The sequence below is a fragment of the Callorhinchus milii genome, unplaced genomic scaffold (assembly GCF_018977255.1).
Source record: "Callorhinchus milii isolate IMCB2004 unplaced genomic scaffold, IMCB_Cmil_1.0 Scaffold3, whole genome shotgun sequence".
Lineage (NCBI taxonomy): Eukaryota > Metazoa > Chordata > Chondrichthyes > Chimaeriformes > Callorhinchidae > Callorhinchus > Callorhinchus milii.
Window position 1 is genome coordinate 2,163,164 of NW_024704744.1, and position 288,358 is coordinate 2,451,521.

Here is a 288,358-nt window from a genome sequence, read left to right on the forward strand (position 1 = left end):
GAATGTATATTTTGTGGGCGAAACGCGGCAGCCACTTGCGCAACAACAACAACTTGCGTTTATATACTTATAGCGGCGCCCTTCAACGTGCGGAGGGTTGGCGTTCCCCGGAGAGGCGCCTGCAATTGAGTGGTTAATGTAAGATCGTCCTCACGTCTGATCCTTTGCCCTGAATACCCTGGTAGGCCCAAACATATTGTTCTGCGTTTACCTTCTGAACCGCCGAAAGGGTGGGGCGAAGTGGATTGGGGGTGGGGAGGCGGTGGGTGGGTATGTGTCGAGAACCTGGGCTTATTTTCCTCTTGCTCTGGGCGTGTTCTGGCCAGCACCTGCTGTCTGGTGGAGGTCAGGATGTGGGCTGCGATCTCATGATACAGTTGAGGGGGTGGAGAGAATAAAACAACAAGAAGCGTTCTTAACTGCTCGCTGTGCCTGAGCTCGCTGCCTTCACATCTCCCTCGCGTCGTGGTGCGGCCGTTGACGGAAAAGGTAGGTTTATTCGCGCCGATTTGAAATGAATGAAAGAGCGATCGGTCTTAACTGGCTCAGTCGCTCACGTTGTCAACAGCTACACGCCCCCCCCCCCCCACCCACCCCCCCCAACCCCAACCACCTCCCACCTCGGGGCTTTGAGCTCATAGGCCAGGCTGACGCTCGCTGTGCGTTGCTGGCAGAGGGGGTGAGGGGGCGGTGGGGGTGGAGGAAGAGCGAGAGAGCTGCATTGTTGGAGGCTCTCGGCTTTGCATGATGTCAAACCGAGGTCTTTATCTGCCAGTTCTTCACGAAGACTTTGCAGCTCCCCGAGGCACTGTCGGAACAGAGGAAAGGAGCTTTACTGAGTGCAGCTTGCCCGCGGAAACGCAGTCACTGCACTTATCAGTAAGATGTTCTTTGAGTCAAGGAAGAAGGGAGTTTCTCCTGGAGCCCTGGTCAGCGAGCCTGCACAAACGGTTGTTCATTCACGTCATCGTAAGACCTTGAAGGTGCAGAATGACTGTTGCTTTTGGCTGCCAACAGCAATCACTGTACTCGACAGCATTATCATTGCATCTTACAGCAGATAATTGGCCTTCACTGGTGGCTTTCTCCAAATGTGACGTTCTTTGAGACATTTTGAAGCGATGAGTGGGGGAAATTCCACCTGAGTCGAGACTGATTTTTTGGGGGTCAGCCGGTGTCGGTAGATTGTGGGAGCGGAATGCGCGCTCTCTCCCTGGAGAGACACATCCTATCTACCTAATTCCAGAGAGTATTAGGTGCAGGTTGGCAAGAACTAAGGCTTGGGGAGCCCAGAGTGTGCGTTGGGGTAACTGCTGGAGTCTAACCAGCTAAAACCGCGTAGCTTGCTATTGACATCATTGTCTGACAAGCTTTCCCGCTGCTTGTCCAGCTAGGACCACCCTACCCTCTAGGGCTTTGGCTTGCAGGGTTAACAGGAGCTGAGTGGGATGATTCCCTACCACTAGTGACCGAGTTGCCCTTCCAGGTCCTGCCGATGAGCCAGGCTGGGCTGTGCAGCGATGCCCTGGCAGACTGTGGACCCGCCTGGCTCAGGAACCGGACTAGAGACCGTCACAGAGGTCTGGCTCGATTCTGACATTCCTTGGCCAAACATGTCACCTTTCAGTTCCAAGGAGACTCCGGTTACCTCTGGCCCCAGGAGGATAGTCGAGACTGATGTCGTGTCCGTAATTTGGAAAATGGTTGAATTCAGCCTGAACCTTTCCGTTGCTTTCCTTATTAGTGGGTCACCCGCTCACCGCTGGGCCAGAAGGTCAGACGTTAAAGATCCCATGCATACTTGGCGGCCTGACCAACAATTCTCCATCTAAAATGTTATTCACTTCATAGCTGTTGGTCGGATGTCGCTGTGTGCAAATTGGCTGCCACGTTCGTCTACAAATACACAGTCAGTACACTTCAGTGTATGATGTTAAGCACTTTGAGCCATGTTGATGATGTGATAAGGCACTGTATGAAATACAAGAATCGTTTATTTATATCTGATTGTGGGCTCAAGATCCACGTTGGGGCTTTGAGTTTAGAGTCTGAGCGCTCTGAGACGCTACCTTGAGTGGAGGACGCTGTGTAAGTGCAAGTAGTTGTTGTTGTAAGATGACACTTCATTGCAGGGCTGGGGGTGTGCTGCAGTGTTGGCGGTTTCAGACTTCAGTTGCGATGTGAGACTGAGGTCCTATCTGCCTGTTAAGGTGGGCTTTAAGGTGAACAGAAGAAGGTCATTTGACCCATCGTATCTATGCCGGCTTCCTCAAGAGCAAACTTTTCAGTGCCATTATCAGAGAAGGGAATTTCTCCCGTTGTTCCTGTCCAACACTTCTCCCAGATAAAAATATGATCATTTAATTCATGGCAATTTGTGGGACTTTACTGTACGCAAAATGACTATCTCGGTCACCTACAAATACATAGTAGTCTAAAGAAAACCTGTGGAACGCTTTGAGACATTTTGACAGAGTGTCAAGGTGGAATAAATAGCAAATGGAAAGATTTATTTTTGTGTATTAAATCGAGTTGACTTTCATTCTCGTTCTTGCGACATTGTCTCGAGGTGAAGAGAAAAATTGCTAAATTTGGAAACACAGTTTCTTACAAATCACGTTTCTATTTCAGACGAAACGAGAAAGTATTGCTGGCGTTACTGTACTGAAGTGGAACCCGAGAGAGAGCGAGGTAAGGGGTGGGCAACCTCAATATTGCTATCGACATTTGGAGAGGAACAACAGAAATGGGCGCAGGGAAATGGGATTCCAGAGCTCCAGCACAGACACAACAAAAACAACAACAATTTGCATTTATATAGCGCCCTCCATGCTGGGCGGTGTCCCAGAGCGCTTACCAATGGCGGAGCCCGATGCCGAGTCAGGGGCAGGGGGAAGGTAACATGATGGGGCGAGAGCAGGGGAATGGGGTTAGAGTGGAGAGCTCCAGTGGGGGAATGAGCACCAGCACAGACACCATGGGGGAAAGAGATGGCGAGAAAGTCTTTTTACGATAGCGTCGTGGGATCGTTTTCATCCACTTGCGCAGGAAAAACTGCCTTGATTTAACATCTCGTCGGCAGGACAGCACCTCCGACAATCCCTCGCCGCCCCAGCACTGCTCTGGAGTATAGCGCTCCCCCCTACCCTTTCCCCAGACCGCCAACATAGAGAACGAACCTTTTGACTCAGAGGAGAGCGCACGAGTTTCTGAATCAAGGCGCCACCTCATAACTAAAGGATGAAAATTGCGAGGTGTGATGTGATCATTGGCGCAGTGTTGAGTGTTGGCTTGGAGGCCAACCTTTATCATTGCATGATCACAGGGTGTTCCTACCCGCACTTTGACACGAAGGTTGAGATGACGCATTGAAACAATCCTGGGAACCAGTGCTCAACCATTGCGGTCAGCTAGATGTCTGTTGTCTTGGAAACCAATCCAGACTCATAGTGCCACATACGTATGTCCTTTTTGCCTCCTTTTCTGTCTCTCTCGCTCCCCACTAACCCCCACCCCCCCCCAACCCTCCCCCCCTCACCACCCGCCCCACTCTGTCAGTGACGGGGCAGGCTCACTTGTCCATCAATGAGGTCCATGTGGACCTCTGTAGTGTAGTGGTTAGAGCACTCACCTCACAAGCGAGAAGACCCAGGTTTAATTCCTGGGCAGGGTGAAACCTTAGGCAAGTTTCCTTACTCCACACGCCTCTGTTAACCCAGCAGTAAGCATGAACCCAGTTGGAAGTTGATTGGCAGTCTTTTTTCCAGGGGTAATATTCTCTCCCAAAAAATAAATAGCTTGATCACTCAATCCAATTACTTGTTGGACACTGTTGGCTGCCGCGTTTCGCCCACACAATATACACTTCACAGTATACCTGCGAAGCGCTTTGTGACGTCGCAACGACATGATAAGGCGTTTACCAAATGCAAGGATTATTATTATTATTATATGTAAATTTCGCTGTGTCCTGGATGGAATGATCACTCTCTCCCATGGAAGGAGGCCACCTACAAACCTAATCCTGGACAGTATTAAGGCACACAAAAAACACAAAATACCTCAGATGCAGGAAATCTGAAACAAAAACAAAAGTCGCTGTCTATTTTGTGGGCGAAATGGGTATTAAGGCACGGTTTAACAAGAGTCGAGGCTTAGGGGGCACCCAATATGTGCATTGGGATATTGTGGATTTTAACCAGCTAAAAATCATGCAGCTTGCCATTGCGAACACTGCCTGGCAAGCTTCCAATTGTTTGTCCAGCTCGGACCACCCAGCAATAAAAAATTTGACAGTGGTTAAATTGTACTCGTTAGGGCTTTGGCTCGCAGGGTTAACGGGAGCTGAGTGGGACGAGTCTGTTGGGTAACTGCTGAAATCTAACCAGCTAAAACTGCATAGCTTGCCATTGATATCACTGTCTGGCAAGCTTTCCCACTGTTTGTCCAGCGAGGACCACGCTACCCGTTGCCCTGGAATACTGAGGACCCACCTGGCTCAGGGACCGGACTAGAGACCACCACTGGCCATGAGCCTTGGAGCCAGCTGAGAGGCGTGAAAGGCTTTATATAAATGTAAAATTGTTTTTTTCACTGAACCTAACGGAGACGATTAGATTTTTCCACAATTCTGCGCAGTCTTACATTTTTAAGACGAGAAACTGCCCCAGAGGCTGAGAGAGGTGGGAACTTCATGGCCGTTGGGAGCTGCCAAATGTGTAATGGAAAAGTGAGAGAGAGAGAGAACCAGAGAGGCAAAGAGAGCGAGGAAGCAGCTGAAAGATTTTCAAACCTACATTTTTCTTGGAAAGACTTCATTAACTCTGCCAGAGCTCAGAGGAGTGCAGATGAAGGAATGACTCAATTTAATCGGGATAGCCTGTACAAATACACAGTTGCTGCACTTTGCAGTGAATCCTGTGAAGCGTTTTGAGACATCATCGAGGTGATCTATCTAATGCAAGGGTCATTCATTTTGGAGGTACCGGCAATTACGTAGATTTGCACTGTTGTTAATAACTAAATAATGCTGGTGTTTAACGCAGCTCCTTTTACATGGAGAGGACGTCTCGAAGCATTCAACAGGGTACACTGTGAAGTGGAGTATTACGTGGGAGAACTTGGCAGCCAATTTATGCACGGCAAGATCCCACAAGCAGCCATAAAGTGAAGGACCAATTTTTATTTGGGGGATTGTTGGCCAGGAGAGAGAAACTCCCTGCTTTGTAAGCGGGAGACCTGAGTTCAATTCCAGGCAGAGGGCGAAACCTTGGGCAAGTTTCCTTACTCCACACAGAGCCTAATAATAATCCCTCCAAAACCGAAAACAATAATAAATTGGTCATTTTCAATCTACGACTGTTTGTGGGACATTGCTGTGCGCAATTGGCTGCCGCGTTCGCCCACAAATATACAGTCAATTCACTTTACAGTGTGTTCTGTGAAGCGCTTTGGGACGTCCTCCCAACGTGAAAAGCGCTATATCAAATGCAAGGATTATTATTATTATTCAACCTTCGAGGCGAGAGTGCTCCCGCTGAGCCAGGCTGACCCAAGACACACAGGCAGTACTTGATGGATCAATTCCCAGTGAGATGTTTTGATGTAATAAGGCGTCGTATCAAATGTGAGAGTTATTGCTATTTATTACCAGTGCTTCTGGTTAACGATTCCTTTAATGTATTTTTTGCTTATTTTTGTTTGCAGAACACCGCCAGCCCAGTCACTGGGAAGAAGTGAGCAAGAAGGCAAAGGTGGGGGGCAAAAGAAATTCCGAATTCACGTTAACCCCCTACCCCACCGGAATAGACTGCTCTGCCGTAATGCCAAAAGGGGGAAGGGAAACAGGATACACTCCAGGATTGCTCCCTGCCCTTTGAGAGCAGCGTTTGGCGATGGAGAGGAGCGACCATTTCAAAGCGGAAGTCATTTTGGACGGGCCGAGGAGAGTAGCTTAAGAAGCAACCGAACAAGGAGAGATTGACTGGGTGGAGGGGCTTGGTCAGCGGAGAGAAAGGGGGCAATGACGGAAGCGGTGTGAGACACAGCCCTCCTTTTACCCTCCCTCCTCCTCTTCCCACACCTCCTCCCTTTCCTCATCTGCACCTTCCCTCCTTCCCTCCCCCCGACACACACACTCCTTCCCCATCCTCTCTCCAAGAAAAGAACCTCTTACAAGACCGTCTGGACGAAAGGGCATCGAAGGCATCGGGCATTGACTCCGAGGCAGCCATTTTGTGACCAATGGCGGAACCGGGACTTGACGAAGGACTTGATTGATTGAGGCCCATCTCCCGTCGCCAAGGCAACTCGGGGAGGGGGCGCGGAGAGAGGGAGGGACTTTTCGTCCCCTCTTGAAAAGAGATGGAGTCCAAGTACGCTACACTTGGCATGGCAAGCGCCGTGCCACCCATAGAGGGCGCCATGACGACAGGACACGGAGATCCGGACACCCAGGAGACGGGGGGGTTTGGGGATCTGTCGGGGGCCAGGCTGTCGGGGGGCGAGGGTCCCGCTCAGGCTTATTACCCCGGGAAGAAGGAATTCTGCCCCGAATCGCCCCAGCGCCACCGCAAGCCTCACCGCCACCCACTGGCTGCCTCGTACCGCTACACTCACTCCCTACCCCAGTTCTCCCGCCAGGCCACAGCCCATCGCTTCGTGCAGAGCTCCAAGTCGGAGCAGGGGCCGGACGGGGAGCCTGGCACTTCCCGGGACAGATGGAACCCTCAGCCATGACGGAAACCTTCCTCTCCCTCCAGGCCCGCGCTCAGGCCGGGCTAGGCCTGGGCCTGGGCCTGAGCAAGTCTCCCGCCAGCCTGCAGACCGCATTCGGCCACTGCCTCCAGGGGCAGAGCGAGGAGGGGCTGCGCAAGGAGAAGAGGCCGAAGAAGCCGGGGAAACACATCTGCCAGTACTGCGGGCGGGCCTGCTCCAAGCCCAGCGTGCTGAAGAAACACATCCGCTCGCACACAGGAGAGAGGCCCTACCCCTGCCTGCCCTGCGGCTTCTCCTTCAAGACCAAGAGCAACCTGTACAAGCACAGGAAATCCCATGCCCACGCCATCAAGGCCGGGCTGGTCTCGGCGTCGGAGGCCGAGGCTCGGCTGGCGGACGAGTACCACTCGGACGCCGACGAGAGCACCGAGACCGATGAGGAGGGCCCGGGAGAGCGGGGGCTGGGGCTGGGGGCCGAGACGGACGAGCGCAGGAGGCTTCCCGAAGCCCTTGCAGATGACACGACCCCGGCCCATGTGAAGGTGCCCATCCTGATCGTGCCGCGGGCCGGAGCCAAGGCTCGGGGGGAGAGCCCACCGCCCACGGAGGTGGACCCTGCCAGGGTCGTGACGGCTGCAGTCGGGCACTGGCGCGACGAGCCCCCTCACACCGTCAAGCAGAGGCTGGCCCTGAGGATCTCAGAGAAGCGGGGGCCGGACAGTGAGCAGTCCCTCAACCTCCTGAGCCCCCACAGCAAGGGCAGCACGGACTCAGGCTACTTCTCTCGCTCCGAGAGCGCCGAGCAGCAGGTCAGCCCACCCAACACCAACGCCAAGTCCTACGCCGAGATCATCTTCGGGAAGTTTGCCCGGATGTCGCCCAGGACCACGGGGACCGGCCCCAACACTCAGGAGCCCCACCTGATGGGCTTCAAGGACAAAGGAATCTTGGGGTCCATGTCAGACACCAAACCCGACATTGAGAAACTCATCGAGAAGCATATCATCCAATTGATAACCCACAACGAGGTGATGGTGGACCCCAGTCAGCTCAACACCGTCAAGCCCAGGAAGTCCTCGCTGTCCAGGGGTGAGGCCGGGGACTGGCCCAGGCAGCAGGTCCTGATGGGGGGTTACGGTCCGGGCACTGCCCAGGAGAAGGCGTTGCTCTCCGTGCCCCCCGGGGCGGGGAGCTCTGCCGACGGAGCTCCCCTGGTGCGCAGCAACTCCATGCCCACCTCCACAGTGTGCGAGCTGGCCACGCAGCAGGGACTGAGGGGCAGCCACTCCTTCGACGAGCGCATGGCGGGCTCCGATGACGTCTTCCACCCCAACGCGGCCACCCTCTCCCACCCCCGCATGCTAAAGCGGCAGACGGCCATCGAGCTCTTCCCGGCTTTGGACGCCCACCCGCTCCCCGGGGAGGAAGGGGAGCCCGGCGAGAGTGTGCTGAGGGTGGGCCGAGTGGGCCTGGGGGGTGAGCTGGCCGAGGAGACCCCTGAGGCAGAGCTCGGAGCAATGGCCAGGAAGGTGCAGCGTCACAAAGGGAGCCCCTTTGAGTGCGAGGTGTGTGGGGTCAAGTACAGGAAGTGGGACAACTTTGAGACGCACCGGACCTTCTACTGCCCTCAGCTGCATGGAGCCAGGCCGGGCCTGCACCGGGCGGGGGGCACGGAGGCAACCGCGATCCCCAGGCCCCAGCCCAGGCTAGGCCAGCCCCCCGAGACCCTGCCCCTGAGGAAGAGGAGGAAAGAGAAGAGCGTGGGGGATGATGAAGATCCACCGGGGGAGTACGTGAGCTCGCTGGACACGGGCGGGGAGGACCCAGACCGGGGCGGCGTCAGGATCAGCTCCGGCTCCACCAGTCCCTTCGTGGGGGAGGGCTACAAGACCCCGGCCCACCCACAGGCCATGGAGTACCAGAGCGCGGGGGAGGAGCAGCCACTGTGTCGAGGTGCCCTGGACGAGGTCTACGGCCTAGCGGACGGCCAGTCCCACTCGTCCCAGGGCAACAAGCACCAAGAGGCCGTTGGCCGCCACAGGCCGGGCAACGAGATCTCCGTCATCCAGCACACCAACTCGCTGAGCCGGCCCAGCTCCTTCGAGCGCTCGGAGTCAGGGGAGGGCCCGGGGTCAGGCCGCTGTGCCACCCCCGAGCCCGAGGCACCCACCAGCTGCGGGGAGGCTGAGCCAGGCGAGGCTCAGGCCAAGCTGATACGTCAACACAACATCCTGGTGCCGGAGATCCGAGTGACCGAGGAGCCAGAGAAAGACCCAGAGGCACCCGTGAAGGAGCCCGAGAAGATGGCGGAGGAGTTTCAGTGGCCCCAGCGCAGCGAGACCCTCTCCCAACTGCCCACTGAGAAGCTCCCGCCCAAGAAGAAGAGGCTACGGCTGGCGGACATGGAGCATTCGTCCGGGGAATCCAGCTTCGAGTCGGTCTCCCTGTCCCGCAGCGCCAGCCAGGAGAGCACCCTGTCCCACACCTCCAGCCTGTCAGCCTCGCTGGATCGGGATGAAGCCCCCAGGTACTCCGGGGGGCCGCCCGAGTTCCTCACCGTCCCCTACGGGGCCTCTGGTCTCCTGGGGGCCCAGGGCCACCAGCAGAAGGAGATGAGACGCTCCTCCTCTGAGCAGGCTCCCTGTCAGCCCTACCCGGAGATGGCGGAGAACAGGAGCAAGTCTTTTGACTACGGGAACCTGTCAGGGGCCTCAGGGCTGGCTGCGGGTGTCCCCGGGGTCTCGCTGGCTCGGGAGAGGAGGAAGTGTTTCCTGGTCCGCCAGGCCTCACTCAGCCAATATTCCGAGCCCTTGACAGCCGATCCCAGGCCGGAGCCGGCTGAGCCCCGTGTCTACCGCCCGCCCTCACCTGCCTGCGTCCTCCCCGTCCTCGACCGGCACCACCAGCCCCCCTGGCATCCCCCGCCCCCGCCAGCCGACACACAGCTATCGTGGCAGTACTTCCGCCCGCCAGGCCCGAGCTCCCCGCACCATCACCACCCCCCAGAGCAGCCCACCCATCCTCGATCCCTCCCGTCACTGCCCCACGACCACACCGAGCAGCCCATCATTGACCCCTGGGGGCCCCACCCTGACCCCCCCGGGGCAGACAGGAGACCCCACGGTCAGTGGGAGCGGGAGTGTCCGCGTCACCTGCCCCTTTCCCCTCAACACTCGCCCAAGAACAGGCCCGTCCTCTCCCCGACCCCCCTCCCCGGATGGTGTGCCAGCCCCCAGGGCTGCTGGTGCCGGTCAGGATCCAGGCCAACGTGCCCTCGTATGGGAGCGTCATGTACACCAGCGTCTCCTCACACGTCCTGGGCGCCCGGCCGCCCTCCAGCTCTAACGCTATCCTCATGTGCAAGGTGGAGGAGGAGGGGGCAGCGAAGGGAGCCAGAGGCATCAGCCTGGAGCTGGCACGTGCCTTGGCCGAGCGGCAGAGAGGACTGGGCCAGTGCCCTCTTTGGAAGTTTTCGTCAGGCCTGGGTGGCAGTTTTGAGAGCGGGGGTGTGGGCATGGGTGGGTCGGACGGTCCTGGAGCCATGGGTGGCAGTAAGCGGGTGCTCTCGCCCGCCAGCAGCCTGGAGCTCTTCACCGAGACCAACCAACAGAAGCGCGTCAAGGAGGAGAAGATCTGCGGGCAGATGCTAGAGAAACTGAGTCTCCGTGAGACCAGCCCGGCCCCCAAGCCCAACAAACCCCAGCTGCGGAGGCAGCACTGCACCACGGAGCTCAGGGAAGGCCTCTCGTCCCCTTCCTCGCCCTCGCCCTCCACCTCCTCCTCTTCCTCCTCCTCCCCACCCTACTCCCAGGATTTCAAGCCCATGGTCCGTTTGGGGGAAGCAGAGGCCATGGATTCCTCGGGCAGCCTGGACACGGAGAGCCCACAGCAGGGAGAGGCCTGCTCGGAAGCCAACCACACTCCCAAGTTCCCCATCAGCATGCTGCTCCAGGTGCCGGCCAGCCAGAGCGGGGCTGCGGGCGGGGGAACCATTCTCCTCACGGACGTGTCTGACCTCCAGGCCTTCCTTCAGTTCCCCAGCCTGCGCACATCCACCGGGGTGAGCTGGTGCTTCCTGAACTACACCAAACCCAACCACACCCGACAGACAGCGCCCAAATCCTCGCTCTACGCTTCCTGGTGCATCAGCGCCTACAACCCCAACCCCCCCGGCACAGCCACCAAACTGGCCCTGGCCCTGCTCAGGTCCAAACAGAAGAGCAGCCGAGAGACTTACATCATGTCCACCATCAACTGGCCCTACTGCGGCAAGCTGGTGTCCTCCAGCGCTTGGAAACAGAGGCTGGCGCAGGTACAACAACTCGGGTTTATGTAGCAGCTTACACGAGGGGCAGTGTCTCGGGGACCTAATAATATAATAATCCTTGCATTTGATATTGCGCCTTATCAAATCTTCGAGATGTGTCAAAGCGCTTCACAGAATACACTGTAAATTGACTGTATATTTTGTGGCCGAGACTTGACTCCGATTCGGGGTGGGGAGAGGTGACCGTAGGCACGGTCGAAGAGGAACACTCAGTGCAGAGGCAGAGGGATGAGAGGAGAGAGGAGATATCTGAGTGGAAGGAGCCAGGTGGTTTGGGGCCCGGTGGACTAGGAGGATTTTGAAGGTACAGGGTAGGGTGAGGTGCTCAAAGGAGGATAAACCAGGAGAATAGGGGGATAAACCAAGAGAGGTTTGGGAAATGGGAGCCACCCCCACCTTCACGTAGGTAAGAGCCCGACAGCACCTTAACAGTTTTTTCTTGGTTGTTGTTTAAGACAAGGATTAGGAACATTTAGAAGGGAATTTGTATTTATTAATAATAATACGTACATTTGGTCTCGTGCCATCCACGTCAGGAGGGCGCCCCAAAGCGTTTGGCAGGACACAATGTAAAGTGTAGTGACTGCGTGTTTCATGGGCAAACTCAACAACAACAACGACAAAATGACATTTGTAAAGCCGCCTTTCACATCGGGAGGACGTCCCAAGCCGCTGGACAGACAGTTTCGGATCCGAGCTGGGGTTCGGGATCGCGGAGGGTGGAGGGCAGGAGGTGAAACAGGGAGATCGAAAGCACGGTCGAAGAGGAGGGTTTTGAAGGAGGCAAGGGAGGGGGCGAGGCGGAGGGATTGCGGGATGGAGTTCCAGAGGGTAGGGGCAGAGTGGCAGAAGACCCGCCCGCCAGTCGTGGTTCGAGCGGGGTGGTGGACGTGTAGCAGGCCGGAGCCCGCTGAGCAGAGGGAGCGAGCAGGATGGTAGGGGGTTAGGAGGTGGCGAAGGTAGGAGGGAGCAAGACCATGGAGAGCTTTGAAGGTGAGGACCAGGATGTTGAACTGTATCCTCTGTGTGATGGGAAGCCAATGGAGTCGTGCGAGGATGGGGGTGATAGAGTCACAGAGCCTGGTGCGGGAGAGGACCCGGGCTGCAGAGTTCTGGATGATCTGCCGCCTGTGGAGGGAGGAGTTAGGGAGGCCGACAAGCAGGGAGTTTGCACAGTCAAACCTCGATGTAATAAAAGCGTGTATCAAGGTTTTGGCGGCCTGCGGTGTGAGACAGTGGCGGAGCCGGGCGATGTTACGGAGGTGGGGGAAGGCAGAGCGGGTCATGGCGCAGATGTGGGATAGAAAACTCAGCAGCTACTTTGTACACAGCAACGTCCTGGAAACAGTCGTGGATTGAATTACAATTTTATTGTATATGCATTTGAAGAACGTGCAGTAGTTGGAGACCATTGTAACACTGTGGTTTTAGGCGCTTGACATCAGACACCCACATCCCCCATTAAATGGCCACCGCTGACATCTCTTCCTGTCACCTTCCTTCGCGCAAGTCTACTGCAATATAACCAAAGCCATCTTCCCCCGGGGTGGGAGAGAGGGACTGTAAAGGGGCAGGTGAAGGGCCCTTGAAAGTGTCTCGATGGGGGAAAAGAGCAGGGGAATGGGGATTAGAATAGAGAGATTCAGTGGGGAGTGAGCACCAGCATAGGCACGATGGGAGTAAGAGCAAAGAAAGAAGGGACGAGGATTAAAGTAAAGGTTAAATCAACTCGAGATACAAAATCGCTTCTCGTTGCGTTAGATCAAATGGTACGAGTCGTCGCAGCAGGAATGTGAAGGCGCTGGGAGGAACTCTTCAGGAAGCTTTGAAAAGGAGCGGGAGAAGATGGAAACGTGTGGAAATAAAGATCTCACTGCCAAGCAACCTGAGCCAACGCGAATCAAAATTTTTGACGGAGGGTAAGCACTGACCAGTTTTTTGAGGAAGGGGCTTATTTTCGCATGTTCTTAGGGTTCATTCCATTGTCCATTCCATTTTGAAGACAATATGGTGGAAATTTGGTGAATTCGGTTTTGTGAAATCCCTCCTGTTGTGGGGACAGGTTAAAAAAAAGTATTAGACGGGTACGTGCAGAGGGCAGGTACCTCAACTCCTGATAACTCGTCACTCCGAGAGAAAGGGCTCAGTGATAAGTTATCAGGAGTGGCGAGTTAGGCATAGGTACAAATACATAAATAAATGCAGCCGGGATACTGACAGCACAGCAGGATGACTTAAGTGGTAGTCAAGTCAGGGTTGAGTTATCAGGAATTTATAATAATAATAATCCTTGCATTTGATGTAGCGCCTTAGCATGTCGTTGAGACATCTCAAAGCACTTCACAGGATATACTGCAAAGTGAATTGACTGAGTATTTGATGGGGCGAATTCACTGCATTGGAGGGAACAACGTTAACTTGCATTTACATATCACCCTCCACATGGGATAATATCTCAGAGTGCTTCACAAAGAGGCAGTCGCAACTTGAGTGAGGTGAGGTAGGAAGAAAGAGGGAGTAACTGTAGGCAAGTTTGAAGAGCTAGGATTTTAGGCAGGATTTAAAGACGGATAGAGAAGGGGCCAGGCGGAGAGTTAGAGGGAGGGAATTCCAGAGGTTTGGGACGAGAGGGCTGGGGTGGAAGGAATGAGCAGCGGATTAGGTAGGGGAACAGCAAAGAGAGGGAGGATGCTGGAAAGTGAAGGGATTTATGGATGAGTTTGAAATCAATGTCTAAGGGAGACGGGACCTGGTGAGGACTAGGTTTCTCAATCTCTCACTCGCCTACGAATCCCTTCACAACACCACCACCAACATAATTATATGTGTTTAGCGCCTTTCACGTCGGGAGGACATCCCAAGGTGTTGGACAGTCACTATTTCAGACCCGGTCGGGTGGGGTGTGTGGAGTGTGGGGGACGATGCAGGGTGATCGAAAACATGGTCGAAGAGGAGGGTCTTGAAGGAGGCAAGGGAGGGGGAGAGACAGAGGGACTGCGGGATGGAGTTCCAGAGGATGGGGGCAGAGTGGCAGAAAGCCCGCCCGCCAATGTTGGGGCGGGCGAGGTGGGGTACGTGAAGCAGGCTGGAGCCCGCTGAGCGGAGGGAGCGGGCACCCTGGTACACCCTGGCATCTCCCTATCTTTCTGACCTGCTTTCTTCCCACTACACTCTCCGTTGCCTCCGCTTGGCTGCTCTGGCTTCATGGTTGTCCCTCATCCCCACTGTTCCACAATCGGCGGTTGCGCTTTCAGTCACAACTCCCTGAAACTCTCTCCCCTAATCCCTCCGCCTTGCCCCCTCCTTCCCTTCTTAGATCACAACTGTAAACCTTCCTCTGCGACCATGATTACGGTCACCTCCTCCTCAGACTTTAGTGACGGTGAGGATGTGGGCGACTGCGTTTTGGATCAGCTACAGTTTATGGATTTTATGTGGAACCAGGGAGAATGATGAGAAGAGTGTTTGAAAGAGGAAATAGCAAGGAATTGGGATTAGGGCAGATAGCTTTGAGGAGAAACAAAAAATGAGTCAAAATAACAGGCTAAGTGGCCTCCCACTGGGTTGGGGTTTTTATGTTCCTTTCACTTAACTATGAGACAAGGCAAACAGGATGTTGGCTATGTTACCAAATCGGTTGAGTTCAGATCCACAAACAACATATTCAACAACATATTCAACAACAATAACAACAACATCTTGCATTTATATGGTGACCTTCATGCTGAATGGTGTCTTGTAGCGCTTTACAGTGGCGGAGCCCAATGCCAGGGCAGGGGGAGGGGGAAGCTGACAGTAGGCACGGTCGAAGAGGAAGATCTTCAAGCGCAACCTGAAAATGGGGAGTTAGGGGGGAGCAAGGCGAAGGGGACCGAAGGAGAGAATTCTACAGCTTCGGGGCGTAGTGGCTGAAAGCACGGCTGCCGATGGTGGGGCGGAGTGTCCGGGGGATAAGGAGGAGGCCAGAGACAGTCGAGCAGAGGCAGTGGGTACTGGTGCGAGGAGACAGGAGGTTGGAGAAATAGGGGGGGTGCCAGGCCATGAAGGGATTTAAATACAAGAGTGAGGATCTTGAAATCGATCCGCTCTGTGACAGGGAGCCAATGGAGTTTGACAAGGACTGGGGTAATGGAGGTATGGAGTTTAGTGTGGGTGAGAATGCAGGCGGCGTAGGTTTGAGTTATTCAGGCTGTACAGGCTGAATCTCGTTACTGCATACGGTTCTGGTCACCACACCATAAGGGCCTGAGAGACAGCGTAGAGGAGAGCAACAAGAATAATCCCCAGTGTTAGGAGGAATGAGCTGTGAGCAACGATCAGACAAGCTAGAACTCAATACTTTAGGATGCACCGAGACAGTAGAACAAGAGGACGCAGGTGTCCTCTCCACCTCTCAAAGCCAGTCAGGAACCTCGCGTTCTGTTCGACCCTGAGCTGTCCTTTCTTCCCCACATCCGCGTGACAACTGTCACCGCCTTCCATCACCTCCAATATCGCCAGACTACGGCACTACCTCACCTCTCACGCGGCTGAAACTCTGGTCCACGCCTTTGTCACCTCAAGGCTGGACTATGGGAACTCTCTCCTCGCCGGCCTTCCCGCCACCTCCCTCCACACTGCAGGTCATTCAGAACTCTGCAGCTCGTGTACTGTCCCGCACCAGGCTTCGCGACCACATCACTCCCACCCTCGCTCGCCTCTACTGGCTCCCCATCCCCCAGAGGATCGAATTCAAGATCCTCATCCTCACCTACAAGGCCATTCACGGCCTCGCTCCCTCCTACCTCTCTGACCTACTAACCCCCTACTTACCTGCCCGTACCCTCCGTTCCTCTGGCTCAGGTCTGCTCCACATCCCCCGCCCCAACCGCCCTACCATCGGTGGCCGGGCCTTCAGCCTCTCAGCCCCGAGGCTCTGGAACTCCATCCCCCAGTGCCTTCGCCGCTTCCTCCCTTTCCTCCTTCAAGGCCGGTCTCAAGACCTTTCTCTTCGACTGTGCCTTCAGCTCCCCTCTCGACTCTCTACCCCTCCTCGCTCCCTCCCTTCCCTCCCCTCACCCTGACCATTTTCACCACTGCTCGGGTCCCGACCCAACTGTCCAGCGCTTTGGGACATCCTCCCAACGTGAAAGGCGCTCTATAAATGAAATCTTGTTGTTGTTGTTGTAGAGGTGTAAAGAGACAATTTCAGGACAGACACCAGGAAGTGTTTATTTACAGAGGGTAATTAATGACTGGAACAGGATTCCCAGGAAGGGTAATTGAGGCCAGGACACTGGGACTCATTTCAAAATCAGTTTGATGCTGTGATGGGGGGATGGTGGGGTGCATGTTCTGGAGGGAGGAGATCAGATGGGTTCAAGGGCCTTCATCATCCAAACCGATCTTGTGATCATCTGAAGGCAATTGATTGTCCTGATGTTGAAGATTGTGCAAAATTTTGGAGGAAACACTCGGACGTTCAGTTTTAAATTGGATAACAATTTTCCACAGCCCTTGTCGTAAATTAAAATATTCTTTGCAATGTTACTATTTGAGGCAATGGACATTAGGCCTAAGATGGTGAGGAATTGTGGGCGCCTGTGCTCCTGAGACAACCAAACATGAGTCCCTTCCTGCACCAGTCTCCTGATTTGGATTCAGTGGGGTCTAAACGTGGGGGGATAGGAATTGAAATGTTATTAATATGAATTTCAATGTGGGCCCAAACCCACACCCTTCTGATTGTGACTGTGTGAATTTCCTTCACACCACAAACTCTCTCACCCCTGCAGGTACAAGTCTACCGAGGACTATGTGTATGTGAGAGGACGCGGCAGAGGTAAATACATCTGCGAGGAGTGTGGCATCCGCTGTAAGAAGCCCAGTATGCTGAAGAAACATATCCGAACTCACACCGACCTTCGGCCTTTCATGTGCAAGTTCTGCAATTTTGCCTTCAAAACGAAAGGTCAGTCAGCCTCTGGTGCCTGTTCCTTCCCAGGGCCATGACAGTGGCCGGGATAACATTACCGGGGGTTAGAGAATGGGTTAGAGACGATATCTCCTTTCATTACCTCCTGTTATGTCAAGACATCTTACAGCACTTCAGTAATAAATGCTGTCAAGCGTAGTGACTGTGTATTTGGCTGCACGTTTGCCCCTCGTTTCTGTGCTGGTGCTCTCTCTCTCGCTCTGCTTTCCCCCATTCCCCAATATCCCACCAGAACCCTCTACTCCCTCACCAGTGAGCTACTTACCTCCCTCCTCCTTCCCACTTAATATTGAGATAAATGTTGCATTATTTTTTTATGAAGAATTCCGGGTTGGAAGGGGTGTGTGGCACGGGCTTCCTTCCGGATCCTTCCTTCCACACACATCGAGGCAACCTCCGCCCCCGAAATAGTCGGAGTGGCGTTCCTGGGACGACAACAACGTGATTTATATTGAGGCCTCACATGCGGGGCAGCTTAGAGAGTGATTGAGGTCAGGACGCTGGGACTGATTTAAAAACCAGTTGGCTGCTGTGTTGGGGGGATGGTAGTGTAAGGATCTGGAGGCATGAGATCAGATGTCACGGGAATCACAGATTTGAAAGATTATCGCAAAATCAACCTTTATTTGTCCAACTCTCTCCCTGGGTGCCGCTAAGGCCTCGAATCCAGCTAACATTTGGGGTGAAGCTTTGCCGTCCCCCCCCGTACTGAACACAATCACTGTACTTCTCAATACAATGTGCAGGTGAGAGCGAGGACCTTGAAGGGAAGAATTAACATTAATTCTTCCACATGTTTCAGTTGGGGGTCAGTGCACTGTGGAGAAAAAAAAACATTGGGGTAACAGGACTTCGTGGACACCCTGTATATCACCGGGCTCACGTGAGGCATTTCCCATCCAAGCCAGTGCGTCCAAATTGCGACCCATGGGCAGATATCACCCTCAAATAGGGCATTTCTGGCCCTCAGCAGCCAAAAGGTTTCATCTCCCTGATCTGGGCTATCAGAGGAAACGTGTAGAGATTTGCATCAGTACATTGGCTCAAACATTTTATCTTTTTGTATCTGTTTTGCTTGATGTGATCGCATTTCTTGCTAATTCCTCCCCCCTCTCGCTCTGTCTCTCTGTCTCTCTCACTCTCGCTCTTGCTCATTCCCTCCAGGAAACTTGACGAAACATATGAAATCCAAGGCGCACACCAAGAAATGCCTGGAACTGGGAATCGCTTTGACGTGTACGGATAGCACAGAGATAGAAGAAGCAGGTACGGTTAACACAAGGGAGGGGGAGAATGCGCTGTGTGATGTGCTAGTCATCACGTAGACAGAAAATATAGTTAAAACCCTGTCCTTATCCTTGTCTTTCGGATGAGACGTTTAACCGAGACCCGTCTGCCTGTCCAGGTGGACGTTAAAGGTCGTGTGGCCCTACTCGAAAAGAGAAGGGAATTTCTCTGCTTCTCCCGGTGTCCTGGCCGATAATCCCCCAAATAAATAAAATCGGTTACTCTCTCCAGGGCTGTTTGTGGGACATTGCTGTGCTCAGGAGACTCATAAAATACACAGACATTTTACAGTGTATCCTGTGAGACATCTGAATGATATGATAAGGCCCTACATCAAATGCAAGTACTATTATTATCTACTCCTCAGTTCCCTCCAGACAGTTCTTCTTCAATGCCTTCCTCGCCAAACCTCAGCTCCACCATCCACAAGCTCCAGTTCACCCAATAACCGCTCTCTTGCGTCCTCGCCCATCACCCTCTCCTCACCAGGCTTCACTGACTCCCTGTCACCCTTCAAGGTCCTCGCTCTCAACTACACATTCTTCACCCCTTCACTCCTTATTGCCATTACCACTACCACCAGTTCTTCAGCCTCATTATTCTGTTCATCCCCTCCACTCATCGAGCTCGGGCTAGCTGCTCATACCCCATTCTCTCCACCCAGCTAAGCAGGATCTCCTTGGAGTTGAACTATGGCTCCAAGGTAATGTGCTTGGCAACTGAATGTTGAAACTGATTCCACCCTCTGTCGTGGTCCCCTGTCAGGTTCCTGAGCCAGACAGGTGTGTAGTATTCCTGAGCAGTACTGATGACAGCACAGCCTAGCCTGGCTCATCGGCAGGACCTGGAAGGGACAGGAATCGTCCCAGTAATTCCACAGGTCATTCGACCTTTTAGAAGCTAGAAACAGAAGCCCATCGTGTCTGTACCGGCTCTTTTAAAGAGCAATCCTTTCACTGTCCTTTCCACACACCCCAGTACTTTACTCCTATTTAGATATCTATCTAGTTCTTTTTTGAAAGCTAATCTGGATTATGCCTCAACCACAGCTCCTGGCAGGACATTCCATACCCTAACCACTTTCAAAATCTTAAATTGATGCCCTCTAGTCACTGACTCACCAACCAGTGGAAATAATTCCTCCGTGTGGACTCTTATCAAAACCTCTCATCATTTTAAAGGTCGTGATCAGGTCACCCTCAATCTTCTTTGTTCCAATGGAAAAAGTCTCAGTTCCTCCAATCACCGCTCATAGGCCAAACCACTCATCCCCGGGATCATCCAAGTAAATCTCCTCTGCATCCCCTCAATGGTCTTGACGTCCTTTGTAACCAAAACTTGCGGTGCCACAAATTAGACCCTAGCATATTATTAGCCATGTCAGGAGTCTTGTAGCATAGTGGTTTGCATGCTTGCCTCGCAAGCGAGAGGACCTGGGTTCGATTCCTGGGCAGGGGGCGAAACCTTATGCAAGTTTCCTTACTCTACGCGCCTCTGTTTACATAGCAGTAAGTAGGAACCTGGTTATTAGTCGATTGGTGGACTGCTTTCCAGGGGTAATTTGTTTTTATAACCTTGCATTTGATAAAGCGCCTTATCAGGTCTTCGAGATGTCTGAATATATTGTGAAGTGAATTGACTGCACATTGTGTGGACAAAACGGTTTCTGACAGTGCAGTTACCAAGTGGTCTGGTCTACTTGGATGTTCCTTGACACCAGGCTCTCACCAGCCTGCGTCTAACACGCTTTCTATCCCCTCCTCAGGAATGGCGGATGACACCAACAAAGAAGCCTTGGCTGAGCTTCCGGTGGAGCATCAGTTTTCTGACCCCGAGGAGTCTGACGGAGGGGATGAGGAGGGAGACGAGGAGGACGATGACGAGGAGGACGAGGATGAAGATCTGCAGGGAGACAGCACGCCCACCACCAGCTCCAGGAGCACCAGCCCTCTGCCGCGCAGCCGGCCTGCCTCGACCTCCCTCAACATCTCCTCTCCTTCCTCCTTCGACGTCTCTGCCTCCAGCAGCCAGTCCTCACTGATCAATTACCTGGTCACCCTGCCGAGGATCGAAGTCACCCAGCTGATGCCGCCCTGCTATTCCCGAGCGGGGAGCCCGTTGTCACACTATCAGAGATACCTGCATGATAGGCTGACGGAACCCATCGAGTGCAAGGATAGGCTAGACATCCCCTCCCCCACCAACGTGTGGCTGCCGCGGACAGAGGAGGGCTCCCCCAGGGACGACAGCTCCAGGGAGTTGTCCCCGTCAGGAGACACCAGCTCCAGCCGACAGACGTCTCCCGGGTACGAGGGATCGCCCACGAGAGACGGCTCGCCATCTTCCCGGAGATACCTGTCCCCCCGACGGGACCTCTCGCCACGACGTCACCTGTCCCCCAGGCGGGAGATCTCACCCATCAGACACCGCTCGCCAAAAAGGGAAGCCTTTCTCCGGGAGCTCTCTCCCAGGCGGGACCTGTCTCCCAGGAGACATTTTCTGCCCAGGAGAGAGATCTCGTCCCCGAGACAGCTCTCCCCTGTGAAGGACCTCTCCCCCAGGCGGGACCTGTCCCCGAGACGAGACTACAGAGACCGGAGACACATGGCACTGAGAGCCACATCTCCCAGGAGAGCCACGTCCCACCCCACACAGTTGCCAGGGCAGTATGTACAGCATTTGGAAATGAACCTGGTGAGTGCAGAAGCCAACTGCTTGCTTCATAATGGGGTCTAAAATTAGATCCATACAGACAGGTGTCAGCCTGGCTCGGTGGCTCGCGCTCTGGCCTCAGAAGGTTGTGGGTTCATGCCCCGAAGTCTACACTTAGAGCTCACGGTTTAGGCTGACGCTCCAATGCAGCGTTGGGGGTGTGTTGCATTGTCGGAGGTGCCGTCCTTCGAATGAGACGTTAAACCGAGATCCCGTCTGTGTGTGCAGGTGGATGTTAAAGATCCCACGGCGCTATTGGAAAAGAGGAGAGAGTTTCTCAACAACAACAACTTGGGTTTATATAGTGCCGTTTCGCCCACAAAATACAGAGACACTCCACTTTCTAGTAATAATAAATAATAAATAAATGAATCCTGTAGCTCAGTGGTTAGAGCACTCGCCTGGCAAGCGAGAGGACCCAGGTTTGATTCCCGGGCAGGGCAAAACGTTGGACAAGTTTCCTTACTCCACACACCTCTGCTTAGCTGTAAGTAGGAACCCTGTCGGTAGTCGACTGGTGGATCTGTTTTCCTGGGGTAATAATCCTTTCAATGTAATAATAATAATAATTTGGTCACTCAATCCAACACTGTTTATGGGACGCTGCTGTGTGCAATTGGCTGCCGTGTTTCTCCCACAAAACACACAGTCAATCCACTTTACAGAACATTCTGTGAAGCGCTTTGAGACGTCTCAACGACTTGATAACTATTCACACTGTGTAGGACTAAGAGCATCTCCCCGTGTCCTGGCCGGCAATCCCCCAGATACAATGGCTCATTGACTTTGTAGTTGTTTGTGAGACATTGCTGTGCATAAATTGACTGCTGCTCCCCACTCTATTCTGCCCCACTCTCCAGAACTCCATCCCTCCATTTGTCCCACTCTCTCCCCACTTTTTAGTCCACTTTAGTACCACGCTTCTCGTCACCTTCCCCCACCTTGTCTTCAGTCCAGTCGGCTGTGCAAAAGCTCTTTGAGACGGCCTCCCAGCATGAAAGACAAGGTATTGTACAATAATAATAATTGTTGCATTTGCCTTTCACAATGGGAAGATGTCTCAAAGGCCTCCACAGGACTTAATGTATTTTTTTGCCCAGCCAGGTGTCTGATGCTTGTGGAAACCCATCACCGTGCTTAAAACGCATGGAAATCCCGATGTACTGAAATGGGACGTGCATTTTCTCTCCCTGGAGGGCTGTGTCCTGCTTACAGTTTGCACTGAATGTACTGTTTCATGTTGGTGGGACACTGCTGTGTGTAATTTCGCTGCTGCATTTACCTACAAAAATACACAGTCACTCCATTTCACAGTAATTCCTGTGAAGCGCCTTGAGACTTCCTTCCCATGTGACAAGGCATTGCACCAAATGCAAGGATTATTATTATTAAGTGTAGTGACTAAGTATTTTGCGGCTTCCAAGTTGAGAACGGATGGAAGAACTTTCCCTGACAAGAGTCCCTGACAAACCTCTCCGACCTATTTACTCCCCAAACCACTGCCCGCTGCCTCCGCTCGACTGGCTCTGACCTCTTGTTAGTCCCTCGTGCCCTCCGCTCCCCCATTGGTGGCCGCGCTTTCGGCCACTGCCTCTTTCAGAACACTGCCCTTCAATCCTTCTACCTTGCCCCCTCCTTCCCCGTCTCCTTCCTCTTCGACCGTGCTTACGGTCACCTCCCCCGGCTCGGTGTCAGGCTCTGCCACTTTTACGCTCCCTGGGGCACTGGATCAGTGCAAGTTGTTGTTGTTGTTGCTTAAAAATGGGGTCTAGATTGAACACAGATAGACAAGCGTCAGCCTGGCTCAGGTACTCGCGCTCGTGGGCACAGAAGATTGTGAGTTCAAGCCGCAAGTCTGCACTTTGAGCTCACAGTCTACACTGACGCTCCAATTCGGTGCTGGGGGGAGCCATTGCAATGTCAGGTGCCGTCCTGCGGGACGACGTTAAACTGGAGCCCTGTCTGCGCCTGTTGTTAAAAGACGTTAAAGATCCCAAGGTGGAGACTACAAAGACACCTCTGGGTATCACTTTCTGGGGGTAATAATCTATCAAAATAATACACAGTCACTACAATCTACAGTGTATTCTGTGAAGCGCTTTGAGACGCCTTGAAGACGTGATAAGGCGCTGTATCAAATGCAAGGATTGTTATTATTACTAACTGCAGGATTGTTTTGTTGTTTGTTTTGACACAGAGATCGCTGTACGATGTACACAGGCCTCCCCCACAGCCGCCTTTGTATCCTCTTCCCGAGGGGAAGCATCTCCAGGCGGTGCTGGGTGAGGGGCGCGAGGGTTACCTCTTCAGCCACCTGCCCCTGCACTCCCAGCACCAGGACCGAACCCCTTATTGCATGATCCCCATTGGGGGCATCCAGATGGTGCACTCGCCCACCACGGCCTACCCTGGGCTGCCCGCGGCCTCTCGGGCCCCGCGCTGGGCCAGGCAGCGGGAGGACAGCCTGATCGAGGAGGCCACGCACTGCGTGATCGAGAGCATCAAGGAGATGGACATCTTCTCTAGGCCGGAGGAGGCGCAGTCTCCCATGGCGACCGGGCCGCAAGCCAGGACCCCCAGCCCCGCCGACCCCAGAGAGCGTAGGACTAAAGGGGACGAGGCGGGCGGAGCAGGGGGAGGGCCCGAGCAGCTCTGGGAGCCCCCAGCACTCGCCCGCCCTGGCTTCACTGAGACCTTGACGGCTGCTGGACACTTCGGCTCGGCCCGGGCCCCCTCCCACTCCCCCTCCTCCGGCCCGCGGCCCGAACACAGCGATCTCTTCTCAGACGGGATGAGGTACCAGGGCCTGAGCTGGGCCGGGAGCGACCGACAGACTCACTGCAAGAAAGCCTACTTCCCCGGCTCCCAATGAAGAGATCGATTAACAGAGGAAACAGGAGACACAGGGCTCCGCACTGCTCTCTCGCAACCTTGCGGACAGAACGCGCGCGAAATAAATAAGTATATATAAATATATATATATATATATATAAAAAATTAAGATTAATAATTTTCTATCCCATACGTAAACCCGACCAAAATCATTTTACAGACTTTTGTCGTCCAGTTACGTACTTATATTTGTGCCTTTCCAGTAGTCTGCATTGTCGTATGCATAAATAAGACAGGGAGGACTTGTACATAGGATAGATCCTAGTTTACCTGCTTAATAACTGTTATTCCTAGCCCTCCTTTTAAAGCACTTAACTGGGGTGGGGTGGGTGGGGGGGGGGGGCGGTACGGGCTGGGGGGGCAGGGCGGGGGAGTGTTGAGTGTGGACAGTGGGATGTGTGTCTCGAATGATTTTACAAAAAAGACGGTTCGGGTGGGGGTGGGTGGGTGGGTGGGTGGGTAGGAGGATTTTTTTGGGGGCGTGGGCATTGTGGGGGGGGGTGGGTGGGGGGGCGAGCAACATAGTTGAGAAGAACCAAACTGGCCCCTAACATGCGCTATCTCTTTAACAGATTTCTTATTAAGAAAATGTGCACAGTCAGGTCGAAACCGAACCGTTTCGAAGGCTGGGTCGTGTCGCGTGTCGGGGTTTTCTTTGTCTCCCCCTCCCCACCACCCCACTCCGCACCCGCCTCCCCACCCGCCTCCCCCCCATAGGAACATAGGAGAAGGCCACTCAGCCCCCCTCGAGCCTGTTCCGCCACTCTATGAGATCATGGCCGATCTGTAGCTCAACTCCAATTACCCGCCTTCGCCCCCCTATCCCCTTGATGTCTTCACTGTCACTCAGCACATTTGATGGGTCGGAGATGATGAGGGTCTTCAGTAAGAAAAGCCCTTTAGAAGAGGCGCAAACTTGGGTTGGGTGGTCTCCTCTGGTAGGTATTATATAAGTAAGGTTGCACTAAAATGTATTTTTATACAATTGAGAAAAAAAAAGGAAACAAAACTATTCTTGTGCGCAGTGGTGATTTTCTGTGATACTAATATTTATTTTTTTGTGCTTTTTTTAAATAAATTGTAGATTTTACCCTTCCCCCCACGCCCCCACCACTCCTCCCCGCTCTGTCTCACCCCTTCCCCTCCCTCCCCTCGTTTTTAAATGACTCTCTCTGCTTCTGTTATCTTTGATCTTGTCGAGCGTGGGGATTTTTTCTCGAGGGCGGGTAAGCAGATAATCCTTGATAGAGTTGCACCTGTTACGCTGCTGGGCTGTGAGGTAGGAGGGGAGGAGGGGGTTTATTGAAGTAGGGGTGAGGGAGAGATAATGTTCCCTTTCTTCTTCCCCCCCCCCCCCTCCCGTCCACCTCCTCCTCCCCCTCCCATCCCCAACGTTGCACAAAGTCTCTTGACCATCCTTCTGTATAAAAAGTGAGGCCCACTTTTTGGGCCGTGTGCGAAAATGATTACTTTTCAGCGTTGACGGAGAGCGAGTGGGCTCATTGTGAGTTGCGTCAGCTTGGAAGAAGTAAGGCTTTAACGCTCTCCGAGACTCTGGGGCGCTACATAAATGCAAGTTGTTGTTGTTGTTACGCTGTTGAGCTGTTTCTTAAATGAGTCCCCAGTGTCCCTGACCTCATCTTGCCCAATGCCCATCAGCTCTGCTGCTGCTACCCTTTCTGTGTGCACAGAAACACCTCCCGATGGCTTTGCTGAAACTGCCCTCAGCACTGCCCTCAACCTACTCTCTCTTGTCGTTCTGCCGCGTCGTATCTAAAAGTCTCGTCCTGCATTTACCCCCTCAGTCCTGTTTAGCTTACCTTGAATATGTCTGTAAGGTAACCCCTAGCTGGATTGGGAGAGGAGGGTGAGGTTGGATTGGACTGGGATGTCCACCGTCCGCCCCAAACCACGATGGAACCGTCTTGACACCAACAGTGGAGGCTTGTAGCGTAGTGATTAGCTCACTCGCCTCGCAAGCGGGTGGTGCGAAACCTTAGGCAAGTTTCCTTACTCCGCACGCCTCTGTTTACCCAGCAGTAAGCAGGAACCCGGCTGTTAGTCGATTGTTGGGACGCTTTCCAGGGATAATAATCCCTCCCCTGAAAAATGGACACTCAATCCACAATTGTTTGTGGGACACTGCTGTGTGCAATTGGCTGTTTCATTTGGCCCACAAAATAAAATCAATTCACTTTACAGTATATCCTGTGAAGCGTTTTAAGATGTCTCAACGACGTGATAAGACGCGATATCAAATGCAAGGATTATTATTATTATTAGTCAAGATTCCTGCACGAACAATGGACACTATATGGTACCTGGTACCGTACCTCAGTAGAAGGGGAAAAGGTTGTTAAAATGTCTTTGGCAGAGAGGAACCAGAGAAATCTAGGACACAGTAGGAGGCTGTGGTAGCAGTTTGAGAGTGGAATCTATTTCTGCTGATTGCTGAGTCAATAGCTAGGGGGCATTGATTAACATCATCACGAGAGAAACAGAGGGAGAGGTTAGGGAGATAATGTAGACCATGATAAGCTGTTTAATCTTGTACTGATCAGTAGAACCAGAGGACATGGCCTGCGATTTGAAGGGGGATGAATTCAGACTAAATCTGTGGAAACGCTTCTTCAGTGAGCGAGTAGTAAACATATGGAGCAGGCCCCCCTAGGGAGGCAGTGGAAGCAGAAAGTGTTGGTTGTTTCAAGAAGAAGTGAGATAGATTTCTGTTGGGAATTGATATAGAATCATACAATTAGGCAGCACAGAAGGAGGCCATTCGGCCCATCGTGTCTGTGCCGGCTCTTTGAAAAGAGCTATGCAAATCAATCCCACTCCCCATAGCCCTGCAAACTTGTCCTCCGCAAATAATTATCTATTTGGGGGATAACTCGGGATACAGTATATAGTTTGGGACATGACATGTCAAGGTCTGACAGGATGGTGAAAGGTGAACCTGATGGACCTTAGTCTTCTTTCGCCAGCAATTCTTATGTTCTTATCTCCTTACATGCACAATGCAATACAATTTTGCCTTTAGATAGCGCCGTTCATGTTGGGAGGACGTCTCAAAGCACTTGAAAGCACCTACACAAACGCACAAGGGGGTTATTTTTTTAAAAAAAATAATAATTTGGTCACTCAATCCACGTCTGATTGCGGATCACTGCTGTGAGCAATTCTCCCCCTCAAAATATAGTGAATTCACTTTACGGTTATATCCTGTGAAGCGCTTTGAGATGACTCAACCATGTGATAAGGCGTTGTATCAAATACAGAGATAATTATTATCGTTCTTTGCATGTGGAAAACCCAGTCCAAACAACCTCAGGATGGGGGCAGATGGGCAAATGCTTTTAGAAGTAAATTGGAACAAATGTTTGTTTGAGAGCGAAAAATCTAAAAAAAAGGGTGTGTGAGGGAGAGAGAGAGAGAGAGAGAGAGAGACGGGGGAAAACGGCAGGTGAATGGGAACGAACAGAACTTTTTCAGAGGGGGTGGCAAAGGCACACGCCAGGCCGAATGGCCTCCTCCTCTGCTAGGAGTTTGTGTCGCTGTCTAGACGAGAGAAGCTTGGAAATTGATGGGGGGAGTGAATGGAAAGGGGGTGGGGGGGGGGGTGTGGAGCGTTGTGGGAGTTTAGAGGGATAGAATCTGGAGCCCACCAGATTGAGAGAGAAGGCTGGAGGGGGTTAGAAAATGAAAAGGGGGATTAGAAGTATTTAGTTGTTTGCTGGACGTTGCTCTGACGCACAGCTGTTTGTGGGGGAGGCTGTTGGTCTGAAAGTCTCTTGTCTTGTGGAGAGGTTTCTGCTCTCTCTGCCTCCGCACTAGCCCGAACGTCCTGTCTTCAGGAGCGCCGAGGGTTAATCCAGGAATTCCAGGGATTCATCCAGGAATTCAGAGGATTAACTCCAGAATTTCAGAGAACTATTCCAACAATTCTTTGCATTGGTGCAGCGATGCTGAGATTCCACATCATGTATATCCCTTGTGTCTGTGCTGGTGCTCGCTCCCCCACTGGAGCTCTCTACTCTAACCCCATTCCCCTGCTCTCTCCCCATGGTGTCTGTGCTGGTGCTCGCTCCCCCACTGGAGCTCTCTACTCTAACCCCATTCCCCTGCTCTCTCCCCATGGTGTCTGCGCTGGTGCTCGCTCCCCCACTGGAGCTCTCTACTCTAACCCCCATTTACCAATCAATATCATTTCCCCTCGAGCATTTTATCCCATTCCCTTTCAAATGCTGTTCTTCGTTTGGCTTTGACAACCATTCGTGATGAGGTCTGACAATAACGACAACAACAAATTGCATTTATGTAGTATTTTTCATGTCAGGAGGACGTCCCACAGGGATTTTCCTGTAAAGTGCAGTGACTGTATTTTGTGGATGAACGCCATAGCAGTGCCCTTCAAACAGCCATGAAGTGAATGACCAATTTCATCAAAGAGCAATGTCAGCCCAGGGTCACTGGGAGAGAGATACTCTCTCCTTTTTTTCGTGGGACCTTTAACATCCACCTGGACAGGCCGTGAAGCCCGTTTATGGTAAAACACTCCGTACCTTCCAACAACCTGGACATGAACAGAATCGTCCAACCGGCCATGTCACCCCCTCTCCACACACACACACACACTTGTGTTTCCCGTCTGATCATAAACCCACATTTTAGGACCTCTTGCCACTGACGAGCTGATCGCTGTCATTGGTAAGAGGTCCTAAAATGTCTCTATCTAACCCGTCAAAGCCAAACCGTGTGTGTTTTCTTTTCAAGTGTTACACTGCTTCAGTGGGTACACTGGGCTCCGAGTCAGATAGTTGTGGGTTCAAGCCCCACGTCGGGACTTTGAATTCAGAGTCCGCAGCTCACCAATGCGGCGCCTGGGGGTCGGGGGTGGGTGGGGAGTGACATTGTCGGAGGTGCCGTCCTTCGGGTGAGATGTTAAACCGAGGTCCCGTATGGCTGTTCAGGTGGATGTTAAAGATCCCGCGGCGCTATTCGAAAAGAGAAGGGAGTTTTTCCCTCCCAATGCCCCGGCCAACAATCCCCCAAGTACACTTGGTCACTCACTCCGTGGCTGTCTGTGGGGATGTCGCTGTGCGCAATTGGCCGCCATGTTTCACACGCAAAATACACAGTCACTACACTTCACAGTCAAAATCCAGTGAAGCACTTTGAAAAGAGCCAACAGACCGAGAAGGTGTTAAGTCAAATTCAAGAATGATTAGCTATATATGTATATATATATATGTTTAAAAAAAAAGGCTTGTCATTAAATTTCCAGATTCCCTCTTCCCCCCCTCCCCGCCCCTCCCCCACCCTTCTCCCCCCTCTCCCCCGCGCCCAGTAATACCCTTCGCAGTGCGTAAAGATACAAGCCTTTTTCAGGGGTTCAACAGCAACGGCTTGCGTTTATTACGGGGCCCCCTCACGTGGGGTGGCGGAGCGCTGAGGGCACATGTGAGGGAGAGAAGGTGGCGCTCGGCTTTAAACAAAAGGATGTTCAAGTTAACGATGATTTGGGGTAAAAGATTTACGTTTAAAAAGGGGGGCCGGGCGGGGGAGGGGGGTGATTTGTGCTGTTTTGTTGCCTCGGGGGAAGAGGACGGGAGGGGGTTCAGGAACGGAGGACAATGTACTGAGACGTGCACTTAAAGGAAACTGTCCCAGAACTGAAGAATCGTGAGAAATATTATTTTGAGAGAGTTGCCTTTCTCCCCCTCCCCTCCCCCCCCCCCCCCCCCCCCAACCCCCCATCACCTTCATGTATTCATTGGTAATGAAGTGCTTTTGGGGTAACTTTTACTCTGTTGGGGAGTTGGTGAGGGAAAAGTGGGGGTGGGTGGGGGGCAAACGGGCAGACGGAAGCTTTGGGGAACGTGCCGTGTTTTGGGCAACGCCGGGCAATATAGGGCTCACTAACGTCCTGGATGCCCTCCCTCCCCCCCTCCGCCCACTCTCCCCCTCCCTCTCCCCCCCTCCCCTCCTCCCTCTCCCCCACCCACAAGATCCTGACCGTGGTTGAGCCCGACCCCTCCCATGGCTGCCAATTGGCTTTTCACCCACCTCGCGGAGGTGATCCCGTCTTAACTTGCGTAACGCCAGGAGGTGTCCCTGGCAACCGGCGAAATTCCGGTCGGTGCTTCGAGCCCAATTATCGGTCACAGAGTCATGTGTCGGGGTGGGAGGGGGGGGGGGGCACATCGGGGGAATTATCAGCCTCTCAGAACACTCTAGTTACCCACTGTACCCCCCGACTTTAACTCTTAACGTGATAATTCGCACATCATTAATAATTAGTTGCCATCTTCTTCCCTCCCCCTCCCTCGCCACAATCCCACCCCCCCCACCCCCCCCCCCCCGCCTCCCCGCCCCAACGCCTCCTCGGGCAAGGGAGGGGGGCAAAAGAGTACAGGTATAGAGAGCGTAAATTGTATTATATTTGGGCTACGTGCACCTTTTTAGAGCTTTTAAATAAGAGGATTTAACAGAAGTGGATTCACTTTAAAAAAGAACATTTTAAACTTATATGTGAATAAAACTCTTTGTGTAAGTGCTTGATATATTACCGGATGCGAGGGGAAAAAAAACATTCCAAAAACGTGTACATATGTATATAGCAAGCGAATATCCGTGTACTTTTTTTGTGATTTACTCCTCGACTGACACTATGTCACCTGTTACCTGGTGTCATACCGAACTGTACAGGACCTTTAACAAGGAATGCATTGAATGAAGCACAGAGCTGTTGTTCAGAGGTAAAGGAGGAAAATAAAATGTGGGAGTGAGAGACCGAGAGAAAGAGAGAGAGAAAGAGGAGGGGAAATCGAACCATCCCTTTGGAAATTGTTGTGTTTGTGATGTTAAGTGATTATTAAAATGTGCGGTGGAATAAGCATGACTGTGTGAGATCATTTGGCCACAGATTCCAAGCGAGAGGACCTGGGTTTGATTCCCAGGCCGGGCGAAACCTTAGGCAAGTTTCCCTACTCCACACGCCTCTGTTCACCCAGCGGTGATGGGAACCTGGTTGTTAGTTGCTTTTCCGAGGGTAATAATCCCTTCAAAAAAAAAACATTTGGTCACTCAATCCACGACTGTTCGTGGGACGCTGCTGTGCGCAATTGACATCCGGGCTTCACCCACTAAAACATGCAATCAATTCGCTTTACGGTGAAGCACTTTGAGACGTCTGGAAGAAGTGATAAACTGCTGCACCAAATCCAAGGAGTATTAAGGATTATTATTATAGATTGTTCCAATCCAAACACTACTTCAGTGAGCGAGTGGTAAATGTACGGAGCAGACTTCCTTTGGAAGTAAATATTGATCCAAGAACAAATGAGGATTTCTGTTAGAAAATAATACCTCAGGATATAATGTATTGGGACACGACACGTGATGCAACTGCCAGGTGGTGGAAGATGATCTGGATGGACCTTGGTCTTCTTTCGCCAGCAAATTCTTATGTTCTTATGTATGTTCAATGCTGTAATGACTTGGCTCCTCTGTCTCGTGAGACTAAGGAGAGGGAGGGGAGGGATTGAGAGAGGGAGGGAGGGATTGAGAGAGGGAGGGAGCGGAGGGAATGAGGGAGAGAGAGAGAGATGATGAAGAGGAAAAAGGCAGCAGGGGAAATGAGAAGGGAAAATGACGGAGAGGGCTCATAGGTAAGCAAATTAGAATAAGGATGAAGAGCAGGGGGCAGAGAGGAAGGATAGAGAAGAGAAAGAGGGCAGGAGACTTGAAGAGGGGTTAAGAGAAAGGAAAACGAGAGGAGGAAAGGGGTTCAGTGAAAAGATGAAAGTCAGAGAGCGGGGAAAAGAAGGGGAGGAAAGTAAGGGAGAGGGAGGGTTGAATGAGGAGGGATGAAAGAAGGGAAGAGAGAGAAAGAGGGGAGAAGACAGGCAGATTGTGTCGGCAAATTCAAGAGGGAGGTCAGAGCTTGTTTGATGAAGACATTGTTTGAGAGGTGCGAGAGTCAGACAGATAACACACAGTCACTACACTTTACAGTAAACCCCGTGAACAACAACAACACAATTACATGTGTACAGCGCCTTTCACGTCGGGAGGACGTCCCAAGGCGGCGGACAGACAGAGTTACAGACCCGAGCTGGGGGTCGGGTTGGGGGGGGAAGCAGGGAGATCGAAAGCACGGTGGAAGAGGAGGGTCTTGAGGTGGGTCTTGAAGATGGCGAGGGAGGGGGCGAAATGGAGGGACTGCGGGATGGAGTTCCAGAGGGCGGGGGCAGAGTGGCGGAAGTCCCGCCCGCCGATATTGGGGGACGAGCGAGGCGGGGGACGTGTAGCAGGCCGGAGCCCGCTGAGCAGAGGGAGCAAACAGGATAGTCGGAGGTCAGGAGGTCGGAGAGGTAGTAGGTGGGGGGGAGCAAGACCACAGAGGGCTTTGAAGGTGAGGACCAAGATCTTGAACTGTATCCTCTGCGTGATGGGAAGCCAGTGGGGTCGGGCGAGGATGGGCGAGGAACACCGACACTGGGGCTCATTTAAAAAGCAACTCAATGCTGTGATGGGGGGGAACGGTAGGGCGGGTGTTTTGGAGAGGGTCTCCTGACATGAAAGGCGCTGTATCAAATGCAAGGATTATCATCATTTTACATTTGCTTTGGGACCGGGAAAGATTAGACAGGTTAGACCGGGAGAGGGTAAACAGTGAAAGATTCTTACTTATCGGGTGAATTGGGAGCAAAAGGATGTACAGCTTCGAGACACAGCCAATGCGAAGGTCACTCTAGTGATAGCAAAGTTTGTCCCTGGGAGAGTTGAGGGAGAAGTTGAAGAGAAACTCTTTTTGCCCAGAGGCTTATTGGCAAAGGGAAGACTTTTGAAGCTAATATAAGATTCGAAAGCAAACCGGATAAACGCCTGGAAGATTTCGGACGCAACGAGACGGAAAAACAAGAGGACACAGGAAATGGGAGTCCCGTAGTGTATTGGTTACGGCACTTGCTTCAGTACCCGGGCAGGGCAAAACTTTAGGCAAGTCTGCTTGCCCACAACGTCCGTTTACCCGGCAGTGAGTCAGTCCTTTCGTACCCTCTCCTCCTCCCCCAAAATGTTTTAGAAACCTAGTTTGTGGGGGAAACAGTAATGCAACAGAAGAGGAAATAAAACGTATGTCTTTCTTGGACAGAATGCTGCGAGTTTGGAACACACCAAACCAGGTCAGGTTTACGTGTCAGCCTGGCTAAGCCGTTAGCGCTCTCACCTCACGTATCACAAGGCTGTGGGTTCCAAAGTATACGCCGCATCCCAAAGACACTATTTCCTAAAAGAAATGATCCAATTTGCTTTTGAACGGATCGACATGTTGCTGCTTCCAGCGTCTCCCGAGGGAGTCCGTTCCCGACTCGTTTACGACTCGCCCATTGGAAATAGTGTTTCTGCGGATTTGTTTTGATCGCAGGCCGTGTCCTACGGTTAAACCCAGGTCCCTTGTTTGGGCGGATGTTAAAGATTCCATGGCGCTGTTTCGAACGGGGAAAAGAGTTTATCCTGATGTCCTGGCCAACACTCCCCCGGTGAAAATTAATCACTCACGTCTTGGCTGTTTATGGGACGCTGCTGTGCGGGCGATATAATAATGGGCCTCACAGCGCCTTCGCGGGAGTTTGTCGCAAAGCACTTCACGGGATATACTGTGAAGTGAGTGCATTTTGTGGGCGAATGTGGCAGTCAGTAACATCCCACAAACAGCCATGGAGTGAGTGAGCAGTTTTATCGGGGGGATTGTTGGCCAGGACACCGGGAGAGAGAGAAACTGCCTTCTCTTTTTCAAACAGAGCCACAGGATCTTTAACAACCACCTAAACAGGCAGATGGGACTTCGGTTTAACGTCTCGTCCAAAAGGACAGCAGCTCTGACAATGCAACATCCCCCACAGCATTGCATTGGAGCGTCAACTTAGACTGTGTGATTCCAAGTCCTGATGTGGGGCTTGAACCCACAACCTTCTGAATCAGAAGCGAGAGAGAGAGAGAGAGGAGAGAGAGAGAGAGAGAGAGAGAGAGAGCGCTACCACTGAGCCGGGCTGACATCGCTTGAACGTCCACCCGAGTGAGCAATGCATCTCACCAGAGGAACGGCTGGAGTGGAAGTCGGACTGGAGCAGAGCTCGGCTGATCCAGACCTGCCTTTGATAGTAACCGGGGGCTGTTAGCAATTAGGAGACAGTCCATGCGCCAAAAAAGTTTACTACACGCATGTTTGAGCAATCAGCAACACATGTGTCCCCACGTCATGGAAAGATAGAGTGGGTAAAGTAAAAATAAACCGATCATTAAAATACACTCACAGATATACACACTAACACAGATACACACACGCTCACGCACACATATATTCACACAGCTATGTACACACACTTATATACACACTATTACAGATACACACACACACTCAAGCATACACATAGTCACACAGATGCACACACACAGGAATATACACACACACAGCTATACACACCAGGATACACACACAGACATACACCCATCGACACACACGCGCACGCACACACACACACACACACACACACAGATATACACCAACGAACATGCACTCACAGAAATAATATAATAATAATCCTGGTACTTGATGTAGCACCTTATCAAAATATTCCAAAGAACTTCACAGAATTTTTCTGCGATGTGTAGTGACTGTGTATTTTGTCGGCAAACGCGGCAGCCAATTTGCACACAACAGTGTCCCACGAACAGTCATGAAGTGAATGAACAATTTTATATGGGGGATTGTTGGCCAGGAATCCGGGAGAAAGAAACTCCCTCTCTTTCTGAATAGTGTCACGGGATATTTAACGTCCACCTGAACAGACAGATGGGGCCTCGGTTTCGTGTCTCATCCGAAGTTCGGCAGCTCTGACAATGCAACATTCCCCCCCGAGCACTGCACTGGAGAGTCAACTTAGTGACTTCAAAGTCCCGACGTGGGGATCGAACCCACGACCCTCATGTCTCAAACGCGGGAGTGCCGTCAAAACTTCTCCACAGAGCTACTCACGCGGACCTGCACTGACACTCACATACACACAGAGATACGCACCAACAGTCCAACACACACTAAGCCCTCCCTTCCCAATCAGCACTCGCTTGCCCCCCTCCCCACGCCCCCACCACCACCACCACCACCACTCCCTCCTCACGTCCCCCTTTCCCTCTCCTTTCCCCACCCCTCCACTCGCTCCCCACACAGTCCACATCTCCAGCCTTCAGATGCAGACTCGGTGTTGATTGATTCCGAGTCTCTGGAGAGGGATTAGGTTTTACAAGGAAGTTGTTAGGGATTCAGTGTAAACAGGTCAGATGGCAGACTCCGACTCTCTACAGAAACAGGTCAGAGTGACTCCAATGTGACTTTCTCAACGCTCAGCTCAGCTCAGCACAGCAGCGGAGGCTGAGAGACCTGCTGACAGTGTCTTAATGACAAAGAATAATTTATCCTTATATTTGTGCAGCTCTTTTCATGTCAGGAGGGTGTCTCGCAGCGCTTCACACGATATACCGTAAAGTGTAAGTGACTGTGTGTTTTGTGGGAGAAAGCGGCAGCCGAATTGCGCACAGCGGTGTCCCACAAACAGCCATGAAGTGAGTGACGAGCTTTATTTAGGGGATTGTGGGCCAGGACACCAGGAGAGTGAAAGTTCTCTCTCGTGGAGTCCCATAGCATATTGGTTAGTGCCCTCGCCTCGCAAGCGAGAGGACCCGGGTTCGATTCCCGGGCGGGGAGAAACCTTAGGCAAGTTTCCTTACCCCACAAGTCTCTCTTTATCTAGCAGTGAGTAGGAACCCGGTTGTTAGCCGATTGGTGAATCACTTTTCTGGGGGTAATAATCCCTCCTCCAACCCCCAAAAATGTGGTCCCTCAATCCTCAACTGTATGTGGGATGTGAGCAGTGGGCTGCCGGGTTTCACCCCCAAAATACACAGTTAATCCATTTTACAATATATGCTGTGAAGGGCTTTGAGACGTCTGCACCTCGTGATAAGGCGCTGCATCAAATACAAGGATTCTTATATTTCTCTTTTTCCAATAGCGTTGGGAATTGCAAACATCCTCAAGGACAGGCACAGAGGGGGCCTCGGGTTAACTTCTGATCCCGAGGGAAGTCACTTTGTCAGGATTTGAAAGATGGCTATTTAGCTAAAAGCAATCTTGCAGCTCGTTGAAATTCGACCTGAGATGTCTCCCTCTCTCTCTCTCTGTTAAACATCCTTATTGATTCTGACTCGGTAGCTTTCCGAGTCAGACGGTTCCACATTTTCACAACACTCTGTACAAAGAAATTATTATTAATAATCATAATACTTGCATTTCATGCAGTGCCTTTCACGTCGGGAGGACGTCTCAAAGAACGTCACAAGAATATACTCTGAAAGGCAGTGACTGTGTATTTTGGGGGTGAACACAACAGCCAATTTGCACACAGTGACGTCCCCTAAATACCCATGAACTCAGTTGTGATCTTCCTGGTTCTTATTTATTAACAATAATAAAAACTAATCCTTGCATTTGATGCAGCGCCTTGTCAGGTCATTGAAACATCTCAAAGCGCTTCACAGAACCAGTGAATTGACTGAGTATTTTGGGGGCAAAATGTGGCAACCAATGACACCCAGAAGTGTTCCACAAACAGTCGTGGATTGAGTGAACAAATTTTTGGTTTTTTAAGGGGATTATTACCCCCGGAAAGCGATCCGCCATTCGACTAACAACCAGCTTCCTATTTACTGCTGGTAAACAGAGGTGTGTCGAGTAAGGAAACTCGCCCCACCATCGGCAGTCAGGCCTTCAGCCTCTCTGCCCCCACCCTTGGGAACTCCATCCCACAGTCCCTTCACCTCGCTCCCTGCCCGGCCTCCCTCAAGGCCCGTCTCAATACCCTCCTCTTCAATCGCGCCTTCGGCCACCCTCTTACCCCTGCCCTCCTCGCCCTCCACCCCTCCTGATTCCAACCCCCATCTCGGGTCCAAATCCGCGCTGTCCATCACCTTGGAACGCCCTCCCAATGTGAACGGCGCTATACAAATGTAATTGGTTTGTTAATGTTGTTGTTGCCTAAGATTTCGCTCTGCTCAGGCATCAAACCCGGGTCCTCTAACCACCAGTCTTCAGGACTCCGCAGCACTGTAAAGTGTAGTGACTGTGCGTGCTTGTGGGTGAATGATTATCATGTCCCCTCTTCCCATTAACTGCAGGCGTTTCACCCCACACTCAGACACACACACACACCCATGCACACTCCTCACACAGACGCACACGCACACACAGAGAAGCACACGCACAGACACACACACACACACACACACACAAGTACACCGAGCTGAGAAAGCTCCCCACTATATAGACACCTCAATAGAGCTGACAACAGACAGCAAGTTGCAGCTACAATCAAATCTTCACCGCCTGAGGATGGCGCGTAATCTCTTTATACAGCTCCTCATCTGCTTCTGGTTTGTGACTCACGTCTCGTACATATGGCTCGACAGAGAAACTACAGAACCTTTGTCTGGTTGAACACTGAGCTGAGCGAGTGGCAGTCAGCCAGCGAGAGGTGATAAACTTACCCCTCACACACAAGGACAGACACCCCGAGAGGTGAGATGTCTTCACGCACTGAGCTCACCGGGTGAGCCGGTGAGTAAAAGGCCAGAGAGAACAGGTTTTATAACCGTCAGCCTGTCTCAGTGGGTAGCCCTCTCGCCTCCGAGTCGGGAGGTTGTGGGGTTCAATCCCCTAAAACAGGACATTGAGGATGTTGAGTTCAGTCCAGGCTGATGCTCCGGTGTATTGCTGGGTGAGGGCTGTATTATCGGAGGTGCGTCCTTTGGATGAGACGTTAAACTGAGGTCCAACCTACCTGCTCAGGTGGATGCTAAAGATCTTGTGGATTCATTTCTCTCTCTCGGTGTCCTGGCCAACAATCCCCCGGTTAAAATTGGTCACTCGTGTCATGGTCGTTTGTTTCGCGGTTGTTTCAGGGCCCCGTCAGGAACCTCGGTATCGTGTTCGACCCTCAACTGTCTTTTCTCCCCCACATCCAAGCCATGACCCGCTCTGCCTTTCCTCACCTCCGTAACATTGCCCGACTCCACCACTACCTCACCCCTCAGGACTCTGAAACTCTTGTTCATGCTTTCATCATCTCCAGGCTCGATTTCGCAAACATCCTGCTTGGCCTTCCCAACTCCTCCCTCCACAGCTGCAGATAATCCAGAACTCTGCAGCCCGTGTCCTCTCCTGCACCAAACTCCGTGACCCCATCTCCCCCACTCTCGCCCGACTCCATTGGCGCCCTATCCTTCAGAGGATCCAGTTCAAGACCCTGGTCCCACATACAAAGCCCTCCATGGCCTCACCCCACCCTATCTGCGACCTCCTAACCCCCTACCAACCCGCCCGTTCCCTCTGCTCAGTCGGCTCTGGCTGCTCAACGTCCCCCGACCCACTCGCCCCACCATTGGTGGGAGAGCCTTCAGCCACTCTGCCCCAACTTCTGGAATTCCATCCCTCAATCACTCCGCCTCACCCCCTCCTTAGCCTCCTTCAAGTCCCACCTCAAGACCCTCCTCTTCGATCATGCCATCGGTCACCCCCCTTCCCCTCCCCTGCCTTCTCACCCCCCCAACCCCAGCTCGGGTCTGAAATGCTGTTCTCTGTCCAGGGCCTTGGGATGTCCTCCCGACGTGAAAGGCGCAATACAAATATAATCTCCTTGTTGTGGTTGGGACATCCTCATGAAAAGCACTACACAGAAGCAATCTGTTATTGTTTGTACGTTGCGCAAATTGACTGCTGAGTTTTGCCCCAAAAAACAGTCACTGCACTTTTACCATAAAAACTGTGAAGTGCTTCGAGACGTTTCAACGACGTAATAAAGTGCACGTACAAATGCCAGGATTATTTGTTGGGGTGTAGCTTCTCAAAACGTATCCTCAGTAATGTGAAGTGCGGTGACATGTTTCGGACGGGAATTACAATAATAATCCTTACATTTAATATATGCAGCGCCTTCTCACGTCGTTGAGATGCCTCAAAGGGCTTCGCAGGATACACTGTAAAGTGGATTGACTGTGTATTTTGTGGGCGAAACGTGGCAGACGATTGCGCATTTCGAAACGACGACACTTGGCATTTCCAGAGCCCCTTTCACGCAGGGTAGAGTCTCGGAGAGCGTAACGAGAAAAACACTTCCCATTAATTACTGTCAAATGTAAGTTTATTTTTATAGGCAAATGTGACAGTCAGGTTGCACACAGCAAAGTCCTCCAATACAATACGAATATACATTGACACAGCAACTGCCTTTCCACATCAGGAGGACGTCCCAGGGCGCTGGACAGTCAGGGATTTGGACCCGAGCTGGGGGTTGGGATCAGGAGGGGGTGGAGGGCAGGGAATAGGAGAGTGACCGAAGGAGCGGTCGGAGAGGAGGGTTTTGAGATGTTCCTTGAAGGAGGCAAGCGAGGGGGTGAGGCAAAGGGACTGTCGGATGGAGTTCCAAAGAGTGGGGGCAGAGGGGCTGAAGGCTCGATTGCAGGTTGTGGGATGGACAGGATGGGGGAATGTGGAGCAGCTGGAGCAGAGGGAGTGGACAGGTCGGCATAGGGTTAGCAGGGCACAGAGGTACAGAGGTAGACCCCCCCCCACCCCGGCCGCTAGTACGCTGGTGTACAAGCCTCAGTTGTGAGCTCAAAGTCCAGTTGTGGGAATGGAACCCACAACATTGAACCAGAGGCGAGAGCGCCACCTAGTGACCCATAACACGAGGCTTCTTCCCCGCCGCCACATTGTCCGCCTCCGACCGTACTTACCCCAAAGAAGCCAAAACCCTCGTGCATGTCTTTGTCACCTCCCGCTTGGATTAGTCAAGTTCTCTCCTCCCCGGCTCCACCGTTCACAAATCCAGCTCATTCAGACTCTGCCGCCCACATACTGACCCGGACCCAAACTCTGAACCCACATCTCACCGGCTCTGGCCCAGGCTCCACTGGCTCCCCATCACCAAACAGATCGACTTCAAGATCCTCTCACTCTCGTGTTCAAATCCCTTCACTCTCTGGCACCTCCCTTACCTCCCCGATCCTCCTCACTCCCCAATCCACCACCCGTGCCTCCGCTCGACTGGCACCGGCCTCCTGCTCGTCCCTCGCACCCTCCGCCCCACCATCGGAGGTCACGCTTTCAGCCACTACGCCCCGAAACTCTGGAACACTCTGGGAGTGGGGGTAGCCAGAGGATTGGAGGCTTTTTGGGAGTATAAACGTCGTAGAATAGTTGGGCCAAACGGCCTGTTCCTGGACTGCAGCGTTCTATGTGACCTCACTTGTCTTACAATGCGGTGTTGGGGATCATCGACTATCGTTCAAGACACCATCCTTCAGATGAGACGTTAAACCGAGGCTTCGTCTGTGCCTGTTCAGGTGCATGGTAAAGATCCTGTGGCGCTAATGGAAAAGAGAAAGGAGTTTCTCTCTCCCAGTGTCCTGGCCAACAATCCCCCAAATACAACTGGCCACTCACTCTTTGTGTGACATCGCTGTGGACATTTGAGCCGCCACATTCACCTACAGTTGTAAAATTCTACCTGTTAAGACTTTGGTTTGCAGGGTTGACAGGAGCTGAGTGGGTTAACTCCCTGCCCCCAGCGACTGGTCTGCCCTTCCAGGTCCAGCCGATGAGCCGGGCCGGGCTGTGCTGCCATCAGCAGTGCCCTGGAATACTGTGGACCGGCCTGGCTCAGGAACCGGACTGGAGGCCATCACAGCGGGTGAGATCGATGCCGACATTCCTCTGCCAATCATCCCAGTGAATCAATCTAAGATGCACCTTTAATACTAATAATAATCATTGCATTTGATACGGCGCCTTATCACATCAATGAGACATCTCAAAGCGCTTCACAGAATACACCGTAAAGTGAATTGATCGTATACATTTTGTGGGCGAAACGCGGCAGCCAATTGCGCACAGCAGCATCCCACAAACAGCCGTGGATTGAAGTGACCAATTTATTATTTTTTATTTTTCCTTGAGGGATTATTATCAGGCGTGTGGAGTAAGGAAACTTGCCCAAGGTTTCGCCCCGGCCGGGAATCGAAACCAGGACTCTCGCTTGCGAGGTGAGTGCTCTAACCACTGAGCTACGGGACTCCATGTTTTTAGAACCAGAGAAATTTTCAGTAAAGGCCATTTGGCCCATCCTGTCTGTGCCGTCTCTCTGCGAGATTGCTCTGCTCAGTCACACTCCCCTTCGTTTCCACACACCCGTTTCTATTTCAGATATTGATCGAATTCCCATCTTAAAGCTTTTAGGCATTCTGCCTCAAACATGTTCCAGACAGACTATGTCCTAGCAACTCTGTAATTACCTTAAACCTATGGCTTCTAGTCACTGACTCACTGAACAGCGGAGAAACAATCTCCCTGTGTACTTTACCAAACTCTCTCATCATTTAAAGAACCTCTCAACTTTGCCTGTTCTAAGGATTCTTTGCTTATGAGTTTACGAACCAGACTATATATTATTTTCTCCCCCACTGGAGCTCTCTACTCTAACCCCATTCCCCTGCTCTCTCCCCATGGTGTCTGCGCTGGTGCTCGCTCCCCCACTGGAGCTCTCTACTCTAACCCCATTCCCCTGCTCTCTCCCCATGGTGTCTGCGCTGGTGCTCGCTCCCCCACTGGAGCTCTCTACTCTAACCCCATTCCCCTGCTCTTTCCCCATGGTGTCCGTGCTGGTGCTCGCTCCCCCACTGGAGCTCTCTACTCTAACCCCATTCCCCTGCTCTCTCCCCATGGTGTCTGCGCTGGGGCTCGCTCCCCCACTGGAGCTCTCCTCTAATCCCATTCCCCTGCTCTTTGCCTCATTGGATCAAAATGCTTCACAGGATATATTGTGAAGTGGTGTGACTGTGTGTTGAGTGTATTCAGACTGATAATTCTGCATATGTTTTGACACCTACACATGGAAATTTCCCCATGTCTGGAATGAAATGCGCACTCTCTACCCGGAGGGACGCACCCTGTTTACCTAATCCTGGGCACTGGGAATAAATAAAAGATCTGACAAGATCTAATAAACTGGCTCGATGGGCTGAATGGCCTCCTCCTGTCCCCGAGAACCAAGACTTAGCGAATCTCTGATTGTGCGTCGGAGAAAACTGCTGGAGGTTAACCAGCTAATATCACGTAGCTTGTCATTGAGAGCACTGACTGGTAAGCTTTCCTGCTGCTTGTGTAGCTCGAATCACCTTACCCGTGAGGGCTTTGGCGTGCAGGGTTATCAGGAGCTGAGTAGGAAGAGTCCCTATTACCTAAGGAAAACAGCCCCAGTTTCACTACAAGTAAAACCTCTTATCAACAACAACTTGAGTGTATATAGCGCTCTTGATAGATAAAAGCCACTCGGCCCCTGGTGTCTGTGCTGGCTCTTTGAAAGAGCGATCCGCAACCTTGCGCTTGATATAGCGCCTTATCGCGTTGTTGAGACGTCTCAAAGAGCTTCACAAAGTACACTACAAAGTGGAGTGACTGTGTATTTTGCGGGAGAAACGTGGCAGCCAATGGCGCACAGCAGTGACTCCTGTAATTCCCTATCTAGCTCCCGTTTGAAAGCTAATATAGATCTTGCGTCAACCATTGCTCCCGGCAGGACATCTCACATCTTAACAACTCTCTGTGTAAATCAATTCCTTCTAATCTTCCTCTTTTGCTATCTTAAGTTGGATGCCCTCTAGTCACTGACCCATCCACCAGGGGAAATCATTTCTCCCTAATGACTGTCAGTTTCCCCTCCTCATTTTAAGTACCTCGATCAGTCTTCCCTCAACCTATTCCAGTGGAATAGCTCCTCCAGCTCTTCCGGTCTTTGCTCATAGACTTTTTTGGTCAGCCGGGTGTCTGACACATGTGGAAACCCATCGCCGTGCTTAAGAGTCTCCAAACCGAGCTGAGATTTCCACGCATCACCACCTACACATGGAAATCCCAGAGATAGAGTGTTGGAATGGAATGCGCTCTCTCTCCCTGGAGGGACGTATCCTGTCTACCTAATTCCGGAGAGTATTAGGCGCAGGTTGGCAAGAGCCAAGGCTTGGGGACCCCAGAGTGTGTGTTACGGTAACTGCTGGAGTCTAACCTGCTTAAACCACATAGCTTGCTGTTGATATCACTGTCTGGCAAGCTTTCCCGCTGCTGGTCCAACTAGAACCATCCTACCCGTTAGGGCTTTGGCTTGGCAGGAGCTGAGTGGGAGGATTCCCTGCCCCCAGTGACTGCTCTGCCCTTCCAAGTCCTGCCGATGAGCCGGGCCGGGCTGTGCTGCCATCAGCAGTGCCCTGGAATACTGCGGACCCATCTGGCTCAGGAACCGGACCACCGAGACCCTGGTATCGTTCCAGATAGTCTCCTCTAACGTCTGTCCCTAAAGTGGGGTGACCAAATCTGTAACTGCGATCTAGCTAATAATTTACGCAGATTAAGCATCACCTCCTTGGTTTAATATTCTACGACCCATTTAAAAAAAAACCTTGGATTCCAATTGCACTTTACAGCTTATGTCAACCTGCCCTCTCACCTTTATATCCTTCCTATAATGGGCTGCTCAAACCGCACGCTTTCATTTTGTAACAATTTCTATAAAAAGCTAAACTGGTTTTATAAAGCACTTTTGTGGCATCATGGAATATACCCCGAGGCAACCTTACACAACATCGTAGGAATTTAAGAGCAGGAGGAGACCATTTAACTCCCCGAGCTCACTCTGCCACAGACCATACCATTGTCAACGGACATCACTTCATCCCATAGCTCTGGAGTCCCACAGTGTAGTGGTCAGAGCACTCGCCTCGCAAGCAAGAGGACCCAGGTTTGATTCCCGGGTGGGACGAAACTTGTCTTACTCCACACGCCTCTGTTTACTTAACAGTAAGTAGGAACCCGGTTGTTATTCTATTGGTGGATCGCTTTCTCCCCCAAAAATACATAAATACTTTGTTCACTCAATCCACATTCATGGGACACTGCTGTGCGCAATTGGCTGCCACGCTTAGCCCACAAATTTCTCTTCACAGTATGTTCTGTGATGGGCTTTGAGATGTCTCAGCAGTGTCCCACAAACAATCGTGGATTAAGTGACCAAACTATTATTATTTTTTTAATAATTTTTTTGAAGGGATTATTACCCCCAGAAAAGCAATCCGCTAATCGACTATCAATCGAGTTCCTGCTTATGCTATGTAAACAGAGAGGTGTGTGTGGAATAAGGATACTGGCCCAACATTTCGCCTTGCCCGGGAATCAAACCCAGGTCCTCTCGCTTGCGAGGCAAGTGCTTTAACCACTGAGCTACAGGTACACTCTGAGATATAGTGTTGACGGCTCAGTTAATAATAATAATAATCCTTGCATTTGATATAGCGCTTTTCACGTCGGGAGGAGGTCCCAAAGCGCTTCACAGAACACACTGTAAAGTGAATTGACTGTATATTTGTGGGCGAACGCGGCAGCCAATTGCGCACAGCAATGTCCCACAAACAGTCGTAGATTGAAAATGATCAATTTATTATTGTTTTTGCTTTTTGGAGGGATTATTATTAGGCTCTGTGTGGAGTAAGGAAACTTGCCCAAGGTTTCGCCCTCTGCCTGGAATTGAACTCAGGTCTCTCACTTGCAAAGCGAGTGCTCTAACCACTGAGCTACAGGACTCTCAGTTGGTCAGAGTTGGAGAGTTAGAGAGCCTTCGACTTTTTTATAGCACTTTATCACATAAAAAACCTCAGCAACAATGGTCAAGTATACTGATTGGCTCTGCAGGCGAACGAGGCAGCCAATTTGCACAGAGAAACATCCCGCAAACAGCCGTGAAGTGAATGCTCGATATTATCTGGGGGATTGTCGGCCAGGACACCAGGGGAGAGCAACTCTCTTCTCGTTTCCAAGCAGTGTAGAGGGATCTTTGATGGTCAGGGGGGTTTAAAACTTCTGACTCAGAGACGAGAGCACAGGTGAATGAGTCAAACCATCGCTGTTACCATATTAATCCTCTGGGGCATCCGGTAGACATGCTGAACGTCTCCACTGGCTGTCCTCTCCTCTCCCCTCCTGTCCGCTCAGGAATGCCAGGCTGGTCACCCCTCTCACTCCCTTTTCTTCAGCTCGAAGGCAGAAAAACCGTGACATCAGGGATTTTTATTCCTTCTTCCGCACTTTTGATTTCGGAGCTGTTTGGGGAGGCGGAAAGTGAAGGAAATTAGCCAAAGTACAACAACTTGCATTTATATCGCGCCCTTCACGAGGGGCAGTGTCTCGGAGAGCTTAACTGTGACGGAGCCTGATGCCGAACTGGGCCAGGAAGGAGACGACCGTAAGCGCGGTCGAAGAGGAAGATCTTCAGAGGGGAAGGACGGGGCAAGTTGGAGGGATTGGCGGAGAGAGTTCCAAAGTAGGGATTAACTAAAAGGAGCTTTTAGGAACGGAGTCGGTGAGGGGGGTATTTAGAATGACTCTGTGGAATGAACAACCTGTTTAACAGAGGAAGGCAGGCGCGGGAAAGGTGGACGATACGAACCGTTGGGATTCTCGGCTTTGTAAAAGGTCTTGAGCAGCTCCACGGCCTCCTCAGCTCTGTAGCCACCGACACACTGCAACCAGCAAACGAGAGTCACCACACGTTTCAGCACAAGGCTCCATTCTCCACACTGTCTGCGCTGGTGCTCGCTCCCCCACTGGAGCTCTCTGCACTAGTCCCATCCCCTGCTCTCTCCCCATTCTGTCTGTGCTGGTGCTCACAGCCAATTGAGCGCGTCAGTGTCCCACAAACAGTCGTGGATTGAGTGACCAAATATATTTTTTAAGGTAGGTAAACAGAGGTGTGTGGAGTAAGGAAACATGCCCAAGGTTTGCCCTGCCCGGGAATCGAACCCAGGTCCCTTTCTTGCGAGTCGAACGTGCTAACCACCATGTTACACAACATATTACCACAACATTCACCCTGTATATGGTTGGTAAAATACAGTGCCTCCACTTTAAGTCATTGCCTTATAACTGGCCCCTACTGTACCTTGCTCACAGAGTATAAAGTACCTGGAAAGGTGTCCCAGTGTCCTCTAAATTTTCCGTGGGGATGTTAAGGACTGACCCACATCCTCCGAACCGTTCATTCCGACAGCCGTAAACAACCAGAGGAATATCTAAGGCTCGGTCAAGGGAAACTGTCCTTATTTTATTGATTGCTATAATCATAATCAAAAGGCAAAATGCTGCAGGTGCTGGAAATCTGAAACAAAAACAGAAGTCGTTGGGAACACTCAGCAGGTCAGGCACCATCTATGGAGAGAGGAAAGTGAGTTAACGTTTCACCTTCCTCTCTCCAACTCTCCAAAGATGCTCCCTGACCTGCTGAGTCTGGTGATGGGTTTCCTCACGTGTCGGACAAAATATGTCTGTTTATCTGCATCGGGTTCTGATGGTGAAGTGAAGAGTCAGTAAAAAGTGAGTGGGTGAGATGCGTCGAAGTTGAACCAACACCTGAAGCTAAGTGTTGATTCAGCATTTAAGCCGACTTCTTGTCAGCCTGGCTCAGTCCCTGTCACTCTCACCTCTGAGACACAAGGTTATAATAACGGTCATCAATCCAAGGCTGTTTGTGGGGCACTGCTGTGTGCAAATGGCTTCCGCGCCTCCCCCACAAAATACAGTCAATCCGCTCTGCAATCTAGAGTTTGGCGATGTCTCAACAACACGATAAGGCGCTGTATCAAATGCAGGAATTAGTATTATTATCTGGTTCCCTTTTGGAGGCTATTATGGATTTTGCCTCGGCCGCTCAAGGCAAGGAGTTTCACATCCTAAAACATTCTCCTAACCTCCCAGTCTGCTCGTTTACTAACTATCTGAAATTGATGCCCTTTAGTCACTGACTCACCAACCAGTGGAAAACATTTCTCTCCACTGACTCATCCTTTCCAGTTTTCCCAAACATTTATATAGCGCATCATCACGCAAGGTAAGATCCTAGAGCATCTTGTAATAATAATTTGATGCAGGGTAGCGTCTCAGAGTGCTTGACAGTGGCGGAGTCTGACTCTGAGCCAAGGGGGGAGGTGGCCGTAAGCGCAACAACAGCAACAGAATTACATTTGTATAGCGCCTTTCACGTCGGGAGTTTCGGACCCGAGTTGGGGGTTGGGATCAGGGAGGGCGGCGGGCAAGGCGGGGAAGCAGGGAGATTGAAAGCACGGTCGAAGAGGAGGGTCTTGAGATGGATCTTGAAGGTGGCGAGGGAGGGGACGAGGCGGAGGGACTGCGGGATGGAGTTCCAGAGGGTGAGGGCACCACCCGCCAATAGTGGGGCGAGCAAGGCGGGGGACGTGAAGCAGGCGGGAGCCCACTCCACTGAGCGGAGGGAGTGAGCAGGATGGTAGGGTGTTAGGAGAAGTCGGGGGGAGCAAGTCCATGGAAGGCTTTGAAGATGAGCTCCAGATGTTGAACTGTATCCTCTGTGTGATGGGAAGCCAGTGGAGTCGGGCGAGGATGGGGGTGATAGGGTCACGGAGCCTGGTGCGGGAGAGGACACGGGCTGCAGAGTTCTGGATGATCTGCAGCCTGTGGAGAGAGAGTTGGGGAGGCCGACAAGCAATGAGTTTGCATAGTCGAGCCTCGATGTAATTGAAAGCGTGTAATGAAAACACGGTCAAAGAGGAACGTTTTCAGGCAGAACTTGAAAGAGGGGAGAGGGGGTGCAAGGCGGAGGGATTGAGGGAGAGTGTTCCAGAGTTTGGGGTGTAGTGGGTGAAAGCGCGACTTCCGATGGTGGGGCGGAGGGTGTGAGGGACGAGCAGGAAACCGGTGCCGGTCACATCATTGAGACATCTCAAACGCTTCACAGAATATACTGTAAAGTGATTTGACTGTATATTCGTGGGCGAAACTCAACAGCCAATTGCAAACAGCAGTGTCGCAGTGTCCCAAACCAGTTGTGGATTGAGTGACCAAGTTATTATTACTTATTTATTTTAATAATAAACCAGTAATTTTAGTAATAAACCGCTAGGTAAACAGGTATGTGGAGTAAGGAAACTTGCCTAAGGTTTGGCACTGCCCGGGAATCAAACCCGAGTCCCCTCGCTTGCAAGGCGAGCGCGCTAACCATTGAGCGACAGGACTCCACAATGGAGTAAGTCGGGGTCTGTGAGTACCGTGCTCGGAGATGAAGCCAGTTCTGCCCCAGTTAGCAGTCTACCACAGCGATGGTGACGCTCAGTTCAACTATCAGCTCAGCTGTGCAATTATTTCCATAAATAGCTGTTGTAAAAGATAAATAGGGCTGGAAGGTGTCAAACCATTCAGATAATTAACGGCACCAGCATGGAGCTGGGGATTGTTCCACATCCGAGACATAAAAATTACTGATGTGCTATTTTGCAGCTTTTTCGCTCTCTATCTCTCTCTCTCTTTCCTGTTCTCCACCCAACCCAACTCCGACCACAAATCTGCCAACGTATACTAATCCTTGGGTCTGATATAGCGCCTTAGCACGTCATCGAGACGTCTCAAAGCGCTTCACAGGATACACCGTAAAGTAGATTGACTGTGTACTTTGTGGGTAAATGCGGCAGCTATTTGCGCACAGCAGTGTCCCCACGAACAACATTTGTACAGCGCCTTTCATGTTGGGAGGATGTCCCCAAGGTGGTGGACAGTCAAGGATTTGGACCTGAGCTGGGAGTTGGGATCAGGAGTGGAGGGCAGGGAGAATAGGGGTAGGAATGTAACCTAAGGTGGGGTCGAAGAGGAGGGTGTTGAAGGAGGTAAGGGAGGGGGTGAGGCGAAGGGACTGTGGGATGGATTTCAAAAGGGTAGAGGGCAGGTGAAACAGCCACGGAGAGAGTGACCGATTTTATTTGGGGGATTGTTGGGCAGAACACCGGGAGAGAGAAACTCTCTTCAAGAAATGTCACAGAATCAAAGAAATTGGCTGTGAAGCGCTTTGGGATATGCTCCCAATGTGAAAGGCGCTGTGGCAAATGTAAGGATTATTAGAATCAGAGTCTTACAGCACAAATGGAGGCCATTCGGCCCATCGTACTGTGCCGGCTCTTTTGAAAGAGCTTCCAACTAGTCTCACTCTCCCACTCTTACCCCATAGCCCTGCAATTATTTCCTTTTTAAGTACCTATCCAATTCCCTTTTGAAAGCTATTATCGATTCTGCTTCCACAACCCTTTCAGGCAGTGCATTCCAGGTCATAACAACTCTTTACGAGTAAAAAAAAAAATCTCCTCATCTCCCCTCTGGTTCTTTTGCCAATTATCTTAATTATATGCCCTGGTTACCGACCCACCCGCCAGTGGAAACAGTTTCTCCCTCTCTACTCTATCAAAACCCATCATCATTTTGAACAACTCAGCTAAATCTCCCTTCAAGCTTCTCTGCTCTAAGGAGAACAATCTCAGCCTCTCCACATAACTGAAGTATTATTATAATTATAGAAATTTACATCGTAGACTGAATGAGGGCATTCAACCCATCGATTCTGCGCTGGCATCAGAGCAAGCTGTTCATCCAATCCTGCCCATGTTAAAAACATTTATTTTAATTTGAAAGGCGGGGCGAAACCTTAGGCAAATTGACTTAATCCACACGGCTCTGTTTACCGAGCCGTAAGTAGGAACTCGGTTTTTGGTCCCTCCCCCAAACTTGGTCACTCAATCCACAACTGTTTGTGGGACACTGCTGTGCGCAAATGGCTGCCGCGTTTCGCCCACAAAATACAGTCAATCCACTTTATAGTATTATAATAATCATTACATTTGTTAAGAGCGCCTTATGATGTCTTCGAGACGTCGCAAAGCGCTTCACGGGATATACTGTAAAGTGAACTGACTGTGGGACGTCCTCCTGACGTGAAAGGCGCTTTATAAATGGAATCTTGTTGTTGTTGTTGTGTATTTTGTATGTGCTGTGAAGCGCATTGTGATGTCTCAACGAGGTGATAAGGTACTGCATCAAATGCAAGGAATTATTAGTACGATTATCCTTTCGTTGCCCTTCGCAGCTTCAGGAAGTCATTAGAAGGCACCTGAGGCTTCCTGGCTGGGCTAAATATATCAGGACGGACATTATTAGATGGATTCTTGGAAGCGGATCCACAATTCCCAAGCAGGGGAGGTGGGTGGTGGTGAGGGCAGGAAGCACCATCCACTCAGCACCTGTCTCAGCAAACTCAGCAGGCAATCTGATCGCTCTGAGCCAAGGGATTAATCGACGAGCTGTGAGAGGCGGAGGGGCGACAGATGATTTTCTTAAAATATAAAAACCTTTGGGTTCCTGTGGCATTGACGGCTACGGTCCACTCCCGTGGCCGAGGTAAAGGGATCAGAGTGGGTAAAGGCTGAGCAAAGGCCCTGCTGACTTTTGTGATATTAATCTGTGTCAGCCCGGCTCGGGAGAGAGTGATCAGGAGGGTTGTGGGTTCCGAGTCCTGTGTTTGAGACTTCTGACCTGGCGTTCTGGGGCAATGGGGGAAAAAGAGACAGGGGAAGATAATGAGAGAGAGTTGGAGAGAGAGGGGGGAGGTAACGAGAGAACGAGGATGGGGAGGGAGAGGTGTGAAGGGAGAGAGAGATAGAGGGAAGGTAACGAGAGAGAGAGAGAGAAGCAGGAGGGAGGCGGGCAAAGTGTTAGGTTGGAGGAGGTGCAGTCCTTTGGGCGAGACGTTAACTGAGACCGTGTCTGCCTGCCCCAAAGTGGTCCTTAAATTCCCGGTGCGTGTGCAGCTGTGTGCGTGTCGGGCGTGTTCTGGAAAGGAAGCAATGGGTGTGGAAGGATGAGGTTAAAACGAGACGAGAGTGCAAACGAGTGAGCCAAACCGCCACCAGTAACACAGCCACACGGTAGCAGGAATCAAGCCCACTTTGCAGTGTTTTCCGTGAAGTGGGTCGAGACGTCTCGAAGACACTGTACCAACAGCCAGGGTTATTATTATAATAAGGTGAGGACCTACAGGCAGGTTAGATCCCCCCCCACCACAGCCCCAGTACTTGTCACACGTGTAACGGGAAGGATACTCAGGAGTCTCAGGGCGGCAGCACACATGACACACGGCTCCACGGTGACGTACAGGGCAGTGCTCGCCAGCACTGGGCTCCGCTGGCGGTTGTTGCGAGCGCACCACTCCAACACCTCGTCCACCGCGACCAGCTCCGCGTGTCGGGTGGCCTGTGTGCGCGGGGGAAGAGACCGCAGGCCGTGAGCCGCGAGACGGCAGACGCCACAAACACCAGGCCAGACCCCCTTCACACCAGGTCCTCGCCAGGCTCCACCGGCTCCCTTCATGGCCTGGCACCTCCCTACCTTGCCAACCTCCCTACCCACCAACCCACTCCCCGCCTTCCCCGCTTGTCCCTCATGCTCTCCGCTCCACCATCGGTGGCCGCGCTTTCAGCCACTACGCCCCGAAACTCTTGAACTCTCTCCCTCTATCCCTCCACCTCGTCCCCTCCTTCCACATCTTCAGTTCGCGCCTGAGGATCTTCCTCTTCGACCATCCTAACGGTCACCCCCTACCCCCTGGCTCGGCATCGAACCCCGCCACTGTCAAGCGCTCCGGGACGCTGCACCTGCGTGAGGAAGCTACATAAATGGAAGTTGCTGTGAAGAACATTATTACAATAAATCAATCCCGAGGTGCTATTCGACAAGAGAAGGCAGTTTCTCTCTCCCGGTGTCCTGTCCCAACAATCCCCCAAATACGGTTGGTCTCTCACTTCGTGAATGTTTGTGGGACGCTGATGTGCTCAATTGGCTGCTGGGTTTCGCCCACAAAATACAGTCAATTTATTTGAAGCGCTTTAAGAGGCCCTGCGATGATGTGATAAGGCGCTGTATCGAAAGCAAGGATTTTTAGGATTCTTGTGAATCTCTGAATTGACGGTGCATTTTGTTGGTGAGACGTGGCAGCTTCCGCACACAGCTGTGTCCCACCAGCAGTCGTGGATTGAGAGACCAAATAATTTTTGTAGTTTTTTATTTATTTATCCTGAAGGGATTACTACCCCCGGAAAAGCAAACCGGCAGTTGACTAACAACCGGGTTCTTACTTACGGCTACGTAAACAGAGGCGTGTAGAGTAATTGCCCAAGGTTTTGCCCTGCCCGGGAATCGAACCCAGGTCCTCCTCCCTTGCGAGGCGAGCGCTATAACCAATACGCTACAGGATTCTATAATATAAAGGTCACTTAGGCCCAGTCCCCTGAGCGACGTTGAAGTCAGGTTTGACTATATTTAGTTCAGCGCCTTTCACATTCAGAGGACGTTCCAAAATTCTTCACGTTCCACCACCTTCTGTGTCACGAAATGTCGGGGTGAAATCTGTGGCTTCTCATAATTCACTTCCTATTGTTATGAATTGATCCCATTGCATTTCTGATCTCACTTGACGACAATCCTCTCATTTGATATGGGACCTAGAACCGTTGAGTTATCTCAAAGCTCTTCGCAGGCAAGTTCTGTCAGGTTAAAAGTCTGAGCATTTGTCAGGGAACGCAGCTGAAATGTCCCACAAACAGTCATGAAGTGAGTGACCAATTTTATCTGGGGGTTAATGTCGTGGGCAGGACACCAGGAGAAACTCTCTTCTCTTTTCCGATAGCACTGTGACATTGCTAATGTTTACCTCGGTAGGTACAGAAGGTTCTCAATTTAGTGCCTCCTCTGAAGGCCATTGCCTTTGACAATGCTATGCTCCCCGCACCCACCCGTCCCTGGACTGGGAGCTAGAGGGAGTGAGTCCTAAAGTGGTGTGGGAACTGAAGCCTTGGCCACCAGGACAGGGGACTCACAGCAGCCTCTCCACCCCCATCCTTTGGAACTCCATCCCAGTCCCTTCGCCTCGTTCCCTCCATTGCCTTCTTCAAGGCCCGTCTCAAAATGCTCCTCTATGACCGCGCCTTTGGTCACCCTCCTACCCCCACCCTCCCTGCCCTCCACCCCCCACCCCCCCCGATCCCAACCCCCAGCTCGGGTCCAAATCCCTGACTATCCAGCACCTTGGGACGTCCTCCTGACGTGCAAGCATAAGGCGCTGTGTAAATATGTGTTGTTGAGTTGGCTGAGTGGTGGGGTGGGTCGAGCGGAGGAATAGGGTAGGAGGGAATCAGAGCGACAGGGAGGTTGGTAGGGAGTGGATAGATTTGTAGGTGAGGGCGAGGACCTTGATATCGATGTGCTGGGAGACAGGGCGGAGTGGGATGCTGGGTGTGTGGAGTTTGGTGTCTCAGGCTTGCCGAGCCCCCCCCCCCCCGCCCGTCGGTGTGGTGAAAAGTCAGCCGTCACTCACGTTTTTGGTCTCATTTACTTGGTTCCTCCCTCGGCCCAGGATCTCGTTGTTGTGAACCATCAGACAGCCCACCGGCACCTCCCCCTTCTCCAGAGCCTCTTCAGCCTGCGGACAAATTAACAGTGGGAGAAAAACACAGCGTAACTCCACGGAAGCAGCTCGGTTCAGCGCGGAAACGAGGCCATTTGCCCCAATCGCTTCCAAAGTACGCAGACGCTGCTCTCCTGCGTGTCAGCCTGGCTCAGTCGGTAGCAATCCAAGGCTGTTTGCAGGACATTGGGACGTCCGCCTGACGTGAAAGGCGCTACATCAAATACGCGGAGTATATTATACCCGTCGTCGTCAAATCGCCCTTTTTGCTAATCCCACTTTCCCTTAAAATACTTTTGACATTGATACGAAAAGAGCAGGTAGACAGGTGTCCTGGCCAACAATTTTATCCCCACCGATAAGATGGTTCATTCACCTCGTGGCTGTTTGTGGGGCCCTGCTGTGTGCAAATTAGCTGCTGTGCTTGCCTACAAAAATACACAGTCACTGCACTTCACAGTGGATGCTGCATCAATAATAATCCTCGCACACGATACTGCGCCTATCACGTCGTCGAGACGTCTCAAAGCGCTTCACGGGATTTACTGTAAAGTGGATCGACTGTGTATTTTGCGGTGTAAACACGGCAGCCAGTTGCGCACAGCAGTGTCCCGCGGACAGCCGTGGATGGAGCGGTCAATTTTATCTGGGGGATGGTCGGCCAGGACACCGAGGGGGAGAGGGAGAGAGCGAGAGAGAGAAACTCCCTTTTCTTTTCGAATAGCGCCACGTGGGATCTTTCACATCCACCTGAACAGGCAGACGAGCCCTCGGTTTAACGTCTCACCCGAAGGACGGCGCCTCCGACGATGGAACACGCCCGATTAGAGGGGGTGAGGTGGAGCTCTGCGCGTTGCTGATAACAGCTGGAGCGTTCTGCAGAGCGCACACAGCAATGGTGTGTGCGCCGGTTGCTGGAATCACCGTGAAGCCAACTCTGCCCCACTTAGCTCTCTCAAGCGACTGCAGCGATGCTCGGTTCAAGCGAGTTGTCAGCACAGACGTGCAATTATTTCCATAAATAGCTCAGGCTGAGTATTGGAACCTGCAGGCTAAGCCCAGCGCTGTGCTAGGCAGGGGCGGGTGCGAGAAGAGGAGAGAAAGGAATAAAAATTGCCTTCACAATGATAATAATCCTTGCATTTCGCCCACAATGTCCAAACGCCTCCAAGTGCTTTTTAATAAACACACACAATTCACGTCACCGTATATTCTGTGACGCGCTGTGAGACGTCTCGATGACGTGATAAGGCGCTGTGTCAAATGCAAGGATTTTTATTATCGTTGTGCAATCGCCAATACATACTGAAGTTGCTGCTGCAGCGCCTCTCATGTCGGGAGGACATCCCAGGGCGCTGGACAGTCAGGGATTTGGACCCGAGCTGGGAGATGGGATCAGGAGGGGTGGAGGGCAGGGAGGGTGAGGGCAGGCGGGTGGCCAAAGGCTCTGTCGAAGAGGAGGGTCATGAAGGAGGCAAGGGAGGCAGCGAGGCAAAGGGAATGCGGGATGGAGTTCCAGAGGGTGGGAGCAGAGGCTAAAGACTCGACCGCTGATAGTGGGGAGGGGCGGTGGGGGACGGGACTATATGGAGTTAGCAGGTCATAGAGGTAGGAAGCGGCAAGGCCACGGAGGGCTTTGAATGATGTCCCAGAGAGCACGACATCGAGGTGGGGGTGGGAGTCAGTGGTGCGCTGGAGGGGGTGGGAATGGGTTGAGGGGAAAGATGAGCGAAAGTGCGGTCAAAGAAGAAGGCCCTTCAGCTCTACGAGGTGTTATCCTGTGTGGAGGGCATTATGTCAATGCAAATTGACGGACAACTGACAAATCAGTGTCAGTTGATAATAATCCTCTAATAATCTGGTATTGAGACGGGCGGCGAGAGCAAAGGTGACCGAAAGCTCAGTCAAAAAGGCACTTTTTGAGGCGAGCCTTACTATAATAATAATAATCCTTGCGTTTGATACAGCGCCGTATCGCATCTTCGAGACGTCTCAAAGCGCTTCACAGAATATACTGTAAAGTGAATGGAACTGTATTTTGTGAGCGAAACACGGCAGCCAATTGCGCACAGCAGCGTCCCCACAAACAGTCGTGGGTAGAGTGGATTTTTGGGAGGGATTATTACCCCCAGAAAGCGATCCACCAATCGACTAACAATCAGGTTCCTACTCACTGCTGAGTAAACAGAGGCGAGTGGAGTAAGGAAACGTAGTGGGGTAAGGAAACTCGCCGCGCCCGGGAATCGAGGCGATCGCGCTAACCAATACGCTAAGGGCACTCCCAGCGTGGAGCAGCTTATCGTGGCGTCGAGACGTCTCAAAGCGCTTCGCAGGATTTTGCTGTGAAGTGCAGTGACTGCGTGTCCGTGACCAGGACACCGGGAGAAGGTGCGCGGTGCCCCGGGATTTCTTTCCGTTGCTGCCCGTTCCTGAGCGTGTAAAACAGGGCGACTGACGGTTCAGCAAAACAAAACATCCCGTTGGCAAAGATGTTTTCGCATGAATTTCACACGGGAGCGACGGGCACACAACGGCCCCTGGTGGTGGGTGCAAATAGTGTACGGACATAACTTTTTTTTTGGGGAGGGGGGGGTCACCCGAGTGTCTTGACACGTGCGGAAACCCATCACCGCGTTTAAGAGCGTCCCACACGTCCCCCACCTGCACCCGGCAGTCCCACAGGTCGGTTGTTGGAAGGCATTAATAGCAATAAATTATTAGTTTACTGATTGAAGCGAAGCCGGGGCCGGGAGTTGAAGGGACGGGGAGGGGAAAAGAGCTCGGTCAAAGAATTCCTCCCGTTACCTGGTCAACAGTCCCCCAAATAAAACTGCTCGCGGACTCACTACACTGCTGTTTGTGGGACACCGCTTTGCGCAACTGGCGGCCGGGTTTCGCCCGCAAGTGACACCGTCTTTACGCTATACCGCGCGAAGGGCTTCGAGATGTCTCAGCGGCGTGATGCACAGGTGGAGGTCCTGCAGCTCAGTGGCGAGGGCACCCGCGAGAAACCTGGGTTCGATTCCCCCGGACGGGGCTTAAACCTCGGGTAAAGTTTCCTTCCGCCACGCGGCGCGGTTTACCCAGCAGGAAGCAGAAGCCCGGTTGTTAGTCCGTTGTCGGATCGCTTTTCACGGGGGTAATAATGCCTTCAAAAAAATAAATAATAAATCGGTCACTTCAATCCACGGCTGTTTGTGGGGACGCTGCTGCGCGCAATTGGCTGTCGCGTTTGGCCCACGAAATATACAGTCAAATTACTTTACAGTGTGTCCCGTGTTCTGCAAAGTGCTTCGGGGCCTCATTCTGTCTGTCACGTAAAAGCCGCAGAATAAAAGCTACGACGCCTGTCGCTGTGTGAAGGCTCAGCGCCTGTCGCTGTGTGAATGCTCAGCGCCTGTTGCTGTGTGAAGGCTCAGCGCCTGTAGCTGTGTGGACGCTCAGCGCCTGTCGCTGTGTGAAGGCTCAGCGCCTGTTGCTGTGTGGACGCTCAGCGCCTGTCGCTGTGTGAATGCTCAGCGCCAGTTGCTGTGTGAATGCTCAGCGCCTGTCGCTGTGTGAAGGCTCAGCGCCTGTAGCTGTGTGAAGGCTCAGCGCCTGTTGCTGTGTGGACGCTCAGCGCCTGTCGCTGTGTGAATGCTCAGCGCCTGTCGCTGTGTGAAGGCTCAGCGCCTGTAGCTGTGTGAAGGCTCAGCGCCTGTTGCTGTGTGGACGCTCAGCGCCTGTAGCTGTGTGAAGGCTCAGCGCCTGTAGCTGTGTGAAGGCTCAGCGCCTGTTGCTGTGTGGACGCTCAGCGCCTGTTGCTGTGTGGACGCTCAGCGCCTGTAGCTGTGTGGACGCTCAGCGCCTGTAGCTGTGTGAAGGCTCAGCGCCTGTTGCTGTGTGGACGCTCAGCGCCTGTTGCTGTGTGGAGGCTCAGCGCCTGTAGCTGTGTGAAGGCTCAGCGCCTGTAGCTGTGTGGACGCTCAGCGCCTGTAGCTGTGTGAAGGCTCAGCGCCTGTTGCTGTGTGGACGCTCAGCGCCTGTAGCTGTGTGAAGGCTCAGCGCCTGTTGCTGTGTGGACGCTCAGCGCCTGTAGCTGTGTGGACGCTCAGCGCCTGTAGCTGTGTGGACGCTCAGCGCCTGTAGCTGTGTGGACGCTCAGCGCCTGTAGCTGTGTGAAGGCTCAGCGCCTGTTGCTGTGTGGACGCTCAGCGCCTGTTGGTGTGGACGCTCAGCGCCTGTTGCTGTGTGAAGGCTCAGCGCCTGTAGCTGTGTGACGCTCGGTGTCCGGGCTGATCTGTACCATGCTGAAGGCTTGGTCCATCCATTGCTGCTGCTGCCGCTCCCCAGGCGTCTGGTAACCGTCTGAGACCTCCATTCCCCAACCACAGGCCGACCTGTAACACCCCCCACACACCCCCCCACCCGGGAAAGGGTTAACATACACATCCTCAGTGAAGCCCTCCCTCCCTCCCTCCACTCACTCCCTCCCTCCCTCCTTCCCCAGGGCAGATCCTGTTCTCCCTCCCCCTCATTCAGTCATTCGCTCCCTCTCTCGCGCTCACCCCCTCTCACGCTCACTCCCTCTCACGCTCACTCCCTCTCACGCTCACTCCCTCTGACCCTCTCTCACGCTCACTCCCTCTGACCCTCTCTCACGCTCACTCCCTCTCACGCGCTCACTCCCTCTCTCGCGCTCACCCCCTCTCTCGCGCTCACTCCCTGACGCTCACTCCCTCTGACGCTCACTCCCTCTGACGCTCACTCCCTCTGACCCTCTCACGCGCTCACTCCCTCTCTCGCGCTCACCCCCTCTCACTCTCACTCCCCCTCTTTCTCCCCCTCTCTCACACTCCCCCCCCTTCTCTCACTCTCCCACTCAATCTCTCTCTCACACACTCCCCCCCCTCTCTCTCACACTCACTCTCTCTCTCTCCCCCTCACACTCAATCTCTCTCACACTCACTCTCTCCCTCACACACTCCCTCCCTCTCTCTCTCACACTCCCTCTCTCTCCCTCTCTCACACTCCCTCTCTCACACTCCCCCCCTCTCTCTCTCACACTCCCTCTCCCCCTCCCTCTCACACTCACTCCCTCTCCCCCTCTCACACTCCCCCTCTCTCTCCCCCTCTCTCTCACACACACTCCCTCTCTCCCTCCCCCTCTCACTCTCCCTCTCACACTCCCTCTCTCCCTCACACTCTCCCTCTCACACTCATTCACTCTCTCTCTCCCCCTCTCACACTCACTCCCTCTCCCCCTCTCACTCTCCCTCTCCCCCTCTCTCTCACACACTCCCTCTCTCCCTCTCACACTCCCTCTCTCCCTCTCACACTCTCTCTCACACTCATTCACTCTCTCTCTCCCCCTCTCCCTCTCTCTCACACTCCCTCTCTCCTCTCCCTCTCACTCCCTCTCTCACTCCTCCTCTCTCCCTCTCACACTCCCTCTCTCTCTCCACTCTCTCTCTCACACTCCCTCTCTCCTCCCCTCTCCTCTCCTCTCTCTCACACTCCCTCTCTCTCCCTCTCTCACACTCCCCCTCTCTCTCTCCCCTCTCTCTCTCCCTCTCTCACACTCCCCCTCTCCCCTCTCTCTCTCCCTCTCTCACACTCCCCTCTCTCTCTCCCTCTCTCACACTCCCCCTCTCTCTCTCTCCCTCTCACACTCCCCTCTCTCTCTCACACTCCCCCTCTCTCTCTCTCCCTCTCACACTCCCCCTCTCTCACACTCCCTCTCACACTCCCCCTCTCTCTCTCACACTCCCTCTCTCTCCCTCTCACACTCCCTCTCCTCTCTCTCACACTCCCTCTCTCTCTCCCTCTCTCTCTCACACTCCTCTCTCTCTCACACTCCCTCTCTCTCTCACACTCCCTCTCTCTCTCCCACTCTCCCTCTCTCTCTCTCTCTCCTCTCTCACTCTCCCTCTCTCTCTCTCACTCCCCCTCTCCTCTCACACTCTCTCTCCCTCTCCCTCTCTCTCACACTCCCTCTCTCTCCCCTCTCTCTCCCTCTCCCTCTCTCACACTCTCCCTCTCACACTCTCTCTCTCTCCCTCTCCTCCCTCTCTCTCTCCTCTCACACTCCTCTCCTCTCTCCCCCTCTCCTCCCTCTCACACTCCCCTCTCTCTCACACTCCCTCTCACACTCCCCCTCTCTCTCTCACACTCCCTCTCACACTCCCCCTCTCTCTCTCACACTCCCTCTCACACTCCCTCTCTCTCTCACACTCCCTCTCTCACTCCCCTCTCTCTCTCTCCCCCTCTCTCTCTCACACTCCCTCTCTCTCTCCCTCTCTCACACTCCCTCTCTCTCTCACACTCCCTCTCTCTCTCACACTCCCTCTCTCTCTCCCCCCCTCTCCCTCTCTCTCACACTCTCTCTCCCCCTCTCACTCTCCCTCCCACACTCACTCCCCCTCTCTCTCTCACACTCTCTCTCCCTCTCCCTCTCTCTCCCTCTCCCTCTCTCTCCCCCTCTCTCTCCCTCTCACTCACTCTCTCACTCACTCCCTCTCCCCTCTCACACTCTCTCTCTCTCCCTCTCCCTCTCTCCCCCTCTCCCTCTCTCTCTCTCTCTCTCCCTCTCTCCCCTCTCCCTCTCTCCCCCTCTCCCTCTCTCTCACACTCACTCTCTCTCCGTTTCTCTCGGAACTGAAATCCCCGGAACCGGAGTCCGGGTTTGGACCGGAAGTCTGTGTCACGTCACTGGTCCCCGCGGCAGCTTCCGGTCCGGCCCCGGGGTTTCCGGCTGAAGCCGCGGGGCCGAGATGTTGGGAACCGTGTGGGGCCTCGTGAGGAGACACCGCCGCAAACTGGCGTCACCGGGTCCTGCTGGGAGGTCAGGGGGGGGTCAGGGGAGAGGGAGGAGGGGGGGGGTCAGGGAGAGGGAGGAGGGGGGGGGTCAGGGGAGAGGGGGTCAGGGGGGAGGGAGGGGGGGTCAGGGGGGAGGGGAGGGGAGAGAGGGGGGGGAGAGGGAGGGGGGGTCAGGGGAGAGGGAGGGGAGAGAGAGGGGGGGAGAGGGAGGGGGGGTCAGGGAGAGGGGGGGAGGAGGGAGGAGGGGGGTCAGGGGGGGGGAAGGGGGGTCAGAGGCGGGGGAGAGGGGGTCAGAGGCGGGGGAGAGGGGAGTCAAGGGGGGGGAGAGGGGAAGAGAGGGAGGGGGGGAGAGAGGGGAGGTCGGGGAGGGGAGAGGGGGAGGTCGGTGGGGGGGGAGAGGGGGGGGGAGAGGGGGAGGTCAGAGGGGCGGAGAGAGGGAGGTCAGAGGGGGAGAGAGAGTGAGAGAGAGGGGGGGAGTGAGAGAGGGAGGGAGAGGGGGAGTGTGTGTGAGAGAGAGAGGGGAAGAGAGTGTGACAGAGAGAGGGAGTGTGTGAGAGAGAGGGAGGGAGAGAGGGAGTGTGAGAGGGAGGAAGAGAGAGTGACAGAGAGAGAGAGAGTGAGGGAGTGTGACAGAGAGTGTGTGAGAGAGAGGGCGGTAGTGTGTGAGAGAGAGTGTGACCGAGAGAGGGAGAGAAGGGGGGAATGTGACAGAGAGAGTGAAGTGGGGAGGAATGGAGGGTGTGTGTGAGGGAGAGAGAGTGTGAGGGAGAGAAAGAGTGTGAGGGAGAGAGTGTGTGAGGGAGAGAGTGGCTTCTCCTCCACCCCCCGCACTGTCTCATGTGGAGTCCCTCAGGGCTCTGTCCTCGGTCCCCTCCTCTTCACCCTCTATATGCTCCCCCTCGGTGACATCATCCGCAGACATGGGGTTAACTTCCACATGTATGCGGATGACACCCAACTCTACCTTTCCTCCTCTACTCTCAACTCCACGACCCCGATGTCCTGACAGCTGCCTGTCCGACATCGAGTCCTGGACGAGAGACAACTTTCTTCAGCTCAACGTGCGAAAAACCGAGGCCCTCCTGATTGGCTCACGTCAGCGCCTCCGCACCTCAGGCGCTGACACCATCAGCATCCAAGGCTGCACTCTCCACCTCTCAAAGCCAGTCAGGAACCTCGGGTTTGTTCGACCCTGAGCTGTCCTTTCTCCCTCACATCCGCACCACAACTGGCACCGCCTTCCATCACCTCCGGAACATCGCCAGACTACGGCACTACCTCACCCCTCACGCGGCTGAAACCTGGTCACGCCTTTGTCACCTCAAGGCTGGACTATGGGAACTCTCTCCTCGCCGGCCTTCCCGCCACCTCCCTCCACACTGCAGGTCATTCAGAACTCTGCAGCTCGTGTACTGTCCCGCACCAGCACCGCGACCACATCACTCCCACCCTCGCTCGCCTCCACTGGCTCCCCATCCCCCAGAGGATCGATTTCAAGATCCTCATCCTCACCTACAAGGCCATTCACGGCCTCGCTCCCTCCTACCTCTCCAACCTACTATCCCCCTACCTACCTGCCCGTACCCTCCGTTCCTCTGGCTCCGGTCTGCTCCACGTCCCCCGCCCCAACCGCCCTACCATCGGTGGCGGGCCTTCAGCCTCTCAGCCCCGAGGCTCTGGAACTCTATCCCCCAGTGCCTTCGCCGCTTCCTCCCTTTCCTCCTTCAAGGCCGGTCTCAAACCTTTCTCTTTGACCGAGCCTTCAGCTCCCCTCTCGACTCTCTCCCCTCCTCGCTCCTCCCTTCCCTCCCCTCACCCTGACCATTTCCCCCCTCCTCTCTCCCTCCTTCCCTCCCCTCACCCTGACCATTTCCCCCTTGTTCGGGTCCTGACCCAACTGTACAGCGCCTTGGGACGTCCTCCCGACGTGAAAGACGCTCTATAATTCAAATGTTGTTGTAAGGGAGAGAGAATGTGTGAGGGAGAGAGTGTGTGAGGGAGAGACTGCGAGAGGGAGCGTTGAAAGCGGGTGAGTTTGAGAGTGAGGGAGAAAGTGAGAGGGTAAGAGATAGAATGTGAGAGAGAGAGACAGAGAGAGAGGGAGAGAGTCAGAGAGTGAGTGTGTGTGAGAGAGAGAGACTTGACTCCGGGAGTAATAATCCGTTCAAAAACAATAATAATTTGGGTCACTTCCGCCCACGGCTGTTTGTGGGGACGCTGCTGTGCGCAATTGGCTGCCGCGTTTCACCCCCCAAAAAATACACAGCAAATTCACTTTACAGCGTATTCTGTGAAGCGCTTTGAGACGTCTCGAAGGTGCTGTGAGGCCCTGGATCAAACGCAAGGATTATTAATATTTTAAAGAGAGCGCGGGACAGACTGAGAGACGGGGGCTGAGGGAGGGGGAAGGGGAGAGACGAGGAGGAGAGGGAGTGTGATGATGATGATAATAACAATAATAATCCTGCAATTGATATCGCGTCTTTTCATGTCTTCGAGACGTCTCAAAGCGCTTCACGGGATACACCGTCTAGTGAATTGACTGTGTATTTTTGTGGGCGAAATGTGTGAGGGTGAGAGACGGGGGGTGGGAGAGGGAGAGACGGGGGCTGGGGGTGGGAGAGGAGAGGCGGGGGCTGGGGTGGGAGAGGGAGAGAGAGACAGGAGTTGAGGGGGAGAGGAAGAGAGAGACGGGGCTGAGGGGGGATGAGGGAGAGGGAGAGACGGGGGCTGAGGGAGAGATGGGGGCTGTGGGGGGACGAGGGAGAGACGAGGGCTGAGGGGGGAGAGGAAGAGAGATGGAGGCTGAGGGACGAGGGAAAGGGAGAGACGGGGATGTGGGAGAGGGAAAGACGGGGGCTGAGGGGGACGAGGGAGAGAGAGAGAGACGGGGGCTGAGGGGGGACGAGGGAGAGACGGGGGTTGAGGGGGACGAGGAGAGACGGGGGTTGAGGGGGACGAGGGAGAGACGGGGGTTGAGGGGGGACGAGGGAGAGACGGGGACTGAGGGGGAGAGGGAGTGTAAATATATGAGAGGGTGAGCGAGTAGTAATGGATGCTAAGCGAGTGCCGTTGCTGCTCTCCCAGGTGTGTATCTGTTGGGTAAATACGCTCAGCGGAAGCTCCGGGAGCTCCAGGAGCACGAGGCGGCGGAATACATCTCCCAGGCCCGGCGCCAGTTCCACTTCGAGAGCAACCAACGCACGTGTAACATGACGGTAAGAGAGCTGGACATCCAGGCCATCTTTGTCTCCCCAACACCACCCCCCCCTCTCTCTCTGTCTCCCCAACACTCCCTCCCCCCCTCTCTCTGCCTCCCCAACACCCCCCCACCCCCCCCTCTGCCTCCCCCTCCCCCCCCCACTCTCTCTGTCTCCCCAACACTTGCCTCTCGCCCCCCCTCGTTCTGTCACCCCAACACTTCTCCCTCGCTCTCCCCCCACTCGCTCCCCCCCCTCGTCTGTCTCCCCAATACTCCCCTTTCCCCCCCTCCCCCCCCACCCTCTCTCGCCCCCCACCCTCTCTCTCTCTCTCTCTCTCTCTCTCTGTCTCCCCAAGAGAACACTCCTGCCCCCTTCCCCCTCTCTGTCTCTCTCCCCGGAGAGCCCTCCTCCCTCTCTGTCTCCCGGAGAGAGTGCTATCCTCAATGTCCGGCTCCCCGAGATCGATTGTTCCCCTCGCTCCTCGCTCTAACTCCCCAATACACACCTCCCTTTCTCTGTCTGTCTTCCCGGGAGAACGCTCCCCTCTCTAGCTTCCTGGGAGAGCCCTCCCCCTTCTCCCCTCTCTGCCCTCAGGGCTCTCCTAGATAGAGCTCTCCCTGATCCCCCGGCTCAAGACACTCCTCCCTCTCTCTTTTTCACCTGGGCTGGAGCCCCCGCCTCTCTCACAGTGCAGGAGGGGGTGTGAATGGGACCCGGGACACTACCCTGTGTGAGGAGTGCTATATAAATGCAAGTCGTTGTTGATGATGATGATGATGATGTCTGTCTCCCTCTCTGTCCCCACAGTGCTGTCCATGCTACCAACACTGCGAGAAGCCATCATGCAACAGCTCAACTCAGAGAGTCTCACAGCCCTCCTCAAAAACAGGTACGGTGGGGGGAGAGAGAGAGAGAAAGACCAGGAGTGTCTGAGTGAAAGAGAGAGAGAGAATGTCACCTCCTAACACAGGTAGAGTGCAGAGTGTGCGTGAGAGAGAGAGAGAAAGAGCCCGAGAGAGAGAGAGAGACACACACAGAATGTCACACTCCAACAAAGATTAAGTCCAGGAGTGTGTGAATGTGTGAGAGAGAGAGAGAGAGAGAGAGACGTAGAATATCACACTCCCAACACCGATAGAATCAGGGAGTGTGTGCATGACCAAAAGAGAGAGAGAGAGAGGCCAGAAGTGTGTGTGAGAGAGAGAAAGAGAGAGATTCTCACTGAAACCCTTATATGGGTCCAGAGGGGTGTGAGCGTTTGAGTCTGTGATTTCCATATAAAATATATACGTCATAAACCCGAGGCAACTGTGACACTATTTCTTGCTCAGCCGGGTGTCTGACATGTGGAAACCCATCACCGTTGCTTAAGAGTATCCAAACCAAACTGAGAATTCCACGCATCCCACCTACACATGGAAATCCCAGGGATAGATTGCTGGAGTGGAATGTGCTCTCTCTCCCTGGTGGGACACATCCTGAGAGGATTCCAGAGGCTATTAATAATAATAATAATAATCCTTGCATTTGATATAGCGCTTTTCACGTTGGGAGGACGTCCCAAAGCGCTTCACAGAACACACTGTAAATAAATTGACTGTATATTTGTGGACGAACGCGGCAGCCAATTGCGCACAGCAATGTCCCACAAACAGTCGTAGATTGAAAATGACCAATTTATTATTGTTTTTGGTTTTTTGGATGGATTATTATTAGGCTCTGTGTGGAGTAAGGAAACTTGCCCAAGGTTTCGCCCTGCCTGGAATTGAGCACAAGTTAGCAAGAGCCAAGACTTGGGGACCCCAGAGTGTGCGTTGGGGTAACTGCTGGGGTCTCACCAGCTGAAACCACATTGCTGATATCGCTGTCCGGCAACCGTTCCCGCTGCTTGTCCAGTTAGGACCACCCTATCCATTAGGGCTTTGGCTCGGAGGATTAACAGGAGCTGAGAGGGAGGATTCCCTGCCCCCAGTGCCGAGTCTGCCCTTCCAGGTCCTGCCAATGAGCCAGGCCGGGCTGTGCTGTCATCAGCAGTGCCCTGGAATACTGTTGGCTCAATCCTGACTCTCTGTTGCCAAACATGTCACCTTGGAGCCAGTTCAGCTCTGAGGAGACCCCACTCACCTCACAATGGGTTGAATGGTCTCCTTCTGTGCTGACGGCCTTTGTGTTTCTGGTTGGCTTGTCTTTGAATGTGTCCATGTGTTTGAAGTTTCAATGATATTTACTGTCTCTCTCTCTCTCTCTCCATAGACCAGCGAACAAGTTGGAGATCTGGGAGGATCTGAAGATCATAAGTAATTCATTGTTACAATTCATTTACTGATGTTAGCGACAGAACAATGTGTGTGTGTGTGTGTGAGCCTGGCTCAGTGGCAGCGCTCTCTCTCTCTCTCTCTCGCCTCTGAGTCAGAAGGTTGTGAGGTCAAGCCCCATGTCAGGACTTGGGAGTGACACAGTCTAAGCTGATGCTCCAATGCACTTCTGGGGGGTATTGCACTGTCGGGAGGTGTCGTCTTTCGGAGGAGACGTTAAACCGAGGTCCCGTCTGCCTGTTCAGGTGGATGTCAAAGATCCTGTGGCGCTATTCGAAAAGAGAAGGGAATTTCTCTGTCCCGGTGTCCTGGCCAACAAATCTGCCGAATAAAAAGAATATTGGTCATGCACTCATGTTTGGCTGCCCAGGGTCTTGGGATGTCCTCCCAACGTGAAAGGCGCTATATAATTATGAGTTGCTGGTGCGACGCTGCTGAGTGCAAATTGGCGGCTGTGTTTCGCCCACAAAATACGGTCAGTTCACTTTGCAGAGTATCCTGTGAAGCGCTTTGAGACATTTTGACGATGTGATAAGGTCCTATATCAAAGGCAAGGATTATTATTATTATTATTATCTAACTCGTGTGGTGTGTGACCCGCGAGTGCTGGATGGACAGTGTAGAGGGAGTGTTACTGTGCATCTAACTCGTGCCGTGTGTGAGCTGGGGAGTGTGGTTGATTGACCAGTGGTGGGTGAATCTGCCTGTGTTGGCTCACTGCCCTGCTGGTTACAGGTTTCAGCCGGGGCCTGGTGGCTGTGTACAGCACGTGTATGCTGGTGGTCCTGCTGAGAGTGCAGCTGAACATCATCGGGGGCTACATCTACCTGGACAACGCAGCCATGGGCAAGAATGTCGCTGTGAGTAAACAGGCCGGACGGCGGCTCGCTGGGGCAGTGGCAGAGTCTCCCTGCCACAGTCTGTGCCAGCAACGCCCACACATGAGTGATTATGTGCAGTGGAGGCCTGCAGCGTAGTGGTTAGAGCGCTCGGCTCGCGAGCGAGAGACCCGGGTTCGATTCCCGGGCAGGACGACACCTTTTCAGGGGTATAATCCCATCAAATAACTAAGTAAATAAATTCGGTCGCTCATTCCACGGCTGTTTGTGGGGACGCTGCTGCGCGCAATTGGCTGCTGCGTTTCGCCCACAAAATATACGGTCAATCCACTCAAATTTTGGGACGTTTCAATGACGTGATGAGGCGCCATATCAAAGGCGAGGATTATTGCTGTTCTTATCCTTAATAAAACGTGTCACCCGGGAACCTGTGAAACACTGGGAATTGTTATCACTGTGGGAGGAAGCCCCGCAGTATTCAGAACGCTCCACGAGGCGGCGCCACAACACAGGGGGAAAGATGCAGCAGATACTGTATAACTCCTGCAGCATTCACCGCCATTCGCAAGATAATTAGATAGTCCGGGGTGAATAAGGCCCTTTGGCCCATTTGATCTCCTCCCTCCAGAACACCCACACTACCGCTCCCCCCCCCCCACCCCCACCAATCACAGCATCAAGCTGCTTTGAAATGAGTCCCAGTGTCCTGGGCTCAGCGCCCCTTCCTGTCAACCTGTCCCAGTGATTGATTACCCTCCCCTTGTTATTTGATATAATTACCCTCTTTATAAAGAAAAATGTCCTCCCCTGAGTCCTGAAATTGCTCTTTCCACCATTAAACCTGCGTCCTCTCGTTCCGCTGTCTTGATGCATCCGAACGTAATGATCTGGGTTTACCTTTTCAGTCCCATTCCGTCTGAAATGTTACGCACCTCTATGAGATCCCCTCTGAGTCCTTTTATCACAAGACTGAAGAGCCCGAGCTTGTCTAAATCATCACTCGCAGCTCATCTCTCTTTAACACTGGGGATCAGCCTCCTTGCTCTCTCTGCGCTGATCTCTGGGGCCGGTGACCAGAACGCTATGCAGTTGTGTGGTCTGACTAGAGCTCTGTACAGCCTGAATAGGACATCTGGGGATCTGAACTCAGCAGATTTAGCAGTAACAGCTTCTTGTTTGCCTTGTTTATTGTTGCCTCGCATTGTTTTGACATGGTGAGCGATGAGACAACTCAAACCCCTAGATCTCCTACAGCTCCCCCCCTCCCCCCGACAAGTTCCTGCTCTTCTCTGCACTGAATCAACGGTCTCGGCAGCTTCTCCCGTACGTCGCGGTGACCGCAACTCTATGCAGTATCTAAATGCCGTGTGACTTGACGTGTAGACGTGGGAGGTGTAGGGATCTAGACGTTAGATGTGTAGGGATCTGAACAGATGCGATACATGTCCTGGGTCCTTGTAAGGCTGCAGAGGCCGAGATGATTGGGATGTTTACAAGGGAGATGGCTGGTGTGACAGCCTGGCTGAGTCTGGTAATCACTCTCTCCTCCCAGTCACACGGGATGTGGGTTCACGTCTCTGGTATTTTACTCACAAAATACACAGGCAAACCACTTTACAGTATATCCTGTGAAGCGCTTTGAGACGTCTCAAAAAAACTAGGAGGAAGTGTCAACACAGAGGACGACATTAAAAAAATGCAGCGCGACATAGATAGGTTGGAGGTTAGGTTGATTGGGCAGGTAGGTGGCAGATGAAGTATAATGTAGGGAAGTGCAAAGTCATCCATCTCGGGAGCAAAAACAGTAGAGCGGGTTATTTTTTAGAAGGGGAGAGATTGGAATGTGTCCTAACCTTGACTAACTAGAGAGGTTAGGGAAAGAATAAAGTAAAATAAGAGGGACTCGGGTGTCCTTGTACACCAATCACAGAGAGTTAGTCTGCAGGTGCTGCAGCAATTAGGAAGGCGAACGGTATGTTAACATTCATTATGAAAGGATTAGAGTATAAGAGTAGGCAAGTCTTGCTGCAACTGTATAGGGCCCTGTGAGACCACACCTGGAATACTGTGTGCAGTTTTGGTCTCCTCATTTAAGGAAGGATGTACTTGCCTTAGAGGGGGTGCAGCGTAGATTTACTGGGTTAGTACCCGGGATGAAGGGGATGAGTTACGAGGATAGGCTGACCAATTTGGGCCTATATTCTCTAGAATATAGAAGAATTAGAGGGGATCTTATAGAAACCTATAAGATCACCAAAGGGCAATGATAGAGTAGATAGTGGGAGATTGTTTCCCCGGTTGGAGAAACTAAAACCAGGGGTCACAACCTTAAAATCAGAGGCCAACCCTTTCACTGAGTGGAGGAAGAACTTCTTCACTCAAAGTGCAGTGAATGTATGGAACTCACTACCCCAAAGGGCTGTTGACGCTCAGTCCTTGAACATATCCAAGACTGAGATAGATTTCTTATTGCAAAAGGGATTAAGGGATATGGGGCTAAGGCAGCGTCAGGTTATTAGCTGGAGTTAGATTAGAAGATCAGCCATGATTGAATGGCGGGGCAGGCTCGAAGGGCCGAATGGCCTACTCCTCAGACATGTTATGTTATGTCTCAATGACGTGATACGGCGCTATATCAAATGCAAGGATTATTATTATTATCTCTGTTTCTCCCTCTGCTCTCTCTGTCTCTGTCTCTCTCTCTATCTGTCTGTCCGTCTCTCTCTCTCTGTCTGTCTCTCTCTCTGTGTGTCTCTCCTCTCTGTCTGTCTGTCTGTCTGTCTGTCTGTCTGTCTGCGTCTCTGTCTGTCTGTCTGTCTGTCTGTCTGTCTGTCTGTCTGTCTGTCTGTCTGTCTGTCTGTCTGTCTGTCTGTCTGTCTGTCTGTGTCTCTCTCTCCCCCCCTCTCTGTTTCCCTCTCTGTCTCTCTCTCTATCCCTGTCTCTCTCCCTCCCTCTGTCTTTCTCTACTTTGCTCTCTCTCCCTCACTCTGCTCTGTCCCTCTGCCTTGTCTCTCTCTGTCTGTCTCACCCTCCCTCTCTCTCTCCTTCCCTCTCTCCGCAGACACAGGCTCCCCCTGAAGTCCAGCAGCAATACCTATCTAGTATACAGCACCTCCTCGGGGATGGTAAGTGTCAGCGCTGCCTGCACACTTGTTCAGCCTTCGCTTTTCCCCAACAAAACTTGCATTTATACAGCGACCTTTGCCCCAAAAGGCCCCAATCCCTGCCCTCTACCCTACATTACTCCCGCTCACTCCTCCACTTCCACCATCCTCTGCCTGGCAAGACACCTTGTGTCACCCTCCTACCCGCACCCTTCCTTCCCTCCACCCCTCCTGATCCCAACCCCCAGCTTGGGTCCATATCCCTGACTATCCATCTCCTCGGGACGTCCTTCCGACGTGAAAGGCACTGCGTGAAGGTCACTTGTTGTTGTTCACGCAGGGGAGTGTTTCTGAGCGCTTAAGAGCGCTGGAATCGTTTCGCCCACAAAATCCACAGTCAGTTCACTTTACAATATACCCTGTGAAGTGCTTTGAGACATCTCGATGGCGTGATGAGGCGCTGTATCAAATCCAAGGATTATGATGATTATTATTTATTTCCCCTTCTTTGTGTTGAAATAATCAGTTTCATATTCTGTGTTCACTCCCGGCTTCTCTCTCTCTCTCTCTCCCTCTCTCTGTGAGCTAGGTTTGAGTGAGCTGGTGACGGTGGTGAAGCAGGCCGTGCGGGAGGTGATTGGGGGGTGAGTGCTGGAGCTTCTCTCTCTCGCTCGCTTTCTCTGCATGCGACTGACTCTGTCCTGCACAGCATCTCTCCATGTGTTCGTGAACTTTACCTTGCACCAGTGTTCTCTCTGCGTGTGTGTGACTGACACTGGCTGCTATTACTGTGTGTGTGTGTGTGATTGACTGACCTGTTGTTACACTGTGTGTGGGTGTGACTGACTGACCTGTTGTTACACAGCGTGTGTGTGTGTGACTGACTGACCTGTTGTTACTGTGTGTGTGTGTATGTATGTGTGTGTGTGTTTGTAAGTGACTGACATGTCCTGCTGTTGCCCAGCATCTCCCTGAAACAGTCCTTGACACTTGTGGATCTGGAGCATCACATCCGGACGATCCGGGAGCAGATTGAGAGACGACATTCCCGGAATATGGAGCGGCCCAGCACCAGGTCCCCGCTCTGCCGCTACCTGATCCCTGACGAGGACGACACACTCGCCTCACAGGTACCCAAGCAGCTAACTACAGCGACCGTGTGTGTGGCATATGTGTGTGTGTGGTGTTTGTGGCGTGTGTGCGTGTGTTGTGTGTGGCGTGCACGTGTGTGTGCCTTGTGTGTGTCGTGTGTGTATGTGTATGTGTCTGGGGCGCGCGCGTGTGTGTGTGTGGGGATGTGAGTGTGTGTGTGTGTGGGGTGTTTGTATGTATGTGGGCGGGCAGGGGTCAGGAAGAGAGAAAGGCGTGTGTACAGGACGTGAACTGCAGATTATTGTTCTCGCTGCAGGCCTGCGGATTGACAGACAAAGACAAGACCACGATCAAACTACTGAACGAGACGAGAGACATGCTGGAGAGGTGTGTACGAGGGTGTAGGGCCTCTGACCAGAGAGAGAGAGAGAAAGACCGACGGACTCCGATCTTAGAGACAAAGATCAATCTCTGACACGGAGCGAGAGAGAGAGAAAATCTGGAGGGATAGACTATCTTCCGATCTTAGGCATTTCCTGCTGCTTGTCCAGCTAGAACCACCCTAGCCTTCAGGGCTTTGGCTTGCAGGGTTAACAGGGGCTGAGTGGGAGGATTCCCTGCCCCCAGCGACTGGTCTGCACTTCCAGGTCCTGCTGACGATCCAAAGCCTTGCGGAGCGAGACACGTCAGCGGTTTCTCTGCGCAGAGCGAGCGCGTGCAAGTGACCTCAGTGACGGCAAACGTTTTCATACGATGACCCGAGCTGCCAGGTGTCAGCCCGGCTCAGTCGGGAATGCTCTCGACTCCGATTCAGACGGTTGTGGGCTCGAGCCCCGGGTTGGGACTTGGAATCACGCGGCGCTAAGGTGACACTCCATTGCAGTGTATTGTCGAAGGTGCCGTCCTTCAGGTGAGATGTTAGACCGAGGTTCCGTCTGCCTGTTCGGGCGGACAGTGACCCAGGACAGTTGGCCAGGAACTGGGAGAGAGAAACTCCCTTCTCTCCTCAAGTAGAGCGATGAGATCTTTTACAACGACAACTTGCACTTCTATAGCGTCTTCCACACAGGGCAGCGTCTCAGAGCGCTTAACAGTGGGGGAGCCTGACTCCGAGCCGGGGGGTGGGGGTGGGGAAGGTGGCTGTAAGCACGGTCGAAGAGGAAAGTTTTCAGGCAGGACTTGAAAGAGGGGAGAGGGAGAGTGTTCCAGAGTTTCGGGGCTGAAAGCGCGACCTCCAATGGTGGGGGGGAGGGTGCGAGGGACGAGCAGGAGGCCGGTGCCAGTCGATTGGGGAGTGAGGAGGTCGGGGAGGTAGGGAGGAGCCAGGGAGCGAAGGGATTTGAACACCGAGTGTGTGAGGATCTCGAAGTCGATCCGTTTGGTGACGGGGAGCCAGTGGAGCCTGGGCCAGAGCCGGTGAGCCGTGGGTGCGGAGTTTGGTCTGGGTCAGTGTACGGGCGGCAGAGTCTGAATGAGCTGGATCTTAACGTCCACCAGAACAGGCAGAGGGTTTAACATCTGATCCGAAGGACTGGATTTGACAAGATGTCGCCTGTGCAGTCGCTTTGAGAGGTGATTGATGTTCTGGCCGTTGTGTAAGTCTGTGTGTGCGTGTGTTTGTGTGTCGGCAGCTGTGACTTCTCCACTGTGCTGAGCTCCTGTCTGACACGAGGCTTCAGCCGTCTGCTGGATAACATTGCCGAGTTCTTCAGACCCACAGAGCACGAGCTGACTCCCAACGGCAAGATTACCAGGTCAGTGACTGCCGCTGGGCGTGTGTGGAGCACACCACCAACACCAACAACAACAACAACCTGCATTTATACAGCGCCCCTCAGCCAGAGCGCTTGACGCTGAGACGGAGGGGTGGGGGAGGGAGGTGACCGTATGCACGGTTGAAGAGCGAGGTCTTCGGGCGCGACCTGAAAGGAGGGGGTGAGGCGGAGGGATTGGTGGGGGAGAGAGTTCTGAAGCTTCGGGCGTATTGGCCTTAAAGCGCGGTCGCTGATGGTGGAGCGGAGGATAGGAGCGGCGAGCGGGAGACCCGAGCCAGCCGAGCGCGGGGCAGCGGGTAGTGGAGTGGGGAGCGAGCCAGGCTCTACCTCAGCTCTCAGTCCAAGCTGTCTCTTGAGCTCATTACTTGGTGTCTCTCCTCCCCTCTCTTCTCCGTGGCACCCTCTTCCCCCTCTCTCCCCACACCTCCCTCTCCCCCACAGCTTGTCCAGCGTCAGTCTGCCTCTGGCCAAAATCATCCCGATTATTAACGGACAGATGCACGCCACCTGCAGCGAGACTCCCAGCCACTTTGTTCAGGTGAGTGCCAGCCTCCCTCCGTCCCTCCCTCCCGACCCTGACATCTCCCTCAACCCCTCCTGTGCCCGGTGGGACTCCCCGTGGGGGAAGCGAGCACCAGCACGGACACGATGAGGGGGGAAAAGACCATCACAATAATAATAATTATCCTTGCATTTGGTACAGGGCCTCTCCCATCAGGAGGGTGTCTCAAAGCGCTTCACAGCATACATGTAAAATGTAGTGCGTGCGTGTAGGTGATCGTGAAGCCCAGTTGCGCCCAGCTCGCTCCATCCCTCGCCTCCTTCAAGTCACGTCTCGACCCTTTTCTTCGACCGCGCCTTCACCCACCCTCCTACCCCCACCCTCCCTTCCCTCCACCCCCTCCTGATCCCAACCCCCAGCTCGGGTCCAAATCCCTGACTGTCCAGCGCCTTGGGACGTCCTCCCGACATGAAAGCGCCGTGTAAATGTAACTTCTTGTTGTCACTCGCTGTTATTCTCTCCCACGCAGGACCTGCTGATGATGGATCAGGTGAAAGATTTCGCCGCCAACGTGTACGAGGCATTCAGTACCTCTGAGCAGCTGGAGAAATAGCCCGGGGGCCACGGGTGAGAGAAAGGGGGCGGCGGGAGAGAGACGGAGAGAGTGGTGGGGGGGAGGTGGGAGTGGAACTCTCACCTCTTTCTCTCCTGGTTCTCCCCCTCCCGCTCCCCTTCTATTCCCCCCCCCCCCACCCCCAACCCCCTGACAACGTGACCCTCAGCGACCCCCAACGGCCAGCGAGCTCTGTCCACGTGATGGCAATGTTCTTCTCCGCCGTCCCTCGTCGTCCCGGTTGCCCTCAGCCCCTCTCGAGACACGATTACATTAATCTGCCTGTAAATACCTTGTATCATAGCCCTGTTTGTATCCTCTGTATTATACCCAGTGCCCCCTTCCCATGGGCGTGACCGTCAGCCTGGGGGGGGCAACGACATGTTTTTAGTGACCACGTTGCTCCCGATTCAGATTGGATTTAGATTCAGTTAAAATAAACAAGGCGACACTGAAGGGAATGTGTCTCCACTGACGTTCACTCTGTGTTTGCCCTATTGCTCTCATTGTTTCTTCTCCCTTTGCATGTACGTAGTGAGCTTCGTGTGGGGTAACGTCCCGACCCCACCTTCCACGTCGGGAGCATGTCCCAAGGCGCTTAACGTACGGCTGGGGACCTGAGCTGAGAGGGGAGGGGGGAGCTGAGCGAGAGGGTGGGTGGGGGAAGAGGTGGTAGGTGTTGAGACTGACGTTGAAGGAGGAAAGAAGCAAACAAGTCTGGGGGGAGGGGTTCTGGAACGGAGTTCCTGAGAATGGGGACAAACAGCCTGAAAATGGTGGGGTGTGTGGGGCGGGGGGAAGGTGAGCTTGATGAGATCACAGGTGGTGGTGGGTTTGCGGGGGAGTGGGGGTAAGTTGTGGAGGGATTTAAAGGTGGGAATGAGGAGCGAGGGTGGGGATGATAGGCTCAAGGAGGCAGAACAGGTCTGATCCGAGTGACTGACCCACGACATCTTCAGCTCCCGCAGGCAAGGTGGTCCTCACTGGACAACCAGCGGGAAAACTTACCAGACAGTGATATCAATGGCACATTATTGGAGCTGGTTCGAATCCAGCAGATACCCCGACTGCCTGGTTCAGGACACAGGGTATAGGCCACCGCCAAGAATGGGCTCTTACGATAGAGGTAAATCTTGAGGTGGGCTTTGAAATTGGGGAGGGAGGGGGGCAGTCAGGATCGAACAATAATATAATAATTCTTATTGCTCCAGGAATGAAATGAATCGGTGGTTGCATCTCCACATCTGTCCACACGATGGTGCCGGATGATTGGAAGCGTAATACAGTAATAATCCATGCATTGATATAATAATAATAATACTAATTGCATTTGATACAGCTCCTTATCACATCTTCGAGACGTCTCAAAGCGCTTCACAGGATATACTGTCAAGTGAATTGACTATATTTTCTGGGCAAAACACAGCCAATTGCGCACAGCAGCGTCCCACAAACTGGTGGATTTGTGTGACCACTTTTGAGGGCTTATTACTTTTGTTCACAATAATCCTTACATTCGATGTAACGCCTTATCACCTCGTCTCCAAAGAGCTTCACGGGATTTTACTGCACAGCGCAACGCCTGGACGTTTTGGGTGAGTGCGGCGGCCAATTTGTGCAGTGTGATTCCCTCGGTGATTGAGAAATTGAAGAAAAAGAGAGAGGCTTCGTTTTTAAGGAGGGGAGGAGGAGAGGGGAGGGCGAAAGGATGGGGTAAAGAAGGGGGGAGGCAAAGAAGCAGTTTTTAAATAAGAACAGAACAGCAGCAAGATGAAAGAAGACCACGGTCCATCCAGTTTGCTTTCCACCTTCCTGGCAGTCGCTTGCACACGTCCGAAAATAAAAAGCAGATTTAATAAAGCATTCACAGTCGCACCACTTTACAGTGAAACTCTCTTGAGACATCTCGACGATGTGATAAGATGCTATCGTCAACAACAAATTGTGTTTATGTGGCGCTGGCCAAAGGCACGGTCATAGGGGAAAGTCTTGAGATAACCTTGATAATAATGATAATGATCCTTGCATTTGATAAAGCAATACCTTATCGTGTTTTCGAGGTGTCCAAAAAGAGCAGCCCCAAGCCTCCGAGGCTCTTAGAATGTTCTTTCCTTCCTTTGCCGTGTTCTGGTTTTACTTTCGGGTACTTTCATCTCCCGGAGAACTTTAAAAATCTTTTCCAGGTGCAAAACATTTCGGAAGGTGGGGACGTGGGGGGTTAGAGTTGATCAAAGGCATCTTTAATCCACTGTTCACAGTTCCTGAGGCTGGGAGCACTATTTAGTGCGTTAGTTGATGTTACCGGGGGGGGGGGTTGGGTGTGGGGGTCGGAGGAGGGAAAGGGGGTCAGGGGGAGGAGAGGGATATAAGTCCCAATGTGCGTTCCTGTCCAGCCTGGCTCCGTCATTTGTGGGTTCAAGCCCCCAAGTCAACTCGCATCATGGAGGCTGTCCCTCCATTGCAATCATAATAATAATCCTTGCATTTGGTATAGTGCCTCATCACATCATTGAGACATCTCAAAACGCTTCACAGGATACACTGTAAAGTGAATTGACTGTGTATTTTGTGGTGGTGGGGGGGGGGGGGATTATTACCCCCGGAAAGCGATCTGTCAATCAACTTGACAGCTGGGTTCCTACTTACTGCCAGGTGTGTGGGGTAAGGAAACTTGCCGAGGTTTCGCCTGCCGGGGCATTGAACCCGGGTCCTCTCGCTTGTGAGGCGAGTGCACTAACCACTGTGCTATGTGTCACTGCGGGTGGGGGTGGAGTGGGGGCGTGCGGGGGGGGAGTGCTACAATGTTGGAGGTGCCGTCCTTCAGGTGAGACATAAAAAGCCAATAAATCCTTCATTCACAAGATCAGTTCAAATGAAGAAGACCCTTTGGCCCATTTGTTCTCCTCCCACCGTCACATTAAATGAGTCCCAGTGTCCTGGCCTCAAACCCCCTCCCCGGTAACCCTGTTCCAGTCGTTAATTACCCTCTCCTTGCATTGGTACATCCCCCTTCACGTCGTTGAGACGTCTCAAAGCGCTTGACAGGATATATTGTAAAGTGTAGTGACCGTGTATTTGTAGCCATCGTGGCAGTGCTTTCACACACAGCAATGATAATGCCTGCATTTGATATAGAACCTGTCACGTTTTCGAGACGTCTCGGAGCGCTTCACAGGATTTAGCGTAAAGCGGTCTGACGCTATGTATTTTATGAGCGCGTTTGTGCACAGTGATGTCCCACAAGAAGCTGCGGAGTGAGTGAGCAATTTTATTTGTTGGCTCTTTTCGAATAGCTCTGCGGGATCTTTAATGTCCACCCGAAAAATCGGAGACGGGACCTCGGTTTAACAACTAATCCGAAGGGTCTGTAAATAATATCCTGGCGTTTGTACTGAAATCGCCCCCTTGCAACTCCAAACCCTTTTCGTCTTATTCCGAAAATATTGTTCTGGGTTTAACTTTGTCATTCCAGCTCAAGGCTGTTTGCAGACTGTTGCTGAGACCAAGATGAGCTCCGAATTTGCTCACCAAAGCCTGATGTTATTTGCTGTGAAGTGCTTTGAGATGGTTTAAGCATGATAAGGTGGCATATAAAATACAAATGTCCTACAATTTATTGTGTGTGTGTGTGAGAGAGAGAGATAGAGAGAGAGATCGAGAGGGAACATGTGGTTTTATTTTCCACAGAACCTTCAAAATTAGAAACTCTATTTCAGGAAACATACTTGTGGAACCGAAATAAGATCCTCCAGACAAAATCACTGGTCTGGTGAGATCCCACTCCCAGTCACCGCAGAAATTAATAATCATCAGAATAATCCTTGCATTTGATACAGCAACGTATCGCATCATTGAGACGTCACAAAGTGCTCCATAGAAAATATTGTACAGGGGATTGACCGTTTATTTTGTGGGTGAAACACGACAGCCAATTGCGCACAGCAGTGTCCCACAACAGTCGGGGATTGAATGAACAAATAATATTTTTTTTTCGAGGGATTATTACCCCCCGAAAGCGATCCGCCAATCGACTAACAGGTTCCTACCTACTTCTAGGTAAACAGAGGCGTGTGGAGTAAGGAAACTTGCCGAAGGTTTTGCCCTGCCCGGGAATCGGATCTGGGTCCTCTCACTTGCAAGGGGAGTGCTCTGAAAAAGTGAACCCAGATCATTACGGTTGGAATCACCGAGACACTAGATCAAGAGGACACAGGTTTGGAGGTGTAAAGGGACACACCTGATAATAATCCCACAAGAAAAAAACAATAATAAATTGGTCATTTTCAATCTACGACTGTTTGTGGGACATTGCTGTGCGCAATTGGCTGCCGCGTTCGCCCACAAATATACAGTCAATTCACTTTAAAGTGTGTCCTCCCGATGTGAAAAGCGCTATATCAAATGCAAGGATTATTATTATTATTATAATAAATTAGTCACTTCAATCCACGACTGTTTGTGGGACGCTGCTGCGCACAATTGGCTGCCGCGTTTCACCCACAAATATAATACAGTCAATTGATTTTGCAGTACAATCTGTGAAGCACTTTGAGACATCCCGAAGAGGTGATAAGGCGCTATCTCAAATGCAAGCATTATTAATATTTTATTGTAAGTGTTTCTTTACACAGAAGCGAATTAACGATAGGAACAGGGTTATCAGGAAGTGTGGCTGAGGCCAGGACACTGGAACGCATTTAAAAAGCAGCTTGACGCTGTGATGGGATCCGGTCTTAAAGACCTTTCTTTTCGACTGCGCTTTTGGCCACCTTCCCAGCCGGTTCGGTGAATTGCTTTGAGACGCCTCCTGACGTGAAAGGCTGCATATGAACGCAAAATTCATCATAATAATCCTTGCCTTTGATATAGCGCCTTTCACACGAGGAGGACGTCTCAAAGTGCTTCGCAGGCTTCACTGTAAAATGTAGTAACAGTGTATTTTGTAGGCAAACACAGTGCCAGCAACATCCCACAAACAGCTATGAAGTGAGTGAACATTTATTGGAGGAATTGTTGGCCAGGACACCAGGAGAGAGAAACTACCTTCTCCTTTGAAGCTGTGCCATGGGATCTTTAATGTCCACCTGAACAGACAGACAGGACCTCGGTTTAACAGAGAGAGAGAGACCGAATGTGTGAGGGAGTGAACGAGAAAGCGAGAGAGAGAGAGAGAGAGAGTGTGAGAGAGAATGAGAGAGATAGAGCGCGAGTCAGTGTGTGTAAGCGAGAGAGAGAGAGGAAAAACATCTGGAGATTTGAAGAGAAGTGTGAAATGGAGCCTTAACCAGTAGCTTGCGATTCACAAGGGTTTTTAATCCGTGCTTGCATTCAGAAAGTTCGAAAAATAATCCCCATTTGGCTCGAGGAACTTTCTGGAAGCTCGTTTTCCTATTTGGTGCCAAATCTTTCCTCTCCTGTCATCAATTCTTAACCTCTACGAAGTGCTTGTCTGTCTAAGGCTGAACACTGGCCCCAGGTCAGAGTCAGTGGTAGCTCTTTCGCCTCTGAGTCAGAAGGTTGTGGCTTCAAACCTCATGTTGGGACTTTGGACTGTGGCTACCACTTCAATGGAATAATTTTTTTGCTCAGCCGGGTGTCCGACACACACGGAAACCCATCACCGCTGCTTTAAGACTCTCCAAACCAGACTGAGAATTCCATGCCTCCGACCCGCAGACGGAAATCCCGGAGATATGTTGTTGGAACGGAATGCCCACTCTCTCCCTGGAGGGACGCATCCCGCTGTCCTAATTCCGGAGAGTATTAGGCGCAGGTTGGCGAGTGCCAAGGCTTGGGGGACCCCAGAGTGTGTGCGTTGGGATAACTGCTGGAGCTAAAGCCCCATTGCTCGCCGTTGATATTCAACTCCAATGGAACGCCTGGGGAGAGGTTGAAGAGGAAAGTCCTCAAGGTGGGCAAAGAGGGGGGGGCGAAGTGGAGGGATTGAGGCAGGAAGTTCCAGAGGGTGGGGACGCAGTGGCTGAAAGCACGGCCGTCGATGGTCACCTCCTTCCCACTCCCCAGGCCCTGGCCTGCTCCATGTCCACTATGCTCCACCATCAACAGCCGGACCTTCAGCCTCTCTGCCCCACCCTCTGGAACTCCATCCCCCTGCCTCCCCCCCTCCCTTACCTCCTTCGACCGCACCTTCAGTCATCTTCCCTCCTCCACTTCCTTTAGCCTCTCCCCGCCCACTCTCTGATCCCAAACCCCCAGCTCGGGTGCAAACCCCTCATTGTCCAGTTGCGTTGCGATGACCTCCTGACGTGAAAGGCGCTGTGCAAATGTAATTTGTTGTTGTTTGTTATTTTGCTGGTCAGTCAGAGGCCAGTCTCGAGGCAGCTCACTCCCAGCCTCACGTAGGAAATGGACACCCGCCGACTGTACGGAATGTTCCAGCAATCAGGAAACTTCCCCCGAGCCAAAAGAGTAGTTCTCAAATCTTTTTCCAATTAATCACACGTGTGCTCTCTCTGGAAACCTTAATCTTGGCCCCGGACCTGCTCCCAAAAGCGAGAGCGAGAGGAACCTGGTGAGACAGGAATACAGGAACACAGGGACAGGAGGAGGCCATTCAGCCCACTGAACCTGCTCCATGAATTTAATGACACAACCAAAACTTGCTCGTCACACGGGGTAGTGTCTCGGAGTTTTTATGTGAAGCTTTCCTTACTCCACACACCTCAGTTTACCCGGCAGTATGTAGGATCCCGGGTGCTAGATTTCTGGGAGGAGCAATTCCCCCCTTCCCCCCCCCCCCCCCCACAAAAAAATGTGGTCACTCAATCCACGACTGTTTGTGGGTACGTTGCTGTGCGCAATTGGCTGCCGGGTTTCGCCCACAAATATACAGTCGATTCAATTTAAAGTGTATCCTGTGAAGCGCTTTGAGACGTCGCTGAGACGTGATAAGGCGCCGTATCAAATGCGAGGATTATTATTATTATTATTATAGCTGAAGGACGGCGTCTCTGACAATGTGGTGCTCCCTCCAGCACTGTGCTGGGAGGTCAGCCTGGACTGTGAGCTCAAAGTCCTGACGTGGCTGAACTCGTTTCTCAGTGTGATTCTAACTGCAGTCCAGACGGTGCAAGTGGTTCTCAGGACCTTTAAGAGCAATCAGAAGGCGACGTTTGGAACTGAGATCTTATTTATGAGGACTTGACTCAGTTTAACATCGGTGGAACAATGAGAAAGCATCAAAGGATAGCAGTCACCATCTCCTTTGACTGCCTCCTCTTGCTTGTCGCTCATACGGGATCAAACACTGACAGAACGCCACGCAAAACATTAAGTTGTTGTTGTTGACTGCCTGGCTCAGTCAGTAGTTCTCTTGTCTGCGGCTCAAACGGTTGTGGGTTCGAACCCCATAATCTAGACTGATAGTCCAACCTAAGCCACAGTGTAGTGCTGGGGGGCGGAGGGGCGGAGGGTGCGAGGGACGAGCAGGAGGCCGATACCAGTCGAGGCGAGGCACCGGGTGGTGGATTGGGGAGTGAGGAGGTCGGGGAGGTAAGGGAAGGGCCAGAGAGTGAAGAGATTTGAACACGAGAGTGAGAGGATCTTGAAGTCGATCCGTTTGGTGATGGGGAGCCAGTGGAGCCTGGGCCAGAGCCGGTGAGATGTGGGTACGGAGTTTGGTCCGGGTCAGTACGTGGGCGGCAGAGTCTGAATGAGTTGGATCTTGTGAGTGTTGGCGCTGGGGAGACCAGCGAGGAGAGAACTTGAGTAAACATCTGATAACTCAACCCTGGCTTAACTTGTCATGACCACCTAAGTCATCGTGCTGTCAATACCTGCATTTATTTATGCCTAACTCGCCACTCCTGATAACTGGTCACTGAGCTCTTACCCCTCAGAGTGACAAGTTATCAGGAATTTACCGTATCAATCCTGCGGTGGAGTGGTTATAGCACTCGCCTCGCAAGTGAGAGGATCCGGGGTTCGATTCCCGAGCAGGCAAAACCTTAGGCACGTTTCCTTACTCCATACGCCTCTGTTTTCCTAGCAGTAAGTAGGAGCCCAGTTGCCAGTCGATTGGTGGATCGCTAATCATCCCTCAAAAAAAATATCTTTGGCACAAAGTATACAATCAATTCACTTTACAGTATATCCGGAACGGCCTGTTTCTGTGCTGGATCACGAAGTAAATCTATGCAAAACTTGATAAGGTTCTCTCGCTATCCCCTCGGTGGTTAAAGGAATGCACTCGCACTGACTCAGCTATGCTTTATAGCAGAGAATTGCACGCTCTCGTGATCTTCCCTGTTATGAAGAGTGATATGGGATGTCTCAGAGAGAACCCTATCGAGATTAACACAGATTTACATCGAGATACAGCACGGAAACCACGAGTTCGTTTCCGTGCTGCATCTCAACTCCCAGTTAGTCTGTGCCCGTGTTGTGGAGTCCTGTGATAATATAATAATGATCCTTGCATTTGATATGGCGCTTCTTCACGTCTTCTAGACGTCTCAGAGCGCTTCACAGAATATGCTGTAAAGTGAATTGACTGCATATTTTGTGGGCGAAGCGCGGCAGCCGATTGCTCAGCGTCTCCCACACGACCCGCCCTACCATCGGTGGCCGGGCCTTCAGCCTCTCAGCCCCGAGGCTCTGGAACTCCATCCCCCAGTGCCTTCGCCGCTTCCTCCCTTTCCTCCTTCAAGGCCGGTCTCAAAACCTTTCTCTTTGACCGAGCCTTCAGCTCCCCTCTCGACTCTCTACCCCCTCCTCGCTCCCTCCCTTCCCTCCCCTCACCCTGACCATTTCCCCACTGCTCGGGTCCTGACCCAACTGTCCAGCGCCTTGGGACGTCCTCCCGACGTGAAAGGCGCTCTATAAATGGAATCTTCTTCTTGTTGTTGTTTGTTGGACGCTGCTGTGAGCAATTCGCTGCCGAGTTTCGGCCACAAAATACACAGTCAATTCACTTTACAGTATATCCTGTGAAGCGCTTTGAGACGTCTCAACGACGTGTTAAGGCGTTGTGTCGAACGCAAGGATTATTATTGTTATTATTATGAATTATTATTATTCTACGTCTGCCTAACTCACCTCACCTGATAACTCGTCGCTGAGGCCTTTTCCCTCGCAGTGATGAGTTACCGGGAATTTACTGTATCAACCGGATCGCTGACGAACAGGATAACCATCCCAGAAAACAGTCACCACATTTGCCAGCCATCCCCCGCGAAAGAGCTGGATTTCCCTGTTTCTTTCCTCGACATTCCCGAACTTCCCTGATAATAGTTTGCCTTTTTCTGTTGACTCAGCTCATTCCGCCCGAGGTGGTTTGGTTGCTTTGTGGGGTGGGTGGGTGGGTGGGTGGGTGGCTGGGTGGGGGCGTGTGGGGGAGGGGGTAGTGGGGGTGGTTGGGGGAGGTTGGGTCCTTGCTTCCGTGCCCACAGGAATGAAAGTAAGCACCGAGTAACGTCTGGAAGCAATGAAGTAATGAAGAGTATGGAAACACAGCTGACCGCAAAGTGGATAGTGCAGACCATTATTAACCCAATCACTCCCGCTCTCCACTCCACAGAAAATTCCCGGCTCAGTGGACACAGGTCTGCTTCACAAAGTCATTTCCCCCCCCCTTCCCATCTCTTCCTCCCCCCCCCCCCCCCCCGCCCACTCCCAACTCAACTGCTCAGCCCCTGGTCTCCGAAACTCTGTCCGGTTCCACATCCCACCGCCCCCAACAGCCCCAAATCTACCTGAAGACCTTTCTACGTGACTGCGCTTTCATTCACTTCTTGAATGATAATGATAATAATCCTTGTATTTAATGCAGCGCCTTTCATGCCTGGAGGATGTCTCAAAGCGCAGCCAATTTGAGCACAGCAACGTCCCACAACCAGCCTTAGAGTGAGTGACCAATTTTTTTTTGGGGGGGGATTGTTGGTCAGGACACCGGGAGAGAGCGGAACTCTCTTCTCTTTTCCAAGAGGTGGGACCTCAGTTTAACGTCTCATCTGAAGGACGGCACCTCTGACAATGAAGGTCTCCCCCCAGCCCTGCACTGGAGCATCAACTTACACTTCATGAGTGGCTGGTGTTCTGGTGTGGAGCTGCACTGTCAGGAGTTCCATCCTTTTGGATGAGACGTTAACCCGAGGCCCCATCTGTGCTGTTCAGGTGGATGTTAAAGGTCCCTCGTCACTATTTAAGCGCTTTGGGACGTCCTCCTGACGTGAAAAGCGCTATATCAAATGCAAGGATTATTATTATTATTATTTGAGCAAAAGAAAGGGCCCAGTTTCCTGTCCAACAATCCCCCAAAATAAAATTAGTCCTTGACTTTATTGTTTGATTGTGGTACTTTGACTGTCACTACGCTTTACAGTAAAATCACAAAGTGATGTGACTGTGCATTTTGTGGAGGAACGACGCGATAAGGCGCTACATCAAATGCTGGGAGTATTATTACAATTATTATTATTACTGTGCCTTTCTGAAAGAGCTCTCTGTTTAGTCCTTCTCCCCTGCACCCCGGCCCACCCCCCGCAACGTCCGCACGCTTTATGATTTGTCGGACCTTCATATAATAATAATTTGACACAGCGCCTTATCACGTCTTCGAGACCTCTCAAAGCGCTTCACAGAATACACTGTAAAGTGACTTGACTGTGTATTTCGTGGGCGAAACGCGGCAGCCAATTGCGCACGGCAGCGTCCCCACAAACCGTGGTGGAGTGAGTGATCACATTTTTTTTGGAGGGTTTATTACCCCCAGAAAGCGATCCACCAACCGACTGACGACCTTTACCGTTTCCCTCAACAGGGGGCAGTGTTGGTCCACGATAGATCCCCGTTCTCGCCACAAAGCTCAAACCATTCCGGAATCCACATGTTTATGACTGATAATTGCTCTTTATGACTGAGCGATGCTAAGAAAAAGATGTTATCAGGATCTGTGCAGTCAAACCAAAACAAATATCAAAGCGTAAATGGGTGTGAGAGCTGATTTTGAGAGCTTTGGTTCCCGCGAGATGTTTCAATGTTGCGTTCATCGGATCAGAGAATGTTCTGGCGTAGAAACAGGCCAATGGGCCCATCACTCGGCAAACAGTGTCCTGCTCCACCAACCCCCAGCCCCCCCCTACCATACCCCCTATCGCTCTCTCCCCCATTGACATGCAGGCCTTCAAACATATTGGTCACTCAATCCACGACTTTTTGTGGGACATTGCTGGCTGCCGCGTTTCACCCACAAAATACACAGTCACTCCACTTTACAGTGTATTCTGTGAAGCGCTTTGAGACGTCTCGATGAGGCGTTATATTAAATGCAAGGATTATCATTGTTATTATGTTTATAAGAACATAAGAACATAAGAATTAGGAGCAGGAGTAGGCCATTCGGCCCTTCGTGGCTGCTCCGCCATTCAATAAGATCACGGCTGATCTTCTCACCTAACTCTGATTACCTGCCCTATCCCCATATCCCCTAATCCCTCTATTTTTCAAGAATCTATCAAGAATCTATCTCACCGCGGGGGTGTGTGTGCGGGTTGGGGGTGTGGGGGGGAAGTGGGTTTCATTGTTGGAGGTGTCATCCTTTGGATGAGGCATTAATCTGAGGTCTTGTTTGCTCGGTCAAGTGACCATTAAAAGTTTTTGTGACACAATTGGGTAAGAGAAGAGAGTCTCTCTCTCTCTCGCTCAGTGTCCTGGCCAACAATCCCTCAGATAATATCATCCCTGCACTTTTATAATCCGACACCTTTCGTTTCGGGAGGAAGTCTCGAAGCGCTTCACGTGATGTACTGTAAAGTGTAGTGACTGTGTATTTTTTTAGAGAGCATTGCTGCCAATTAGAGCACAGCATTGTGCCACAAACAGTCACAAACTGTAAAACTGATTTTATTTGGGGGATTGTTGGCCAGGACACCAGTAGAAACATCCTTGTCTTTTCTAATAGTGCCATTGGATCTTTATTGTGCAACTGAACAGTCAGGACCTCGGTTTAACATTTCATCTGAAGGACACACAAATTGGACATTGACCTCATGGTTATTTGTGGGGACATTGCTACCTGCAAAACAGCTACCAATGTCCTCTGTTAATCACCGTGTAGTGCTTTGAGGACCTGAAAGCGCGATTATTCTTCTGTCAGCCGGGCTCAGTGGTAGCACTCTCGCCTCTGAATCAGAAGGTTGTGGGTTCCTAACCCACGTCATGATTTGGAACTCATACAATCCAAGATGACACTCAATGCAGTGCTGGAGGTACTGTCCTTTGGCTGAGACGTTAAACAGAGGTCCCGTCTGACTGTTCAGGTGGATGTTAAAGATCCGGCAGTGCCACAGGACTAAAGTATTGGAAACACGGAAGGAGTGTCGCTCAGTATCCTGGCCCCGGATGAATTTGCTTCCTGACATCAGTTTGCAGGTCATTGCTGTGTGCAAATTGGCTGCAACATTGAACTACAAACGCACAGTCACTACGCCTCACAGATGTTTAGCATTTGGGAAGCGCAATAAAAGCATGTGAACTTGCTGAATGTCTAATCTTAAGGATGTCACCACTGACAATGCAATACCCCCCCCCCACCCGAGAGAGCTGGTGCTCGCTCCCCCACTGGAGCTCTCTACTCTAACCCCATTCCCCTGCTCTCTCCCCATGGTGTCTGCGCTGGTGCTCGCTCCCCCACTGGAGCTCTCTACTCTAACCCCATTCCCCTGCTCTCTCCCCATGGTGTCTGCGCTGGTGCTCGCTCCCCCACTGGAGCTCTCTACTCTAACCCCATTCCCCTGCTCTCTCCCCATGGTGTCTGCGCTGGTGCTCGCTCCCCCACTGGAGCTCTCTACTCTAACCCCATTCCCCTGCTCTCTCCCCATGGTGTCTGTGCTGGTGCTCGCTCCCCCACTGGAGCTCTCTACTCTAACCCCATTCCCCTGCTCTCTCCCCATGGTGTCTGTGCTGGTGCTCGCTCCCCCACTGGAGCTCTCTACTCTAACCCCATTGCCCTGCTCTCTCCCCATGGCATCTGTGCTGGTTCTCGCTCACAGTCCTCCTGATGTGAAAGGTGCTGTGTCAAATGCGAGCCTTATTATTTATTATTAATATTATTTTCTCAGAAACTCAGGTTATTACAGAGACTCTTTCGGATGAAGGGAGGGGAGGTTTCTCCACGTCCATGGATGGTGGTGTACCTCAGTCTTGGCCTCTATCAGGGCCAGGCTCTACCAGCCCAGCGGGAACACCCTCTAAGTGGCAACACAGTAAGCAAATTCACACTGTTTTATTGTGCTTCCCAAATGCCAAACAGCTGTGAGTCTCAGACAGTCCAGTGGCTTCACTGATTCACATCCCCTGGGCTACACGTGCTCTCACTCCCTCCTGAGGAGAGAAACAGCTTCTTCTGGGCCTTATCCCAGCAAGAGAGAGCTCCAGTGGGGGAGCGAGCACCAGCACAGACACCATGGGGAGAGAGCAGGGGAATGGGGTTAGAGTAGAGAGCTCCAGTGGGGGAGCGAACACCAGCACAGACACCATGGGGAGAGAGCAGGGGAATGGGGTTAGAGTAGAGAGCTCCAGTGGGGGAGCGAGCACCAGCACAGACACCATGGGGAGAGAGCAGGGGAATGGGGTTAGAGTAGAGAGCTCCAGTGGGGGAGCGAGCACCAGCACAGACACCATGGGGAGAGAGCAGGGGAATGGGGTTAGAGTAGAGAGCTCCAGTGGGGGAGCGAGCACCAGCACAGACACCATGGGGAGAGAGCAGGGGAATGGGGTTAGAGTAGAGAGCTCCAGTGGGGGAGCGAGCACCAGCGCAGACACCATGGGGAGAGAGCAGGGGAATGGGGTTAGAGTAGAGAGCTCCAGTGGGGGAGTGAGCACCAACTTGCTCGGGGGGGTATTGCACTTTCAGTGGTGACGTACTTTGGATGATACGTTAAACCGAGGTCCCACTGTTCAGGTGGATGTTAAAGTTCCCACGGCACTATTCAAAAAGAGAAGGGAGTTTCTCTCTCCCGGTGTCCTGGCCAACAATCCCCCAAATAAAATTGGACACTCACTCTCTGGCTGTTTGTGGGACACTGCTGTTTTTCGCCCACAAAATACGTAGTTTCCAGGATAACCTGTGAAGCACTTTATGACGTCTCAATGACGTGATATGGTGCTACGGGCAAGGAGTGTTGTAACGTAGTGATTAGAGCACTCACTTCGCAAGCGATTGGACCTGAGTGCGATCCCTGGACAGGGCAAAAGCTTAGGCACATTTCCTTACCCCACACTCCTCTGTTTACCCAACAGTAAGTAGGAGCCCAGTTATTGGTTGAATGGCAAATCCGGGGGTAATAATCCGGGGGTTAGCAAGCGTCCTTCAGACGCTATCCTGCACGGAGGGTGTTATGTAAGTGCAAGTTGTTGTGTTGTTGTTGTTGTTGTTGCTGTGTTTCGCCCACAAAACACGCTGTCAATTCACATGACTGCACAAGCAGTCAGCACGGGACAGAGAGTTAAGCCTAACCGTTGCCTCACAAACATATTACACAAGCCTTGTCGACAGCTCGAGCAATTTATTTGCTGAGTAACTTCAGGATTTCCACTTGGGGTGGGCAGGGGTGTGTGCGTGTGTGTGTGTGTGCTGTGTGTGTTGGGGTGGGGGGGTGAGGGGGTGGAATTGAAATTACGCTCGTTGCGAAATGGATGCGAGACAGAAAGTTGCATGGCGCTGAGTTGAGGGAATAATTATCGATTTGACCTTAAAGTTCTTTATTCGTGTGAGAAACCCAGCAATCTTGGAGTCTTTGCCAATAAACCAAGCGAAGGAAACATTACATCATAGAGTTTTAGAGCTTAAAGCGCAGGAGGAGGCCATTCGGCCCTTCATGTCTGTCTTATTTCTGCGCCAATTCCTGCCCTACACCCCCGCCCCCCCACCATCCCCACTGGAGCTCTCTACTCTAATCCCCATTCCCCTGCTCTTTCCCCATCGTGTCTGTGCTGGTGCTCGCTCTCTCCACTCAAATCCAATTCCCCTGCTCTTCTGAATCTTGATTGTACAATTACTCATTAAATTCCCCTTCCACACGGTGGAATTAGAAACTTATATTCCGCTGCAATATACTGGGCTCAGTGGGTGGTTTGTTCTTAGCTGTGATAATTTTCCGTGTAGCGCAGAAAGAAAACACTCTAAGCTATGTGGTATTTCAGAAAGGAATAACTCCTGGTATCAAAACCCACCCTTGATTCGTGGTAATGGAACAGGACTTTGCTGTAAATTCTTCGTCAGTGAAATCACATTCACATTATCCTTTTTTCCACAATTTTCACATTGGGTCAAAGACGTCAGCAGGTTTCAATGTGCTGTGTAAGTTATTCTGACCAGCACGTCAGCTTGGCTCGGTCACTAGCTCTCGGCTCTCCAGGTCAGAGGGTTATATTATAATAATAATAACCCTTACATTTGATATAGCGCCTTATCACGTCATTGAGACGTATCAAAGCTCTTCACAGAATATACTGCAAAATGAATTGACTGCATATTTTGCGGGCAATTACACGCAGCAGAGTCCCACAAACAGTCGTGGATTGACTGACGAAATTATTATAATTTCTTTTGAGGGATTATTACCCCTGGAAAAGCCAAGCGACTAACAGCAGGGTTCCTACTTACTGCTAGGCAAATAAAGGTGTATGGAGTAAGGAAACTTGCCAGAACTGGCTGGGAGACATAAAGCAGAGAGTGGTGGTGAACAGTTGTTTTTCTGACTGGAGGGAAGTGTACAGTGGTGTACCCCAGGGGTTGGTTTTGGGGCCACTGCTGTTGTTGATCTATATAAATGACCTGGACTTGGGTATAGGGAGTACAACTTAATAATAATAATAATAATAATAATCCTTGCATTTGATATAGCGCTTTTCACGTCGGGAGGACGTCCCAAAGCGCTTCACAGAATATACTGTAAAGTGAATTGACTGTATATTTGTGGCGAACGCGGCAGCCAATTGCGCACAGCAATGTCCACAAACAGTCGTAGATTGAAAATGACCAATTTATTATTGTTTTGGTTTTTGGAGGGATTATTATTAGGCTCTGTGTGGAGTAAGGAAACTTGCCCAAGGTTTCGCCCTCTGCCTGGAATTGAACTCAGGTCTCTCGCTTGCAAAGCGAGTGCTCTAACCACTGAGCTACAGGACTTTCAAGTTTGCAGATGATACTAAGCTGGAAACGTAGTAAACAGTGAGGAGGATAGTAACCGACTGCAACAACAACAACAACAAGATTCCATTTATAAAGCGCCTTTCACGTCAGGAGGACGTCCCAAGGCGCTGCACAGTTGGGTCAGGACCCGAGCAGTGGGAAATGGTCAGGGTGAGGGGAGGGAAGGGAGGGAGCGAGGAGGGGGGAAATGGTCAGGGTGAGGGGAGGGAAGGGAGGGAGTGAGGAGGGGGAAGAGAGTCGAGAGGGGAGCTGAAGGCTCGGTCAAAGAGAAAGGTCTTGAGACCGGCCTTGAAGGAGGAGAGGGAGGAGGCGGTGAAGGCACTGGGGGATGGAGTTCCAGAGCCTCGGGGCTGAGAGGCTGAAAGCCCGACCACCAATGGTAGGGCGGTTGGGGCGGGGGATGTGGAGCAGACCGGAGCCAGAGGAACGGAGGGTACGGGCAGGTAGGTAGGGGGATAGTAGGTTGGAGAGGTAGGAGGGAGCGAGGCCGTGAATGGCCTTGTAGGTGAGGGTGAGGATCTTGAAATCAATCCTCTGGGGGATGGGGAGCCAGTGGAGGCGAGCGAGGGTGGGAGTGATGTGGTCGCGAAGCCTGGTGCGGGACAGTACACGAGCTGCAGAGTTCTGGATGACCTGCAGTGTGGAGGGAGGTGGCGGGAAGGCCGCGAGGAGAGAGTTCCCATAGTCCAGCCTTGAGGTGACAAAGGCGTGAACCAGGGTTTCAGCAGCGTGAGGGGTGAGGTAATGGCGTAGTCTAGCGATGTCCGGAGGTGATGGAAGGCGGTGCCAGTTGTGGTGCGGATGTGAGGGAGAAAGGACAGCTCAGGGTCGAACAAAACGCCGAGGTTCCTGATGGCTTTGAGAGGTGGAGAGTGCAGCCTTGGATGCTGATGGTGTCGGCGCCTGAGGTGCTGACTGCAAGAGGACATAGACAGACTGGTAACACGGGCAGACACGTGGCAGAGGAAGTTTAATGTGGAGAAATGTGAATTGATGCATTTTGGGAGGAAGAATGAGGAGAGGCAATATAAGCTGATGGTACAATCTTAAAGGGGGGAAGGAACAGAGAGACCTGGGGGTTCATATCAGTAAATCTTTGGAGGTGACAGGACAGGGAGATAAAGCTGTTAAAAAAGCATACGGGACACTGGGCTTTATAAATAGGGCCATAGAATACAAACGTCAGGAAGTTATGATGAACCTTTATATAAAACACTGGTTAGGCCTCAGCGAGAGACTGTGTTCAGTTCTGGGCCCCACACTTTAGGATTGATGTCAAGGCATTGGGGAGGGTACAAAGGAGATTGAGGGACTTCAGTTATCAGGAGAGGCCGGAGAAACCGGGATTATTCTCCTTGTACCAGAGAAGGTTAGAGGAGACTTAATAATTTTCAAAATTATGAGGGGATTCGATAGGGTGAACAAGGAGAAACTATTTCCACTGGCGGGTGGGTCGGTAACCCGAGGACACCGAATTAAAATAGTTGTTAAAAGAAACAGATGGGAGGTGAGGAGAAATGTTTTCACACAGTGAGTTGTTGGGATCTGGAATGCATTGCCTGAAAGGCCGGTGGAAGCCGATTCAATAACAGCTTTTAAGAGAGAAGTAGATAATTATTTGGGGAGGACAAGTTTGCAGGGCTATGGGGAGAGAGCGGGGGAGTGGGATTGAATTGGAAAGCTCTTTTCAAAGAGCCGGCACAGACGCGATGGGCTGAATGCCCTCCTTTGGTGCTGTATTATTCTAGGAATCTAGGAATCTATAAAAGATCTGCTATGATCGAGTAAATCTCCTGATGTGAAAGGCGCTGTATCAAATGCAAGGATTATAATTATTATGTTTATTATCACACACAAGGTCCCACAGTCAGTTTAGGATTGAAGGAATGAGGGAGAAGGAAACGAGAGAGAGAGAGAAAATACATAATGTCCTCTTGCAGTGCCAACATGCCAACGAGGGTGACGCATTGGAAAATACGCAATAGACCGTGTGTGAAAAAAAAAACCTAAATAATCGTAAACAAACAATCTCTCTCAACCTACTCCCTGGCCGAAAAACATGTTGCAATTCTGCATGGTGATGGCTATAATGAGGCACCAGTTGGAAACTTGGCAAAGACATGAAAATTTAGCCTCTGATCGCTTCCCAGCGCAGTGAGAGATCTCAACTGTTCGTAGTGTTGTGTTTCTTCGCTAAGTGTAAGATTTCTCAAAGGTTTTCTCAATGTGCACACTCTCACGCCCACTCATGCTCACTCGTACATCTGCCACACCGCCCCACACGCAGTCGCACGTACCTACTCGCACGAAGCACGTGCTCACACGCAAGCATGTACTCATGCACGCTCACACGCATGATACACATTCACACAAGCACTTGACTCCATACACTGACACTCTCACACTACCTCCCTTACTGCAGTTAGCACTGAGTCCTGTAGCGTATTGGTTAGAGAGCTCGCCTCGCAAGCAAGAGGACCTGGGTTTGATTCCTGGGTGGGATGAAACCTTAGGCAAGTTTCCTTACTCCACACGTCTCTGTTTACCCGGCAGTAAGTAGGAACCTGGTTGTTAGTCGATTGGCGGATTGCTTTTCCAGGGGTAATAATCCCTTCAAAATATAAATAAATAAAGAAATTGCCACTCAATCCACCACTGGTTGTGGGACACTGCTGAGCGCAATTGGCTGCCGTGTTTCTCCCACAAACTATACAGTCACTACACTTTACAGTATATTCTGTGAAGCCCTTTGAGATGTCCGTTTCATTGTCGTGATAAGGCGCTATATGAAATGCAAGGATTATTATTATTACTATTATTAACAAGGTCCTGTCTGTGCCGGTTCAGGTAGATGTTAAAGATCCTTGGGTGCTATTCGAAGAGAGAAGAGATTTTCTCTCTCCCAGTGTCCTGGCCAACAATCCTCCAAATAAAATTCAACATCCATTTTATGGCTGTTTGCGGGATGTTGCTGTGTGCAAATTGCCCACCAAAAACACAGGCCAGAAAGATTTCTTCTCCCAGAGTGATGGAGAATGTGCTGCCCAGGGTATCTAATGGGATGTTTAAAAGGGACTTAGAATGATGTTTAATACCTGTAGGATAAGGAAATTGAGGTTTTGGGGGAAGAAACAACAACAACAACAAGATTCCATTTATAGAGCGCCCTTCACGTCGGAAGGACGTCCCAAGGCGCTGTACAGTTCGGTCGGGACGCGAGCAGGGGGGAAATGGTCAGGGTGAGGGGAGGGAAGGGAGGGAGCGAGGAGGGGGTAGAGAGTCGAGAGGGGAGCTGAAGGCACGGTCAAAAAGAAAGGTCTTGAGACCGGCCTTGAAGGAGGAAAGGGAGGAGGTGGCGAAGGCACTGGGGGTTGGAGTTCCAGATCCTCCGGGGTGAGAGGCTGAAGGCCCGGCCACCGATGGTAGGGCGGTTGGGGCAGGGGGGTCTGGAGCAGACCGGAGCCAGAGGAACGGAGGGTACGGGCAGGTAAGTAGGGGGATAGTAGGTCGGAGAGGTAGGAGAGGGAGCGAGGCCGTGAATGGCCTTGTAGGTGAGGATGAGGATCTTGAAATCGATCCTCTGGGGGATCTTGGAAAACCAAAGATTTGGGATTAGGTAATAATAATAATAATCCTTACATTTTATCACATTGTCAAAATCTCACACAATCTAAAGCCAAGCCAAAGCCCTAATGGATAGTATGGTCCTAGCTGGATAAGCAGCGAGAAAGCTTGCCAGACAAGGCTCTCAAAGGCAAGCTATGCTGCTTAGACTCCAGCAATTAACCCAACGCACACTCTGTGGTCCTCAGGCCTCAGCTCTTGCTAATTGTGGAGTCCTGTAGCTCAGTGGTTAGAGCACTCGCTTTGCAAGTGAGAGACCTGAGTTCAATCCCAGGCAGAGGGCGAAACCTCGGGCAAGGCTCTCCACACAGAGCCTAATAATAATCCCTCCAAAAAAAAACAAAGCAATAATAAATTGGTCATTTTCAATCTACGACTGTTTGTGGGACATTGCTGTGCGCAATTGGCTGCCGCGTTCGCCCACAAATATACAGTCAATTCACTTTACAGTGTGTTCTGTGAAGCGCTTTGGGACGTCCTCCTGATTTGAAAAGCGCTATATCAAATGCAAGGATTATTATTATTATTATTATTATTATAATTTGCACTCAAATTCCCCTGGAAAGGGGAGGGGGAAGAGGAGAGATTAGCACACTCGACTCCAGAGAAACAGGAATTTCTAATCACGTGTTAAACTCTCAGTCTTTTGGAGGCTCTTTCTCACAGCGGTGGCTTTGAGTGCGCAACAGCCACCTGGCTAACCCCAAAACATTTCCCTCATATAAATAATAATAATATAATAATATTCCTTGCATTTTAATATAATGCCTGATCATGTTGGGAGGACATCTCAAAGCGCTTTGCAGGATTTTACTGTAAAGTGTAGTGACTGTGTATTTGTCTCTTCAACCGTGCCTTCACCTCCCCTCTCAACTCTCTACCCCCTCCTCGCTCCCTCCCTTCCCTGCCCTCAAGCTGACCAGTTCCCCGCTGCTCGGGTCCTGACCCAACTGTCCAGCGCTTGGGACGTCCTCCCGACGTGAAAGGCGCTCTACAAATGCAATCTTGTTGTTGTTGTTGTTGTTGTTGTTGTAGGTGAGCGCAGCAAGCCAATTTACACACAACAAAGTCCCACAAATAGCCATGGAGTGAGCGACCCATTTTATTTGGGGAACTGTTGGCCAGGATACCGGGAGAGGGAAACTCCCTTCTTTTTTCACATAGTGCCCTGGGATCTTGAACGCCAACCCGAACAGGCAGATGGAACCTCGGTTTAACGTCCCATCTGAAGGACGGCACCTTTGACAATGCAACGCACCCCCAGCGCTGCACTGGATGGTCAAGTTAGATTATGTGATTCCAAGTCCTGATGTGGGGGCTTCAACCCACAACCTTCTGACTCAGAGATGAAAGTGCTACAACTGAACTCGACTGACACAGATTGCCATTTAGGTTGTTCTCAAGGACTCTGAGATGTCCTCCTATGTGACGGGTAGTGTTGTTGCTGTTATTGTAGCCTTACTTGGAGATGTGGAGATGTGGAGATGAAGAAATATTTTGCACAGCAGGCGGCGAATTGGTCCAAGTAAATTGCTTTCCCTGGCAGAGACATGAAGGGGCTGGCTACAAGTGTTGACTGGTAACTGTCCCCAGGGGTAACAGAAAGAGACAGAGACAGAGAGACATGTTGCTCTTTCAGCCCGAATCCTGTGCTGGAGATTGATGGCCGGTAAGATCTTTTGCAGCTGCGTTGACATCCAACAGAGCAGAAATTCCCCAAATACGGCAAAGTCATGAGCAGCGCGTCCGATTCATTGTAACACACAGAGAGGCTCGGCCGCAGGAATAGAAGTAGGTCAATCACCCCATCTCTACAGGAGTCCGTTCACCTCATGCCTTTCTAGATGAAGTCCTGTAGCTCAGTGGTTAGAGCACTCGCCTCGCAAGCGAGAGGACCCGGGTTCGATTCGCGGGCAGGATGAAACCTTAGGCAAGTTTCCTTATTCCAAATGCCTCTGTTTACCTAGCAGTAAGTAGGACCCCAGTTGTTAGCCGATTGGCGGATCCGTTTCCAGGGTTAATAATCCCTCCAAAAATAAATTGGTCACTCAATCCATGACCTTTTTTTGGGACATTGCCGTGCGCAGTTGGCTGCTGTGTTTCGCAATACATTCCGTGAAGCCCAACGACGTGATAAGGCGCTATATCAAACACAAGGATTATTATTATTTTTATTATTAATTCAAGACCCATCCTGGTGGGCGGGGTGCTTGAACCCACAACCTCCTGACTCAGAGGCGGGAGTGCTACAGAGTGCGCCGGGCTGACACAGCGAGGATGCAAAATGCCAATTTTTTTCTCCTTTCTTTCTTAAATCCTTCACAACAGGCCCACATTCAGCTCGTGTTTCAAGAAGTTAATTAATGCAAGGTCTTGAAGTGACAGCACTTTACACCTTGATTTACAGATTGAGAGTTTGTATGACGTTGTTAGTCGTAAATACCAGGAACAAATTGTCCGGGACAATGATATTGGAATGTGATTGAGGACTCGCTGACTCCCTTGGCCATGGGAGACTTTCTCCATGTTGTTGTGGAATCAGTATTTTGAGCCTGTAAGTAAATTTGACAATCATGAATTGCCAAACTGGCTCAGTTGCTAGCACTTGCGCCTCAGTTGCTAGCACTCGCGCCTAGAAGGTTGTAGGTTCAAGCCCCACGTCAGGATTTGAACTCACATGGTCTAAGGTGACTTCAATGGCAGAACTCTGTATTTCAGAGGTGCCCTCATTTGGATGAGATGCTAAACCGAGGTCCTGTGTGCCTGCTCAGGTGGACATTAAAGATCCAACGGCATTATTCGACAAAGATCCCAGTATCTTTGCCAAGAATCCCCCAAATGAAACTGGTCATTTGTTTTATAACTGTTTGTGCGATATTACTGTGTGCAATTAGGCTGCCTACAAATACACAGTCAATCCACTTTACAATATATTTGGTGAAGCGCTTTTAGACACCTCAACAATGTGATAAGGCGTTGTATCAAATGTAAAGATGATTATTTTTATGAGTAAACTTAAGTCCTGCTCTTTGGAGACGATTAAACATCAATGTGTAAAGTCGTGGCTGTTCGCGGATTATTGCTGTGCACAAATTGGCTGCTGTGTTTCTCCCACAAAATCCACACGGTCACATCACTTTACAGTATATTCTGTGTGGTGAATTTCAGACGTTTCAATGACATGGTCAGGTGTGATGTCAAATGCAAGGATTATCATTATTATTTAATGCTTTAAAAAGGATGAGATGTTAAACTGAAGTCTTGTCTGCCTTCAGATCCCACGGAAAGCGAAGGGAGTTTCTCTCTACTGGTTTCCTGGCCAACAATACCCCAGATAATCGTTGATAAAATGCCACATAAGAGACTTGTAAGCAAAATAGAAGCCCACAGTATTAAAGGGACAGTGGCAGCGGATACCGGACTGGCGGGGAGAAAGAAAGCAGAGAGTGGTGGTGAACGGTTGTTTTTCTGACTGAAGGGAAGTGTGCAGTGGTGTCCTCCGGGGGTCAGTACTGGGACCACTGCTGTTGTTGATCTATATAAATGACCTGGACTTGGGTATAGGGAGTACAATTTCCAAGTTTGCCGATGATACTAAGCTGGAAAAGTAGTAAACAGTGAGGAGGATAGTAACCGACTGCAAATGGCCATAAACAGACTGGTAACACGGGCAGACACGTGGCAGATGAAGTTTTATGTGGAGAAATGCAAAGTGATGTATTTTGGGAGGAAGAATGAGGAGAGGCAATATAAGCTGATGGTACAATCTTAAAGAGGTGAAGGAACAGAGAGACCTGAGGGGTCATATCAGTAAATCTTTGAAGGTGGCCGGACAGGGAGATACAGCTGTTAAAAAAAGCATTCGGGATACTCGGCTTTATAAATAGGGCATAGAATACAAACGTCAGGAAGTTATGATGAACCTTTATATAAAACACTGGTGAGGCCTCAGCGAGAGACTGTGTTCAGTTCTGGGCCCCACACTTTAGGAAGGATGTCAGGGCATTGGGGAGGGTGCAAAGGAGATTTCCCAGGATGGTACCAGGAATGAGGGACTTCAGTGATCAGGAGAGGCCGGAGAAGCCGGGATTATTCTCCTTGGAGCAGAGAAGGTTAAGAAGAGACTCGATAGAAGTTTTCAAAATTATGAGTGGATTCGATACAGTGAACAAGGAGAAACTATTTCCACAGGAGGGCGGGTCGGTAACCCAAGGGCACCGAATTAAAATAGAATCAAAGAATCATCCAGCACAGAAAGAGGCCATTCTGCCCATCGCATCTGCACTGGCTCCTAAAAGAGCAATCCAACTCAATCCCACTGGCCCGCTTTCTCTCCACAGCCCTGCAATCCTGTCCTCCCCAAATACCCATCTACTTCCTTCTTAATAGTTGTTATTGAATCGGCTTCCACCGCCCTTTTCAGGTAATGCATTCCAGATCCAAACAACTCGACGGGTGAAATATATTTTCCGAACCTCCCTTCTGTTTCTTTAAACAATTAACTTACATCGGTGTCCTCGGGTTACTGACCCACCCGCCAGCGGAAACAGTTTCTCCCGGTTCAACCTATCAAATCCTCTCATGATCTTGAAAACCTCTATTAGATCCCTCTTAATCTTCTCTGCTTTAGGGAGAATAATCCTAGTTTCACTAACCTCTCCTCATAACTAAGGTCCTTCATCCCTGGTACCATCCTGGTAAACCTCCTTTGCACTCTCTCCAATGCCCGAACATCTTTCCTAAAGTGCGGTGCCCAGAACTGAACACAGTCTCCAACTGAGGCCTAACCAATGTTTTACAAAAATTCATGATAATCTGCTGACTTTTGAATTCTATGTCCCTATTTATAAAACCTAGTATCCCGTATGCTTTTTTAAATAGTTGTTAAAAGAAACAGTGGGGAGGTGAGGAGATATTTTTCCACACAGCGAGTTGTTGGGATCTGGAATACATTGCCTGAAAGGCCGGTGGAAGCCGATTGAATAACAACATTTAAGAGAGTAGTAGATAATTATTTGGGGAGGACAAGTTTGCAGGGCTATGGGGAGAGAGCGGGGGAGTGGGATTGAATTGGATAGGTCTTTCAAAGAGCTGGGACAGACATGATGGGTAGAATGGCCTCATTCGGTGCTGTATAATTCTATGATAACAATGCCCCTCACATATGGTCGCATCCCAGAGCCCAGTCAGAAACAGATGAAACTTTTGTGAGATATTGCTATGAGAAAACTGTGTTCGCCTACAAAACATACAGTCACTATGCTTTATACTATATCCTGCACTGGTTATAATGAGATACATCTGTACTTTTCAAAGTCGTCTATTTTACTAGCGACCTCGTCCCTTAACCTGTGACTCAGTTGACCTTTCACCTTACTAGAATTCAAAATATGTGGCTGAAAATGATGGTCAAGATTAATTGGGAAAGGGAAGTGGGGGAAATAGAAGGCGAAGAGAGTTTAGTTTTGAATAAAGAGATTTAAAGTCTATCGGCATAAATGGATTCCTTGTAGTGTAGTGGTTAGAGCACTCGCCTCGCAAGCGAGAGGACCCTAGTTCGATTCCTGGGCAAGAAGGTACCTTAGGCAAGTTTCCTTACTCTACACATCTCTGTTTATCTCTGGTTATCAGTAAGTTGGACCTGGTTGTTAGTCGATTGCCGGATTGCTTTCCGAGTGTAAAAATAATAATGACAATGATAAATTGGTTACTCAATCCTTGACTGTTTTTTGGACACTGCTGTGTGCGTTTGGCTGCTGTGTTTCGCCCACAAAATACAGTCAATTCACTTTCTGTGAAGTGCTTTGAGACGTCTCGAAGACATGATAATGTGTTGTATCAAATGCAAGGATTATTATTATTATAGAGTAGAGAGCTCCAGTGGGGGAACGAGCATCAGCACAGACACGATGGGGGAGAGAGCAGGGGAATGGGATTAGATGCAAGCGTCCAGCTGTGTGTATAGCAAGGTCACCCTACCCATTAGGGCTTTGGCTTACAGCGTTAACAGGAGCTGAGTGCGAACAATCCCAATCCCCTGTGACCTCCCTGTCCAAGCCCTATTGACGAACCAAGCTGTCTAGTCTGTCATCAGCTGACAGATGAGGTGTTAGTTTAACATCTGACCCAACGGAAGTGTCAGCCCAGTCTGTGAGCTCAAGTCCCTCATCGTGGGACCTTCAACCTTCCAACCCTCAGCTGAAATCTCAACCAACTGAACCAAGGTTTGACACACATATCAAAGCAATGAACAGCGAATGCCAAGAAACACATGGCAATAAATGGATTATTATTATTATTAATAATAACAATAATGCGAGCATAGTTCGTGTAGTTATCGGTGCCACTGGGACTGTTAGCAACAATAATCCTTGGATTTGATAAAGCGCCTTATCACGTCTTCAACACATTTCAAAGGGCTTCACGGGAAATCGTGTGAAGTGAATTGATTTGTGGTAATAAGATTATTCAGAATTGTCTTGACAGAATACCCGCTGAACAACATATCAACCTCCTGCAGAAAGTAGCTGTTTTAGGAAGCTCAAATATATTAAGAAAAGTAATATCGATTCTTATATAAAGTGTCAGTGGACTTGGCCTGGCGAACCATCACTACACAACACTTAGAAACTACCTCTGCAGAGTCATTTAAATTGTACTCACGTAATAATATTGTAATAATAGTCATTATAATTCTTATACTTGATACACTACATTTCACATTGGAAGGACGCCTCAAAATGTTTGAAGGGATTTACTGTAAAGTGTAGTAACCGTGAATTTTGGTGAACGCAACAGCCATCTTGAGCTCACAGACATTCCAAGGCAGTGCTATGGGTGTGGGGGGTGGTGGGGGTGGGGGTGAAGCGTGTTGGGATGTCCTTCCAACGTGAAAGCAGCTATATCAAAAGCGAGTATTACTGTTGTTGATTGTAGTGAAAGGGTTCATTGGCACTGTGGGCCAGAGGGTGAAAGGTTAGTTATCCGCACTTTAAGCTTCACTGTTGTTTATTCTCTCCTGATCTTCACTACATTGAGACACTTCCCCACTGCTGCCTCTGTCGTTATTTTAAATGACAAATTAATACGTAGAACGTACAGCGCTTATAATGGTGTCCTTAGTTATTTCACTCACCATATTCTGGGGTCACTTAAAATTCTTGCAAGGTTCTCTAAGAATAAGGGGGCTTGAAGAGATGTGGTGATAAGGCAAGGCAGAGGTGTGCAGTCCCGTAGTGTGGTGGTTACAGCTCTCGCCTCACAAGCGAGAGGACCTCGCTCCAGGGCGGAGAGAAACCTTAGGCAAGTTTCGTTACCCCACACGCCTCTGTTTACCCAGCAGTAAGTAGGAACCCGGTTGTTAGTCGATTGGCGGATCCCTTTCTGGGGTTAATAATCATTTCAACATTAAAAAAAAGTAATAATGGTCATTTCTATGCGCGACTGTTTGTGAGACACTGCTGTGCGGAATTGGCTGCCACGTTTCACCCATAAAATATACAGTCAATTCACTTGACAGGATCAACACAATCTTCTTCAACCATCGCTTCAGGCAACGATTACACCAACTCACTACCCTCTGAAGACCTTCCTCTTCGACCGCGCTGACGGATACCTCCTTCCCTCCTCCCGGCTCGGTGTCGGGTTCTGCCACTGTCAAGCACTCTGAAATGCTTCCCGGGGTGAAGGACGCTATATAAATGCAAGTTGTTGTTGTGCATTCTGTGAAGTGCTTTGAGACGTCTCAACGACGTGATACAGAGATCTATCATATGCGAGGATTATTATCATTATTATTATATAAATCCACGTTGTTGGTATTGAGTTAGGAATAAAGAATCATCTGTAAGAGTCATTGAATCCTAAGAAAACATTGCAGATCGCTTCCTCTCCCCTCCTCCCTACTCCTCACCCCTCGCCCTGGAAGAACACAAGGTACTAGATAACTGTGGAGGAATTCTGGAGCACCTGGGAATGTCATTCTCTCTGTTCCGAGCATTGACTCTGGAATGTTATTGCACTGAGCTCTTCCTTTTATATTTCACAATGTTTATAACATTTCGTCCACAAAATACACAGTCAATCCGCTTCACAATATATCTTGTGAAGTGCTTTGAGTCGTCTCAATGACATAAGGTGCTATATCAAATGGAAAGATTATTATTATTTCTTCTTATTTTTCTGCCCCTCCCCACTCTCTCTTTCTCTCTCTCTTCTCTTCTGCTCTTCCAAAATCACTGCAGTCCCTGGCAATGTCACTGACTCAGTGAGAAACATAGAGACTTACAGCACAGGTGAAAGCCAGCATTTGGCACATCTCGTCCCAACATTTCAAACAACAACAAATTACATTACAATAATAATAATAATCCGTGTAATTGGTAAAGCGACTTATCACATCGTTGAGACATCTCAAAGCGCTTCACAGGATATACTGTAAAGTGAATTGACAGTGTATTTTGTGGGCAAAATGTGGCAGCCAATTACACAAGGCAATATCCCACAAACAGTCGTGGATTGAGTGACCCAATTTTTTTTATGTGGCGGGATTATTACCCCTGGAAAGCGATCTGCCAATCGACTAACAACCAGGTTCCTACTTACTACCAAATAAACAGAGGCGTGTGCAGTAATGAAACTTGCCTAAAGTTTTGCCCTGCCCAGGAATGGAACCAGAGTCCTCTCGCTTTCGAGGCGAGTGCTCTAACCACAACTCTATGGGACTCTGTTTGATATAATGTAGTGCCTTTCACTTCGGAACGACATCCCAAGGCCCTGGACAGTCAAGGATTGGGACTCGAGCTGAGGGTTGGGATCGGGAGTGGTGGAGGGCAGGGAGGGTGGGGGTTATGAGGGTGGCTGAAGGCGCAGTCGAAGAGGAGGGTCTTGAGACGGGCCCTGAAGGAGGCAAGGGAAGGGGGCGAGGCGAAGGGACTGTATGATGGAGTTTCAAAGGGTGGGGACAGAGAGACTGAAGGCCTGACCACCGATGGTGGGGGGCAGGTTAGGGCATGTGAAGTAGGCTAGAGTCTTAAAATGCTCTGTGCTGGGCGAGGGGTGGAAGAGAAGGATCTGGGGGTGGGGGGACGTCTCAAAACTGAGTTGAAGAAGTAATTTTTTTCGAGCATTTTGTAAATACAAAAATAAAGTGTCTCCCAATGGTGGAGCCTGACACCGAGCTGGTGGGGAGGGAGGAGGTGACCGTAAGCACAGTTGAAGAGGAAGGTCGTGGATTGAGTGACCTAAAAGAGGGGAAGGAGGGGACAAGGTGGAGGGCATTGAGGGAGAGAGTTCCAAAGCTTCGGGCAGTAGTGGCTGAAATCATGGCCACCGTTGGTGGAGCGGAGGGGACGAGGGACAAGTAGGAGGCTGGAGCCAGTCGAGAGGAGGCAGCAGATAGTGGAGTGGGGAGAAAGCAGGTCAGAAAGGTAGGGAAGTGTCAGGCTTGAAGGGATTTGCAGATGAGTGAGACAATCTTGAAATTGTTCTGTGATAGGGAGCCAGTGGAGTCCGGCGAGCACTGGTGTAATGTGATGTGATGGTTAACATCTCATTCGAAGGCCAAATGTTTCTGAAAGAGATTAGTTCAGACTAGACTGCTAAACGATGGAACAGAAGCAGTGATCAGTGATATGTTTGTTCGCTGGCTCAGTCCCACCGGAACCAATTTCATTTCTGCTCTTCCCAGTTTTCGTGTCTCTCCAAGGACCTGAATCTCAACTCAGCCTCGGCCTCTTTTGAAATCCGTCTGAAAACCTACCTCTTTGACAGCGTCTTTAGCCAATTCCTCTCTAATACCACCCCTCCCAATCACACACACACACACATACACACACACACACACACAAAACAACAAATTACATTTACGCAGAGCCTTTCATGTTCGAAGGTGCTGGACAGTCAAAGGTTTGGACCTGAGCGAGGGGTTGGGATCAGAGAGGGTGGAGGGCAGGGAGGGTGGGGATAGGGCACACACACCACCCCCTTTAGCCGTCACCCACCCCAGCTTGTCACTCCATCACTGTAAAGTACTTTGTCTGTAAAGCTCAGATGTCCAGAGGGCATCAGTTTGAGTTAGTTAGTAAACGAGCACATGAGGAGGTTAGGAGAATGTTTTCACACACACAGAGTGGTGAGGATATGTAATGCATTGCATTCCATATCCTCCATATTGACCAGTGGTGGTCAAGGCAGAATCCAGATTATCTTTCTAAATGGACTAGATCGTATCTAAAAAGGAGTAAACTACAGGAATATGGGGAAATAGGCAAGTAAAATAATAATAATTATCATTATCATTGCATTTTATATAGCACCTTATCAATATCGTTTAGACATCTCAAAGCACCTCACAGAATACACTGCAAAATGGAGTGACTGTATTTTGTGGGCGAAACGTGGCAGCCATATACGCACAGCGGTGTCCCACAAACAATCGTGGATTAAGTGATCAAATATGTTTCTTTGGAGGGATTGTTACCCCAGGAAAAGTGACCCGCCAATCGAGTAACAATCGGGTTCCTACTTACCGCTAGGTAAACAGAGGTGCGTGGAGTAAGGAAACTTGCCTAAGGTTTCATCCTGCCCGGGAATCAAACCCAGGGACTCTCGCTTGCGAGGCGAGTGCTCTAACCACTGTGCTGAAGGATTCCACATACCTTCTGAGTCAGAGGTAGAGAGTGCTGCCAACTGAGCCAGACTAATAATCTTTCCCTTCAAACACTTAGCCAGAGTTCATTTTCAAATGATAAATCTCGGCCTCGACAGCCGTTCATGGCAAAGCGCCCCACTGCGTTTCCTCAAACCTCTGCTTTGACTCTGCCAGTGACAGTCCTGAGCTTACACTTTCATTATTTCCAATTGACCGAATGGCAGGAGTAATTGTTTGCAATTTATCCTGTCAAAACCTTTTGAGATTACAAATTTTCAGAGTCGTACGTCACACACTACAGCTCTCCTGTTCATCGTTCCAGCTCTCTAAAGGATCTACCTCTTTAGTTTCACTCTCACCTCCTTGTACCCTTCAATATTAATAATAATAATAATAATTTGGTCACTCAATCCTCGACTATTTGTGGGACGCTGCTGTGCACATTTGGCTGCTGCGTTTCACCCACAAATATACAGTCAATCCACTTTACAGTATATTCTGTGAAGCGCTTTGCGATGTCTCGAAGATGTGATGAAGTGCTGCATCAAATGCAAGAATTATTATTATTAAACATTAAAAGTGTTGAGTGCAGCCAATTATTTTTCCTAATTCTCTCCCTCGCTGGCCCATGCCTCTCTACCCCTGGTCTGGCAATCAATCTCTCTGCTCTGAGACACTACCTGCTATATAAGTGCAAGTTGTTGTTGCTTTTGTTATTGTTGTTGTCGCCCCTGAACTGGCCTTCTCTCTGCATCTTGTTTGACCTCTTGCTGGTTGGTGCAGTTGATGTAGTAGATATGGATTTTTTTTTCAAAAGGCGTTTGATAAAGTGCCACATAAGAGACTTGTAATCAAAATAGAAGACCACGGAATTAAAGGGACAGTGGCATCATGGATACAGAACTGGATGGGAGACAGAAAGCAGAGAGTAGTGGTGAACGGTTGTCTTTCTGACTGGAGGGAAGTGTGCAGTGATGTCCCCCGGGGGTTAGTATTGGGGCCACTGCTGTTGTTGATCTATATAAATGACCTGGACTTGGGTATAGGGAGATCAATTACCAACTTTGCAGATGATACCAAGTTAGGAAAAGTAGTAAACAGTGAGGAGGATAGTAACTGACTGCAAATGGCCATAGACAGACTGGTAACACGGGCAGACACGTGGCAGATGAAGTTTAATGGGGGAGAAATGCGAATGATGCATTTTGGGAGGAAGAAAGAGGAGAGGCAGAACAGGTTAAGAGGAGACTTCATAGAAGTTACGAGCGGATTCAATAGGGTGAACAAGGAGAAACTGTTCCCACTGGGGGTGGGTCGGTAACCCGAGGACTCCGATTTAAAATAGTTGTTAAAAGAATCAGAGAAGAGGTGAGGAGACATTTTTCCACACTGCAAGTTGTTGGGATCTGGAATGCATGGCCTGAAAGGCCGGTGGAAGCCGATTCGATAACAGCTTTTAAGAGAGAAGTAGATAATTATTTGTGGAGGACAAGTTTGCAGAGCTACGGGGAGAGAGTGGGGGTGTGGGATTGATTTGGAAGCTTTTTTCAAGGAGCCGGCACAGACACGAGGGGCAGAATGGCCTCCTTCTGTGCTGTATAATTCTATGATTCTTATGATTCTATGTTGTGTGAATCTTGGCAATGAGTGTCCGCAGGCTACTTGACTATAGAGGGCATCACAGCTGAGTCTGATCTCTCCACACCTGACTGTCACACATTACAACCAGGTTGAGGTTGTCAATAATAATAATAATAATCCTGACATCTTATTGTGTGTTTTATGAGAGAATGCAGCAATCATTTCATCCACAGCCACGTTACAGAAACAGCTATGATGTGAATGACCAATTTTATTGAGGGATTGATGGCCAGGACACCGGGAGAGAGAAACTCCCTTCTTTGCTGTATAGAAGGACCAATTAATAATAATAATTATAATAATAATAATCCTTGCATTTGATATCGCGCTTTTCAAGTGGGAGGACATCCCAAAGAGCTTCACAGAACACACTGTAAAGTGAATTGACTGTATATTTGTGGGCGAACGCGGCAGCCAATTGCGCACAGCAATGTCCCACAAACAGTCGTAGATTGAAAATGACCAATTTATCATTGTTTTTGGTTTTGGAGGGATTATTATTAGGCTCTATGTGGAGTAAGGAAACTTGCCCAAGGTTTTGCCCTCTGCCTGGAATTGAACTCAGGTCTCTTGCTTGCAAAGCGAGTGCTCTAACCACTGAGCTACAGGACTCCAGGGTTGCAGGAACCCTGGCTGATTTCCTCCTCCCTGATGATGGGAAAGTTGTGACTTAATAATAATAATCCTTGCATTTGATATAGTGCTTTATCACGTCAGGGAGAGGTCTCTAAGCGCTTCAGAGAATATATTGTAAAGTGGATTGACGGTGGAATTTGTGGGCAAAACTCGGGAGCCAATTGCACACAGCAGTGTCGCACAAACAGTCAATCAACTAACAACCGGGTTCCTACTTACTGCTCGGTAAACAGAGGTGTGTGGAGTAAGGAAACTTGCCTAAGGTTTCATCCCCGCCCGGGAATCAAACCCATGTCCTCTCTCTTGCGAGGCAAGTGCACTGACCGCTAGGCTATGGGTCCTCCATTTGATTTAGCCTCTTGAATAGAGACCAACAAACTCATCATGGGCTGGGATTCCAACCAGCATTGCTCTTAATCCATAAACTGCAGCTCTGTCCACGACACCAGCCCGTTATTTTTCCCTTTCAAGGAGAATAGACAACATCTAATGGCACTCCCTCTGCCCACATGTCTCAGTAAAACCAGCCTCAATGTTTGGAGGATAACCTCATTACTATAAATGGCCTCAAAAGCACCGTTGGGATCTCAGCTATGTATTTGGATTATTTTGCTTGCCTAATTGCACAATATTTTGCCACACTGGAATCCTTGGAAGTGTGGAAATAAGGTTATAAATGACCCTGTCATGTTTTGTTTTGAAAAAGAAATGTCTATTGAAATCTCATTATACTGTATATATCTATAAACACAATGCAAGTCAAACACATCAGCATCTCTGGCAAGGTCCTCAGTATATGAATTTGGCAGGTCGGGGAAATTAATGTCACGGCTTTCGCAGAATATCTATCGTCCAAGGCTATATTTTTCCTTCTGCGCTGCCTCTGATTTCATTTGTTTTCGACAGAGGATCGTTCCTTTGCTTTTGTTTGTAATCAATCTACCTTGTTCATTTGTCTGGTTCTTCTTGTCTGGTTTGTCTGATCCCAAACTCTCCCCCCCCCACCACCCCCATCACACCAGGCTGCACTTGCTCCCTGTCGCCAAACAGATTGATTTCAGGATCCTCACACTCGTCTTCAAATCCCTTCACACCCTGGCACCTCACTACCTCTCTAGCCTACTTACCCACCCCCACCCCCCACCCCAACTCACTACCCGCTGCCTCAGCACGACTGGCCCCGGCCTCCTGCTTGTCCCTCGTCCCCTCTGTTCCACCATCGCTGGTCACACTTTCAGCCACTATCCCCTGAAACTCTGGAACACTCTTCCTCTATCTCTCCGCCTTGACCCCAGCCTTCACCATCTTCAGATTGTGCCTGAAGACCTTTCTCTTGGGCGGTACCTAAACAGCAGGGGAATGAGATAAGAGTAGAGAGCTCCAGTGGAGGAATTAGCACCAGGGATGGTATCCTGAAGGAACTTATCAGTTTTCACCCCCGCTAATGTTATACAATTCAATATAAATTTACATTTAAACAGCAGCTTTCACATCGGGAGGATGTCCCAAGGTACTTAACATGGTTGGCTTGATACCTGAGCTGGGTGGGGTTGGGAATGGAAAGATGACCGAAAATGCTGTCAAAGAGGAAGGTCTTGAGGCAGACCCTGAACAACAACAACAAAATTACATTTCTATAGCGCCTTTCACGTTGGGAGAGGACGTCCCAAGGCGCTGGACAATCAGTGTTTCAGACCCGAGCTGGGGGTCAGGATCAGGGTGGGTGGAGGGCAGGGGGGGAAGGAGGGTGACTAAAGGCACAGTTGAAGAGGAGGGTCTTGAGATGGGTCTTGAAGGAGGCGAGGGAGGGGGCGAGGTGGAGGGACACTGGGATGGAGTTCCAGAGAGAAGGGGCAGAATGGCTGAAGGCTACCCACCGATGATATAGGGTAGGATGTGAAGCAGGTCGGCGCTTACAAAGTGTTGAGCGTAAACATTACCCATTCATATTCTCTCTCTCACCCCGATCTTTCTCTCTCTGCTCTCTCTTTGTCTCTGTCTCTTAATCGTTCTCTCTCTCTCTTTCTCTCTCTCTTCTCACTCTCTCTCTCTCTCTCTCTCTTGCAGGTCTTCAGATGTCTATAAGCCTGGCTTAGTGGTAGGACTCTCGCCTCTTGTGAGTTCAATTCCCACGTTGGGAATTTGGAAATGACTTGATCTGTTTAAAGTTTACTTATTTATTTAAGCTCCAGAATGTGCATCAAAAAATTAGCTCACTGTTTGTGGGAGTCCACTGTGCACAACTGGCTGCCGTGTTTCACCCGCAAAACACACAGTCAATCCATTTTACGGTATATTCTGCGAAGCACTTTGAGACGTTACAACGACATGATACGGTGCTATGTCAAATGCAAGGATTATTATTATTATTATTATTTATTATTATTATCTAGGCTGGTGCTGCAATGCAGTGCTGAGCGAGTGCTTTGTTGGCCGAGGTGTCGTTCTTCTGATGAGATGTTAAACTGCCTAATAGCCTCGCCTTCCGCTCTACCCCCACCACCCCACCGCCCCCCCCCCCCCACCAAGCCCACACACACATGCTTTGAAGGGCTTTGAGATGTCTCAATGACTTGATAAGGCACTACATCAAATGCAAGAATTATTATTACTAAGGTGGCACAGAATAAGCCCTCCCCCCATCTGGTCATCTTCTCCACTTTACCCCTCACTTCCCCTTAACCCCCCCCCCACCTCCCCCCCACATTGCCCCAGCCTCTCTCTGAAGCGCTTTGAAACATCCTCCCCATGAAGTACAATTTGGAAATGTGTCTCGAACTCGTAAGTCGGATTCATTTAAAGAAAAAAACGTCCTCCGAATTAGGAACAGATATGTGAATTTTCCACCTTTCTGCGCTGTCTGCAACCTCAAGCGAAAACTCTGCTTAGGCTAAAACTTTTAGCTTTCTAATATCCACCCCATTACAGCCCAGGAAACTCAATGTGAATATCTCGGTCTGGAGAAAGAGAGACAGCTGGGAAATTCAGATTAATATAATTTATAATATAATATAAAATCCAGGTAGCAGTGTGCATGAGTGAGTGTGTGTGCCTGCGTGCACTGGAGTGAGGGTTTGTGCATGTGTGTGTTGGGTGTATCTTAGTGTGTGTGTGTGTTTCTGCCCGTGAAGGTGGGTGAGTGTGTGTGTGAGTTAATGCGCGTGTGTGCGTGTGTGTGTGTGTGAGTGAGCGTGTGTGTGTGAGCGTGCGTGTGTGTGTGTGCACTTGAGTGAGTGTGTGTGAGTGAGTGTGAGTGAGTTTGAATGTGTGAGTGTGTGTGTGAGCATATATGAGTGCGTGAGTGAGTGTGTGTGTGCGCGCACGTGAGTGAGTGAATTAGCGTTCGTGAGTGCGTGTGGGTGGGCATGTGATTGAGTGCGTGTTTGTATGTGTGGGTTTGTGAGTGCAGGCGTGAGCGTGTGAGTGACTGCGAGTGAACGTGTATGAGTGCGCAGTAAGCAGCCTTGTGTTGTTCTGTACAATGTAACAGGAGTCCTGAGCGTGTGCCGTTAACTTGCAGCTGGATCGACAGACAACACATACGTTATAGACAAGTACATTGCTTAACATGAGCCTGATGCCTATCAGCATTCCCATATGAGAAGGGAGTTTCTCTCTCCCAGTGTCCTGGCCAGCAATCCCCAAAATAAAATTGGTCCCTCGCTCCATGACTGTTTGTGGGACGCTGCTGTGTGCAAACTGGCTGCTGCGTTTCACCCGCAAAATATCCATGCAATCCACTTGACAGCATACGCCGTGAAGCGCTTTGAGACGTCTTGACGACGTGATAAGGCGCTATCTTAAATGAAAGGATTACTATTATAATATTGTCCAGGCCATTGCGGTGAGGCTCAGTTGAAGTTATGCATCAACTGCTTTCTCAATGTTCCTCTATGCGATTTGGACACCAGAACATAACAATTATAAGGTTTGTTAAGAATTAAACTTGTGTTTCTCTGAGGAGGGGGTGCGTGGCTCGTAACTCCGATGCGCAGATCATTCTTAACTTGTTTTTTTTACGCGCCTTCCCCTGGTAGGGTTAAAAATGAAAGACGCAAGAAATTAAAGGGAAGGTTAGAGGACGAAACCTCTGTTTACCCAGCAGTAAATGGAGTCCTGCAGCTTAGTGGTTAGAGCGCTCGCCTCGCAAGCGAGAGGACCTGGGTTCGACTCCCAGGGAGGGGCGAAACCTTAGGCAAGTTTCCTTACCCCACACGCCTCTGTTTACCCAGCAGTACGTAGGATCCCGGTTGTTAGTCGATTAGCGGATCGATTTTCCGGGGGTAATAAATAATCCCTTCAATGCAAAAATAAACTTTAAAAAAAAAATTTGGTCAATCAATCCACGATTGTTTGTGGGACACTACTGTTCACAATTGGCTGCCACATTTCACCCACAAAATTCACTTTACAGATGTCTCGAAGACGTGATAAGGTGCTTGTTATATAAATGCAAGTTGTTGTTATATCAAATGCAACGGATTATCGTTATTGTCATTATCATCACTCTCTCTGCCTCTTAACACTGGGGATCAGCCTCACTGCTCTCCTCTGCCTCTAACACCGGTTTCTTAATCCGTGTCAAAGCCCATCACGAGAAATACCACAAAGCATAGTGACCTACTATCCCCCTACCACCTCTCCGACCTACTATCCCCCTACCTTCCTGCCCGTACCCTCCGTTCCTCTGGCTCCGGTCTGCTCCACATCCGCCGCCCCAACCGCCCTACCATCGGTGGCCGGGCCTTCAGCCCCGAGTCTCTGGAACTCTATCCCCCAGTGCCTTCGCCGCCTCCTTCCTTTCCTCCTTCAAGGCCGGTCTCAAGACCTTTCTCTTTGACCGAGCCTTCAGCTCCCCTCTCGACTCTCTACCCCCTCCTCGCTCCCTCCCTTCCCTCCCCTCACCCTGACCATTTCCCCCCTGCTCGGGTCCTGACCCAACTGTACAGCGCCTTGGGACGTCCTCCCGACGTGAAAGGCGCTCAATAAATGGAATCTGTTGTTGTTGTTGTTGTTGTTGACTGTGTATTCTGAGGGTGGATACAGAACCAATTTGCACACAGCAATGTCCCACAAATAGCCATGAAGTGAGTGACCGGTTTTATTTGGGGGATTGTTGGCCAGGACACCAGGAGAGAGAAACTCCCTTCTCTGTTTGAATAGTGCCATGAGATCTTTAACATCTCATCTGAAGGATGGTGCCTCTGACAATGCAACACCCTCTCAGCCCTGCACTGGAGCATCATCTTAGACTATGAGCCCAAAGTCCTGCCGTGGGGCTTGAACCCACAACCTTCTGCTCAGAGGCGAGAGCGCTAGCGACTGAGCCAGGCCGACAGCATTTTCTTCAAAGTTAAGGTTCGTCAGGCATATGCTGCCTTAAAGTGTTGCGTGCTAAATGGTGCTGGTCTTTGCTTAAGTAGTATTTTCATCTCTTGTGTAACGTCTCTCTTCAAACACTTATCTAAATTCTTGTTAAATCCTTTAAAGACTGAGTTTCATCATCTACAAAGGAAAAAAAACATTCCAGGGATTAGGAGGCTGGCCTTCTTGGAGGAACAAGTACTGACACAAAATAATGGGTCAATCCTAACTGATTTACTGGGTACTATGTTTTTTGTGATTCCAATAACCCACTGCTTTAAAACAAAAGGTTTCCCCTTAATAATAATAATAATTATAATAATCCTTGCCTTTGATAAAGCACTTTATCACATCATTGAGACATCTGAAAGCTCTTCACAGAAGATACAGTAAAGTGAATTGACTGTACATTTTACAGTATGTTTCACAGAATAAAGTCGCAGTATATACACAGTCAATTCACTTTACAGTATCTTCTGTGAAGCGTTTTGAGGCATCTTGAATACGTGATAAGGCACTATATCAAATGTAAGGATTATTATTAGTAGTAAAGTGAATTGACTGTATATTTTGTGGGTGAAACACAGCAGGCAATAAAAGGAGGCAAGGAAGGGGACACGGTGAAGGGACTATGAGCAGGACAGAGCCGCTGAGTGGAGAGAGTGAACAGTTGGGTATGGAAACTGAAACCCCAGAGATATCTATAGCTCAATAGCTCGATTACAGTGATTTATATATAACTTACTGCAATGATCTTGCAGTTTATAAGAAGTGGAGTTCTCTTCAGCAAGATGCACTCAGACAGCCCCAGTGGCCCATTAAACCTTTAATGGGTTACTTGGCTGATTGTGCTGTCTAGTTCAGGAAAGGACCTTTAAATTTCACCGGATAAGGAGTGTGCTGACAGTTTTACTGTCTATCCTCTCCCAAACATCAGTGGGTGAGCTTTCAGCCACTTGGCACCCGCTCTCTGGGATTCCACTCTCTAACTTACCTCCTCCTTCCCTCCCTCCCTTCCTCCCTCACTCCCTCCCCTTTTATTGCTCGTTAGAAACAGAGGACACGGCATGTGAACTGGGCATGTTCACACTGGAGAAGAGAAGGTTGAGGGGTGATATGATTAAAGTCTTTAAGATTCTAAAGGAACTAGATAATAATCATAATCATAATCCTTGCATTTGATATAGCACCTTATCATGTCTTTGAGACGTCTCAAAGCGCTTCACAGAATATAGTGAATTGACTGCATATTTTGTGAGCAAAATGTAGACCACGATAAGCTGTTTTTTCTTGCACTGAGCGGGAGAACCAAAGGACACGGCCTGTGATTGAAGAGAGGTAAAGTCAGAACAAATCTGCGGAAACACTACTTCAGTGAGAGAGTAGTAAATATATGGAACAGACTCCCTAGGAAGCAGAAAGTGTTGATTTTTTCAAGAACAAATTAGATAGATTTTTGTTGGGAAATAATATCTCAGGATACAATATATAGTTTGGGACACGACATGTACAAGCGACTGCCTGGATGGTAGAAGGCGAACTGGATGCTCTCACCAGCAAATTCTTGTGTTCTTATGTCTCAAAATGTACCTCTTTGACTTCCTTTCCGGTCATCTTATCCTACCCCACCCTAGGCTCCCACCTCCAGCTCAATTCCTAGACAGAACTGACAAGCACTGTGTAAACTGTAAACCAGTTAGTCACTGACTCAACAAATGGATAACATTTTAAACAGAAATGAAAGCGTTCAACCCAGAACAATACTTTAGGATGCACCAAGACAGTAGAACAGGCGGACACAGGTTTGGAGGTGTAAAGCCCTAGCTTGTTCAATCCGAGTCCCGTAGCATAAGCGTTAGAGCACTCGCCTTGCAAGCGAGAGGACCTGGATTCGATTCCCTGGTGGGACGAAACCTTAGGCAAGTTTCCTTACTCCACCCGGTTGTCAGTCGATTGGCGGATCGCTTTCCGGTGGTAATAATCACTTCAAAAAAAAAACGTGGTCACTCATTCTGGACTGTTTGAGGGACACTGCTGTCGGTGCAGTGCCAGGTTTCGCCCAAGCGAAAAACCTGGGTTCGATTCTCGTGCAGGGCGAAACATTGGGCAAGTTTCCTCACTCCACACACCCCTGTTTACCAACAATAAGTAGGAACCCGGTTGTTAGTCGATTGTTGGATAACTTTTCTGGGCGTAATAATTTATTCAAAGAACTACTACTACTACTATTAATAAATTGGTCACTTCAATCTACGACTGTTTGTGAGACCCTGCTGTGCGCATTCGCCCACAAAATACACAGTTAATTCACTTTACATATATATATCCTGTGAAGTGATTTGAGATGTCTCGAAGACGTGATAAGTTGCTATATCAAATGCAAGGATTCTTCCTTTTCTTCTTCTTATTCTGTGAAGCTCTTTGAGACATCTCAATGACCTGATTAGGCGCTACACCAAATGCAGTTAATACGTATAGGGTGACCAGAAAGTTGTGATAATAGCCTGTTATCAAAAAAAAATCATAATTTCTTTGGATTTATTAGACATTGTAATGGTACCACAACTTTTTGGTCACCCTGTGTATATAAAATAAATCAAATGCAAGGATTATTATTATTAATATAATGATCAATGCTCATAGCTCATTCCTCTAACACTGGGGATCAGCCTGGTTGCTCTCCTCTGCTCTGCCTCTAGGCCCTAATGTCACTGTGACCAGAACAAAATGTAGTATCTCGATGCGATCTGACCAGCCTCAAAATGATTACTCAACTGACAACATTAATTCCAAATGCAAATATCCTGTTTTGCGTGTTTATTGCTGTCCTGCAATATAGTGACGTGGTGAGCGATGAGCCAAACTAATGTGAAAACCCATCTTTCTTTAGGAAACTGTGAGAATTATTTTGAATAACAACAACAACATCTGACCGTTACGCATCTCGGAGCCCTGGGCTGTGGATGGGTCGACTGTGGAGCAAGGGATTAGTGGGAGGGAGAAGTGATAGTAGGTGCGGTTGGAGGGGTAGGTCTTAAGCCTGGTTCATCAGCAGGACAAGGAATCATCCCACTCAGATCCTGTTAACCCTGCAAGCCGAAGCCCTAATGGTCAGGGTGGTCCTAGTGGGAAAGCCAGGCAGTGCTCTCAATGGAAAGCTATATGGTTTTAGCTGGTTAAACTCCAGCAGTTACCTCAACACAAACTCTGGGGTACCCCCCCCAAGCCTTGGCTCTCGCCAATGTGTGCCTAATACCCTCTGGAATTAGGTAAGCAGGGAAAGAGTGCGCATTCCATTCCTGATACATGTGCAGGTGACATACGTACGTGGAATTCTCAGTCTGTTTTGGAGACTCTTAAGCAGGGTGAGGGGTCTCCAAATGTATCAGACGCAATGCTGACCAATTTCCCCCCCCAACCCCCCGTGGGGAGAAACATTGCATTGTTGCAGGCGTCGTCCTTCAGATGAAATGTTAAACCGAGGTCCCGTTCAAGTGGACGTTAAAGTTCCAATGCCGCTATTCGAAAAAGAAAAGGGAGTTTTTTTCCCCCGGTGTCCTTGCCAACAATCCCTCAAATAAAAGTAGTGTTGTTGGTTTCGTGGCAGTTTGTAGGACATTGCTTTACTAGAAATTTTCCAGCATGTTCACCTATTAAGCAAACGCAGATGCTTCTTAGCAATTAACGAGATTGGAGAGAGATGCACATTTCATTGTGTCTCATAAAAACAGTTACTACAACGTGACCTCAATAGCTGTCGGTACAACACAATACAAATTTACAATTATACAGTGCCTTTTACATCTGGAGGATATCCCAAGGTGCTTAACACTGCAGGCTGGACACCTGAGCTGGAGGTGGGAGCTGAGAAGAAGAGTAGTGGGGGGGAAAGTTGATCGAAAGCACGGTCAATGAGTTAGGCCTTTAGACGGACCTTGACCGAGGCAAGGGAGGGATCGAGTCGGAGGGAATCTGGGATGGCGGTCTAGTGAGCGGACGGCAGGATAGGCTAAAAGCCCAACTGCCGATGATGGGGTGGGCAGGGCGTGGGAAGATGAAGTGGTGCCTGTTAAGCAAAGGCAACGATTTTCAGGATCCTCACACTCGTCCTCAAATCCCTTCATGCCCTGGCACCTTCCTACCTTTCCAACCTGCTTATTCCCCACGCCACCACCCACCGCCTCCGCTTGGCTGACTCTGGCCTCTTGCTCGTCCCTTGTCCCCTCTGCTCCACCAGCGTCGGCTGCGCTTTCAGCCACTACTTCCACTACTGGAACCGTCTCCCTCAATCCCTCCACCCTCGCCCCCTCCTTTCCCATTTTCAGATCACGACTGAAGCCCTTTCTCTTCAACCGTGCCCGCAGTCACCTCCTCCCTCCCACCCCCTGCTTGGGGTCGTGCTACATCTCTGTCAAGCGCTCTGAGTCAAGACCCTGCTTGAGCGGCGCTTTATAAACACAAGTTGTTGTTGTTATCAATGTAAATCATATCATGTTGCATTCCTCTCAGACAAAGGATTTTTCTTTAGATGAGACATTAAACCGAGGTCCCATCTACCTGTCAAAGTGGACATTACAGATCCCATCCGTATTATGCCATTCAAAAAGAAAAGGGAAGTTCTCTCTCCCGGTGTCCTGGCCAACAATCCCCCGAATAAAACTGGTCATTCACACTCCAGCTGTTTGCACGTCACCGGTAAATAAAATTGGTCACAGCTGTTTGTGGGACATTGCTGTGTGCATATTGACTGCCCCGTTTCACCCACAAAATACACACAATCACTCTACTTTACAGTATATTCTGTGAAGCCCTTTGAGACCGTCCGACGTGATAAGGTGCTATATCGAATGCGAGGATTATTGTTATTATTGTTTTGCTGGAGAGGTGCTCACAGATGGAAGGGAAGGAGCTTGCTGGGTTTCAGCTTCTGTAACTCAGACAGATCACAGATGGCTGGAAACTATTTAATGACAGAGCCCATCAAACAGAGGGCCACCAGTAACTAAAAGCCTGAATACTCAGACAGTCCTGTGTTATCCAGAACAATTTATTTCAGATGATCAGTCGATATGGGTTCAGCCAGGAAACTTATACTCCTAGACAGCACCACAAAACAGCAATGTTGGAGTCTTGTAGTGTATTGGTTGGAGCACTCGCCTCGCAAGCGAGAGGACACGCAGTACCAAACCTCAGACAAGTTTCCTTTCTCCACACGCCTCAGTTTTACCTACCGGTAAGTAGGAATGGGGTTGGTAGTCAATTGGCGGATCGCTTTTCAGGGGATAATAATCCCTTCAAAATTTGTTTTAAAAAAAAAGAATAACTTGGTCACTTAGTTTGTGGGACGCTGCTGTGCGCAATTGGCTGCCGCGTATCGCCCACAAAGTAATTTTACAATATATCCTGTGAAGCGCTTTAAGACGTCTCAACGATGTGGTAAGGCGCTGTATGAAATGCAAATGCAAGGATTATTTTATTATAATTTTTGTTGTTGCTCCCACCTTCACTGACCTGTGTACCTGGTCCTCTGTCTCTCACGCCTTCAGGACTCCTCTCCCTCTCTCTCTCTCTCTCTCTCTGGCTCTGCGTCTGAGTGCGTGCATTCCACCCAGTCCTGGACCTGTGGTCAAAGATCATACGTAAAAGCTGCAACCTAGTTAAATGACTCACAGATTCTGACCCTTGGCAGAAGCTGGAAGAAAGCAAAGATAAGGGCAGATCAGTGGCAAACACATGCGTTTCAGCTTTAACTTTCCCATATATGGAAACCCAATGTGTTTTTGGCATTTGCTTTGCATGAGTGGAACTCCACATGACAGGGATAGGAGGGGTAAAGTGTGAGATATGATATTGATAGTTATTTAGGGAGTTTCTCCCACTGTCCTACCCTGGCCAACAATTCCCCCAGTAAATAATCTTTGTATTTGGTATAAAATGGGTCACTCATTGCATGTTGACTGCTATGTTTCACCCACACAATACGCAGTATATCCTGTGAGGTGCTTCGAGACGTTTTGAAGACGTGATAAGATGCTAGATCAAATGCAAGGATTATCATTATTTATTATAAGTTCTGCTTTCCTTCAACCCTGCATCATTGCCTCAAAGCGCTTCACAGAATATACTGTAGAGTTGAGTGACTGTGTGTTTTGTGGGTGAAACGTGGCAGCTAATTGCAGACAGCAGTGTCCCACCAACGGTCGTGGATTGCCTGACCAAATTTGTTTTTGGGGGGAAGGGATTATTCTGGCAATCGATCAGCAACCTCTTTGTATTTGATCATCTTTCCCCTTCCGCCCTCTCGGCTCTCTGCCCTGTTTCGGTTGCCCGTCCTTAATTATTTTAAGTGTTTTGGGAGTTTCCCCCGATGTGGAAGGTGCTAATATAAATGTAATAATAATAATAATTAATATTAATATTATTATTAATATAAATGTAGATTGTAGTGTGTTGTGGAGCATCACGCTCTGAAACTCTGTGTGATTGATGCAGCGATTCAAATTCCCTCACCGGCTATCTTTCTTAATTGTGAATTCAATTCACAAGTTTCAAGTGTTTCATTCTGTTCTGGCCAAACCACAGAGCAGCAAAACAAAACACAGAGCAAGATAACGCATCCAAGAGCTAATTCATCTTTACTGAGGACTGGGTCGACGGTCTCGGGAAAGTTTCTTAAGCGGGAATATCCTGTCAAGTGGACTCTCGTAGCATAGTGGTTAGCATGCTTGCCTCACAAGCGAGAGGACCCGGGTTCGATTCCCATCTGGGTGTAACCTTAGGCAAGTCTCCTTACTCTAAACGCCTCTGGTTACTTAGCAGTAAGTAGGAATGAGTAAGTAGGAATGCTCTCTGGGGGTAATAATCCCTCCTCCCCAAAACCCGGAGGGATATGTGTCAGCCTGGTGCAGTGGTAGTGGTCTCGCCTCTGAGGTAAAAATCAGGCGCTGACAGCATCACCATGGTTGCTCACTCCACCTCGCTAAGCCAGTCTGGAATCTTGGGGTCTTCTTTGACCCACAACTATCCTTTCTACCCCACGTCTGTGCCATGACCCGCTCTGCCTTCCCCCACCTCCACAACATCGCCCGGCTCCGCCATTGTCTCACACCACAGGCCCTCGAGACCCTCACACACGCCTTCATTACATTGAGGCTCGACTATCTAATTCATTGCTTGTCGGCCTCCCCAACACCTCCCTCCACAGGCTGCAGATCATCCAGAACTCTGCAGCCCGTGTCCTCTCCCGTACCAGGCTCCGCGACCCTATCACCCCCATCCTAAGCCAACTCCATTGGCTTCCCATCACACAGAGGATATAGTTCAAGATCCTGGGCTTCACCTTCAAAGCCCTCCACGGTCGTGCTCCTGCTACCTCTGTGACCTCCTACCAACCCGTTCACTCCCTCTGCTCAGCGGGCTCCAGCCTGCTTCACATCCCCCGCCTTGCTCGCCCCACTATTGGTGGGTGGGCCTTCTGGCACTCTGCCTCCACTCTCTGGAACTCCATCCCGCAGCCCCTACATCTCGCCCCCTCCCTCGCCACCTTCAAGATCCACCTCAAGACCTTCCTCTTCGACTGTGCCTTCGATCTCCCTGCTTCCCCATCTGCCCTCCCTCCTCCCCCACCCCTACCCCCAGCTCAGGTCCGTAACTCTGTCTGTCCAGCGCCTTGGGACGTAATCCCGATGTGAAAGCCGCTTTACAAATGTAATTTTGTTGTTGTTATTGTTGTAGGTTCAAGCCCCACATCGGGACTTACATAGTCTAAGTTACATAGTCTAAGCTGACACTCCAGTGCAGTGTTGGGGGTGTATTCCTTGTCGGAGGTGCCGTCCTTCAGATGAGACATTAAGTGAGGTCCTGTCTGCCTGTTCACTGCACAATTTGAAAAGTTAAGGGAGTTTCTCCCGGGGGCCAACAAATACCCAAATAAAATGGATCCCTCATTCCACGACAGTTTGTGGAACATTGATGTGCGCAAATTGGCTGCTGCGATCACCCACAAAATACACAGTCACTTCAGTTTGCAGTATAAAGGCGCTATGCAAATGTAATTTTGTCTTGTGTTGGATATCCTATCAAACACTTTGAGCCAGGGCAACAACAACAATTTGTATTTATATAGCGCCCCTCACACAGGGTAGAGTCCCAGACTCGTCACTATATCAAATGCAGGGATTTATTATTATTATTATTATTATTATTATTATTATTATTATTATTATTATTATTATTATTATTATTATTATTATTATTATTATTATTATTATTATTATTATTATGTGTATTTGGGTAATGGCTGGAGTTTAACCTGCTCTGCATTTGGATGACTAGTAACTATAACAATAAATCCTTGCATTTTAGTAGAGCGCCTTTCATGGAGGAAAGACATCCCACAGGACCTTCCAGGATTTATTGTAAAGTGAAGTGACTCTGTATTTTTGTGGGGGATCATGAGAGCCAATTTTGCACACTGTAATGTCCCACAAACAGCCATGAATTCAGCGACCAATTTTTATTTGAGGGATTGTTGGCCAGGATACCTGGGAGAAATACTCCCATCTCTAGGGGGCCTTGTTTTTTAATGCCTCATCTGAAAGAGAGCGATTCCGACAACGCAGGACTCCTCCAAGGATTGTGTTAGAGACTCCGCCTAATCTAAGGGAGTTAAGTGCTTACAAAAATGTAAGGCACTTTCTGCCCAGTTTCCTATCAGCACAAAACCACAACACTAAGTCAATGATGAGGGAAACTGTCATCAGCCTCGTCTTATCTGATCACTGTACACCCGAAAGCCACACAGGGAATGTGGACACTCAAGGGAATGTCACTGTGACCCATTACTGAAGAGTGGGATGGGAGCAGTGATGTGTTCACTAATACTTAGACATTAGATTTAGTATTTGTTGGCATTTACCATTAAAATTTTTAGCATTACGTTTTCCCCAATAAAGTATATTTCAGTCCAACCCCATTGTGAGGCTTGAGGAGGCAGCTTACTTCAGCATTGCCTGGAGCCTGGGTTTGTGCTAACACACATGTCACGTGTGCATGTGGAGTCCTGTATCTCAGTGGTTAGAGCACTCGCTTTGCAAGTGAGAGACCTGAGTTCAATTCCAGGCAGGTCAGGGCGAAACCTTGGGCAAGTTTCCTTACTCCACACAGAGCCTAATAATAATCCCTCCAAAAAGACAAAACAATAATAAATTGGTCATTTTCAATCCATATGACTGTTTGTGGGACATTGCTGTGCGCAATTGGCTGCCGCGTTTGCCCACAGATATACAGTCAATTCACTTTACAGTGTGTTCTGTGAAGCGCTTTGGGACGTTCTCCCGACGTGAAAAGCGCTATATCAAATGCAAGGATTATTATTATTATTATTATAATTATTATTATGTCAGCCTGGCTCAGAAGACATCATGCTTGCCTCTGAGTCAGAAGCTCGTGGGTTCAAGCCTGTAGCTCAGTGGTTAGAGCATTCGCCTCAGAAGCGAGAGAATTCGGATTCGATTCCTTGGCAGAGCAAAACCTTAGGCAACTTTTCCTACTCCACACGCCTTTGTTTCCCAATAGGAATCCGGTTGTTAGTTGATTGGCGACTCTCTTAACAAATAATTTGGTCACTCAATGCACGACTGTTTGTGGGACACTTGTGTGCAATTGACTGCTATATTTTCACCAACAAAATATGGTCACTCCAATTTACAATATATCCTGTGAAGCGCTTTGAGATGTCTCAACAACTGATGAGGTGCTATATCAAATGCAAGGATTATTATAATTATTGCTATTGTTAAGCAGCTATGATTCTGAGAACAAGTTGGCAGAGTGGAGCGATTGAAAGACGAGACAGCGAATGAATGAAATGGTGGTAATGAGAAAAAGGAGGAAGATGGAGGAGGGAGAGAGGCGATGTGAGAGAGAATCAGCTCACACGTGTGACTGCCTTCGCCCTGCAGTATGATGCTTTCCATATTGTTCCTGTGTGTGTTCTCACTCAGAAACACACCTCCTTATATAGAGAGAAAAACAAGCAATCAGAAAGCACATGGGCAGCTCGGAATTAAGAGAAATCATCCCTAATAACCTGTCAGCTGGGCTCAGTCATAGAGCTTCCTCCAGCTTATATGAATAATAATAATCCTTGCATTTGATATAGCCCCTTATAGCATTTCGCCCACAAAATATACAGTCAATTCACTTTACAGTGTATTCTGTGAAGCGCTTTGAGACGTCTTGAAGATAAGGTCCTATATGAACTGCAAGGATTATTATTATTGTTGTAATGTAAATGCAAGTTGCTGTTGTTGGTGTTGAGTTAGGAGTAGAGCTCATCTGTTAGGCTCTTTGAATCCTAAGAAAACATTGCGCTTCTCTTTCAGATGGATGAACGCAGGTTCTGATTTCCCCATGTCACAGAGATTTCCAGGCTTCAATAATAATCATAATAATCCTTCTATTTGAAACAGCGCCTTATCGCATTATTGCGACGTCTCAAAGCGCTTCAAAGAATACACTGTAAAATGGATTGACTGTATATTTGTGGGTGAAACGCAGCAGTACAATTGCGCACAGCAGTGTCCCAGTCGTGGAGTGGGTGACCAATTATATTTGGGGGATTGTTGGCCAGAACACTGGGAGAAACTCCCTTCCCTTTTCGAATAGTGCCATGAGATCTTTAACATCCACCTGAACAGGCAGATGGGAACTTGGTTTAACGTCTCATCTGAAGGTCGGCACCTCTTGAAAATGCAACACCCCCCTCCAGCTCTGCACTGGAGCGTCAGCTTAGACTGGGTGAGTTCAGGTCTCGCTTTCACATCTTCATCCACTTTGTTAGAAGCTGGGCTTGTAACACTGGGATTTTATTGAGCTGAGGCAGTGATGAAACCAACGGAGCGTGACAGGAGCTCCAAGTTGCAGACAGACCTTCTGTGCCACTTGCCATGTACTGAACCAGATGTGTTAAAGGGGAGCCAGAGGATAGAGCACTTGTGAAAACTGGGTGGCTCTGCAATGCTCTGCTGCCCAGATGCTATGTGCTGAAGCTTGAAAGTATCGCAGAGGACTTGACAATGTCGGAGTTCACTCAACTGCAGGGAGAGAGACACTGACGCAACCGTCTTGTGAGTGACAATCCACAGCGATTGCCAAATGTCAGCCCGGGGCGGAGTGTTGCATTGTCGGAGGTGCCGCCCTTCGGATGAGTCAGGGAGATGTTGACCTGCAGCTCCGCATCTGGACTGTTGATATCAGCCTGGCTCAGTGGTAGCACTCTCGCTTCTGAGTCAGAAGGTTGTGAGTTCAAGCCCCGCATTCCAACATTGGGACTTACATTACCTCCTTCAAAACCCATCTCTAGACCCTCCCCTGTGACCGCATGTTCGGTCACCTTCCTACCCCTACGCTCCCCACCCGCTACCCCTCCTGATCCCAACCCCCAGCTTGGGTGCAGATTTCAGACTGTCCAGCGCCTTGGGATGTGCTCCTGATGTGAAAGGTGCTGCTCAAATGTAATTTGTTGTTGATATTGTTGATAGTATATTTTATGGGCGAAACACAGCAGCCAATTGTGCACAGCAGAGGCCCACAAGCAGTTCATTGATTGAATAATTGGGGGGTTGGGGTGGGGGTGGGGGGCAAAGCCAAAGAGGCACGTGGAGTAAGGAAACGTGCCCAAATTACTATGAATTCCTCTAACCCTCAAAGTCTAGAGCAATGGTTTTCAAACACATTTTTTTGTTGCCTCAGCGTGTGACCACCAACACTTACTGGTAGCCGCAGCGTTAGTTTTTCGTGATAAAGTACTTAATTAGAGTAAACATAGACATGTGCACATCTCAAATGGTTTTCATTTAGTTCTGCACACTTGACAAACCACATTTGACAAAGCTGTTTTTTCACAAACCCTTGCTCGACGCACAGATGAGCCGCTCTGTTAAAATTTCTGCACAGCAAGGGTCAGTGAGAGGCGACCGAGATAGGCTTCAATCTTTTACTGCGCCCTCGCTTACCATATGAGTGGAGTCCTGTAGTCTAGTAGCTAACGCACTTGCCTCGCAAGTGAGAGGACCAGGGTTCGATTCCCTCGGCGGGGCGAAACGTTAGGCATGTTTCCTTACTCCACACACCTCTGTTTACCTAGCAGTAAGCAGGACCCCAGTTGTTTGGCGATTGGCAGATTGCTTTCCGCAGGTAATAATCCCTCCCCCACCAAAACGAAAATAATAAGAAATTTGGTCACTCAATCCACCACTGTTTGTGGGTCACTCCTGTGCGTAACTGTCTGCCGCGTTTCATCCACAAAATGTACAGTCAATTCACTTTTCAGCATTTTCTGTGAAGCGCTTTGGGATATTAAACCTGCGGTCCCATCCGCCTGTTCAGGTGGATGTTAAAGGTCCCATGGCGCTATTCTAAAAGAAAAGGGAGTTTCTCTTTGCTGGTGTCCTGGCCAACAATCAAATGCATTTGATTGCTGGCCAGGATCTTATCATGTCGTTGAGACGTCTAAAAGCGTTTCACAGAATATACATTACAATACAAAACAAATTTACAGTACAAAATTACATTTTTATAGCACCTTTCACATCGAGAGGAAGTCTCAAGGTGCTGATCAGTCAGGGTTTAATATATTGTACAGTGGATTGACTGTGTATTTTGTGGGCGAAATGTGGCAACTCAGCAGTATCCCATACAGTCATGGATTGAGTAACCAGATTTTTTTTGAGGGATTATTACCCCCCGGAAAACAATCCGACAATTGAGTAACTGCCATGTCCCTACTTACTGCTCGGTAAACAGAGGAATTTGGAGTTAGGAAACTTGTCTAAGCATTTGCCCTGCCCGGGAATCGAACCGGAGTTCTCTTGCTTGCACGGTGAGTTCTCTAACCACTATGCTATGGGACTCCAAGTAAGGGCTTTTACGGCAGTTGTGGGGCTTGAGAGCCCCATATTCCCTCTGATTGAGCAAACTGCAGTCTCAGAGTGAGCTCCGTCTGCGCTGTGGAATTCAAGAATTAAGGGATAAGAGAATTCCGGTGATGGACGTGTGAGTAAAGCGGTAGGAAAAAAGGAACAGGACAATCCCCTTTGGCTTCTGAGTTTAAATCCGATAAACCCTCTCAGTTTCCTTACGAATGTTATTGTTAAGTCCAAGTCTGGCTCTCCTGCCAATTCACGTCTGTATATCATGTGTCCACTTCTCTGAAAAGCCCTTACGCAATCAGGGACAGCAAAGAGATAGTTCCAAAAGGTTGGCTTCTTGTACAATAGTGGAAGTATTGGGTTGCAAACTGTTTTCCAGTCAATCACTGCTCCTAGTAATTCTATACCCTCTCCTAATAGATGTTGACAATGTCTCAATCAAGTAAATTGCAGCACAGAAGGAGGTCACTTGGCTCAATGTGCTCACCCTCCCACTGAGCTATCCAGGTGTCAGTTTGGCTCATTTGGTAGCACTCGCACTGCCTTTGAATCAATAGGTTGTGGGATCAAACCTGAATTGGGACTTAATAATAATAATAATCCTTGCATTTGATGTAGCGTCTCATCACCTCGTTGAGACGTCTCAAAGCGTTTCACAGAATACACTGTAAAGTGAATTGACTGTATCTTTTGCGGACGGAAAGTGGCAGCCAATTTTGCAAAATATATTCTGTGGGTGAAACAACATTGCAAAAAGCAGTGTTCCACAAACAGTCGTGGATTGGGTGACCAATTATATATTTTATTTAATTTTTGGGAGGGATTATTGCCCCCAGAAAGCGATCTGCCAATGACTAACAACCAGGTTTGTACTTACTTTCAGGTAAACAGAGGGGTGGGGAGTAAGGAAACTTCCCTAACATTTGCCCTGCGCAGGGGATCAAACCCAGGTCCTCTCGCTTGCGAGGCGAGTGCTCTAACCAATATGCTACCGGACTCCACTTGACTTGAGTTCATGTTCTGGGCTGCCACTGGGTGCTCAAAATTATGAAGGGTTTTGATAGATTAAATAAGGAGAAACTGTTTCCACTGGCAGGTGGGTTGTTTACCAGAGGACAACAACAACAACAAAATTACACTTATAGAGCGCCTTTCACATCGGAAGGACGTCCCAAAGCATTGAACAGTCAGGGGTCGGGGCCCGAGCATGGGGGAGGGGTGGTGTAGGTGTGAGGGAAGGCAGAGAGGTGGGAGGGAGACCAAAGGCTCGGTCGAAGAGGCGAAGGGACCGTGGGATGAAGTTCCAGAGAGTGGGGGCAGAGAGGCTGAAAGCCCGGTCACCGATGGTAGGGTGGGTCAGGCGGGAGACATGGAGCAGGCAGGTTGGTAGGGAGGACACAGATTTAATATAATTGGCAAAAGAAGCGAAGGGGAGACCAGGAGAATTATTTTTTTAGCAGCAAGTTGTTATGATCTGGAATGCACTGCCGGAAAGAGTGGCGCAAGCGGATTCCATAATAGCTTTCAAAAGGGAATTCAATAGTTATTTGAAAAGAAAAGTACTGTGGGTCTGTGGAGAAACAACGGGGGAGTGGGACTAGTTGGTAACTCTTTCAAAGAGCCAACACAGGCACGATGGGCCGAATGGCCTCCTTCTGTGCTGTACTTCTGTGCCTCCAACCTTCCTTTCTTTCCCCATCCCTTCCCACCCCCTCCACCACCCCCGCTCGGGTCCAAATCCCTGACTGTCCAGCACCTTGAGACATCCTCCCGATGTGAATGGTGCTATACAATTTTAATTTTGCGTTGATGAATGGAGGTGTGGGTGGGGATGAACATTATATTGTTTGGATTAGACCTCAAACCCAGGTCCCGTCTGCCTGTTTAGGTGGCCGCTAAAGATCTCTTGATGCTATGTGAAAAGGGGTGACCAATTATATATTTTTTCTTTTGTTCTGGTCAGCCGAAACCCATCACCGTGCTTAGAATTCAATGCATCCCACCCATATGTGGAAATCCCAGAGAAAGATAGTCGGAATGGAATGCGCACTCTCTCCCTGGAGGTACACTTCCTGCTGACCTAATTCTGGAAAGTAATAGGCGCAGGTTGGCAAGAGCCAAGGCTTGGGGACCCCGGAGTATGTGTTGGAGTAACTGCTGGAGTCGAACCAACCAAAACCATATAGCTTGCCATTGATATTGCTGTTTGGCAAGCTTTCCTGCTTCTTTTCCAACTAGGACCACCCTTTAGGGCTTTGGCTTACAGGGTTAACAGAAGCTGATTCCGAGGATTTGTTTTTCCAGTGTCCTGTCTACCAATCCCTCAGATAGATTGATCACTCACTTCATGACTGGTTGCTGTGTGCAAATTGGCTGCTAAGTCACTGAACTTGACAGCAAAACCCACGAGGTGCTTTGAGATTAATGGGTTTTGTTGAGGTCAGGTTAATGGCTCTCCAGTTGCCAGTTAACAAATCCGTCACCTCTCCTGAATACGGGAACAACACTTACTTGCCTCCAGTTTGTTGCAACCTGTTGTAACTAGTGGATATCAACTTGTGGAGTTCTGTAGCTTAGTAGCTAATCCCTTTGGTATATACATGTCCTGCATTAACTGTGTAATGTTCTTCAGGGATGTCCATTTATCCTCAACTGATCTGTTATTCAGGAACACCTCCCAGTCTATGTCTCATAACCCCGAAGTTTGACCACTTAATAGTAATAATAATAACCCTTGCATTTGATATAGCATCTTATCACATCGTTGAGATGTCTCAAAACGCTTCGCAGAATGTACTGTAAAGTGAATTGACTGTGCACTATGTGGGCAAAACACGGCAGCCAATTGCGCACAGCAGTGTCCCACAAACAGTGGTGGATTGAGTGGCAACATCTTTCTTTGGAGGGATTATTGCCCCCGGAAAGTGATCTGCCAATCGACTAACAACCAGGTTCCTACTTATTAATAGGCAAACATAGGTGTGTGGTGTAGGGAAACTTGCCTAAGTTTTCACCCGTACCGGGAATCGAACCCGGGTCCTCTCGCTTGGGAGGTGGGTGCGTTAACCACTATGCTACGAGACTCCACAAAGTTTCATACTTCGTGTTTGGTTATGTGGCTCTGTCATTTCTCAAGTTAGGTTAATCTCAAGCAAAATAGTCCTCGGGTCAGGGCACACCTGGTATGAACCTTTTGTGACTGTGACCATAAAGGGGACTGACCCAGTGTTAGAAGAATGAGCTATGAGGAACGATTAAGGGCTCTTCAGTCCAATCTTGCAAACATGTCTGTCTCAGAGGGGGCCTTAGAGAGGTTAAAAATTTTTATACGGGATTGAAAAAATAAACTATATTATTGAATGCGCTGAGACAGCAGAAGGCATGGGTTCAAGGATCCAAAGGACAACTTCAAGACAGACACCAGGTGTATTTCTGTATGTCCAGTGCCTTGGGACTACCTCCCAGTGTGAAAAGGGGTACAGAATGTTATTTTGCATTATGTTGCATTTGAGATGAGACGATAAACCAAGGTCCTGTCTGTCTGTTCAAGTGTATGTCATATAATCCCTCCAAAAAAACAAAACAATAATAAATTGGTCATTTTCAATCCACGACTGTTTGTGGGACGCTGCTGTGTGCAATTGGCTGCCGCGTTCGCCCACAAATATACAGTCAATTCACTTTACAGTCTATTCTGTGAAGCGCTTTGAGACGTCTCGAAGACGTGAAAAGCGCTATATCAAATGCAAGGATTATTATTATTATGTTAAAGATCCCGCGGCGCTATTCAAAAAAAAAGGGAGTTTCTATCTCCCAGTGTCCTGGCCAACAATCCCCAAATAAAATTGGTCACTCACTCTGTGGCTGTTTGTGTGACACTGCTGTGTGCAAATTGGTTGCTGGGTTTGCCAAAAGGTCCCCCGCAGTCACTGCACTTTACAATATATTCTGTGAAGCACTTCGGGATATCCTGCTTAGGTGAAAGGTTTTGTACAAGGTGTAAGGATTATTATGATTATCACCCAGAGGTAACTAGTAACTAGGCGTCCTGTAACATATTGGTTAGAGCACTCGCCTCACAATCGAGAGGACCTGGGTTCAATTCCCTGGTAGGGCGAAACATTAGACAAGTTTCATTACTCCACACCCCTCTGTTTACCTATCAATAAGTAGGAACCCAGTTGTTAATTGATTGGTGGATTGGTTTTCAGGGGTAATAATCCCTCCTCCAAAAAATGGTCACTCAATCCCGACTGTTTGTGGGACGCTGCTGTGCGCAATTGGCTGCCGGGTTTCGCCCACAAAATACACAGTCAATTTACTTTATAGTATATTCTGTGAAGTACTTTGCGACGTCTCAAAGACATGGTAAGGCGCTATATCAACTGTAAGGATTATTATTATTATAAGGTTTAGAGACGTCTCGAAGACATGATATAGTACTATATCAAATGTAAAGGATTGCTATAATTATCCAGAGGGAATAATGACAGTAATTAACAACCAGAACAGTGTTAATAGGAAGAATGATTGAGGCTGGTACTCTGGGACTCATTTTAAAAGCAATGTGATGATGTAGAGTGGGGATTCAGGAAGGATGAGATCAGACGGCCAAAAATTGGGCTTCTTCATCCAAACCTCTCTTGTGAGCCTTGTGGTCTCTTATGGGAGTAATCTCAAACACACAGACTTATTATTATTTATGAACCGCTCGAGCCAGTAAACTGCAACAAGGGAAAAGAGACAGTAAACAGCTCTGTGCAGCACATATCACCAGAAGCTTTAATGAGGTTCATCAGAGCCAAAAAAATCTCTCTCGCAGTTTTACCCATCGACATAAGAGCATAGTCTGGAAACCACAAAGCATTTTAAGATTCTGGCTTATTCGTAAAGTCTTTTGAGCCCATCGCTGCGATAAGTCCATCAGAGTGGCTTGAGGCCTCAGAGGGAAATGTGAGGTTTCTCACTTTGTTACTTAGAACCAACGTTGATGCTCGAGTGCAGTGCTGGGGGGGTGCACTGCATTGTCGAGGCGCCGTGCTTCGAATGAGACATTAAACGTTTGTGGCGTTCTGTAGTGTATTGGTTAGAGCACTTGCCTTGCAAGGGAGAGGATCTGGGTTCGATTCGCGGGCCGGGTGAAACGTTAGGCAAGTTTTGTTACTTCACACGCCTCTGTTTACCTAGCAATAAGTAGTAACCTGGTTGTAAAGCACTTTGAGATGTTCTCCGAAGACTAGTGAAAGGCAGGGGTTTAATGCTCTTAAAGCTTTCTTGTTCAAACCTGAGGTACACTGAAAAGAGTTCTGGGTTAATGCTAAAACAAACTCCTGATTGCCAACATCACAGAAGAGCCTCCAGGCTTCAACATACCCAGGAGACAATTGTCCATATTCATAGAATCATAGAATTACTACAGCACAGAAGGAGGCTATTCGTTCCATCATGTCTGTGTCGAGCTATTCAAATCAATCCCACTCCCCGCGCTCTCCCCATAACCCTGCAAACTTCTCCTCACCAAACATTTATCTACTTCTCTCTTAAAAATTGTTAATGGATCAGCTTCCATCAACCTTTCAGGCAATGCATTCCAGATCCGAACAACTCGCTGTGAAAACAATTTTCCTCAACTTCCCTTTGTTACTAACCCACCCACCAGTGGAAATAGTTTCTCCTTGTTCACTCTATTGAATCCCTCAAAATTTTGAAAACTTCTATTAAGTCTCCTCTTAACCTTCTCTGCTCCAAGGAGAATAATCCCGGCTTCTCCGGCCTCTCCTGATCACTGAAGTCCCTCATTCCTGGTACCATCCTGGGAAATCTCCTTTGTACCCTCTTCAATGCCTTGACATCCTTCCTAAAGTGTGGGGCCCAGAACTGAACACAGTCTCTCGCTGAGGCCTAACCAGTGTTTTATATAAAGGTTCATCATAACTTCCTGACTTTTGTATTCTATGCCCTATTTATAAAGCCCAGTATCCCGAATGCTTTTTTCATAGCTGTATCTCCCTGTCCGGCCACCTTCAAAGATTTACTGATATGAACCCTCAGGTCTCTCTGTTCCTTCACCCCTTTAAGATTGTCCCATCAGCTTATATTGTCTCTCCTCATTCTTCCTCCCAAAATACATCACTTCGCATTTCTCCCCATTAAACTTCATCTGCCCCGTGTCTGCCCATGTTACCAGTCTGTCTATGGCCATTTGCAGTCGGTTACTATCCTCCTCACTGTTTCCTACTTTTCCTAACTTAGTATCATTTATATAGATCAACAACAGCAGTGGTCCCAGTACTGACCCCCGGGGGACACCACTGCACACTTCCCTCCAGTCAGAAAAATAACCGTTCACCACCTCTCTCTGCTTTCTGTATCCCCACCAGTTCTGTATCCGCTGCCACTGTCCCTTTAATACTGCGGCTTCTATTTTGCTTACAAGCCTCATATGTGGCACTTTATCAAATGCCTTTTGAAAATCCATATCAACTACATCAACTGCACTACCTTCATCCACTCTCTCTGTTACTTCATCAAAAAACTTTATCAGGTTTGTAGACATGATTTCTCTTCAACAAATCCATGTTGGATGTCCTTTATTAACCCATATTTTTCTAAGTGAAAATTTATTCTGTCCGGGATTATAGTCTCTAGACGTTTCCTCATTACTGGTGTCTGGTTGACTGGCCTGCAGTTCCCGAGTTTATCCTTCTGCCTCTTTTTGAACAGGGGAGTAATATTTGCAACCCTCCAGTCCTCTGGCACCACCCTGGTGTCCACGGAGGATTGAAAGATTGTGGCCAGAACCTCCGTTATTTCCACCCTTACTTCCCTCAGTAACCTAGGATGCATCCCGTCTGGACAGGGTGCCTTATCTACCTTGAGCACCGTCAACCTTTTTAGTACTGAACCATTTCAGACCTTCGCATGGCAGATTGGGGTGATCTCTTATACCTCTTGAAAGGTAAGGGCCAATGCACAAAGTGACTCCAGACATCCATCACAAAGTGGACTGCGAGTGCTCTCAATGGCAAGCTATTTGGTTTTAGCTGGTTAGATTCCAGCAGTTACCTCAAAATACACTCTGGGGTCCCCAAGCCTTGGCTCTTGCCAACCTGCGTCTAATACTCTCTGGAACTAGGAAAGCAGGATGTATCCCTCCAGGGAGAGAGAGAGCCCATTCCATTCCAACAATGTGTAGGTGGGAGGCATGGAATTCTCAGCTTGGTTTGGATACTCTTAAAACTCATGTGGAAACCCATCACCAGGCTTAAGCATGTGTCAGACACCCGGCTGATGAAAAAAAGATCATTGGCACTTTGATCATTTGCCAACAACATCTCAGACTTGCACCAAGCCACATCTGAAGTTTCCCACTGGCTCAACAATCTGCCCTTGGCTATTTAAACGTTGTTAATCATTTCTCTTGACAAACAAAAAGAAAATAATAGAAAACTCAAGATCAAAATTGTTGTTGACTTTACTTTATTTTGCGTAAACCGAAGCACCGCTCCTTTATCAGTCTGCTTCCCTGTTTTTTATGAGATGACATTACTTTTACAATGTTAAAGTCATAGAGGCAATTGGCTATTCTGAAAGCCAGTGATTCCAGCTGCTGAGTTGATTATAAACACAGAGAAAGCTAGAACTTCACGGCAGGTCATTCAGAGGCTGAAAGACTTCAGATGGTACCACAGGAATCAAAGTATAGGTGACAGCACAGCCCACCCTGGCCCATCAGTGGGACTTGGAAGGGCAGACCAGTCACTGGGGGCAGGGAATCCTCCCACTCAGCTCCTGTTAACTCTGCAAACCAAAGACCTAACGGGTAGGGTGGTCTAGCTTGCCAGACAGTTCTATGACTGGCAAGCTATGCGGGTTTAGCTGGTTAGACTCCAGCAGTTACCCCAACGCACACTCTGGGGTCCCCAAGCCTTGGCTTTTGCCAAGCTGGGCCTAATACTTTCTGGAATTAGGTGAACAGGATGTGTCCCCTCCAGGGAGAGAGAGCGCATTGCATTCCAACAATCTATCTCTGGGATTTCCATGTGTATTGTAGGTGGGAGATATGGAATTTTCATCTTGGTTTGGATACTGTTAAGAATGGCGATGAGTTTCTGCATGTGTCAGACACTCGGCTGAGCAAAAAAATAAATCAAAGTACTGAGTCGGTCGTGCTCTTGTCTCTGAGTCAGAAAGATGTGGGTTCAAGCCCCATGTCGGGACCACATAATCTAGTCTGACACTTCAGTCCAGCATTGCATTGATGTGCCATCCTTTGCTTTAGATGTTAAACCGAGGTCCCATCTGCCCATTCAAGTGGAAAAGAGAAGGGAGTTTCTCTCTCCCAGTGTCCTGGCCAACAATCCCTCAGAGAAGACAATCATTAATTTCATGGCTGTTTGAAGGACCTCCCTAACAATACAAACAACGCACTCTGCAGTATGTAATGTGAAGCGATTTGAGATGAATCTACATCATAAGGTGCTGGACAAATCAAAGATCATTATAATTAACAATTCTCCAGATAACTTGGTCACGCTGGTACTCGCTCCCCCACCAGAGCTCTCTACTCTAACCCCATTCCCCTGCTCTCTCCCCATGGTGTCTGCGCTGGGGCTCGCTCCCCCACCAGAGCTCTCTACTCTAACCCCATTCCTCTGCTCTTTCCCCATGGTGTCTGCGCTGGTGCTCGCTCCCCCACTGGAGCTCTCTACTCTAACGCCATTCCCCTGCTCTCTCCCCATGGTGTCTGTTGCTGGTGTTCGCTCCCCCACTGGAGCTCTCTATTCTAGTCCCATTCCCCTGCTCATTCTCCCAGCAGACATAGGAAAATCTCCATGTGTAGGTTGGCATACATATGTGGAATTCTCATTCTGGTTTGGAAAATTAAGTACGATGATGGGTTTCCGCAGTCTGTGCTGGTGCTCGCACCCCGACTGCAGCTCTCTGCTCTAATCCCATTCCCCTGCTCTTTCCTCTGTGTGTCTTTAATTTCTTTTTTTTTGGTCAGCCGGGTGTCTAACACATGCAGAGACCCATCATCGTACTTAAGAGTCTCTAAACCAGACTGAAAATTCCACATATGTATGCCAGCCTACACATGGAAATTTTCCTGTGTCTGGAATGGAACATGCACTCTCTCCCTGGAGAGACACACCCAGCTTAACTAATTCCAGAGAGTATTAGGGACAGTTGACGAGAGCCAAGGCTTGTGGACGCTAAGCCGGTAACTGCTGGAGTTTAATAATAATAATAATAATCCTTGCATTTGATATAGCGCTTTTTCACGTCTTCTCGACGTCTCAAAGCGCTTCACAGAATGGACTATAAAGTGAATTGACTATATTTGTGGGCGAAACGCGGCAGCCAATTGCGCACAGCAGTGTCCCAACAAACAGTCGTGGATGTGAAGTGACCAATTTTATTATTGTTTTTTATTGAAGGATTATTATCAGGTATTGGAGTAAGGAAACTTGCCCAAGGTTTCGCCCGGCCGAGAATCGAACCCAGGTCTCTCGCTTGCGAGGCGAATGCTCGAACCACTAAGCTACAGGACTCCCAGTCATAGTCATAGATAGCCATCGATCAAAGACGCAAAATATGACTTATTATTCCTACTCCTATTAGAAATGTTCAAATGAATTGAAAGCAAAGTAAACAAAGCAGAAAAGCTACTGTCACAGAGGATTGAAACATCTGACATTATTGCAGCCTAGTGGTGCAACAACAACAACAAATTACATTTGTATAGCGCCTTTCACGTCAGGAGGATGTCCCAAGGCGCTGGACTGTCAGGGAGCAGTGTGGCTGGAGAAGAGAGAACATAGATACCAGCAATCATTCTTGTTAATAATAGCGAATTCTTCAAGTGCACTGTAAAGTCCTTTTTTGCACAAGCGCAGAGGGAGACTTGACAAGATCTGATCAACATAACAGAGAAACTGCCAATAACTTATTTGCTGGGCTGGAAGGGAAGCAATTTTACTTCCTTGGTAGATCAATGTAAACAAGAAAATCTCCCAAGAGTTTTGAAGGGAACCTGGGGGAACGGAGCTCAGTTTGATTTGCACCTGATGCCTGTACAGGACACTGCAGGGAAGGCTGTGCACTTCCTTCAGCAAGTGGTCTCCTTATCAGGAATGGCTGCGATGCAGCACAATGACTTGGTAACTCCAATTTGCTGTGAAATATTCTTGACCACGTTTATAACCAGAGAGCTTGCCATTGAGAGCGCTGTCCTGCTAACTTCCTGTGGCTTGTCCAGCTAGGACCACCCTACCCGTGAAAGCTTGCAGGGTTAACACGAGATGAGCGAGCAGAATCCCCGCTCCCCCGTATTCGATGTGTGGTGTGTTTTGGGGGTTATGGGAAAGAGGGGGAAGACAGAAAAGTGGAATGGAGATTACAACAACAAAATTACATTTGTACAGTGCATTTTACATTGGGAGGACATCCCAAGGCGCTGGAGACACCTACTGTCCATAATATGAATTACATGAATATTGTTACCACCAAGTAACAATATTTACCCTAAATATCCGGTAGGAACGGTCTGACCAGCCTCTTCCCTTGTGAATGTCAACTGACCAACTGACCTGCAATCCATAACCTGCCCCCCATTCCCCTTTACCTATTCGCCCACAAAATATACAGTCAATTCACTTTACAATATATCCTGTGGAGCGCTTTGAGACGTCTCAAGGATGTGATGAGGCGCTATATCAAATGCAGGAATAATAATAATTATTATTCCTGACTCCTGCCCTAGAGAAAACTGGGACCAATCTCCCCAATAATATCATTGTCTGAAAACCTCAGTGCAACAATTTGGAATCAATCCCATGGCACTATTATGAAGAATCCTCCAACTAAAGTTGGTCACTCTCTCCATAGCTGTTTGTGGGACATTGCAATGTGCACATTGACTTCCCTGTTGATCCACAAGATGCACTGTTGCTGCAAGTTATAGGGATCAGCGCCTTGGGACGTCCGCCTGATGTGAAACGTGCTTTACAAATGTCATTTCTTGTTGTTGTCGATAGGGTCGGAGGTAGGCAATGTTTGAGAGGTGGAGGAAAGCTGTCCTGGTCATGACCAGATGTGGGGCAGGAAGGGCAGCTGAGGATCGAACCGGATGTTTGGTTTGTGACTGGTTTGGTGAGTTTGAGAGAGAGTTTGAAGTTGCTGCTCATCCAGTCTTTGATGTCTAACAAACAGATGGCCAGAACCTCAGAGGAATTGGGGTCACGGCTAAATAAGGAGAAGTAGATTTGGGTGTCATCCACATGCAAGTGAATTTGATCCCATGTCTGCAGATATCACCAAGACGGGGCATATAAATGAACAAACGGAGAGTTCTGAGGTATGTTGCGGTGACCCTGGAGGGAAGAGAAACCATCAGAGGATTTTGGTAGCATAGTGGTTAGTGCAATTGGCTCACAAGCGAGAAGACCGGGGTTCAATTCCCGGGTGGGCGGGTAGGCGGGGTGAACACTGTGGGTGTTCTTGAGGAATAAGATTAGATGGCCTGAAGGGCCAACTAGTTTCTTGTGTGAAACAAGTGACAGAGACGAGAACATTACTGACCGGATTGACCCAACAGCTGCGGCCTGCAATTCCCGCCAGCATTCCGGGTGTCCGTTGAGGGGGAGGGGGGAGGGGGTGGGGGGGTGGGGGGGGGTGGGGGGGGGGTGGTGGGGGGGGTGGGGGGGAGGGAGAAAGGAGCGAGAGCAAAGTGTGTGGAAAGAACACATGGAAGCAAGATGTGTCGGGTTAAAAAAAAAGTCCGAATTAAATGCGGGAACTGGTTCCAATGTAAACCTCAGAATGAAATAAAATAAGACATTTTTAGGACAGCAAGTGGAAAACACAATATGACTGCTAACCACTCTTATGTAATAGTTTTGGAATCGCATAAGGGTAGTTCTGGGAGATTAACACTTCCAACCACAATCTTTCCGACATAGTCTCGAAAATATGTGCTTTTTCCTCTCTCCTAATCCTTGTGATGTGATCTGAAAGAAACGTACTTTCAACTGCATTCTACCCCCCACCCCAACCATCCCCAACCCCACCACCATCCACCAGTTTCTCCTCCTCCCTGTGTCTTACCCTCTTTGAGAAATCTTCCCCTTCTACCTTACCTCCCATGACAAGTCCATGGCGACCTCTGATTTGAGTCCCTGCAATGTCATTGTAATATAGTGCCTTATTACATTGTTGAGACGTCTCAAAGCACTTCACCAAATGTATTGTGGAGTGAATCGACAACGTGTTTTGTGGGCGAAACGTGGCAGCCAATGGCACACAGCAGTGTCTCACAAACAACAACAGCAGCAACAACCAGATTACATTTGTATAGCGCCTTTCACGTCGGGAGGACGTCCCAAGGCGCTGGACAGTGTACAGAATTTCAGACCCGAGCTGAGGTCAGGGGGGGGAACGGGGTGACCAATGGCCTGGTCGAAGAGGACGGTTTTGAGCTGTGGATTGAGTTACCAAATTATTATTTTTTTAAGGGATTAACTCTCCCGGAAAAGAGATCCACCAATCGATTAACAACCGGGTTCCTTCTGACTGCTTGGTAAACAGAGGCGTGTGGAGTAAGGAAACCTGCCTAAGGATTCGCCCTGACCGGGAATCGAACAGAGGTCTTTTCGTTTGCAAGGCAAGGGCTCTAACCACTATGCTACAGATCTCCACAGAACTCCCGTGTGACCTGTGATGTGAATCACTGGTGATCTTCGGTTTGGGCTCCAGGTAACCTTATTTTGTATCAGTGCTGACCTTCTGATCCTTCACCTGGGCTGCCGATCCACAATAGCACCCTTTAGCCTGTTCATTCCCCACTCCACTATCCGTTGCTTGACTGGCTCCGGCCTCCTGCTTGTCCCTCGTGCCCTCCGTTCCATCATCGGTGGCCGTGCCTTCAGCCACTATGCTGCCCTCTGGAACGCTCTCCCTCAATCCCTCCACCTCGCCCCTTCCTTCCCCATCTTCAGATTGTGCCTGAAGATCTTTCTCTTTGACCGTGATTACGGTCACCTCCCCCCTCTCTTTTCCCCTGGCTCGGGGTCAGACACCGCCCACTCTCAAGCGCTCTGGGACGCTACCCTGCATGAGGGGCTCTATCCAAAAATGCAAGTTGTTGTTGTTAACCCAGACACTGTAAAATCCTGTGTAACGTACGGTTGAAGAGGGGTGCATTGAATACAGTGTCCGGTCTCCTCAGCAAGAAATCACTCCTCACTGGCCCTCGCTTGTTGGCCTGCGAGAACATTTTGTCTTGGGATTTAAGAGAGACCATAATCATGGAAAATTTCTGAGATTAAGTCTCATTTTAAAATTGGAGTGGTTCGTGGCATTTAAGTGCTGATTCGAGGAATGCTGGTTCAATTGCACAGTAGTTACTTTGGTTGTTGAGTTAGGACTGTGTCCCTGGGTTGTTGTGTACATCTCTGATTAGCCGAGTGTCTGACTCATGAGGAAACCCATCGCCAAGCTTATGAGTATCCAATTCTGGCTCCAATTTGTGGTGTTTCCTAACAGGTGGTTGTTAAATGATACCCGCATGCTCCTTGTTAAGAAACCAACCCTCGAGTTCAAGATTATCATTCTTACGTCCAAATCCCTCCACGGTCTTGACTCCAACCTACTTTGGAGACCTCTTTAAGAACGTAGGAGCTGCTATATGAAAAAAGACCAAGGTCCATCCAGTTCACCTTCCACCATCCTGGCAGTCGCATGGATGTGTCATGTCCTGAACTACTGAATTACTCATATACTGTATCCAAAATATTATTTCCTAAAAAAAACTTGAAAGAATCAACACTTTCTGCTTCCACCGTCTCCCTCGGGAGCCTGTTCCATGTATTTGGTTTTGACTTCACCCCTTTCAATTGTAGGTTTACCCCCCTATCTATCTTTCTCCATCCCCACCCCCCCCACCCCCCCCCCCGGCCCGGCCCCCATACTCAGCTCAGGTGCCAAACCAGGATTATTAAGAGCTTCATGATAATAAAAATAATCCTAGCAGTTGATATAGCACCATATGTCATTGAGACATCTCAAAGCGAGTCCCAGGATATACTGTTAGGTGTAGTGACTGTATATTATAGGTAAATTTGTGCAGAGCAATGTCCCATAAACAGCCATGAAGTGAGTTACCATTTTATTCGGGGATTGTTAGCCAGGATAATGGCTAAAACCATTTGAACAGTACCATGAGATCTTTAACGTACACCTGAACAGGCAGATGGGCCTTGGTTTGGTGGCGCTTCCAAAGGTCAGGTTAGTGCACACCCATGAGTTTTGAATAACACAGCGCTTCGAAACCTCTTATTTCACCTTCAAGGGAACAATTCACCGCAAATAAAAGTTTCGGCTGGGGCCACATGGAAACGGCAATAAAAGCAGATTAAACAGAAGTATTCCGGGGGAAGGATTTTACAGGCGTTCAGAGAAACCAGTAACTGGAAGGAAAGGAATGTTCCTCTAGTAAAGGGAACGCCAGACACTTTCTGGGGATGGGAGGAAAGAGGAGAGAGAGAGTGTGGGTGGGGGGGAATGGGGGGAGTGGGGTGAGAGACAGAGAGAGCTTGGAGTGGGGGGGAGAGAGAGACAGAGAGAGAGAGAGGTGGGGGGGGAGAGAGATTGAGAGGGTGGGAGAGAAAGAGAGGGTGGGGGTAGAGAGAGGGTGGGGGAGAGAGAAAGGGTGGGGGGGGGAGAGAGAGAGCGCGGGCGATGGTGAGAGCCGGGGGAGAGAGAGAGAGAGAGAGAGAGGCAGGGGGGGAGAGAGAGTGAGAGGACCGCAGTGTGATTTACGCTACAGTAGCAAGCGCACTTTGCGAGCGGAATTCTGCACACATCTCCCACAGTGTGGCATCCAGATGTGCTGCTGTAAAGTGTGGGAACAGGAGCTTGTTTGACACCTTCACACCCAATATGTGTTGCTCAAGAGCGAGGTGAACGGGGTGGGTGTTTGTGGGGTGGGGGAGTCCACCAAAACATTAAGAGTCCTAATAAATCCTTGTCCACCCCAACCCCCCCCCCTCCCACCCGCCCACCTTGTAAACAGCAGCCACTAACCCCCTAACCTCTGGCTGCCTCATTCCCTCTCCCCCCTACCCCCACCGCCCCCCTTTATCCCTCTTTAAATACCACCGTGAAACAAACCGCTTCGACCAGGTTCAAATCCCACATCGGGACTTGGAGTCACATAGTCTAAGCTGATGCTCCAGTGCAGTGCTGGGGGGATGTTGCGTTGTCAGAGGTGCCGACCTTTGGATGAGACATATAAACCGAAGTCTCGTCTGCCTGTTTAGGTGGACAATAAAATCCTATGGAACTATTCAAAAAGAGAAGGGAGTTTCTCTCTCCCGGTGTCCTGGCCAACAATCCCCCAAATAAAATTGCTCATGACTGTTTGTGGGACATTGCTGTGCGCAATTGGCTGCCGCGTTCGCCCACAAATATACAGTCAATTCACTTTACAATCTATTCTGTGAAGCGCTTTGGGACGTCCTCTCGACGTGAAAAGCGCTATATCAAATGCAAGGATTATTATTATTATTATGCTGCATTTTGCCCACAAAATACACAGTCACCACACTTTACAGTATATCCTGTGAAGTGCTTCGAGACATCGCAACGGTGACACAATAAGGCGCTGTGTCAAATTGAATGATTATATAATTATTAGTTTACAGCAATGTGCAGAAAGGATCCACATCCTGGCCAGCAATGGCCCCACGTCAAGCCGGTCACACACTTTGCCACTCTTTGCGACTCTCCTGCGCGCAAATTGGCTGCCGCAGTTGTCTACGAAATATAGCCACTACGCTTCACAGTAATATCCTGTGAAGTGCTTTGAGACGTCCTGAACGAGCACCAGCGCAGGCACGATGTGGGGCAAAGAGTAGGTATTAGAGTAGAGAGCTCCAGTGAGGGTGCGAGCACCAGCACAGACACGATGGGTGTTGGTGCTCATTCCCCCTATCGGAGCTCTCTACTCTACAATCCCATTCCCCTGGATCAAGTGGCCTCCTCCCGTCTGTGATTCTTTCCTCCTTGACGTGAAAGGCGCTGTATGAAATAAAAATAATAATCCTTGCATTTGATATAGCACCTTATCACGTCGTTAAGATGTCTCAAAGCGCTTGGCGGTGAAGTGAATCGACTGTATATTTTATGGGCAAAACAATAGGATTGTTATGTTATTTGCCTCGCTCTGTGAAAAGCCAGCGCAAAGGTCTGGAATGGAAGCAGCTGCAGTAAGAGACGTGCTGAGTTTAAATATTTCAGACTCTTGCTCCAGCACCTACGCAATGTCCAAGGACCAAAGAAATTTACGGCACAGAAGGAGGCCATTCGACCCACTGTGCATCTTCTTGGCTCTGCGCGGACCAATTTGTTTCATGCCGTTCTCCAGCCTCTCCGCCCCCACCCCCCACCGACACACACACATACGTACACCCTATTGTATTTTGTATTGCATTCAATTCAGTGGGGTGGGGGGGGGTGGGGGTGGTGTTACGTGTTTTTTTGACTCAGGATGTAAGTTGGGTGGGATGTCAATCCACAACTGTTTGTTGGCTGCTGCGTTTCACCCACAAATACACAGTCACTGCACTTTACAGTCTATTCTGTGAAGCGCTTTGAGACGTCTCAATAAGGCGCTATAATAAAAGCACACATTATTATTATTATTATCGCTTTGCTTAGATCCCGTCTGCCTGTTCAGACAGAAGTTTGAAAATCCCCTGGCACTGACGCCAACCAGTCAGCCGAGTGTCTGACACACGCACAAACCCATCCCCAACGCTTAGGAGAATCCAAGACCGGACTGAGACTTCCACATACTGTCTATACACTACCTACACATGGAAATATCCCTGTGTTTGGAATGAAATGCTCACTCTCTCTCCCACCCTCTCAGAGAATAGAGTTCAAAACCCACCTCCTCGCTTTCAAAGCCCCCCACGGCCTTGCTCCTCCCTATCTCTGTGACCTGCTAACTCTATACCGCCCCATCTGCTACTTCCACTTGGCGGACTCTGGTCTGCTCCATTCCTCCCGTCCTGGTCCCCACCATCAACCATCAGGCCTTCAGCCTCCTTCAAGGCCTGTCTCAAGACCCTTCTCTTCGACCGCACCTTCGGTCACCCTCCTGCACCCACCCTCCCTGCCCTCCACCCTCCTGATCCCAACCCCCAGCTCGGCTCCAAAACCCTGACTGTCCAGCGCCTCCCGACGTGAGAGGCGGAATATAAATGTAATTTGTTGTTTTCTCTCTCTCTTTCTCACTCCCTCCTGGTGACCTGTATAATGAGCATCCTTTGTGATCCTTCAAGGTGCTAAGATGCCGACTGTGTTGCCCACAAAAAACACCTTACAGTATATCCTGTGAAGCGCTTTGAGACGTCTCAACGACATGATAAGACACTGTACCAAATGCAAGCATTATTATTATTATTTATTTATTTATTTATTTATTTATTATAAAAGTGCAAATTCTCTCTCTCACTTTCTCCATCTCCTGGTGACCTGTGTGGAACGAGCATGTGTGTGCTCTTGGGATGAGGACATGTCTGGTTTTGGTTCACATGTTCCCTACAGCTTCGCATACCTGCCAACACACCACAAGTCTAGACACACACGCTCACACACACACACACACACACACACACACACATACGTAACCTGATTTGAGGTCATATTAACACTCCTTTTTCACGCAAGGTTTGGACGGATCCAAGCTTCCCCCCTCCTCTGCCCGCGGCGCTATTGGGAAAGAGAAGGGAGGTCCTCTCCGGGTGTCCTGGCCGAAACTTCCCCCAAGATTAAATCATTCGTTCGCCTCTCAGTTGCTGTTGGCTAAATGGCTGCCTCCAAACACAGAGTCACGATAGCAACAACACATTACATTTATACAGCTCCTTTCACTTCGAGAGGACGTCCCAAGGTGCTGGACAGTCAGGGTTTTGGACCTGCGCTGGTGGTTGGCATCAGGAGGGGTGGAGGCCAGAGAGGGTGGGGGTAGGAGGGTGACCAAAGTTGTGGTTGAAGAGGAGGGTCTTGAGATGGGCCTTAAAGGAGGCAAGAGAAGGAACGAGTTGAAGGGACTGTGGGATGGAGTTCCAATATACAAGCTTGGCTGTTGGTAGGACATTGCTGTGTGCAACTGACTGCCACGTTTCACCCACAAAATACACAGTCAATCCACTTTACGATATATTTTGTGAAGCGCTTTGAGGCGTCTCAACAACATGATGAGGCGCTGTATCAAATGCAAGGATTATTATTGTAATAATTATTATTAATATTAATGCAGTGTTTGGGAGGAAGCACTGCATTGTGAGAGGTGCTGACATTAAGCTGAGGTCCCTTCTGCTTTTTTTGACATTAAAACACAGAGGATACAGTTTAAGATCCTGGTCCTCACCTTCGAAGGCCTCCATGGTCTTGCTCCCCCCTACCTTTGCAACCTGTTAACCCTCTACCATCTTGCTCCCTCCCTCCTCTCAGCGGGCTCCGGTCTGCTTCATGCCCCACCATTGTCGAGTGGGCCTTGTGCCACTCTGCCCCCACCCTCTGGAACTCCATCCCGCAGTCTCTCCGCCTCGCCCCCTCCCTCGCCACCTTCAAGATCCATCTCAAGACCCTCTTCTTCGACCGTGCCTTCAATTCCCCCTGCTCCACCCCCCTGCTCTTCCCCATTTAGATTTGGCCTTCCGCTTTAAGAGAGACGCTATGCTTTAGTTCTGCTCTGAAGTTCTGCTAACCCGAGCTCTCTACGTGCACATCTGTGAGTGTTTATCAATCATCTGTTACCTTGTAATTCAATCAAAAGCATTTTTGTGCTTTTCACTTCACAGCTTCCTTCATATACACCGGCACCACAGCTTTCGCTCCACATTGTGCCAAGACTGGCATTAAATTGGCTGCAGGTTTTCGCCTTCGAAAGGCACAGTCACTACACTTGGCAGTAAATCCTTACGAAGCCCTTTGAGATGTGCCAACGATGCGAGAATAAGAATAGCAATAATCCTTACATTTGGTGACGTGGAATCATATAGTCTAAGCTGACACTGCACCGCAGTGCTGGGGGGGCGGGTGGGGCGGGGGTGTTGCATTGCCAAAGGTGCCGTCCTTCGGGTGAGACATTAAATCAAGGTCCCGTCTGCCTGTTCAAGTGGATGTTAAAGATCCTTCGGCACTGTTCGAAAAGAGAAGGGAATTTCTCTCTCCTGGTGTCCTGGGCAACAATCCCCCAAATAAAATTGGTCACTTACTTCAAGGCTGTTTGTGGGCACTGCTGTGCACAATTGGCTGCGTGTTCTGCGTCATTCAGAACTCTGCAGCTTGTGTACTGTCCCGCACCAGGCTTCGGGACCACATCACTCCCACCCTCGCTCGCCTCCACTGGCTCTACTGTACCCTCCGTTCCTCTGGCTCCGGTCTGCTCCACGTCCCCCGCCCCAACCGCCCTACCATCGGTGGTCGGGCCTTCAGCCTCTCAGCCCCGAGGCTCTGGAACTCCATCCCCCAGTGCCTTCGCCGCTTCCTCCCTTTCCTCCTTCAAGGCCGGTCTCAAAACCTTTCTCTTTGACCGTGCCTTCAGCTCCCCTCTCGACTCTCTTCCCCCTCCTCACTCCCTCCCTTCCCTCCCCTTACCCTGACCATTTCCCCCCTCCTCGCTCCCTCCCTTCCTTCCTCTCACCCTGACCATTTCCCCCCTGCTCGGGTCATGACCCAACTGTGCAGCGCCTTGGGACGTCCTCCTGACGTGAAAGGCGCTTTATAAATGGAATCTTGTTGTTGTTGTTGTTGTTCTGGATAAAATCAAATAAGTTGAACTTCACCTGCACTTCTCTTGTGATTTTGCAATATATTTCCTAATCAGAAATTCTGTTAAGAAATACCTCAAATATGAGCCCAGTAGCTTTCCTGCTCCACTCCTCCAGCACCGGCCCAGGATAAAGCCCCCGGCTATAGGTGTCAGCCTGGCTCTGTCAGCCTATTTGGATCAGAAGGGTTATGGGTTCAAGCTGCATGTTAGGGCTTTGAACTCATAGTCAAGGCTGACAGTCCAATGCAGTGCTGGGGAGTGCTGCATCGACAGAGATGCCTTCCTTCAGAAGAGACATTAAACTGAGGTCTCGTCTGTGCCTGTTCAGATGGATCATCAGATGGCTATTTGGAAAGTTTCTCTCTCCTGGTGTCCTGGCCGACAATCCCCCAAATAAGATTAGACACTCACTCCATAGCTGTTTGCGGGACATTGCTGTGCACGTACTGGCTTCCTTGGAGTGCTGGAGATCATGAAGTGGAGAGATTAGATGGGATTGTTCTCCTTACAGCAGAGAAGCTTAAGGGGAGATTTAATAGACGTGTTCAAAATTATAATAGAGTAGAATAGTAGGGAGAAACTGTTTCCTCTGGCAGGTGGGTTGGTAACCAGAGGACACAGATTTAAGATAATTAGCAAAAGAACCAGAGGGGAGACCGGGAGAATTTTTCTTACCCAGCGAGTTGTTATGAACCGGAATGTACTGCCTGAAAAGGTGGCAGACCCAGTTCTATAGTTCTTTTCAAAAGGGAATTGGATACGAACTTGAAAAGGAAAACATTGCAGGCCTATGAGGGAAGAGTGGGGGAGGGAGTGGGACTAATTGGATAGCTCTTTCAAAGAACCAGCACAGCCATGATGGGCCAAATGGCCTCCATCTGTGCTGTAAGATTCTATGATTCAATGAAAATACAGTCACTGCACTTTACAGTCAGTATAAGTTGTGCAAAGCACTTTGAGGTATGAAAAGCGAAGATTTTGATCTGATAAATGCCAGAAGGAATGGCACTGAAATCCATGCCTTAAAAGACCAAGTTCGTAAGGAATCCCCAATGAATTCCATCTGCTCCAGGTATTCTGGAAGATTAGCCCCTAATTCTTGAAGACTCCACATCGTATTAATTTCACTGACTTGCACACATGTTACAGATTCCATCTGCACCTTGACTTATCTGGGATTTGTCTGTAATGGTTCCTCAGTGAATTCTGCTGTGAAACACACACTCATTACATCTGGCAAGGTCTTGGTCAGCTACTGGACCACGGGCTGAAAGGTATTCATGGAGCAAAATATGTGGCATTCATGAATTCACGCCACCGTTACTTAGTACTCTATCCCACTGTCCCTTTGCCTCGTTCCCTCCCTTACCTCCTTTAAGGCCCATCTCAAGACGTTCCTCTTCGACCACACCTTCGGTCATCCTCCTAACTCCACCCACCCTGCCCTCCACCCTTCCTGATCCCAAACCCCAGCTCGAGTCCAAATCCCGAACTGTCCAGCGCCTTGGGATGTCCTCTCGACGTGAAAGGCGCTGTGTAAATATCATTTGTTGTTGTTGTTGTTCCCCCGAAGTGTTCGCCACGCTTTTGTGGCATTGCCTAATATTCCTTGCATCACATCACATCTCAACAACAATACACGACACAATTATATAACAATAATCCTTACATTTGACACAGCATCTTTCCCGTCATGAGGCCGTCTCAAACTGTTTCACAGGATACGTTGTAAAGTGGATTGACTGTATATTGTGGGCAAATCACGGCTGTCAATTGCGTACAGCAGAATCACAAACAGCCATGGAGTGAGGGACCAAGTTTATTTGGGGGATTGTTAATCAGCACCAGGGGAGAGAGAAACTCCCTTCTCTTTTGGAATAGCGCCACGAGATCTTTTACACCTGAACAGACAGACGGGACCTCAGTTAAACATCTCATCTGAAGAAGGGTACCCCGACAATGTAACACACCCCCCAGCATTGCATTGGAGTGTCATCTTAGACTATATGGGTTCCAAGTCCTGCCGTGGGGCTTGAACCCACAACCTTTGAGACGTCTCAAAGAATTGATAAGACACTATATCAAATGCAAGGATATTATTATTATTTATCACCTGATGACCTGGAATTTGGCCATTTTAAGGCGATGAGCTGGCCAGGTGCCAGTAATGATCGGACCCAGGTAACGGGAGGCTTGGAGCGCAGGTGATTGTAACCCTATTTGTATCATAATGAACCCAAACAATGACAACTTGCAGTTACACAACACCATTCACGCAGCATAGCGTCTCGAAGTGCTGCACTGTGGCCGGGTCGGAGGTCAGGTGCGGGAGAAAGAGGAGGGGGATGTGAGTTTAGGCGTGTAGGTCTTCAAGGTGGGATTTAACAACAACAAGTTTCATTTACACAGTGCCTTTCACGCCAGGAGGACGTCCCAAGGTGCTGGACAGTGAAGGGTTTGGGCCTGAGCTGGGAGCTGGCATCAAGAGGTGTGGAGGGCAGGGTGGATGGGAGGGTTGCCAAAGGTACGGTCCAAGAGGAAAGTCTTGAGACAGGCCTTGAAGGAGGCAAATGAGGGGGCAAGGTGGAAGGGTTCCAAGATGGTGTTCCAGAGGGTGAGGACGGAAAGTCTGAAGGCCTGATATCCGATATCTGACTCAGAGCTGAGAGCCTTTCCACTGAGCCGGGCTGATGCACTCAGGAAAGGAAACACTGGAAATAGCCTGGAAATTGTTCAGGTGATTTCCTCTAAAAGGTGCAATAAAAAGGACATGAAAGTCACCATTACTTCTATATTAATTGGGTTCTGAGAACATTTAGTCACACCGCAATCCATAAATCCACACGTGGTTCTGTCCACATCTTGTTTGAGGGAATTTCTTCGAGGGAGATCAAAGGAATAGTCTCTTTAGGTTTATTAATCGCAACCATCTGCCCCTCACAGGAAGCGGAGGAGGGGAAGGGGGAAGTGTGAGGAGATAGAGAGAGAGAGAGGAGGGTGGAGCAAATATAATAATAGCCATAATCCATGCATTTGATATAGGGCTTCATCGCATCGTGGAGACATCTCGAAGTGCTTCGCAGGATATGGTTTTACTGCACATTTTGTGGGCATAACTAAGCAGCTAATTTAGGCAGAGTGATGTCTCATGAACAGTCATAATAATAATTGGTGAGTGACCAATTTTATTTAAGGGATTGTTGGCCAGGACACCGGGAGAGAGAAACTCCCTTCTCTTTTCAAACAGTGCTGTGGGATCTTTAACGTCCACCCTGAACAGTCAGACGGGACATCGTTTAACATCTCATCTGAAGGACAGCACCTCCGACAATGCAACACTCACCCCCAGCACTGCATTGGAGCGTCGGCTTAGACAATGTGATTCCATGTCCCGACGTGGGGACTTGAACCCACCACCTTCCAGAGGGGAAATGTGCTCCAGGTCCCCTAACAACGGTTTGAAATGAAATGTGAAGCAAATGACTACAATTTTAATCCAGAGCTCAGAGCGATGGTTGTTGAATGCAGAACAGATCACAGTAAATTGTTACTACAGAGACCACAGAATATGCCTGAGGCAAGTGCAGAAAGTTGCATGCAAATCCTTTCAAACCCTAGTACCAGCTTGTATCCCACTCCTCTGCTTGCCCACCCACCCCTCACTCGCCTAACGCAGGCCTCCTGTGTGCCCCCCAAACCCCCGGCACCACCATCGTCAGCCATGCCTTCAGCCACTTTGCCCTGACTCTGGAACACCCTGCCTCAAACCCTCGGCCTTACCCGCTCTTAATTTATCTTTAAATACGATAGATGCTTACGATCTTGCTCTTTCCTAGCTCTGTGGCCTACTAAAATGTTACCAACCTGTCCGCTCCCTCCGCTCGGCGGGCACTGGCCTTCTCCATGTCCCCCGCCCTGCCCCACATCAATTCCCCACGTCAGGGAGTTTGAGCTCACAGTCGAGGCTGACGCTCCAATGCAGTGCTGGGGGAGGTGGTGGTTGGGGAGGGAGAGCGCTGCACTGTTGGAGGTGTTGAGACATCTCTAAGCGCTTCACAGGATTTACCGTAAAGTCAATTGACTGTGCATTTTGTGGGATGAAACGCAGCAGGCAATTGCGTAAAGCGGTGCCCCTACAAACAGTCATGGATTGAGTGACCAAATTATTATTCATTTATTTTTTCTTTGAAGGGATTATTACCCCCGGAAAAGTGATTCACTAACAACTGGCTTCCCACTTACTGCTAGGTAAACAGAGGCGTGTGGAGTTAGGGCACTTGTTTCAGGTTTCGCCCCGCCCAGGAATCGAATCGTTTGCGAGGCGAGCGCTCTAACCAATACGTTACGGAACTCCACTTTGATTTTGTTCCTCCTGTCCTCGGAAATGAAGTGTTCATCAAAAAAACTGCGCCAGGCCTCGCTCGTGCCAAACGACGTTATAAAACACAGCCAGCGGGTAATGGATTACACATAAGTTTCGCCTCCTCTGGTTTGAATTTGGGAACCCTGTGAAGAGAAGTGGATGCAGTTCTCTTTCAGATTGGATCGATCACAATTTAATTTCCTGCCCAGTGCTGGATTCTGCCTTAACCCCGAGCGGTGCTGCTGTTATTTTCCAGAGATGCTCGCCTGGGACTCCATCACCCACACGAGCTCCTCTCACCCTTCATCGCTCACTTAGCTGTTTTTTTTCAATCAGCCGGGTGTCTGAAACATATGGAAACCTATCGCCATGCTTATAGGTATCCAAGCCAAGCTGAGAATTCCACGCATCCCACCTACACATGGTAATTCCAGTGATAGATTGTTGGAATGGAATACGCTCTCTCTCCCTGGAGGGACACATCCTGCTTACCTAATTCCGGAAATTAATAGGCGCAGGTTGGCAAGAGCCAAGGCTTGGGGAGCCCAGAGTGTGCATTGGGATAACTGCTGGAGTCTAACCGGCTAAAATGACACAGCTTGCCATTGATATCGCTGTCGGGCAAGCTTTCCTGCTGCTTGTCCAGTTAAGACCACCCTACCCTTTCGGGCTTTGGCTTGCAGCATTAACAGGAGCTGAGTGGGAGGATTCCCTGCCCCCAGTGACTGGTCTGCCCTGCCAAGTCCGGCCGATGAGACAGGCCGGGCTGTGCTGTCATCAGCAGTACCCTGGAATACTGTGGACTCACTTGGCTCATAAACCGGACTAAAGAACGCCATAGAGGCTGGCTCGATCCTGACACTCCATAGTCAGGCACTTCACCTTGGAAACAGCTCAGCTCCAAGGAGACCCTGCTTACCAAAAGGATTGATTCGAAGTTCCTCACCCTTACATACCTTCCTACATGCCCCAGCCTCCCTGCCTCTTTCACCCCACTGGTTTCCCAGTCAACACTGCCCAACTACAGTCAACCAACTACAGTCAACCTCTCCCAACGTCAGTCAGCCTAAACCCATCTATGGAAATTGACCATTGGAGTGAGTTTACATTGTTCTGACAATTCATCAGGTCACTACCGACATCACTTTGTGTGTGTGTGGCGCAGGTGCAAAGAAGGAAGTGATGTTAGTGGCGACCACCCCCCTCCCGCAGCTCAGCGTCAGGCTCTGTTAAGAGGTCTGAGACACTACCTTGCAGCATGCATCAACTGCATGCAGTGTTATTAACAGGTGTCAGCCTGGTGTGGTGGTAGCACTCTTGCCTCTGAGTCAGAAGGCTGTGGGTTCAAGCCCACGACGGGACTTGGAGTCACATAATCTGAGCCGACACTTCAATGCAGTGGTGGGAGCGGATGAGATGTTAAACCACGGTCTCGTCTGCCTGTTCAGGTGGATGTTAAAGATCCATTGGCACAATTCAAAAAAAGAAACAAGCTTCTCTCTCCCGGTGTCCTGGCCGACAATCTCCCAAATAAAAAATTGGTCACTCACTCCACGGCTGTTTTTATGGGACATTGCTGTGCTCAATCGGCTACTGCGTTTCACCCACAAAATACACAGACAATCCACTGTGAGTATATCCCGTGAAGTGCTTTGAGACGCCTTGATGACATGATAAGGCGCTATATCGAATGCAAGGATTATTATTATTATTAACTGCAGTGTGCATCTAGCGCTATATCAGTGTTCTGTGTGTATTTTGCGCTAGTGGAATTTATTGTGCCTATTGCAGTAGCAATTCCTGTAGCACACTGCCTGCTTGAATCTGAACGAGCCCCAGTGGAAATGGGGTCTGTTTTCCATCAGGGCTGAAGACAGGCAGACAGAGAAACTGAGATTTCCTGCTTGCCGCTACCTCTCTTTCAGGGCTCGCTGAGAAAGCAAAGTTAGTAGGTGAAGGTCATTGCCTGGACCTCAACCAGGAAAGTGATACCTCTCTCACTCCTCCATGGACCCCACAAGACCACAGCCTGCCAGACAGATTAATATCACCATTCAAAACCGGGCAGCCTGTCTTAGTGCCCAGAGCCTTCGGGAAGTCCAATGTACAGCTCACTGGTGACAGCTCAACCAGCCTGGCTCATTGGCCATTTTGGGACACGGAGACTTGGGAGAAGGGATTTCCACTACTCAGCTCCCGTTAACCCAAGTCAAAGCCCAAACAGTTAAGGTGGTCCTCACTGGACTAACGGAGTGAAGCTTGCCCGACATGGTTAATGGGTTTTACCTTTCTGACCTCCATTACCTTTCTCCCCACTCCACTACCTGCTGCCTCCAATCGGCTGACTCTGGCCTCCTGCGTGACCCTGATCCCCTTCGCTCCACCATCGGTGGCCACACTATCAGCCACTACGCTCCGAAACTTTGGAACAATCCCGCCAACTTGCTCCCTCCTTCTCCTCTTTTAGATCACGACTGAAGACCTTTCTCTTTGACCGCGCTTCCAATCGCCTCCTCCTCTCCCTCCCCCCGGTTCAGCATCAGGCTCAGCCACCTTGAGACACCGACCCGTGTGAATGAAGCTATATAAATATAAAACTATCCCAAAGGATTATCACAGCGCCAGTTCCCGCTGTGGGAATAATAAGTTTTGCTTTCAATATGTTTCTCCCGTGGTGTGTGTGTGTGTGTGAGAGCGCGTGTGTCTGGTTATCTGTTGTTCAGAGCTATTCCCCATTGTGTGACCGGCAGAGAGCTGTGCTCTGGCAATATTAGACGCAGATAGAAGGAAAAATCAAAGGAATATTGGAGATTTGTCAGGAAGCGGGTGGTAACAATTGAGCACAGCATCTGGAATGTTCTGCGCTCGACCCAGGACCCAAGAGAGCTGCATTGGAGGAGGTGCCGTCCTTTGGATGAGGAGTTAAACCGAGGTCCCGAATGCCTGTTCAGGTGGACGTTAAAGATCCCGCGGCGCTATTCGAAAAGAGAAGGGAGAAGGGAATTTCCCTCTCCCGGTGTCCTAGTCAACAATCCCCCAAATAAATTGGTCACTCGCTTCACAACTGTTTGTGGGGCATTGCTGTGTGCACAGTGTCTGCCTACAAATATACGGTCACTACACTTGATAGCGATTTATTTTTGTTTGGAAGGGATTACCACCCCGGGAAAGCAATCCGCCAATTGACTAATAACCGTGTTCCTATTTACTGCACGGTAAACAGAGGCGTTTGGAGTAAGGAAATTTGCCTAAAGTTTCGGCCGGCCTGGGAATCGAACCTGGGCGCTCTCACTTGTGCTGCCAGTGTTCTATCCACTACGTTATGGGACTGTTTTATATATGTACCGGGACAAGCGGCGCAATTTAAGGATAAAAACTGCAGCTCCCACCCCCACACCCTTTATCTCTCGCTCCAACTGTGTCTTTATCAGCAAATATTTATTTAATGGGTAATTAATGGATAATCCTGCAAACAGTTATGAAGTGAACAAGTGATTTTATTTGGGGGATTGTTGGCCAGGACACCGGGACAGAGAAACACCGTTCTCTTTTTGAATAGTACCGTGGGATCTTTAACATCCACCTGAACAGGCAGAACGGACTTCGTTTTACTGTGTCATCCAAATTATTATTATTTTTGGAGGTTTTATTAGCCCCGGAAAGTGATCCGCCAATCGACTAACAACCGGGTTCGTACTTACTGCTAGGTAAACGGAGATGCGTGGAGTCAGGAAACTTGCCTCTGGTTTCGCCCGCTCGGGAATTGAACCCGGGTCTTCTCTTTTGCGAGGGGAGTGCTCTAATCACGAAGATACAGGACTGCACTGTTGCACCTGCCAAACACGCAGTCACTGCGCTTTGAAGCAAAAATCCCGGGAAGCGTCGAGAGACGGCCTCCGAATGTGAAAGGCCTTGTGCGAAATATGTTGGCACGATGCAGCATTTGGATGTGCGTCTTGCTGGGCCACCGTGGATGGATTTAAAGTTCCGAAAACACGTCCTGACATAGAGCTGTAGCGTGTGGTGTCAGTGCCTCCAGTGATTTATACCTGCTTTGACGTGTGGCACAAATCCATTCGGACATTTTAATGTGTTTTGCCGTGAGACCTGTTTTTTAAATTACTTTCTTGGATCCGTCTCAAGTTCTCGTAGCTCCGAAACCCCCTGAAATCCGGTCTATATATAGTTACAGGAAAGAAAATGTTTTGCCATTAGATTTGGTTTCAGAATGTTTTATAGGATTAATTTACAACCTTGGTCCTGGGCCTGTGACTCAGAAAACAATCTCCTAATCCCTTCATCTGTATTTTATTATCCCTGTGTTTGTCTCGATCATAGACCGTGTCTGTCACTGTGTGTCTCTCACTGTGTGTCCCTCAGTGTGTGTCTGTCACTGTGTGTCTCTCACTGTGTGTCTCTCACTGTGTCTGTGTGTGTTTCTCTTTGTCTCTTTGTGTCTCACTGTATCTGACGCTCTCTCTTTCCCTCTGTCTCTGTCACTGTCGCTATGTCTCATTCTCTCATCTGTCGCTCTCCGCCTGTCACTATGTTGGACTCTGTCTTTGTCTCTGTCTCTGTCTGTCTGTCTATCTGCCCCTCTTGTCTATCTCTCTGCCATTGTGTATCTGTCACTAAATCTTTATCACCGTGTCTATTACTGTGTCTGTCAAGGTATCTCTGTTTCTGTCTGTCTGTTGGTCAGTCAGTCAGTCAGTCAGTCAGTCTGTCCACACTGTCCCTGTCCCTGTGTCTCTGTCACTGTATCACACACATAAACATACAGTCACACCCACACACATAAAATCAATCACTCACACACGCAGAATCACACACACACACAGAATCAAACAGAATCACATACGTACACACACACATACCGATATTCAATTTCACACACGCGCACACATACAGTCATTCCAAAACGAGAGGACATAAACACAAGATCGCTCGTGTAACCGTACACTAGCTTGAGTTGGTGCCCTTTGGAATGACGCAAACTGGTTATGGAGGACTTTGTTTCCCAAGTGCAGCATAATAAGGGTAGAAAAGGTAGCTTTGACCAAGAGGAGTAATGGTTGCAATTGGCAGAGCATCTTTCATCTCGGGAGGGACTCCTCAAAGCACTTCGCAGGACACATTGTAAAGTCGAATGACTGTGTGTTGTGTAGGGGAGCGTAGCGTGGTTGCAGAGCTGCGGAATGTGCCGCTAACTCTCAGAGAGGACCTCATGGAGGGGTATAAAATGTTAAATGCGACTGAGAAAGCAAACCCAGAATGATGCTTTTATATGTGGTGGGCTAGCAGAACAAGAGGATGCGGCTTCAACAACAACAAATTGACCTTGGTATGGCTTTCGCATCTGGAGGACGTCCCATTGTGAAGGGTGCCGTACAAATGAGGTCGGTGTTGCAAAGGGCGATTTCAGGACTGGCACCAGGAAATATTTCTTTAACTGGAGGGTAATTGATGAGCAGAACAGGGGTTACCAAGGAGGGGGTGTTAAAGACAGGACACTGGGACTCATTTAAAAAAAAAACCTTAATGCTGTGTTGGGGGGACAGCAGGGTGGGAGTTTTGGAGGGATGAGATTTCCTTCATCCAAACCACTTCTGTGATCTGGCAGATCGAATAGAAACCAACTCCTTGGGACGTCCTCCCGACGTGAAAGGCGCTATACAAATGTAATTTCTTGTTGTTGCTTCAGAGGCAGAGGTCTTTATGTTCCTTACGCAGAGGCTAGTGGGAATGTGGAACCCACTGCCGGAAGCTGTGGTCGAAGCAGAAGGCGTCAATGTATTTAAGAGAAAACGTGATTCCTGCATGAGGGAGAAGGGAATAGCGGACTATAGAAGAGGGGAATAGGAAGGCTGTGGACTTGTGTGGAGTATAAACACCCTCGGCCCAAATAGTGAACTGGTTGGGCTCAGGGGCCTGTTTCCAATAACTGGCACGTAGTTGATTAGCAATTTAACAGGCGTCTGTGTCCTCAGGGACACATACACTGAGCAGCTACTGTAAGGGTTAGGTTAAGCGACCTTTTCTCTGTGTCTTATCCCCAGGGCAGTCCCTGGCTGCACACTCTGTGTTGTGTTAAAGGGTGGTTTATGGAGGTCCCAGTCCACAGAAGCCTCATACGCTAAATATAGACACACACACACACTCACACATACATACACACACACACACAGACCAGAAACACTCCAGGATTTCTTGGCAGTGAATAATAATAATCATAATAATCCTTATATTTCATGGAGTGCCTTATCACGTTATTGAGACGTCTCAAAGCGCTTCACAGAATGTACTGCAAAGCAAATTGACTGTATGTTTTGTGGATGAAACGCGGCAGCCAATTGAGCACAGCAGCGTCCCACAAACAGCTGTGAATTGAGTGACCAGTTTATTATTATTATAATTATATTTATTATTATTATTTTCTTAAGCAATTATTATTACCTTCGGAAAAGCGATCCGCCAATTGACTAACAAGCGGATTCCTACGTACCGCTAGGTAAGCAGAGGCGCGTGGAGTAAGGAAACTTGCCCAGCGTCTCGCCCTGCCAGGAATCGAACCCAGGTCTCTTGCTTGCGAGGCGAGCGCTCTCACCACTGAGCTACAAGCCTCAAAGCCTTCAAGTTGAAGTGATGCCAGCCCAGCCTGGTCAGGAGTGCTCTTGTCTCTGTATCCTACTCTCACCTCCTGTCCCACGTCAGGACTTTGAACTCACATAGCCTTTCTAGGGAGGTCCAAACGTTTGGCTGCCGATCGCTGGAAACTGAATTAGAGAAACGGCTGCGGGCCGAAAAAGCAATATTTTATCCTGATTGCCAATTCCGTTGCTAGGCAATCGCTTCACAGGATATACTGTAAAGTGAATTGACTGTGTATTTTGTGGGCAAAACGCACACAGCAGTGTCCCACAATCAGTCATGGATTGAGTGACCACATTTTTTTTAAGGGATGGTTAGCCCCGGAAAGCAATCCCCCAATCGATTAACAACTGGGTTCCTACTTATTGACAAGTGAACAGAAACACGTGGAGTAAGGAAACTTGCCTAAGGTTTCGCCCTGCTTGGTCCTCTCGCTTGCTAGGCGAGTGCTCTAACCAATATGCTACAGGACTCCTCAGTGGTTAGAGCACTCGCCTTGCAAACGAGACACCTGGGTTCAATTCCAGGCAGAGGGCGAAACTTTGGGCAAGTTTCCTTACTCCACACAGAGCCTAATAATAATCCCTCCACAACAAAATTGGTCATTTTCAATCAACGACTGTTTGTGGGACATTGCTGCGCGCAATTGGCTGCCGTGTTTCGCCCACAAATATACAGTCAATTCACTTTACAGCATATTCTGTGAAGCGCTTTGAGACGTCTCGAAGACGTGAAAAGCGCTATATCAAACGCAAGGATTATTGTTATTATTATTTATTATGAGACATTAAACCGAGATCCGATACTGTCTCACACCGCAGGCCGTCGAAACCCTCACACACGCCTTCATTACATCGAGGCTCGACTATGCAAACTCACTGCTTGTCGGCCTCCCCAACTCCTCCCTCCACAGGCTGCAGATCATCCAAAACTCTGCAGCCCGTGTCCTCTCCCGCACCAGGCTCCGCCACCCTATCACCCCCATCCTCACCCGACTCCACTGCCTTCCCATCACACAGAGGATACAGTTCAAGATCTGGATCCTCGCATTCAAAGCCCTCCACGGTCTTGGTCCCGCCTACACCTCCGACCTCCTAACCCCCCACCATCCTGTTTGCTCCCTCCGCTCAGCGGGCTCCGGCCTGCTTCACGTCCCCCGCCTTGCTCGCCCAAATATTGGCGGGCGGGCCTTCCGCCACTCTGCCCCTACCCTCTGGAACTCCATCCCGCAGCCTCTCCGTCTCGCCCCCTCCCTCGCCACCTTAAAGACCCACCTCAAGACCCTCCTCTTCGACCGTGCTTTCGATTTCCGTGCTTCCCCCCTCTGCCCTCCCCGCTCCCCCACCCTGACCTTCAGCTCGGGTTCGTAACTCTGTCTGTCCAGCACCTTGGGACGTCCTCCCGACACGAAAGGCGCTATACAAATGCAATTTTGTTGATGTTGTTGTTGTTGTCCACTTCAGGTGGACGGTAAGGATCCCATGTCCTTGCTCGAAAGGAGAAGGGAATTTCTTTCTCCCGGTGTTCTGGCCAACAATCCCCACCCCCCAGGTACAATTGTCCATTCGCTTCATAGCTGTTGTAGTAACAGCAGGGACAGGAAAAATACACTTCTTGACATATTAGGTACGACACAAAATGTGAAGCATTATTATGTGATACAGATGAGGGCTAAAGATAAAACACCAACAACAACTTGCATTTATATAGCACCCCTCACCCAGGGTAGCGTCCAAGAGCCTCAGGGAAGATTCATAGCAGAAGAATTTTACAGCACAGAAGGAGGCCATTTACACCATCATCCATGTGCTGGGTCTCTGTGAGAACTATTGATACCCCGGCTTTCTCTCTCCCCCCTCTCCCTGCGCCCCCCTCTCCCCCCCCCTCACACACTCCTTGTACTATCCTTCTGCTACCTTGTCCTCCATTCTCTCTCGATCTCTGGCACCTAAGCCATGAACGTCAACCCCCTCTCCCCCCACTACCCCACCCCAACGCTATCTCCCCTCACCCCTCCCATCCCAACGCTGTCTCCCCTCACCCCCCCATCCCAACACTGTCTCCCCTCACTCCCCCATCCCAACGTTGTCTCCCCTCACCCCCCCATCCAGGACTGATGCTGAACTGCTGATCGCTCACTCCCAATCTCTGAGTGTGCATTTTGGCTGCGAACCAGACCCAAGCTGCTCCCTCTGATAATGTTCCTGCTCCTACCCCCCACTCTCTGCTTCTCCTACTCTCTCCCACCACCCTCCTCGCCTTCTCTCTCCCTCTTGGACCCCACCATTACCTTCCTCTGCTCTAGCCTGGGAATCCTCCGCCAGACCCATTGTGGCTCCCGGCATTGGTTGTCTCAGAGTAGCCACCCCAAATGTCCCATCGTTCACTCTCTCGATACCAACCACCTCCGAAAGGCAAACACCTCTTCCCCCTCCCTCATCCACACCTTCCCCAACTCTCCCTGCTTTCCACCGTCCATCACCTCCTCCGTGTACCCTCTCAAGCCCCTTCTATACTCATCAAACTCTAAGTTCAAAGAGGTCTTAGACCTCTTCGACTCTAAGATTGAAAATATCCGCTTGGCTGCATTGTCTTCACCCCATGTCCTCTTCCACCCCACCCAGACAATTCACACCACCTTCTCTCTGCACCATGGCTCCTGCCACTTCGAATCCTACTTACCAACCGCCTCCATTTCATCTTGGCAAATGGTTTCTCCACCCATCCCTGTCTGGTCACATGCGGTCTCCTCTTTACTTAATTGTCGCAGATCTGCCGTTGCCTGGATCGAATCCTATCTCTCTCACCGTCTCCACTTTGTTGCCTCTAACGGTTTCTCCTCCAGCCCCCGCATTGTCACGTCTGGGGTCCCCCAGGGCTCTGTCCTTGGTCCTCTCCTCTTTAATATCTACATTCTCCCCCTTGGTGACATCATCTGCAGACATGAGGTCAACTTCCATATGTATATGGATGACACCCATCTCTATCTTTCTGCCTCCACCTTCAACTCCAGGACCACTGCTGTCCTGACAGACTGCCTGTCGGACATCAAGTCCTTGATGAGGGCAAATTTCGTACAGTTGAATGTGAACAAGACTGAGGCCCTCCTGATTGTCTCGCGCCAGCGCCTCAGCACCTCAGGCTCTGGCAGCATCAACCTCCATGGTTGCACACTTCAACTCACCAGTCAGTCAGGAACCTCGGTGTCTTGTTCAACACTCAACTGTCTTTTCTTCCCCACATTCCAAGCCATGACCCTCTCTGCCTTCCCTCACCTCCGTAACATTGCCCGACTCCGCCACTACCTCACCCCTCAGGCCGCTGAAACTCTTGTTCATGCCTTCATCACCTCCAGGCTCGACTATGCAAACTCCCTGCTTGTCGACCTTCCCAACTCCTCCCTCCACAGACTGCAGATAATCCAGAACTCTGCAGCCCGTGTCCTCTCCTGCACCAAACTCGCCCCTTTTTCAAGTTCCGCTGGAACCTTGCTCTTCAACTGTGCTTACGCCATCTCTTCCACCCACCCCCGGCCCGTAGTCAGCCTCCACCACTGTTAAGTGCTCTGAGATGCTACCCTGCATGGAGGGCACTATATAAGTGCAAGGTGTTGTTGTTGTTATAATTTTCTCCATGGTGATCTCGGTAGCCCAGTCCCTGAGCCAGGCAGGTCCGCAGTTCTCCAGAGTACTGCTGATGACAGTACAGCTTGGATCAACAGCAGGAATCTTCCCACTCAGCACCCATTAACCTCGCCAACCAAAGCCCTAATGGGTAGGATGGTCCTAGCTAGACAAGCAGCGGGAAAGCTTGCCAGGCATTGCTCCCAGTTGCAAGCTATGCAGTTTTAGCTGTTTAGAATCCAGCAATTACCTAACACACACTCTGTGGTCCCCAAGCCTTGGCTCTTGCCAACACGCTCAAGAATTAGGTAAGCAGGATGCATCCCTGCAGGGAGAGCGTGCACATTCCATTGTAATACGCAGGGAAATTGCCATGTGTCGGTGACATACATGAGTGGAACTCTCAGGCTGGTTTGGAGACTCTTAAGCACAGTGATGTGATGGGTTTCCGTGTGTGTCAGACACTCAGCTGACCAAACAGAAAATCCCTTTAAAAACGCTGTTACACATTCCATCTCCGCCAGTGTTTTTTGGCTGGACATTCCATACCCTAATAACCCTGTGTCTCGATGTGTGCGTGTGGATGTGCATGTGTGGCTATGTGGATGTGTGGATGTGTGCGTGTGTGTAAATCAGTTCTAACCTCTCGCTTGGTTTAGGTCATGATCTTGAATCAATCCCTTCCAGTTACTGACTCACCGACCGGTGAAGAAACATTGCTCACCTCCTCATTGCTGTGTCTGCAAATTGGCTGCTACCTTCACCCGCAAACCACACAGTCTATCCACTTCCGAGTAAACCCCTGTGAAGGGCTCTCCGGGACCAGCTCCCAACATGAACGAGGTTGCATCAAATGCAAGGATTATTATTGTTATTATTATTCTCAAACACACCTGTGTTCAGGATAGACTGCGTAGCTTCAAAACGCGACCTGCATTATATAAATACAGGTTGTGGTTGAATAGGCATTCAAGAGGAATCTAGACCCTCACACGAGGGAGAGGGGATTAGAAAGGTGTGGGAGGGAGTAAGGAATGGGTGAAGACTAGAGTGGAATATAAACACGGGCACGGACTGGTTGAGTTGAATGTACAATCAATGCAAATCTATGTAATGGAGGGAAAGGGCAGGCAAATGGGACTGAAAGGATGTTGGCTGTTTGGTCAATATTTTGCAATGCACAAATATTGCAGCAATACCGTTAACATAACGGATAACGTTAACGTTCCTGGATATGTGGGGAAAGGCATGGAAATGGGACTGAAAAGATCACTCTATAAAGCAGCCAGCACAGATACGATGGGCACAACCTTACTGTGCTGTGAATTTCTGTGGCTCCAACCAAGTAGTAAAAGATTCCTGTTTTTATAGAGATCAGTGGACAGTAAGGTTCTTATTATTGTTTTTAACGGTGAGTCCTACTGTTTTGGAATCTGAATCCTCTCTAATCTGAAGTCCTGTAGCTCAGTTGTTAGAGCGGATCTGGGGGTAATAATTGCTCACTTTTTTTAATACGTACAGTACTTAAATTTTCTTTTTCTCCCTCCAAAATAAACAGAATGACTTGCTTCCATGTCTGAAATCTCGGACTGGCTACAGGCCTTCTAACTGAAGGGGGGAGGAGGTATAACGGAGGGGAGAGGGATGATGGGGGAGGGGGTGTTGGGTGGGAGAAGAACAATCAACCACATCAACATCAAATTACATTTGTAAAACGCCTTTCACGTTGGGAAGACATCCCGAGGCGCTGGACAGTCAGAGATTTGGACCCAAACTGCGTGTTGGAGTCAGGGAGGGATGGAGGGCAGGGAGGATGGGAGTAGGAGGATGACTGAAGGTGAAGGAAGAGGAGGGTCTTGAGACGGGCCTTGAAGCAGGCAAGGGAGCGAGTGAGGTGAAGGGACTGTGGGATGGAGTTCCAAAGGGTGGGGGCAGAGAGGCTGAAGGCCTGACCATCGATGGCGAAGGGACTGGGCTGAGAACCTTATATTATTTGTGTTTCTGAACTATTTGTGAGTTGCGAAATATCGATGAAACAGCCAACAAAAAAATCTCAAATGCCCTGGTGGTTAGGGAAGGAGAGAGGTCTGTACTTTATTTCCAATTTATTGCGTACAAGTTAAAATGCCTATTTTATATGCTCCTCGTTTCAGAAGCCCGGAGGGCTGAAATTTTACTTCAAACGAGAAATATGTATTTTTCTTCATAAATCATACAGAAACACCCGCGGGAGAGAGATGGTTAGAAAAAATACCAATTTTCTTTTCTTTTTACATATTTTTATGTAAATATTTTGCTTGGCAAATAGCCAGAGGAACTTTTGTTTTAGAACAAAAAAAATGAATTGATATAGATTTTGTCAGGGATATGGAATGGTGCCTGGCTCAGTCGGTAGCACTCTTACCCCTTGTGTCGGACGACTGTGGGTTCAAGCCCCACAACAGGCCTTGGCACTGATATAGTCTAGGCTGACACTCCAGTGTATTGGTGGGGTTAGGGATGAGATGTTAAACCAAGGTCCCCTCTGTACCCGGTCGTTAAAGACCCCTTAGCACAATTCTAAAAGAGGAGCGAGTTTCTAACTTCAAGGCTGTTTGTGGGACATTACTGTGTGCAAATTGGCTATCGTCTTCGCCAACAAAACACTGCACTTTACAGTGAGTCCTGCGAAGCACTTTGAGCTGTCCCCCTGATGTGAAAAGCACTATATCCAATGCAAGAATTATTATTATTTTGTATTTCTCTTGTGTTTTACAGGCAGCTATCAGTGGGAGTAAAATACCCTGCTGCTTCTTGGCTTGTTTCCTGTTCACAAAGTCCAACAGATTCAGAACCCCGCACACCATATCCCCACCCTTATCATCCCAGTCCTTGCTAAGACTCCACTTAAGATCTTTAAGATCATAGAATCGTAGAATTATGCAGCACACAGAAGGAGGCAAATTAGATAGATTTGAGCTCATCGTGTCTGTTCTGGCTCTTTGAAAAGATCTACCCAATTCAATCCCACTCCCCCACTCTATTCCCACAGTCCTCAAACTTGTCCTCCCCAAATAATTATCTACTTCTCTCTTAAAAGCAGTTATTGAATCGGCTTCCACCAGCCTTTCAGGCAATGCATTCCAGATCCCAACAACTCGCTGTGTGAAAAAATTTCTCCTCACCTCCCCGCTGTTTCTTTTAACAACTATTTTAAATTGGTGTCCTCAAGCTACCGACCCACCCGCCAGTGGAAAAAGTTTCTCCTTGCTCACCCTATTGAAACCCCTCATAATTTTGAAAACTTCTTTGTTTCTAAGATGATGGGGGGTTTGGTCGTCCACAGGAAGAAATTATTTCCACTGGTCGTTGAGTCAGTAACTAGAGGACAACTTAAGATAATTAGCAAATGAGTAAATGGGGCGGTTAGGATAGAGTTATAACACACAGAGCAGTTAGAATATGGAATATCCTGCCGGGAGCAGTAATCAAAGCAGAATCCAGATTAGCTTTCGAAACTAATTAAATATCTAAAAAGGAGTAAATTACAAGGGTTTGGAGAAAGTGCAGGCAATTGGGATTGAAAGATGCTCTACAAAAGAGCTGGCACAGACACAATGGCTGAATGGCCTTCTTCCACTCCCTTACCCTCCTTCAAGGCCCATCTCAATTCCTTCCACTTAAACCATGCCTTCGGTCATCTTCCCACCTCCACCGTCTCTTACCCTCCTCATGACTTCAACCCCCAGCTCGGGTGCAAACCCTTCACTGTGCAGCTCCTGGGCTTCCTCCTTACGTTAAGACCATAAGAACATAAGAATCTGCTGAATGAAAGAAGACCAGGGTTCATCTGTTCACCTTCCACCATCATCCTGGCAGTCACTTGGACATATCACTTCTCAAACTGCATACTGTATCCCAAGATATTATTTCCTAAAAGAAATCTATCTAATCTGCTTTTGAAAGAATCGACAGTTTCTGCTTCCACCGTCTCCCTTGGGAACCTGTTTCAGACTTACTACTCATTCACTGAAACAGTGAAGAGGAAGGAAGGGAAGAGAAGACGGGGATGAGGGTGGAAAGATGACCGAAGGCGCAGTTGAAGAGGAAGATCTTCAGATGGGCCTTGAAGAAGATTCATAAATGCAATTAGTTGTTGTGATTGTTGCAGTGAACTCTCTCCCCCAATCCCTGCACCTTGTCCTCTCCTTCCCCTCTTTTAGATCACGACTGAAGTCCTTCCTGTTTGACCATGCTTACGGTCACCTCCTCCCTCCCCTCCAGCTCGGCGACATGCTCTGCCACTGTAAAGCGCTCTGCGACACAGTTGTTGTAGCAGTGAGCATCGTCTATGAGTGTCCACGGCAAGACTGTGAACCATCGCCAGAAGAAAACAAGAGGCGGGAGAGAATTGCTCTTGCCAAACATGACGGTCTGGGCAGTTCGGCAGAAAAAACACACCACAGGGACCTGGGAATGTGGATAAACACAAATGGGGTGGGGAGGGGGCGGATAATAGAGCAATGAGCACACAGGTCCCTCGGACTGGCTTAATTGGAGTGCGGTGGGAGCGAGAGAGGGGCTTGGGGGCTCGGTTGGAACATATAAAGCAATTTTCCTCTCGCTTAAGAATGGCACTCAGCAAGCCATCGTCATACATCAGGATAATTCTTCCTAAAACAGCGGCATTTATGATTACAGCGGATTCACTGCAGATGCATTTCGTGCAGGAGAGACGATGGGAACATGCTCCCCATGGCTAGTAAATAAGCAAATGGGGAGGTTTGGAGACTGTTTTCACACGCAGAGTGGTTAGGATTTGGAATGTCCTGCTGGGAGCAGTGGTTGAACAGAATCCAGATTAACTTTTAAGGAACGAGATAAATATCTAAAAAAAAGTCAGCTATAGGGATAATGGGGAAAGGGCAGGGACATGGGACTGAAAGGATTGCTTTTGAGGGAATCAGCACAAATACGATGGGCTGAAGAACAGCCTTCTTTTGTGCTGTAAATTTCCATAAATATAATAATAATAATCATTGCAATTGATCCTTTCATGTTGGGAGGATGTCCCAAAGCGCTTCACAGGATTTTACTGTGATGTCAAGTGACTGTATATTTCTATGGCAGACAAATTGCACATAGCAATGTCCCACAAACAACCACTGTGCAAGTGATCGACTTTATTTGGGGGATTGTTGGCCAGGACACCGAGAGAGGGAAAGTTCCTTCTCTTTTCCATTCATATGATGAGATCTTTAACATCCACCTGAATGGGCAGTAGGGACCTTGGTTTGACATCTCATCCGAAGGACAGCAACTCTGACATTGCTGCACTCCCCCAGCACTCCATTGGAGTGTCAGCCTGGACTGTGAGGTCAAAGTGATAACAAGGCTACTCTTGGGGCACCAATGTTTCAGACATCTATTAAGCAGTAATGTGAAAGAGACTGAATCACAGAAACACTTGAAAAAGGTACACAGCCACCCAGACCGGGGAGAACAATAAATTCCCTGGACACGCTTACCATTTTGAGGGTTAAACACCTTACCTTGGACGGCCTCAGTTAATTGAGTCAAGACTGAGATGCATCGGCTGGTATCAGTTACTCAATCACAACAACTAGAACAACAACTTGCATTTATACAGCGCCTTTTCGTGTCTTTGAGACGTCTCTGTGTATATTCTGTGAAGCGCTTTGAGGCATCTCGAAGATGTGATAAGGCGCTCTATCAAACGCAAGGATTATTATTTGTATTATTATGGAAGGATATCGCAAAGCACTTCACAGGATATACTATAAACTGCAGTGACTGTTTGTGAAGCATTGCCATGCACATATTGGCTGCCACATTTGCCTGCAAAGTACATGGATCTTTAACCAGCCCTCTGAACAGTCAAGAGACCTGGATTGCGGTTTAATGTGCGTGTGTGTTTTGTGGGCAAAATTAGGAGTGAATTGAAGATTCAAAGGAATTTCGCACGATCTTAACATTTTGAGACAAATACATTTTCACAAGCAAAGACTTGTTGAAACCTTTGAGCTCTCAACCTCGACACCCGGCTTGAATCCAAATCTCATAGAATTCATATTAAGGGGCTAAATAACAATAAAAAAAATAAGTCTTGCATTTGATGCGCTTCACAGGATTTAAAGTGTAAATTTTGCTGTACTTTGCAGGCAAACTTGGCAGCCAATTTGCACACAGCAATGTCCCACAAACAGCCATGAGGTGAGTGACCAATTTTATTTGGAGGATTGTTGGCCAGGGTTTCGAATAGCACTAAGGGATCTTTAACATTCTCCTGAACAGGCACAGACTTAGATCTCGGTTTAACATCTCATCTGAAGGATGAGATAAATTCGATTTATATAGTGCCTTTTGCATCAAGCGCTCACTCTATGTGAGGGCCGCTATATAAAAGCAAGTTGTTGTTGTTGAGCCAAGGCACTGGGCAATGAGGGGTTTGCACCTCAGCTGTGGGTTGGGATCAGAGAGGGATGGAGGGCAAATTGGTTGGAGGAGTGAAAATGACTGAAGTCAAAAAGGAAGGCTTGAGCCTTGTAGAAAGCAAGAGAGGAGGCGAGGCAATAGCAACAACAACAAAATTACACTTATAGAGCGCCTTTTTACGTTGGGAGGACGTCCCAAAGTGAGGAAGAGTGGCTCTTGGATGGAGTTCCAGAGGGTGGAGGCAGAAAGGCTGAAATCCTGACCTTCCCCCATGGTGTAGAAGGTGGGGTGGGGGACATGGAGCAGGTTGGTGAAGTTTCAATAGGTCACAGAGGTTTGAAGGAGCAAGACCGTGAAGGGCTTTAAAGGTGAGAACAAGGATCTTGAAGTCGATCCTCTGGGGGATGGGAAGCCAATGGAGCCGGGTGAAGATGGGGTTGATAGGGTCACAAAGCTTATTGTGGGAGGAGACACGGCTGCAGAATTCTGAATAAATCAATGAATAAATAAAAGTTTTTGAAGGGAAGAGTTGGGAAGTCCAAATCTCCTGAGCACTGCAGTGGAATGTCAGCATGGACTGTGCGCCCAAAGACCCCATCTGATCACTACTGACTGAGCAAGGCTGATGTCTTCGTAATTTGACGGCATGTCTACAAAAACTGGATCCAGATCTCAAACAAAATCCAGGACAGTATACAGATTCCTGATTTGCACCTGGATCTGATTTGCTATCTCCATATAAACCTGTCTGCTCTCTCCGCTCAGCGGCTTCCGGCCTGCTCCATGTCACCCACCCACCGCGCCCCACCATCGGTGGTCGGGCCTTCAGCCTCTCTGCCCCCGCCCTTTGGAACTCCATCCACAGTCCTCTCACCTCACTCCCTCCCTTGCCTCCTTCAAGACCCGTCTCAAGACCCTCCTCTTTGACCGCACCTTTGGGCAACCTCGTACCCCTACCCTCCCCGTCTGCCACCCCTCCTGATCCTAACCCCCAGCTCGGGGGTGAGGGGGTTGAGGTCCAAATCCCTGACTGTCCAGTGCTTTGAAACATCTTCCCAACGTGAAAGACGCGACACAAATATAAATTTGTACTGCATTGTACATCAAATGCAAGGATTATTATTTTTAGAAATTTGCCATCATCTGTCTCCACTCTCTGAAACTCAGTTTTGATTACTGTGCAGTGGAGTGACTGTGGGTGTAAAGTGGCAGCCAATTGTGCACAGCAGTGACCCACAAACATCCATGGGATTGAGTGGCCAAATTTTTCTGAAACGACACCAGGAGAAACTCCATCCTCTTTTCGAATAGCACCGTGGGATCTTTAACGTCCACCTGAACAGGCAGACGGGACCTTGGTTTAACATCTCATCCAAAGGACGGCACCTCCGACAATACAATCCTCCCCCAACCCTGTATTGGAACATCAGCTTAGACTATGTGTTTCCAAGTCCTGACTTGGGGCTTGAACCCACAACCTTCTGACTCAGAGGCGAGAGCGCTGGCACTGAGCCAGGCTGACGACACTAAATAGTTTGGACAATTGTTTGGAGCGAGACCATGTCTGGAACAGTCTCATTATAACACGAGCCTACTCAATCAAGTTGAATAAATAAAAAAATCACCAAAGAATGCACAAATTCATTGAAGGTACTTTTAGTGGACTCCCGGGGGAACAGAAATGTTTGTGTTTAGTCTGTTCCCTTTTGACAGGACCGATCAGACCTCAAACCGAGTTCCCGTCTGCCATGTTTAGGTGGACGTCAGATATCCCATGGCATGATTCAAAAAGAGAAGGGAGTCTCTCTCTCTCTCCCAGTGGCCTCGCCAACAATCCCCCAAATAAAATTGGTCACTCACTTCATGGCTTCATGTTTGTGGGAAGATTGGTGCGAGAAAATTGGCCGCTGCACTCACCCGCAAATACACAGTTGGTACACTTTACAGTAAACCCTGTGAAGCGCTTTGAGATGCCTTCCTGATGTGAAAGGCGTTGCATAAAATGTAAGTAAGTACTATTGTTACAGCCTGCCCATCAGCTCGGGCGTCAGACAGACAGACAGACAGACAGAGACAGACAGACAGACAGACAGACAGACAGTCAGACAGCAGACAGATAGACAGAAGGTCAGAAATGCTGAGACAAGCATTTTTTAAATGCCAGTTTCCGCAAGGCCAGCCAAGCTTCCACAACACGTTAATTCACAGTCGGGAGCGATGTGGCATTCCGGCAATAACATCTGCACTGATCTCCAGCTCTCTCTCTCTCTCTCTGTCTCTCTCTCTCCTTCTGTCTGTCTCTCTTTCTCTCTCTATCTCTCTCACTTTCTGTCTCTCTCTCTCACTGATGAGCTGTGCTACATCGAATGACCTGCCCCACAAAATCCTGCACTCGGTTTAAATCTGCTCAGCAGACAGCTCTGCCCCCCTGGGGAATTCACCCCTTTTCTCGCAGAGTTCGATAAAGATATTTCCAGCAAGAAAATGCCAGTGCAGCACTCTACAACTTTCCTTTCTGTGATTGCTGTGGGACGCACACTGCGGGTGAGCTTGCACAGAGGGGCAGGGGTCCGAGATTACAATAAACAAGGATAACCCTTAAGAATATAATAATCCTTCTAATAATCCTTGCAGTTTGATAGAGCCCCTTACCACGTCGTTGAGACGTCTCAAAGCGCTTCTCAGAATTTACGGTAAAGTGGATTCGCAGTGTATTTGTGATACAAATATACAGTCAATCCACTTTACCGTATATTCTGTGAAGTGCTTTGAGACGTCTCAACGACGTGATAATAATAATAATAATCCTTGCTATTGATACAGTGCTTTTCACGTCTTCGAGACGTCTCAAAGCGCTTCACAAAAGATGCTATGAAGTGAATTGACCGTATATTTGTGGGCGAAACGCGGCAGCCAATTGCGCACAGCAGCGTCCCACAAAGAGTCGTGGATTGAGTGACCAAATTATTATTATTATTATTATTTTTTGGAGGAATTATTATCCCCGGAAAAGTGATCCGCCAATCAACTAACAAGCCGGTTCCTATTTACTGCTAGGTAAACAGTCGTGGATTGAAAATGACCAATTTTATTGTTGTTTTGTGTTTTGGAGGGATTATTATTAGCCGTGTCCACCTGCACATGGAAATTCCAAAGGTAGATTGTTGGAATGGAATACACTCTCTCTTCCTGGGGGAATGCATCCTGTTTACCTAATTCTGGAAATTATTAGGTGCAGGTTGGCAAGAGCCAAGGCTTGTCGGGGTAGGAATCACGGAAAGATATTCAGGAAGGAAAAGATGAATATATACACTCAGGATAGACAGATAAATGCTCAGGAAATACGGCGAGATAATAATAATAATCCTTGCATTTCAGATATTGTCTTGTCATGTCTTCGAGACGTCTCAAAGCGCTTCACAGAATATACTGTAAATGTATATTTTGTGGGCGAAATGGGGCAGGCAATTGTGCACAGCAATAACAGGGAAAAACTGAGAGGTTTACAAGAAAAACTGATGGATACGTAGGAAAGATGAATAGTTACTTAGAAAGGATGGAAAGATGCTCAGGGAAAGATAAATAAATATGACGGGAACAGGTTTGCCAGTAAGGGTAGTTGAGACCTGGACACTGGGGCTCATTTTACAAACAGCTCGATGCTGTGATGGGGAGATGGCAGGGGGATGCTCTGGACGGATGAGTTTACAACAACAACTTGTATTTATACAGCGCCCTTCACACAGGGTGCCTCGGAGCTTGATTTCGAGCCGGTAAAGTAGGAGGTGACCGTAAGCACGATCGAAGAGGAATGTGTTCAGTCATGATCTAAAAGAGGGGAAGGAGGGGGCAAGGCGGAGGATTGAGGGAGAGAGTTCCAGAGTTTTAGGGTGTAGTGGCTGAAAGTGTGGGACGGAGGGGACAAGGGACAAGCAGGAGGCCAGAGCCATCCAAGTGGAGGCAGCGGGTGGTGGAACGGGAAGAAAGCAGGTCAGAAAGGTAGGGAGGTGCCAAATTAGATGGGCCAAAAGGACCTTTTTCATCCAAAGCAATCTTGAGATCTTTTAGACTGCTCCAAGTCAAAGTCGATTCAAACAATACATAAACATTTCCACTGGGCTTGGCTTCCAGTGTATCTCCACTTCACAGTGATTAACAACGCACTCCATGTTAATGGGGAATTGGGCTGCTCTTGGCTTGGGTCCCGTCCCAAGCTAAAGCCCATGTTCCTTTCTGAATGAGTGAGGCCGATGGGCCTGATGCCAGTCAGATACTGAGGCAGGTGGACTCCTGGAAAAACCTCACACAAGTCTGACCTGTCTTTAACTAGGCTAATGTTGCCACGTTATACTATTAATAATGAATGGTTTCCGCTCTAGTACAGAGTTCAGTGTTAATTGGTGACTTTGGCAGGAAAGTTTCCATTTCAGCAATGTTTGCTCATTGAATGGTGGATTGTTCACAGCACAGCTCTGCTCTAATCCCATTCCCTGCTCTCTCCCCATGGTGTCTGTGCTGGTGCTCGCTCCCCCACTGGAACTCTCTACTCTAATCCCATTCCCCTGCTCTTTCCCGATCGTGGCTGTAGAGAGAGCATTAGAAAGCGTAGCTTTGTGCTTTGTCAAACCCACAAGCCCCTGATGGAGAGCAGAGTTCCCCAGAACTATAAGCTCACTCTCATGCCCTGTGACACAGTTAACCTCTTGGTTTTCCTCTTGATATATTTCCCCCCCAGCTCCAGAACAATTCCTAACGGTAATGTTATATAAACTGCCAGCCCAGCTCAGTTGGTTGCAATATATAGAATTAATTAGAATTACATACATTAGTCCCAAATGGTCTACGTCAGTGTTTATACTCCACATAAGCCCAACTTCTCCTAATTCTCTCTCCTATAGCCCTCTATTCCTTTCTCCCTGATGTATATATCAAGGTTTTGCCAGCAAAATACACAGTCAATCCACTTTACAATATATTCTGTGATAATATACAGGTAATTCATTTTACAGTATATTCTGTGAAGCCTTTTCAGATGTCTCAAAGATGTGATGAGGTGCTATATCAAATGCAAGGATAATTATTATTATTGAGATGTCAGGAGAACGTCTCAAAGCGCTTCACATGATATACATTGAGAGGATGTTCCAAGGCACTGGACAGTCAGGGATTTGGACCGAGCTGGGGGTCAGGATCATGGGGTGGAGGGAGAGTAGGAGAGTGGCCAAAGATGCAGTTGAAGAGGAGGGTTTTGAATGGAGCCTTGAAGGAAACAAGGAAGGGAGTGAGTCAAAGGAAATGTGGGATGCAATTCCAGAGTGTGGACGCAGAGAGGCTGAAGGCCCGACTGCCAATGGTGGGACGGGCTGGGTGGGGTACATGGAGCAGGCCACAACTTGCTGTGTGCAGAGAATGGACAAGTTGATATGGGGTCAGCGGGTCACAGGTGTAGGGAGGGGCAAGGCCATAGGTGGCCTTGAAGGTGAGCATGAGGATTTTCAAGTCTATCCTCTGGGGGATGGGGAGCCAGTGGAGCTGGGCAAGGTTAGGGTTAGAACATGAGCACATAAGAAATGCTAGACGCAAAAAGACCAAGGTCCATCTAGTTTGCCTTCCACCTCCTTGGCGGTCACATGCACATATATCCCAAACTACCTATGCATTATATCCCATAATGTTATTTGCTAAAAGAAACTATCTAATCTGTTTTGAAAGAATCAACACTTCCTGCTTCACCCACCTCCCTAGGGAGCCTGTTCCACATGGTCACTATTCGCTCACTGAAATAGTGTTTGCGTAGATTTGTTCTGAATTTACCCCCTTCAATCATAGGCCATATCCTCTGGTTCTACTATTCTGGACAAGTTGGAACAGCCTGTCATGATCTATGTTGTCTACCTCTTTTAGAATATTAAAGACAGCAATCATGTTGCCCCTTGATCTTCTCTTTTCCAGCGTGAATATGCCCAATTTACTTAGTTGCTCCTCATAGTCCAGTCCCTCCATTCCCTCAATAATTTTGGCTGCCCTCCTCTGTATTGTCTCGATTTCTCCAATATCCTTTTTGTAGTGCGGTGACTAGAACTCTACACAGTACAGTCTCACCAATAATTTATACCCCACTATTTCAATATTCAGTGATTTTTGAAAGATTTGCGCCAACGCTTCTGCAACTTCCTCCCTTAGTTCCCTAAGGATCCTCGGATACAATTTATTCAGCCCTAAGATTTATTTATCTTAAGTTTGCACAACTGTTTGGCAACCATGCTGGTAATGATGTGAATAGTGTTGCAACTCTCCTTTGCGACATTCTTGAGTTTTCTTTCCAGATCAGATAAGTTACCGTCTCCTCCTTGGTATTGATGCNAAAAAACTGCCTCGCACTATTGCAGCCGATGCAGCACTATTTTTCATATTCTCTCCCGAACCTACCTTCAGTTACCCTATTCCATTGCCTGTTTTTATTTTACTCTTAATGTAACTAAAAACGTTTTGTTATTATCTTTCACATCTCTTGCCATGTTCAATTCAAAGCTTTTCTTTGCCATTCTGATGCCTTTTTTGCAGTCCTGGCATGCCTCTGGTATCGAATTTGACTTAATTCTGCGCCATTTTCCATCATGGCCTTCAATGCCTTTTTTTTTCCTCTTTATGATTTGGTTTGTTTCCCCATCCAACTAGGCAGGAAAGCCTTTAACAACAACAACAACAACGTTACATTTATAGAGCGTCTTTCATGTCAGGAGGACGTCCCAAATCGCTGAACAGTCAGATGTCGGGGCCCGAGCATGGGGGAGGGGGATGTAGGGGTGAGGGAAGGCAGAGAGGTGGGAGGGAGACCAAAAGCATGGTTGAATAGAAGGGTTTTGAGACCGGTCTTGAAGGTGGCAAGGGAGGTAGCGAGGCGAAGGGACCTTGGGATGGAGTTCCAGAGTGTGAGGGCGGAGAGGCTGAAAGCCCGGCCACCGATGGTAGGGCGGGTCGGGCGGGAGACATGTAGCAGGCCGGAGCCTGATGAACGGAGGGACGGGCAGGTTGGTAGGGAGTCAGCAGGTCAGAGAGTTACCTTTTTAAGCTTGGTACCTTTTCTTCGCATGGGCACACATTGTTCCATTGCCTTCATAATCACCTCTTTGAAGGAACTCCATAGCTCCTTCACTCCCATTGCCATATTGAAGCCTGCCAGGCCCATTCTGACTAGACTTCTCAAGCGCCTAAGATCAGTCCTCTTGAAATTTGGCAGTTTTGTTTGGGTTTTTATTCCCTCACCAATTCTTGTGATGTCAAATGTGACTGCATTGTGATGTTAGGTTCCTCCCGACATGAAAGGTGCAATACAAATGTAATTTTGTATTGCATTATATACTATCAAGTGAAGTGTGTTTTGTTGATGAACCCAGCAGCCAATTTAAGTGCAATAAGGTCCCACAAGCATCAATGTTAAAATGTTATCTGTGGGATTGTTGGCCAGGAGACTGGGAGAAACTCCCTCCTCTTTTGAAAGCGAAGGCTTCCAGATAATTATTTGGGGAGGACAAGTTTGCAGGGCTATGGGGAGAGAATGGGGGAGTGGGATTGATTTGGATAGGTCTTTTCAAAGAGACAGCACAGGCATGATGGGCCAAATGGCCTCCTTCGGTGCGGCATAATTCTATAGATTCTGCTTCAACCATGATTCCTGGCAGAATATTCCATACCATATCCTAATTACTCTGTGCATGAAAACAAATTTCCTAACCTTCCATCAACTTATTTCCTTATCCATGCATTTATCATGTCCAGGCTTGGTTATGCCAATCTTTTGCTTGCCAGACTACCCATCGCTTCCCTACACAAGCTATGGACTATACAGAACTCTGTAGCCCATGTCCCCTCCCACACTAGGCTCCATGAGACAATCATCCCACTCATATCTCAGTGGATTGAGTTTAAGTTTCTTGTTCTCACCTTCAAATTCCTTCACGGTCTCACCCCACTCTACTTCATACTCGGCGTGTGGACCGAGCACTGTGCAGTGTTGAGAAAGGCTTCTGTGGATGTGACCAGATTTGGTAATGTTGCCCAGTGTCTGGTTGACTTATTTTCTGCTGCCTAAGAAGACTTGGACATGGTGAGCGATGAGTCAACCAAGAGGCTTTGAGCACATCTCCTTCTAGGGTTTCCAGCTGTCTGGGACTCAGCCTTTGACTGCTCTGTGTTAATCAAATATTGTGTTTCCCAATGTGTTGACAAAAAGTAATGAACTTGCCAGTAAGCATCAAGATCCTTGCTCATCCAATGTGCCTTGGCAGGACCAAGCCATATTTCAACGGGAGAAAATTTGGAGCCATTTCTTTTGGGATGGCTGGCTGAGTCCCGTCATGCATTCCCTGGCTCTCCCCAATACCTGGAATATGGAGCAATGTTGCTTTTCTGTACAATTAATTATTTGACCATCACAAGCTTTGTTGATGAGGCTTCTGGTGACCACACATAAAAGTAAAGTCCTGTAGTGTATTGGTTAGAGCACTTACCTCGCAAACGAGAGGACCCATGTTCGATCCCCGAGCAAAGCAAAACCTTAGGCAAGTTTCCTTACTCCACACACCTCGGTTTACCTGGCAGTAAGTAGGAACCTGGTTATTAGTCGATTGGTAGTTCGCTTTTCTTTGGGTAATAATACCTTTAAAAATATAAAATAATAACTTAGTCACTCAATCCACGACTGTTTCTGGGACACTGCTGTGCGCAGTTGGCTGCAGCTTACAGAATATACGCTCAATTCACTTTATGGTATATTCTGAAGTGAGCCTTACTTCAAGCAACCATTAAAGAAAATGTTACAACCTGGACTCACATCGAAACGAATTGGAAAAATCATTAATTGCTTTTTTCAGTTAAAATTCCACTGAGCTAGACTTAACCATGGCCTTTTAGCTTACACTTAACTAATACTTAAGTTAAATTATACTTACGTTAATTTACGCTTAACATAAACGTAATTCGTACTTAATTTATACTGAACTTAACTTTTTCTTCAGCTTCTTTGTTCCTCCCCCTTCCCCTGCCCCACCACTCTATGCATCTCTCCCAAAAGCCCTCCACTTTGCTCATACTCCCCCTGCCCTCTATACACACCTAAACTGGGGGTCCGGAGGACGACCCAAGATGCTGGACAGTCGAAGGTTTGCACCCAAGCTGGGGGTTAGAGTCAAGAAACTATTTCCACTGGCGGGTGGGTCAGCATTGCCTGAAAGGCTGGTGGAAGCCGATTCAATAACAACTTTTGAGAGAGAAGTAGATAATTATTTGGGGAGGACAAGTTTGCAGAGCTATGGGGAGAGGGCGGGGGAGTGGGATTGAATTGGATAGCTCCTTTGAAAGAGCCGGCACTGTCTCAATGGGCTGAATGGCCTCCTTCTGTGCTGTATAATTCTATGAGTCTATGATTCTAAGAGGGATGGAGGGCAAGGGGTGTGCGAGTGCGGGTGGCCGAAGGCATGCTCAAAGGGGAAGATCTTCAGAAGGCATTGCAAGTACAAGGGAGGGGGAGAGATGGAAGGTTTCTAGGATGGAGTTCTAGAGGGTGGGGACAGAAATGCTGAATGTCCAACCACAGATGGTGGAGCAGGCAGGGCAGGGGACATGGAGAAGGCCAGTGCCTTCAGAGCAGAGGGAGTGGGTGGGTCAGTAGTGTTTTAGTAGGTCACAGAGGTAGGGAGGGGCAAGATCGTGGAGGGCTTTAAAAGTGAGGACAAGGATCTTGAACTCTATCCTCTGGGCGATGAGGAGCCAGTGGAGCCGGACGAGGGTGGGGGTAATAGGGTCACGGAGCCTGGTGCGGGGGAGGACATGAGTTTCAGAGTTCTGGATGATCTAGATGGTACAATCTTAAAGGGGGTGAAGGAACAGAGAAACCTGGGGGTTCATATAAGTAAATTTTGCCCACAAATATACAGTCAATTCACATTACGGTTTATTTTGTGAAGCGCTTTGAGATGTCTAGAAGATGTGAAAAGCGCTATATCAAATGCAAGGATTATTATTATTATTATTATAAATCTTTGAAGGGGGTAGGACAGGTAAATAAAGCTATTAAAAGAGCATACAGGATACTGGGCTTTATAAATAGATGCAGAGAATACAAAAGTCAGGAAGTTATGATGAACCTTTATATAAAACACTGGTTAGGCCTCAGTTAGAGACTGTGTTCAGTTCTGGGCCCCACACTTTAGGAAGGATGTCAAGGCACTGGAGAGAGTGCAAAGGAGATTTACCAGGAATGAGGGACTTCAGTTATGAGGAGACGCTGGAGAAGTCGGGATTATTCTCCTTGGAGCAGAGAAGGTTAAGAGGAGACGTCATAGAAGTTTTCAAAATTATGAGGGGATTAGATAGGGTGAACAAGGAGAAACTATTTCCACTGGAGGGTGGGTAGGTATTGGAATGCATTGCCTGAAAGGCCGGTGGAAGCCGATTCGATAACAGCTTTTAAGAGAGAAGTAGATAATTATTTGGGGAGGACAAGTTTGCAGAGCTATGGGGAGAGAGCGGGGGAGTGGGATTGAATTAGACAGCTCTTTTGAAAGAGCCGGCACAGACACGATGGGTCAAATGGCCTCCTTCTGTGCTGGATAATTCTATAATTCTATGATCTGCATCTTTTGGTGGGAAGAGTTGGGAAGTCTGGTGAGCAGGGAGTTAGCGTAGTCAAGCCTGGATGTGATGGAAGCATAGATGAGGCTTTCAGCAGCCTGAGGGGAAAGGTAATGGTGGAGGCAGGCAAGGTTGCGGAGATGGGGTAAGGTAGAACCGGTCGTGGCACAGATGTAGGGTTTAAAGGACAGTTGAGAGTCGATCCAAGAAACGGATCTAAAGTGTGGGAAAAGCAGCCAAAAAAATGAGGTGGAATTAGTGAAAAGGAGAACGGAAAGTGGGGTATTTCAAGGAGAAGGGAAATGGAACAGAATATTAACTAAGAGGCCAAGTGGAAACATTGTTCCAAAAGGAAACTTAATGCGCTCTTTTGTAATGAAAAACGATTCTGTATTTCCCTTTTGAAAAAAAATTATGCATTTAAGATAAAGTGTCCAGTCATAGTAATAAATAATAATAATCCTGCCATTTGATATAGAGCCTTAGCACATCGTTGAGATGTCTTAACGCTTAAGTTTAATTTTCAATTTGAAGTTAAATTTAACTTTTAATTTTCATTTAAGTTTAAGTTTTAATTTAAGTTGAAGTTTCTCCTCGCTCTAAAATTAAAATGAACCTAAAATTAAATTGACTCCACACGCCTCTGTTTACCTCGCAAAAAGAAAGAGCCCAGTTGTCAGTTGATTGGTGGATTGCCCACAAGATACACCGTCAATTCATTTTATAGCAAATTTTGTGAAGCGCTTTGAGATGTCTCGAAGAGGTGATAAGGTGCAATATCAAATGCAAGGATTTTTATTATTATTATCGGTTTCCCAGGAGTAATAATCCTTTAAAAAAACAATAATAGGGTCACTCAATCCATGACTGTTTGTGGGACACTGCTGTGGGCCATTGGCTGCTGCGTTTCACCCACAAAATACTCTGAAGTGCAGTGACTGTGTATTGTGTGGGTGAATGTTGCTACCAATTTGCACACAGCAGTGTCCCACAAACAGTGCTGCAGAGAGTGACCAATTTTATTTGAAGGATTGTTGGCCAGAACACCAGGAGAGAGAAACTCCCTTCATTTTGATTAATGCCTTGGGATCTTTAACATCTGCTGGAACAGGCAGACGGGGCCTCGGTTTAATGTCTCATCTGCACTTTGACACCTATGACATTGGAGCCAATATTTTAAACCCTTCAAATCAGATCATCTCTGAACTCGTTCACCTTTAAGGGACACAGCCCATTAATACAACTACGACAAAATAGCATTTGTACTCATTTGCATTTGCCTTTCACGTCAAAGCACTTCACAGAATATACTGTAAAGTGGAGTGACTGTGTATTTTGTGGGCGAAACGTGGCAGACAATTGATTAACCCAAGACTATGAGACTACAAGTTACACTTTACAGCATATCTTGTGAGGCACTTTGTGATGTACTCCTGATTTGAAAGACATGGTAATACTGAATCCAATATAAGGGTCATTATTAATTATTAATATCCAGTCTCTGGGAACATAGGAACATACGAACAGGAGCAGGCCATTCAGCCCCTCAGGCCTGTTCCACCATTAGGTCATGGCTGATCTGTACCTCAACTCCATTTACCTTTGCTCCATATCCCTTGACAATAATAATCTTTTCATTTGATATAGCGCCTTATAAAAATACCCTTTACCTACTGTCACAACAATGGTTTCCGTATTTGATGTGTGTCTAAAACGCTGAAGTACTCTAATGTTCCTCCCATGTAATTGCAGTCAAATTCAGTGGCTGTGTATTTTCTCAGCAAACCCAACAGCAACTTCACACACGGCAAAGTCCCACGAACAGCTAGGAAGCGACCATATCCGTGGAATTGTCGACTAACAACTGGGTTCCTACTTAAGCCAGGTAACGAGAGGCGTGTGGAGCAAAGAAACTTGCCTAAGGTTTCGGTTCGACTGGGAATCGAACCCTGGTCTTCTCGCTTGCGAGGCAAGTGCTCCAACATTACGCTACCGGGTTGTACAACATAGAGAATACTTCTTATGCTTTGAGTTCAGAAACCCTGATGTGGGGCTTGAACCCACAACCTTGTAACACCAGAAACTGGGAGCTGAGGACGGAGCCAGGCTGATAGGATGCCAGCCTCCTGATTGCAATGCAATTTTCGTCGGTGTGGAAAAAATAGATTTTTTTTTAATACCATTCGGCATATTAAAAAAATGCTTGGTTTTATTTTTCCTCTGCTGACTTCTCCCAAATATTATTACTGGCAACGACTGTGGATGGAAACCCACATTTCACGACCAGGACTTTGGCCAACACCCGTTGAATTCTTAAGTTAACTCAACCCAAAATTCAACGTGCTTTTGTAATTTTTCTAAAAACAATCACGGCTGGTCTGTCACGTGTGCAAACTGAGGGCAAACCAAGTCTAAAACCCATTATTCCATCGTTGTGCTCAGACCCAGGTTCGATTCCCGGGCCGGGAGAAACCTTAGGCGCGGAGTTCTGTAGTGAATTGGTCCGAGCGCCCGCGAGAGGACCTGGATTCCACTCCCTGGCGGAGCAAAACCCGAGGCAAGTTTCTTTCCTTTCCTTTATTACTCTTCAGTCGATTGGCCGATCACTTTTTCGGGTGTAATAATCCCTCCCCTAAAATAAAATAATAATAATTTGGTCACTTAATCCACGACTGTTGTGTTGTGGGACACCCTGCGCAATTGGCTGCCACGTTTCACCTATAAGTCACTACCCTTTACAATATATCCTTGAAGTGCTTTGAGGTGCCTCAATGATGTGATAAGGCGTTATATCAAATCATAGGATTATAGAAACTTACCGCACAGAATGAGACCATGCGGCCCAACGTGCTGTGCTGACTCTTTGAAAGAGCTATCCAACTAGTCCCAGTCCCCCGATCTTACCCCACGGCTATGCAGATTTTTCCTTTCCAAGTACCTATCCAATTCCCTTTTGAAAGCTATCATCGAATCTGCTTCCACTATCTTCTCAGGCAGTGCATTCCAGATTGTAACAACTCTTTGGATGCAAGCAGCATTATTATTATTATTATTATTGTTATCATTATTATTATCATTATTATTATTATCATTATTATTATTATCATTATTATTATTATTATTATTATTATTATTATAACGCATGCTTGAGCCCTGTTAGAGTCAGAAGGTCATGGGTTCATACCCCACATTAGGACTTTGAGCTCGCAGTCCAGGCCTGTGCTTCAGTTCAGTGTTTCGGGACAGGAGCGTAAAGCATGGCTGCTTGTGGGACATTGCTGTGCGTAAATTTGGCGTTAGAGATCTCATGATATCACGGCCAAATTATAGGGAGTTCCTCTCTCTGGGTCCTGGCCGACAATCCACCAGATAAATCAGATAAATCGAGTTCGCCGACAAAATACACAGTCACTGCACTTTACAGTAAGCACTTTGAGACAATTCGAAGTAAAAAGAAGCTGTAAAATCTATGTTCTTTCCATCACGCACGTGAGTGGGGAGAAGCAATATTTGCTTGATGTCTTCAGAATGGAAAATAATAATAATAACAATAGCAATAATAGTGTCATAGAAAATACGGAAGCAATTCGGCCCATTGAGTCTACACCATCATAATAATAATCTGGCCAACATTCCCCCGAATAAAATCGGCTACTCAATTCATGGGTGGTTGAGTTTTATGGTGTGTCCGAATTGACTGCCGCGATCGCTCACAAAATACACAGTCACTACACTTCACTTGTGAAGTGGGTTGAGATGTTGCAACGATGTTATAAGTCACGAGGTCAAATGCAAGGATAATTATTTTATTGTTATTCCTGCATTCAATATAACACATTATAATATTGTCAAAACATCTCAGAGCGCTTCACAGGACTTGGCAGTAGAATGGACTGGCTGTATCTAGGGGTTTAGGTGTCAGCCTAACTCAGTTGGCAGCAATCGAGCCTTGGAGTCAATGGGTTGTGGGTTCAAGCCCCATATTAGGTACTTTAAACTCATATAGCTATTGGCATTGGTGGAGAAGAGACTGCAGTTTTTCTCAGTGACCTGGACAACAAGCCCGAAGAGAAAACAGACTGTCACGAACTCCATGGCTGTTTGTGGGACATTGCTGTGCGCAAATTGGCTGGTGCATTTGCCCATAAAATACACAGTCACCACACTTTACAGTATATCCTGTGAAGAGCTTTGAGACAGGCTCCACACATTAATACAACAACAACAACAAGATTCTATTTATTGAGCGCCTTTCACGTCCGGAGGACGTCCTTTCACGTCCGGAGGACGTACAGTTGGGTTAGGACCCGAGCAGGGAGGAAATGGTCAGGGTGAGGGGAGGGAAGGGAGGGAGCGAGGAGGGGGTAGAGAGTCGAGAGGGGAGCTGAAGGCACGGTCAAAGAGAAAGGTCTTGAGACCGGCCTTGAAGGAGGAAAGGGAGGAGGCGGCGAAGGCACTGGGGGATAGAGTTCCAGAGCCAAAAATAGAAGGATTGTTATTTATGTTGTATTCTTACCCTTTCCCACCCACCATCCCGCTATCCTCACCTCTTGCTTTTTCGATCAGATGAATATCTGACACATGCGGAAACCCCTCACCGTGCTTAAGAGAATCCCAACCAGGCTCAGAGTTTCACATAAGGCGCAGGTTGGCAAGAACCAAGGCTGGGGGCCCAAGGATGTGCATTGGTGTAACTGCTGGAGTCTAAACAGCTAAAACCTTGCCATTGATAGCAGTGTCCGGCAAGCTTCACCCTCTCCTGCTGGGACCACCGTACCCGTTCGGGTTTTGACTTGCAGGGTTAACAGGAGCTGAGTGGGAAGAGTCCCTTCCCTCAGTAACCTGTCTATATCTCCAAGTCCTGCCAATGTGCAGGCTGGGCTGTACTGTTATCAGCAGTGCCATGGAATACTGTGGACCCACCTGGCTCAGGAACCAGACAAGAGACTGCCGCAGAAGGTCAATTTATTTCTAACATTCTGTTGCCATGCATGTCATGTTGGAAACACCTCAGCTCCGTGGAGACCCCACTTACATCCCGCTTAAGAACAACAGTCACTAGTTAGTCATTAAACATCTGACAAAGGCAGGTTGGAGCCTTGTTAGGTAAGCGCCATGGCTCTTGCTTTTCTCTTTCCACTTTGTTCACAGAGTCTGATCAGGACTGTCCCATTCTCTATAGGACACGGGTATGGAGTTGCAAAGAACATTTTCAAGACAGACACCAGGAAATGTTTCTTTACTCAGAGGGTCCCTAACGACTGGATCAGGGTTACCAGAGAAGATGGTTGAGGCCAGGACACTGGGACTCATTTAAAAAGCAGCTTCATGCTGTGATGGGGGGACGGTAGAGTGGATGTTCTGGAGGGATGAGATTTGATAGGCTGAAGGGCTTTCTTCATCCAAACCAATCTTGTGATGTATCTGCCCCATCCCACCACTCATCCAACACCCCCACCCACACCCCACCAAAATAAAGGAGGACGGAGACCCACGCGGCACGAGGAGCGATCAAAACCCCCAAATCGCAGCCCGAGCTCGGATAATCGCAGCCCAAATTCTATGTTTCCAATTAAAACAAGAATGTACTTGGACTGTCTACACATACACAGTGCTGGAATGCCGAGGTTTCCTGTGTGTTTATGATCAGAGTTCGCTGACAGATTCCTTTGTTTCTCCGCACTGATTTACACGATTAAGGCCACGGAAACTGGGAGCCCTGAGCTACTGCCAAACAGACATTTGGATGCACTTATAGCCCTTTCCTGATTCAAATGCAGCTTCGCTACTGGGATTGAGAGCAACTATGCGTGTCTCTCTGCATGTGTCCAATGGGATTATTTTTTTGCTCAGCCTGGTGTCTGACACACGCCTAAAAACCTATTGCTACAGAATCTCCAAAGTGATCTCCTAAGGGTTTTTCCCCATTTACACAAGGAAATTTCCTGTTGTGGAGAACTCTCTCGTTCTCTCATGGAGTCCTGTAGCTCAATGGTTAGATCACTCACCTCACAAGCGAGGGACCCGGGTTTGATTCCCGGCAGAGTGCAACCTTGGGCAAGTCTCCTTATTCCGCACGCCTGATAATAATCCCTCAAGAAAAATAAAACATTCATAAAAATATTGGTCACTTCAATCCACAACTGTTTTGTGAGAAACTGCTGGAAACTATTGGAAAATAATAGGTGCAGATTAATGATAATAATAATAATTCTGTATTCTCTTGAGTTTAGAAGGTTGAGGGGGTGATCTGATTGAGGTGATTGAAATGATAAAGGGATTCGATAGGGTAGATACACAGTGACTATTTCCTCTGGTGGGGGTATCCAGAACAAGGGGCATCATCTTAAAATTAGAGTCCGGGCATTTAGGAGTCAAATCAGGAAGGATTTTTTTTACACACAGGGTAGTGGGAATTTAGAACTCTCCCCCAAACCAACAACAACTTGCATTTATATAGTGCCCTTCACGTGGGGTAACGTTCCAGAGCCCTTAGACTGTGGATATTGGATCCATTCACATTTTCAAGAATGAAGTGGATAGATTTTTGTTAGATCAGAGTATCAAAGGATAAGGTGGGTAGTTGGAGTTGAGATGGGCTGAATGGCCTATTCCTGTTTCTATGTCTCTGTATTCCAATAATAATTGACCTTACATTTGGTACAATGCCTTTTAAGTTGAGAGGATGTCTTAAAGCACTTCATAGGGTATACTGTAAAGTGTACCGACTATGTGTCGTGAGCAAACGTGGCAGTCAATATGCACGTAGTAATGTCCCTCAAACAGCCATGAAGTGAGTGACCAATTTTACTTGGGGTATTGTCGACCAGGACCTGGGAGAGTGAAACTCCTTTCTGTTTTTAAGTAGAGCCAGAGAATCTTTAACATCCACGTGAACAGGCACAGACTTGGTTTAACATCTCATCCGAAGGACAGTTTATCAAACCTTCAGGAGCATTAGTCGTCACGAAATTTCAGCCTTAAGATTAAAGTCTTACAATTGTAGATAATGCTGACATTTGGGAAATTCATAAAATCCGGTCTTAATTCTCGGATAGACTCTCAAACTGAGAGTGAATTTACGACTGCTCCTACATAATTCATTAACAGTGAGTCCATGAGGCTTTTCCAGCTGTTAAATGGCCTGGAATATTTTTCATTTCATCTTGTGAGACCGTTTTGTCTGAAAATGTAAGAAATTGGGGTCCGTCCTTTGGATGACATGTTAATGCAAAAGTCCCATCTGCCTGTTCAGGTGGACGTTAAGGATCCCTTGGCGCTATTTGAAATGAAAAGGGAGTTTCGCTCGTTAGATTTCCTGGCCAATAACCCCCCTTTAAATTAAATTTGGTCACTCACTCCATCGCTGCTTGTGGGACGCTGCTGTGCGCAACTGGTTGTCGCGATTCGCCCACAAACTATACAATCAATTCACTTTACAGTATATCCTGCAAAGTACTTTGAGACGTCTCAATGTTGTGATAAGCTGCTTATCAAATGCAAGGATTATTATTATTATAAAGAGATTTTTTTGTGGGGGTCAAATGGGTGTCTGACACAGATAGTTCCACATAAATGTTCCACGTAGAAATTGAAATGATGTGATAAGGTGCCGTATCAAATGCAAGGATTATTATTACAAATGATAGGATCGGGCAACCCAGATGGTATGTGGATGGGATTGTAGTTTACAAGTTGCAAGGTCGTTGGCTCAAATCCTGCTCCGTGCTTAGTTTTCTGGTTTCAGTCAGGGCTGTGTAGAAGAGGATAAATTGGCCCAAAACTCCCAGGGTTAGGGTTCGATTCCCAGGCAGGGCAAAACCCTAGGTAAGTTTCCTTACTCCACACACCTGTGTTTAACTAGCAGTAAGTAGGAACCTGGTGTTAGTCGCTTTCGGGAGTAATAATCCCTTAAAAAAAAATTGGTCACTCGACTGTTTGTGGGATACTGCTGTGTGCAATTGGGTGCCACATTTCTCCCCCAAAATATACAGTCAATCCACTTTACAGTATAATCTGTGAAGCGCTTTGAGACTTCTCAATGACATGATAAGTCGCAGTATAAAATGCTAGGATTGTGATACTATTATATTAGCGGGTTCCCTCTCGATCGTGGGCTAGGCTGGATCTGAACCAGCAAACGGGGGCCAAGCCATGATATTTACGCAGAGGAACTTTGCGGTGGTTCAATGGCAAAACTTTCAGGGGAATGAAAAATTTATTTTAATGAGTATTTTGCAGTTTGTTGAGTCTCCTCTCTCCTCTCCCTCTGTGGGGCTTCTGCTTATCGGTGCCCCACAGTTCTGGAGACCTATTCACACCTACGCACATGTGATTCGACTTTGTTCCATTGAAATGAAGAAAAGATTTAGCTCTTAAAAAAACCACAGGAGAAGCTGCCTACAACCCCAGCGTCCATGGCCACCGGCAACCAAGCTCTGACACAACACCTCGCCATCTCAGCCTCTCCATTCAGCCCCCCGTGAGCTGCGCAGTGATTGACTCCAGTTTCCCCCGAGGTTCCCCAAAGTTATTGCTCAGGTTTGCTTTCATTTCCCCATAAAGTTTAAGGTAACATGCGATTCCAGCTGTATGGCCCAGTGGGTCAGGCCACATCTGGAGCAATGTGTCCAACTCTGATCATGGCCACATCTGCAGTACTGGAGCACCCTGTCCTTCAGATGAAACGTCAAACCGAGGTCCCATCTACCTGTTCAGGCGGATGTTAAAGATCCCGCTGCACTTTTCGTAAGGAGAAGGGAGTTTCTCTCTCCCAGTTTCCTGGCCAACAATCCCCCCAAAACTTGGTCACTCGCTCGACGACTGTTTGTGGGACTGGCTGCCATGTTATGCCCACGAAATACACATCAATTCACTTTACAGTATATTCTGTGAAGCGCTGTGAGACGTCTCAATGACACAATAAGGCGCTATATCAAATGCAAGGATTATTATAATGATTACCTTGTTCAACTCTGGTCAGTCAAGCCACACCTAGAGTACTGTGTGTACAAGATCACAAGAGATAAAGACGACTTGTCAGTCCATCTGATCTCATCCTCCCAGAATCACCCATCCTATCGTCCCCCCATCGCAGCCTCAAGCTGCTGTTTAAATGAGTCCCATGGTCCTGGCCCTCAACCACCCTTCCTGGTAATCCTGCTCTTGTCGTTAATTTCCCTCTGTGTAAAGAATTACTTCCTGTTGTCAGTCCTGAAATTGCCCTTTGCAACACTAAACCTGTGTCCTCTTGTTCTACTGTCTTGGTGCATCCTAAGGTATTGATTATATTGACCTGGGTTTACCTTTTCAATCCCATTTAAAATTTCATATACCTCTCTGAGGTGTCTCAAGACTGAAGAGCTCCAGCTCTAGTGGTTGCTCATTCCTCCAGCACCTGAGATAGTCTGGTTGCTCTCCTCTGTACTGTCTCTGGGGCCTGGGCAGCTTCCTTATGTCGCAGTGACCAGAACTGTCCAAGATTAATAGTTTGAGTTGGAGTGATGTTCCTGAAAGGGGCCAACATCTCGGAAATTCTTAACTGAGAAACCCAACGGGAAAGTCTGCTGTCTAAATTGTGTTGGTTCTTAACGGATTCCTTGACAAGGCGGGTGGAGGGCGGGTGTGTGGTTTGAGACTGATCTCTGTCACCAAAACAACATTCCAGCAACCTCATGGAATCTCCACTCTAGGAGAAATACTGTGTGGGAGTCCCGTGATGGAGGGGAATAAAAACATACTGACAATCTGGAACTCTCTGCCCCAAAGGCTGTGGATTCTGGATCATTCCAAATTTCCAAGACTGAGGTGGATAGACTTTGTTAAGTCAGAGTATCAAAGGATATGGAGTTGATTTACAGATCAGTCATGATAATATATAATAATAATAATCCCTTCATTTGATATAATGCCTCAACAACAACAACAACAAGATTCCATTTATTGAGCGCCTTTCACGTCGGGAGGACGTCCCAAGGCGCTGTACAGTTGGGTCAGACCCGAGCAGGGGGGAAATGGTCAGGATGAGGGGAGGGAAGGGAGGAAGCGAGGAGGGGGTAGAGAGTCGAGAGGGGAGCTGAAGGCACGGTCAAAGAGAACGGTCTTGAGACCGGCCTTGAAGGAGGAAAGGGAGGAAACGGTGAAGGCACTGTGGGATGGAGTTCCAGAGCCTCGGGGCTGAGAGGCTGAAAGCCCGGCCACCGATAGTAGAGCGGTTGGGGCGGGGGATGTGGAGCAGACCGGAGCCAGAGGAACGGAGGGTACGGGCAGGTAGGTAGGGGGATAGTAGGTCGGAGAGGTAGGAGGGAGCAAGGCCGTGAATGGCCTTGTAGGTGAGGGTGAGGATCACGTCTTCTCAACTTCTCCAAGTGCTTCACAGAATATACTATAAAGTGAATTGACTGTATATTTTGTGGGCAAAACGCGGCAGCCAATTGCGCACAGCAGCGTCCACAAACAGTCGTGGATTAAGTGACCCAATTTTTTTTGGAAAAAGAATTATTATCCCCGGAAAAGCGATCCACCAATTGACTAACATCCGGGTTCCTACTTACTGCAAGGTAAACAATGTTTCGCCCTGGCCGGATTCAAACCCAGGTCTCTCTCTCGCTAGGTGAGTGCTGTAAACACTCAGCTACAGGACTCTTAATAGAATGGAGGAACAAGCTTGAGGGTCTGAATTGCCCACTCCTGTTCCAATGTTCCCAATCCTTACATTTAATACAGCGCCTTTCATGTCAGGATGGCGTCTCAAAGTGCTTCACAGCATACACTGTAAAGTGGAGTGACTGTGTATTTTTTGGCAAACACCAATTTTGCACACAGCAGTGTCCTACACACAGTCTGAAGCAAATCACCAATTTTATTTGGGGGATTGTTGGCCAGGACACCGGGAGAGAAAAACTCCCTTCTCTGTTCCAATAGTGCCGTGGGAGCTTTAACATCCACCTGAATAGGCAGACGGTGGTGGGGGGATAGGGCTAGAGGCGGCTCAGACCACTCCTCCCCCAACTATCTACAGTCATCTCTTTAACTCATAGACAGTCCTCCGAGCGTTCCCCACCCTCCCTCAACACTGCGCTGGGAGTATCGGTGTAGAACGCATGAGTTCCAAGTCCTAGTGCGGAGATTGAACCCACAGTTTTACGAGTCAGAAGCGAGAGCGCTACCCTCTGAGCCAGGCTGTCACAAGGGAATCCTTGTGAAAGGAAAAATGGTTGAGGAATCCCACACGCTGGACTGCCCCCCACTCTACCCCCTCCCCAAGGTGCGGAATTCACCCCACTGTGTTTCACATATTTCCCATGGGCTGGTTACTGCCCTTCCGCTGATTGTATTGCACAACTAACCTGCTGGGGTGTTGGACTGAGTACCTCAGTCAATCATCTTGAGGCAGCCGTTACGTATTAAAATGCAATAAAACAAATGAGGATTGTTCGTAATTATTTCATCGTTTGGGTGAAATTGGATTATTAACTCCCACATGTTAAGCACTGTTCTCCAGCTTGGCACATTCCAACAGGATGAGGGGTGGGGTGGGGGCTGTTTTGAGCGCTACTGGAAAATTAAGAGGAGATGGGAGGAAACGCAGATATGATTAAGGGCTTAAAAACCTTCCGTATATGTGGCGAAGGACTAATGCCTTTTGGTCAGCAATAAAATGGGTCACGATTTCAGAATGGTCACTGGGAGAAACCGAGGGCGGAGGGGTTAGGATTTTAATTGCAGTTACCTGTGGAGTCCTGTAAAGTAGAGCACTCACCTCGGAAGCGAGAGGACCCGAGTTCGATTTCCAGGCGGAGTGAAACCTTAGACAAGTTTCCTTACTCCACACTCCTCTGTTTACCTCGCAGTAAGCTGGAACCCAGTTGCTAGTCAATTGGCGGATCACTTTCCAGGGGTAATAATCCTTTCAAAAAAAATGAGTTGGTCACTCAATCCATGACTTGTTTATGGGACAGGATCATTATTATTATTTTACAGCAAATCCCGTGAGGTGTTTTGAGACGTTCTCCTGTCGCGAAAGGCGCTGATATCAAATACAAGGATTGATTTGATTATTTTGATTTATTTAATTGTTTATTGTTTCATGATGCTTCTTTATAACAGCGGGAAAGGGGTTACGAGAATGGGTAGTTGAGGCCAAGATGCTGGGACTCATTTAAGAACCAGCTTGATGCTAGAACTGGGATGGTGTCTGCCTGGCTCTGAATTTAAGTGCCAGCCTGGCTCAACCTCTCGCTTCTGAGTCAACAGGTTGTGGGTTCAAGTCCCCATGTCAAGACACGGAACCACATAGTCTAAGATGACATTTCAATGCAGTTCAGGGGGAGGGGTGCTGCATTGTTGGAGGTGCCATCCTTCGGATGAGACATTAGTCCACTTTACAGTAAAATCTCTAGGATTTCCATGTGTAGGTGGGATGCATGGAATTCTCAGCTTGTTTCGGATACTCTCAAGCTCGGTGATGGGTTTCCACGTGTGTCAGACACCCAGGTGACCAAGCAAAATACAGTAAAATCCTGTGACGTGCTTTGGAACGTCCTCTCAATGTGAAAGCCGCGAGGTTGAATGGATGGATAGAAGGATGAGATCAAACTGAAATAGGTGGTGGGGGGAATAGGGGTAGAGGGGGCTTAGACCACTCCTCCCCCAAGTATTTACAGTCATCTCTTTAACTCATAGACAGTCCTCCGAGCAAATCATCCCAACTCATCAGCAGCACCCGCCCACTTCCAGTCTGGGGGGCTGCTTGTTGGGAGGTTCTCACCTCTGATTGACGGATGGACTGTCAGTCAAGCCAATAACCCCGACATAAAAGGGATCGACCCTTTCACTGAGTTTTACTGAGCGCCCCCCGTCCCCCAAGGATATTTTCCCCCGCTGCTTATGCAAACGGGCCAAAGGGACTTCTTCACCTGACCAAACCTCTCTTGTGATCCAGTGATGTGCTTAGTCTCACATCACGCCCAGTGGACAAAGTGCTTCACTAGAATTACTGTGAAATGTAGTGACGGTGTATTTGTGGGCAAAGCCAGCTGCACAATTGTGCACAGCAACGTACCACGAACAGCCTTGAAATCAATTTTATTTGGGGGGATTGTTGGCCAGGACACCGGGAGGGAGAAACTGCCTTCTGTTTTCGAATAGTATCACAGGACACTATTCGAACATCTACCTGAACAAACAGACGGGACCTCGGTTTAACATCTCATCTGAAGGATGGCATCTCTGACAATACAGCACTCCCCACAGCACTGCACTGGAATGTCAGCCAACACTGGGAGCTCAGAGTTTCTGACGTGATCGGCTTGAACCCACAACTCTTGACTCAGCAGTGAGTGCAATCGACTGAGCCAGAGTCACATCATCTCACTTTCACACGGAAAGAAACTCGACCCCCTTCGCCTCGCACATGTTGATCCTAAGCGCTTGGATTCCTTGACAAGAGAGGATTTTAGCTGCACTCCTGAGACACAGGCATTAAGAAATAAAGCAGGGACGTCTTATTTTCACTATGATTTTGCTTTCTTTAGTTGAAAGATCCTGGATCGGAATTTCACTGAGCAGGTTCTGCTGCATTCAGGGCTGGGAAGAGAACTGGGCACTGGGGTGGGAGGAGGTGAGTTTATAGTTACAAGGATTTGGACAGAGAGGATTAAATTTCTGAGAAGTTTTGAAAGGATAAATAGTTCAGTGGTTAGATTATTACCCCCGAAAGCGATCCGCCAATCGACTAGCAAATAGGTTCCTACTTACTGCTGGGTAAATAGAGGCGTGTGGAGTACAGAAATTTGCCTAAGGTTCCTCCCTGCCCGGAAATCAAACTCAGGGCCTCTCGCTTGCGAGGCGAGTGCTCCAACCACTACTCTACAGCACTCCGCACAGCGCAGACCCGTTTGGGGTAAAGAGCAGGGGAATGGGGGTTCGAGTAGAGAGCTCGAGTGGGGGAGCGAGCACCAGCACAGACACGGACAGCCTGTTTCTGAGCTATGAATTGTAAGGTTCTATCATGTCTGGGGCTGCTTATCTCTTTGACATTGGGAAGAAACAATTCCCATCGCTTGCTTTTGGATTCTGCGCGGTATAAACCCATCAGCGCCGAACAGAGCTGGGTGAGAGCAGTCCATCCCAGGCCAACCTCAAACCTTTGTCAGCTGTGCTTCACCGAGCCTGACAGTCACACTCAGTTGGGTGGGAAGGGTTGGGGGGGTTATGAACTGCGATATTGGAAGTGCTGACCTTTGGATGAGACCCTTGAACCGAGGTCCCATCTCCTCACGGTACAGGAGGGTGTGACCAATCCTCACGCTTTGCTACTTTGCTCGGAGGAAGATCTGGGAATTTTCTCATGGTGTTTCGGCCGACGTTCCTCCCTCGCTTCATCTTTCTGTTGCGAGAGTGAAACTTCCTCTGCATTTTCAAACGCTTCAATCCCTCTTTCTGCGAAGCCGCACGACAACAACTTGCATTTATATAGTGCCCGTTGTCGCGCTGTATCAAATGCAAAGATTATTATTATTACTATTATTCCTACACCGGAATGCTCCCCCCTTCTCTCTCTCTCTCTCTCTCTCTCTCCATTGAAGTGCCTATCCATGCAGACTGCATATCTCTGTCTACAGTAATAACAATCTTTGCATTTGGTCTAGCCAATTTCATGTCAGGAACCTGTCTAAAAGTGCTTGATAGGATTTATTATTAATAATAATCTTTGCATTTGATATCGTGGCTTATCACATCGTGGAGACGTCTCAAAGTGCTTCACAGAGTATACTGTGAATACATTGCGTCAATATACCGAACATATCGACTGTATATCTTGTGGGTGAAATGCGACAGACAATCACGTGTAGCAGTGTCCCACAGAGAGTCGTGGATTTTGCTGTAAAGTGTAGTGACTGTGTGTTTGTAGGTGATCTCACTTCCTCAAACCCTCGTTCCCTCATTCCTTACTCCTCCCTCCTTCCCCCTCTCACTCCCTCAGAAACACACCTTAACGCCCTTAACACCTATGGTCTTCACTTCTCTTTCGGTCACCATCCCTTTCCTTCCTCCCCCCCCACCCCCCCCAACCCCACACGCACACTTCCCTCCCCCTCGGGCTGCTGACCAGCTCCTCTCAGCTTGAAAAGGGGGGTGAAGGAGTGGGTCCATATCCTGATCCCCTGTTGTTGTTGTTGATCGGCTCACTGTGTGTGGACGGTAAGTCTGTGGAAGCAGACAGTAAGTGGGTCCCTACAGTGAGATCACTGCTGTAGTCAATGGGTGGTCGCTCTCATCACCAATTGCATTTGGACATGGAAAATAACTCAGAGGTGACCGAAGCCAGCGTTTATTGCTCTCACTGTACTTGCTTATGAATCACAGCCTCTCTGCCAGCTAATCAGGACTGCCGCGTTCTCAGAAGACCGCTATTTTTTGAGGGGGGGTGTGTAGGGGGGTGGGAGGGCAAAGTGCCAACTGCGTTTTGTGCCAATTACTGCTCAGCTCTGCTCAGTCCAGTGTGCCAGCTCCATACCTTTCTTCTCCTTCGCTCCCTCCACTCCCTCCCTTCCTCCACTTCCTCCCTCCCTCCCTCGCTCCCTTCCTCCCTCCACTTCCTCCCTCACACTCTCCCTCCCTCCCTCCGCTCCCAAACCCCTCCTTTCACTCCCTCTCTCCCTTTCTCCCTCTATTCCCATGCCCGCTCCCTCCATTCCCTCCCTCCCTCCCTCCCTCCCTCCCAGTGTTCTGGCTAACAGAGGTGTCCCACAAACAGTCGTGGATTGAGTAACCAAATTTTTGGGGGGTCGGGAGGGATTATTACCCCCGGAAAGTAATCCGCCAATTGGCTAACAAATGGGCGCCTACTTACTGCTAAGAGAGCCGTGTGGAGTAAGGAAACTTGCCTAAGATTTTCTCCTGCCCGGGAATCAAACCTGGGTCCTCTCGCTTGGGAGGCAAGTGCTCTAACCACCAAGCTACAGGACTCCACGCCTTGATGGGCGGGTAGAGTTTGGGGCGAGCGAGGAGGCGGGTGGTGGGGTCTTTGGTAGGGGACAGACGTGTGTGCTTCCTGGGGGCATCGGAGACGTGAGTGGGGGTGGGGATGGGAGGGGGAGTGATGAAACTAACCCAGATGTGGAGCGCGGTAGCATCTGGGGCTTTGCGGAGCTGTCCGCCAGAGCAAAACATCTGCTTATGCTAAAAACCAAATAGTTAATAGGATGCGTAATGGATCCAGTGCCATTATGTCAGCGATCTATAATTTTGGTACTTTTTTTCCTTCTCTCTCTCTCTCTCTCTCTCTCGCTCTCTCTCAGGTTGTTGGGAAGACTACTGTGCTGCTACAATGGAAATGGGAGCTGGTCCAGGAAGGCTAAAGTGGATTAGACAGCCCACAGCGCACCAGTCAAGCTGTGATGTAATTCACATAGTATTCATTACCCTCCAATAGCCCCCACACACCCCCCCCCCCGTCTTGACGACCTTTCAAATAAAGCATGGATTAAAAAAAAGGCTGGTGTTTATTTTATGTTCCTTATTGAATCATCTTAACTTTCCCTTTTGTTTGTTTGTGTGTATGTGTGTGTGCGAGCGTGCGTCTCTCTCTCTCGCTTTCTTTCTCTCTCTCTCTTTCTCTCTCTCTCTCTCTCTCTCTCTTTCTTGACTGCCTGAAGTAGTCATAATAAACAATCCTTGCATTCGATACAGCGCCTTTCACGTCACAAGCACGTCTCAAAGAGTCTCGCAGCTTTTATGCTGCAAAGCGTAGGTGCTGTGTGTGTGTTTGAGTGTGTGTTTTGGAGGCGAATTGCTGAGACATCCGACAATGCAACGTTCCCCCCTGGACTCCATTGGCCTCATCTACAAACACTCCACTTTACAGTATGTTCTGTGAAGCGCTTTGAGACGTCCTCCCTCCCTCCATACTAAATGCCAGGATTATTATTACCACTGATAATAAGAGACCTGCCTATTATTTGAGCTCCATGACCCGACGTGGGGCTTGAACCCACAACCTCCTGACCCAGCAGCGAGCACGCTAGCAACTGACACCCAGCACCAGCTCTGTTGAGAGCGAGGAGATAGTTATCTTCTGTGAAAGGTGTTTATAGGAGGCTGTGAGTCACCAAGATTTGGAAGAACAAAAAAGAAAGGTTTATTTTAAGGAAACTGTTCCTTAACCATCTTCTCAAGGCTCTAACTGTCTAACACCTCCCTCCCTCCATCTCTCTCGCTCTCTCTCGCTTGCACCCAGCTCAATATGGTGTTGAGTCATTAACTGGTTACTGGTGCCTAATTAGGGCTGGAACTTCAAACAGCCCTTGTTAGCTCTCTCGCTTGAGGCAAGTTTTTTCAAATAAAGTAAAAAAAACTACAGGCTCCTTTACACGTATTCATAGAAAGCAAAGACAGGGTTTATTCACCCTGTCAGAGGGTCGAGCAAATGTAAGTTGCTCTTCGATATCCTCAGTATATCAGTCAGTATCCAGGAAACAACAACAGCAACAATTTGCATTTGTATAGCGCCCCTCACACAGGGGTACAGTCCCAGGAGGGAGGTGACCGTAGGCACGGTCGAAGAGGAAGATCTTCGGGGGCGACCCGAAAGACCACTGAGTGCCTGATTCCACAGTAATATAATACGATGCGATTTACATTTACGCAGCGCCTCTCACATCGGGAGGACGTCCCAAGGTGCTCAACAATCCTGACTTGGCACCCGAGCCGAAGGTGGGAACCGGGAGGGTGGGGCGGGGGGTGGATGTGAGGAAGTGAAACTGATGACTGAAAGTGCTGTTCAAAGAGGTAAGTCTTGAGGAGATGGACCTTGAATGAGGTGAGGGAGCAAGCGAGTTGGAGAGACTCCAGGATGGAGTTCCAGAGAGCGAGTAGCAGATAGGCTGAAATGTGTTGGACGTCCCAAAGCCCATTGAAACAAATAAGTTATTGCTGCAGCAGAGAAGGTTGAGGACTCGAGCCCTGCAACAAAATTACATTTGTACAGCGGCTTTCACGTCAGGAGGATGTCCCAAGGCGCTGGACAATCAGGGAGCACTTGGAGCTCACAGTCCAGGATAACGCCCACTGCTGGAGGGGAATCTGGCACTTCACTGAGGTTCTGTCTGCCTGTTCTTTCAAGATGAACCTTAAAGATCCTGCGATGCTATTGGGAAAGAGAAGGGAGTTTCTCCTCAGAGTCAATCCCCGAGATAAATCAGTTGCTTGGTTCATGGCCAGACATTGCTATTGGCTGCCGGATTTGCTTACAAAATACACAGTCACTACACTTTGTAGTAAAGCTCTGTGATGCGCTTTGAGACTATTTGACGTTGTGGACTGTGTACGATGCTAATCTTTGCATTTGATATGCTGCCTTATCACATCAACCGAGACTGTGAGCTCAAAGTCTCAACGTGGGGACTTGAACTACAAATCCTCTGGTGGTGCTACGATGCCCTGGGATCTCCCTACCTCTCTGACCCACTCACGCCCCACTCTTCTACCCGCCCGCTTTCCTCAGCAGCCGTGCTTTCAGCCACCAAGCCACAAACCTCTGGAACTCCTGCCCTCCACCTCGTCCCCTATTTGCCCATCTTCAGATCGCACCTGAAGACTTTCCGCTTCGAACGTGCCTACAGTCACCTCCCCCCCTCTCCCCGGCTCGGCATCAGGCTCTGCCCGAAACACTACCCCATGTGAACGGCGCTGTATAAATATAAGTTGTTGTTGTACCAATCTGTGCCAAACGGAATGAGCTATTATTATATAAGAAAAAACAAGTCATTGCACTTGTCGGTAATCAACAGTGAAGGACTTGGAGGCGTGTTGGGGCGATCGAATAACACTGCACAGGGTGAAGTTCTGAAACAAAATTACGGAGTAGCTTTCGTCCTAAATTGCTGCATCTATTCCACATTCCTCTCACAGTGAGCGCACGGGTTTGCTAATGGAAATGGCACGTTGGTGGCAGACAATCTGAACGCTGTTTTCATGAGCAAGGTCTCAACCTGTGCGCACTTTCCACCAGTCAGGTTGGGGATAAACCAGGTGCAGCTCGCAGGAGTCTTGTAGAGCGGTGGCTGGAGCACTCGTCTCGCAAGCGAGAGGCGTGGGTTTGATTCCCAGACAGTTCGAAAACCTTAGGCAAGTTTCCATACTCCACACGCCTCTGCTTACCAAGCAGTAAGTAGGAACCCGGCTGTTGGTCAATTGGCGGATGGCTTTTCCGGGAGTAATGATCCTTTTCCCCCCCCAAATAACTCGGTCACTGAACTCCCGGCTGTTTGTGGGATACTGCTGTACGTGTGAAGCGCCTCGAGACGCCTGAAGGATGTGATAAGCCGCTATATCAAACGCAAGGATTACTGTCATCTATTATTCTGAGAACCTCCTGCCTGGGATTTGCCCCCTCGCTGGCAGCCGACGTCCCCGCGTTTACCCGCCGCGGCCAAGGGAGGGCGCTGTGGCATTGCAGGAGCTTGCGATTCTCCACGTTCCATTCCAATGCCGTCACCAAACCAACGACGGTGATTGATTCATACTGTGTTCCCCGCATCACGTCGTCGAAAAGCCTCAAAGTGCTTCACGGGCGTTTTACCGCGGCTGCGTATTAGGCAGGCAAACACGGCCCGTCTGTTTTGCACACAGCAACGGCCCGCGAACAGCCCGAGCCTCAACTGCGAGAGGACCCGGGTTCTATTCCCGGGCGGGACCCCCCGCAACCTTAGCCAAGTTTCCTTACTCCACATGACTCTGCGTACCCGGCAGTAAACTCAGAACAGGGTTGTTAGTCGACGGGCGGATCGCTTTCCGGGGGAAATAAGCCTTTTTATGAAAAAAAATTATTTATGATTTGGTCACTCAAGCCTCCAACGGTTTGTGGGACGCTGCTGCGCGCGATTGGCTGCCGCCGAATATAATATAAAATATCATTATTACAAGATAGAAAGTCAATTCACTTTACAGTGTATCCTGTGAAGAGCTTTGAGATGTCTCAGCGCTATGGTAAGGCGCTACATCAGGTGCAAAGACTATTATTATTATTTTATAACTGACGGAAAATATAGGTATGTCCAGGGCCATATACCTTTAATATCCAACTGAACAGGTCTCATCCGAAGGGCGGTTCCTGTACCAATGCAACGCTCTCCAGCACTGCCCCCCCTTAATTTACCCCATTCTCCCCTCACTCCAAAGATGACAGAATAACAATGAGTGACGTAAGGTTACACAGGGAGTCCTCCCGTCGTGAAAGGAACAACGCGAATATAATTTGCTGCTGTTGAGTTACACAGAGGATCAGAGTTACAAAGAGTGACATTAAATTATTTTTTGGTGGGGGGTGGGGGGGGGGGGTGGGTGGCGCTCGATTTTATCTGGGAGATTGTCGGCCAGGACACTGGGAGAGAGAGCCCCTTCTCTTTTAAAGTAGACCTGCTGGATCTTTAATGTCCAACTGCACAGGGCTCAGATGGGACCTCGACGTGAAAGGCATGTTGTATCAATTGTAAGGATTATTATCTGGAACAGATGCAGTTTTTGCTATGGCACGGTATCGAATGCAAAGATTATTATTATTATCATTATTACTATTATCTTTATTATTATATTAAGGCTGCGTGGACATTGCACCCTAAGGAAAACTCACTGTTCTCTCATGCATCTCCGGCTCGTACAATACAATTGACGTTTATACAGCGCCTCTCACATCGGGAGGATATCTCAAAGCTTCAGAGCACCCAACGCATACAGTTTCGCCCACAAAATATACAGTCAATTCACTTTGCACTATATTCTGTGAAGCGCTTTGAGACGTCTCAATGACGTGATAAGGCGCTATATCAAATGCAAGGATTATTATCTATTATTATAAGCTTTGCAATGGGCTGGGGGTGGGAGCCGAGAGGTGGGGGGGGGGGGGGGGAAAGATAAGCGAAACCACAGTCACAGAAGTACGTTTTGAGACATGACTTGCACGAGGAGAGGGAGGGAGGGAGGGGTTGCAAGAGTTGGAGGGCCTCCAGGATGGAGTGGGGAACTGATTCCTGGAATGTACAGGGGAGTCTGTATTTACGAGTCCGCAGAATGGTCCTTAAATTCAGCAAAATCAATCACAGCTCCAGGAATCGTATAAATTTTACTGCACGGAAGGAAACAATTCAGGACATTTGTACCTATGCTGGTGCTCGCTCCCCCACTGGAGCTCTCTACTCCAACCCCATTTCCCTGCTCTCTCCCCATGGTGCCTGCGCTGGTGCTCGCTCCCCCACTGGAGCTCTCTACTCTAACCCCATTACCCTGCTCTCTCCCCATGGTGTCTGCACTGGTGCTCGCTCCCCCACTGGAGCTCTCTACTCCAACCCCATTTCCCTGCTCTCTCCCCATGGTGTCTGCGCTGGTGCTCGCTCCCCCACTGGAGCTCTCTGCTCTAACCCCATTCCCCTGCTCTCTCCCCATGGTGTCTGCGCTGGTGCTCGCTCCCCCACTGGAGCTCTCCACTCTAACCCCATTCCCCTGCTCTCTCTCCCCATGGTGTCTGTGCTGGTGCTCGCTCCCCCACTGGAGCTCTCTACTCTAACCCCATTCCCCTGCTCTCTCCCCATGGTGTCTGCGCTGGTGCTCGCTCCCCCACTGGAGCTCTCTACTCCAACCCCATTCCCCTGCTCTCTCCCCATGGTGTCTGCGCTGGTGCTCGCTCCCCCACTGGAGCTCTCTACTCTAACCCCATTCCCCTGCTCTCTCCCCATGGTGTCTGTGCTGGTGCTCGCTCCCCCACTGGAGCTCTCTACTCTAACCCCATTCCCCTGCTCTCTCCCCATGGTGTCTGCGCTGGTGCTCGCTCCCCCACTGGAGCTCTCTACTCTAACCCCATTCCCCTGCTCTCTCCCCATGGTGTCTGCACTGGTGCTCGCTCCCCCACTGGAGCTCTCTACTCCAACCCCATTCCCCTGCTCTCTCCCCATGGTGTCTGCGCTGGTGCTCGCTCCCCCACTGGAGCTCTCTACTCCAACCCCATTCCCCTGCTCTCTCCCCATGGTGTCTGCGCTGGTGCTCGCTCCCCCACTGGAGCTCTCTGCTCTAACCCCATTCCCCTGCTCTCTCCCCACGGTGTCTGTGCTGGTGCTCGCTCCCCCACTGGAGCTCTCTACTCTAACCCCATTCCCCTGCTCTCTCCCCACGGTGTCTGTGCTGGTGCTCGCTCCCCCACTGGAGCTCTCTACTCTAACCCCATTCCCCTGCTCTCTCCCCATGGCGTCTGTGCTGGTGCTCGCTCCCCCACTGGAGCTCTCTACTCTAACCCCATTCCCCTAGTCTTTCCCCCATCGTGTCTGTGCTGATTGCTCCCCCACTGGGAACATTCCAGTCTAACCCTCATTCGCCTGTTTTTTCCTGCCTCTGCACCCACTTATATATAATTATTCTGTGTGTTTTCATCCATTTCCAAAGACATACATACACACACAGAACCTTTCCAGGAAGCTGCATTACTTGAGCAGACTTGGAGGTCAGTGTGTTTTGCAGTTAATAATAATAATAATAATCCTTGCATTTGATATAGCGCTTTTCACGTCGGGAGGACGTCCCAAAGCGCTTCACAGAACACACTGTAAAGTGAATTGACTGTATATTTGTGGGCGTATGCGGCAGCCAATTGCGCACAGCAATGTCCCACAAACAGTCGTAGATTGAAAATAACCAATTTATTATTATTTTTGATTTTGGAGGGACTATTATTAGGCTCTGAGTGGAGTAAGGAAACTTGCCCAAGGTTTCGCCCTCTGCCTGGAATTGAACTCAGGTCTCCCGCTTGCAAAGCGTGTGCTCAAACCACTGAGCTACAGGACTCCAATTGATGGAGGTTGTGTGTGTGTGGTTGGGGGGGGGGGGGTGTGTGCGTGTAGGGGAGGTGGGGAGGGCAACTCAATAAAAAATAAGACTTAACTTTCCAATTACATCATGGAGAATGTTACATAAAATTCACTGAGTAATCGGAAATGTGCACTAGAAAGATTAACAAAAGATTTTAAAACCATTAGGTTCCTTCTCCCCAGTCGCATTGACTGAGGCTGAGACATTCCTTCCTCAAAAAAAATACTTTTGTTGCGTCCAATTTTTTTTTCTTTTCTCTCTGATTTTCTTCCCGACCTCCCCACACACACTGGCACGTGTCTCCTTGCTCCTGGTCTGGCCTCCTGCTCGGATGTTGTTCGACAGGAGCTGGTTTACGGCTTCCCCCACCCGCTCTGCCCACTCCACCATCGGCTGTCAGGCCGACAGCCTTTCTGCCACCGCCCTCTGGAACTCCATCCTGGAATCCCTCCGCCTTGCTCCCTCTCCCCCTCACCTCCGTCAAGGCTCATTTCAAGACCTTCCTCTTTGATCGTGCCTTCAGCCACGTTCCCGCTCTTCATAATATGCTTCCAATTGTTCTCACCTGGGAGGGAACAAGCTTTTAATTTTAATTTTAATAATAATCCTTGCATTTGATACGTTTGATACGCCTAATAATAATCCCTCCAAAAACCAAAACAATAATAAATTGGTCATTTTCAATCTACGACTGTTTGTGGGACATTGCTGTGCGCAATTGGCTGCCGCGTTCGCCCACAAATATACAGTCAATTCACTTTTCAGTGTGTTCTGTGAAGCGCTTTGGGACGTCCTCCCGACGTGAAAGGCGCTATATCAAATGTAAGGATTATTATTATTATTATTATTATTATTATTATTATTATCACTAAGGCGTTTCAAAGTTTTACTGTAAAGTGTAGTGACTATGCATTTTGTAGACCAACAAGGCAGACAATTTGCCCATAGCAACGTCTTCACAAACAGCCATGAAGTGAATGATTAGTTTTTTCTGGGGAATTGTTGAACAGGACACTGGGAGAGAGAAACTCCCTTCTCTTTTTGAGTAAACCTTGGGCAAGTTTCCTTACTCCACACAGAGCCTAATAATAATCCCTCCAAAACTAAAAACAATAATAAATTGGTCATTTTCAATCTACGACTGTTTGTGGGACATTGCTGTGTGCAATTGGCTGCCGCGTTCGCCCACAAATATACAGTCAATTCACTTTTCAGTGTATTCTGTGAAGCGCTTTGGGACGTCCTCCCGACGTGAAAAGCGCTATATCAAATGCAAGGATTATTATTATTATTATAGTGTGGCAAGATCCAATGTCCACCTGGACAAACGGACAGCACTTCTGTCTCATCTGCAGGATGGCACCACTGAGAGTGCAGTTTTCTCCCCTGGCATTGGAGTGTCAGCCTGGACTGTTTGGGCTCAAATAATAATAATAATAATAATAATCCTTGCATTTGATATAGCGCTTTTCACGTCGGGAGGACGTCCCGAAGCACTTCACAGAACACACTGTAAAGTGAATTGACTGTATATTTGTGGGCGAACGCGGCAGCCAATTGCGCACAGCAATGTCCCACAAACAGCCGTAGATTGAAAATGACCAATTTATTATTGTTTTTTGGGGTTTTTTGGAGGGATTATTATTATCAAAGTCCTGATGTGGAGTCCCATAGCGCAGTGGTTAGTGTGCTTGATTTGCAGGCGAGAGGACCTGGGTCCAATTCCCGGGTAGGGTGAAAGCCTTAGGCAGGTTTCCTTACTCAGGGGCGAAAGTGCTACGGACTGAGCCAGCCTGACATGTTTGCAGACCTTGGGTTGGTAGAATGGGGGAGATCTGAGGTTTGTGGTGGGACTGTGTGAAGAGAGAGGTATGTGAACACCATGTGATATTTGACCAGACAATGGCTGCGAATGCCACTGAAGGTCAAAAATAGAAAATTCTTCTATAACTTGGCCTGGACAAGTTTTAGATAATAAGTACCATACGCTGACTGTCTTATTAAACAGCGTAGACAGATAGTCTAGCGGCAACTGCCAGGAAATTGAACGATCTCTCAGAACACTTGGACTCTGCGTACCAATCCGGCCTTGTCCTTTAGCTCAATATAACCTTCTCAAGACTTTCTCTCTGACCTCAAACAACCCTCTGCACCCCCTGCCACCTCCCTCCTTCTCCAGCTGGGTGTCCAGTCAACACTGTCAAGTGCATTGAGACGTCCACTTGATATGAAAAGCACTGAGGAAATTCAGCCCAAATGACCTTGTACATTTCTGTGGTTCTGTGTTGTATTGTATCTGAATCCCTTGATGAGATTCCACCCTGTAACTCATTCCTGAAATCTGTTATTCTATCTGTTATTCTATATATAAACTCCCCGATCCCATAGCATATAGTGGAGTCCCACAGTGTAACGGTTATCGCGCTTGCCTTGCAAGCGAGTGGAACCGAAGTCGATTCCCGGGCGGAGCGAAACCTTAAGCAAGTTTCCTTACTCCACACGCCTGTTTGCCTTGCGGCAAATAGGAACCCGGTTGTCTGTGGGGCACTGCCGTGCGCAATTGGCTGCTTTGTTTCGCCCACAAATATACAGTCAACCCACTTCACAGGATATTCCTCAAGTGCTTTGAGACGCCTCAACGACACGATAAAGCATTATATTAAATACAAGGATTATTCTTATTGTGTTAGATTCCCACCTATATCTCACTCCTGGTATCTGTTATTCTATATATAAATCCCCCAAACCTCTTGAATACACTCTCGGCTGTAACTCACTCCCTGGACCTGTTGTTCTTAGTGTAAGTGGTTTGATTTAGGGCACAGTTGAGTGGTGGATGGGGATGGGGCAGTTTTATGTCTCTGGCCAAGATGAGAGTTGAGTCAATCGCTCTCTTCACTCTGGGCTCGAGTCCACATTGTGTGTATTTGCTGAACCCAATTCCGTGGACCTGGAGTCTTTAGTGCAGACATTTTTATTGAAGATTTAAGATGCTGCTTAATATTTAAGTGTGTCACCAGATGCTCAACATCATTGTATCTTACTTCTGTTCCACAGTCTGGGCTGCTTCCCAAATGGTTTTCCAAGCTTCTCCTTCTGTCCAGGATTGAGGACAGTTAAAGTGTCTGCCCTCAGTGGAACTCTCTCCCTCTTCATCTATCGCTCTTCCTCTCTCTCAGTCTCTGTTTCACTCACTCGCTCGCTCGCTCGCTTGCTTGCTCACTCACTCACTCTCTCCCTCTTCATCTCTCGCTCTTCCTCTCTCTCAGTCTCTGTGTCACTCACTCACTCGCTCGCTCGCTTGCTTGCTCGCTCACTCACTCACTCACTCACTCACTCACTCACTCACTCACTCACTCACTCACTCACTCACTCACTCACTCACTCACTCACTCACTCACTCACTCACTCACTCACTCACTCACTCACTCTCTCCCCTTCACTCACTCACTCACTCACCCACCCACCCACCCACCCACTCACTCACTCACTCACTCACTCACTCTCTCCCCTTCACTCACTCACTCACTCACTCATTTGCTCATTCACTCACTTATTCACTCACTCACTCACTCGCTCGCTCACTCACTCACTCACTCACTCATTCACTTATTAATCAATAATGTGATAACATGCTATGAAAGGATTATTATTATTATTATTATTATTATTGGATCTTTAACGTCTTCCTGAACAGCCACAGACAAGGGGCTCGGATTAACATTTCATCCGAAGGACGGCACCTCCAACAATATGATCCAATTCTCTATTGGGATTGTGTCCGGGAAAACTCATTCACCATATGGCCATAGACTGGACTGTATTCGAGTCTCTGTGACTGATCTATATCCCATCCTTCCTGGATGGGTGATACACCGATGTTCTCGGCAGGCTGTTAATGTGTTTTTTTAATGTGTCAAAGCTCCTCTTGGGCAAGGCCCATAGTTTCGGCAGGAGGTGATAAACCGAAACCATGGAGGGACTCTGGCACCAAGACTCTGTCTGTTCAGGAGAACAGTCTTGAGCCGTTGCAACAGTCTGATGGCATAGATGAGGAGAATAATAATAATAATAATAATAAGAAGAAGAAGAAGAAGAAGAAGAAGAAGAAGAAGAAGAATCATCCTTGCGCTTGATTTGTGAAACACTTTGAAACATCTCAACAATGTGATAATGTGTTACATTAAATGCAACAATTATTATTATTATTATTATTATTATTATCACGTCATTGAGATCTCTCATAGCACTTCACAGGATATACTGTAAAGTGGTTTTGATTGTGTATTTTGTGGGATAAATGAAGCAGCCAATTTGCGCACAGCAGTGTCCCACAAACAGCCATGGAATGAGAGACCAATTTTATTTGGGGAGGATTTGATGGCCAGGACACCGGGACAGAGAAACTCCAATCTCTTTTCAAATAGTACCAGGGGATCTTTAACATCTTCCTCAACAGACGAAAGACCAGTCATTTGTGACATCAAAATTCTGTCAAAATCATTAATAATAATAATAATAATCCTTGCATTTGACATAGCGCTTTTCACGTCGGGAGGACGTCCCAAAGCGCTTCACAGAACACACTGTAAAGTGAATTGACTGTATATTTGTGGGCGAACGCGGCAGCCAATTGCGTACAGCAATGTCCCACAAACAATCGTAGATTGAAAATGACCAATTTATTATTGTTTTTGGGTTTTGGAGGGATTATTATTAGGCTCTGTGTGGAGTAAGGAAACTTGCCCAAGGTTTCGCCCTCTGCCTGGAATTGAACTCAGGTCTCTCACTTGCAAAGCGAGTGCTCTAACCACTGAGCTACAGGACTCCAGAACCAAGGTTAAACCAAGCCTTGGTTTAACGTCTCATCCAAAAGATAGAGTTTAATTCCAAGTTAGCATTTATCTTCAACACAAGACAGCAGATCCGCTTTCAAATCTATCAGCCTGGCTTGGTCACTTGTATTCTTACCACCAGGTCATCGGGTTATGGGTCCAAGGAGGCCAGGCTGATGTTCGAGTACAGTCCTGCTGGACGGGTGGGGGAGGGACGGAAGAGGGAGGGGAGGCCTCAGCAAGAGAGTCTAGCACTGAAGTATCAGAGGTTCCAACCCCAGCTCAGGTAAAAACCCTCAACTGTCCAGCATGTTGGAATGTCCTCCTGATGTGAAAGGCCCCATATAAATCCAAGTTGTTGTTGCTGCCATTCCATCCATCAGATGAGATGATAAAGCCAAAGTCCCGTCTTTACCTGTCAAGATCTCGCAACGCTATTGGAAAAGAAAAGGGAGTTTCTTTCTCCCGGTGTTCTGGCCGACAGATAAAAAAAAAATCACTCACTTTATGGCTGATTGTGTGACATTGCTCCAGATTTGTTTGCTGAATTTGCCTGCAAAATATAGTCAATAAACTTCATAGTAACTGCCAATAAAATACTTTGAAATGTTAATTTAATGATAATAACGATCCTAATATTTGACGTAAGCAACTTTCACATTGTGGGTGGAACATCGCAAAGTGCTTCACAAGATATACTGTTCCATGGGATCTCTAATGTCTACCCTGAACTCTTCAACCGCACCTTCAGTCACCCTCCTACACCCAACCTCCCTGCCCTCCACCCCTCCTGATCCCAACCCACAGCTCAGGTGCAAATCAGGTGCAGTCTGGCAAGCTTTCTTGCTCTTTGTTTAGGACCACCCTACCAATAGGGCTTTGGCTTGCAGAGTTAACAACAACAAGTTACACTTGTACAGCGCATTTCATGTTGGGAGGATGTCCCAAGGCACTGGACAATCGGGAACTGAGTGGGAGGATTCTTTGTCCCCAGTGACTAGTCATGAAGGAGAAGGGTCTGGGAGGAAGAAATATAAACACTGGCATGGACTGGTTGATCCAAATTCATCTGTCTAAGTTCATCTGAACCTCTCAGGTGAACAATCCTTCTGTTTACTTTGTGATCTTGTGATTTCAAATGCAAGGATCATTTTATTTACCTCTCCCACACCAGGCTCCATGAGCCTATCATCCCCATCCTTGCTCGGCTCCATTGGCTCCCTGTCTCCTAGAAGATCCAGTTTGAGATCCTTGTCCTCGTGTTTAAAATCCTCACGTTTAAATCCCACCCTACCTCTGTGACCTCCTCAAACCCTACCCAGTTGCTCCCTTCGCTCAGCCTGTTTCAAGCCCCCCACCCTATCCACCCTACTATCAGCGGCTGGGCTTTCAGCTTATCTGCCCGCTTTCTGGAACTCCATCCCAGAGTCCCTCTTACTTCCTCCTTCCCTCACCTTGTTCAAGGTCAGTCTCAAGATTTATCTCTCTGAGCACATTTTGGGTAATATTTCCCTACCCAAATCTCCTTGGCTCCCCAACCCCAGCTCGCGTGTTAGGCCTCGATTGTTAAGAGCCTTGGGATGTCATCTGGATGCGAAAGGCACTGTATCAATGTAAACCTATTTATTTGTGTTATGATTCAAGCTTGTGTGGAGTATAAACACAGACATGGAATGACTGGACCAAATAGCCTGGGTGTGTTGCTGTGCTGAGTAGTCAATGTAAATCTATGAAAATCATTGGCCATACGGTGAAGTCCGCAGCTGTTAAGTAACCTTTCATCCAACGGGAACATTGCCAAGGCGGGGGCGGGGTGTGTGTGTGGGGGGTGGGGGCGGGTTATGGGGTAGGGGGAGAGGGGTCTCAGGGGGACAGGCCAACGCTGTTCTTGGAATCGTCAGGCTTGTTCAGTCAACAGTCTAGGCTGCACAGAGCATCACAGACCTGATCTCAGCTCATTTCAGGTCAGAGTGGCCCCAAAGGCACAATCAGGTTTTGGCAGAAATCTAGCCATTTCAGGTCCTAGTGATGAACATTGGATTACAGGAGAATTTATATCAGAGAGAAACAGAGGAGAACTCACAACAGAGAGGAGTAGAGGAGAGCAAAAATCCACGACTCAATCGATGACTGTTTGTGGGATACTGCTGTGCGCAATTGGCTGCTGTGTTTTGCCCCCAAAATACACAGTCAATCCTCTTTCCTGTATATTCTGTGAAGCGCTTTGAGCCATCTCAATGACGTGATAAGCCACTATGTCAAATGCAAGGATTATTATTATCATATTATGCAGCATAAGTCTGATCTGTATAAATCATATAATCGCCTAAGTCGTACATCTTCCCAAGTCCCGTTCAAAGAGTTTATATTTTATGCAAGTTTGACATAACTCGTACTTTGCATAAGTCATATTAAATATATGGTTGCATCTGATATGACTTATGCAAGGTTTACTGTAGTAACTGAGAGGACCAGTGGATGGGCCAAAGGGTTTTCATCATCCAGACCCATTCTTGTGATCTTGTGAATGTTATTGATACCTTACTGGGAAGTCTATATGTATCTTAATGTAAAAATGATCACCTTCTCGCCCTCACTCAATAAATTGTTTTGGGTCCACAATTACTTTTATAATTTTACCTCCAAAGTGGTCATTGAGAAGAGGAACAATCACATGTAAATTCCGAATGTAAATGGTCCTGTCCTCACTTCCTTCCACACATCCCGCCCTCCCCCACAACCCCACTCCCTTCCTTCCATAGCCACCCAGTAATCACACCTTTCTTGTGTTGAGAAACTAGAGATTTTTTTGGTCAGCCGGGTGTCTGACACCTGCAGAAACCCATCGCCGTGCTTAAGAGAATCCAAACCAAGCCGCGAATTCCATGCATCTCTCCCACACATGGAAATCCCAGAGATAGATTGTTGGAGCGGAATACGCTTTCTTTCCCTGGAGGGACCCATCCTGCTTATCTAATTCCAGAGAGTATTAGGCACAGGTTGGCAAGAGCCGAGGCTTGGGGACCTCAGAGTGTGTGCGTTGGGGTACCTGCTGGAGTCTAACCAGCTAAGACCATATAACTTGCTATCGAAACAAAATAATGTTTTGTTTAACTTGTTACTGATGTCTCGCAAACTTTCCTGCTGCTTGTCCAGCTAGGATCACCCTACCCGCTGGGGCTTTGGCTAGAAAGAGAAGCTGGAAAGGGAAGGAAATCCCACATGGAATTGTGAGGAAGTCTTAATGCAGACAGTCAAAGAGCAGTGTCCCTCTGGGGGATAAATAAACCAAGTCAGATACAGGGAATGTGCACCCACAGACAGGTCACAGGGGCCTTATTAATGTATTCAAGAATTTTGTGATAATAATATATAATAAATAATAATAATCATCATCCTTGCATTTGATATAGCGCCTTATCACGTCTTTGAGGTAGCGACCGGATAGAGAGCGAGATAGAGAGAGCAAACGAGAGATAGAGAGCGCGAGACAGAGAGAGAGATAGAGAAAGAGACATCAATGTTTTCTTGAAGTGAATCCCATTCAGAAGCAGTCACAGAAAATATAGTTCTAGCAGCTGCCTTTTCCTACCTCATCTGTTTGCTTTATTATTTAACAATATAAAAAAAAACACCCAGGCCTGCCAACAGCCAGCCACCCTGGCCCAGCCGAGACATTCCTTCTCTTGGACAATGTGAGAAGTTATTTGGGCCTAAACAACTCCTTGTTTTTCTTCCCGACGTTTCTTTTGATTGAGTCACCTCTTGCTGCCAGGGAGTAATAAACCAGATCACAAGATCGGTTCAGAGGAAGAAGGCCCTTCGGCCCATCTGATCTCAACCCTCTAGACCACCCATCTCACCATCAAGCTGCTATTTAAATGAGTCCCAGTGTCCTGGCCTCAACCACCCTTCCTAGTAACCCTGTTCCAGTTGTTAATTACTCTTCTGGGTAAAGGAAAACTTGCCCAAATATGTCTCCTCTAACGTGATGTCTATCCTGAAATTAAGGCTTTGCAACTCTAAACCTGTGTCCTGTTGTTAGCTTCTTGGAAGCTAGACCTTCGCATGGGTGAGAGGCGTATAGAACAGTGTGAGAGCGAGTAAGGAATGGGTAAAGACTGGTGTAGAGAATAAACACCAGCAGGGACTGTTTGGGCCAAGTGACTTGTTTCCGTGCTGTACATTCTTTGGAAACCTTTGTTATTCCAATTCCCTTCTATTCCCCTTTGCCATATGTGCATATGCAGTTTCATTTTAAATTCTTCCTCGCTTTGCTCCTTCCCACCCCATCTCCACTCCCTATATGAGCCCCTCCAATTGGGTTTCCATGCTGCCCACAGCATAGAAACAACAACAACAAAATTACATTTATAGAGTACCTTTCATGACGGGAAACAGCTCTGGTCAAAGTGACAAATGACATTCTGTCCATCTGTGACCAGGGCTTCCTCTGTCTCTTCATCCTCCTTGACCTCTCTGTTGCCTTTGATACCATTGGTCGCTCCTCCAACACCTTCTCCTCTCACCTCAACCTTCATGGTTCTGTCCTTCAGTGGCTCAGAGTCTATCTCTCACACTGTCTCCACTTTGTCTCCATAAACGGTTTCTCCTCCAGCCCCCACACAGACCCTTGCGGTGTTCCTCAGGGCTCTGTCCTCAATCCTGTCTTCTTCAACCTGTACATGCTCCCTTTGGGTGACATCATCTGCAGACATGGGGTCAACTTCCACATATATGTGGATGATACCCAACTCTACGTCTCTGCGTCCACCCTCGACTCCAGGACCACTGCTGTCCTGACAGAATGTCTGTCAGACATCGAGTCCTGGATGAGATATAAGTTGAATATCAACAAGACCGAGGCTCTCCTGATTGGCTCCGGTCAGCTCCTCCACACCTCAGGCGCTGACAGCATCACCATCCAAGGATTCACACTACACCTCACCAAGCCAGTCCAGACCCTTGGCATCTTGTTTGACCCTCAACAGTCCTTTCTACCCCACATGATTGCCGTGACCCACTCTGCCTTACCCCACCTCCTCAACATCACCCAGCTCCGCCACTGCCTCACCCACTCAGGCTGCGAAACCCTCATCCACGCATTGATCACATTTAGGCTCGAATATGCCAAATTCCTCACTTGTCTGTCTTCCCAACTCTTCCCTCCACAAGCTGCAGAATTCATTCAAAATGCTGCAGCTTATGTCCTCTCCCGCACTCGGCTCTGTGAATCTATCCCACACACTTGCCGGTGTCCGTCTGTGACCAGGGCTTCCTCTGTCTCTTCACCCTCCTTGACCTCTCTGCTGCCTTTGATGCCATTGACCATTCTATCCTCCTCCAGTTAACCCCATATCAACCTCTGTGACCTGTTAACCTCATATCAACCTGTCCACTCCCTCCACTCAACAGGCTCTGGCCTGCTTCACGTCCCCCACCTGGCCCGCCCCACCATTGCTGGTCAGGCATTCAGCCTCTCTTGTCTCCACCCTTTGGAATTCCATCCCACATCCCCTCTGCCTCACTCCCTCCCTTGCCTCCTTCAAGACATGTCTCAAGACCCTACTCTTTGATCATGCCTTGGACCACCCTTCTATTCTCCCAGCCCTGCACCCTCCCTGATTCCAACCCCTCTGCTTGAGTCTAAATTCCTGACTGTCCAGCACCTTGGAACATCCTCCGGATGTGAAAGACGCTATAAATGTAATTTTGTATTGTATTTTGTATCTATACTATTTGCTTCACACAACACTTTTGGCTGTGAGTTGCACATTCTGTCTCGGGATATGTGAATAGTGGGTTCTGGGTTTACTTTCTCAGTTCCCTTTAGTCCTTTGTAAGTTACACCTTTGTAAGTTACAAGACAGCCAAAAGAGCTGTGAAAGGAGAACTTAAGAGGAGTTTTTTTTACACAGAGAACAGTTGGGATGTGGATACCTGCCAAGTAAGGTGGTGGAGATGGAGTCCATTGTAGCCTTCAAGAGGGAAGTAAACAGGTATAATACAGACAGGGGCTTGAAGGTGTTTGGGATAAGGCGGGTGGTGGGATGGAATTATCTCCTTGCTCCGTGAGCTAGTGTGGACTCGATTGACCAAATGGCTTCCTATTGTGCTGTAGATTTCTGTGTTTCTATGAGGTCTCCTCCCTCTGCTCTGAGAGGTCTCCACAGTCAATGAGTCAATAAAGAATAAATTACCAACTGAGTGAAGCTGACACTTACTTGCCCAGGTAGGTATGGGCGGAGGGAGTGGAGGCGGATGGTACGGTTTGCCCATCAGGCCCATCATGCGGCCCATCAAGTCTTTGGCTCCAGAGTTGAGAACATGCTCCCATCACCAAGCCTCAAAGACCATCAACTGAGCCTTGGAACTCTACAAGATTATGAAGGGCATATGACAGGATAAAGGTAAATGGGACTGAAAGGATTGTTCTTTAAAAGAGCCACCAATCCTTTCCCATTTACCTGACCTCCCACAACCCCACAACCTCCTCTGCTACCCCTCCCGACCCTGTCCCCCGTACGCATGTAGCTGACTCTATGGATTCTGGATCAACCACAGCTCCCAGCAGGACATTCCATATCCTAACCACTCTGTGCACGAAAACAATTCTCTTGACTTCTGCATTTGCCTAACCTCCCCAGCACTGAATGCACGGGTCGGACAGCCTGTTTCTGTGCCGGAACATTCCGTGATTCCATCGAAGTCACCGTTGGGCAGTTCTTGTGCGGTGAGTCAATCGTGGGGTCATGGAGAGAACGGAATGGTAGAGGGAGAGACAGAGAGAGAAAGAGCGAGAGAGAGAGAGAGAGAGATTGGACCAGGCTAGGCTGTAGCAGCTGGAATACTGATTAAACAGAAGCCAAGGAGCATTGCATAAAAATTGGCATCCGTTGAGAAAATATGTCTCTCATATTTTTTGGCCTTGTATTTATTGCATTCCACTGAATATTCAGATAGTTGGTCAGAATGTTGTTATCTGTGGTGCTCAGGAACATATATTCCAACAATCTGCGGTTCAATGCTGATTCACGCTCTCTCACCACCACCGTTGTGTTCCTTGGGAGTAAATCAGTCGAATAAAGCACCTATAACATCTCAATGCGGTTGGCGGGGAATTTGCTTTGGGGTCAGCCACAAGATCGCAGGATAATAAGATCGGTTTGGATGAAGAAGCCCTTTGGCCCATCTGATCACCTCCTTTTAGACCACCCACCCTACCGTCCCCCCATCACAGCATCAAGTTGCTTTTTAAATGAGTCCCAGTGTCCTGACCTCAACCACACTTCCTGGTAACCCTATTCCAGTCATTGATTACCCTCTGGGTAAAATTACATTTCCTGGTGTCTGAACTGAAATTGTCCCCTTGCAACTCTAAACCTGTGTCCTCTCGTTCTACTGTCATGATACATTCTAAAGTGCTGACCTGGGTTTAGTTTTTCAGAGGCAACTAAGCCAAGCTGATGTAACCTCCCCTTCTCTTTAATTCTCCATGTCATGATCTTAACCCTGAGCCCCTCTTGGAACTGACTGTCCAACCAGTGGAGATAATTTCTCCCTGTTTGCCCCATCATAACCCTTCACAATGGTGAAGCCCTCTATCGGGTCACCCCTCAAACCTTCTCAGCTCCAGACTCCTCTAGTCTCATTGTTTGGTCAGCCGGGTGTCGGACACATGCAGAAACCCATCACTGTGCTTAAGAGTATCCAGACCGAACTGAGAATTCACGCATCCCAACCACACATGGAAATCCTAGAGATAGATTGTTGGAACGGAATGCGCTCTCTCTCTCGAGGGATGCTTCCTGCTTACGTATTTCTGGAAAGTATTAGGCGCAGGTTGGCAATTGCCAAGGCCACATTCGCAGATCTGTTATCATCTTGGCAATTGCCCCATGATGTGTGTTGGGGTAACTGCTGGAGTCTAGCCACCTAACACCGTATAACTTGCCGTTGCTATCACTGGCAAGCTTTGCCACTGCTTGTTCCAGCTGGGACCACCCTACCCGTTAGAGCTTTAACTTGCAGGGTTAACAGGAGCTGAGGGGATCATTCCCTGCCCCCAGTAACTGGTCTGTCCTTCCAGGTCTCTCTTCATGACTGAAGCAACAATACTATACAGCACAGAGAGTACAAACAGACATTTATGCAGGACCTTTCACACTTTGACACTGCCGGCCGGGTACCCGAGCTGGAGGGGTAGGGGAGGGGGAGGGTCAGAGCCGAAGGGGATGGGGAGGGAGGAGGGAAAAGTTGACTGAAAGGGCGGTCAAAGAGAGTTATGTCTTGGATCCCACTCGCAGCCGTGTAATTGCACTCTCAAAAGCATTGCAGCAAAATAGCCAGAAAAATAACTTTAGTTGTAGACAGTTCCCATTAAATCTCATGGCAAAGCCCCTTGTCATAATTTTCGTTTTGTTAGCGCTGCCTGGATTAATGATGGCATTTAGTATTATTGCCTTTGAAGATGCTTTATGACATTCCTTTCAATCATCCCATATTTGGACAAATCGCATATGCATTCAGGCTCCATTCGCAGATCTGTTATCGTCTTTGTCTCTTCTTGTTGCCCATTTCTTGTCCTTCTGTAAATAAAGGCTGTTTTATGGCTGCCACGTGTTGGTGAGAAGTGGACACCCTCTCCTCCCCTCTCCTTTCCTCCTGATTTATTGAGCACCAACGTACAAAGCTCCACATGAAAGCAAGAGGCCACTGTTACCAGGGTCGGGGGAAATCCCGCACACGTGGAGATGGGAGAGAGGAGTGGGGGATCTCGTGAGCCCCCTCCACCAACCCCCACAGATGTTGACTCATGCCTCATGTGACCATAACATGCAATTCAATTTAGACATTGTGAAGGGCAATAAATAAATAATAATAATAATTTGGTCATTCAATCCACGAGTGTTTGTGGGACACTGCTGTGCACAATTGGCTGCTGGGTTTCGCCCAAATAGTATACCTTCAATTCACTTTACAGTGTGTCATGTGAAGCGCTTTGAGATGTCTCAAAGCCATCATAAGGCGGCTATATCAAATGCAAAGATTATTATTATTTTCATTATTAAGGGTGCTATATAAATGCCAGTTGTTGTTGTTTTCTTGCCAATTCCGGTGGATCCCATGGCACTATCGAAAAGGAGAAGGGAGTTTCTCCCCTTTCCAGTATAATAATAATAATAATCCTTGCATTTGATATAGCGCTTTTCACGTCGGGAGGACGTCCCAAAGCGCTTCACAGAACACACTGTAAAGTGAATTGACTGTATATTTGTGGGCGAACGCGGCAGCCAATTGCGCACAGCAATGTCCCACAAACAGTCGTAGATTGAAAATGACCAATTTATTATTGTTTTTTTTGGTTTTGGAGGCATTATTATTAGGCTCTGTGTGGAGTAAGGAAACTTGCCCGAGGTTTCGCCCTCTGCCTGGAATTGAACTCAGGTCTCTCGCTTGCAAAGCGAGTGCTCTAACCACTGAGCTACAGGACTCCACAAATATACTATTCGGAGAATAGTATATTCTACGAAGCGGTTTGAAATGTCTTAATGACATGATAAGAACATAAGAACATAAGAATTAGGAGCAGGAGTAGGCCATTCGGCCCCTCGAGCCCTGCCCCGCCATTCGATAAGATCATGGCTGATCTTCAGACCTAACTCTAATTACCCGCCCTTTCCCCATATCCCCTAATCCCTCTGTTTTTTTAAAAATCTATCAGTCTCAGCCTTGAAGATGTTCAAGGACTGACATCTACAGCCTTCTGGGGGAGTGAATTCCATAAAGTCACTGCCCTCTGAGTGAAGAAATGTTTCCTCAACTCTGTTCCTCCTCCTCACCTACAAGGCCATTCACGGCCTCGCTCCCTCCTACCTCTCTGACCTACTATCCCCCTACCTACCTGCCCGTACCCTCCGTTCCTCTGGCTCCGGTCTGCTCCACATCCCCCGCCCCAACCGCCCTACCATCGGTGGCCGGGCCTTCAGCCTCTCAGCCCCAGGCTCTGGAACTCCATCCCCCAGTGCCTTCGCCGCCTCCTCCCTTTCCTCCTTCAAGGCCGGTCTCAAGACCTTTCTCTTTGACCGTGCCTTCAGCTCCCCTCTTGACTCTCTACCCCCTCCTCGCTCCCTCCCTTCCCTCCCCTCACCCTGACCATTTCCCCCTCCTCGCTCCTCCTTCCCTCCCCTCACCCTGACCATTTCCCCCTCCTCGCTCCCTCCCTTCCCTCCCCTCACCCTGACCATTTCCCCCTCCTCGCTCCCTCCCTTCCCTCCCCTCACCCTGACCATTTCCCCCCTGCTCGCTCCCTCCCTTCCCTCCCCTCACCCTGACCATTTCCCCCCTCCTCGCTCCCTCCTTCCCTCCCCTCACCCTGACCATTTCCCCCCTGCTCGGGTCCTGACCCAACTGTACAGTGCCTTGGGACGTCCTCCCGACGTGAAAGGCGCTCAAAAATGGAATCTTGTTGTTGTTGTTCTAAAAGGCTGACCCTTAATTTTCAGACTGTGACCCCTGGTTATAGATTCTCCCACCGGAGAAACAGACCCTCAGTGACTACTTTATCAGCCCTTTAAGAATCTTATATGTTTCAATAAGATCCCCCCTAATTCTTCTGTACTCTAGAGAATACAGCCCGAGTTTATTCAGCCTATCCTCATAGGTCAGTCCCCTCATCCCAGGAACTAACCGAGTGAATCTACGCTGCACCCCCTCGAGGGCAAGTATGTCCTTTTTTAAATAAGGAGTCCAAAACTGCACACAATCCTCTCGGTGCGGTCTCACCAAAGCCCTGTACAGTTGCAGCAAGACTTCCCTACTCTTATTCTCTAAACCTTTTGGTTTTTGAGATTGGTGTACAAGGACACCCAAATCCCACTGAACACTAACACTATCTAATCTCTCCCCCTCTAGAAAATAATCTGTTTTTCTATTTTTTCTACCTCCGTGAATAACTTCACACTTCCCCACATTAAATTCCATCTGCCACCTACTCGCCCACTCCCCTCGCCATCTATATCCCGTTGCAATCTTTTTGCATCATCCTCAGAGCTTACTCTCCCACCGAGTTTAGTGTCATCCGCGAATTTAGATACGTTACATTCAATGTCCTCGTCTAGATCATTGATGTAAATTGTAAATAGCTGAGGCCCAAGCACTGATCCTTGTGGCACTCCACTAGTCACATCCTGCCAATTCGAGAATGACCCGTTTATCCCTACTCTCTGTTTTCTACCCGTTAGCCACTCTTCAATCCATGCTAATATGTTCCCATTAATCCCGTGGGCCTTAACCTTGTGCAATAGCCTTTTGTGTGGCACTTTGTCAAATGCCTTTTTAAAATCTAAATATACTACATCTACTGGTTCCCCCCTATCTAACCTGCAGATACATCTTCAAAAAACTCTAAAAGATTAGTTAAGCATGACTTCCCTTTTGTAAAGCCATGTTGACTCTGCCTAATCTTGTTATGGTCTTCCAGGAATCCCATAACGACATCTTTAATTAAGGACTCAAGAATTTTCCCTACCACTGATGTCAGACTAACTGGTCTATAGTTCCCCATCTTTTCTCTCCCACCCTTCTTAAATAGTGGTGTTACGTTTGCAATCTTCCAATCAATGGGAACCGTTCCAGAATCCAGAGAATTTTGGAAGATCAAAGACAAGCCATCCACTATCTCAGTAGCCACCTCTTTTAAAACTGAGGATGCAGACCATCAGGTCCAGGGGATTTATCAGTTTTAAGACCTGACAATTTACCTAAAACCAATACTAATTCCCCCAAGTTGCTCGCTCAGCTTGTCTTCTTTGTTCCCCTCCATTCTTGGTAGGTTTTCAGTGTCTTCTAAGGTGAAGACAGTAGCAAAGTACTTGTTTAATGACTCTGCCATGTCTTTGTCCCCTACTATAATTCCCCCCGTCTCTGCCTGTAACGGACCCACATTTACCTTTGACAGCCTCTTCCTCTTTATATATTTATAAAAACTCTTGCAGTCTGTCTTTATGTTCCTCGCTAGTTTGCCCTCATATTCCATTTTCTCCCTCTTAATCACTTTTTTGGTTCTCCTTTGTTGATCCCTAAAGTTCTCCCAATCCTCGGGTTTACTACTCATCTTAGCTGTTTTATAGGCTTCTTCCTTTAACTTTATACTTTCCCTAACTGCTCTAGTTAGCCACGGTTGGGCCACCTTTCCCGTGGCATTCTTATTCCTCAAAGGAATACGTGCTCGCTGGGAATTTTGCACTATCTCATTAAACGTCTGCCATTGCTGGTCTACTGTCAAATCCTTAAGTCTAATTTCCCAGTTTATTTTGGCCAAATCCTCTCTCATACCAGCAAAGTTGGCTCTACTTACATTTAAAACCTAATAAGGCACTATAATAATAATAATAATAATAATAATCCTTGCATTTGATATAGCGCTTTTCACGTCGGGAGGACGTCCCAAAGCGCTTCACAGAATATACTGTAAAGTGAATTGACTGTATATTTGTGGGCGAACGCGGCAGCCAATTGCGCACAGCAATGTCCCACAAACAGTCGTAGATTGAAAATGACCAATTTATTATTGTTTTGGATTTTGGAGGGATTATTATTAGGCTCTGTGTCGAGTAAGGAAACTTGCCCAAGGTTTCGCCCTCTGCCTGGAATTGAACTCAGGTCTCTCGCTTGCAAAGCGAGTGCTCTAACCACTGAGCTACAGGACACTATATCAAATGCAAAGATTATTATTATTATTTTAATTTGCTTTCCTAGAATTCACAGCTCTTAATCAAAGCCCTCCCTGCCCACCTCCTGTTACACTAAAATTTTTAGGTGGGGGAGAGCTTAATCTTATCTTCAGACACTTAAACACTTCCCCTCCTTCTACACACACACACACACACACACTCCACTGTTAAACTCTCCCTCAATAATAATAATCCTTACATTTGATATAGTGCCTTTAACATCAGGACGGTGCTCAAAGTGCTCCACAGGATATACTGTAAAGTGTAGTGACTGTATTTCTGTATGCAAACGCAGTAGTGTGCAATAGGTCATCCTCCTGACATGAAAGGCGCTGTACAAATGTAATTTGTTGTTACTGTTGTCGTTTTTATCCCCATCTCTGCACACTGTTTGGGATTCCTCCTCAGTTTCCTTACTCCACACGCCTAATAATAATCCCTCCAAAACAAAAACAATAATAAATTGGTCATTTTCAATCTACGACTGTTTGTGGGACATTGCTGTGCGCAATTGGCTGCCGCGTTCGCCCACAAATATACAGTCAATTCACTTTACAGTCTATTCTGTGAAGCGCTTTGGGACGTCCTCCCGACGTGAAAAGCGCTATATCAAATGCAAGGATTATTATTATTATTATTATTATTATTATTTGTGTTTAACTAAACATTTTGGGGGCTTGGCGGGAGGACTTAGCCTTATGTTTCAGGCACTTCCCCTCTTCCCTTCCAACCTCTCCCACTTCTACAACATAAATAATACTTCTTGCCCTCTGAGATATTCTCTATCATCACTGGCCCTGCATGAGAGCAGCTTATTGTTTCAGTGCTGACTCTCACAAGTTATAAATTCAACTCAACTATAACTTGCCCTCCCCCCTCCCCCCCCCGTCTCCTTCCTGCCCTGGGATTCAAACCGTAAAACACTCAGGTGTAAGGGGATTTTTCCTTTCTAGATGAACAGATGGGGGGTGGGGGGGGGGGGGGGCTCAGTACAGGGGAGCTCACGGTGTAATTTATAGCTCCAGCTGCCCTCCCTGCTGACCCCATGAACAAACCCCACTCAATTACCTCATCCTCGACCTTGTTAAAAGTGAAAAGTTCACCATGCGAAAGGTTCCTTTGCTTCTCGCTCACACGTATTCACTCAGCCTGGCTCAGCGTGTAGCACGCCCACCTCTCAAACACAAGGCAGTGGGTTTCTAACCTTACATCGGGGCTTTCAGCTCTCTCCTCCCTTCCTCCCCCCCCAATTCCACCCACCCTCCCACCTCTGACCCTCTCCTTGTAAAGTGCTCCAAATCACTATCCTGTAACCGCAGAAGTTCATAGCACAGAAACCCTTGTGTTGGCTCTTTCTTTAAACTTTCAACTTCCACTTGTATGCAGATGACACACAAATCTACTTCTCCTCTTCCAGCTGCGACTACAGGTCCACCGATGTTCTGTCCTTTTGTCTGGCAGACGTCAGGGCCTGGATGAGCATTTCCTACAGCTGAACTTCACGCATAATCCTTGGGTCCCATCAACGTCTTCTGTCTTGAGGCTCTGACCTCCTCAACCTCTCTGTCCTATCCCTCAGACTCAATGAAACAGTGCACATCCTCGGTGTCTGGTTTGACCTGCTTCCTCCACACCTTGTCCCCGACCAGGACCGCCTTCCTTGACCTCCGTCACATTGCCCGCCTCTGACTGTCCCTCACACTCATCGCAGCCCAAAACCCTCGCCCACACCGTTGTTACCTCCCACCTTGACTACTCCAATGCCCTCCTCACCGGTGTCTCCAGCTCCACTACCCACAAACTCCACCGCATTCTCATCCGCACTAAACTCTCCATCCCCGTCACACCAGTCCTCGCCAGACTCCACTAGCTCCCTATCATGGAAAGGATTGATTTCAAGATCCTTTTACTCATCTACAAGTTCCTTCAAGCCCTAGCACCTCCCTACCTCTCTGACCAGCTTTCTCCCCACTCCACTACCTGCTGCCCCTGCTTAGCTTTGGCCTCCTGCTTATTCCTTGTTCTCTCCGCTCTACCATCAGCGGCCGTGCTTTCAGCCGCTATGCCCCGAAACCTTGGAATTCTGTGCCCAATCCCTCCTCATTGGCTCCACCTTCCTTTCTTTTAAATCACGACTCAAGATCTTCCTCTTTGACCGTGCTTACGGTCACCCCCTCCCTCCCCTGGGCTTGACGTCAGGCTCCATCACTGTTAAGCGCTCTGCCCCGCGTAAAGGGCGCTTTATAAATGCAAGTTGTTGTCGTGAGGTGGGGTGAGAAGGAGAGGACAGGGACATGAAGTCGACCTGAGTTGGCAGAGAGGAGCATGAGCCCCATGGCGCACAATCACCCCCCTCCTCACCCGGCTCCACTGCCTCCCCATCCCGCAGAGGATAGAGTTCAAAATACTTGTCCTCACTTTGAAACCCCACCCTACTTCTGCGAGCTGCTAAAACCTTACCAACCCGCCCGTCAGGCCTTTAACCTTTCAGGCCCCTAACTCTGGAACTCAATCCTGGTTGTTAGTCAATTGGCGGATTGCTTTTCTGGTGGTAATAATCCTTATTAAAAAAAAAGTCAGTTCACTTTACAGCGTATTCTGTGAAACGACTTGAGACGTCTCAATGATGTGATAAGGCCCTGTATCAAATGCAAGGATTATTATTATTATCTGAAAGTCAGAGCAAGTATTTTAAAGGGAGACTGTGGAGCTACGCGAGGATACAATACAAAATGACATTTGTAAAGTGCCTTTCACGTCGGGAGGATGTCCCAAGTCACTGAACAGTGCGGGATTGGGACCCGAGTGGAGTGGGGTGGGTGGGGGGATGGGATCAGGGAGGGTGGAGGGCAGAGTGGTAGGAGGATGACCGAAGGCACGGTCCAAGAGGAGGATCTTGAGGCGTGTCTTGAATGAGGCAAGGGAGGGATCAAGGTGAAGGGAATGCGGGACGGCGTTCCAAAGGGTGAGGACAGAGAGGCTGAAGGCCCGACCACTCATGGTGGGATGGGCCAGGTGGAGGATGTGGAGCAGGCTGGATCCTGCCGGGTTCATACATAATGCTCCGTAAACGGAGGCATTTGGAGTAAGGACCCTGAGCATTACTTCACACAGAGCTTCACAACCTTAAAATCAAAGGTAGCCCTTTCGCACTGAGTTGAGGAAGAACTTCTTCACTCAAAGGGCAGTGAATGTATGGAACTCACTGCCCCAAAGGGCTGTTGACGCTCAGTCCTTGAACATATTCAAGACTGAGATAGATAGATTTCTTATTGCAAAAGGGATTAAGGGATATGGGGATAAGGCAGAGTTAGGTTATTAGCTGGAGTTAGATTAGAAGATCAGCCATGATTGAATGGCGGGGCAGGCTCGAAGGGCCGAATGGCCTACTCCTGCTCCTACATGTTATGTTATGTTATGTTATGTTATGAAACCTGTAGCGATGGAATTAATAGAGATGTTTAATAGGGAGTTAGGACAGAGACTTGGGTCGTAGAGGTGTTAACGGGGAAGAGTGGGGCTTGAAGGGCTGAATGGCCTCCTCCTGTTTCTCTGTTGGACCGGGTGTCCTGAACAACCATTTTCCAGTTAAAATTGATCCTTTGGTTTGTGTCTGTGAGTGATATTGCTCTGTGGGCGTGTGTTTGCCTACAGAGTACACAGTTGCTCCACTTTATGGAAATTCCTTGTGAAACGGACAGCTGAGGTCTCCTGGAATCATACGTGAGAGCGAAGCAACTGAGACAGAACGTTTTAGGAGAATAACATTTTAAGAATGGTAAACAAAAACACTCTGAACATATGTTTCATTCTTGAGGTCTGTGACTTCATTCAGATGTGTTGTTTGTTTCCTCTTTGTTTTCGAAATATAAAGGGAGAAGATATGGGTTAAATTGCAGCTTTTCAAGACAGCCTAAACACTTAGTGGGAAACATCTGAGTGAATATTTAATTCCTGCTCCTCTGCGAGCGAAGACACGATGAGATTAATTCCTGGGAGTAAGAACATCTTAAGTTGGTTTAGAATGGAATGCGACTTAAAAGAATTGTGGTAACAAATTGGTTGAACGTTGCACTTTAAGCCTCGGGCAACAGCAGAGAGAGAGACAAGCACCAGTTTCCTTGAAGCCTGTCTGGAGATGGTTCGTGCCATGATTTGCCTCTGCAACCACAATCTTCTTGGAAGGAGGTGGATTGAAATGGGAAGCTGGAGAAGAGGGGAGGGAGGAAGATGGTTTCGTTGGAAATTTCGGTTGGGGTTCAATGGTCAGTGGCGAAGAGAATGAGATGGAAGTGTGATGGAAGTGTGATGAGAGAGGTCAGAACTGACATGCAACAAGTCCTTGGAAGGGCAGTGGTCATTTGAGGCAGTGACAACAACAACTTACATTGGTATAGCGCTTTTCATGTCGGGAGGACATCCCAAGGCACTGGACAGTCAGGGATTTGAACCCGAGCTGGGGTTGGTATCAGGAGGGGAGAGGGCAGGGCATTTGAGAGTAGGAGGATGATTTCAGGCACAATTGAAGAGGTAAGTCTTGAGATGGGCCTTGAAAGAAGCAAGGGAGGAGGCGAGGCAAAGGGACTGTGGGATGCAATTCCAAAGGGTGGAGACAGAGAAGATAGTGGGGCAGCCTGGGTAGGAGTTATGGAGCAGGCCAGAGCCGTTGAGCGGAGGGAATGGACAGGTCTATATGGAGTTAGCAGATCACAGAGGTAGGGAGGAGCAAGGTCATGGAAGTCTTCTCTGAAGGATGGCACCTTCAACAATGCAGTGTCCCCCAGTACTGCAGTGAAGTGTCAGCATAGACTGTGAACGTCGGAATCGAGCCAGCCCTCTGTGATGGTCTCTAGTCTGATTCTTGAACCAGGCAGGTCCACAGTACTTCAGGGCATTGCTGATGACAACACAGCCCGGCCTGGCTCATCAGGAGGACTTGGAAGGACAGACCATCACTGGAGGCAGGGAATCCTCCCACTCAGCTACCGTTAACCCTGCAAACCAAAGCTCTAATGGGTAGGTTGGTTCTAGCTGGACAAACAATGAGAGATCTTACCAGACGGTGCTATCAATGGCAAGCTGCTATAATAAGAATATTTACATTTGCTATGGTGTGTTTCACATCAGAAACTCTCTAAGATATTCACTGGGTATCCTGTAAGGTGCAATGATTTTATATTTGTAGGCAAACGTGGCAGATCTTTAATGTCCACTCGAACAGGTAGATGGAACCTCAGTTTGATGTCTAATGGCTGGTTAAACCCCAGCAGTTACCCCAACACACACTCTGGGGTTCAGCAAGCCTTGTCTTTTGGCAATTTGTGCCTAATACTCTCTGGAATTAGGTATGCAGGGTGCATCCCTACAGGAAGAGAGTGCGCATTCCATTCCAGACCCAGGGAAATTTCCACGTGTGGGTCTTGTACATATGTGGAACTCTAAATTTGCTTTGGATACGGATAAGCACGGTGATGGTTTCTCTAAGTGTCAGGCACCTGGCTGACCAAAAAAGCACTACTTTCTACAGTAAAATCCTGTGAAGCGCTTTGAGATGTTTCAACAATGTGATAAGGCACTGACCAGAAAAATATAAGGTAACTGTTCTGCAAGAATGAGATCAAATGGACCAAAGAAAGTGCCTTCTTCATCCAAACCTTTCTCGTCTCTTTTGTGAGTGGAGTCCCGGATCGTAATGGTTAGAGCACTCGCCTCGCAAGTTCGAGGATCCAGGTTTGATTCCTGGTACGGCGAAAACTGAGGCAAGTTTCCTTACTCCACACACCTCTCTTCGCCTAGCAGTAAGTAGGAACCCGGTTGTTAGTCGATTGCCAGATCACTTTCCGGGGGTAATAAACCCTCCAAAAAAAAATGTGGTCATTCAATAACCGTGCGTAATTAGTTGCCGCATTTCACCTACAAAATACAGTCACTACACTTTACATTATATTTAGTGAAGCACTTTGAGACGTCTCAATTATGTGATCAGGCGCTCTATCAAATGTAAGGATTATTATCATTATGAGGTAAATTCTAAACCATTGGATTGAATCTACTCACCTTTCGGCATGACGTTCCAAACCTAACCAGCGATGCAGTTTAACATTCCTTCTCCACACCATCTCTGATGTCCCTATCTGAATACAAACATGGAGTCTGCCCTTTCAAGTCTTCCAGCCCTGCCTCTCGCCTCAGGTGGTCGAGACACTGATCCACGCTTGACTACACCAAGTGCCTGCTTGCTGGACTTCCCAACATTTCCCTCCACAAGCTGTGGATTATTCAGAACTCTGCAGCTCGTGTCCTCTCCCAAACCAAACACATCCATTCTCGCCCGGCTTCACTGGCTCCCCATCCCTCAGAGAATCGAGTAGAAAACCCTCGTTCGCACCTTCAAAGCTCTCCATGGTCTTGCTCTCCCCTACTTCTCTGATCTCCAAACCCCATACCAGCCTGGACACCGGCTTGCTTCAGGCCCCCTGCATTTCCTGCCCCATCATTGGTGGTCAGGTATTCAGCATCTTTGCCACCACACTCTGGAACTCGATCCCACAATCCCTCTGCCTCACTCCCTCTCTTGCCTCCTTCAAGTCCCGTCTAAAGACCTTCCTCTTCGACCATGCCTTCAGCCACCCATCCATCCCCACCCCCACCCCCAACCCCCTGTCCTCCACCCCTCCTGACCCCAGCTCGGGTCCAAAAAACCCTGACTGTCCAGCGCCTTGGGATGTATTCCCGATATACAAGTGTAATTTGTTGTTGTTTAAGATAATTAAGTAGAATTTGTATGTCAGCCTGGCTCAGTCAGAAAGGTTGTTTGAGTTAAGCCCATGTCAAAACTTGTATAGTCCAGGCAAACACATTTGTTGGCAGTGCCATCTTTCAGATGAGATGTTAAAGCAAAGCCTCATCTGCCTGTTCAAGTGATTGTTTAGGATCTCATGGCACTGTTCAAAAAGAAAAGGGAGTTTCTCTCTCCCAGTGTCCTGGCCAAGAATCCCCCAAAATGAATACAATTAGTCAGTCAATCCATGACTGTTTGTAAGACACTGCTGTGTGCAATTGGCTGCTGTATTTTGCCCATAAAATACACAATCAATTCACTTTACAGTATATCGTGTGAAGCGCTTTGAGATGTCTCAACTTCGTGATAAAGCTCTATATCAAATGCAAAGATTATTTATTGTTACCACTATGGAGTGTCAACCTCCCAGGCCAGTCCCCAGAACCTTCTGACTGGGAGAGCGAGAGACTGTGCCAGGTTGTATATCCTGAATTCTTGTCAGTAGCTTGAAAACAGTCTAGCTGTGTCCGTGGGCGCTGGGCTGTGAGGAGGAGGAGAAGGAGGGAGAGAGGGAAAGAGGGAGGGAGGGAGGGCTCGAAAAGATTATTTATTCGTGAACATCTTGAGTACAGAAGCTGGGATACTGCTGGCTACTGACTCCGGCATTCCGCAAATCAGAACCACATGAGCCAATTAAAAACAAAAGATGGGATTTCAAAGGCACTGAGTTCTCTCTGAATTCTCGGCACTCTGTGTACTGTTTCCATAAAGATTGATGGCAATTACAAACATAAGCGTTGTACCAGCAATGGTGGCAGGGAGAGGGTACCTGTAACACTCACATCACCTGCACACATTCCCTAGTCTGGTCCTACCCCCCCTACACTGCCCACCTCCCTCTTACCCTACGCTCAGCGATCACCAGCCTGCTTCACGTCCCTTGTCTTTTTGAATAATAATAATAATCCTTGTATTTGATATAGCGCCTTATCATGTTTTCGAGACGTCTCAAAACACTTCACAAGATATATTGCAAATTGACTGCATATTGTGTGGGCAAAATGCGGTAGCCAATTGCACACAGCAGTGTCCCACAAACAGTCTTGATTAAATGAACATTTTTTTTGGGTGGGAGGAATTATTACCCCTGGAAAAGCAATCTGTCAATTGACTAATACCTGTGTTCCCACTTCCTGCTAGGTAAACAGAGGTGTGTGGAGTAAGGAAACCTGCCTAGGGTTTCGCCCTGCCCAGGAAAGGTGTAGTATCAAATGCGAGAGGTAATATTATTAATATTAAGAACAGACAAGGCGAGTGCTGGGATAAGGAGCCAGAAAGAACTGGATTATTGCTCCCAGTCCGTGTCAACCTGTTCCTCATTTCACGGAACCTCGCAGCACAGGAATGCCTGGAATCTTCTCTGTCCCGAGCTCTGGTATTCCTGAAATTGCGGGTTGTAAATTCCCCGTTGAAACTCTCTTGCCGAGCTCGGCTGCTTTGAACGATGGCTTTGTCTCGCTGACCGCTTTTCTTTCCAGGTGACTCATTGTCTGAAGCCACTGGCCCTAACCACGAGTTTAGCTGCCCCTCAGGATGTCTCACGGAAATACTCCCAAATCTCTGGATTTCTGTGGCCCCATTCTAGAGCTGAGAAGCCAACAGGGCAAGCTTTCCCGCTGCTTGTCCAGCCATTTCACCCTACCCATTAGGGCTTTGGCTTGCAGGTTTAACAGGAGCTGGTGGGATGACTTCCTGCCCTGAGAGATGAGTGCTCTAAGCAATATGCTACAGGACTAGACTACTGAGACCAGAACAGAGGATTGACTTGATTCTGACATTCCATTGCCAAACATGTCATCTCGTAGCCAATTCAGCTCCAAGAAGACTCTGCTTACCTCCCCAAATGTCTCTGCTTTCCTCTCCTCTCTCCCTGTTAAAATCTATCTCTTTCACCAGACCTACCCCCTTGAACTTAATCTGCTTTGCGATGGAGAGCCAGTGGAGCTGAGTGAGGATGAGGGTGATAGGCTTATGGTGCTTAGATTCTTGTCCTTACGATCAAATCCCTCCACAATCTCTCCCCCCTACCTTGCTCGTTCACACCCATCCTTGAGCCCTGTTAGCTCTTTAAGATTCCCTCCACCCCCCACAACCCCGCCTATAGGAACGTAGAAATAGAGGAAATGACAGACGGAAAAAGACCAAGGTCCATCCAGTCTGCCTTCTACTATCCTAATAATCGCTCGCCACAATAATGCAGATGTGAAAGGCTCTGTATCAATGCAACTTGTGTTGTATTGGCATTGAGTCAAAACACATTCAGCAGTAATCATTGCCATCATCTGGGAGGTTACCTTCGAGGCCAGTGATAGCTGCTTTGTGGACAGATTTTTGGTCAATGTGATAATTATCATGAGCGATAATATCACATACCGAATTCTCCCCCCGACTTCCCCCCACTTTGGAATTGCTAAGAGGTGTTGATTAAAAGGTGAGTGGATGACATCCTAGTGTGTATGTGTATGGGGGGTGTTGGTTGTAAGGGCTGCTCTGAATTGGATGGAGAGTGTAGAGGGTTCCATTAACAGAAGTGGAAAGTTAGTAGGTTAACATGCGGGGAAACCTAAGGCAGGAATTCTGTCAGGTCTAGAATTTTTACTTCAGCTTCAATTTTATTTGGAGAAATCTGGAACATTTCCCAATCTGGTATCAAACCGTTTCTCTCTGAAGTGGAGATGATTGAGAGGGGACTGCTGGACGTGGTGAAGGCTATGAAAGGATGCGATAAGGTGGATATTGATGAACTGTCTCCACATGTTCGTGAGTTCATAACCAAAGGGTAATAATAATAATCATAATAATAATCCTTGCATTTGATATAGCGCCTTATCACATTATCGAGATATCTTAAAATGCTTCACAGGATATACTGTAATGTTTTTTTTACTATGCACTGTTCCAGGCAGGGCGAAACCTTGGGCAAGTTTCCTTACTCCACACAGAGCCTAATAATAATCCCTCCAAAACCAAAAGCAATAATAAAATTGGTCATTTTCAATCCATGACTGTTTGTGGGACATTGCTGTGCGCAATTGGCTGCCGCGTTCGCCACAAATATACAGTCAATTCACTTTACAGTGTGTTCTGTGAAGCGCTTTGGGACGTCCTCCCGACGTGAAAAGCGCTATATCAAATGCAAGGATTATTATTATTATTATTATTATTATGTGAAATGCGGCAGCCAGTTTGAGCACAGCAGTGTCCCACAAACAGCCGTGAAGTGAGTGACCAATTTTACCAGAGGGTTTGCTTTCCAGGTCACTGGGAGAGGGAAACTCCCTTCTCTTTTTGAGTTGGTCTACAGGATCTTTAACCTCCACCTGGATAGGCAGACGGGACCTTGGTTTAATGTCTCATCCCACATACCCACAAAATACACAGTTACTCCATTTTACAGTATATCCACCATCTTCAGCCTTTCTGCCCCCAGTCTATAGAACTCCATCCCATATTCCCTTCACCTCACGCTCTCCTTTGCCTCCTTCAAAGTACGTCTGAAGACCATCCTCTTCGACCGAACCTTCAGCCACCCTTCTATCCTCCTTGCCCTCCACCCTCCCCTCCCCAATCCCAACCCCCAGCTCAGGTCCAAAACCCTGACTGTCCAGCACCTTGGGACATCCTCTCGATGTGAAAGATGCTGTACAAATGTAATTTGTTTTCCATTGTATCCTGAGAAGTGCTTTGATACATCTCTACAATGTGATGAAATATTATATGAAATACAAGTATTGTTAATATTAATAATATAAACAGTGGCATGGTCTAGTTGGCCCAAATGGCCTGTTTTGGCGCTGTTTACCTCTATTATGCAACTTTATGTAACTATGCAGAACTTTTCTGAATCTGAACCACCTCGAAAAAGCCCTATCTCAGTTCTCCGTTGAACAGAGGAATAATAATTCTTTTGTATGATACCTGCCTTTCGCACCAGGAGGACGCCAATAAGTATTCACAGGATTTTACTGTGAAGTGCAGTGACTGTGCATTTGTAGGTGAACGCGGCAGCCAATTTGCACACAGCAACGTTGCACAAAGAGCCATGGAGTGAATGGCCAAGTTTATCTGGGGGATGTTTGGCCAGGATACCGGGAGATACTCATTCACTTCACAGCTGTTTGTGGGACAGTATTGTCTGCAAGTTGGCTGCCGCTTTCCCCTACAGCATACATTACCCAATGCACTAAATCCTGTGAGGGGATTTGTGACATCCTCTTGACCTGAATGGCGAGATATCAAATGCAAGGATTATCATAATATCATTCATTCTGATTATCATGGGGTTTAGAACCAAAGGAATTTACTGCAAAGAAGAAGGCCATTCAGCCCATAGTGTCTGTGTTGCCTCTTTTTAAAGAGCAATCCATCAGTACCATTTACCTGCCCTTTCCCCCTTCTTCCACCTCCCATCCCTGTAGTTTAGATATCTGATTATGTTTAGATGTAAACAATAACTTAATAATAATAATAATATCCTTGTATTTGATATAGTGACTTATCATGTCATTGAGACATTTCAAAGTGAACAGCGGTGTCCTGCAAACAGTCGTGGATTGAGTGACCACATTTTCTTTTGAGGAATTATTATCTCCGGAATGCGATCCGCCAATCAACTGACAACCGGGTTCCTACTTAGCGTTGGGTAACCAGAGGCGTGTGGAGTAAGGAAACTTGCCTAAGGTTTTGCTCTGCCCGGGAATCGAACCCGGATCCTTTCACTTGAGAGGCGAGTGCTCTCACTACTACACTACAGAGTCCTGAAGCTCAGTGGTTAGAGCACTCGCTTTGCAAGCGAGAGACCTGAGTTCAATTCCAGGCAGAGGGCGAAACCTTGGGCAAGTTTCCTTACTCCACACAGAGCCTAATAATAATCCTTCCAAAACCCAAAACAATAATAAATTGGTCATTTTCAATCTACGACTGTTTGTGGGACATTGCTGTGCGCAATTGGCTGCCGCGTTCACCCACAAATATACAGTCAATTCACTTGACAGTGTGTTCTGTGAAGCGCTTTGGGACGTCCTCCCGACGTGAAAAGCGCTATATCAAATGCAAGGATTATTATTATTATTATTATTACAGGGCTCCAACAGATACGTGAGATCTCACTGTGCATTAAATAGCGGCTGCATTTGCCTACAGTAAACAGTCACTACGCTGGACCCCAATTAGTGGAAAAGCACGTTTTGAGGCATTTTGACGTTATAAAAGCACAAGATTATTTTACTGTGTGACCGGCCGCTCAGAGAGCTGCAGATATATTGCAGTTTGTACTATTAACCACGAGGTGGCAAAAAGGAGCAAGACTCCTCGCTGAATTCTTCCCCTCACCTCGTCAATCCATAGACTCCGAGGTCTTTTCTATTCTCGAAGTGTGTAACGTTTGGGCGAACATCACTCAATCCCGTTGACAGCTAAGGCTGAGAGAGAAAGAGAGAGCGAGAGGGAGAACGACATCTATGTGAGCTGACCTTAAGTGTTGTTTTAAAAGAAAAATAACACAGCTCAGATGTAAAGACATCCGTCCATTTGTCGAGGGCACAGTTGGCTTCACAACACACTTGTTTTTACAAAACGATGTGATACCATCAACACATTGAGGCTCAGTGCATTATCTAGAGAAGGCAGTTTCTCTCTCCCGGGGTCCGGGCCAACAGCCCCCAAAGTAAAATGGGTCACTCGTTCCATGGCTGTTTGTGGGACCCTGCCACGTTCGGCCCCGAAAATTATATTTAGAGATAAACAGTAACTTACTAATAATAATAATCCTTGCATTTGATATAGAGCTTCATCATGTCGTTTGCTTCACAGAAATATACTGGCAAGCGGATTGATTGTGTGTCTTGTAGACAAAATGATTGTTATTGAATCAAATCATCACTACCGAGTTGTGCTTTGTCAGCTTAGAATAAACCTGTTCGCTGTGGAGGGTAATTCAATGATAAATTTACTCTTTAGTTAGAATAAGTGCTAATAATCCTCGCATTTGTCATTGCTACTGTCTTCGAGACATCTCAAAGAGCCTCAAAGTGTTCACTGCAAAGTGTAAGCAAGCAACCAACACAACCTTTCTCCTTCACTGCCACACGCCCCCCACCCCAAACCAACCATACCTCCCCCAGCTCCCCCCCACCCCTCAGAATCCCGAACAGCACAAACTGACGTGCAAATCATAAGCTCTTTTCCTTAGCATTAAAAGAGACTCTCTCATGCCTTTCGGGACTGCAGTTGTGGCCTATAGCTTCTCTACTTCTCTCCCTCAATCACTCATTCACTCTCTCTCTCTCGCTCGCTCTCTCTCTCGCCCTCGCTCTCTCTCGCACTCTCTCCGGAACATTTGGTCTTAATTGGTTTGTTGGCTGTAGATTTAACCTGGAATCTCTCACGCTGGCTCCTGGTCTCAGCTGTGTTTTACTCATCTGACACTGACAGTTTCTAATGGAAAATCTGTGTCCATTTATGTTGAGCGAGCGAGAGAGAGAGAGCAGGAGAGAGAGAAAGAGCGAGAGAAAGAAAGAGAGCGAGAGAGAGAGAGGGAGAGAGAGCAAAGCACTTGACTGGAAACAGAACCAAAATAAAGAGAAGGAATACATCAGTAGCTGAGTGATGTTCTTGAACAGTCCGCAGATGTCAGGCAGGTCTCAAACCCCATTAAAGCTGCAAAGACAAGAGCCAAGCTTCCAAGGACACGGCTCGCAGAGAGAAGACTGGAAACCAGACAAAGTGGGGATGAGAGAGAGAAAGAGAAAGAGAGAGAGAGAGAGAGCTTGCTTTTTTACACGATGCTTCGACATCAAAACGCCCCAAAAGCGCTTCACCACATATTAAAACGTGGAGTCCCGAACTGTAGTGGTTAGAGCACTCGCCTCGCAAGCGAGTGGACCCAGGTTCCAGTTCCTGGGCGGGGCAAAACCTTAGGCAAGTTTCCTTACGTCACACACCTCTGTTTACCTGGCAGTAAGTAGGAACACGGTTGTTAGTCGATTGGGGGATCGCTTTCTGGGGGGTAGTAATCCCTCTGTCTGAAATAAAATTTAGTCACTCAATCCACGACTGTTTGTGAGACGCTGCTGTGCGCAATTGGCTGCTGGGTTTCGCCCACAAAATACACAGTCAATACACTTTAGAGCATATCCTGCGAAGGGCTATGAGATGTCTCTACAACGTGATAATGCGCTGTATCAAGGCAAGGATATTATAAGGTATTGACCCTAATAATCCATACATTTGATTAAACGCCTTTCACTTTGGGAGGAAGTTTCAAAGCGCTGTCTCTGTGAAGTGTAGTGACTGTGTGTAACGTAGGCAGATGGGGCAGCTAATTTACCAACAGCGATGTCCCACGGACAGCCATTCAGTGAGTGACCAATTTTATCTGGGGGATTGTTGACCAGGACAACAACAACAAGATTTCATTTATAGAGCGCCTTTCACGTCGGGAAGACGTCCCAAGGCGCTGGACAGTTGGGTCCGGACCTGAGCAGGGGGGAAATCGTCAGGGTGAGGGGAGGGAAGGGAGGGAGCACGGAGGGGGTAGAGAGTCGAGAGGACATTGGGAGAGAGAAACACCCTTCTCCTTTCGAGTAGCCCGGAGGGATCTTTAACGTCCATCTGGACAGGCACAGACATGATGTTTCAGAACCCGCAACCTTCTGACTCGGAGGCGAGAGTGCTACCGACCAAGCCTGGCTGACTAACGAATCCCCACAAACCACCTCATGACTTCACGGCAGGTGTAGGGCTTATTCCGGCTAAACTAGCTCATCCTCCCTCCCTCCCTCCTTCCCTCCCTCCCCGCCACACGTCCCCATGGGCGTTGGCCCCAGCGCGGACGGACCACCAACGCTGGATGTCTCTGTCCTTCCCGTTCCGGGCCATTCCACGGTTGATGGCTTTCCCATCGGTGTCTTGAAGCACAAGCCGAGGCCAGGCTGATGGAAGGCAGCACAGCTTGTCCTCCCATCACAGCAGCTCATCCCGGACTGGCCAGCGCGTATCTTCACAACAGCCGGCCTGAACTCTTTCCCAGGTTGTAAGCAGGAAGCCTCAAATTCCCACCCACCGCTATCTGCTCGTAACTCATTCTTGTGTCTGGACCACAGTTATGTTGATGAGTTTAACATTTTTTGTTTGTCTCTCTCTGGGGCTCCCTCCCTCCTCCTTGGTTGGTTTGGACGAGCCTGGCTTCCACTTTACACCCTTGACTCAGTAGATGGCGCTCTCGCCTCTGCGACCCATGTTGGTTGCGCTCATTAGCCTCTCGATCAACACCGACGACTTTCGCTTGCACAAGGTCTGCAAAACACACAATCACTACACTTTGCAGTACATCTTGTGAAGCGCTTTCAGACGTCCTCCGGACATGAAAGTTGGCAATATCGAATGCGAGTATTATTCATACAACACCCCCCCACCCCCAAATAAAATCGGTCACTCACTCCATGCCTGTTTGTGGGACATTGCTGTGTTCAGACTGGCTGCTGTGTTTCACCCACATAAATACCCAGTGACTCCACCTTATAGTATATTCTGTGAAGCGCTTTGAGTCATCTCAACAGTGTGATAAGGCGCCAAGTGCAAGGATTACTAAAACAAAATGCAAGGATTATTATTATAGGTGTCAGCCTGGCTCAGTCGTTAGCACTTTTGCCTTCAAGTCAGAAGGTTGTGGGTTCAAGCCCCACGTCAGGACTTTGTAGTCTAAGCTGATTCTCCATTGCAGTACTGGGGGAAATAATGCATTGTTGAGACGCTAAACCGAGCTGCAGTCTGTCTGCTCAGGTGGATGTTATAGATCGCAATGGCATTACTCAGAAAGAGAAGGGAGTTTCTCCCAGTGTCCTGGGTTTTGGAGGAAATCCAGTGAAGCGCTTTGAGATGTCCTCCCAGTGTAATAACGTGCTATACCAAATGCAAGGATTATTGTTAATAAAAGTGGTGAAGCATTGATCGTGGCTATCGGTGACAAGGGTGGGAAATAGGGAGGGGTTTGGGGTAAGGTGACTGAAGGCACGATTGATGAGGTAGCTAAATTGACCTGCGTGTGAAAAGTGAGCCTGTGGATGGAGATGATGCAGAGCCTAGTCTAGGAGAGAACACAGGCTTTAGAGTTCTGGATCAGTGAGACCTTGTTAAGGGTATAGTCACAGAGTACAGACAGTGTATTGGGGTTGTTAGCTTTGGGTAGGTGGTGGGGGCTGCAATATCAGAGGGCCGTTAACTACATCTGCTTTTTTTAAAGATCCCGAGGCACTATTGGAAAAGAAAAATAATTGGATTGGAGTAAAAAGTTAGTGAGCTCTAGTGGGGGAGCGAGCACCAGCACAGACACGATGGGGGAAAGAGCAGGGAATGGGGGTTAGAGTAGAGAGCTCCAGTGGGGGAGTGAGCACCAGCACAGATACAATGAGGAAGACGAGGATGGGTTGAGGTAAGAAAATGCATTTGGAAATGGGGTGTGTAGGGGAGGGGGTGAGAAGCAGGCTGGTGTGTTAGCTGAGCAGAGTGAGGGGCTGATAAACCCATACAAAATGGATGTGGCGTGGGAGGGGGCTGGAGAGGGGAGGGGATAGAAGAGGCAGCAGATGAAGGGGAGGGGAATTAATGCTACTTAAATTAATGGTAGACCCTTTTTCAATAAAGCCTTCAGGGATTACACAATGCACTGACTGATGTTACAGCTGGAATCAAGATTCCTTTCCAAGCAGTTTACGAAGCCAAATGTACAGCCCTAGACTAAACAGGCTGAATTATTCACTAGACGTTGCTAATACCTTTGGTTCCTATTCAAACCCCTATATGCATTTAGCAAAGGGCAGTGGTTTGTGCTCTAGATCGGCCTGTGTGGAATTCATTTGAGTATAGAATGCGGTTTGGGCTAATAGCCCACAGCCCCAACCATGTGCAAACGCAAGCAGGCGGTCTTAATTATGTAGTTGCACAGGAAAGCTTCCTCTACACTATCCATCCAGCACTTCCAAGTCAGCTATAGCATTAGATAGATACACAGTAAAGCTCCCGCTATACTGTGTGTCCAGCACTCCCTGGTCATACACAGAACTGGTTAGATACACAGTAAAGCTCCCTCTACACTGTCCGTCTCGTGCTCCAGCTGCTGGACAGGTTAGTTAGGTACAGTTCTGGAGCGAGGTACCAGCACAGACACCATGGGGAGAGAGCAGGGGAATGGGGTTAGAGTAGAGAGCTCCAGTGGGGGAGTGAGCCCCAGTGCAGACACCATGGGGAGAGAGCAGGGAATGGGGTTAGAGTAGAGAGCTCCAATGGGGGAGCGAGCACCAGCACAGACACCATGGGGAGAGAGCAGGGAATGGGGTTAGAGTAGAGAGCTCCAATGGGGGAGCGAGCACCAGCACAGACACCATGTGGAGAGAGCAGGGGAATGGGGTTAGAGTAGAGAGCTCCAGTGGGGGAGCGAGCACCAGCACAGACACCATGGGGAGAGAGCAGGGGAATGGGGTTAGAGTAGAGAGCTCCAGTGGGGGAGCGAGCACCAGCACAGACACCATGGGGAGAGAGCAGGGGAATGGGGTTAGAGTAGAGAGCTCCAGTGGGGGAGCGAGCACCAGCACAGACACGATGGGGAGAGAGCAGGGGAATGGGGTTAGAGTAGAGAGCTCCAGTGGGGGAGCGAGCACCAGCACAGACACCATGGGGAGAGAGTAGGGGAATGGGGTTAGAGTAGTGAGCTCCAGTGGGGGAGCGAGCCCCAGCACAGACACCATGGGGAGAGAGTAGGGGAATGGGGTTAGAGTAGAGAGCTCCAGTGGGGGAGCGAGCCCCAGCACAGACACCATGGGGAGAGAGCAGGGGAATGGGGTTAGAGTAGAGAGCTCCAGTGGGGGAGCGAGCCAGCGCAGACACCATGGGGAGAGAGCAGGGGAATGGAGTTAGAGTAGAGAGCTCCAGTGGGGGAGCGAGCACCAGCACAGACACCATGGGGTGAGAGCAGGGAATGGGGTTAGAGTAGAGAACTCCAGTGGGGGAGAGAGCACCAGCACCACAAATTACATTTGTATAGCGACTTTCACGTCGGGAGGACGTCCCAAGGCACTGGACAAAATGGGGAATGAGCAAGTGTTTGGTATTAGAGCAGAGAGCTCCATGGGTAAAAGCGAGCACCAGCTCGACCTCACTTAGGATGAATGGCTTCCTCCTGCACTGCTCTCTACACAAACCCAAACAAAAATCAACATGTTCTTATTCACATGAGGGCAGAGAAAGGCCAAACAGCAGAGGATAATCATGCTGTCAAGATCCATATGATTGACTGCAAAGTTTTTATGTAATTTGTGTACAAGTGTCCGCCATGAGATGAATAAAGATCTGGACCTTCCAGAATTCAGTGATATCCTGCTTCACTGATCGGTTTGGTGAGGAATGTATTGGCAAGTCCAATGGACTCTTGGACTATCCCTTTGGTGAACTCTTCACCACTGTTCTCCTGTCTGTGTTTATTCCTTCAATCGTGATATACACGCCCTGCTAGGGTTTCAAGCTGTGAGCAAAGTCAACATCTTTGTCTTCAAATCCCTTCATGTTCTGGCACTTCCCGACCTGCTTACTGGCCATTCCACCACCCACCGCCTCCACTCAACTGGCCCAAGCCTCCAGCAATGTCCCTCGTTCCCTCCTTTCCACTCTCAGTGGCTGTGCTTTCAGCATTGACCCCCAAAACTCTGGAACTCTCTTCCTCAATCCCTCCGCCTTGTTCCCTCCTTCCCCATTTTCAGGTCGACCTTCCTCTTCAACCGTGCCTACTGTCACTGCCCACATCCCCCGGCTCGGTGTTGTGCTCTGTTAAGTGCTCTCCGACACTACCGGGCACGAGGGGCGCTATATAAATGCAAGTTGTTGTTGTTGGTGAAGAAGAAATTGAACGTTTACAGCCGTTTCCAGAATCTTCTCTGCCTGCTTTCTGATCGGAAAGAAACTTGGGTGCCATACTTTGCACGCTCCTTTTTTTTGTCCTTGTTTTTAACCAATAATAATAAAAACATGAATCCTTCCATTTGGTAGAGCGCCCACAAAGGTTCTAAGTGTATCGACGGGTTTCTGTGAAGTGTACTTACTGACTATGTGTTTGTAAGCAAACGCGGTGGCCAATTTGCTGACAGTAGTAGCCGGCAACGGTCATGAAGTAAACGTATTATTTTTTATTTTGGTGGGTGGGGAGGAATGGATTGGGGACGAGGAAGAGGGGTTGAGCGAGAGAGATCCAGAGTTTCCGGGCGTAGTGGATAAAAGCCCAGCCATCGATGGTGGAACGGATGGTACGAGGGACAAGCAGGAGGTCGGAGGTAACTGAATGGAGGCAGCGGGTGTTGGAGTGGGGAACAAGCAGGTCGGAGAGGCAGGGAGGTGCCAGGGTGTGAAGGGATTCATAAACAAATGAAAGGATCTTGAAGTAGATCCGTTCTGTCATAGGGAGCCAGTGGAGCCTGGCGAGGACTGGTGTGTGGGGTTGCGAAGTTTAGAGCGGGTGAGTACACGGGTGGCGGAGTTTTGGAGCGGTTGGAGTTTGTGGATAGTGGAGCTGGGGAGACCTATATGAGATCTTCCCTGAGACATCTCCTTTCAAGACTGAAGAGCCCAAGCTTGTCTAATTGTTGCTCATAGCTGAGCTCATTGCTTTAACACTGGGGATTATTATTATCCTTTTTGCTCTCCTTTTACTTCCTTACCCTATGCCGCACTGACCAGAACCGTAGGCGGCATTCAAAGTGCGTTCTGACCAAGACTTTAAATAGCTTGAGTGTCTGAACTCAACAGATTTGGCAATCTAGCCCAATATCCTGTTTGCCTTGTTCATTGCTGCCTCACACTGTTTTGATATGGTGAGTGATGAGTCAACTCACATCCCGAGTTCTCTTCCAAGAACTTCCCCCTTGCAAAGTTCTATCCTACCCATAATAATAATCCCTGCATTTGATGCAGAGCCTTATCACATTCAAAGCCATTCACACGACTTACATTCATTGTAGGTAAACGCAGCAGCCAATTGCACCCAGGAACGTGCCCGCAAGGAGTGAGTGACCATCACGCTTCTTTTCAATCGCTTCAGGAGAAAATCGCTTCTCTTCTCGGAATAGTGCTTTGGTGTCTTTAACGTCCACCTGAACAGGTAGACGGGACCTCGATTTAACGTCTCACCGAAATAACGGTACCTCCAACAATGCAACCCCCCCCCTCCCGCCATTGTGACCCATCCTCCAGGATGTGAGGGGCATCGTATAATATACAAGAGATTATTATTCTTCAATCTGAAAGTATTGTTCTGGGTTTACTTTTTCAATCCCCTTTAAAATCTTTTTTTTTTGGTCTGACACACCCGGAAACCCATCGCCGTGCTTAAGAGTCTCCAAACCGAGCTGAGGGCCCAGACCATAGAGGGCCCAGCATAGAAAGACTTGTCTGGACTGTTAGCTCGCATATTGATGGATAGCAAATCGTGGAAAATCTCTGGAGAGAATGGGTCTGATGAGCCAACTGAAAATATTGAGCTTGTTTTGAAATTGCTTGAGCTCTGAGTAAATGAGGAAATGAGTTCCAGACTCCAAGGAGCGTTTTCTACAAATATTTACCACTAAAGACACACCACTGGATCCCAATCCTCAGTAAGTACAGAAACACAGAACCCTCGCTTGATACAGCATCTTATTCCGTCCTCAAAACATCTCAAAGTGCTTTGAGGGTTTTTGCTGTGTAGTCCAGTGACCACTTTGCGCACAGCAATTTTTTTTGTTTGCTCAGCCGGGTGTCTGGCACGTGCGGAAGCCCATCACCACGGTTAAGAGTCTCCAAACCAAGCTGAGAATTCCACGCCTCCCACCTACACGTGGAAATCCCAGAGAGAGATTGTTGGAATGGAATGTGCACTCTCTCCCTGGAGGGATGCATCCTGCTGACCTAATTCCAGAGAGTATTAGGCGCAGGGTGACAAGAGAAAGTCCATTCTTTTTCCCAGTAGTGCCATAGGATCGTTAACGTCCACCTGATCAGGTGAAGATGGGGTTTCAGTTGGAAATGCAGTTTTCTAGATTCCTCGGTAATCTGTCTCCATCCCTCTGCCTTGTCATTTACTTGTCCATCTTCTGATTGCACCTTTCTCTGCGACCGTGCCTATGGTCACCTCCCCTCTCTGCCCGGCTCAGCATCAGGCTCCGCCACTGTTAAGTGCTCCGAGACGCTACCCCACGTGATAGCCGCTCTATAAATACAAGTTGTTGCCTTTGTAATCTGGGAACCTCACTGTTCCTCTTCACCCTGGGGTAAAAATTCCACCCGGGTCTCTAGACTTACTCTATTTCCTTTATATTCTGGAGTATTGATAATAATAATAAATAATAATATTCCAGAATTCACGATAATAATAATTCTTGCATTTGATAGAGTGCCTTCTCACCGCGTCGATACGTCTCAAAGTGCTTCACAGGATATATTCTAAAGTGGTGTGACTATGCATTTCATGGACGAAACGAGTAGCCAATTGATTACAGGAATGTCTCACACACACCCACAGAGTGAGTGACCAATTTTATTTGGGGGATTGTTGGCCAGGACACTGGGAGAGAGAAACTCTCTTCTCTGTTCGAATAGCATCACGGGATCTTTGACATCCACCTGAACAGGAACAAAAGGACCTTGGTTTAAAGTCCAAAATCAAAAATGGCATCTCTGTCAATATAGCACATCTCGAGCACTGCCACGACCCGCTCAGCCTTCACCCACCACCAGAACATTGCCCAACTCCACCACTGCCTCACCACTCAGGACACCGAAACCCTCAAACGCACATTCGTCACATCAAGACTTGACTACAGAAACTCCCTCATTGTCGGCCTCCCCAATTCTTCCCTCCACTAGTTGCAGATCATCCAGAACTCTACAGCTCGTGTCCTGTCCCGTACCAGGCTCTGTGACCCCATCGCCCCCCACCCTCACCCGGCTCCACTGTCTCCCCATCCGTCAGAGGATAGGATTCAAAATCCTCGTCTTCACTTTCAAGGCCCTCCACGGCCTTGTCCTCTTCTACATCTCTGACCTGCTGACCCCCTATCAACCTGTCCGCTCCCTCTGCTCAGCGGGCTCTGGCCTGCTCCAGATCTCCCGCCCAACCCGCCATACCATCGGCGGCCGGGCTTTCAGTCTCTCTGCCCCCACTCTTTGGAACTCTATCCCTCAATCCCTTCACCTCGCACCCTCTCTTGCCTCCTTCAAGCCTCTCCTTTTTGACTGTGACTTTAGCCGCCCTCCTACCCTCTCTACCCTTCCTCATCTCAACCCTGCCACCCCCCCACACGCTCAGGTCCTAATCCCTGACTGTTCAGCGCCTTGGGGGCGTCCTCCTGATGTGAAAGGCACTTTACAAATGTAATTTTGTTGTTGCTGTTGCTGTTTTTGTTATTGTTACTCCGTTTCGCCCATGAAATGCACAGGCAGACCACTTTAGAATAATAATAATAATAATAATAATAATCCTTGAATTTGATATAGCACTTCTCACGTCGGGAGGACGTCCCAAAGCGCTTCACAGAACACACTGTAAAGTGAATTGACTGTATATTTGTGGGCGAACGCGGCAGCCAATTGCGCACAGCAATGTCCCACAAACAGTCGTAGATTGAAAATGACCAATTTATTATTGTTTTTGGTTTTGGAGGGATTATTATTAGGCTCTGTGTGGAGTAAGGAAACTTGCCCAAGGTTTCGCCCTCTGCCTGGAATTGAACTCAGGTCTCTCGCTCGCAAAGCGAGTGCTCTAACCACTGAGCTACAGGACTCCACAAATATATCCTGTGAAGCGCTTTGAGACGTCTTGACGCGGTCAGAAGGTGCTATATCAAATGCAAGGATTATTATTATCGTGAATTCTGGATACTCTGTCGTTGTTATTCTCACTCCTGGGTAAATAAAGGTGTGTGGAGTCAGGAAACTTGCCCAACCTTTCGCCCTGCTGGGAATCAAACCCAGATCTCTCGTTTGCGAGGCGAGCGCTCTAACTCCAAAGCTCTCCTTTTGAGTCCATCTAAATATTCGAGCTCCACATGCAAATCATACACAGAAACCTGACATGAACTCACTGCCTTTCTCACTCTCTCTCTCTCTCTCTCTATTTCTTGACTTGCTCCCCACTGATCACACAAGCACGTTTCACTCCATTGAAACCACATTTGGCTTCCTTGTAGTTTCTATTCATAACACATTGATTTAAGACAAGGTCCATTCTTTGAAACCACTTCCCTTTAGACTCATTCCAATTCTATTATATATTTCTCTTTAAAGCAATTGCGCTCCATTCGACTAGTGTTACCCTATGGGTCAACTCAGGTGGTAACTCTCTCGTCTTTCAGTCCGAAGGTTGTGGGTTCAAGCCCCACATTGGGACTTGGAGTCACATAGTCTAAGATGACACTCCGATGCTTTCCTGGGGATGTTGCATTGTCGGAAGTTCTGTCCTATGGATGAGACATTAAACTGAGGTCCCGTCTGCCTGTTCGGGTGCATGTTAAAGATCCCGTACTGCTATTTGAAAAGAGAATGGAGTTACTCTCTCCCAGTGTCCTGGCCAACAATCCCCAAATAAAATCACTCACTCCGTGGCTGTTTGTGGACACTGCTGTGTGCAAATTGGCTGCCATGTTTTTCCCACAAAATATGCAGTCACTCCACTTTACAGTACATCTCGTGAAGTGCTTTGAGATATCTCAATGACAACAACAACAACAACAAGATTCCATTTATTGAGCGCCTTTCACGTCGGGAGGACGTCCCAAGGCGCTGGACAGTTGGGTCAGGACCCCAGCAAGGGGGAAATGGTCAGGGTGAGGGGAGGAAGGGAGGGAGTGAGGAGGGGGTAGAGAGTCGAGAGGGGAGCTCAAGGCTCGGTCAAAGAGAAAGGTCTTGAGACCGGCCTTGAAGGAGGAAAGGGAGGAGGCGGCGAAGGCACTGGGGGATAGAGTTCCAGAGCCAACATTAATAATAATATAATAATAATAATTAAATATAATGATAATGATAATCCTTGCAATTGCAATTGAAATAGCCTTATTAGTTCATCAAGATATCTCAATTTGCTTCTCAGGATTGTTTTGTAATGTGTAGCAAATGTGGTCACCTATTTGTGTAGACCAACGTACCACAAATAACAGTGAAGTGAATGACCAATTCTATTTAGGGGATTGTTGGCCAGGACACTGGGAGAGGGATCTTTAAAGTTCCACCTGAACAGGCAGACGGGACCTTGGTTTAACATCTCATCTCCAACAATACAATGCTCCCCCCAGCGATGTAATGGAGCATAAGAACCTAAGAACTAGACAAGACAAGAATTAAATATAAGAAAGCAGACCAAGGTCCTTCTGGTTCGCCTTAATAATAATAATAACCCTTGCATTTGATATAGTGCCTTATCACGTCTTTGAGACGTCTCAAAGCGCTTCACAGGACATACTGTAAAGTGAATTGACTGTGTATTTTGTGGGCAAAAAGCGGCAGCCAATTGCACACAGCAGCGTCCCACAAACAGTCGTGGATTGAAGAGGCCAATTTTTTTTTGAAGGAATTATTACGCCCAGAAAAGCCATCCGCCAATCGACTGACAATCGTGTTCCTACTTGCTGCTAGGTAAACAGAGGCGTGTGGAGTAAGGCAACTTGCCCAACATTTTGCCCCGCTGGTCAAACCCAGGTCTCTCGCTTGCGAGGCAAGTGCTCGAACCACTGAGCTGCAGGACTTCCACCATCCTGGCAGTCGCCTGACATGTCGTGTCCCATTTTGTACACTGTATCCCGAGATATTCTTTTCTAGCCCAAAATCTATCCGATTTGTTCTTGATACTTGTCTCCCTGGAGTGGTGCTCTATTGCAGCTCCAATCAACTAACAACTAGAGCTCAAAGACCTGATATGGGGCTTGAACCGACAGCCATTTAAATCAAAGGCAGGAGCGTGACTCATTAAGCCAGGCTGAGAGCTGAGCTGTAGGAGTGATTAATGCAGCACGTGGGGAGAACACTTTCCCTGCGACCGCACCAACCAAACCCGCAGTGTCCTGGCAGAATTCCCGAGCTTTGGAAGTTTTTCTTTTGGATTTTCCAGGATCGAAAGGCTGAGCGAACATGTTTATGCAGGCTTCAATTCGACAAAGTCAGCTAACAGGCCGTGTTCGGTCGTGTGGTTTTGGTTCCGTTGCCAAACTTACTTCGCGAGCTCTATCTCTCTCTCTCTCTCTCTCTCTCTCTCTCTCTCTCTCTCTCTCTCTGTCTCTCTCTCTCTCTCTCTCTGAGCTGCATTACGGAATTTCAAGCACTGGCTCACAGATTGATAGAGCATCTGCAGCACAGAAACTGCCTGATCAGAGTATCAAGTCACCACGGGTCTTCCCGGGTTGGTTTCCTGTCCACAACACCATCACGGCTGTCCCCAAGAGTACTTTTGGAGTCCCGTAGCATAATGGTTAGAGCACTCGCCTCGCAAGCGAGTGGACCCGGGTTCAATCCCTGAGTGAGCTGAAACCTTAGGCAAGTTTCCTTACTCCACACCAATGTGTTTGCCTAGCAGTAAGTTGGAACCCGGTTGTTAGTTGATTGGCAGATCGCTCTCTTGGGGTAATAATCCCTTTAAAAAACAAGTGTGGTCACACATCCACGACTGTTTGTGGGACGCTGATGTGCGCAATTGACTGTCGTGTTTCGCCCACAGTCAATCCGCTTTGCAAAATATTCGATGAAGCGCTTTGAGACGTCTCAACGATGTGATGCGGCGCTATATCAAATGCAGGGATTATTATTATTAATATTTATTATTATTCCTTGTCTTTTAAGAGGATACCTGCCTCCGACATGTGTGTTCTATTCCACTCTTGTTAACACGGGACATGGAATTTGATGCCGTCATCAATGGCTCAGAGCTGCTGTCTTTTGGATGAGATATTAAAGATGTCATTGGCACAATTGGAAAAGGGAATAGTGTTCTGGACCACAATTTCACCCTCCCCACCTCCCCCATCCCACACCCCCTTCCCCCCTTCCCCTTCCCACAAGGAAAATACCCTTTCGTTTCAAAAAGTTTCCAATAAATGCGCGAAACTGGAAACCCACGAAAAATAGTCAGTAATATTTACCACATGCCGAGCAATGTAATTTCCAGCCCTGTCTTGCTTGGGAAATGAGCAGAGAGTGAGAAGGTGGGGGGAGGCGGAGGTATTAGGTGACTGCAATAACAGAGAGCTCAACTGTTTCAGAAAGAGATCTGAATAAAGAGCAATGATCTGGGAACTGCTCATCTCGCTGAGGTTGCATATCGCACACAAAATACAGCCACGCCACTTCACAGGATTTTTTTGGGTCAGCCGTGTGTCTGACACACGCGGAAACCCATCGCCGTGCTTAAGAGCATCCAAACCAAGCTGAGGTTTCCAAACATCCCACCTACACTTGGAAATCCCAGAGATAGATTGATGGAATGGAATGCACTCTCTCTCCCTGGAGGGGGCACATACTGCTTACCTACTTCCAGAGAGTATTAGGCGCAGGCTGGCCAGAGCCAAGGCTTGGGGACCCCAGAGTGTTACCCCAGGACATCGGGAGTAACTCCGTTCTCTTTTCAAATAGCGCCATGGGATCCATTAACGTCCATCTGAAGAATATTTAAATAGCGCCCCTCACGCAGGGTAGAGTCCCAGAGTGCTTGACGGTGGTGGAGTCTGACACCAAACCGGGGCAGAGGGGGGAAATGACCGTAGGCACGGTCGAAGAGGAAGACATGACCTGAAGGTGGGGAAGGAAGATGGAGGGTTAGAGAGAGAGTATTCCAGAGTTTTGGGGTGTAGCGGCCGAAAACACAGCCACCGATAGTGGAACGGAAGGCATGAGGAACAAGCAGGAAGATGGAGCCTGCTGAGCGGAGGCAACGGGTTGTGGGTTGGGGGGTAAGCAGGTTGGAGAAGCAGGGAGGTTCCAGGGCCTGAAGGGATTTGAAGACAAGTGTGAAGATCTGAACAGTCAGACAGGATGACGGCACCTCCGACAACGGGGATCTCCCCCCAGCATTGCATTGGAGAGTCAGTCTAGACGTTAAAGGCATCATCTCATGGCGTCATTCGGAAAGAGAAGAGAAGGGAGTTTGTCGCAGACGAAGGTAATATTATCCATTGGATGCACAGCTGTCTGCGGGCTGTCACTGTGTGTAAATTGGCTGCCGCATTCGTCGACGAAGCACAAAATCAGTCACTCCAATTTACAGTGAATCCTGTGAAGCGCATTGAGATGCCCTGCTGGAGCTGAAAGTTCCTGTATCACACATAAAGGTTATTATAATCATAAAGAATTCTAGTCAGCGTAATCTGTCAAGGAACGTAGAGAGACATGTGTTTATTTTTCCAAACTCTGGCTTACCACAGGCATCTAAGTGGTCTTGAACCTACTAGCCTTTAGCCCACCTTACTATTGGGAAAGTTTCTCTAAATGGGCTGATGATTTATCCTTCGAAAGAGAGGGCTACCCTCGGATTGTTTTACACTCGGATTGCCTTGATTCATTGAGCTGATACAACCCTGGTCAGAGGAGCGTTCTGGTTTCAATCATTTTCTTGGTTGATTACATTTATTACTCCCCTCTTTCTCTCAGGCTGGAGTGGGTTGTGAGCCAAATAAGGCCAATTTTTTTTTTTTTTTGGTGCGTGTAGTATGTGTGGAAGAGGAAAAAAGAATGAAACAAAGGAATCCTGTAGCGTAGTGGTTAGCACACTCGGTTTGCAAGTGAGAAGACCTGGGGTTCGATTCCCAGGCAGGGCAAAACCTTTGGTAAGTTTCCTTACTCCACACAGAGCCTAATAATAATCCCTCCAAAACAAAACAATATTAAATTGGTCATTCTCAATCCACGGCTGTTTGTGGGACACTGCTGTACGCAATTGGCTGCCGCGTTTCGCCTACAAATATTACAGTCAATTCACTTTACAGCATATTCTGTGAAGCGCTTTGAGACGTCGAGAAGACGTGAAAAACGCTATATTAAATGCAAGGATTATTATTATTATTATTACTCCACACGCCTCTGTTTACCTAGCAGTAAGTAGGAACCCGGTTGTTAGTCGATTAGTGGATCGCTTTCCAGGGGTAATTATCCCTTCCGAAAAAATAAAAATATTGGTCATTGAATCCAAGACTACTTGTGGGACGCTGCTGTGCACAATTGGCTGCCGCATTTGGCCCATGAAATACACAGGCAATTAATAATAATAATAATAATAATAATAATAATAATAATTCACTTTACATCCCCTTTCTGGGAAGCGCGTTTGAGACGTCTCAATGACGTGCTAAGGCGCTATTTCGAAAGCAAGGATTATTATTATTGTTATTATGATACAGATTAGAAGGAAGGAAGGAAGGAAGGAAGGAGGGAAGAGAGGCAGGAATGGGAGAAGGAAGACAGGAAGATAACGGAAATGGGACGAGAGGAAGGGAAGCGGAAAGAGAAGAAAACAGTGAAGGGAAAAGGGAAGTGATGAAAGGAGGGTAGAAGGAAGAAAGGAAGGGAAAAGAGAAAAGAAGGGAAGGGAAATGGGAAGAGAGGAAGGGGAAATGTTAGGAAGGAAGGAAGGAAGGAAGAGGGTAAACCTCAGAAGACTCATCGTCTCCAGCAAAGCAACAACAACAACAAGATTACAATTGTATAGCGCCTTTCATGTCGGGAGAACGTCCCAAGGCACTGGACAATGACAGCATTTCAGAACTGAGCTGGGATTGGGGGGATAAGGGGGGTGGCTGATGGCATGGTCGAAGAGAAGGGTCTTGAGGCAGGACTTGAAGGAGGCTAAGGAGGGGGTGAGGTGGAGTGACTGGGGGATGGAATTCCACAGATTGGGGGCAGAGTGGCTGAAGGCTCTCCTGCCAATGGTGGGGCGGGTGAGTCGGGGACGTGGAGCAGCCAGAGCCGGCTGAGCGGAGGGAGCGGGTGGGTTGGTTGGGTGCTAGGAGATCGCAGAGTAGGGTGGGGCGATGCCATGGAGGGGTTTGTAGGTGAGAACCAGGATCTTGAACTGGATCCTCTGAAGGATAGGGAGCCAACGGAGTCGGGGGAGAATGGGGGAGATGGGGGTCACGGAGTTTGGTGCAGGAGAGGACACGAGCTGCAGATTTCTGGATTATCTGCAGCTGTGGAGAGAGGAGTTTGGAAGGCCGACAAACAGGATGTTTGCGAAGTCGAGCCTGGAGGTGATGAAGGCGTGAACAAGAGTTTCAGAGTCCTGAGGGGTGAGGTAGTGGCGGAGTCGGGCAATGTTACAGATGTGAGGGAAGGCAGAGCGGGTCATGGCTTGGATGTGGGGGAGAAAAGACAGTTGAGGTCGAACAAGACACCCAGGTTCCTGACTGGCTGGTGAGTTGAAGTGTACAACCACGGAGATTGATGCTGCCAGAGCCTGAGGTGCAGAGGCGCTGGCGTGAGCCAATCGGGAGGGCCTCAGTCTTGTTCACGTTCAACTGTAGGAAATTTGCCCTATATAAGCAACAGAAAGGAAAGGAACTTGAGAACCAGGAAATGTCTGTGTGAAGCCAGACCAAGTCTAAATAACTTGCAAGTGTCCTCTCTGGTTTGTTGACTGAAGCTGCAAAGTACCTTTACACAGAATGTACAGAATGGAAACAGGCCACATTCCTCCCTCCCTCCCTCCCTCCCTCCCTCCCACACCCTTCTATTCCCCTCTCCCTCACGTGAAGGTCTACCTTCCTCTTGAATAATAATAATAAGCGTTGCATTTGATACAGCGCCTTATCACTTCGTCGATACATCTCAAAGCGCTTCACTGAATATACTGTAAAGTGAATTGAGTGTATATTTTATGCATGAAACGTGCCAGCCACTTGCACACAGCAGTGTCCCACAAACAATTGTGGATTGAGGGACAACATTTTTGTTGTGGGGGGAGAAATTATTGCTCCCAGGAAAGCGAACTGCCAATGAATTAACTGCTGGGTTCCAATTATTGTTGGGTGAACAGAGGCGCGTGGAGGAAGGAAACTTTGCCTAAGGTATCGCCCTGCACGGGAATCAAACCCGAGCCTTCTCAATTGCGAGACGAGTGCTCTAACCACTACATATATACAGTATAGATGAATGCATTTGTATTAATTGATTCAACCACCACTTCAGGCAGCGAGTTTAAAACGCGTTTCATTTAAAGGGCTACTCAGAGCAATAGTTTTTTCTCTCTCCCCACTGCTTTTTGCACGGGCTGTTGAGACTGACTGGTGCTTACTTTGGCCAGGTAAGAATGAAAGCCTGTTCGCTGATTCCCAGAGCTGGCTACAGGAAACCCAGACACATTCCTCAGGCTGGCTTGCTCCCAGTGTTGCTGATGGCAAAAGCATGTGGTCAGCAAACTGGGTACCAGTGAATCAGTCTTCAATAGAGGAGGGTGTGTGTGTGAGTTGGGGGACGGGGGTAGGGCTAGAAACCACACTCTAGAATTATAATATAATAATAGTCCTGTAACTTAGTGGTTAGAACACTTGCCTTGCAAGCGAGAGGACCTGGGTTTGATTCCCAGTCGGGGCAAAACCTTAGGCAGGTTTCCTTACTCCGCACTCCACTACTTACCTAACAGTAAGTAGGAATCTGGTTGTTGGTCGATTGGCAAATTGCTTTGCCGGGGTTAATAATCCATTTGAGAAAATTTATGATAATTTGGTCACTCAATCCATGACTGTTTGTGAGACACTGCTCTGCACAATTGGCTGCCGCATTTCGCCCACAAAATGTAGGGTCAGTTCACTCTAGACTATATTTGGCAAAGCAATTTGGGACGTCTCGAAGACATGATAAGGTGCGATATGAAATGCAAGGATTATTATATCATTATTATTGTGTCTGTACTGGTGCTCACTCCCCCAATGGAGCTCTCTACTCTAATCCAATTTCCCCGTTCTTTTCTTGTATATTTTAATATAACTTTCCTTTGCTTCAGAGATGTATCCAATTCCCTTTCAGACTTTGCTATAGACGAGGTCATCCACGTCGAAACCCTCTGTGAAAAGCATAGAAAATGCGGAACGAGTGATTATAGCGTCTGAGTCACTTTGTCTCTCATTGGGGTCTTGTTCTCTTTTCTCTCTCGCTTTCTTTTATTTTCCCTCCCTCCCCCACCCATATCTGAACATTACGGTATGGGAGCTCAGCCCCCCCTTCCCATCTCTTGTTCGCCTCCCACTCCCACTCCCACTCCCACCCCCGTCCTCTTCCGCTGTCTCTCTCCATGCTGTCGTCATGCTATGGCCACCAGCCAATTCCAGCTCAGTTTCACATCCGTTCTTCTCCAACTTCCCTCCAGCTGGAAGGAGACTGAGGTCGGGCAGATGGATATGAAGTGAAGGGTGACTCGGGATCGGACTCGGGCCCAGATCCGGGGAATCTCAGATGGCAGGAGAGATAGTGGGGGGAGGTAGGAAGGGGAAGGAGAGGGGGCGTATTGGGAAGGCAGAATGCAATGTAATTCGCTTTGCTCAATAACGCCTGTATATTCCATCAGCAACTCACATGCGGATGAAAGGACTCACTGTTTGTTCTGTTCACACAAGAGGACGTTCATTTAGCCCATTTGATCTCACAGTTGCATAGAAGGATACAACATGGAAACAGGCCATTTTGCCCAACTAGTCCATGTCGGGGTTTATACCCCACACCCTCTCGTTACACTTCCCCGAATCAGCTCTATTCCCGTCTCTATTCTATTCTCTCTCCTACCTGACTGTTTGTGGAACATTGCTGTGTCCCTTTCTGGGGGTAATATTCCCTTCATAAAAAAATAAATAAATAATAATTTGGTCTCTCAATCCAGAACATAACATAACATGTAGGAGCAGGAGTAGGCCATTCGGCCATTCGAGCCTGCCCCGCCATTCAATCATGGCTGATCTTCTAATCTAACTCCAGCTAATAACCTGACCCTGCCTTAGCCCCATATCCCTTAATCCCTTTTGCAATAAAAAAATTATCTATCTCAGTCTTGAATATGTTCAAGGACTGAGCGTCAACAGCTCTTTGGGGTAATGAGTTCCATACATTCACTGCCCTTTGAGTGAAGAAGTTCTTCCTCAACTCAGTGCGAAAGGGCTGCCTCTGATTTTAAGGTTGTGATCTCTGGTTTTAGTTTCTCCAACCGGGGGAAACAATCTCCCACTATCTACTCTATCATTGCCCTTTGATGATCTTATAGGTTTCTATAACATCCCCTCTAATTCTCCTATATTCTAGAGAATATCGGCCCAAATTGGTCAGCCTATCCTCATAACTCATCCCCTTCATCCCGGGTACTAACCCAGTAAATCTACGCTGCACCCCCTCTAAGGCAAGTATATCCTTCCTTAAATAAGGAGACCAAAACTGGACACAGTATTCCAGGTGTGGTCTCACCAGAGCCCTATACAGTTGCAGCAAGACTTCCCTACTCTTATACTCTAATCCTTTCATAATGAATGCTAACATACCATTCGCCTTCCTAATTGCTGCAGCACCTGCAGACTAACTTTCTGTGATTGGTGTACAAGGACTGTTTGTGGGACACTGCTGTGCGCAATGGGCTGCCGAGTTTCACCGACAAAATGCACAGTCGATCCACTTAATGGTATTTTCTGTGAAGCACTTTGAGACGCGTCAAGTGTGTGATAAAGTGATATATCCAGTCAAAGGATTATTATTAGTATTATTCTCCCTCACGCATGCATCAAGTTTCCTCTTAAATACATTAATATTTTCTACTTCAGTGCCAGCTTCCGACAATGAGTTCCACACTCTCACCACCCTCTTTATGAAGACGTTCCTCACCTTTGATCTACTGCTTGCTATCTTACCATTATTTGTCCTTTGATTTAGACTCAGCAGCAAGTAGAAGCCACTCATCAATGTCCATCTTTTCAAATCCTTTTCTAATCTTACAATAAAATATAATTTATTGACAGCATGAGCAGCTCTTGCATTTCATATAGCGCCTTATCACATTGTTGGGATGTCTCAAAGCACTTCAGAGAATATGTTGTAAAGTGGATCGACGATGTATTTTGCGAGCAAAACATGGCAGTCAGTTTGACTTACAAAAAGCCGTGAAATTAGTGACCAATTTTATTTGTGGGATCATCAGCCAGGACACCGGGAGAGAGAAACTCCCTTCTCTTTTCACATAGTGTCTTGGGATCTTAAACATCCACCTGAACAAGCAGACGGGACCTCGGTTTAACATCTCATTGAAAGACTGCACCAATGACACTCCCCCAGCACTGCATAGTGTGTCTGGATGAGACCACAAGACTTAACATTGAGATGAAAATGCTACCAACTGAGCCAGGTGGCCAGGGAGGTGTCCTTTGATACTTCACCCACATGATCAATATTTATGTATTCCCAGGTCCCTACCAATGTTTGGGGGTCAGCCGGGTGTCTGACATACGCGGAAACCCATATTCTCTCTGCTTGTACAGCTAGGACCCTACCCATTAGGGCTTTGGCTTGTAGGGTTAACAGGAGCTGGTTGGGATTACTCCCTGCTCCAACTTTCTAGACTGCCCTTCCAGGTCCTGCAGATAATCAGCAGTGCCCTGGAATACTGTGGACCTTCCTGGTTCAGGAACCGGATTACCAGAGAGGGCTGACATTCCATTGCCAAGCATGTCACCTTGGGGCCAGTTCAGCTCCAAGGAGACCCCACTTATCTCCCTGCAAAGAAGATAGTCAGGTCCCTACCAATAGTCAGAGAGAACCACTGGGGTGACTCCCTGAGGTGACTCACAATGGTAGCTGATTACTGGAAGAAGGGAAATGATTACCTCAGGTTATTTGGCAGAGTTACATACTAATAATACTTGCGTTTAATGAGCTGCAACTGCAGAATTTGACATTGAGACTGAATACTGGAGAAGTGCCGGGGGACTAGAGGAAGGCAGATGTTACTCCTATTTTTAAGAAGGGTAACAAAAGTGACCCAGGAAACTACAGACCAGGAAGTTTGACGTCCATTGTGGGTAAACGTATGGAGAGTCTTATTAAGGATAAGATCATGGAGCATCTGGACAGAAATAAAATCATAAATGATAGCAAATATGGGTTCATGAAGGGAAGGTCTTGCCAATCTAATTTACTGGTTTTCTTTGATGGTGTGGCAAGGAAGCTTGATAAGGGTAAGGCTGTGAATGTTGTATATCTGGATTTCAGTGAAGCCTTTGATAGAGTTCCTCTTGAGAGGCTGGTACTGAAAGTAATCAAAGCGGAATCAGTGGAGGTGTATTACAATGGATACGCAATTGGTTGACTGCAAGAACCCAGAGGGTACAGGGAATGTCATCAGACTGGGAATATGTTAGCACAGCGGCTACGTTTGCAGATGACACCAAGCTAATGAAGGCGGTAGATTCCGAACCTGAACATGATAGGGTACAGGAGGATTTGAACATATTTGGGAGTTGGGCAGATTGGTGGCAGATGAACTTCAATGTGAATAAATGTAAAGTACTTCCCATTGGTACAAAAATACTTGGAAGGGACTATTATTTGAACGGAAGAAAAATAATATGCATGGAAAATGGAAAGGACCTGGGGGGGTTCCTGATTGACAATAAATTGAAGCTCTTCCAACAATGCTCTGTGTCAGTAAATAAAGCAAACCAGATGGTGGGATGTATCAAAATAACAATAGCAAGCCAAAATAGTGGGGTAATCCTGTCACTGTATAAATCATTGGGAAGACCATACTTAGAGTTCTGTGTACAGTTCTGGGCGCCACTGTACAAAAAATGATATTGGAGAAATTGAGAAGATACAGAGGTGCGCAACCAAAATGAGGGAATGGAAGGACTGGACTTTGAGGAGCGACTAAGTAAATTGGACATGTTCACGCTGGAAAAGAGAAGGTTGAGAGGCGACATGATTGTTGTCTTTAATATTCTAAAGGGGATAGACAATATAGATCGTGACAGGCTGTTTCAACTTGTCAAGAATAGTAGAACCAGAGGACACGGCCTGCTGTTGAAGGGGGGTACATTCAGAACGAATCCGGGGAAACACTATTTCAGTGAGCGAATAGCAAATGTATGGAACAGGCTCCCTAGGGAGACGGTGGAAGCAGAAAGTGTTGATTCTTTCGAAAGCACATTAGATAGATTTCTGTTAGGAACTAATATCATGGGATACAATATACAGTTTGGGACCTGACACACGCATATGACTGCCAAGATGGTGGAAGGCAAACTGGATGAACCGTGTTTTTCTTTTGTCGAGCAATTCTTATGTTGCTACGAATGTGGCAGCCAATTTCTATTGGTCTGCAGCCAAGAACACCCTCTGCTTTAGAACTTTGTCTTGAAGGGTTAACGGAAAACCTCTCTCTCTGCTCATCTCTACATTGTCCGATATTAACAGTGACAGCTGCATATAGGCTCGTCCATTACCCACCCGTTATTGCCTTTCAAATTGGGTCGAATTGATTAAAAGAAACAGTGGACCCAAATTTGATTCGCAGCAGGGCGAAACCTTAGGCAAGTTTCCTTACTCCACATGCCTCTGTTTACCATAGGGAAGAGAGTTTTTCCTGATGTCCTGGCTTTCATTCCCCCCCGCACCCCCATTCACCCATGTCCCTTGGTCATTCACTTCATGGCTGTTTGTGGGACATTGGTTTGGCTACGATGGTTGTACGCAGTGACTACACTTTACAGTACACTTTACAGTAGATCCTGTGAATTGCTTTGAGACACCTTCATACAATCCTAGAAATTTGTAGCACAGAACGAACCCAATTCAGCTCCTTGAGTCTGGTTCACAGAACAAGGTGTTCATTCAATCCCATTACCTTTTTCCTTATCCCAGTATCCCTTCAAGTGTATCCTTTATATCCTCTTGTCGTGAAAGGTGCTGTATAAATGTAAGTTATATTGTATTTTGTATATATCTATCTACTTTAAGCGTTTTGAGATGTCTAGAAGACTGGATAAGACACTATATCAAATGCAAGGATTATTTATTATTATTACTTCCCTCCTGATATGAAAGGCATTCTATTATTGTAACAATTATGAGTTATCACTGATAACATCCCAGTGAATCCAAGCTGCAGTGCATCTCTAGCAGATATATTTATAATACTGTATAATAATCCTTGCATTTGATATAGCGCCTTATCACATCTTTGAGACGTCTCAAAGCGCTTCACAGAATATACTGTAAAGTGAATGGACTGTGTATTTTGTGGGCAAAACACTGCAGCCAATTGCCAATTGCACAGCAGTGTCCCACAAACAGTCGTGGATTGAGTGACCAGATTATTATTATTTATTTATTGTGAAGGGATTATTACCCCTGGAAAGCAATCTGCCAATCAACTAACGGCCAGGTTCCTACTTCCTGGCTGGGAATCGAACCTAGGTCCTCCTGCTTGCAAGGCAAACACGCTAACCATTACACTAAGGGACTCCTCGATACTTATCCAGGCGATGAGATATATTTTACAGCAAGAGCACGGAATGCAAAGGAGGTTGAGAGGTCGGATCGACTGAAATGTTCACAGTTGCCACGGCCAAAGGCTTTTTCCTTATTCCGAAAGCGTCTCTGTTTATTTTTCACTCACCTTTCACCTTTCTGAACATTCTCACTTGGCCTGAACCCAATCTCTTCACATTTACAGAGTGCCTGTTCCCTCTTCAGTCTAATTCCAAAATATGCATTGAAGCCTAATCTTCAAAAAGAGCACACAAAGCAATAGCGATTGCTGGCTCTTGCCCCTTACAACCTGACACAACCTGCAGGCCAATCCCAGTTTTGGCTTGGAACGTTATTTTGTCTTCAAGTCTATAAATTGCTGTTGTTCAAGTCTATCATAATCCTTGCATTTGACACGGTGCCTTATCATGTTTTTGGGACACCTCAAAGCGCTTCGCAGAATATACTGTGAAGTGAATTGACTGTATATTTTGTGGCAAAACACAGCAGCCAACTGCAGTGTCCCACAAACAGTCGTGGGTTCCATGATCAAATTATTATTGTTGTTTATTTATTTTGAAGGGATTATTATCCCCGGAAAGTGATCCGCCAATCAACAAACAACTGGGTTCCTACTTACTGCTAGGTAAACAGAGGCGTGTGGAGTAAGGAAACTCACCTAAGGTTTTGCCCTGCCCGGGACTCGAACCCACTTCCTCTATTCTCTTTTGAGGAGGGATGGGGGAAAATGAGGGGAGGTAAGTGGGGTCTCTTTTTTGCTGAGGTGGCTCGAAGGATTGATGTGCCTGCAATGGATTTGACTAGTCACTTGGGGCAGGATGCCATCCACTCAACTCCTGTTAACCATGCAAGCCGAAGTCCTAATGGGTACCCCAATGCACACTCTGGGGTCTCCAAGCCTTGGCTCTCGCCAACCTACGCCTAATACCTTCCAGAATTAAATAAGCAGGAAGGTCCCTCCAGGGAGAGAGAGAGCGCATTCCATTCCAACAATCTATCTCTGGGATTTCCATGTGTAGGTGGGATGTACGGAATAGTCCATTTAGTTTGGATACTCATAAACCTAGTGATGGGTTTCCACGTGTGTCAGGCACCAGATTGAGCAGAAAAAAATGGAATAGCAGAATCCAGTGCCTCTGTGATGGTCTCTCATCCGCCTTGCTGAGCCAGGTGGGTCTCCACTACTCAAGGACCACTACTGATGACAGCACAGCCAGCCTGACTTGTTAGCAGCACTTGAAAGAGCAGTCTGGTCCCTGGGGGCAGGAATTCCTCGCAATTAGCTCCTGTTAACTCTGCAAGCCAAAACCCTAACGGGTAGGGTGGTCCTAGCTGAGCAAGCAGTGGGAAGCTTGCCAGACAGCACTCTCAATGACAGAATTTCAAGCATGTTTCCCTAAGTGGATTGGACTGGAGAGGCAGGGTGTTCTAACATATAGGACTGCATAAAATTCTGTTACCTCTTTGAATCTAAATTGCAACAGAACTTTGGATTCAAAAACAACTAAATTTGAAAGTTGTTTTTTTTCCCAACATTTCACAGCAAAGGTTTTCCCACAAAATACACAGTAACTACATTTTATGGTAAATCCCTTTGAAGCGCTGTTTCAAATGCAAGGATTATCGTTATTCATAACAATTATGATGACAATTCTAATCCTTGCATTTGATGCATCTGCTTTCATGTTAGAAGGATGCCTCAAAGCGCGTCACAGGATTTGATGTGTATTTTGTAGATATTTTGTCCTACGAATTAGCCATCAAATACGGTGATGCGCTTTGAGAGAGTGAAGATGATAGAGAACTGACAAAAACCTTATGATCCACATCCATAATTGAAGGGAATAGAAGGGAATATGAGAAGGGAGTCTCTCTCTCCCAGTGTCCTGGCCAACAATCCCCCAAATAAAATTGTTCATTATCTTTATGGCTGTTGGGGAGAGAGCAGGGGAATGGGATTAGAGTAGAGAGCTCCAGCGGGGGGATGCGAAAGCCCGGACTGACGCAATGTGTTGAACAATCTACATCTGAGCAGTCGCTTCCACACGAAAAAGAATGACGTCTCCAAGTGCTGCCTAAGTATTTAAGTGACCGACAGTATATCAGAGCTGCTTCATGGTGAAGCAGTGGAAGAGTGAGCGAGCAGAGAAATCCCCTGAGGCTTTTATGATCCCAAGCGCTCCCCCTCACCTCCATGTGAAGTTTAAATGTTTTCATTCCCCGGTTCCTGTAACTCGCTGCAAAATTAAACCAGTCCTGCAACTGTAAGTGGAAACAGGAGTCAACATTCTCTAGCTTTTTCCTTTTCCCTTTATATTTTCAGATTCGAATCTGAGAAGCCCACGGGGAGCACTTGCGAGCTGAAGTCATTCATTCTAGCAACATCTGGCCGACATTGAATTAATATTGTTCAAATGCTACGCAGTTGTATTGCAGAGCCACGGGAAATGCTCACGCACACACACACACACACATTCACACACACACACAGAGACACACAGGCTGACTGAGTAAAGGTACCAGATGCGTTCTCTCGAGAACAAATAAGCATAATCAAATAATCGTAATCCTATAATAATTATTACAATCTGAGTCCCGTAGCATAGTGGTTAGAGTGCTCGCCTTGCAAATGAGAGGACCCGGGTTCAATTCCCTGGCAGGGCAAAACCTTAGGCATGTTTTCTTACTCCACACGCCTTTGCTTATCTAGCGGTAAGTAGGATCACAGTTGTTAGTCGATTGGAGGATCGCTTTCTGGAGGTAATAATCCCGCAATAAAAAATGTGGTCAATCAATCCACGACTGTTTGTGCTACACTGCTGTGTGCAACTGACTGCTCCATTTCACCCACAAAATACACAGTCAATTCACTTTACAGTATATTCTGTGAAGCGCTTTGAGACGTCTCGAAGACGTGATAAGGCACTGTATCATGTGCAAGATTTATTATTATTTTTATTGTGCCTTTCACGATGAGAGAAAGTTGCAAAGCGCTATGTAAGAATGCACTGACTGTTTTATACACAACACTGCAGCCAACTTTCATTCAGTAGTGTCCTACACACAGCCTTAAAGTGGATGGCCAATTATTTTTTAATTCAAACTACCGCCAGCCAGGACGCTGGGAGAAACTCTCTTCTCTTCACGAATTGGCAATCAAGTTATTAAACTTGGTGTAGAATGGCATCTCCCTGTCTCTTATTATTATTAATAATAATAATCTTTATTAAGGCAATCGGATAAATATTTGAAGAAAAATAATAAAAATAATCCATGTGTTTGATACAGCTCCTTTTCTTTCGTTGAAACGTCTCAAAGTGTAAAGTGCAGTGACTGTGTAATTGTAGGCAATATCTGAATGGGTTTGAGTAGGAGGATAAGGAGGGTATGAGTAAGTGGACAGGTCTTTCAGTGAACACACACGTATAAGAACGATGAAGATGGTAGAGCAGATTAGCGAGGGAGATAAACAGAGTGTGTCAAGGAGGAACAAGAAGCTCAGAAAAGAAAATAGGGCATTGGCGAGTCGGGGAAATAGCAAGAAATCAAAATTAAAGGCGCTATATCTGAATGCACGAAGCATTCGTAATAAGATAGATGAATTAATGGCACAAATAGAACAAGCGAGTATGATCTAGTAGCCATTACTGAGACATGGTTACAGGGAGAGCAAGGGTGGGAGCTAAATATTCCGTGGTATTCAGCATAAAGGAAAGATAGGCAACGTGGAAAACGAGGTGTGGGGGTAGCCCTGCCAATAAAGGATGGGCTAAAAACAGTAGAGAGGAAGGATTTTAAATCAGAAAATCAGGATGTAGAGTCAGTCTGGGTGGAATTACGAAATAACAAGGGGCAGAAAACACGAGTGGGAGTAGTTTATAGACCCCCGAACAGCAGTCACAGTATTGCGCAGAGTATTAACCAGGAAATTAGAGGAGCATATAGCAAAGGAAATACACTAATAGTGGGTGATTTTAATCTTCATATAGACTGGGAAAGCCAAATTGGCAAAAGTAAGTTAGAGGAGGAGTTTATAGAATGCATTAGAGATAGTTTTCTAGATCAGTTCGCTGAGGAACCAACCAGGGAACAGGCGATCCTAGATCTTGGTTTGTGTAATGAAATAGGGCTAATCAGCAATCTGGAAGTTAAGGCTCTTCGAGGGCAGAGTGACCATAACACGATGGAATTTAACATTACGTTAGAGAGTGATATAATTAAGTCCGAAGCAAGGGTCTTAAATTGAAATAGAGCCAACTTTGCAGGTATGAGAGAGGATTTGGCTAAAATAGACTGGGAAATTAGATTAAAGGATATGATAGTAGACCAGCGATGGCAAACATTTAAAGATATAGTACATAATTCCCAGCGATCACATATTCCCTTGAGAAATAAAAATACCACCGGAAAAGTGGTTCAACCATGACCAACTAGAGCATTTAGGGAAAGTATAAAATTAAAAGAAGAGACCTATAATACTGCCAAAAAGAGCAGTAAACCCGAGGATTGGAACGGCTTCAGAGACCAACAAAGAAGGACTAAGAAACTGATTAGAAGGGAGAAAATGGATTATTAGGGCAAACTAGCTGGGAACATAAAGACAGACTGCAAGAGTTTTTACAAATACATAAAGGAAGAGACTAGCAAAAGTGAATAATAATCCTTGCATTTGATATAGCGCTTTTCACGTCAGGAGGAAGTCCCAAAGCGCTTCACAGAACACACTGTAAAGTGAATTGACTGTATATTTGTGGGCGAACGCGGCAGCCAATTGCGCACAGCAATGTCCCACAAACAGTCGTAGATTGAAAATGACCAATTTAATTATTGTTTTGGGTTTTTTTTGGAGGGATTATTATTAGGCTCTGTGTGGAGTAAGGAAACTTGCCCAAGGTTTCGCCCTCTGCCTGGAATTGAACTCAGGTCTCTCGCTTGCAAAGCGAGTGCTCTAACCACTGAGCTACAGGACAATGTGGGTCCACTACAGGCAGAGACAGGAGGAATTATAATGGGGGATAAAGATATGGCAGTCATTAAACACATACTTTGCTTCTGTCTTCACGTTAGAAGACACTGAAAACTTACCAAAAATAGAGGGGAACCAAGAAGCCAATGTGAGTGAGTAACTTAGAGAAACTAACATCAGTAAAGAATTAGTACAAGGGAAACTGTTGGGATTGAAAAATGACAAATCCCCTGGACCTGATGGTCTGCATCCCTGCCCTCGAGGGGGTGCAGTGTAGATTCACTCGGTTAGTTCCTGGGTTGAGGGGGTTGACTCCCTGAATGTGGGTCCACTACAGGCAGAGAATCCCAGAGGGCTTGGCAGTGGCGGAGCACAACACTGCAATGCAGTGCTGGGGGTGTCCTGCATTGATGGAGATGCGTTCCTTTAGTTATGACATTAAACCGAGGCCCCATCACTCTGTTCAGGTGGAAATTAAAGATCCCTTGGGGCTCATGTACTCTCACACACCAGGTTCCGTGACTCCATCACTCCCACCCTCGCCCGACTCCACTGGCTCCCCATACCCCAGAGGATCGAATTCAAGATCCTCGTCCTCACTTTCAAGGCCATCCATGGCCTTGCCCCATCCTACCTCTCTAGCATGTTGACTTCCTACCAACCTGCCCACTCCCTCTGTTCATCAGGCTCCGGCCTGCTCCATGTCTCCTGCCCCGACCCGCCCTACCATCGGTGGCCGGGCTTTCAGCCTCTCTGCCCCCACACTCTGGAATTCCATCCCACGGTCCCTTAGCCTCGCTTCCTCCCTCACCTCCTTCAAGGCTGGTCTCAAGATCCTCATCTTCGATCGCGCCTTCGGTCGCCCTCCCACCTCTCTGCCTTCCCTCACCACTAGCCCACCCCTCCCTAATGCTCGGATCCTGACTCCTGACTGTTCAACAACTTGGAACGTCCTCCTGACATGAAAGGCGCTCTATAAATGTAATTTTGTTGTTATTGTTGGAATGGAATGCGCTCTCTCTCCCTGGAGGGACACATCCTGTCTACCTAATTCCGGAGAGTATTAGGTGCAGGTTGGCAAGAGCCAAGGCTTGGAGTTCCCAGAGTGTGTGTTGGGGTAACCACTGGAGTCTAACCAACTAAAACCACATAGCTTGTCATTGATATCACTGTCTGGCAAGATTTCCCGCTGCTTTTCCAGCGAGGACCACCCTATCCTTTAGGGCTTTGGCTTGCAGGGTTAACAGAAGATGAGTGGGAGGATTCCCTGCCTCCAGTGACTGGTCGGCCCTTCCATGTCCTACCGATGAGCCGGGCCGGGCTGTGCTGTGCTGTCATCAGCAATGCTGTGGAAACTATTCAGTTTGCGTCCAAACCTTAGCCAAGTAGATTGTAATGCGTATATGGAAAAGTGCAGAAAAATAGGAAGCATAAGCATTTTTGTGTTTATTTCAAACACTGTATATAATTAAACAGACATGATCACTAAAAGGGAACAAGATTCTTGAAGGAAAATTAAATTGAAAACAGCAGGATGTCTCTCCAGTACGGAAAGGTTCATTCATGTTGTGAGCAAAATGCTGATTCACTCATTGAATACAAAGATAAAAGGAAGTCATGTAATTAGGGATATAAGAAAATCGAGTCTTTGAAGATAAAACGCAGGATATAACTGGTGGAGGATAGGAAGACTAGAATATCCCACAAAATGAATTGTGTGGAGTCCTGTAGTGTAGTGGTTAGAGCACTCGCCTCGCAAGCGAGAGGACTCGGGTTCGATTCCCAGGCAGGGTGAAACCTTAGCCACGTTTCCTTACTCTACACACCTCTGTTTACCGAGCAGTATGTAAGAACTCGGTAGTTAGTCGATTGGCGGATCATTTTCTGGGGGTAAAAGTTCCTCCAAAATAATAAATTGGGTCACTCAATCCACAACTGTTTGTGGGACACTGCTATGTGCAATTGGCTGCCAAGTTTTACCCACAAAATATATATTCAATCCATTTTACAGTGTATTCTGTGAAGCGCTTTAAGACGGCTCAGTGATGTGTTAAGGCACTGTATCAAATGCAAGGATTAGTATTAATATACGCAATAACAACAACTTGCACTTATATAGCGCTCTCCACACAGGGTAGTGTCTCAGAGCGCTTGATGGTGGCGGAGTCTGACTCCAAATCCGGGTGGGGTGGGGGGTGCGCGGGGGGGAGTGAGGTGGCCGTAAGCATGGCTGAAGAGAAAGGCTTTCAGGCAGGACAGAGGGATTGAGGGAGAGGGATTGAGGGAGAGTGTCCCAAAGTTTGGGGGTGCAGTGGCTGAAAGCACAACCTCCAATGGTGGGGTGGAGGGTGTGAGGGACGAGCAGGAGGCTGGTGCCAGTCGAGCGGAGGCACCGGGTGGTGGATTGGGGAGTGAGGATGTCGGAGAGGTCGGGAGGGGCCAGAGAGTGAAGCGATATATAGTCAGTATAACAGAGAGTGAGTGTGAGATGGAATCATTGTAAGAGAGGTTTCTGGTCTGTGGAGTGTCAGTGTGTGAAGCGTGACAAGGAGACCCAGATGGTATTTGCCTGAGGCAGGCAGAACAGAAATGCTCTGAAAACTGTGCTCACAGTAAGTCCTTGCCCTAACAGCTTGGAGTTGAGAACGACTCACAGCAAAACCCTCTTCGAGTGCGCCTGGAGGATCATAAACTCGGTAAAGGAGACCCTTTGGCCCTCCCGAAACCAGGTGTTCTTCTGGCAGAACGAGGGGACAGTGAGGACTTGCCTCAGGCTCACGCACGCCAGGATCAGGGACTATATACTGAGGGACAAGCTGAAGATCAGCTCAACCCCGGCAAAGGCCAGATGGGGCTTAACCCCGGCAGGAGCCACTCCGACACAAACCGCTGCGGGGGGCACCCACCGGTAGCCCACGAGCGCGCCTTATCAGGGTGTTGCGTGCGGGCTCGCACACGGATGCGGTGTGCACAGGGGCCACTCCCCGACTGCGCTAAAGGGAACGTTCAAAAATACGTGTGCGCGGGCCTGCGCGCGGGGAGGGAAGGTACCGTAAACAACGGAATGTGTTTTGTATCGGGAGGAAAGGGAAAAAATTGTAACGGAAGATGTTGGGTTTGTTTGGGATTTCTGTTGTGACGAATATCATACTTATGGATAAATATATAGTTTCCCAAAAAAAAAAGCTTGGAGTTGAGAATGAGTGATTGACAGAGGGGCCGAGGGAGAAGAGGGAGTGAGTTACAGAGGAGTGGGGAGGGGGAGTGATTGACGGGGAGGAGGGAAGGGAGAGGGGGATGGGGTGGGGGAGTGATTGACAGAGCTGGTTTCGAGCTGCGTTTCAAACCTGACTTTGTCTGCCTTGATCCCTGCAGCGATGCTCACACTGAGCGTGATACTGATCGTATCTGTTTATATAACCTTAACATAGCGGATTTTTCTCTCGCTGTTCCCCAGACGTGTTAGTATCTGCTCTCCCCCCGCCTCCCCTCCCCCCCCCCCCCCCCCCCCCACCCACATTGTGGGCTTTCCTGATGCCTTTTGAGGCGCTGCTTTTACTCATGTACCTTTCGCTCAAAGAAAACTTCAGATCTGACAGCAGACAAAAAAAATTCCCTCCCCCACAAGCTGCAGGCTATTCCAGAACCCAACACCTCGTGTCCTCTCCCGCAATAGGTTCCGTGAGCCTATCAACCCCACCTTGGCCCCCGCTCTACTGGCTCACCATCCCCCAGAGGATAGAGTTCAAAATCCTTGTCCTCGCCTTCAAATCCCTCCTCAGCCTCGCTCTTGCCCGACCTCACTCCCCACCTACCGCCCCATCCGCTCCCTTCACTCCATTCAGCCCGCTTCATACACCCACCCCTCCCGAACTGGCCACCATCAGCAGGCAGACTTTTAGACTGAGCCTGGCTCTCCCCTCTGAGTCGGAAGTTTGTGGGTTCAATGCCCACGTCCGGCCTTGGAACTCTTAATAGGAGTCCCGTAGCGTAGCAGTTGGAGCGCTCACCTTGCGAACAAGAGACCCTGGGTTCGATTCCCACGCCAGGCAAAACCATAGGCAAGTTTCCTTACTCCGCACCCTTCTGTTGACCTTGCAATAAGTAGTCACTTGGCGGATCGCTTTACGGGAATAATAATCCCTTCAAAAAAAAGGGTCACTCAATTCACGCTGCCGCGTTTCGCCCACAAAGTACAGTCAATTCACTTTACAGTATATTCTGTGAAGCGCTTTGAGACACCTCAATGATGTGATAAGATGCTCCATCAAATACAATGGATTATTATTATAATTATTATTATATTTATTGACCCTCAGCTGTTGCCCTGATGTTGGCGTCTCACCAGTACTGTAATGGTCAAAGCCTTGAGAGGTTAAGAAGGAGAGGCACAGAGGACTGGGCAAAAAGAAGCTACATTTTCTTGAAATACGCTTTTAATTTTTTACAAGATCTCTTTATAGAGCTGCCAAGAGACCGCACTGCACTCTTTTCCCAATTTGTCTTGGCAGAAGATCAACAACTAATCCACAGTTCCGTTCCTTTCAGACAACGTTACACTCTCTGATTAAACTATATATTAATGGGGAATAATTTATGGGGGTTTTAATGCGATAGCTCAATTAGGACACAGATTCCCACAAAATCAAACCAAAATTGGAGTACTGTGGGTCAGCCTGGCTCAGTGGTAGGGCTCTCTCGCCTCTGTGCCAAAAGCTTGTGGGTTCAAGCCCCACGTCGGGACTTGAAATCACATAGACTAAGCTGACCATCCAATGCTTTGTGTTGCGTTGTCTGAGGTGCCGTTCTTCGGATGAGGTATTAAACCGAGGACCTGTTTACCGGTTTTGGTGGACTTTGAAGATCCCATGACACCATTTGAAAAGAGTAGAGAGTTTCTCTCAGTGTCCTGGGTAACAATCCCCCAATAAAATTGTTCACTCACTCCATGGATGTTTATTGGACACTGCCGTGTGCAAACTGGCTACCGCGTTTCGCCCACAAAATACACCGTCAATCCACTTCACAGTGTAACCTGTGAATTGCTTTGAGATGTCTCGACAATATATTTTTTTAAAAAGGAATTATTACCCCAAGAAAGCGATCTGCCAACCAACTAACTACCGGATTCCTACTTACTATTAGGCAAACAGAGGCGTGTGGAATAACAAAACTTGCTAAGGTTCGCCCGGGAATCAAACCTGGGTCCTCTCGCTTACGAGATGAGTGCTCTAACCACTACATTACGGGATGGAGGGTGAGAGGCTCACGGAGTCACTAGTGGGGGAGAGAATAGTGGAGGGAGGGGGTAGGGATGATGGACTGGCAGATTCCTGGATGAGCAGGCGCTTGTGGAGGGTGGAACGAGGGAGCGAGGGAGAAAAGGAACCAAAGAAAGAAAGGAAGGTTGAAATTGAGAGCGAGGTATGATGTAACAGGTGGTGAACACATTACCCTGCAGAAATCCCACTGTACTCTGACTCCTTGTTATGTTAAAGCAAAAAGGTTTTCCAGTCGCAAAGGAAAGTCAAATAGCAGACTTGTTTCAGCTAGACTTTCAAGTGGCCTTTGGGGATTAAATTCTCTGTATCTCAGCAATCTGTCTGCTTATTACTTAATGCACAGAGGGACGGACACACAGACAGACAGATTGACTGACTGACTGACTGACAGACAGACAGAAGCACAAACGTCTGCGGCTGCAATGACAGCAACTCAAGTCGATTTCCACTGAAGAAACCAAACAGACGTAACAGACTGATTGCCCAGTCTTGCTCCTGCTCCACTCTTTTCCCAATCTGTTAAATCCCAATGTTCCTGACCTCTCTTTCCCCTGCTCAGTGACCTCCCCACCCCTCGCCATCCATACTCTCTCGCTTCCTCCTCTCACCACAACGAACGGTGCAGTGCCTTCCTCCCAACCCCCCTCCACCGCCCCCACCCCCCGCTTCTGCTATAGTCATAATCCTCACAGTTTAAATACACTGCTTATAACATTGACACATCTTCAATCGGAATCGCTGTCAGACCCGGCGAGGTTCCACACACAGCTGTGAATGTGTCAGCCTGGCTCAGTCAGGAGCACTCTCGCCTTCGAGTCAGGAGGATGTGAGTTCAAGCCCCGCGTTGGCTGACATAATCCCGGCAAAGGAACAGGGGAAGAGAACTGGGAAAGGGAATCATTAAAAAGAGCAACTTAGACCGTTCCCACTTGTTGGATTCTGTAACCAGGGGTCACAGGTATAACTTTACAGTATATCCTGTGAAGCACTCTGAGACAAGACGCTGTATCTAATGCAGGAATTATTACAAGATAGTGACTAGGGGGATCCAAACGAGAATTTAGGAGGAACTACTTCATGCAGTGGGTAGTGAGGTTGTTGTGTCTCACTGCCTGAAGCAGATGGTGTAGACAAGGTGTATAAAATATAATATTAATCCTTGCATTCAATATATTGCGTTGTTTATCATGTCATCAAAGTGTCTCAAAGTGCTCTTGCAGGATACCCGTAAAGTGGTGTGACTGTGTATGTTTTGTGGGTGAAAGCTTGCCTTAAGAGAAAGCACGATATGCACATGAGTGAGAGGGGAATAGAAGGTTGTGGGGGGAAGAGTAGGGAATGGAGGGGTGGGGGTAGGGGGGGGTGGGGGGCTGATGGGGAGATTCCCGTGACGTGTAAACACTAATAATCCCTCCAAAAACCCAAAACAATAATAAATTGGTCATTTTCAATCTACGACTGTTTGTGGGACATTGCTGTGCGCAATTGGCTGCCGCGTTCGCCCACAAAATATACAGTCAATTCACTTTACAGTATATTCTGTGAAGCGCTTTGGGACGTCCTCCCGACGTGAAAAGCGCTATATCAAATGCAAGGATTATTATTATTATTATTATTATAAACACTGGCACAGACTGGACCAAGTGGCCTGTTTCTGTGCTGTACAGCCTATGTGGATTCTTGTAGCTCAGTGGTTAGAGCACTCGCCTCACAAGCGAGAGGACCAATGTTCTATTCCCGGTCGGGGCGAAACCTTATATAAATTTCCTACTCCACACGTCTCTGTTCGCCTAGCAGTAAGTAGGACCCCGGGTGTTAGTTGATTGGTGGATTGCTTTCTGGGGGTAATAATCCCTCCCGCACAAAAAAATTGGTCATTCAATTCACGTATGTTTGTGGGACATCGTTGTGTGCAATTGGCTCCCACGTTTTGCCCACAAAATACACATTCAATCCACTTTAAAGTATATTCTGTGAAGTGCTTTCAGATGTCTCAATGAAGTGATAAGGCGTTATATCAAATGCAAGGATTATTATTTATTATTATTGTGATGTAACGTGATAATGGTGGCACAGACACGATGGGCCAATTGTGCAGAGAATGTATTAAGTTTCTGTGTAGGCTACTCGGCAGAATCACTTCCCTCTGGTAGGAAGTGTAATTCCTCAGGGCACGTGTCGTGTTCATTAATCAGGATTTCACAAGGCAGAACAGGACTGAGAGCTTCCCGGACAAAATTTCTGATCCTAATGGATTTTCCTGGATTTCTCTATCAAATCATTCTATGAAAGGCCTCTGTTTCTTTTCTTCCATGGGAGATGGTTACCTGAGGTGCTGTGCGAAGAATGTGAAGATAAGTACATCCAGTGTCCTGACCCCAGCCACCCTTCCTGCTAACCCTGCTCCACTCATTGATTTCCCTCTGGGCAAAGAAAATCTTCTTGGTGTCTGCCCTGAAATTGCCCCCTTTGCAACACTAAACATGTGTGTTTTTGTTCTCCTGTCTTGATACTACAGCAACAACAACTTGTATTTATATAGCGCCCCTTCATGCAGGGCAGCGTCTTGGAGATAGGGGAGGGAAGAAGTGTCTGTGAGCACAGTTGAAGAGGAAGGTCTTTGGAGTGATCTAAGAGAGGGGAAGGAGCAAGGTGGAGGGAATGAAGGAGAGAGAGTTCCAAAGTTTTGGGGTATAACGGCTGAAAGCACGGCTGGCGATGGTCGAATGGAAGAAACGGGGACAAGCAGGGATACGTCCTCAAGCATTCTGGTTTGTGATCTGGCTTTAATTTTTTTGGAAGAAACGAAGAAAAAAAAGAAATTGAGAGACAGGAAGGGAAAGAAGCAGAGCGAGAGAGAGAGAGAGAAAGAAAAAGAAAAGAGAAAGAGAGAGAAATAAATTGTGCATTGGAAGTAACTGCTGGAGTTTAACAATCTTAACCCACATTATAACTTGCCATTGAGCTCACTGTCTGGCAAGCTTTCCCGCTGCTTGTCCAGCTAGGACCTCCCTAACCGTTAGGGCTTTGGCTTGCAGTTTTAACAGGGCCTGAGAGGGAGGATTCCCTGGCCCCAGTGACTGGTCGGCCCTACAGGTCCTGCCGATGAGCCAGGCCGGGCTGTGCTGTCATCAGAGGTGCTCTGGAATACTGCAGACCCGCCTGGCTCAGGAACCGGACTAGACCGTCACAGAGGGTTGGCTCGATTCCCACATTCCATTGCCAAGCACATCACCTCGGAGCCAAATCAGCTCAAAGCCAGCCCACTCTCAAACAAGATAGTACCCACTGAGTGAGAGATGTCACCACGCCAATTGGGAAGTAGCATACCGTATGTGATAACATGGACAGACTCCAAAACAAATCCCTTCAGGCTGGTACTGTTCTTCTCACAGCAACCCCATAATCAGCCCTGATAATTTATCCACCCTCTGATGAGCTGAACAAGCCATCCAAATCAGTACCAACAATCAGTGACTCCATTGGGCGGCCCCAAGCCAAGCTGGGGCTGGGCAGAACCTGACAGCAAACAGGACAAGACATGCCTCCTGTGTTACCCTTCGCTGGAGAAGTGTATCTTAAAGTACTTTATTCTGCCTCGACCCCTCCCTGATGACGATCAAAACCCACCTTGAGACCTATCTCCTGCACGTAAGCCCAAGATAAAATTGATCCCTCACAAGAAATATACAGTCAATTCACTTTCCAATAGGATTCTGTGAACCGCTTTGAGATATCTCAATGATGTGATAATTGGAGCACTTAACAGTAGTGGAGCCTGATGCCGAGCCGGGAGGTGACCGTAGGCACGGTGGAAGAGGAACATCTTCCGGCATGATCTGAAAAAGGGGAAGGAGGGGGCAAGACGGAGGGTTTGAGAGAGAGTGCCAGAATTTTGGGCCCTAGTGGCTGAAAGTGCGGCTGCCAATGGTGGAACGGAGGGGATGAGGGACAAGCAGGAGGCTGGAGCCAGTTGAACAGAAGCAGCGGGTGGTGTGTGAAATAAGCAGGTCAGAGAGGTAGGCAGGTGCCAGGGTGTGAAGGGTTTGTAGACAAATCACATAACGGCTGTTTCTGGGACATTGGCTATGTGCAAGTTGGCTGCCGATTTTGCCCACAACAACAACAACAAAAATTAGCATTTATATAGTCTCCTTTCACACTGGGAGGACATCCCAAGAGACCGGATACACAGTCAATCCACTTTACAGTATATCAACAACAACAACTTATCCTGAATCCTGTGAAGCGCTTTCAGACATCCTCCTGATGTGAAAGGCTCTGCATCAAATGTAAGATATAACAACAACAACTTGCACTTATATAGCATCCTCAACGCAGGGTAGTGTCTCAGAGCGCTTGAATAGTTTCTCCCTATTTACCTTATCAAATCTCCTCCCTTTCAATAGCATGCATTTATCTGTATTGAACTTGATTTCCATTGACTGGCCCAGGTGAATACAGTCAAGCTCTCTGTGTAAAATCTTGGCTGCCTCCTCGGATTCCCCAGACTCTCCCTTCCTCTCCCATTTCCTCCCAGTCTAGTGTCATCTATCTATCTATCTATCTATCTATCTATCTATCTATCTATCTATCTATCTATCTATCTATCTATCTATCTATCTATCTATCTATCTATCTATCTATCTATCTATCTATCTATCTATCTATCTATCTATCTATCTATCTATCTATCTATCTATCTATCTATCTATCTATCTATCTATCTATCTATCTATCTATCTATCTACCTACCTACACTGTACAAAGGTTATAATAATAGTAATAATGTTTGCAGTGCCTTTCACATAGGTTCATCTCAAAGTGCTTCACAGGATTTAATAATAATAATAGTCCTTGCATTTGATATAGCTCCTTATTGTGTCGTCAAGATGTCTCAAAGCACTTTGCAGGATATACTGTAAAATGCAATGACTATGTATTTTGTGGATGAAATGCAGCAGCCAATTGCACACCAGAATGTCCCACAAACAACTATAGAGTGAGTGACCAATTTTATTTGGGGGATTGTTGGCCAGGGCAACAATGACAAACAACAAAATTACATTTATAGAGCGCCTTTCACGCCGGGAGGACGTTCCAAGGTGCTGGACCGTCAGGGGTCAGGACCTGAGCATGGGGGAGAGGTGGGGGAGGGGTGAGGGAAGGCAGAGAAGGTGGGAGGGTGACCGAAGGCACGATCGAAGAGGAGGATCTTGAGACCGGCCTTGAAGGAGGCGAGGGAGGAAGCAAGGCGAAGGGACCGTGGGATGGATTCCAGAGTGTGGGGGCAGAGAGGCCGAAAGCTCGGCCACCGATGGAGCAAGCCGGAGCTCGTTGAATGAAGGGAGTGGACAGGTTGGGAGGGAGTCAGCAGGTCAGGGAGGTAGGAGTGGGCAAGGCCATGGATGGCCTTGAAAGTGAGGACAAGGATCTTGAATTCAATCCCCTGAGGGATGAGGAGCCAGTGGAGTCGGCCGAGGGTGGGAGTGATGGGGCCTGGTGCGCGAGAGTACACGAGCTGCAGAGAGGACACTGGGAGAGAGAAATTCCCTTCTCTTCTCGAACAGTGCCACAGGATCTTTAACATGCACCTGAACAAGGAGCGTCAGCTTGGATTATGTGGTTCCAAGTCTCACCGTTCTGGCTTGAAATCACATACCTTCTGACTCAGGGGCGGGAATGCTACTGAGCCAAACACATTTACTGGAAGTGCAGTGCCTGTCTATTCTGTAATCAAACCCGCCCAACCGATTTATGCACAACATGCCTCACCGATAGCCATAAAGTGAGTGACCAATCTTATCTGGTGGAGTCCTGTAGGATATTGCTTAGAGAACTCGCCTCGCAAGCAAGAAGACCCGGGTTCGATTTCCGGGCAGGGCGAAACGGGCAGGGTGAAATATACCTAGCAGTAAGTAGGAACCTGGTTGTTAGTCGATTGGCGGATTGCTTTCCCGGAGTAATAATCCCTCAAAAAAAAATAATGTGGTCACTCAATCCACGACTGTTTGTGGGACACTGCTGTGCACAATTGGCTGCCACATTTCACCCACAAAAAATACACTCAATTCGCTTTACCATATATTTGTGAAGCTCTTTGAGACGTGCTGAAGACCTGATAAGGCACTATATCAAATGCAAGGATTATTATTGTTTGCCAGGACACCAGGACAAACTCCCTTCTCTTTTGGGAAGTGTCACAGAGTCTTTGATGCATTGCATTGCCAGAGGGGCTGTCCTTCAGATGAGATGTTAAACCGAGGTCCCATCTGTACCTGTTTAGGTGGACGTTAAAGTTCCCATTGCTCTATTCAAAAAGAGAAGTTTATCTCCCAGTGTCCTGGCCAACAATCCCCCAGGTAAAATTGGTCACTCACTCCACGGCCGTACGTAGGACATTGCTGTGTGCAAGTTAGCTGCCACATTTGCCTACAAAATACACAGTCATTACACTTAGAGCATACCCCGTGAAGCTAATTTGAGACGTCCTCCTGGCATGAAAGGCGCTACGTAAAATGCAAGGATTATTATCTATTTATTTATCCTGTGACAAGTTGGAAAAGAGGATGGAATTTCTCCCGGGGTCTGGGCCAACATTCCCAACTCTCCGGATAAATCGATCATTAGCTGCACGGCTGCTTGCTGGACGGGGACCCTCTGTTTGCGGGTTAGTTGGCTGCTGTTTTGTTTTCTTGTGACTGCGCTTAACAGCAATTGCCTGCAGGGAGTTGGGATGTTAAAGGCACTGGAACGGAATGCAAGGATTTTCGTCGCGACTGTTTCCCAAAACATAGGACGACTTCAAAGCCGTAAAGCTGACGCGTTGATAAATTTCCGAGCCTGGATTCTCCACGTGGGGGGAGGGGGGAGATGGTCCCAGGCTCCTTCCAACCGTCAATTATAATAACAATAATCTTTGCATTTTATACAGCGCCTTATCACGTTGTTGAGCCGTCTCAAAGCTCTTCACAGGATATACTGTAAAGTGGATTGACTGTACATGTTGTGGCTGAAAAGCCCCAGCCAATTGCGCACAGTTGTGGATTGAGAGACCACATTTTTTGGGGCGGGGGAATTATTACCCCCGGAAAGCGGTCCGCCGATCGATTAAGTTCCGACATACTGCTAGGTAAACAGCCGCGTGTGGAGTGAGGAAACTTGCCTGAGGTTTCGCCCTGCCCGGGAATCGAACCCAGGTGTCTCGCTTGCGAGGCGAGCACTTTAACCATTGCTCCACATGGAGACTTGACGGAAATTGCCTGCTGGAAGCTTGGATATTAAAAGCAGTGGAGGAAACGCAAGCATCAGCAGCGAGGCAGGGGTTTCTAAAATATGGGATAATTTCAAAGCCGTAAAGTTAATAGCTTGATGAATTTCAGAGCTTGGATTATCCACAGGAGGGGAATGGACCAGATTCCTTCAAACCATCAATTACCAACAGTTAGAACCATGCAGGGCAAAAGGACTTCACATCCTCAGCTCTCAGTAAGCAGCTTCCAATGTATTGATTTCACTCTTATTGCATACTTGCTCTCGTTGTTTTGGGGTCAGCGTGTGTGTGGGAGGGGTGGTGGTGGGAGGGGGGAGGGGGGGGGGGCGGTTGAGTGGGGTGGGATTTCTCTGCTGTGGGACGCACAGGAGATCTAGACAGGAAAACCCGTGATGAGGGAGATTGTGGGAGATGGGGGATGTGCAGTCTGAAGCGAGGGATGACAACATTCTGGGAACGCTGCCTGTCCGTGGGTGAGACTTGCTCCATCTCTCGCCAAGTTGTCTGCCTCCTCGCAGTTCCTCTGAATGTGTTACTTTGGGAATAGGCCGGTGAATTAATCCTTGAATCTCTTTCCATCTGCTCTACGCATTACTTCACTCCTATCTCTGACTCCTTCTCTCTCTCTCTCTCTCTCTGTCTCATACACACCTTCCTTATTCTGTTCTTTATTTAACCTGCTTACACATCATACGCGTAGCATATTAATTAGAGCACTCACCTCAGCAAGAGGATCCGGGTTCGATTCCTGGGCAGGACAAAACCTTAGGCAAGTTTCCTTACTCCACACGCCTCTGTTTACCCGGCAGTAAGCAGGAACCTGGTTGTTAGTCTATTAGTGTATGCTTTTTGAGGGTAAGGATCCCTCCAAAAACAAACATACAAAAAATGTGGTCACCCAATCCACGACTGCTTGTGGGACACTGGTGTGCGCAATTGGCTGCCGTGTTTTGCCACGAAATACACAATCAATTCACTTTACAGTTTATTCTTTGGAGCGCTTTGAGACGTCTCAATGACATTACCCAAGTATCTGTCTATCTGTCTCTCTGTCTCTCCGTCTCTCTCTCTCTCTGCCTTTCTCTCTGATGTACTTCCAGTTACGGAAAGAAAAACACCTTCAAGCTCAATCTTAATTAAAACGGTTTATTTTACGGAAAACAACGATTTCCAAATAAAGACAAGGATTATCCACAATTCTGCGCTACCTTAAATGTTGAGACAGAAATGGCTTTAAGATTCGGTGGGCAATCGGGACCTCAACTAATTCATCAGAACCTGCTCTTATCCCTTCCTTCCTTCCTTCCTTCCTTCCTTCTTTCCTTCCTTCCTTCCTTCCTTCCTTCCTTCTTTTTTAATTTCTTTCTTTCTTTCTTCCTTCTTTTTAAATTTCTTTCTTTCTTTCTTTCTTTCTTTCTTTCTTTCTTTCTTTCTTTCTTTCTCTCTCTCTCTCTCCTTCCTTCCTACCTACCTTCCCTCCTTTTCTTTTAGTGAATATCTTCACAGTGTCCACCCCCAGAGACTGTGTATATTTCAGTACTTCTGCAAGTCTGGATTTAAAAGCCACCCTGACAAGAGAGTGATCCATCACCTGATTTCTAGGAAAGGACTGAACACTTTGTGTCCCTTAACACAACAGTGAGACAATAAATCAGGAGAAATTCACGGAATCCTGATCCCTGTTTCCCTTCAGCACTGGATGACACACATGGAGATACCACTGAGCTGTCATTATTTATTCCTGAGAAACTGGAGACATCCTGCCCTCTCATTCCTCCAGAGTCTACTTGTTCCCCGCAGATCCCGAGGATTATTAGAGAGCCTCCTGCTGCGTCGATTTATCTTCCAGGAATCCCATGTGAAAGATCTAATATGAACATTAACATCTGACACGGTGTCAAAACAATGCAACGCAACACAAACTTAACAATAATAATCCTTGTATTCGATACACTGCCTTATCACACCGTTGAGACGTCTCAAAGCGCTTCACAGAAAAGCGGATTGACTTTGCATTTTAGGCCGAATGTGGCAGCCAATTGTGCACAGCAGTCGTGGGTTGAGTGACCAAATTTTTTTTTGAAGGGATTATTACCCCCAGAATGCGATCCGCCAATTGACTAAGAATCGGGTTCCTACTTACTGCTATGTAAACAGAGGAGTGTGGAGTAAGGAAACTTGCCTGAGGTTTTGTCCTGCCTGGGAATCAAACCCGGGTCCGATTATTCAGTGCCTTTCATGTCCGGAGGACATCTCAAGGCGTTTAGCTGGGCTCTCGAGCTAGGGGTGGGAACCAAGGGCATTTGGGGAGAGGAAAGATGAAAGGCGCTGCATACATGTCAGTTGTGTTGGTCGGAAATGGCCAACTTTGAGGTCATACGGTTGTTTCTGACATGACTTCCTATGTGCTCAGTTTGCGTGTCTGTGAGCAGGAAGTGACTTATAATAGCAGTGACCTCCCTACTCTGAAGCCAGACAATTTTGGAAAGGTTTTTTTAAAAATAACTCGATATTTGGATGAGACGTTAAACCGAGATCCCATACGTCTGTTCTGCTGGACATTAAAGATCATGCAGCATTATTCGAAAAGAGAAGAGAGTTTCTCCTGGTATCCTAGCCAAGAAATCTGACAAATAAAATTGGTCATATATTTCATGGTTGTTAGTTGGACATTGCTGTGTACAAATTGGTTTCTGCATTGGCCCAAAAATACGCAATCATCCCACTACAGTAAAATTCTGTGAAACACTTTGAGACATGTGTGCAATTGGCTGCCGTGTTTCACCCTCAAAATATACAGTCAATTTACTCAGCGGGCTCCAGCCTGCTTCACGTCCCATGCCTCGTCAACCCTACCATTGGCAAGCGGGCCTTCAGCCTCTCTGCCCCCTACCCTCTGAAACTCCATCCCACAGTCCCTCTGCCTCGTTCCCACCCGTGCCTCCTTCAAGACCCATCTCAAGACCCTCCTCTTCGACCGTACCCTTTGATCACCCTCCCTCACCCCTGCCCTTCACCCTCCCCGAACCTGATCCTCAGCTCAAGTCTGAAACACTGATTGTCCAGCGGCTTGGGATGTCCTCACGATGCGCTGTTGTTACCATGTTGTTGAGATGTCTTAAAGCGCTCCACAGAATATTTTGTAAAGGGGATTCACTGTGTGTTTTGTGGGCAAAACGCAGCAACCAATTGCGTACAGCAGTGTCCCGCAACCAGTCATCGATCGATGGATTTGAAGGATTATTACTCTTAGAAAGCGATCCACCAATCGACTAACAACCAGGTTCCTATTTACTGCTCGGTAAAGAGGGGCCTGTGGAGGAATGCTCAGAAAAGCTACACGGATGAAGGGCATTTAATAAATACAAGTTGTTGTTGTTGTTGTAATCACGTCCTTGAGATGTCTCAAAGTGCTTCACAGGATTCTCCTATAAAGCGGGATGACTGTTGTTGTGGGCAAACACGCTAGCTGATTTATACACAGCAACGTCCAACAAACAACCATGAAGTGAATGACCAATTTTATTTGGGGGGGATTGTGAGAAACTCTCTTTTCTTTTCAAATAGCATTGCGGGAGCTTTTAATGTCCAGTAGAACAGACAGACGGGTGTGAATTGGCTAGGAAGCGAGAATGAGGATCTTGAAATCGATCCATTCTGCAAGGAGCTGTATCGAATGAAAGGATTATTATTGTTGTGAATTGGGGCCCCAGTTGATTTCCCGAAAAGCTGAGCTATTGCTGGTGAGGAAGCCGAGCGAAGGAAATTAAGATTCAGTGTATACCTCATTCAGGGCTTGGCTCCTGTTTTGTTATCAATGGATGCAGTCTGGGACTCAAAATGCGGACCGTGATTCAAGAGAAAAAAATGGATTTAAATGCATTAGAGCATCCAACAATATACACAGGAGATGCCCAGGGGGACTGGAGTTCGATGCAGTGGAAAGTGCGCTATTAGCAACCATACTGGAAATATTTACTTGTCATGCTTCACATAACTCCCTCTACGCCCCCAACAAAAGCCAACAGGGAATCTGCTGGGAGGTAATACACTAACTCATACTCACACACATGGAAATTACAGTCCTAAAGGAGGCCCACTGGAGTTCTCTACTCTAATCCCATTTCCCTGCTCTTTCCTTCATTGTGTCTGGACTGGTGCTCGATCCCCCACTGAAGCTCTCTACTCTCATCCCATTCCCTTATATTGTAGTCACTATATTTTTAGGTGAATGTGGCAGTCAATTTGTACACAACAATACCTACAAAGAGCAAAAGACTAATTGTATCTGAGAGATTGTTGGCCAGAGTGCTGCAAGAAACACTCTACTCTTGTCACAGGAAGAAGCAGATGGGACCTCTTTTGAAAGTCTCATCTGAAGGAAGGCACCTCTGCCTTGAAGTATCAGCCTAGGTTGTGAGCTCAAAGTCCCCGACGTAGGGCTTGAACCCACAACCTCTGTCTGAGAGGCGAGAGTGCTACCAACTAAGCCAAGCTTCTTACAAGTGGTCAGTCTATGTGTGCGAGTTATGATAATGAATGCCATTACTCAGACTCACATTCCAATGCCTCAGGGGATGTTAAAGATCCCGTGACATTAATGGCAAAGAGAAGGGAGTTTTTCTTTCCCTGTGTCCTGGTCAACATTCCCCCAGGTAAAGCGGTCATTCATCTCATGGCTGTTGTGGGACTAATTGGCTGCTCTGCTCACTCACAAAATAATAATCCTTACATGTGGCATAGCACCTTATCACATCTTTGAAACATCCAAAGCACTTCAGAGAGTGTACGGTAAAGTGAATCGATTGCATATATTGTGGGCGAAACTCGCCAGCCAATGACACACAGCAGTGTCCCACAAACAGTCGTGGTTTGAGTGACCAAACTATTATTTAGTTTCGATTTTGTTTTTTTTAAGAGATTATTACCCCGGAAATCCATCCACCAATCGACTAACAACCAGGTTCCTTCCTACTGCTAGGTAAACCGAGGCATATGGAGTAAGGAAACTTGCCTGATGTTTCACCCTGCCTGGGGCTTGAACCCAGATCCTTGCTTGTGAGACGAGTGCTCAAACCACTATGCTACAGGATTCCATGACCAAAATACTCTATTCCTTAGAGCTTAATGAGGTTTTGACATAATGGGCGCTCCACCAATACAAGGATTACTATGATTGTTCTCTTGTTTTGTGCAATTGCCCAGCCAACTGGTGACATAACTCTGGTCCATCTTTCACTCCCGCTGACATTGAAAAGGCAGTGGAAATACACTGTATTTCCTGTGAGAGCCTCCAAAAGTCAAAGAATGTTGATGTTGGCTGGACTCGGCGTCAGAACAATTTCCCTCTTGATGCAGACGTACCCATTTGTCAAAGACGAGCTTGGCTTTGCCAGTGCTGGGCTGATCAGGTGGCAGATACTGGAAAAGAGAAGGGAATTTCTCTCTCCCGGGTCTCCCGGCCAATAATTCCTCCCCAGATAAAAATCGGTCTTTTGCGATACGATACTATATAATGCAAGTTCACTTTATATGGTGCTTTTCACATCAGGTGGATGTCCCAAGGCACTTAACAACCCAGTTTGGCACACAAAGTGGGGGTGGGAGCCAAGGTGTGTTTGAGGGGAAGGATGACTGCAAGCTTGGTCAAAGAGGTAGGTCTTGAGGAGGACCTTGAATGGTGAGGGAGCAAGTTGGAGGGACTCTGGAATGGAGCTTCAGAGAGCAGGGGGTGAGGGGAGGGTGACGGGCAGATTATAATCCTTGCATTTGATATAGCGTTTTTCACGTCGGGAGGACGTCCCAAAGCGCTTCACAGAACACACTGTAAAGTGAATTGACTGTATATTTGTGGGCGAACGCGGCAGTCAATTGCGCACAGCAATGTCCCACAAGCAGTCGTGCATTGAAAATGACCAATTTATTATTGTTTTTTTTTTTTTTGGAGGGATTATTATTGGCTGAAATACCGGTTGCTGATGGTGGGCTTGGCAGGGTGGGGAAAATGAAGCAGGCTGGTACTCACTGAGTGAAAGGAGCAGTTGGGTTGGCATGGCTTTTGGAGGTCACAGAGGTAGCGTGAGGGCAAGATCATGGAGAGATTTAAAGGTGAGGACAAGGATCTTGAACTGGATTCGCTGGTGGATGGGAAGCCAATAGAGATGGGCAAGGATAATGGTGATAGGCTCACAGAGCTCATTGCGGGAAAGGACTATCCAGAGTTCTGGATAGTCTGCAGATTGGGTTGGTGAGAGCTGGGGAGTCCAGCGAACAGAGAAATGGTATAGTCAAGCTTGGACGTGATAGGTGCATGGATTAGGGTCTTATCAGTCCTAGGGAGAGATAGTGGCAGAAGTGGGCAATGTTACGCAGGTGGGGTAATGCTGAACATGTCACAGCAGAGTGTGGGGTATAAAGGAAACAAGACACCAAGGTTCACTGCACGGACATTTGTGGGACGTTATTGTGTGCAAATTGGCTGCTACGTTTTCCTGCAAAATGAACATTTACACTTGACAACAATTTCCTGTGAGCACTTTGAGGTGGTTCAATGTAACAAGTACTCCGAGATGCCATCCAGGGTGAAGGGCGCTATATAAATGCAAGTTGTTGTTGTTGTAACAGGTACCACATTAAATGCATCCACCTTCCTCTTAAACATCCCAGTCAATTCCGGGGACAATGTGTTATACCATCCCACCTCCCTCTGTGTGCTGAAATGTTTCCTGATTTTAATTCTAACCATTTGTTTTGAGTCCCTCCACCAGAGGGAAAAGATGTCCACTATCAATTCACCCTTCATTGCTTTAAACACCTGAATCACATCTCCCCTCAACCTCCACAACTTCCGCTCATCTATCACATCGGAAACTTCGAGGAGAGAAACTTCATAGTCAGACTTTCCATTCTCCACAAGAGACATGAAACTGATCTCCCGTTCGCCTGTACAGATGGATATTAAAGCGCCTGTATAATAATAATAATCCTTGTTTTTGTTATGGTGCCTTATTACATTGCCAAAACATCTCAAAGCGCTTCACATCATATACTGTAATGTGTACTGACTGTGTATTTGTGGGTAAATCTGTATGACAACCAATTTGTACACAGTAATATCCCACAAACAGCCATGAGGTGAGTGATCAATTTTAACTGGGGGATTTTTGATCAGGACAATAGGAGAGAGAAACTCCCTTCTCTTTTAAAATGGTGCCGTGGGATCATTAATGGCTGTACTGGAAAGTGAACTGGTTATATTTTATGGGTGAAACGTGGTAGCCAATTGCACACAGCAGCTTCCTACAAAAAGTTGTGGATTGAGCGACCAAATTATTATTTCTTTTTTGAAAGGATTATTATCCTGGAAAGCGATCTGCCTAATGACTCACAACCGGTTCCAAATGACTACTGGGTAAACAGAGGCGTGTGGAGTAAGGAAATTCGCTTAAGGTTTCGCCCTGCCCGGGAATTGAACCTGGGTCCTCCAAGCTACAGGACTCCACCTGAAAACAGATGGGGTCTCGGTTTATTGACTCAACTGAAGGATGCCACTTCTATTTGAGCTTCAGTCTAGACTGTGTGAGTTCAAAGTCCCGACGTGAGGCTTGAAACTGCAACCTTCTGACTCAGAGGCAAGAGTGTTAGAGATTGAACCATTCTGACACCTAGCTAATGAATAAATCTGCGCAGGTCTTTTCTTCTTAGCAAGATACAAGACTAAAGATGACAGGAACGTGTTGCAACTGATTACGACGCCCATTCCTTGTGAGACGTGAGCTGAAAAATAAATTTTAATGACCTCATTTGCTTGATATATGTTGAATGAGAATGATGTAGAAACCATACAGTAAATGGGAACAATTTGTGATCAGGCTGAGAATGTCCCCACCTAATTCAACGTCACTTTAACACATCAATCAAAGCAGATAATACTGATGCGAGGACTTGTCTCAAGGCTTAATTGGAAGCACCACACCCAAGTTATTTTATAATAACCCTTGCATTTGTTACAGCGCCTTATCACGTTGTTGAAACATCTCAAAGCGCTTCACAGTGCATAATGTAAAGTGCAGTGACTGTGCATTTTGTGGGCGAACCATGTCAGCCAGTTGTGCACAGCAGCGTCCCACAAACAGCCATGGAGTGAGTGATCAATTTTATTCGGGAAATTGTCAGCCGGAAGACCGGGAGAGAGACATTCCCTTCACTTTTCAAATAGTGCCATGAGCAGGCAGATGAGACCTCAGTTTAATGTCTCATCCGAAGGACAGCACCTCAGACAATACAACACCCCCCCAGCATTTATTGGAGCGTCAACCTAGACCATGTGATTCCAAAGTGGAGCTTGAACCCACAACCTTGTGACTTAGAGGTGAGAGCGCTACCACCCCATGAGGCTGACACAAGCTATTTCCCCTCTCCCTTTTTTCAAGTCCCGCCTGAAAACCTTCCTCTTCGACCGTGCTTACGGCCACCTTCCCACCCCCAGCTCAGAGTCAGGCTCTGCCACTGTTTAACACTCTGAGACACTTCCCTGGATGGAGGGCGTTATATAAGTGCAAGTTGTTGTTGTATATAATAATAATAATCCTTGCATTTGATACAATGTCTGAACACATCTTTGAGACATCTCAAAGCGCTTCACAGAATACACTGTCAAGCGAATTGAATATGTATTTTCTGGGTGAAACGTGGCAGCCAATTGCACATAGCAGTGTCCCACAAACAGTCGTGGATTGAGTGACCCAATTTATTATTTTGGAGGTACTTTTACCCCCAGAAAACAATCCGCCAATCTTCTAACAACCGGGTTCTTACCTACAGCTAGTAAACAGAGGTGTGTGGAGTAAGGATACATGCCTAAGGTTTCACCCTGCCTGGGAATCGAACCCGGGTCCACTCGCTTGCGAGGCGAGTGCTCTAACCACTGAGCTACAGGACTCTTACAGGTGGGTTTGTCATCAGAGAAAAAGAGAGAATGAGAGGGAGAAGGTAGGAAGTGAGAGAGGAAATAAAATAAAATAAAAATTGATCATTCGCTTCAAGGTTGTTTGTGGGACATTGTTGTGTGCAAATTGGCTGCCGCATTCGCGCACAAAACCTAGTCACTTCACTGATCTTTAACGTCTCCCTGGACAGGTTGACAGAATGTATTGAACTCTCAGGCAGGTTTGGAATCCCTGTCAGCAAGGGGATGGGTTTCCACATGTATCAGACACCAGGTGAAGCAAAAAGAACATTAGATGTCTATCTCTTCAAAGCTAATAAGGATTCTGACTCAGCCAACGCTCTGGGCAGCGACCCAGTGCCATTTGCCTCTAGATATAAAACCAAGGATTCTGTAATGTGCTTTGGAACATGCTCCCAACATGAATGGTGCTGTATCAAATGTAATGATCATTGTTATTACACACGGAAATTCCTGTGTATTGGAATGGAAATCACCCTCTTTCTCCTAAAAAGGCGTAAACTCCGAGGGTATGGGGAAGGGGGACAAAGATAAATGGGACGGAAAGGATTGCTCTTAAAAGAGACAGCACAGATACAATGGGCCAAATGGCCTTCTTCTGTGCTGTGAATTTCTCTAATAATAATCATAATGTTTGCATTTAGTGCAGCACATTATCCTGTCGTCGTGATGTCTCAAAGCGCTTCACAAGATTTACAATAAAGTTGAGTGATTGTGTATTTTGTGGGAGATCACAGCAACCAATTTGCATACAGCAATGTCCCACAGACAGTAATTAATTAAATAAATTATTGTTTATCTGGGTGATTGTTGGTCAGGACACAGGGAGAGAGAAATTCCCTTCTCCTTTCAAATAGCACCTGAACGGGAACAGACGGGACCTCAGTTGAACATCTCAAACAAAGGACAGCGCCTCTGACAATTCAAATGCAATGCAACACCGCCCAACACTGCACTGGAGAGTCAGCCTAGACTCTAAGTTCAATGTACCCAACTTGGGCTTGAACCTACAGCCTATGTTTCTGAGCCTCCGCTCGACAAGTTCCGGGCACCTGCATATCGCTCATACCCTCCGTTCCACCATTGGTGGTCACCCTTTCAGCCACTATGCCCCAAAACTCTGGATCTCTCTCCCTCAATCTCCGCCTTGTCCCTTCCTTTCCCAGCTTCACATGGTGTCTGAAGACCTTCCTCAATGACCGTGACTGCACCTCGTCCTCCCCCCCAACTCGGCATCATGATCTGCCACAGTCAAGCGCTCTGGAACGCTACCCGTACGAGGGGTGCTATATAAATACAAGTTGTTGCTGTTGTCGAGGAATCAATGAACTGTACAAGTCCTTTGTTGGATCACAGTTGGAGTTGGGCACGGCATTGTACACAGACTATATTGTGTAAAGGATACAATGGTTCAGTCTTGAACAGAGACTGGAAAAGTTGGGGCTTTATTATCCATTGGCCCTGAGAAGATTTGAGGGGTGACCTGATAGAGTTCTTCATAGGTTACAATCGGTGGAACAACAAGAGATTATTTATCTCCACTGCTCGGTCAGTCAGTCACGAGAGAGGCTCAAATTTAAGTAATCCAGAGAGCTTTAAAGAGGAGGTTAGGAAACCATAAGCAATTACACAGAGAGCAGCAGGAATATGGAATTTTCTACCACAATAGTTGAGTCAGAGTCTGTCAATTCACACAGAGTTACACAATAATAATCCTTGTATTTGGTACAGCGCCTTATCACGTCAAAATCTTCCAGGATATACTGTGAAGTGATGTGACTGTGAGTATTTTATGGGTGAATGTGGCAGCAAATATGCACACTGCAATATTCCCACAAACAGCTGTAGAGTGAGTGACCGATTTTATTTGGGGGATTGTCAACCATAGAATGATACAGTTTGGAAACAGGCTATCAGGACAAACTAGTCCGTGCTGGTGTTTATGTTCCACACCAGCCTCCACCTCTCCTATTCCCCATCACTATAGCCATGGCGTCCCTGTAGAGAAGTGGTTAATGTGCTCGCCTCACAAGTGAGAGGTCCAGGGTTTGATTCCCAGGCAGGCCGAAACCTTATGCGGGTTTCTTTACTCCACACGCCTCTATTAACCTAGCAGTAAGTAGCAACCTGGTTGTTAGTCGATTGGTGGATCACTTTTCCGGGGGTAATAGGTGTGGCGTCCCAGAGCGCTTAACAATGGTGCCAGGGGGAGGGGAAAGGTGATCATAGGCACGGTTGAAGAGGAAGGTCTTCAGGTGCAACCTGAAAATGGGGAAAGAGGGGGCAAGGCGAAGGGACTGAGGGATGGAGTTCCATAGCTTAGGGGCGTAGTGGCTGAAGACATGGCCACTGATGGTGGAGCGGAGGATTCGAGGGACAAGGAGGAGGCCGGAGCCAGTAGAGCGGAGGCAACGGGTACTGCTGTGAGGGGAGAGGAGGTTAGAGAAATAGGGGGATACCAAGGAATGGAGGGATTTAAACACTAGAGCGAGGATCTTGAAGTCGATCCGCTCTGTGACACAATAATCCGCTCCGTAATCGGGGTGCGGAGTTTGGTACAGTTGAGAATGTAGGCGGCGGAGGTTTGGATGAGTTGAATTTTGTGAATAGTGGAGGAGGGGAGACCGGCGAGGAGGCAGTTTGAGTTGTCCAGCCGAGAGGTGACCAAGGCGTTGACAAGGGTTTCAGCAGCCTGGGGGAGTGAAGTATTGTCAGAGATGGGCAATGTGGCGGAGGTCGCGTACATGTGGAAGTTAACCCCTTGTCTGCGAATGAAATCACCGAGAGGGAGCATATAGATGAGGAGGAGAAAGTGGCCAAGGATGGAGCTGTGGGGTACCCCTCAGGTGACCGGGTGGGGGCAAGAAGAAAAAACATTTGTTGAAATGTAGCGCTGGCAGGTTTGTAAAGCAGGACTCGAACCAAGCGAGGGCGGTCCCGGGAGGTGGATGATGGAAGACAGGCGGTGGAGGAGGATGGCGTGATCCACTGTGTCGAGCACGGTGGAGAGGTCCAGGAGGACGAGGAGGCAGAGGGATCCCTGGTCACAGATAGAAAGGACATAATTTGTGAGTTTCCCGAACGCTGTCTCTGTACTGTGTAAAGCGGTCCGCCAATCAACTAAAAAACAGGTTCTTACTGCTAGGTAAACAGAGGTGCAGAGTGAGAAAACTTGCCTAAGGTTGCGCCCTGCCCGGGAACTGAAGCTGGGTCTTCTTGCTTGTGAGGCGAGTGCTCTAACCACTGAGCTACACGTCTCCTACAGGGAGGCATTTTACTGGCTGATATGAAAGGAATGTTGTTTTTTGTTTATTCTCTGTAGATGGCATGCAAGCTCCTGAATCCTACACAGTCAACAGTTTTTTCCATTCACGCAGCTGAATCATTGAACTAAAGAGGATGGAATTTAACGAACCTGGGAAATAGGCTGAGTCAGATGCCTGTAAACAGCTAGACCGGTGGAGCCTGAGTAAGAACAAGGAATCAGTCTGCTGCTCTCTGAGACAGGCTAAACCACAGGGTCACGCACCCCTTGTCAGCACAAATCAGACACTCTGCCTTTTTTCCATAAAGCAGGTACGTCTGGAGCCCCGTAGCGAAGTGGTCAGCGCGCTTGCCATGCAGGCGAGAGGACCCGGTTTGGATTCCCAGGTGGGGCTAAACCTCAGCAAGTTTCCTTATTCCACACACCTGTTTACTCTGGAGAGATGCATCTTGCTTGCGCAATTCCGGAAAATATTAGGGAGCAGGCTGGCTTCGGGACCCCAGAGTGTGGGCTTGGAGTCTAACCAGCTAAAACCGTATAGCTTGCCATTGATATCGCTGTCTGGCAAGCTTTCTCGTTGCTTGTTCAGATAGGACCACGTTAAGGCTTTGGCTTGCAGAGTAAACAGGAGCTGAGTGTGATGATTCCTTGCCCCCACTGACTGGTCTGCCGATGAGCCAGGCTGGCCTTTTGCTTACTTGAAAAGAAAAGGCAAGTTCTCTCAGTATCCTGGCCAACAATCCCCCAAATAAAAAAAAATCACTCACTTCAATGCAGGACAATATTGCGTGTAAATTGATTGCCTCATTTTCCGACAAAATACACTTTACAGTAAAATGCTGTGAAGTACTTTGTGATGTCTGGATAATATGGCAAAGTGATATATCAATTGCAGATAATTATTATTATTGTCTCAATCACAGCGTCTGGTTGTTGTGAAGAACTCCAGGGGTGACGTTTCTCTGAAATCCTTTCCATATTTTCCCTTTTAACTGAAATTAATTTTCTCCATTCAATAACAGTGACCGCATTCTGGCAAGGCTGGGCTCTGTAAACTATTCCTTGATGCAATGATCTGACAGTGAGGCTTTACAAGCGATTTAAGCTTGGCAGGAGCTTTGCCATGTTGGACTGGGTGAGATGTCAAAGTATCTGACTCTCCCCAAGTGATCAGAGCAGAGGAAAGACAGCAGTCAGTGGGCTCCACAATCAACCACAGTTGGCTCCCCTGACCACCCCACCCTCCACATCCAGTTTCAAGACCAAAGCAGCTAATAATAATGATTCCTGCATTCAAAATAGCGCCTTATCACATCTTCGAGACGTCTCAAAGAGCTTCAAAGACTATATTGTAAAGTGACTTGACTTTTGTGGCCAATTGCACACAGCAGAGGCCCACAAACAGTTGTGGATTGAGCGACCAAATTATTATTTTTTTGAAGCAATAATCATTACCCCGGAAAAGATGGAATGGTCTTTCATCCTATCGCTAGGTTGGCTCCAAACTCACCTGTCAGTCTGGCTCAGGCCTTGTCTGTCAGGCTGGCTCAGGCTTAATTTGTCTATCAGAATTGGAGTCCTATAGCGTATTGATCAGAGTGCTCGCCTCACAAGCGAGAGGACCTGCGTTCGATTCCCGGGGAGGGCAAAACCTTAGGTAAGTATCTTTACTCCACACATTTCCATTTACCTAGCAGTAAATTGTTAGTCGATTGCTTCCGAGGGGTAATAATCCCTTCAAAAATAATAATAATGATAATATAATCACTCAATCCACGACTATTTGCGAGACTCTACTGTGTGCAATTGGCTGTCACATCATGTTTTGCCCACAAATTATACAGTCAATTCACTCTGCAGTATATCTTGTGAAGTGCTACGGAATGTCTCAATGACGTGATAGACAAAGATTATTATTATTATATTGTTAATAATCTGGCCCCAGGTTTCAGCAGAGGTGCTCATCACCTGAATAGGCAGATGGGATGTTGGTTTGATCATAGTTGAGACATCTTAAAGCGCTTCACAGAATATATTGTAAAATTAATTGAATGTGTATTTTAGGGCAGGGGAAACGTGGCAGCCAATTGCGCACAGCAGTCGTGGATTGAGTAACCGAATTTCTTTTTATTTAAGGGATTATTACCCCTGGAAAGCGATCCACCAATTGACTAACAATTGGGTTCCTACTTCTCACCAGTGACATTAAATATTCAACATCTCTCTCTCTCTCTCTCTGTTGCTCTCCTATCAGTCGGCCTCCCCTATAAACAAATATTCCCGTAGCCATGACAATAACCTTTCCACAACCCGCAAAAATGCTTTCTAAACAACTGGTAATGCAAACAATTAAGATTAATTTTGTTCCCTCCAGAGACCATTTATAATTCTGCGGGATGGAGCCAAACTATTCCTCATCATAACACTCAGCCGAAAATGTTTGGTAGAAATGTCAATTCCTATTTGACTGTTGACTTCCAATTACAATTTCTAATGCCCTGGTTCCTTCTCTGGGGTGTTGTGGAGGGTTGAGGCCCTCTGCACACATCTCTGCGGCCTCCAGGGGGTGACTCAGAGATGCTCTTTGGCTTCTCCTATTTGTATACTCCGGGCTGGTGCAAAATACAGTTGACTCTTACAACAACAACTTCAACAACTTGCATTTATATAGTGCCCCTCATGTAGGGTGGCCAATGGGCCAGCCTGGGCTGTTCTGTCATCAGCAGTTCCCTGGAATACCGTGGACATGCCTGGCTCAAGAACTGGACTAGATACTGTCACCGAAGGCTGGCTCGATTCCAACATTTCGTTGCCAAATATGTCACCTTCGAGCCAGTTTAGCTCCATTGAGAGACCCCGTTTACTTCCTCCTTGATCAAGGAGCATCCTGTATAGACAGTATAGAAATGCAAATAGCTTCCTCAAAATTGTTTCACCCTCACCCCCCCCCCCCCAAAACACCCCGCTGCCCCCACCCTCCGGTAACCCACTCTGACCTCCATAAAGTAGCCGCCTACAGAGACTGAGATCATACAACTCCAAGTTTCTCTCTGGAGAACGTTGCAGAGAGGGTGATGTCAGCTCTGATTCAAGTAAAGCCAGCTGTGTGGACAACATGGTGCTCCCAGACTTCCAGGACCGCACACAGCTATCCCGGCCTTGACTTGCCAGTTCCACTCAGTAGTATCGGTGTTAATCGTCCTCTCATTATTCACAGGCTACCAACAATCCAGCAGAGCGACACAAATGTTTGACTCATCACGTCTGTACTGGTGCTCACTCCCCCTCTCACTCTCCAGATGGTCTCCCCACTTCCACCATAAACAAGGCCCAAATGATTCAATATCCTCCGTAGCCCAGGTCCTCACCCATACCAAGCTCAGCGCACCCATCACCCCAGTCCTTGCCAGGCTCCACTGGTGGTTCCCTGTTGCAGAACAGATCGATATCAAGATCCTCACTTTCGCTTTCAAATCCTTTCATCCCTGGCACCTCCCTAACTCTCTGATGTTCTCACACCCCACTCCACTTCCCAAAGCTTTTGCTTAGCTGGCTCGGTTCCTCATTCCCTCCGCTTCACCATCAGTGGACACGCTTTCAGCCACGAGGCACCGAATCTCTGGAGCTCTCTTCCTCAATCCCTCCATCTTGCCTCCTCTTTTGCCCATCTTCAAATAAACAGCAACAATAACCAATTGCTTTTGCATTTAACATTGCCTTTAACATTGGGAGGATGTCCGAAGGTGCTTGCACCCGAGCTCGGGCTTGGAGGCAAGAGAGGATGACTCGCAACTCTACCTCTCTGCCTCCACCTTTGATTCCAGAACCACTTTTGCCTTGGTTGATTGTCAGTCAGATATCAAATCCTGGATGAAAGCTAGCTTTCTCCAACCGAACATCGAGAAGACCGAAGCCTTTCTGATTGACTCCTTTCAGCGCCTTCACACCTCAGGCATACATAGATACGTAGATGCATAGATACATAAACATAGAAATAGGAGTAGGCTATTCAGCCCCTTGATCCTGTTCCGCCATTTTATAAGATCATGGCTGATCTTCACCTCATGTCCAGTTACCCACCCTTGCCCCATACTCGTAAATATGCTGACCAAACAAATATATTATCCACCTTCATCTTGAAAATGTGAATGGATCCAGCATCCACAGTCTTTTGGGGGAGAGAATTCCAGATTTCCACTACCTTTTGTTTGAAAAACTACCTCCTGATTTCACTCCTAAATAGCCAAGCTCTAATTTTAAGATGATGCCACCTTTGTTCTGGATTCCCCCACCACGAGAAATTGTTTCCCTGTGTCTGCCCTATCAAATCCCTTCATTATTTTAAAAACTTCAATCAGGTCACCCCTCAACCTTCTGAACTCAAGGGAATACAGACCAAATTTATGCAAAACCTGTCCTCGTAATTCACCCCTTTAGGTCCTGGTATCATTCTGGTGATTCCGTGCTGCACCCCCTCCAGAGCCAATATATCTCTCCTGAGATACGATGCCCAAAACTCAATGCAGTCTCCAGATGGGATCTGACCAAGGCTCTATATAATTGAAGCAACGTTTTCTCTCCTTTATATTCCAACCCCTTGAGATAAAGGTAAACATCCCATTAGCCTTTTTGATAACTTTTTGCACCTGTGAGGACAGGAATTTTAAACTTGATGCTCAGGGGAAGGGAAGCCAGTGACTCTGGATGATAATGGGGGTGATAGGGTCATGCAGCATCACCATCTATGGTTGCATATTCCATCTCACTGAGCCAGTCCGGATCCTTGGTGTCTGGTTCGCCCCTTTCCTATCACTTAAACCCCACATCCGTGCCATGACCCCATTCAGGCTCGACTATGCTAACTTCCTGCTTGTTGGCCTTCCCAACTCTTCCCTCTACAAGCTGCAAGCTATCCAAAAATCTGCAGCTTGTGTCCCGTCCTGCACCAGACTCGGTTACCCTATCACCCCCATTATTGTCCAGATTCACTGGCTCCCTTTGCCCTAGAGCATCAAGTTAAAAATTCCTGTCCTCACTTTGAAAGCCCTCCACAGTCTTGCTCCTCCCGGCCTCTGCGATAATTAACACCAACCCAACTTGTCCGCTACCTCTGCTCGGCTTCATGTCTCCCACTCTGCTCATCCCACCATTGGTGGTTGACTTTACTTTTCTGCTCCAACACTCCGCTTTGCCATCTCCCTCACCTCCTTCAGGGCCCATCTCAAGACCTTCCTCTTTGACCGTGTCTTCGGCCACATTCCCATACACCATATTCTCCACCCCTCTTGATTCCAAACCCCAGCTCGGGTGCAAACCCTTCACTGTCCAGCGACTCAGGACGTCCTTCCAACATGAAAGCTGCTTTATAAATGCAATTTGTTGTTGTTGTTGAAAGCAGGAACAAGAGGAGGCCATTCAGCCAATCGAGCCAGTTCTACCATTTTATTAAGTCTTGCAGATCTTTTAATCCCAATGCCTTTAGAACATTCTCCCGATGTGAAAGGCGCTGTATCAATGTAATTTTGTTGTTGTTGGATATTTGTGGATGAACATGGTGGCCAATTTGCAAGCAACAATGGCCAGTTCTATCTGGGGGATTGTTGGCCAAAACACTGGGAAAAACTGTCTTCTCTTTGCGGGAGTTA

At 48.4% G+C, this 288,358-nt stretch overlaps 3 protein-coding genes and 2 long non-coding RNA genes across 7 annotated transcripts; 4 read left to right on the forward strand and 1 right to left on the reverse strand.

Moving 5' to 3' along the window:
- The first annotated feature begins 253 nt into the window (after positions 1 to 253).
- Positions 254 to 6,101, forward strand: LOC121848536. The gene is made up of 3 exons (XR_006084930.1): positions 254 to 489; positions 2,632 to 2,691; positions 5,707 to 6,101. It is a non-coding gene; the product is annotated as an uncharacterized LOC121848536 (long non-coding RNA).
- Positions 6,102 to 6,105: 4 nt separating this feature from the next.
- Positions 6,106 to 24,048, forward strand: LOC103187015 (HIVEP zinc finger 2a). The gene is made up of 8 exons (XM_042332733.1): positions 6,106 to 6,660; positions 6,720 to 9,840; positions 9,954 to 11,029; positions 12,806 to 12,963; positions 16,819 to 16,994; positions 18,183 to 18,284; positions 20,071 to 20,999; positions 23,215 to 24,048. The coding sequence occupies exons 1-8, from the start codon at positions 6,364 to 6,366 to the stop codon at positions 23,887 to 23,889; spliced, it is 6,534 nt and encodes a 2,177-aa protein (XP_042188667.1). The 5' UTR covers positions 6,106 to 6,363; the 3' UTR covers positions 23,890 to 24,048.
- Positions 24,049 to 44,928: 20,880 nt separating this feature from the next.
- adat2 (adenosine deaminase tRNA specific 2) lies at positions 44,929 to 60,044 on the reverse strand. Of its 3 annotated transcripts, XM_042333285.1 has the most exons (7): positions 59,992 to 60,044; positions 57,663 to 57,756; positions 53,288 to 53,392; positions 51,018 to 51,168; positions 46,033 to 46,139; positions 45,518 to 45,590; positions 44,929 to 45,170 (listed from the first exon to the last, which is right to left on the reverse strand). In XM_042333285.1, the coding sequence occupies exons 2-7, from the start codon at positions 57,735 to 57,737 to the stop codon at positions 45,139 to 45,141; spliced, it is 543 nt and encodes a 180-aa protein (XP_042189219.1). In that variant the 5' UTR covers positions 57,738 to 57,756; positions 59,992 to 60,044; the 3' UTR covers positions 44,929 to 45,138. The 3 variants fall into 3 exon arrangements, with proteins under 3 accessions (XP_042189219.1, XP_042189218.1, XP_042189220.1); XM_042333284.1 differs by lacking the exon at positions 59,992 to 60,044 and having other exon boundaries at positions 57,663 to 57,830; XM_042333286.1 differs by lacking the exons at positions 57,663 to 57,756; positions 59,992 to 60,044 and adding an exon at positions 56,461 to 56,469.
- An 85-nt stretch (positions 60,045 to 60,129) lies between these two features.
- Positions 60,130 to 73,669, forward strand: pex3 (peroxisomal biogenesis factor 3). The gene is made up of 12 exons (XM_042332734.1): positions 60,130 to 60,211; positions 63,239 to 63,393; positions 64,185 to 64,267; positions 65,632 to 65,675; positions 66,429 to 66,553; positions 69,594 to 69,657; positions 70,226 to 70,280; positions 70,601 to 70,766; positions 71,045 to 71,115; positions 72,360 to 72,482; positions 72,945 to 73,041; positions 73,535 to 73,669. The coding sequence occupies exons 1-12, from the start codon at positions 60,130 to 60,132 to the stop codon at positions 73,616 to 73,618; spliced, it is 1,149 nt and encodes a 382-aa protein (XP_042188668.1). The 3' UTR covers positions 73,619 to 73,669.
- Positions 73,670 to 94,735: 21,066 nt separating this feature from the next.
- On the forward strand, positions 94,736 to 192,670 carry LOC103187019. The gene is made up of 3 exons (XR_488838.2): positions 94,736 to 95,085; positions 108,412 to 108,460; positions 192,495 to 192,670. It is a non-coding gene; the product is annotated as an uncharacterized LOC103187019 (long non-coding RNA).
- Positions 192,671 to 288,358: the final 95,688 nt, after the last annotated feature.

What these genes read in the sequence shown, in the direction of transcription:
- LOC103187015 (XM_042332733.1), top strand. Translation starts at nt 6,364, where the DNA reads ATGGAGTCCAAGTACGCTACACTTGGCATGGCAAGCGCCGTGCCACCC. An exon ending in AGGCCACAGCCCATCGCTTC is followed by an intron (nt 6,661 to 6,719) that starts GTGCAGAGCTCC and finishes TTCCCGGGACAG; the next exon opens with ATGGAACCCTCAGCCATGAC. An exon ending in GGAAACAGAGGCTGGCGCAG is followed by an intron (nt 11,030 to 12,805) that starts GTACAACAACTC and finishes TCGTTGCGTTAG; the next exon opens with ATCAAATGGTACGAGTCGTC.
- adat2 (XM_042333285.1), bottom strand. Translation starts at nt 57,737, where the DNA reads ATGGAGGTCTCAGACGGTTACCAGACGCCTGGGGAGCGGCAGCAGCAG. An exon ending in ACACTGGGACACCTTTCCAG is followed by an intron (nt 45,591 to 46,032) that starts GTACTTTATACT and finishes TGCTGGTTGCAG; the next exon opens with TGTGTCGGTGGCTACAGAGC. An exon ending in CAAAGCCGAGAATCCCAACG is followed by an intron (nt 45,171 to 45,517) that starts GTTCGTATCGTC and finishes CTCCCCAAACAG; the next exon opens with CTCCGAAATCAAAAGTGCGG.
- pex3 (XM_042332734.1), top strand. Translation starts at nt 60,130, where the DNA reads ATGTTGGGAACCGTGTGGGGCCTCGTGAGGAGACACCGCCGCAAACTG. An exon ending in TGCTGGGAGGTCAGGGGGGG is followed by an intron (nt 60,212 to 63,238) that starts GTCAGGGGAGAG and finishes ATGGATGCTAAG; the next exon opens with CGAGTGCCGTTGCTGCTCTC. An exon ending in ACAGCACCTCCTCGGGGATG is followed by an intron (nt 69,658 to 70,225) that starts GTAAGTGTCAGC and finishes TCTGTGAGCTAG; the next exon opens with GTTTGAGTGAGCTGGTGACG.